Genomic DNA, 241,801 nt, shown 5'->3' with positions numbered 1-241,801 from the left:
TTATTCCTTTCCCCACCTCCCTCCCAGCTATTTTAAAAACTGGTGCAATACCCTTAATTCCAATATTATGTATTTATCCCATTTATACGTGTATCTCAGACTTTCAGCAAAGAAGCTAAAGGAGGCGTGCAAAGTTAACCTGTGCCACTGTCCTTTTCCCCTCACAACAACCCTGTGAGGTAGGCAAGGCTGAGAGGTTGTGAGGCCTATCGTTGCCCACTGAGCTTTGGGCCTAAGAAGGGAAATAGGAAGCTGTCTTATACCAAGTCAGACCAATGGTTTATTGTCCACGAATCCCCGTGGTGGGGTGCGCTCCCGCTGCTCGGTCCCAGCGCCTGCCAACCTAGCAGTTCAAAAGCACCCCCGGGTGCAAGTAGATAAATAGGGACCGCTTACTAGCGGGAAGGTAAACGGCGTTTCCGTGTGCTGCGCTGGCTTGCCAGATGCAGCTTTGTCACGCTGGCCACGTGACCCGGAAGTGTCTCCGGACAGCGCTGGCCCCCGGCCTCTTGAGTGAGATGGGCGCACAACCCCAGAGTCTGTCAAGACTGGCCCGTACGGGCAGGGGTACCTTTACCTTTACCTTTACCTGGGAGAGGCAAGATTTAAATTGGGGGCTTAGTCTCTTCACCCACATGCTACACCAATACTATTCAGTTGTGGCCCTTTATTGGAGAGTCTATTTAGCTGTCATAGCTCAACATTGTTATCTTCCATTAATATATACCGAATCATTTTAAAGCGCAACATCACCAGCATTCATCACCATGCATTTCATACTGCAACCTCCTGGGGCGGGGATTGCCTTTGTAAAGTGCTGTGTGTATTGGCAGGAGTGTGCAGACGTGCAACAATCATCACCACATCTTGTAGAAGTGAATCCCTTACGTTTCTTAGGTGATTCTCTATGAATCAATGTTTATTTCAGTTCCTGAACACTCTTCCAGTTTATTTCCTTACAATTTATACACCTACTGACAAAAACAAACTTCAAAGCAGTTTACAGATGTAGGGTGAGTCCTGATTATGGGAATATGGGGAAGAAAATCTCCTTTTTCCACACTTTATAATCCAAACATTTGCTCAGCAACAAACTCTAGGACAGAGGCTGGTAACCTGCAGCCCTTTAAATGTTGCTGGTCTACCGCTCCTTTCTTATCTGACTGTTGCCCATGCTGATGGAAATAGTCCAGCATTGTAGTGAAGCTTTTTTTAACTCATTGAAACTGAGAAAATAAGATAGAAAAGCTTCAGTTACTAATTTTCTGTGTGCTTGGCCGTCGTTAAAGATGCAGAGGTTAAGTGCAAATTAAATACAGTGACACCACTCTTCATGAGCTTCCCAGAGAACAGGATACCGGATGACTGGGCCTTCTGCACTGAAATACCTACCTTATGGTGAACTCAGGTTTCCATATCAGTTAAAGGAAGATATGTGAAAAAGACAATCCAGAAGGCCTGTAGGAGTGTATGCAGAAATAAGTCCCAATGTGCTCAATGGGGTTTGTTCTCAGAAAGCGGTCAATAAAGCTGCAGATGACCCTATGCATGTATAATTATTTATTATGTAGTGCTCAGTGAGTCTCATTTCCAGGAAAATGCATAGAATTGCAGCCCAGTCCTTCTGATAAGTGTAGATAGGAAGTCCCACTGTGTTCAGGGGAGCTTACTCCCAGGGAGAAATTACAGTTCATCAAGAAGCTTTAACTCTCTTCATTTGGCCTGAATAGAGACAATGGCTTCCTTTCACACTAGATATATTAATTAAAAGCACACACAAGTTAATTACTTTATCATTACCCATACACACATTTAGGTTGCTACATTTTAACTCTTACTGAATCTACCCTATCTGTTCACAAAAGCTTACGCAGCAATAAAATTTGTTAGCCTTTAAGGTTTCACTAAACTCTCTGCTAATTTCATTGCAATAGACTGATGTAACTACCCCTCTCTAGTCATTTTGCACAAGATTCCAAGCCAATCTTCTGCCTGTTTACACGTAAGGATGTGTTCCATTGTGCCATAGGTGCCAGTTCTCTGAGGCCCTGGGTGCCCAAGCATGCACAAAATTCTCCATGAAGAATTGTGGGCAACCACAAATTTTGGTGCCAGGGCTATGCACACTGCATGGCACCCTTGGCCCCAGGCACCCTCGGTCGCAGGGCCAAGTTGGCACTCCTGCACCGTGCTGCTCAGTTGCGCTTACTCCTAGGTAAGTGTGCACAGGATTGCAGAGGGAGAGATCTGCTGGATCAGACTTAATGCCTGTCTAGTCTTCCATCTGTTCCCCTTGCAGTGGCCAACCAGATGCCCCTGAGGTGTCTGTACACATGCCCATTTTCATGTCTCTAAGATTTGTTATTCAGTGGCATAGTGCCTCTGGACTTCAGGTTCCATAGACAGACCTCTGTCTATAACTTTGTGTAATGCAGGGACAGCATGGTGCTCCAGATGTTGTCCCATTAGCCTCAGCCAGCATGGTGAATAGTCAGTGATGATGAAAGGGTAAGGTATGGAGGTCCATCAGTCCCACACTAAAACTATAGAGTCAGTAGCCTTTGCCACATCTCATGGTGCTGAATACCACAGGTTAACCTGTGCAATGTGTTTGACCCACAGCATGTTTACTTGAAAGCCTTGCATTGAAATTCTTGCATTACAGGGGGTTGGACTAGATGGCCCTTGGGTCTCTTCCAACTCTGCTATTCTGATTCTACGATTCTGAAAGTCCCACTTAGAGAAGTGGGGGCTTACCCCCAGATAAACGTGCACAGGACCACAGCAGGGCATAAACGCAGCATCCCTGGGGAAAGATGCTCCAGGCAGAGGAGGGATGTTGCAAGCCAGGGCACCACCTGGGTACCAAATGGGTACCCAGCCTGGGGAAAGATGCTGATGCGGAGGGGATGCAGGCGAGGCGCCTGGCTTTGGTTGCGCAGCCTGCCGGTTACCAGGAGGCGCTTCACAGCCAGCCAATCGCCGCCGCGCGGGGCCCCGGTGATTTGCATGCGACCGATTGACGTCGCCCGGGGGCCAATGAGGAGCTCCGGGGGCGAGTTCCTCTTCCACGAGGACGAAGATGGTGTAAGCTGGCGGAGGTGCCTTTGCTGCTGCTGAGCTGCTGCTGCTGCTGTTGTTCTTGCAGGTGCGGGGGACTCAATGGGCGGGTGCACTGGGGGGGGTCTGTGCACGGTGAGGGGGGAGGCTGTTTGCAATTGTGGAGAGGAAGGGGGGCGGTCTTCATGCTTTGCAGTGGGGTCTGTCCGGGGACGATCATTTTGTGCTTCTGGTTTAGTGGAGGCACAGGCGCCCTTGACAGGAAGTTGAGGGTGCTTGGGATTTAGGGTGCCACACAAAGAAGCTATTTAGCTGCTGCTTCTTTTTCCTAGTGCGATCAGCGAGTTCTTCTGTGATCCCCTGCTTTGCTTTCTGGCTGTTAAGACTTCCAGATCTGTAAATGCTGCAGCTTGGCAGCACGGTCATTGTTTGCGCGTGTTGTGATCTGCCCCTGAGATCTGTCACCTTCTCCCAAACGCCAGCTGCAGTGCCTCAGCACAGAGTCAGCCAGAGGTAATAAAACAGAGAGGAGGGTGGGATCCAGAGCCTGGCTCCTCGGTTTTGCCTCTGGGTGCTAGGTTTTCGTAACTTGCATTTTCTTTTTCGAAAATGCCCGAAGAAGCTCAGCGATTGCTTTCCCCTTCCGATCGCCCAAAGGGAGTGCGATGGTGGGTGGGTGGGCGACCTGTTTGTCTCTTGTAGGAAGCCGAATGCAATTCTGCAATACCTTTGTAGGGGCGCGGCATCTCAGAGGCTTGTAAACTGACCTCTTTAGGATTCCTGGTGGCTAAATGGGGTGACGGCTGCCTGGTTGGGTTTTTTTGTTTCTTAGGGTTTTCTTTTTTTAAGGATTTTAAGGAAAGAGAGAGATTGCTACTGGGTGACTTGCTTGATCTCAGCCCAAATAACAGCAACCAGATTTGATTTACCTCTAGAGAGTAGAAATGTTGGAAGTGGCCACAACATTATTTCCTAAAACATGGTTTTGTGTATTGCCATCCAGCATTGCTCTCAAATGCCTTTGTTCCATCTGGTTGGCCTCCGAAGGAGTACAGCAGCTTTTGCCAAGCTGGTGCCCTCCTGATGCTTTGGACCACAGTGCCGATCAGCCCCCAGCCACCACAGCTGGTGTGTAGTCCAAAACTTCTGAGGGATTGCCAGGTATTGATTTACTTGTTTGTTTAACAGATTTATAAACAGCTTCCCAAAGAGGTGTGCAAAATAACAAAAAGGATAAAACGTAAGGCCAGGTTACTAAGAGCAGTAAGATAATTTCTACAAAAGTCTAGAAACAATAAAACTGTACCTTACAAATTCTAGGAAGCATAAAACCATATCTGCAAATATGCAATCAATAGGCCATAAGTGATTGGGTCACCCACCAGGGAAAGCTTTCCTGAATAAAAATGTCTTTAAGGTGCCGAGACATCATGCTGCTCAGCAATGTCCTTAATTTTATCTGGTTATTGATTCCAGAGAGCTAGGACTGCAACGCTAAAAACCCAGTTTCTAGTGCAAGCTAAGCACACCACCTCTGAAGCATGACCTACTCTCAGTAGTGCCCCATTGGAGGAGTGCAGATGCCAGGCATAGATATGTAGGGCGAGGTGCTCCCTTGGGTAACCTGGCCCCAAGCTGTTGTTTAGTGCTTTAAATGCTAAAAGCAGAACCTTTTAGCATTTAGTGCCCAGTGGCATATTGGCAGCTCCCTCAAAAGAGGTGCTATAGGGTGTCAGCAGGATAACCCAATCAACAACCTTGGTTGGTGAAAGCTGAGATACGGAATGGATCAGAGTGGATCAGACTTGGCAGGGAGGTATTAGTTCATAAAGAGAGTGTGTGGCGGTGTTTCATAACGCCTTTGGAAGGTAGTGTGTCTTAGATGCCAGGAGGGGAAATGCGATGTGTCCGCAGAGGGTCTTGGATATATTCGAAATTAAAACGCCAGACCTCTTAAAGATGGTATCCAGTATATGTTTAAGAACATGTATTGTGGTTACTTCTTTTAAATACAACATAATAGGGGGTTGTGCTATATGACCCTTTGGGTCCCTGCCAATTCTATAATAACTCGAGAGGTGCTCTCCAGGATATACCTCTGTGCGTGAATATAGAGTCTGGCATCTTTTCCTAGCTGGCGGAGGATTCGGAAATTTGAAGGTGGCTGAGCGAGAAGTCCAGTGGCCCTTCTGAGGCTTGCCCATTGCTTGTAGCTTCCATGAGCTCTCTCACAGAAGCTTCAGCCACGGTGAGCCTGTTCTTTTTGCTGCTTCAGCCATCTGCTATTGTGCACTGCCTTTCCCCAACCCATCTTGGTAACTCACATCATAGGAAGTTGCCTAATACTGAGTCAGACCACTATCTCCATCAGTATTGTCTACACTGACTGGCAGCAATGGCTGTCCAGGGTTTCAGGCAGGAAGTCTCTCCCAGCCCTACCTGCAGGTGCCATTGGGGATTGAACCTGGGACTTTTTGCATGCAAAGCAGAGTCTCTACTACGGAGCTACGGCCCTTTCCCAACATGGAGAAGATGTAAACAGAGGAGCATTTCTGGAGCAGTGCAAGAAGCAACCGAGGGGAATCTGGCTAGGCCTGCAACAACTGAGTTGTTTTTGTTTGTTTTTAAGGCATCATAATAGTTACCCTATTTCTTTATATTTATTTGCTTGTTTATATCCCACCCTTCCTTCCCAAGGACCCCAGGGCGACAAACAGATATACAATGTAAAAAGCAAAACGAAAGCTTTCTAAAACAGATCAAAAGATTCTAAAAACAATTAAAACTTTGAAACACCTGAAAGCAGTTACAGTTAAAAGCTTTCTAAGAGCAATTTCAATTAGAAGCATTGTTTCGCCCCATGATCACAGGGTTGCCTGGAACGATATATGATTCTATGGTATTTCTTCAGCCACCTAATGCCTGGCTAATAATGAAAAGATAGTACAGTAGTGATGGAGGCAGGTGCGCCTCACCAGGGAGGACATTCTACAGACGAGGAATCACCACTGAAAAGGCCCTGCCATGGGTCAGTGCCAACCAGGCAGGCCCTGGTGGCAGTACCACCAAGAAGACTTCACCTGCTAATTGTAGGGTCTGCCATCCCCTTGCCACACGAGCCTCCTTCAGTGTGTGTGACGCCTCTCAGCATGCCGTAAACAAGTCCCTGCCCCAAAGACCTTCCCATCAATATTTCAACAGCTGGATCAGACCATAGGCTCATCTAGCCCTTAATGTCCTGTTCTCACAGTGGTAAGCCAGATGCCTCAATGGGAAGCCCACAAGCTGGTTACAAGTTCAACAGCACTCCTCACCAACTGGTATTCAGAGGCCTGTACCTTCTCTGATACTGGAGGCTACATGCAGCCATTGTGACTGACAGCCTTATCCTCCTTGGTGTGTTCCTCTAATCCCCTTTTAAAGCTGTCTCAGTTGGCAGCCATCGTTACCACTTGTGCTAGGAAATTCCATAATTTAATTACATGCGACGTGAAGAAGACCTTCCTTTTTCCCATCCTGAATCTTCAGACATTCAGCTTCATTTGGATGCCCCCAGCACCTAGTACTGAGATAACGGGAGAAGTTTATCTCTATCTGCTTTCTCCTACAGATTATTTTGTACATGCCCCTCTACTTTTTCTGACCAGAGTGTTGTAATCTTTCCTCATAGAGGAATTGCTCTGTTACAGACAGGGGGGAAACGAGCGTTAGGCTGCAGGGCTGCTTGGGTACATATTCAACCTCATGTCTGAAGGCAAAATAACCCAATCTAGAGAGCAGCTCTAGGCAGGTTTGTAAACCATCACCTGCCTAATCGCCTATGGTGAGTTAACAAGTGCCCCCAGGCAACCATGTTTTTCTTTTTAAAAATGAAATCTTTAAAACCAGCCATTCATGCTAATAAAAATACGTGAGCAGGTGGGTGAGTCATCGTTTTACTTTGCATGTTCTGTGCCATGAAAACTGAATCACAAAGATGTTGCTGTGCATAGAAATATTTGCCAAGAGGCTCCTTCTCCTCCATCCCCATAATCTGTGCTTTCTGGCTTGCTTTGCCCATAACCCCTTCCTGAAAACTACAAGGCTGAGTTCCCCCACCCACCTCATTCTTACTCAACTTCCTGCCTAACATACCAAGCTTTTCACCTCCTCCCCGACTCTGACTTCAGCAACCTCCAACATTGCTAATGCATGGCAGGAAGCGGCTGGTTTTGCGTTTTCTGGTTGGCACCGCCTGTGTCAGTTGGATGCTGCTGCTGCTGCTGCCGCTGTCACATCAGGGTACGCTCTTGGGGGATCACTTGAATAATTTAGGAATGTGTGTCGTGCAAGAGGAGGTGGTAATGGTGGTGGAATTTACCGTGATCATAAAATGTAGAGTTGGAAGGGACCACAGGGGCCATTTGGCCCAACCCCCTGCAATGCAGGAATATTTTGCCCAGCATGGGGCTCAAACCCATGACTCTGAGATTAAGAGTCTCGTGCTCTACTGATTGAGCTATCCATGCATGCCCCAAAAGACGAAGAAGGCCAAGGGAGTGACAGGACAGGAGCTCCTGGAATGTTGAGGTGTTGCATTTACAGTCTTAAAAGATGCATTGGCTTGGCTAATTTCTATTAAGCAATGCAGTGTTGGCCAATCTTGATGCAACCGATGCCTGCCGTTTCCTGAATTAAAAGGGGAGGCACCCCTTCCTTCTGCACCCCTGAAGGTTTTGCTGAGAGAGAGAGAGAAATACCCAACCTCACATGAGCCTGCCTCCTGTTTTTCTGCACGAGTCACTGATCTGGAAATGCCTTTTGGCTAGAAGCAAGCAAGCCCAGAGCGGTGACTCGTGCAGAGAGGAAGCAGGCACACAGAGACACACACACCCGTGAGGGTGGATAATTCTGCTGCATCTCCGCATCAGGGGAATAGCTGGATCATTCAGTCACATGTCCTGCAGAAGAGAAGCAGATTCACCCTCACCCCCAGCATGGGGGCAAAGGAAGAGTTGCAGCCTGAGTAGTAAACCATGCAGAGATGTGGATGGAGCATATGACAGCTTTGGACTTATGTGAGCCTTTAATAATTTAATTTGTTTCTCTTAGCCTGCTATGTTCCAGCATGCAATTAATGAATGCATTTTTCTTTTTTTTTTAACGGAGTGTCAGAACTTGAGTGTTCTCCCATAACAATGAGCAGATAGCTGAAATACTGAGAATTGTATAGGACAGAGATGAGCAGATGGCCACTCACTTAGGTTCATTAATTTCCACGAGTCTTCTCTCAATAGGACTTAGCTGGATGCAAGCCTTATTTTGCTTAGATGGCACAAGACTGTTTGGGTTGTATCAACTAATCTTTATTCAGAGCGAATCTATAGAAATCAAGGGACCTGGGTTAATCATGTTCATTAATTTCAGTGGATCTACTCTGAGTAGGACAGTCCTTTGGATACAGTCCTTTGTGGGTTTTGCTGTAACAGGCTAACATGGGTAGCCTGTGACACCATCTTTTTTAAATTAAAATAAATAACTGCAAGAAGGTTGGACTGGATGGGGCTTTGGGTCCCTTCCATCTCTACAATTCTATGGTTCTATGAAATATTTTTTTAAAAAAATAGAAAAGAGACAGGATATTGCAGATAAATGAACAGGGAATACATAAGCATTCTCAGTTCATAGTCTGAAAGCTCCTTGCCTCAGATCTTGAAGAGTTAGGTGATGCATTTAAAGCACATTCGTACCACTTCAGCAGTCCAAAGAACTGTAACAGAATACAATCCCCAGCACCCTTAGCAAACTTCAGTTCCCAGGATTCTTTGAGGGGGAAGTCATGATTGTGTGCAAGAGTGTTGCAAGAGTGTTTGACATGTAGGGTGTAGGTGGTCCCCTACCTGCCAGTCAAAACAGACAGTACTGGGGAGGGTGGGCCAATGGTTTGACTTGATGCCAAGGAGTGTGTTTGTTTGTTTATTAGGATTTAACTCTGCTCACTCCTGTGCTGGGTTCTGTTTCTTAGTCATGCAATGATGTGATGTAACCTAAAGAACTGCTCTGCCCTTTGTGCTGCCGGTTGTGTTTTCCTGTCATTAATTTGCAAGTGGCTTTGACTTTGCTGCGGATTGAGAAAAGCTGAGTATCATCTACTAAAATAGCAAATACAGTGGTGCCTCGCAAGACGAAATTAATCCGTTTCGCGAGTCTCTTCGTCTTGTGAAGCACGGCTATTAGCGGCTTAGCGGCTATTAGCGGCTTTAAGAAAAAGGAAACAAACTCGCAAGAACTCGCAAGACGTTTCGTCTTGCGAAGCAAGCCCATAGGGAAATTCGTCTTGCGGAACGACTCAAAAAACGGAAAACCCTTTCGTCTAGTGAGTTTTTCGTCTTGCGAGGCATTCGTCTTGCGGGGCACCACTGTAAGGAAATCTAAAATACCAAATAAGTAAATAAATAAAACTGTTTTTCAGGGAAGGGGTGCTCTGGTGCAGAGTCCAGTGCAACATGGCCTAAATCAGCTCCTTGCAATATCTTTTCTTGCACGCATTTCAAAGGCGAGACATAGCAAGGAAGGTGATTTGAGGTCCTGCATGAGCTGAAACCCAGAACCAGATGCCGGACAGAAAGCCTTTGGCATGGCCAAGTTGGAAGGTTTGTCTCTGGCATCAGATGTTTAGTGTCTGTTTTGCTTGTGAATATGGAAATTACGCTTGATTATAATGTCTAATGGGTAAGGATACACCCATCCCCTGAGGTTTTTATTTTATCATAATCATTTATAGGCAACATATATACATAATTATGTTTTGAATGGGATTGCTGCCTTGGGCTCCATTGGAGGAAGGGTGGGATGTAAATAGACTAAATAAACAAGCAAATCTTTTAAAATATTTTTTATTAGTTTTTTAACATCTCATTTTCAACAATTATTAAACATACTTTTATATCTTATACAATTTTTTTGACTTCCATCAATCACATCTGAAAATTTTCTAATCTTTTCCATTTAATTTACATTTCTTACTTTCACTATTACATTTAAATATCATAACTAATATCTCTCTTTCTCTTCTTTGCAATATTTCATATATTCCTCCTTACAAAACTTCTTGTAATCCTACTAGCTTAATTTGTTGAAATAAACAAGCAAATCTAAGCTAGTAGCTATTATGTCATGTGGCAGTGAGTTGTTGTTGATATCTATCTGTCTCAAGAGACAATGGAGTGCTCTTCCAGCAGTCAGGTCAAACCACTGTCTTAGCAGCACCAAGGTGAAATCCCTTGGGCGCAAGTCTAGGCAATGTGTATGGAGGTCCTGGGCTGCCCAGATGACAACCCCCCCTCTTGGCCTCATTGATGTGGTCCAAAGGAGAGCCAAGCAATATATCTGGTTGCCAGCTTGGCTGCAGGAGTTGCCGGAAGGAGGCGTACAAGGCGCCATCCAACCCTCTTAGGGACTCCACTCTGGATTTGTGTAGGCTTCACCCCATAGCTTTTTCTTCTCCCAAAGATGTTCCACAAGGCAGCGGAGGTTTAGGATCAGAGTTTTCCTTCTCCTAGATGGGCTTACCTTCCCAGGTGAGTTCATAAGTTAGTTACACCTTGCAGGAAGAAGGTCTTACATTTATCCATCTTGGCTCTACTGCCATTCAGTTTCATTTGGCAACCATGGGTTTTACTCCCAAGTCAGCCTCACCACACCTTTTTTAAAAAAACAAAAACATTCTTTAACCCCTTCGAGTCCATTTGCATGGGTGCAGAATCTCTCCCATCTAATCCTGCCTAGTGTCTTAGCAAGCTATGTCTCTATAACTGCCACCACCAATGCCATCTTATTGCCTGTGTGCAGGGGGGGGGGGGGACCCTCCTTTCTCCCCCACCCCTTATCAGCTGGAGAAATGCAGAGTAGGCAAAGGGTTGTGGAAAGGAAGAGAGCTCTTTCACCCTCAGAACTGGCAAATTATCCGAGGTTCTGGTGTTTGGCAAAGACGTGAGCACTTTTGAAGGCTTTTGTCTCTGGGCGACAGCAGCCGGCCGGCTGCCTCCGTGAAGAAGTGCTTGAGTCACTGTGAACTCACTGAAAGATTTCCCCGCAGGCAAGGACACTCTCTCTCTCCCCGGCTGAGCAAATTAAAGGACCGTGGTGCCTCTGATTAAATATATATTTCAAGAAATGAATAGCTGAAAAGGCTGGCAGCTGGCTGTCAGGCAGCATAAGAACGAGAGGCTCCCGTAGCCTTTGAGCAGCGCAGAGGGCGTCCTCCGAGATCCTCTGCCAAGCCTGAGGAATGAGGTTTTCCAGCCTGGGACTCCTGGGGTGAAAGGGCTGGAGACCCTGAGCAGCAGGCGAAATGCAATTGCAAAGGCAGTTGGGGAAGGTCCAATGCTCAGTTGTGTTTTGCATGCACAACACCCTCAACCTCTCCAAATAAAGACCGCTGCCCAAGACCCTAGAGAGCTGCTACCAGTGTAGACAACAGGCCCGATTCAGCTGGTTGTTCTTAGGTTTTCTACTTAGGCATGGAGAACCTGGGGCCCTCCACATGCCATCGGACTGCCACTCCCATCATCTCCAACCACTGGGTATCCCCTGCCATCTTAATAAATCAGAAAGGGGGGGGGGGGAATGAGCTGGATTAGCTTTTCAGCTGGAGAGATCTTTGGCAATGCCAGGGATTGAATCTAGGCCTTCTTGAATGCGAAACAGGTGACATTGTGGGCCAATAAGGCTTTTCTCCAGGCTTTGGGTACCAGGTTTCATGAAACATGAAAAGAGCTCCCGCGGTTCAGTTGATTGCATTGATTCAGGAAACTCTGACTCGGCAGAGCTTGCAGCTGGGCAGCAGAGATATTTCTGAGGTGAAGAGCCCTGGGAATGCTGACTGCGATGGGTGTGTGCTTTCCAGGTACGTGGGTGGGCTGCTTGGCAGAGTGTTATTGGGATGCATCAGCATTGATGGATCGAGTACATCAATGTAGCTTTGGATATCTGCTAGGGAGGCAGGGAAAGAGAGGGAGCAAGGGCTTCTGCGTCTGGCAAAGAAGAGTCCTTAGAATCTTGGATAATTTATCTTCCACCACCATAGAGCAATAGCACAGCTTCTGCCTTGCAAGCAGAAGGTCCTTGGTTCAGTCCCCAATGACATATCCGGGTAGGGTTGGGAGAGACTCTTGCTTAAAATCCTGCCAGTCATTGCCGTCTATGATGAGCTCAATGGACCAGTGGTTTGACTCAGTATAAGGCAGCTTCCTATGTTCCACCCTTAGGGATATGGGAGAGACTTAAGTTTGGTTCGCATTTAAATGAAGACCTCCCTAAATCACAGCTGAGGAAACAATAGATGGATTGGAACGCAGCAGTTCTTCGAAATTTACACTTTGCATTACAGTTCTCCAACTTATGTGCATGCTAGGGGGAAGTGTGGCTAAAAATCCACACATTAGTAAGAAAATAATGTACAAAACTGTGCAGGGGAAGTTGATTGGGGGAAAATGTGATTATTTGCCAAAGAATGCTTACCATTTTACTAAAATCCTAATGAGTAAAGTATGTGGGTGCATAAATCTCTCTTTCCCTTTCCTTCCTCCCTGTGGAGTCTTCTGTCTCTGACATTTTGAAAGCTGTTGCTCATTTTCAGTCCAATGCCTAGATCTCCTCTATGCCAATTTTGCTGGCACCAGACCTCTCTTTCTGTTATGAGTGAATTTGTTTAATTAGGAATAACTTGGGCATGTTTGTAGACTGAGATAATGGCTTTAAAAAAAATCAGTCAACTGCTTGGGTTTTCAGGGACTTATTTGATTTGTCATTTTTATTCATTGCTGTTGCTATTATATTTAGCATTTATTGTACTGCAGGGACAGACAACCTGCTCTTCTCCAGATGTTGGATTCCAGTTCCAGTCAGCCCCAGCTGGTCAGGGTAATGGAACTACAGTCCATCAACATCTGGAGAGGACTAGGTTGGCTGCCCGTGATCCAGTGCTTTAGCATGCTCACATAAAATTATCAAAATAAAACTTAATAACAATCCTGTAAGGGAGAGTAATGCTGTTGTCCTGTTTTACATTGCAGTGAGGAGGCAGTTCACATAAGAGTGTCAAGATTCAAACCAGGGACTTGTGATTGCATTTAAATCAGTATTTCCCAAACTTAAAGGTAAAGGGACCCCTGACCATTAGGTCCAGTCATGGCCAACTCTGGGGTTGCAGCGCTCATCTCACTTTATTGGCTGAGGGAGCCGGCGTACAGCTTCCGAGTCATGTGGCCAGCATGACTAAGCCGCTTCTGGCGAACCAGAGCAGCACACGGAAACGCCGTTTACCTTCCCGCCGGAGCGGTACCTATTTATCTACTTGCACCTTGACGTGCTTTCGCAGTGCTAGGTTGACAGGAGCAGGGACCCAGCAACGGGAGCTCACGCTGTTGCGGGGATTCGAACCGCTGACCTTCTGATCGGCAAGTCCTAGGCTTTTGATCGGCAAGTCCTAGGCTCTGTGGTTTGGGTCTGAGGTGGGTTCAGCTCTAGAAAGGTTAAGGAATACTGGGGAATACAGCATAGACCTAAATGGACCACTGGTCTCAGAGGTGCCAACTTGAATAAAATATGGGAGGGCAGGTAAGCCCCACCCCGCATAATCAATCACATGACACAGTGCATGCACACCATTTGAATGGCAATGCCCATCAACTTTGAGGGGGCCCAGCCCCCCTCATATATTTTTATTGGGGAAACTGTTGAAGCACCTAAGAGTTGGCTCCTATGAATGGTCTTACTGGGCGTCATGGGCTTCCTATCTGATCTGTCCTGAGATGAAAGCCAGAAAATAAATATTGTAAATAAAATTAACAAACAATCTGATAAGTAAGATGAGATAGTGGGGATTTGGGGTGGAAATGACTCGGTTCATCTTGGGAATCGTGATACGGAGAAATGGGAAAGCTGAGTGTAGTCAGCTGTGTACCCAGGAAAGCTGATTTCAGCAAATTTAAAGAAATACTGGGTCAGATCCCATGGATGGAATTACTCAAAGGGAGGGAGTCAGAGATGGGTGTGAGTTTCTTTGAAGGCACAATTGCAAAGCAGAAAATAGGGAGGCAGCTAAATCGGGGGGGACGGGACATGTGCCCCTCCAGATAATGTTGGACTCTAGCTCCCATTGTCCCTGACCACTGACTATTTGTGTTGGGGGTTTGAGTCCAATAACATATGGAAATTAATTAGCATTTTCTTCACTGGGTGCCATTGCCATTCTAACAAAGCAGAAGTTTGTGGTGAGTTCTGGCACCTCTTGTAACTCCAGCGGGTGCAGAATGCCGCAGCGAGACTCCTTACGAGGTCTTCGCTTAGAGATCACATTCATCCGGTGCTATACCAGTTGCACTGGCTCCCGGTGGAGTACAGGATCAGGTTTAAGGTGCTGGTTTTAACCTTCAAAGCCCTATACGGCCTAGGGCCCTCGTACCTACGGGACCGCCTCTCCTGGTATGCCCCACAGAGGAACCTACGGTCTTCAAACAAAAACACCTTGAAGGTCCCAGGCCACAGAGAGGTTAGGCTGGCCTCAACTAGAGCCAGGGCCTTTTCGGCTGCGGCTCCAACCTGGTGGAATGCTCTGTCACAAGAGACAAGGGCCCTGCAGGACTTGACATCTTTCCGTAGGGCCTGCAAGACAGAGCTGTTCCGCCAGGCCTTTGGTTTGGGCGCAGCCTGACTCCCTCCTTTGGCAACCTTTACAAAACTTTATGGCTGCCATCAATCTTGATTTTAATTAATTTTTATAATGTTTTTAATGTCGCACTATTTTGGTGTTGTTAGCCGCCCTGAGCCCGGCTTCGGCTGGGGAGGGCGGGATATAAATAAAATTTATTATTATTATTTATTATTGTTCTAGAAAAAAATAGCACTGCAGGTAACTAACATAAGGAGAGCAAAGGAACCTGAATTACCGTATTTTTTGCTCTATAAGACTCACTTTTTCCCTCCTAAAAAGTAAGTGGAAATGTGTCTGCGTCTTATGGAGCGAATGCAGGCTGCGCAGCTATCCCAGAAGCCAGAACAGCAAGGGGGATTGCTGCTTTCACTGCACAGAGATCCCTCTTGCTGTTCTGGGTTCTGACATTCAGAATATTTTTTTTCTTGTTTTCCTTCTCCAAAAACTAGGTGCGTCTTGTGGTCTGGTGCGTCTTATAGAGCGAAAAATACGGTATACTAGGTCGGGACGTTGGTCCATCTTGCTCTTTATTGTCTACTCTGAGAACTATCACCTCTCCAGAGTCTCAAGCAGAGAAGCACCTTTCCCATCATGAGATGGCTTTTAATGGGAAGTGCCGGATATTGAACTTGGGACCTTCTGCATGCAAAGCTGATGCTCTCATTAGAATATAAGAAGACTCTGCTGGATCAGGCCAGTGGCACACCTTGCCCAGTGCCCTGTTCCCACAGTAGCCACCCTATGGGAAACTCAAGCAGGACCTGAGCAATAGAGCACTTCCCTGCCAGCAGTTGAGCTAGGACCCCCCTACACCCCTCACAAGCTCACCTGATCCTCCAAATAATTGCAGTGGCTGTGCCCCTTAAAAGGCAGCGGGTGACTGTGTCTGTGCGTGCGTGCGGCTGTGTGAGAACGCCAAATGTTCCCTGGCTCCAGAGTCGCCAGGGGCCTGTCCGCTGAGTCATCCAGGTGCCAAAGTCCCTGCTGAAGCATAATGGGAAATTCTTGCTGAGTTGCTGCGTTTGGTGCTGATTGGGAGCAGAGCAAAAAGCTCTGCTGGAGCAGCTCAGCTGGTGCAGTTTGCTAGTGCGGAACGGGAAGAATGGGCCTTGCAGCATTAATGCTCTGGTTATCAGCACGCTCAGGGGTGGGGGTGGGGAGCTTCTGCACTTTCCACTTCCCAAAGTAGTGTAAGTCTCTCCTCCCCCCCACCTACCAGGTAAAAAGTAGCACAGCCATGTTTGGCAGATGGACAGTAAGAACATAAGAAGAGCCTGCTGGGTCAGGCCAAAGGGGGCCTATCTAGTCCTGCTTCCTCTTCTCACAGTAGCTGACCAGATGCCCCAATAGGAGACCCACAAGCAGAACCTGAGAGCCAGAACACTCTCTCTGTGTCTTCCAGCAAATGTTATTCAGAAGCAGGTCTGGCCCACCCATGAGGCAAGATGAGGTGACTGCCTCAGGCAGCAGAATCCACAGAGGCTGCAGATCTGGCCTCCAAGGAACGCATCATCTGATGCTGATGCCACTGCTGTGGCATGCTCCTTAGAGACCAGATCTGCCATCTCCGCAGGCCCCACCCCAATGCCACATCTACAGCGGCCTCTTGGTGAATAGGAGGCACTGCTGGTCTCCTCCCGCCCTTGTTCCCAGTGTAGATCTTTATTCCCCACCTTGTTTCTGATGTAGATCTTCACACACCCCATCTTCCCTGAAATGGGAACACCATTTTGTGGTTCGCCTTAGGCACCAAAATGTCTTGGGCTGGCCCTCTTCAGAAGCATCACAGCCTCCAACTGTGGAGGCAGAGCATAGCCATCACAGCTAGTAGCCACCAACAGCTCTCCTGCATAGATTTGTCCAAAACTCTTTTAAAGCTATCCAAAGTTGGTGGCCGGCACAACCTCTTGCAGGGAGTGAGTTCCATACGTGAACATGAAGAAATGCTTTCTTTTACAGTGGTACCTCGGGTTACATAGACTTCAGGTTACATACGCTTCAGGTTACAGATGCTTCAGATTACAGACTCCGCTAACCCAGAAATAGTACCTTAGGTTAAGAACTTTGCTTCAGGATGAGAACAGAAATCGTGTTCCGGCGGCACGGTGGCAGCAGCAGGAGGCCCCATTAGCTAAAGTGGTGCTTCAGATTAAGAACAGTTTCAGGTTAAGAACGGACCTCCGGAACGAATTAAGTTCTTAACCCGAGGTACCACTGTATCTGTCCTGAATCTTCGGACATTCAGCTTCATTAGATGTCCACAAGTTCTAGTATGGAGAAAAGCCTCTCTGTAGTCACTTTCTCCATGCCATTCATAATTTTATAAACTTCTATCAGAAGAATGTAAGTCCACAAGAAGAGCATGCTGCATCAGACCAGTGGCCCACCTTGTCCATCATCGTATTCTCTCTATGACCACCCAGATGCCCCACAATGGGAGAACCAGAAGGCAGGACCAAAACTCAAGAGCAATCTCCCCTCTTGCGGTCATGTCACCTTACTTACCTTATCTCTAAATGAAGAAGTCACAAACATTTGTACAGTGCCATTCAGAAGCCTCCTAATTTTAGTACACGGACTGACCCACAAGATGAACTGTAGGATTATAACGCTTCAGACGCAGCAGCTTGTTTTGGAGCATACATTTCTCCTCTGTACAGTAATGGGAAGAAAGCCACACAACACTTTTCAGGTCAGCACCTGTCATTGCCCTACTTTGCATGCCATGTTACACCATAGCTAACATGTAACCATGGTTTAATGGGAACAAGTAGCATGTTTGTGCAGGCTGCTCAAAAAGGCCACCCCGCTTTGCTCATTCCCCACCCCTGGCCATGCCAGGAGCAACAAAACACAAACCTGGGCTTGTCATGTTCACCCCAAAGTGGGTCCCACGGGAATGATCCTTTTTCTCAGCTGGGACGGATGGTTGGGTGACAAAGGATATGTGTGTGTGTGTGTGTGTGTGTGTGTGTGTGTGTAGCTAGAGAGAGAAAGAGACAGAGATCTTGACTTTTGCGCGTCTAGACTATAAACCCTAGAGGTTTAATTATAACCAACAGTATATTAAGTTCTGTTAAAATAAATAAATAAAGGGTAAGAGCTGTATCCACTGCTTCACCTACTTTGGCCTCTGAGAGCCAGTGTGGTGTAGTGGTTAAGAGCAGTAGACTCGTAATCTGGTGAACCGGGTTCTCGTCTCCGCTCCTCCACATGCAGCTGCTGGGTGACCTTGGGCTAGTCACACTTCTTCGAAGTCTCTCAGCCCCACTCACTTCACAGAGTGTTTGTTGTGGGGGAGGAAGGGAAAGGAGAATGCTAGCCGCTTTGAGACTCCTTCGGGTAGTGATAAAGCGGGATATCAAATCCAAACTCTTCTTCTTCTTCTCTGGACTGCACCCACCACTGACATTCTCTGCCAGGAGGCAGTGATGGCCACCAACTTGGATGGTTTTAAAAGAGGACTGGGCAAATTCATGGAGGAGAGGGCTACCCATGGCTACTAGAGACAATGGCTATGCTCTACCTCCGCAGTTGGAGGCAGAAATGCCAGATGCTGGAAACCACAGGAGGGAGAGAGGGCTCTTGTGCTGGACTAGAGGAGCCATTGGCCTGATCCAGCAGGATCTTCTTAAGTACCACCCCCTCTCAAGATTGCCCACAACAGAATGTGGCTTTTGGTCTGAAAAAGGCTCCCCTCCGCTGGACATAGCCAGTGAGAGAGATGTGGCAACAGAACCTGGTTTTTCTTCTCTACCTCTCAGGATTTGGCAGAGAGGCTTGACAACCTTGTGAGCAGCCGACAGACTGCAGAGCGTTAAATGCACCCTCTTGCATCTTGGGAATTCCCCAAGGTGGCATGAGCTAAGGGTGTTGCTGAGTAACAGGTGCCCACAGGGACTTTCAAGACGGTCCAGTGTGTATCGTGCCGTCTGGCAGGGATCTCAGCTTCCCAAGAGGCGGGAAGCAGGTCATGGCTTAGGCATCCATTTGGGCAAACGGCAAAGCAATGGTAGCTATTTCCCTTATCCATCTTCTATGTTCTCCTTATCTTATGTCTTGGAGTTCTTTGCTTTGATCAAAAGATAAGCAGAGAGAGGAGGAGTTGGTGACTCTGGTGGTGGGGCAAATCTCCACTTGGTGTCTTCTAGGCCCTTGTCTAGTTATCTTCATCAACATCCCCTCTAGGCCACCAAAAAGGACTCCCACATTCTCTGAGCTTCTAACCTCTTTATGTAAACACTTGGCTTGTAAGGTTTCACCGTCCATCAATATAATTGCTCTCTGCTACCCCCAGCAGAGAGAGTTGGCCCACAGTGAAGCTGCTACACCTCTTGCCTTGAAGTCAAGAGCAATTTAATTACTTGGCCATTTTTTCTCCTCCAAACCACTTGGAGGAACCGCTGGGCAGTGGCGAAGGAAGTGGAAGGCAATTAGCAGGGAGCAGATGGGTCTCACGTGTCGAAAGGTCTCTTGAGGTAGAGAGCAGTGTTGGCTCCAGGCCATTTTGCCTCTTTGCTTGAAGGCTGGTGTAGTGTCAGAGCTGGCGAAAGGGGGTTGGAGCAGCAAGGTCACATGAGGTGAGGCAAGATGTCCCCAGAAAATAGGAGTGAGCCTGGTGGAGAACGCAGCGGAAAGGGCATCATTCTCCTCGGACGCTGGTTGCTGGTGGATCACAAGAAGAGTCTGCTGGATCAGGCCAATGGCCCATTGAGTCCAGCATCCTGTTCTCACAGTGGCTGACCAGATGCCCCAATGGGAATCCCGCAACAAGTATTCAGGCACAAGAGGACTGACTCTCCCCTCCTGCAGTTTGCATCAAATAGTACTCAGAAGCGTTGCTGCCTCCGGTCATGGAGACACGAGTACAGCCATCATGACTGGTAGCCACTGAAATGCTCCATGAATTTGTCCAGTCCTCCTTTAAAGCCATCCAAGTTGGTAACCATCACTTCCTCCTGTAGGAGGGAGTTCCACAGTTTAACAATGTGCTGCGTGAAGAAGTCCTTTCTTTTATCTGTCTTGAACCTTCTGACATTCAGCTTCATTGGATGTCCCCAAGTCCCAGTGCTATGAGAGAGGGAGAAAAATTTTTCTCTATCCACTTCTTCCATGCCACGTATAATTTTAGGAACTTCTGTCATGTCACCTTTTACCCTTTCTCTGAACTAAAAAGTCCTATATGCATGATGAGCAATGTTTTCCTCCAAACAGGATAGTCACCACATTGTGGAAAGGTCAGAAGAGGGTGGGCATTCCAGCTCCTTTGCTAAGCCCCTTAGGGACTTAGCTCTACAATCCCAGGTTCAAACACAGCTAGGGCTGGGGGAGAATCTCTGGAAAGCCTCTGCAAGTCAGTGTGAGCAATACTGAATTGGGGGCACCAGTTGTCTGGCTCTGTATAACACAGCCTCCTGTCTTCGCCTTAAAAGGTAAAGGTACCCCCTGATTGTTAGGTCCAGTTGCGGACGACTTTGGGGTTGCGGCACTCATCTCGCTTTATTGGCCGAGGGAGCCGGCGTCATGCGGCCAGCATGACTAAGCCGCTTCTGGCGAACCAGAGCAGCACACAGAAACGTTGTTTACCTTCCCGCCGGAGCGGTACCTATTTATCTACTTGCACTTTGACGTGCTTTTGAACTGCTAGGTTGGCAGGAGCAGGGACCGAGCAACGGGAGCTCACCCCATCGCAGGGATTCAAACCGTCGACTTTCTGATCAGCAAGCCCTAGGCTCTGTGGTTTAGACCACAGCACCACCCACACTTAGGGCCCAACAATACAAAAGTGGGATTGTTAAAGAGGATTCTGCTTGAAAAGCCAGTTGTCTGGAGGCAAGCAAGTACCACTGCAGCAGGTAGCACCATCATCATCATCATGATTGATGATGATGATGCAGTAGTATAGTCCAAACCAGGAATCAAGCATTCAGGTTTGTAAGGATGGAGAGTCCGCAAGTGGCTCAGTTTGTACCTGAACACTTAAGGGTTCCATTCAGTGCTAGTTCTACTCAGAGGCGAGTTGCTGGAATTAATGGACCTCGGTTAATTTTTGCGGGTCTGCCCTGAGTTAGTTGTCTACAACCCTAAGCAGCTTACATGCAAGACCTAGCCCAGAGTCAGGTGCTTTATACCACCAAGTGGATCTCCATTGGTCCCTGGAGTCACCTGACCTCTGCTAAGCTGCAGTGCACCCCACTGACCATCCACAATGGTGGTGCTAAAGAGCAATGGAGAGCAACCCAAAAGCTCTGCTACTACTGTGTCACTGAAAGTACCAGGAAAAGACCTGCTAGGCTGGGAGGGAATGTTAATTTGGCCTGCAATCTTTTGCCTACACGTGGCAGTAAATCTATTGGAGCATGGTGGGACTTACCTCTGAGCAAACAGGTATAAGGATTTTGCTGTATGGGTGACTTTTGCCCAATGAATTTTATCTTTGTGGATACAAACATCCTGATCTGCACCTCTTGGGCTAATGTGCAGACCAGAGTTGAGGCACCCAGCAGATTTCATGCTTCTGTTAATTGTCATCAGTAGCTTAAATCTAGCAAAATATGGATTTTGCATGTGTCTTTTGAAAGGGAAACAAACATCCTGATCTGCACCTCTTGGGCTAATGTGCAGACCAGAGTTGAGGCACCCAGCAGATTTCATGCTTCTGTTAATTGTCATCAGTAGCTTAAATCTAGCAAAATATGGATTTTGCATGTGTCTTTTGAAAGGGAAACATGTGTTTAAATGCTTTTTTAAATAAAAAAAAACCTAAACGTTTGCATACATATTTTGAGATTTCTGTTGTTTTTCACAGAAGGGAAATGTGTGAGTTGCTCACTTTGTTTTCAAGTATTTTTATTTAATTCAACCGTTTATATGCCACTTAATTGCAGTATGGGAGAAGTAAATAAAATGAAACTAAACAGGAGTTAAAACTGTAAAACCAGAATTCAGTTAAAATGCCTGCTGGGGTGTGTGTGTGTGTGTGTGTGTGTGTGTGTGTGTGTGTATTCCGTAAGGGCAAGGGTCTGTTTGGCCTCAGCTTGAAGGGGGTGCCATAAAACTGGACCCACAATACTGAACCCAGCACAGTTCCTGGTTGCTACGAACCATGCATCCAAGCCATGGGGGACCACTAATTGTGACTCCCCCGAAGACCTCACTGATCAAGCAGTGATATAAGGGATCAAGCAGTCTTTGAGGTATCCTGGACCCAAGTTGTTTGTATAAATAAATACTGTGCAAGCACCTTGAACCTGGTGTTCTTTCCATCCCCTGTAGGTTGACCCCACACCTTGCATGCAGGAGATTCCAGGTACAATCTCTGCCCAAGACCCTGGAGAAGCCCTTTGAGGCAGAGGAGACAGTTCTGGCAAGTTAGGCCAGTTGGACTGACTTGGACTTTGCCAAAACGTCAGTGGCTAGCCTGGAGATTTTTTTTGCCAGGAGTTTTACCTAAATCTGCCTCATTGGTAGGTTTAATCCCATTGTCCCTTGGCCTGTCTCCAGAGGATGGAGCCAACAGTGTCTTCTTTCGCCTCTGCTCCCACATCCTCCGGATCTTGACCCTGAGATAAATCTGAACTTTTGGGAGCAGCTAACTGCTGCCACCCCCCACCCCCCCGCCTGCCCACCCAACTCCCCATCACCTGACCATTGCGACACCTGTCTCGCAGCCGCACGGGGGTGGGGTGGGGGCTCTCCTCTTTGCCGTGTTCCGATGCCCACACAATTAATCAGCAGACGCCTCCGGAGCAAACCATCTCCACATTTAGCCGCAATCCGGGAGGAGTAGTGTGTCAGGAGTGGGGGGGGGGGGGAGGCAGAATTTACAAAAACAGCATCAGCTGCCAATGCGATGGCTGGCAGAGCAGATTCCTGCTGACTCAGGCTTTGAAGGTACAAACGAGGCTGTTGCGGCAGTGAGAGAGAGGGGAAGGGAGGGGGCTGCATCTCTCTTGCCCACGCACTGCCAAATGGATTTCGGCTCGTGTCTCTCTCTCTCTCTCTCTCTCTCTCTGCCCATACTAAATAAATAAATAAGTTGCCTGTCTAGAACCTGGAAAGGAATGGGGTAGAAAGAGAACACCTTTCTCTGTTCTTTTTTTGCCCTGCCCTCCCCCCTCCCCAATTGCTCTTCCATCCACCCGTCTGGCTTATTTCATTTTTTCCACCATGCCTGCTTGCTAGATCCATCGCCCGCGTCTCCTTTACTTTGCCGCTTGCTTTTTTTCTTGACTGCCGGTCTAGAAAAGAAGCGACAACATCTAAGGTAGGTGTGCGTTTTTTTCTCTCTCTCTCCCTCTTATTCCCTTTGACTTCTGGGGTGACCTCTCTCCCTCCCCTGTTTTGGAAGCTCTCTCCTCCGCCCGCCTCCCCAATTTCCTTTCTTTGCTGCAGGCGACGATTTCTCCTTGAGCTCACTTCTCTCTCCGGCAGATGCAGGGCGACAGGAAGCCGGTGTGTGCCCGGGTGCTTTTGCTGGGCTCTTGGGAAATCCTATGCATGTTTCATCAGAAAGAGCGTGTCCCGTTGGGTTCAAGGGAACTCGCTCCCCTGGAAGCATGTATAGAGGGCTGCAGCCTCTGTGGGGCTTCTAGGAAGCAACCAAAGAGGCAGAGGAGGCTGGCCTCTTTGAAAGACAAAAGGCAGAACCCAAATAGTGGACTTGGCTTATTTTAGAATCTGGGGCTTAATGGATTTGGGGAGGGGGAGGTAGTGGTTTTGCTCTTTAACGTGTTTTCTTTTGCTTTCTCCAAAACATGCACTTGTGGACACACATACACACATTCCCTGGAGTGCCCCCGTAAAGTCCTTCCCCCATGGTACCGCCAATAGCTGTTATTAACTCCTTCCCCCATTATTTTCTGCAGTCTATGTTCCTTGCAGCATCAAACCCCACATTCTTTTAGGACCATTGAAGAGGTGGAATGCGGGACCGATGTGCTGCCACAGGCAGAAGAAACCTCTCCTTCGTTGCAGCTCATAGTTTGCGGTTAATTCCCCGGCCCGTGTGTTTCCAGGTTGACCAGCTAATCGGCATAGCCGTTTCCATGGTATCTAGCTAGAAAAACTAGGCTGCCCCTTTTTCTGGTGCAAGGAAAACAAAGTGGATTCTGTTTTGTTTTGTTTTTTTTGTGGGGGTTTTTTAAAGGAAGGGGACATTTTAGCACACAGATTCTCCTCTGCCCTTTGTTCTCTCTACTCTCTTGTGGTTTTCCTCCGGTGCTGCCAAAAGCTGAGGGTGGAAGTGAAGAAAGGACTGGGTTGAAATCAATCGGTGGGGGGAGACGCAGCTGCCTGAACATCACCTGCAGTGCATCTGAGAGGAGGGTGATCTGTCAGGCACAAGTGTTTCGTCTCTGCCCTGAAATTAATTGCACTTTGAAAGGAAAAGGATAGGATGGGGAACAGCTAGGATTCTGTAACGCAAGGCAGCGGCGAAGGAAACTGCTGAGAAGGGTTGGTGGCCCTGATTGCGGAGGGGCAGCGGACGTCACAGTGCACCACTTTGAGAGAGGCTGCTGGCAGAGCGCTCAGTGGGACCAGTTTAGGGTGCAGGCAGGGCAGTGGGGAGCTGCGGGGGGTGACTGCGCCAACAAAAACAAGAAAAGAGCAATTTCCAGTTTTGGACTGTGGAATTCGCATGTTGCCATAGATCTGCTAAGGTTTGCCTGTTTCATTTCGGTACCCAATTTTTTAGTTTTGAGCGCAGTTCGCTGTTTTAATCACAGCACAATATGAAAGATAGGAAACTCCTTTCTACAGTGTAAAAGCAGTCCTCTGTCTATCTTAGTACTGGCTACACTGACAGGCAGTGGCCCTCCAGGTTTTCGGATGGGGCTTTCCCGGTCCTACCTAGAGCTGCCCGGAACTCAACCTGGGACTTTCTAAATTCTGCATTATGGGTGGTGTGTATCCCTCTGTTTGCTTTTTGCTAACTGGAGGGGTTCTGAAAAGGGGGATAGAGGAGGCTGCTACATAGACCAGTGCTCTGAGCTCCGTGTGAACTTCCTTCTGTAAGCTGCAGTTGTTGCCAACACTCTGGCCACAGTCAAGGAGCGATGACTTCCTGATGTGCCCATGGGGAGAAAGCAGCTTTTCTTCCCACTTATTAAAATTCATGCTTCTGTAATTCCCAGCTTCTGCTAGATATTTTTGGCTTGGCTTGACGTCCCGCCATTTCTCAGCTCAGAGAAAATGAGTTTGCGATGGAAGATCGGTGCATGCAAGAGAAATTTCTGCCTAGTGACATTTCAATTACACAGTTAGCCTCTTAGCCGGAAGGATGGGATAATTCTGTTGGGTACCAGTAGGAAGACAACAATTTCCCCACCAGCCCTCTAATATTCAAGAGCAAAAGCAACCGTGAGGATAAAATAAGGTGCTGTAGGGAGGAGAGAGTGTCCTAATTATTCAATGGCATTTTAGAGACATGAAGAAAGTGAACATAACATAAAAAGAGCTTACTGGATCAGGCCAATGGCCCATCTAGTCCAGCATCCTGTTCTCACACTGGCCAACCAGTTGCCCCCATTTGGAAACCCATAAGCAGGATTCAAGCACAAGAGCCCTCTCCCCTCCTGTGGTTTCCAGCAACTGGTATTCAGAAGCACTGCTGCCTCCAGCTGTGTAGGCAGAGCATAGCCATCATGGCTACTACTGTCCACCATCCAAGTGGATGACCATCACTCCTCCTGTGGCAGTGAGTTCCATAGATTAAACTGCATGGAGGTGCTGCATGGAGAAGGTCTTACTTTTGTCCGTCTTGAATCTTCCAACATTCAGGTCCACAAGTTCTAGTCTTATGAGAGAGGGAGGAAAACCTTTTGTCTGTCTGCTTTCTCCATGCCAGGCATAATTCTATAAACTTCCAACATGTGTCCTCTCTTCCTTATCTTTTCTATAAACTAATGGGAGTGTCTTCTAGCAACTCTAACCACCGTTAAGAAACTACACTTCCCATGATTCTTCAGTGGAAGCTGTAGCTTTTTCTAGTGGTGGGATATTGCTTTCAATATACAGTGGTATCTCGGGTTACAGATGCTTCAGGTTACAGACGCTTCAGGTTACAGACTCCACTAACCCAGAAATAGTACCTCGGGTTAAGAACTTTGCTTCAGGATGAGAATAGAAATCATGCAGCGGTGGCAGCAGGAGGCCCCATGAGCTAAAGTGGTGCTTCAGTTTAAGAACAGTTTCAGGTTAAGAACGGACCTCCAGAACAAATTAAGTTCTTAACCCGAGGTACCACTGTATAGGGCAAGTGGGGCCAAAGTTTATGCTACTGCTGAGCTGAAATCTTTACCCTGTCTTTTGTGGCATGACAGCACCCTAGAGATCTACCATGCCCCTCCTTCTCTTCTCCAGGAAAGAGTAACATGCCCAGCTCTTTCACAGGACTAATGAGCAGCAGTGGTGTAAAAAGGGATCTCCCCTGCTAGGGATCTTCAGGGAACGAATTGAAAAATAAAGCTGCCAATATATTAAAGCTGTTTTACAAATCTATAGTGCAACTGCGTTTGGACTACTGCACACAGCTCTGGTCAAGTCACCTCAAAAAGGGTATTGTAGATTTGGAAAAGGTTCAGAGAAAAGCAACCAAAATGATCTAGGGAGCAGGGAGAGAGCATAACCATAGAATTGTTGGAAGGGACTCCTTGGGGTCATTTTTTTCCAACTCCCTGTAACTGAGGAATCTCAACTAAAGTAGAGGTTTGTAGAGCTTTGCATGGCATGGATAAAATGGAAGATTCAGGGCACATAAAAAGAAAGGCCTTTATCGCACAGTGCAGAGTTCAGCTACGGAACTTACTTCCACAGGAGTCAATGGATGGCTTTTCTAAAAATTGATTTTTAAATTCAAGTAACGAAACATGCCCATACAAGGAAAACAGAGCTTCGTAGTTGTGCACAAAAGAAAGAAAACTCAGTTGGCTTTAAAAGAGGATTGGACAAATTCCTTGAGCAGAGGGCCATCAAAGGCTATTAGCCATGATGATTATGTTCTGCTTCCACTGTCAGAGGCAACAATGCTTCTGAATACCAGTTGCTGGAAACTGCAAGAGAGGAGAGGGCTCTTGGGCTCGGATCCTGCTTGCAGGTTTCCCACTGGGGCTTCCGGTTGGCCACTTTGAGAACGGGATGCTGGACAATTGACCTGATCCATCGGCTCCATTCTGATCCATTCTGATTTTCTTATTCCCCCCCCCCCCGTCCTGCTTGACCAACCCCCCCCCCAATCCCCACCGAAGAACGTGCAGTACAGTGGTACCTCGGATTAAGAACTTAATTCGTTCTGGAGGTCCGTTCTTAACTGAAACTGTTCTTAACACTTTAGCTAATGAGGCCTCCCGCTGCTACCATGCCGCTGCTGCACGATTTCTGTTCTCATCCTGAAGCAAAGTTCTTAATCCGAGGTACTATTTCTGGCGGAGTCTATAACCTGAAGCGTCTGTAACCCGAGGTACCACTGTATATTGTCAATATCTTTCTTAAAATACAGTGCCCAGAGCTGGGCACAGCCCTCCAGATTGCAGCTTGACTAGCACGGAACAGAGTGGAGTTATTACTCCTTGTGAGCTGGACAACTCTGCTTCTGTTAATGCAGCGAAGATTGCATTAGCTTGTTTAGCAGCAGCATCACACTGCTGGCTCCCATTCAGCTGGCAAAGAGAAGATTCTAATACCTTTGTTAAGTTTCCTCCTGTGAGCGAGGAATTGCATTAAGTATTCACATCCTGTGTAAGAGGTAAACCCCAAAAAAGTCCAGCTGGTGTTGAATTGGATGCTGACTTATCTCCATGCCAGCCTCCTCCCCGCTAGGGTCAGAATATAAAAATGGCTATCAGTGAGCATGCTTTTGTCTCCATATTTGTTGCCTTGGGAAGCTCTGCTGGGATAGGACCCTTGGCAGAAGGAATCAGGCTTCATTTATGTGCAGGCTGCTGAATCTTAGAGGCGGTTAAGGTTTGGGACAGGGGCAAGACCCATACAGAGGCAGGAGGGCAGCTGGGTACATTTACCTATGACCTCAGAGGGCTAAGCCAGCTGGGGGGAGGTGGGCACCACCAGGGGCCTGCCAGAATTACACTGCCATGCCAAGAATGCCCCGTGCCAGCTGATCCGGGACTCCTGCCCCAAGCCTCATACAAGCTCTGCATGGGCCTGGGCAGGGGTCTCCCCCAAAGTCCCTAACTCATCCCTTCCCACCACTCACTTCTCCCTTGGAAAGGAGATGGTTTGGGTGAGTACAGTGGTACCTCGGGTTAAGTACTTAATTTGTTCCAGAGGTCCGTTCTTAACCTGAAATTGTTCTTAACCTGAAGCACCACTTTAGCTAATGGGGCCTCCCCCTGCTGCTGCGCCACCGGAGCACAATTTCTGTTCTCATCCTGAAGCAAAGTTCTTAACCCGAGGTACTATTTCTGGGTTAGCGGAGTCTGTAACCTGAAGTGTATGTAGCCCGAGGTACCACTGTACCTGTTTCTCTCTTGAAAAATACCCCAAACAACATCCCAATCTCTGCCAAGCAGGGTCTGTGCTCCTTTGAAGAATTGAAGACACGGCCGAGGCTGTCGTAGCTTTAAGGAAATACGATTTAGTCACCTATTTACACCTGAATTTAGATGGAGTAAGTCCAGATCTTACAGCATGGTCATCTCAAGACGATCTCGTTCTCCACAGCAGGGCAGCACTGGAGTCCAAGGCATCTCCCCCAAGTTTCGGGCTGGGAAAGAACTTTTAGCAGTCAAGAGTAGATCAAATAGACTGATATTAGACAGCTTCATAGTGTTTTAAGTTTTGGAGGGTCAGTCTGGATGGTGCCCGTGGGTCCTTTCCAAACCTGTGACCCTGCGTAGGTGACAGTAGAATCTATAAGAGCAAACCAGCCAGACCCTGGCCAGATCAGTACTGCCATTTACGTTAGAAAGATGTTGATCTGTTGCCATGGAGATAATTGGGGGGGGTTAATTCTCCCCACCTAATGGGAAGTGACATCACCTCATAAGGTGAAGAACAATTGCCAGATGTTCCGTGTGTGATTTTTGGTTGATGTTGGAAGATGGAGGGCAGGCCTTGCTCTGTACTGGACCCAAAGAACTGTGACTTGGTGCTTCTCTGGAAACTGGATGAGAAAGCAAAGTCGGTTGGAGGTATTAAAGCTGTAAGCCCATCCCTCCAAGGCTCAGCTTCTATATAAGTGCTAATAAAACCATTCATACTAAAGACACCACAGTCTCCGCCAACCTTCATTCCAAAAAACACTCGCCACTTGGAGACTGCGGTTTGTGCAACAATATGTCCGTATCCTGGAGTGAACTCAGGGAGAACACTGTCTCTGTGAGCCTCTTTTTCCATGACGCCTTTCAACCCAGAGCGTCTTCGCCACTCCCTCTCCTTGGCCTAAAGACCCCTCTCTCTGAGGGAGCTGTAGCCGTGCTGGATTTCTTTGGCAGAAGCTTTTAACCTGATGAAACTGAAGCTGGCCGTAATGGCCTTAAAATCAGGATGCTGAGAAACTTGAAGCTCCCGGGTCAGCAGGGGCAAACTTTACCCACCATTCATACTTAATGTGCAGGGAACTAATGACTGGTTGTAAACTGCTTGGATTCCTTGCCCCCCCCCCCTTTTTTATGAACAGTGGTATCTAATTATTTTCATAAATAAATAATAAATACAGACCCTCCAAGTGCCCCTATTTTCCAGGGACAGTCCTGGATTTACAGAAGCTGTCCTGGTTTCTGATTTGATCCCGGAACGTCCTGCTTTTCCTTAGGACGTCCCTATTTTCATCAGAGAAAGCTTGGAGGGTATGGAGTTACGCGACCCCCGAGCCAAGGCGATAAGTAACTATCCAACCTTTAGAAGACACCTGAAAGCAGCCCTGTGTAGTTTTATTATGTTTTTATATATGTCGGATGGACAGGGTATAAATAAAAATGAGAAAATAAATGTGTTGGGGGGGGGGGTTATTGGCTTGTTCTTGTTTTTATTTCTATTATATATTTTGTGTTTTTATGTTGCGATTTTATGTTGTGAACCGCCCCGAGACCTGCGGAGATAGGGCAGTATACAAATATGAATTATAACAATAATACTAGTATAATGGTGTTCAGAAATGAGCAGGGGCCAGATAAAATTTGGGTGAAATTCTCATGGACAGAGTGTGTGTTTTTGTGTGTAGATACAGCATGGTTTACTTTCTAGGTGGCAAAGCAAGTGGTATTCAGAAGCATTGCGGCCTCCAACCATAGAGGCAGAACATAGCCATTGCAGAGACTGGTCATTGACTTTATCCAGTCCTCTTTTCAAGCCATCCACGTTGGCAGCCATCTCTGTGCCATAGTTTTAATATGCACTGCATGAAGAAGTTCTTTCTTTTATCTGTCCTGAAACGTCCAACAGGCTCTGCTCTGCCTCCACAACTGGAGGCAGCAATGCTCCTAAATACCAGCTGCTGGAAACCACAGGAGGAGAGAGGAGTCTTGTGTTCGAATCCTGCTTGTGGGCTTCCCACAGGCATCTGGTTAGCCACTGTGAGAACAGGAGGCTGGACTAGATAGGCCGTTGGCCTGATCCAGCAAGCTCTCCTTGCATTCTTAAAAGGTCCCCTGTGCGGTTTACCAATAAATTGATACAAACAAAACTTAACACTATGAAGTGTGGCCCCTTCAGATGTGTTTTTTTTTGGGGGGGGGGGGATATATTCTGCCACCAAGAGATGCGGGTGGCACTGTGGGTTAAACCACAGAGCCTAGGGCTTGCCGATCAGAAGGTCAGTGGTTGGAATCACCCCAACGGGGTGAGCTCCCATTGCTCGGTCCCTGCTCCTGCCAACCTAGCAGTTTGAAAGCACGTCAAAGTGCAAGTAGATAAATAGGTACCGCTCTGGCGGGAAGGTAAACGGCGTTTATGTGCACTGCTCTGGTTCGCCAGAAGCGGCTTAGTCATGCTGGCTACATGACCCGGAAGCTGTACGCCGGCTCCCTCAGCCAATAAAGCGAGATGAGCGCCGCAACCCCAGAGTCTGTCACGACTGGACCTAATGGTCAGGGGTCCCTTTACCTTTACTATATCCTGCCACCATTCATGAATGCAATACTAGCAGTACGTTTATACTGGACCAACCACACATCCTTCTTCTTCTTCTTCTTCTTTGCTTATTTTTATTGGTTTTCACATATTGCATTACAATACAGAAATGGTGTTGGCACAGGAAATGGTCTTGGCTTTGGTACGTCATCCTTCTTTAATAGTTGCTCTGTGATGCTTCCCCGGTGTAAGTGCATTATTGTGCCACCTCGAAGGGCACCTCTTGCCCTGCTCAACTAAATTCAGGGCAGTAAACAAACCAGAACATTCATGCTGTTAAAAAAAGAAGTTACAGGGTTTTGGCAGGGTGGTATATGGCGTGCAATGATTGCAAACCGAGCAGCGTTTTTGCCCTGGAACTTTTAACGGGTGCAAATGGTTTCGAAAGCAGGATACCATCATGAATGCGCAATAAAAAAGGAAGCCTGTAAAAGAAAAAGAAATCTTACAATGTTATAAAAGCAGTTGTTTAGAATGAAACCAGAATGACTCATCCTGTTGAGTTGGAGTTTCAATGTGTGAAGGAGCCTCTGAAAGTGCAGAATTTGGAAGCTGCTGCTCAGTCATCTATTGCATACTCATGTGCCTCCTATAAGCCACTAGCAGAGCCAGGCGGTTTTGCTGCCGGGGGCTGCACCCCAAGTATATGAAACCCAAGACCAGCCAAGTTATTTGGACTCCTGAGACAAAGTATAATCATAATCCTGCATTGTAGTCCACACTTACGCCCATATTACAGGTTCAAGGATTCTTCTGAGATAGAGTAGCATAATAGAACCATAGAATTGCAGTGTAGGCTGGAAACGCCAAGGTTCATCTAGTCCCACCCTCTGCAATGCAGGAATTACAGCTAAAGAATCCCGGACAGATGTCCATCCAACCTCTGTTTAACAGCCTCCAGTGAAGGAGGGTCCATCACCTTCCGAGGGAGTCAGTTCCCCTGTCAAACAACTCTTACCATCAGAAAGTGCCTCCTAATGTTTAGCCGTAATCTCCTTTTTTTGTAATTTGAATCCGCCAGTTCGGGACGTACCCTCCAGAGCAGTGAAAAGCAATCTTCCTTGTGACAGCCTTTCCGATATTTGAAGGTGGCCATCATATCACCTCTCTGTCTTCTCTTCTCTAGGCTGAACATTATCATCTCCCTCAACCATTCCTCACAGGCCTTAGCTTCCAGACCCTTGATCATTCTGGTCACCCTCCTCTGCACACCATCCAGTTTACAACAGAATCACTTACGATGGCCTTGCAATGTAGTCTGCTGTTCATATTGCAGCTCAAAAGTGGGGCCAAGGCTGCTTTAGATTCCCTCTCTCGGTTGCAGCATTAAATTGCCCAGCGCCCCTCAGGTGGGTCAAATCAAGCACTAGGTCACGATGCACAAGCCTCATGCTCTGTTGACTTGCGCGTAGACTGGTTACTCTTATATTCAAAATTTCTTTCTAAAAAAGGCACCCATGTAGTTATCCCCTAGTCAGTTCAGTTATACTACACTGAAGTGCTTGTTTTTTGTGTGTATGTTTGCTTATAATGTCCTAACATCCCAGTTATTTGCAATTCATTTGCATTTCAGAGTCCAGTTTCCAATAAGGCAGGCTCATCATCATTCCTTTCCTTTTCACCTGCTGCCTGGTTAATGATAATGTGTGTGTGTGTGTGTGTGTGTGTGTGTGTGTGTGTGTGTATATATATACACACACACATATATATATACACATCAACAGGATGAGTCATTCTGGTTTCATTCTAAATAACTGCTTTTATAACATTGTAAGATTTCTTTTTCTTTTACAGGCTTCCTTTTTTATTGTGCATTCATGATGGTATCCTGCTTTCGAAACCCTCCTTCACTGGAGGCTGTTAAACAGAGGTTGGATGGACATCTGTCCGGGATTCTTTAGCTGTAATTCCTGCATTGCAGAGGGTGGGACTATACACATTTGTTTACATATATATACACATATATATACACACACATATATATATATACACACACACATATATATATACACATACACACATATACACATATGTATATACATATACACACACACACATACACACACACACACACACACACACACACACATATACACATATATATATATATATATATATGCAGGTTTTGGTGTCCTCGGGTGTCTTCCCGTGTAAAAGTTGGGGTGTCTAGGCGACGTTTCGACGAGGTCTCACTCGTCATCTTCAGGCTGGTGCTTTCGGCTTCTTGTTACTGGAACAGAGCTCTGTTCCAGTAACAAGAAGCCGAAAGCACCAGCCTGAAGATGACGAGTGAGACCTCGTCGAAACGTCGCCTAGACACCCCAACTTTTACACGGGAAGACACCCGAGGACACCAAAACCTGCATTCCTGTACCCGTGAAAATCTACGAAAGCACATATATATATATATATACACACACACACACACACACACATATATATACATACACACATATAAATATATACATACACACATATACACATATGTATATACATATATATATACACACACACATACACATTTGTTTACATGTTGTTGATTGACAGTGGGTTATTCTTATACCCTGATCAATCTGCTGTCAGTTCAGTTCCTGCTTGGTGGTTGATTTTCGTAAACCGTGTGGCTTTAACCCATATCGTAACATGATACGTAGGTGCTGTTGGTCTGATACCATTTGTGTCTCCAGTTGATCTTAAAGGGGCATGTTAGTAGCTAGGGGCATGGGTAGTGGCCTCCTTGGGGGGACCATGCTTTCAGAAGATTTAGGAGCACGGTCACCCTCTTAAAGCTGGCAATGGCTCTCCAGGATTTCTGCCAGAGGGAAATCCCAACCCTTCCTGGAGATGCCAGGGATTGAGACCGGGGCCTTCTGCATGCAAAGCACCTGCTCTCCCACTAAGCTGTGGTCCTTCTTTTAAGTTCACCTAGGTTCTAAATCAGTACTGTATACACTAACGGGCAAGGTTTCAGAGAAGTGCCTTTGTCAGCCATACTTGGAGATGCAAAGGATTGAACCTGGGACCTTCTGCATGCAAAGCGTAAGACGAGCCTGCTGGATCAGGCCAAAGGGGGCCCATCTAGTCCATCATCGTCTTCTCACAGTGGCCAACCAGATGGCAAACGGGATTTGAGCTCAAGAGCACTCTCTCCTCCTGAGGTTTCTAGCAACTGGTATTTGTAAGCATCGCTGCCTCTGACCATGGAGGCAGAGCATAGCCATTGTGGTTAGCAGCCATGGATAATAGCCCTCTCCCCCATGAATATGTCTAGCCCTCTTTTACAGCTGTCTAAGTAGGTGGTTATCCCAGCCTCCTGTGGCAGTGAGTTCCACAGTTTAACTCTGTGCTATGTGATGAAGTCCTTTCTTTTATCTGTCCTGAACCTTCCAACACTCGGCTTCATTGTACGTCCACAAGTTTCAATGTTATGAGAGTGGGTGAAAAACTGCCCTTCCTCCAATTTCAACCAAGTGTGGCCACACCATAGATCTGCAAAACAGCATTATCTGCCACTGGGCTGCCACATCCTTTTCTCCTGCTTTGCTTTCTGGAACCTCTCATGTCTGTCTCAATCACAGAAGAAAGCACTTCCTTTTCACAACTGCAGAAAAATTGGGTGGTTAGCTAATTCTCCTGCCTTTGTATTATGGCAGCTGCAAGCTTAGCTGCACGATTTCTTCTTCCGTTTCAAAGACTCTGCTTATTCATGCTAAATATCGGGCTTTCCATTTCTGCCCCCATCCTCTTCTCTTAACAGTATGTTTGAAAAGTAAAATGTAATGCAATAAAACATCACGCCCGATCCAAATAAATAATCCTTCTGGTGTGAGCTAGGAACCTCATCTCTACCACCAACTCACTGGCTGGTTTTAGAGAAGCCACTATTCTCTTATCCGTTCAACTTCCATGCAAGAATTAATTCATGCTGGCCTACCTTTTGAGGCCGTTGTGAAGCTTGCAGAGATAATGTATGTTAAGTGTTTGGGAGTATTATTATTATTATATTAAAAAAACTACTTCTAGCGACCCATCATCTCCCCTGGGGACAAAACAGCAAAAGTGGCTTCTCAGGGGCAGGTAACCGAAAATCATCATCATTATGTATTTAAATAATATTGTATTTACCGTTTACCAGAAAGTCCCAAGGAGGTTGGAGAATATAAAAACAGAGTTGGAACAGCAGAAGGGATGATGTCCCTGGCAATACAAAAAAAGGCATTCAGTTGTATATACATTAAGTAATTCAAAATAATTGGAGAGGGTGTGTGTCGCCATAGATGCCGTGTATAAATTTGCTTGCAGAAATTCGAAGCTGTGCGTTGCTGCTGCTAAAGATTGGCTTGCAGACCCGTTTTCCGTTTTCTCTGAGCTACACGAGCCGGTGAAGAAGAAGCGAGGTTTTTTTGTTTTGTTTTGTTTTTGCTTTTGTCCTGTGATCTCACCTTGGCGCAACCCAGGATCCTTGAAGCAGGAGTCTCTCTCCGCCTGTCACCCAACCCCTTTGCTCAGGGTTCTGCTTTCTGTCCTCGTTTCAGCAGTGTCTTATTTTGGAGACACAGGCTCCTGGCTGTCTCGGGAGGAGAGAGCAGGGAGAATTCGTGATGAGTGGAGCCTTAGCGGAGAACACAATTCCAACAGGCCAGGAGGGGGGCCCAGTTTTGGAGGGTGGCAAGGTCCAGGGTATATTGGCACTCAACATCCAAATATTCCTGGTTGAAGCCAATGGCCCATCAAGTCCAGCAGCCAATGATAGCCCCATCCTCCTCCATAAATTTCCCCAATCCTTTTTTTAAACCATCTAAGTTGGTGCCAATCACTGCAGGAGGGAGTTCCATAGCTGAACTCTATGCCTTATGTTGCCTCTTACTCTTCTTTTCTCTAAGCCAGCCTTTCTCAACCTGTGGGTCCCCAGATGTTGTTGAACTACAACTCCCATCACCCTAGCTAGCAAGGACAGAGCTCAGGGATGATGGGAGTTATAGTCCAACAACATCTGGGAACCCAAACAAAAAAGCCCTATATCAGGCATAGGCAAACTCGGCCCTCCAGATGTTTTGGGACTACAACTCCCATCACCCCTAGCTAACAGGACCAGTGGTCAGGGATGATGGGAGTTGTAGTCCCAAAGCTGGAGGGCCGAGTTTGCCTATGCCCACCCTTAATGCTGTAACCTTTCCTTATAGGTGCCTCAATAAAACCCCTCCATCATTTTTGTTGCCCTTTACTGAACCTTTTTCCAACTCTACAATATCCATATTGGGCCTTTGTGTCAGCTAAAAAGAAAGCCCGCTTAAGTCAGACAAGGTGCAATACCTCCTTCAGCCAGCCACCTCGATGGCGCTCAAGAGCAGTTAAGGGACCAGCAGCTCCCTCTTGTGGCCATCTACGGTGGTGATATGGCAGGTGAAGCACTCGAGTCCCACCAGATTTCCTAATTTGATATTCCTGGCACCTTAAATCTGTTACAATCCTTAAATGGTTTTCTGCTTTAATTCTTTCCCCTGACATGCCTCCTCCCACCCACACAACCACCCACCTCTTTCATGCTTTTCATACTGCTGCTTGCCTGGTTAATTTATTCTCAATTGCTGCGCTGTTTTTAGCAATAACGGGGAACTGAGTTGCGTGGTGGGTTTTTGAAGGTTCTTTTTAAATGGAAACATTTGTACAGAATGAGGGCTTGCAAAATCTGAACGAAAAAGAGAACACAGAAAGAGATGCGTCAACCGCTGATTGCTAAATCAGCATTGGTGTATGCGCAACCAGGAATGAAAAACAAAAAACAAAAACAAGCAAGGTCTTCTTTTAAGTGAAGCTGAATCTTGTAGAATATCTGTTTCCTGAATTGAGAATTATTATTTTTTTAAGTGACAAACAGCCTTTCAATGTCGCTAGTCCTCCTCATGATCTACACAGATGGTTCTGGCACAACTTCCCCACTTCGTCCGCTGGGCTAAATTAACCATAAAGTTAAGTAATTAGCAGCCGAAATCTCCTGCTGAACGAACCTGCCTACCCCTTTGCACTTTTCTGCAAGTCAATCTGGCTGTTACGCAGATGGAGGCATTAGAATTATGAGAAAAATCTTGCTTCAGACTGCCAGAAGAGTGTATGCAAGCAATAGCTTTTGTGTCATTCTTCCATATAAACAACAACAACAACAACAAAATGCATGTAGAAACCTAGCACTTCTGGTAGAAAGCCGTAGTGTTACTCTTGCCTTGAGGCACTGGCTTTTGATATGCAGGGAGTTTATTTGTTTGTTTTTGTCCTGAATCACAGGATACCTGACGGCTGGTCTCGCTGGTGTGCATGGTTCCACAACAAATGCTAGCATGTAGTCTGGAAGGCTAACAGCTCTAAAGTCCAGTGAGACCAGGTTCCTACCCTTGCAGCTAATCCAAGGGCCAGGGCGCATGGAGATTAGTCCCACACAAGCACAGTCCTGAAGAGCTCCCTGGACCATCCAAACCATGGTCCAACCATCATGGGAAGCATCTGGGCATGACAGCATCTGGGCTTGACGAGGCAGGTGACCCTCACCTGTCCTGAGCCTACAGCAGCTGAGGAATCGCACCCTTCCTCCCAGAGCTAGCAAGCCCACCTGGCCAGCTAGGGAGCTGGGCTGGGTGCCCTTGCCTGCCTCAGCCTCCTGGAGCACCCCTCCTGCTGCTCCCTATGCCTCAGAGCCCGCCGTGTTTGGGGAGAAAGGAGCTCCTCTGGCTCAGGTGATGGGTCCTGATGCTCTGGTTCCTGTGCACTGACTCCCCTCTCCATCTTCCATCACCCCATGAGTACTTCCTACACCAACCTCTCCTTCATCCCCAGCTTGTCCCAGTCACTGCTACATTCCTCACTGGGATCCTCTTCCTCCTCCCCGCTTCCCTGCCTGTTCAATACAATTTTATGCAGTGGATCTTAGGGTGAAAGTGAGACCTGTTTTGTGTGTGGCACCCATCTTCATGAGGAGGACGACAGCCTGGAAGCAAGGGGAAGATAATGGCAATCCTTGGCCTCTGTTGTGTAAGCTGATGGGCTGGTATACGCATTGCCTAACTCTGTTCTTCCTCTCTCTTTCTCTTCCCTGCTTCCTTTAGTGGGTGTTGAAAAAACTTGAACTGGAACCGGGAGGCTGGGCTCCATGTATCCGGAATCCACCACGGACTCTCCGGCTAGATTCTCGAACAGGCAGACGGGCTCCCCAGGCATGATCTACAGGTGAGCTTCAGACACGTTTTCCTACTTTTCTGGGCTAGATAAAGGCAATGGGGAAGCCACAGTTTTGAAGGATAGGGCATGGTACTGAATGCAGATTCTGTCAGTTTTCTGATGGTTTCCACTTCAGGGTTTTTGTGGGGTGTGTGTGCCAAGTTTCTAGCCCATATGAAGAGTGTGTGGTTGCTGTTTTCTGAAATCTCAGAAGTCGCAGGGGAGGCTGAGTAAGGTCTTTGACGCTTTGGAAAAAAGGGCCCCTTTCCGCCTCTCCATGAGGAAAGTTTGAATTCCTCAGGTGCATCGTTTTATATTTTGTGGAATGAATGTGACCCTGCTGTAGATTGTAACCGCAGTGCTAAGTACTCCAATGCAAAAGTCAATACTAGCTTCTTCTTTTAACTCAGAAACTAGGCACATTATGAGTGTCAGTATATGCTTCCCCGCAAGTTCAGAAAGATGGTCAAAACTACCTCTGGGTCTAAAGATACAATACCTAGAGCTTTCTTCTTCTTCTTCTTTTAAATAACCTTAAGAACTTTAATCCAAAATGTTGTCTTCCCAGAACAAGGACACCATATATGTAGAAAAATCTCCCGTGGTTCTTAATGTTATTCCATTGATTTCTGATCTTCTCCCCATCAAAGTTAGCAACCCAGCTCTAATCCTGACAGTCATTTGCCCCTGGATGTGATTTAAGGGGCAGCCCACCAGCTTTCTCTTTCATCATAGCTGGATATTGGATAATGCCTCTGCCAAATGTTGACACGAATCACAGACTATTGTTCCATAAGACCCTTCATTTCGAACAAAATTGCTCCAGTAAATGTGCACGTTGAACCGAATCATCTTGGATGGCATGCAAACTTTTGAGTAACATAGGGCCGTAGGTCAGTGGGAATGTTGAGACCTTGCAAACCAAGATTTGCAAACTGGGAACCAGACTTGGAAATGTATTGTTAGAAGTTTGGAGGTGGGGGCAGTGTGGATGATACCTATGGATCCCTTCCAAAGCTGTGATCCTGTTACTGTGCCATTGGAATCTACAAGAGGAAGCTGGTGACCCAGTCAGATCGGTTCCTTTGTTAAGGTAATAGCCTTGGTTGGCCGGTTAAGTACTTCCATTTACATGTCCAAAGAGACAAACAGGTGGGCCTTTTTCCACATCACCTGGCTGGATGTCCCATCATCCTAGGATGGGGAACAAGAGACCAAGGTGGGAGGGAGGCGATTGGCTGATGCTGGACACAGAGGCATGTCTTCTTCTGTGGTGGCGCCAAAGCTGTGGCTTGGGGCTTCCCTGGAAACCGAACGGGGAAGAAGGGTTCCCCTGTGGAAGCTGTTGTTTCTCAGTTGCCCTGTTTTTGACTCCACTTCTTTCTGCACTCACCACCTGAGATTGCCGGTGGAGGGAGTGGTCATTATTGACAGAGCTTCTTCAGGAAGCTGGAAGTGCTGTTTAGTGCCTGAAATGTTGACAGGGTTTCTGAATACTTCTGGCAGAAGTGAAAGGTGGTGCTAAAGGGATCCCCCTGCATCGTGCAATCTTTTGTAGACTTTGGGATCTATTCCCCACCCCCACCCCTCCTTTGTTCAATTCCACTCCACATAAGAGGACCAAGTGTGTGTTGCGGGCAATGCACCACACCAGAATACTTAAAGGGTGGAGCACCCTTAAAGCTCCTTTGTGGGCATCCTCTCTGTGCTCCAAGGATCTTACCACCTGAAGTCTGATGGCAGAGAACAGAAGAGAGGGGAAGGATCGTAGAATTGTAGAGTTGGAAGGGACCCCCATCTAGTCAACCCACTCTGCCATGCAGCAAAGAATCCCTGACAGATGGCCATCCTACCTGTGCTTAAAAACCTCCAACAGAGGAGAGTCCCCGCCTTCTATGGTCATCTGTTCCACTGCAGAGCAGTTCTTGCCAGCAGAAACTTCTTCCTAAAGCAGTGATGGCTAAACTTGGCCCTCCAGCTGTTTTTGGACTACAACTCCCATCATCCCTAGCTAACAGGACCAGTGGTCAGGGATGATGGGAGTTGTAGTCCCAAAACAGCTGGAGGGCCAAGTTTGGCAATCACCGTCCTAAAGTGAGAAGCAAAGCCGACTAGGGGTGAATGCAAGCAGGTGTGCTGATAAGATTTACACCTGTGCTGAATATTTCTTGCACCGAAGTTTGCCCACTTCTCACTTTTTGCTGGCTGTTTGTTTGGACAAGAGTTCCTAGCACTGCTAAATCTAAAACCTGGGAGGTGGATGTGAAAACCCCTTTCTTTGGTTTGCTGTGCAACTTGTGCCAACTGCCCTTCCTACACAGGTCCCTCTTCCCTGTCCTTCGTGCGGTTAGGTCCAGGACCCTGTGCAGGTGAGCAGCAAACACGCGCTGGAATGACAGTCTCTGCAAACGTAAAGATTTGCAAAGTCAAATTTACAGGGAAGTGCAAACCTCTTCCACTTGGTGGCGCCGTTGTAACAAAGAAGTAGAACAACAGGACCCTAACAGAGAGGGGAAGTAAATAAGCAATGAATCTTTGACTGTGATCCCAGAGAGGTATACTTTGTGTTTGTGCGCACGCGCTGGTTTCTTTCTACTGTGACTTGTGGATCTTTTCTTCTTTCTCTCCCTTCTGCTTTCGGAAGTGCTCGCTACGGGAGTCCCAAAAGACAGCTCCAATTTTACAGGTAATGCCACCAGCGCTTCTTTCTCAATGCACCTGAGTCAAGGTGTCTGTGGACAGGTAGCTGTTGGTTCATTGTGGTTAACTTCACATCTCTCCCTCCACCGCCCATAGTCACTCTTCCACCTGCTGTGTCGGAGGCAGAAATGCAACAGGTGTATCTTTCATCACCACATCTCCATTTTCTTTTCGGAGGGGGAGGAAAATGATGGTCCTCTTTGAATGCCTGCTACCACCCAGTTGTGAAATGCACAGGGAAATGATGTTGCAAACTTATTTTTTTACAGTATTTTGAGGGGTGTACCAAAATATTCCCAAAATACCTGCTTGTATGGCTCCAAGGATGGCGTAATCATCTTGGAGGGCCTCTTTTGATGCTGTGTCTGCTCATCCTTCAGAGGCAAACTGGCTCCCTCTCTGATTTATATGCCTGATGGTCTCTTCACTTCAATGTGGATCTGATTATCGGGTTGTTCTTGTTCTTGTCTATATTTTTATTATGTATGTTATATTTTATCTTGTGAACTGCCCTGAGACCTGCGGGGTATAGGGCAGTATACAAATTCAATAAGTAAATAAAGTAATAAATAAATAAATAAATTTGTACCAGTGCCAAGGAGTGGTGGTGGTGGTGGTTGGGGTCTTAGTTTCCCCGAGAAAATGCTCGACCAATCAAGTTGGCAGCCATTCTTAAGGAAAACCTGCTTTCAAAGGTGGCAGCTATTTAGATATGTAAATAGTGTATTGTCTGCTTAGAATGTGCCCAGGTCCTTGAAGTAGGTGGCCAGCATCACCCTTTTCACCCAAATGAAGAAAAGGTGCCAGTTTACAAACAAATACCGGGCGACCACACAGCCCTCCTGAACCCTGGCTCATAGTTTTGCTTCCTCCAGACAAACCACAAACTAGTAAGCAAAGTTTGCCCTATGGTTTGCAGCTCAGGTCTGGCTGAGAGAGCTAAAACCACGAGCCCAGATTTGGACAATGTGCTAAGCCAAACCACAACTTAATTCAGTGTAACACAGGAGCAAAAACATTCTACGGAGAGAAAGGTGGCTGCAATCTCCTCTCTGGGAGCCTGACAGTTTGCTTGTCCACTGCAATTCCATGGTTTAGCTTATCTGAGTGAGGACAAAGTGTACTGCAAATTTGAAGGGGAAATTGAATCTGCATGTGTAAAGGACTTTGTCTGCTCTGCTGCTGTAGGATAGGGTGACTCCCGTCCAGTGTGTTTTAAACCCATAATGTATGCTTTAAACTGATTATTGATGGATTGATTTGTTTCAGTTGGCTCAAAGGCCATGTTGCATGTAGTGAAATGCGCTTTTACATTTATTGTCCATTTTAAAAATATTTTAAAAATGGAAATAGCTGCCACATGGGGCCTTTGGATAGGATCGGAACTGGTGGGCAGGGGAATCTAAGCCTGATAAACCCTCTCCTCTTGGAGCTGCTATTTGCATTGGGGGAAACTGAACATGTTGAATGCAACAAGATATTTAATGCAGACTCTACATTGACCCTTGAGTGTCTCCAACTTGGTGTTAATGCCAACTGATATTGCATGATGCTGAGTCAAATGGCCTGTCAAATGATCAGGTTTCTACTTGTCCGGTATCTTAGAAAAACTTTCTTTCCTGCTGTTTCCTGGCACTTACACTTTTCCTCCTTGTTTCGTATTTTAAAATAATCTTATTTAGTATAGAGTCCTTGTGCCTGAGACTTTTCGGAACAACCCCAAACAGGAGTGCAAAGGTCCCTGCATCAAGGATGCTACAGTTTAAATATCAGCAGCGACAGGAAGGAGATGGGGAGGCAGGGCTTCGCAGTTGACTGTGAGCAAATGCAACATGATTAGTTATTATATGCACCAATGGTTCCCAAAGTGGGCTGCAATGCCCCCCGGGGGGGTGGGATTACCTGGGGAGCACTAAGAGGGAAAGGGGCAGCCAAGGGGGTGCTGGGATGTAAATGTCTATCAGACTTTGAAAAGCTGGTATCGCTGGATCAAGTTCATCGGTTCTGGTTAATTAATTAAACTAAATAGTTTCTTTTTTAAAAAAAATAATTATTAACAATTTCAACATGCAAACTATCAAAACATATCATATTCATTATCCCCCCTCCTTTTTCCCATCCCCACTTCAAACCCTCGCTCCCCTCCCCAGAGACTTCCCTCAGCTCCTCTCTCTGATTTCTCAGCAACTGGATTTTGAAGAGATGTGCAATGAATTGTTACTGCTTTGAATTTTACTGTGGTGTTATCTTCCTTAGCGGGTTGCGCAAACCACTATTTTGAATAATGCTTTTTTATAGAATAGGGTAGAGGGAGCTGGGACACAGGTGGCACTGTGGTCTAAACCATTGAGCCTCTTGGGCTTGCCGATCAGAAGGTCGGTGGTTCAAATCCCCTCGATGGGGTGAGCTCCCGTTTCTCTGTCCCAGCTCCTGCCAACCTAGCAGTTCGAAAACATGCCAGTGCAAGTAGATAAATAGGTACTGCTGCAGCGGAAAAGTAATCGTGGTTGCACCAGAAGTTTTGGGCTTTGCTTCAGGTTGGGGGTGAACCCCTTGATCCTGTCAAGGATTATGGGCTTTACCCAGAGATGGGGACCCTGCCAGCACGGCCGAGGGTCAGGAGTGCTGGGAATTGTAGTGCAACAACCCGGTTCCCTGCTTCTGGGTTGGGTGGAAACCGTGGATGTTTGAAGGAAGAATTATGGTTGCCATGTTGGTGTTCTAGGAAGGTGCTGGAGGAACAAGGAGACTTGGGCTACTTTGGGGCTACATAGACATTAGAGCATCATCCTCCCCTTGCTGCATTTCAAGCTGCATCCTACATTGCTGTACAGACTATAGAGGGAGCAACCCAATGACCTTCACCTGCTTTGTTTCCCTGCACCAAATTTCTTAAGTCGCCAAAGCTATCGACTGAGCATGTGCAATGGCCTCCTGAAACCGTACACACCTCAGCATAAGTGCAGCTCCTGTTTTTGGATAGGGGAAAGCTGGCTTGTGGGATAGCACATCCAGCAGGAGCATTCATCCAGGAGCCACAGGATGCTTCTGGGTTGTAGCTGGAGTCATACATACTCAGCTTCAAATGCCAGCAGCAGAAGTGTGGCAGAGCAGGAGTAAGTGGTAATGTGTATACACAGCGTTAAGAGAGGAGGAGGCTTTGGGTAAGCTAAGAGTCATAGAGAGGGGTGGACATCGAAAGCGTCCTGCATCAGGCTGCCCAGTATTGTTGCCTGCCCGCTGACCCTTTCCAGGATTCGAACTCGGTTCCTTCTGCATAAGAGCATCTAAAGAGCCTGGTGTACCAAGGCAATTGAATAGCCCATCTGGTCCAGCATCCTGTTCTCACAGTGGCCAACCAGATGCCCCAATCAGGAAGCCCACAAGCAGGACCTGAGCAACTCTTCCATCTTGTGCTCTGCCAGTAACTGGTATTCAGAAGCATTGCTATCTCTGACAGTGGAGACAGGGCAGAGCCATCATGTCTAGTAGCCATCAATGGCCCTCTCCTCCATGAATTTGTCGAATCCTCATTTAAAGTCATCCAAGTGGGTGGACGTCATGGCCTCTTGTGGGAGGGAGTTCCACAGTTTAGTTCTGCTCTCTGCAAAGAAGGGATTTCTTTGATCTGTCTTCTAACATCCAGTGTCATTGGATGTCCAGAAGTTCTGGTCCGATGAGAGAGAGAGAAAAACTCCCCCCTACCCACTTCCTCCATGTCGTGCATCATTTTATAAACTTAAGAACTGCACGCAGGAAACGTGTCGTTGCTGGCTGTGTCCTTCTGGAACCTAGAAACAGGTGAGATCCTTTGTGCATCCCGCCCAGGGCCGGCAGACAGCGCTCCAAGCTCTCAGGCAGAGCAAGGGTCTGTTTGCATCATCTCCCACCTTTCAAGAGAGTTGCCCATGGTTGTTGCTTTAAGTGAGGCAGCAGCATTTGGGGGGCCTTGAGATAATTGGATATCCGGAGTCCTCGCCGCCAGCAACCACCCGACGCAACAGCCCGCGCGGCTCCTCTGGCAAGGGGGGCGCAATGTGCGTCGGTGCTGATGTGTTGGCAAAATCCAGACCAATTAGCTTTTCCCCAGAGCGAGTCTGGGAGGCCGTCCAGTCCCTGTTAATCGGGGAAAATGCATTAAGAGAGGGATAAAAGGCGAAACAGCCTCGTTCTGAGCTTCGAGAGCAGAGGAGCCACTTAGCCTCGGAAATCTCTGCATTAACGGGATCGCTGCTCGGGAATGTGCCACTGGCTGACCTAATGGAGTCTGGCTACCAGGGGTCTCTGCACATGAAGCCCCCCCCCCCCCCGCCCCGCTCCTCTCCCCGGTGCTGAAAACCCTCCCACTCACAGGAATACCACTTAGTGTTTTGTTTGGGGAGGGGGAATCGTGAACTGCTCAACTGGAAAAGTATCTTAAGAGGTGGACACCAAACAGAATAAAACAATGATCACTAATGCACAGCTAAGATCAGCAAATATTTAAAAAGCAAATATGCATGTTATTTGCCTAGCAGAAAAATTTCTCTCTCTCTCTCTCTCTCTCTCTCTCTCTCTCTCTCTCTCTCTCCTTCTTAAAACAATTGTCTTAATTGCATTCAATATCGTTCCTTTCCTTCCTGATTTCTCTGCTGACCTTCGAGCTGTCTGTGGTGCTAGTTCTGCCCAGGCTCTCAAGTAGAATCCAGGGTGCCCTCTGTACATGGCCTGGCACCTTTTGCAACCAGCAGATTTATTTATTTATTGGTGCACTTTTAGTGGGGATGGCAGGCACTTCATCTCAGGGCCATGGACTCGAGCCCCACATGGTGTGAAAGATTCCTGCATTGCAGGGGGTTGAGCTAGATGACCATTGTGGTCCCCTCTATGATTGAACCAGCGACATTCTGCATGCAAAGCAAGGGCTCTACCGTCTGAGCTATGGCGCTCCCCTTAAGAACACAGAGTGTTGCTTTATAATGAGAAATACAACAAGGAAGGACATTGCTCTTTTTAAAAAAAGGGGGGGGGGACAAAAATGGGCGATGCTCTCATTCCTGCAGAACCCACCACCTTTGCCATTCCCATGCCAGAGCTCATTAAAGCCAGAGAAATGGAAGCCTCTGGGGTTTTCTGTTTGAGGGAGGGGGCATTTTTGATGAATTGGAGGCTGGGTTTCAGCAGAATGCTGGTCTACCACCCCAGAGAGCCTCTGCCAGTCGGTGTAGATGGACCAATAGCCTGGCTTCACGTGAGACATCTTCCTGCTTCACTTAAATCAGTGACCTTGTACTTGCATTGTGTGCAGAAGGTTCAATCCTGGCATCTCCAGGTAGTGCCTCTCACCCTATAAATGAGTTAATGCAATGAATATATGGCTGCAGTTTTTGTAGGGGGTGTATGTTACAGGGCTAGGATTGTTTTAGTGGGGGGTGGAAAATCTCATGGGAGAGCTTGTCCATTGCTCCTCCAAAATAGCTCCTTACCTCTTCCCAGGAGAACATACCAAGCTTTTATATGATAAAGGAACAGGCTTGCCATTGGGTTTATAAACCATCTTCTTGACCCCTGGTAACGCCCCTATCTTCTATGACCCCTTGGTCACACCTCAGTGTAACATTAAAAATCGGTTTCTAAGATAGGAGGTAAATACCGCCCATCGTTATCAACGGTCACTTGATGACACATAGCTGAATACAGGGGTCAGCAACCTTTTTCAGCTGGGGGCCGGTTCACCGTCCTTCAGACCATGTGGTGGGCCAGACTATATTTTGAAAAAAAATGAACGGATTCCTATGCCCCACAAATAACCCAGAGATGCATTTTAAATAAAAGCACACATTCTACTCATGTAAAAACACCAGGCAGGCCCCACAAATAACCCAGAGATGCATTTTAAATAAAAGGACACATTCTACTCATGGAAAAATACGCTGATTCCCAGACTGTCCGTGGGCCTGATTGAGAAGGTGATTGGGCCTTAGGTTGCCTACACCTGGCTTAACATTTCAACCTAGGCCATAAATTTGGGTGTGTGGGGGATGAGCCAGGGTGTGACTTAAGCCCAAGATCTGTACCCAAGGGACCATCTCTCTCTGCCAAAAAGGAAAGATTTGCGGTGCATTTTCGGGGCAATCGGAATACTTTCCAGAAGTCCTGGTTGCCAGCAGGCTTCCGCAGTGACTCCAGGTGGGGTCTGGCCAAGGCGGAAGAGAGAGGATCCCATTCCTTTAATCTGGACAGTATGCTTCCATTGATGCAGCCTAGAATTGCATACGCTTTACCACACTGTTGACCCATGTTAGCCTTGTGGTCTACCAAGACCCCTGAATCCTTTTCACGTGTCAAGCCAGGTATCCCCCATCCTATATTTGTGCATTATCCCTGTCTCAAGTGGAAAACCTTGCATTTGTCCCTGCTGAAATCCATTTTGTGCATTTTCTGCTTAGGGAATTTGCCGCTCCCCTGCAACAAGAAGGTTGAGTTTGACTAGGGCCAAAGTTTGCTGCTGCTTCTTTTAGCCAAGGTGACTTTCGCTCCATACTGTGGTTTGCCAAGGAAAAGGGATCCATCCCATCCTTGGCAAAGCTGCTCCTGACTTCTGGCTCTACCAGGAGCAGGGAGAGAGACTTCTGGCCCATCCCAAGCCATCCATCAACCCGTCTCTCTGCCTCCATCGCCGCCGTGACAGCATCCGAGGCCTGGAAGGCACCTTCTCTCTGCACCTGACAGGTTTGCACCGAGAAGAAGTGAGTGATGGACGCCAGTCCTCATCAATCGGCTGCTTTCCCCAAATGCTTTTAGAACGAGAGGATCCTGAATAATTTAACTCCCGTTTGGTAAAGGGGAGGTGGGGCGGGGTGGGAGAGAGATCCTTAATAGGCCTTAATGGATCTGCTGCTAAACATCTTTGACTCTGGAGGGACTTGCCTCAGTCCAGGATTGCTGTTGACGGCTGGCGTCGACACTCCCCTAATGAAAGCCACGCCTGTGTGCTCGTTAAGAGCCCTCCGTGCAAAACCTAACGAGCTAGAACTTTTATTTAATGAGCAGGATTCCGAGAAACCGGGTGAGTTTGGGCGGACACCGGAGCGATCGGGACCAGAGCGAGGGCAAGGCTTGTTGGAGATTTCGCTGTTTCGCAGGAGAGAGGCTAGGAATCCTGGGGTCTTGATGGCAAGGAAGCCTTTGTTGGTGGGGGAAAGGGTGGCTGCTTCTTCCTTTAGGGCTTTGACCACCCAGCATCCATCCAGAGAGAGACGGTTCCCCCAGGCGATTCTCCATCTTTCTCCGCTTGACATCAGGGCATCTTCTCCAGGAAGTTTTGCGGTTATTTAAATTTCGGGGATAGGGATGCAAAACTTGGATGTTGGGTTTGTTTTTGTTTTTTGATAAGGATGAGATGCTTGGAAGTTGAGGGCAGATGAGAGATTTCAGCGATGGTTGGATTTTCATTTTATTTTATTTTTTGCATTTTATTGTGAGACAGGTTCTAGCAACGGCAGAGAGCCGTGGTGAACTCCAACTGACCTCCATTGTAGATGGGATGGTTCCGTTCGCTTTTCCCAGCCTGAAGGTTAAAACACGGAAATAAAGTCCTGAGTTCAATGGGATTTGCTTGTTAGCAAGCGTGCACAGGATTGAACCCTTACAGAATCAGGCGACTCTTGTTGTTTCAGGGCAGCGGTGAGTTTTGATTTTAGAAAAGGAAGAAAGCAACCACCAGATACTGGTTTCAAATCATCCCTGAAATGGCTGAGGCTATAGGAATTCACTCCTAATTCCTTCCTGTATTCTATTTTTTTTAAAGTATTCTATGTGGTCCATGGATGTCTCTGTGTGAAAATGGTATGTTATTTTCAGATCTGAAGTTGATTTCCCTTGAATTTTCTGTTTGTGCATTTATGTGGCTGTGCGTCATTTTCCTTCCCTTTCTGCATATTATTTTAATTTAATTAATAAACCCTGCTATGCCGCACACTTACCATTCCTGAAGGATTGCCCAGAAACCTTTGACCGCATATGCAAGATTGGTTGCATACCTAGGAGTTGATGTGCTTGAGAGTTTAAAGAAGAATGTGCATAAGGGAATGGCCAGAGTATTAGGAGAAAGCAGGGTCCTTGAACCCTGCCTGGAGTTGAATCTTATTGGGTGGCCCCTGGAAGCTTAGGGTCTCAACTTAATTTAGCTTTGAAGGTTGCTATGAGGATAATTTTACCACTTTGAGCTTCTTGAAGGAAGGGCTTCCATTGCACTCCCAAATCTCCCTTACAGACTCTTAGAATTGTAGAGTTGAAAGTGACCTCAGATGTCATCTATTCCAATCCCCCCTGCAATGCAAGAGTCACAGCTAAAGATTCATCCAGCTTCTGTTTAAAAACGTCCAAGGAAGGAGAATCCACCACTTTCTGCGGAAGTCCATTCCACTGCCAAATGGCTCTTTCCATCACTGAATTCTTCCCAAAGATTAGTCGGAATCTCCTTTCTTGTAATTTGAATCCATTGGTTCGGGTCCTAAGAAATAGGATTTTCCCATCTTTATAACAGCCCTTTAGATATTTGACGATGGCTGTTGTATCACCCCCCAGTCTTCTCCAGGCTAAACATACCCAACTCCATCAGTGTGGTGTAGTGGTTAAGAGCGGTAGTCTGCTAATCTGGGGAACCGGGTTCGCGTCTCCACTCCTCCACATGCAGCTGCTGGGTGACCTTGGGCCAGTCATACTTCCTTGAAGTCTCTCAGCCTCACTCACCTCACAGAGTGTTTGTTGTGGGGGAGGAAGGGAAAGGAGAATGTTAGCCGCTTTGAGACTCCTTAAAGGGAGTGAAAGGCGGGATATCAAATCCAAACTCTTCTTCTCTTCTTCCATCAACCGTTCCTCAGAAGGCTTGGTTTCCAGAACATGGTCGCCCTTCTCAGCACACCTTCCGCATCTGTGATGCCCAAAACAGATAGTCTAGATTAGTCAGTCTAAACATGCACCAACTAGCACATCTTGCTGCTTGCCCACTACACAGGCTCTATACCAGGGGTGGGTAACATTTTTCCTGCTAATGACCACATTCTCTTGGGAATATTCTATAGCAGGCCATATATAAGCAGTGGGTGGGGCCAGCTTTCCTCTCATTCTTCCGTTCCCTTTTCTTTCTCTTTCTGATACTCACTCCCCCCTCCGTCCAGAAGTCTAGAGCTGATTGCTTGCAAAGCGCTTTTGAAATTAGGGTAAGGGCTGCATGCAACTCTAAGGCTGCAGAATACCAACCCTTGTCCGATATGCACTCTGATCCTCTCAGACTCTCGTGTGTAAATGACCAAGGGGGCAGGCAGAGACCCCACTTGAAATACTGTGTCCAGTTCTGGGCACCACGTCTAAGGAGGATATTGGCAGGCTGGAATGTTTTGCCTTGAGGAGAGGAAACTGGGGGGAGGGATGTTGATAGGAGAGCCACCTTAAAATATCTAAAGAGCTGTCACATAGAAGATGGAGCAAGCTTGTTTCCTTGTGGGTAGAACCCAAAGCAATGGATTCAAATGACAAGAAAGGAGATTCCAGCTTAGGAAGAATTTTCTGCACGGAAAAGTCCTTTCTTTTATCTGTCTGGAATCCTCCCACATTAAGCTTCAATGATCAAGAGGATTTTAGCTAATCAATTTATCAGCTAATTGTTGCAGTCCAGAGCTGCTTTCCCAGCTGGGGGCTGATTTATTTATTCCATTTATATTTCCACCTTTTTCCCTCCAAGGAGCTCAAGGTGGCACACACAGTTCTCCCCCTGCTTACAACAACCCTGTGAGGTAGGTTAGACTGAGGGGCAGTGATTGGCCCAAGGTCTCCCAGTGAGATTCATGTCCAAGCAAGTCCTGGTCTGTAACTCTTACGTGCTATAACACATTGACGCTCTGATTTGCCCTGATGGAGCCACTGCCACTACCCGCTGCGCTTATCAAGGAGCAAGCCCCTTTGCACATAGTGAGATTTACTTCACTGTAAACATGCCCCCGGGAGGCGGGTGGCTCTGTGGGTTAAACCAGAGCCTAGGACTTGCCGATCAGAAGGTCGGCGGTTCGAATCCCCACAACGGGGTGAGCTCCCATTGCTTGGTCCCTGCTCCTGCCAACCTAGCAGTTCGAAAGCACGTCAAAGTTCAAGTAGATAAATAGGTACTGCTCTGGCGGGAAGGTAAATGGCGTTTCCATGCGCTGCTCTGGTTCGCCAGAAGCGGCATAGTCATGCTGGCCACATGACCCGGAAGCTGTACGCCAGCTCCCTCGGCCAATAAAGTGAGATGAGCGCCGCAACCCCAGAGTCGGTCACGACTGGACCTAATGGTCAGGGGTCCCTTTACCTTTATCTTTTTAAACATGCCCCCAGCTTTCATTTCAGTGCCTCAGCTACCATAGCTTTGAGGGATGCTGGCTTAGAGCATCGGTGAAGAACACCTGTGGTTGATAGACACCAACTCCTTCATCCCTGACAATTGGCCATCATGCTGGCCGACGGGAGCTGGAGCCCAACAACCGCTGGAGGGCCACAGATAGAAGAAAAGAATTGTAGAGTTGGAACGTCCCCCAAAGGTCATCCAATCCAACCCCCTGAATTGCAGGAACATGACCCCCATCCCACCCCTGTCTTGGAGGCTGTTTTGATCAGCAAGCCAGACTGTGAGCCAAAAACAGGTCCAACATTTCTATGTCCTGAGCCGCTGAGGTGGGGGCACGCCACTTGCAATATCTCCAGCCCTCCCCAGATTGCATTACAGAGGAACTGTGGATTGAGCAACCTCTCGCTATGCACTCCCCTTGGGACCAAAGAATCAGACTATAGAAAGAAAGTGGGTTCCCTTGCTGATATCAACGATCCCTTTAAAAGCTGCAGTCTCAGCTACTCTAACAGCCTCGAGTGCTGCCTTTATCGTCCTAAACTCGAGGATTTCAGTGCAATTGATTGGAAACGAAATTTCGCAGGGATCCTTCATTGCTCTTGAAGCCTAATGGGTATTGATCAAGCCCAGATGGGGGCCAGGGATGCCCATTGGCGGGTCTTTCCAAGGTTCAGTGTGACAAAATTTGCACAGCGGCCTCTGGTGCAGCGAAGGGGCTTTGTTATCCCTGAACAAAGGAATGGGGAAGGAAATGGACAGAAAGGGACATTTCCTTCCAGTCATTCGTCCCTTCTCTCTCCCTCTCTCTCTCTCTCTCACACACACAGTGTCCACATGCAATGGACTTAACCTCCTCCTACAGTTAAAAATCACCTTAATAATCAAAATATTATTCAAACTTATCAAACTTATCAAAATATTATTCAAACTTATAATAATGTGAATGACCGTGGATCTAAGATGATGATTAAATGAATTTCAGTAACAGAAAATAAAGAGCTGAAAGAACAAAGAAAATGAGGAGGAAAAAAGTGCAGAATATAAAATAAGAAAAAATGGTATGGTATAGTATAATACGACAAATATAATCAGTTACATTTCCATACATTAATATATAGATATATAACTAATTGTTGTTGTTGTTTAGTCGTGTCCAACTCTTTGTGACCCCATGGACCAGAGCACACCAGGCACTCCTGTCTTCCACTAATATTATAATATAATATTTTATATAATAATAATTAATATTATTGTCCAGATGCACTGTCTAACTGACAGTGGATCTAAGTTGCAGGAACCAAGGATGTTGTCTTACACCGAGTCAGATCATTTGGTCCATTTAGTTCAGTACAGTGATCAGCCCCAACTCTCTCTTTTTTTGCCCAGTTCTCTTTTAAAGCCATCCAAGTCAATGGCCACCCCTGCCTCCTTTGGGAACAAGTTCTGTAGTTTGTGCTTCATGAAGAAGGATTTCTTTTATCTGTCCTGAATCTCCTGACCTTCAGCTACATTGGCTGTCCACAGATTCCTGTGTTATGAGAGAGGAAGAAAATCTTTCCTCTGTCCACTTTCTCCATGCCATGCATTATTTCATAAACTCCTACCATGCTGTCTCTTATTCATGTTTTCTCCAGAGTTCAGAACGCTGCATCCTTTCATCACAGGGGAGTCATTCCATCCCCTCCTTAATCATTTTGGCTGGCCTTTTCTGAACAGAGCCCCCTCCTCTGTCTCATCTCTCCTCCCTCCATCCGTAAAAAGCTGCCTAATGCTGAGCCAGACCAATACTCCACCTCACTCGTTATTGGCTACACCAGTGTTTCCCAAACTCGGGTCTCCATCTGTTTTTGAACTACAATTCCCATCATCCCTGACTACCCGTCCTGCTAGCTAGGGATGATGGGAGTTGTAGTCCAAAAACAGCTGGAGACCCAAATTTGGGAAACACTGGACACGTGACTGGCTGCAAAGGCTCTTCAGAGTTTTAGGCAGGCTAATCTTTTCCTACCTGGAGATGCCATTGGTGATTGAACCTAGAACCTTGTGCGTGCAAAGCAGTTGCTCTACCAGGGAACAATTTAGTTGAACCATGGTCCTATCGGCTTCTAAAAGCAGTAGCTGTGGTGGTAAAGAGCTCAAGTCCACTATAATCTGAGCACCACAAGTTCACGACAGAGGTTACCGCACAAACCACCACATGTGTGGTCACGCTCTTTCCCCATCTCCTTGCTTGGAGAAATGCCAAATTTCTGGTGTTTCTGGTGCCCTCTCCCACCATTGGTGGTCTGGGGCAGCCAGCAAGACATCTTAGGCAGATGCAGACAGTGAAGAGAAAAACCCTATGCACTGATGTCTGTTGAGGGCAGATGTTTCCTGGATCAGCACCAGCTGAAGGTCTGAGCCGCCTGGCAGGATCCGCTGCAGCTGAAAAGCTTGGCTTGGGAGGAGGAATGCAGCACCAAAGTTGGTGCAGAGAGATTATGAGAGCTTCTTTCTTGAAAATGTAGCCTGCTCAGTTGAGCGAGAGAACATTCATTTACAGCAGGGTTGAGGAACCAGTAGCCCTCCAGGTGTTGCTGGGGCTGGGAAGTGGAGCCCATTAACAACTGGAAGACCACAGGATCCCTATCCCTGACCTTTGAAACCTGCAGGACAGGCAGGATGAAGCAGCTGAGATCCCATGCATGCATCTTCTAAGAAGCAAAGAAGGTCCCCTCTGTTTCATCTCAAGCACCTGGTGCTTGGAAGTAGGCTGTCTCTGGCTGTGAAGGTTGACCATGGTCCCTCAAGCACTGGGTGAAGCTTGGCTATTTAAGATGCTCCGATAAGTTTTAAGCTGGAGTCTGGACTCAGGTTCTGTCATGAAGATAAGAAGAGTCATGCAGAGTCAAGCAAGTGGCCCATCTAACAGTATTCGGAATGCCGTCGCACCATAGATTTCTTTAACGGCATTATGATAGTGGTGCTTTTATTTTCAGTTCCTCTCCTAAGAAATTTATCTAGCATGGGATTTGCCCTTTTCCTACTGGGTCAACATCTTCATTGAGCTATCTGCTATGACCCCAAGGTCTCATTCCTGATCCATCACTGCCCTTTCAGCCCCCTGAGCATGTTTGTGAAATCAAGACCTTTTTTTTTGCCCTAACATGCCCTCCCTGGTTGGATGGAGATCTGTTGTATATTAATAAGGTCTGGAGGTTTTCAGGTCTGCGTTTTAATCATTCATACACAGTAACTGTCTAAATCATTCATATTTTGTGTTGATGCCATCTACCCATTTCACCCTGAGATCTGTTCTTCTTTTTTCCATTCCGTAGTAGATAGTGCCAAGCTATTTAGAATCCTTTTGAGGCTCTTTGTGTTTTGTTTTTCCTGTGCTTCCTTCTCCCTTCTTCCCCTTTTTATTTTTTATCTCCTGCTCTGTCTCCTTGACTTTTGGCTACAACCCTTTCTCATCCATCCCCCAAAATGGGTCTGTGCTTGCTAAGAACACAGTGGCGGTTCCTGTGCAACTCTGATGTGATGCTGGATGAAGGCAGCAGGCTCAGTGTGACCTTTACAAACCCTCTTGTGGTTTCATGGAAGGGTGCATTGTCGGTGTGTTGAACCTGTTGATGATAGAGCTGGAAATCTTTGGGTCTGAACAACTTCTGTTGGTCAAAGAGTATGCAAGCTTTCCTTGATTTCCCAGTGTATCTCCAGCAAGCATGGTTGGTGGTCAGAAATGATGGGTGTTGCAGTTCAGCAACTTTTCAGCCATGGGAAATGCATTGGCTTGTACACATTACCCTGGAGAGTAGGGGCTGGCATGGGAGCAGTGCCGGATTTATGTATAAGCTATAGCTTAGGGCCCCACTCTCTTGGGGGCCCCAAAAAAAATTAAAGGGAAAAAACTGGTTGTACATTTCCAAAATATAAGATAAAAAACAAATAAAATAAAACCTACATATAGCAACAGTGTTTTGTGTTGTGTAGGCTCCTATGATGTAAGTAATGGGCCCCGCCTGCTTGCCTGCTCCCTAAAATATCACTGGTTTGCTCATTTCTATATATAGGGTGCCTACATTCTGCATGTGCAAATGGCTTTAGATACCTATTAGCTCCATCAATTGGCATATATTCAACACAAAAAACAGTGACAATTTGTTGTTGACAAAGGACAGCTGGACATATAAAGAGCCCCATTACCTTCAGTAGCTTAGGGCCTTATCAAACCTAAATCCGGCCCTGCATGGGAGACAGGTCCAAATTTTGAAAATCAAGGCCCGGCAATCGTAGTTGCCAACTCTTCAACCTCCCCTGGCTCTTCTGCCTTTAACAGCTGCTGTTTCTGCAGGCAGTAGCAGGTGACCATATTTGACCTCCCTGTAATTCTTAAAGTGAAAAGCAGGCCAGTGTTTCGTGATAGTTTTTCTGGTCAGGCTGGCAATGCTGATGACTATTCCTCCATTGCCAATGAGGAGTCAGAACCCTTTGGCTAAGATGTGCAGAAAAGGCAGTTCCCGACATTCTTTGTCACGCTTCAGAGTGACCAACGGACAGATCTTGGGGACAATGTCCTGTGTAGGAAGCTGCCTTAAACAGAGTGAGGCCAATTGGTCCATCTAGCTCAGTGTTGTCTACACTGACTCTCAGCTGCTCTCCAGGATTTAAGTCAGGAGTCTCTCCTAGATTTAGATGGAGATGCCAGGGACTGAACTGCAATCTACAAGGGGCACCAGTTTGTGTAGAGAGCATCACTTCGCACAGAAGAAAATGCAGGAGTAGGGGAGACAGAAATCACCCTTTGTTCTGCCTTTGCACCCAGCATCTGAGTCTTTGGGTTGTCCATTGCTGGAGATGTACTGTCAAATGATAGCTTAGGGCAGCCTTCCCCAACCTCCAGATGTTGGACTCCAACTCCCATCATTCCTTGCGGCGAGCATCACCAGGGATAACAGGAGCTGTTCTCCTACAACATCTGGAGTGCCACAGATGTTCCCTACCATATCTGCAGCAAACCTCCAGCAGCCCTGCTGCATTTAACTCCATTCCTATTTGTTCAGGGCCCGGAGTTGATTCCTATTCCTTCCCACCTGGTAATGAACCCAGTTTGGTTCTGAAGCATGCATACCCTGTGGCCAACAGAGCAGGCTGGCTTAGTCGAAGCAATGTGAATTGGAGGCCAGCTAGGGGAGACTATTGCAGTGTCGGTGGCAGGTTGATTTGGCCCCTTTGGCTAGGAAGCGAGTTTGGTTCACCTGAGCACGATTCCCTTTAACGCCTGGGAAATTCACAGATCCCCCCGTCAGGCAGCATCATGCTGTCCATGACGTACAGCGGGAGCCTCCGGAGCGTGGCCAGTAGGTGCCATTCGGAGTGGGGGCTGCACCAGATCCAGCAGACGGACACGGTGGAACTGCAGAGGCTCAGGGATGTCCGGGTGGCAGCCCAGGCCAGGATCAGGGAGGAGTTCCTGCGGATGCACGGGCTGTCCCTGGACGAGTGCACAGCGCAAACGACCGGCATGAAGTATAGGTAAGCAAAAGCAACTTTCTCGAGGGAGCCAGCATGCCAAGGGTGGGGAACTTTTTCTTGCAGGCCTAGAGCCTCACTCACAACTTCACAAGCTTCTAGGGGCCACGTGCAATGAAACAGTAGTACAGGATCTGTTCCGGAGCCCTGTTCGTATCCTGAAGCGAACGCAACCTGCGTCTGCACATGCATGGGTCGCAATTCGCCGCTTCCGTGCATGCGGAGTGCAACCCAAAAAGGCTTAACCTGAAGCGACTTCAACCCGAGGTATGACTGTAATAATAATAATTCTATCCATCCTTTCTCCCAAGCTGTGAATCAAGGCAGTTTCCGACATTTAAAAGCAAAGAAGTTAAAAACAACAATTAAAATACATAATTTAGAGCCAGCAATCAAAGTACAGTGATACCTTGGTACTCGAACAGCTTGGCTTCCGAACAAATCGACTCCCAAACGCAGCAAATCCGGAAGTAAGTGTTCCAGCTTGCGAACGTTTTTCGGAAGCCGAACGTCCGACGTGGCTTCTGCATGAGTCCAGGAAGCTCCTGCAGCCAATCGGAAGCCGTGCCTTGGTTTTTGAATGGTTTCAGGAGTCAAACAGACTCCTGGAACAGATTAAGTTTGAGAACCAAGGTTCCCTGACAGCAGCCTAGTGATCAGCCATGCCTGCTCCTAAGTTTCCAAAAGCCTCTCTGAACAGGAAGGTCTTAGCCGACCAGTGGAAGGATAATGGAGAGGGAGCCAGTCGCACCTCTCTTGGGAGGGAGTTCCACAAACTGTGTGTTCAGCCACAGAAAAGGCACTTTCCCTCTCTTCTGTCAATACCAGCCATGTCTCTGATGTCGATGAGACCGAGAGAAGGTGCACCCCATAGGCTCTCGGCACCCAAGGAGGCTTGTGTAGGGAGCTATAATCTTCCAGGTAGCCCTGGTAGCCTGGTCCCAAGCCATATATGTAACCATAAGTGAGTGGGAAAGGGCAGGAAAAGAGAACACTGGAGGGCTGGGCATGAAGGAGAGAACACCAGTTAGTGCAAAGGAAGAGTGCAGGGGAGGAGCTAAGGGATTATTTGACCTGGGCTGGAGCAGAGCACTGGTGGAGGGAGAGGGCGAGGGGAGTGCCCCCTCCAGGTGCCATGCCAGATAGGGTATCATCGCAGCCCCCCCCCCGATGCACACCATGCACTACCTGGATGCACATTGCGCACCCCCCTGTGCCATGCGCCATTCACCACGCCCCTGCAGGCAGCACGTCACGCCCCTGGGACACACGCCATGCCCCCAGGATGCGCGCCAGCCACATTCCCTCCTGTTCTCTGCCCCTGGTGCCGGAGCATGCAGCTCCACCGCTGGAGGAGAGCAAAAACCTCCTGAAGTGTCAGAAGTAGCTACTATTCCACCTTTTTCTCCCTTCTATCAGGCCACTTTTTTCGGGGGGGGGGGTGAGGCTCTTCCAGCACCCCATGTTTTATAAACCTTCTGCATAGAATTTTATGGAATAAAGAATAAATGGAATGGAACGCCTCTTTACACCACAGGGCCCTAACCTTGGTCTTAAGGTATGCTTCTGATCTCTTGTGTTCTCCTTTTTTAATACCTGTTTAAAGACGTTAGGGTGATCCCAAAGGAATCTGGAGGTGGCATTTAGTCCAGACACTGATCCACCGAGCTGATAGGCTAAGTGACTGAAACAGAACACTAACAGTGTCTTGGTCAAGGGCAGGAAATCTCCGCCTGCCTTTTCTGGGTTCCCGGTAGTCAAAAGGGCCTGCCATCAAAATGCCGCTAGATGGCGCTCTCCTCCTTACACATCAGTGTGTCTGTGTATTTGCGTGTGGTGGGATTGACATTTCTAGCAGCCAAGGCTCCTTTTAGATCGCTGCTTCCCTGGCTGTGGAGTCCACCCTGCAAGTGAGGCATGCAGCCTGTGCAAGAGGTTCAGGGGCTTTATAAGTAAACCCCAAATGCCCTGCAGTCTGATGGTTGGTGTGCTTGCATTCCCACAAAACTAAAAAAACGGTGAATAACTTCATCAGTACTATAAATATTTCAACAAATTCCACATGAATAGGGGCATTTTTTGCTGGCAGCAGTTACGAAATTAATAATAATAATAATAATAATAATAATAATAATAATAATAATAATAGTTTTATTGTTTATATCCCGCCCATCTGGCTGGGTTTCCCCAGCCACTCTGGGTGGCTTCCAGCAAAATAAATAGTTAAACCTACAGCTGAAATGCACAAAACCAGCATCTGCCAAAAACCTTAAGCTCCGGAATTCACGTGACAATAATTTGGTAGGTCACCAAGAAAATCTGGACTTGTCGTACTCAAAAAGCTTGGGGACCACTGCTTTTGGTGGTGTCTTATGCACATGGGAGATGGTTATGCTTCAGGGCTTTAAGAACAACTCGGTGACTACGTGGGCAAGGCCCAATCCTGCGGCTGTACAGTGGTACCTCGGGTTAAGTACTTAATTCGTTCCGGAGGTCCGTACTTAACCTGAAACTGTTCTTAACCTGAAGCACCACTTTAGCTAATGGGGCCTCCTGCTGCCGCCGCACCACCAGAGCACGATTTCTGTTCTCATCCTGAAGCAAAGTTCTTAACCCGAGGTACTATTTCTGGGTTAGTGGAGTCTGTAACCTGAAGCATATGTAACCCGACGTACCACTGTATATATACATGTATTCACACACACATGCTTAAGAACATGGGAAGATCTTTGCAGCTTGATCAGAGTAAAGGCTCATTTCCTCCAGCACCCTGTTCCCATAGTGGTGAACTAGATGCCCCAGGTTGCATTCATATTGTAAATTTCCACATTGCATTTAATCTGTCAAACAACATAAAAGCCGTTTCTGAAAATGGAATATAGTGCATAATCAGCACTCATTTCAGGGAGCCCAGAAGAAAAAAAGAACCCATTTTTCTTAACCCAGAAAATCATGGCAATAAAGTGATGAAATCTGGGTTGCTATACTGGCATACAGTTCTTTCCTGCCGTTTCCGTGGGGGAATCATGGAGGGAACACAGGCATGCATGTAAGGAAAGGGGAGCCAATAGCAACATTGTCCAAAGATGTTTGTTGTCATACCACAGACTTTGGTGTGAATGAAATTTAGCAAGACTTCTCGGTATATCGGTCAGAAAGCCAGAATTCCATAGCAGGCACTGCGGAGTGAAAGGAATGTTAGAAAATGAGACGGAAGTGCTAGCATTATAATGAGGAAAGCTAATGCAATAATCCCCACATCTGAAAGCACCCCCCAAAGGAAAACACACAAGCAGGAATACAAGTCCCCACTTGTGTTTCCCAGGAACTAGTAATGCAGAGGCATCCTTCCTCTGATCCTCCAGGCAATACTCATCCATAGTGCCAAGTAGCCATTGGTAGCCTTGTCCTCCAGGAGTCTGCCTAATCTCCTTTCAGAGCCATCAAATTGGGCAAACATTGCCACTACCACACCTTATGGTAAGGTAAAGGGACCCCCGACCATTAGGTCCAGTCATGACCAACTCTGGGGTTGCGGCGCTCATCTCGCTTTATTGGCCAAGGGAGCCAGCATACAGCTTACGGGTCATGTGGCCAGCATGACTAAGCCGCTTCTGGCGAACCAGAGCAGCGCACGGAAATGCCGTTTACCTTCCCGCTGAAGTGGTACCTATTTATCTACTTGCACTTTGGCGTGCTTTCGAACTACTAGGTTTGCAGGAGCAGGGACCGAGCAACGGAAGCTCACCCTGTCACGGGGATTCGAACCACCGACCTTCTGATCGGCAAGCCTTAGGCTCTGTGGTTAGGCTCCTAGGAGATGCTCCCAAAGACAGCAAGCTATCTTCCACTGTGTCAGGGCACTGGTCCATCTAGCCCAGTGTTGTCGACATTGGAAGTGGCTTTCCTGGGTTCCAAGCAGGGAACGTTCCCACTGAGCCATGGCACTTCCTGAAGCAAGGGCACACCTCAACCCCCAAAGAAAGCTGGACTTAATTTGTGCAGAGCCTTCGAAGTGCATGCTGGGTTTTGGAAAACGGTAAAGCAAGAGATGCGATTCTGATCAAAGATTAGAAATCCTTGCCGGAGAGCTTAAGCCGCTTCTGGTGAACCAGAGCAGCACACGGAAACACTGTTTACCTTCCCGCCGGAGTGGTACCTATTTATCTACTTGCACTCTGACGTGCTTTCGAACTGCTAGGTTGGCAGGAGCAGGGACCAAGCAACGGGAGCTCACCCCGTCACGGGGATTCGAACCGCCGACCTTCTGATTGGCAAGTCCTAGGCTCTGTGGTTTAACCCACAGTGCCACCCGCGTCCCAGAGACAGGAAAAAACATCTCACCCACTGTGGAAACCTTTTAGGAAACCAAAGTGTCCATAAACATCAAAAGATTTTTGTGAAAATAGTTTGCTGGGTCTCTTCTCCTGAACAGAAACAGAGACACTCCTACTTGTGGCTTAGTGATTGGGGCAGGGAGGCTAGAAAAGCAAATCCCCGCTCTGAGGCTGCCAACCTGTGTGCGCTGACCCAGTGCAGCTTGCATGTGGATTGGGTTGCACTGCGCATGGAGTGTTTTCACAGCTTTTGATCAGTGATTATTTGCACCTGGCAAAGCTGAATCCAAATCTCTTTACACCTGCAGCTTCTGTTTCCTAGCTGCAGCCCAGTCTTTCAAATTCCTTCCTTCACAGAGCATTGTCTTTATTTTCCGCTTTCATTTTCTGCTGTCCCTACAAAACATCACACAAAAATGCAACTGCGTGTGGAGGCTTCGGAGCATTTTCCCTGTTCTCAGCAAACTCTGTATTATCCTGCATCGGTGCAGTACTGTTGCACAGATGCAAGTAAATCTGAAAGTGTGCCCTATTTCACAATTGCCTTGTGTACCCACACTGGCACTTTCAGAAAGTTATGGAATAATTGATAATAAAGTTAATTCTAGTCTGGCTTTTCCTTGAGCCAGAGATAGAGCTAGGAGCTGAGTCTCAAGAGCAGGTACTGCAGTTGCCTCCAAAGTCTTGTGCCTGGGCCAAATGTCTCCCATTGAGCTTATTGTAGGCATTACAATACCATCCTTAAATAGAAGGGTCCACATGCCTGCCGGCTTGGTTATTAAAGATCCAAGATAAAGGAGGGCTGCTACTTGGTAACAAAGCATTTCCCCTTTTGCTCATCTAGATTAGAGATCTTGTTAAGCAAGGCCCTTTGTTACTGTATTACTGGCATGGCAGGTAAAAGGAATCAGCCAGGACCTGAGTAGAGTCAGAATTTTTGGTTCTCCCTCTCCGAAGGCTCACCTGCCATGGTTGGACACTGCAAGAATAGGATGCCAGACTAGATGGGTCTTTGGCCTGATCCAGCAAGCTCTTCTGATTTTTTAAGGACAGTAATGCTTCTGAATACCAGTTGCTGGAAGCCACAGGAAAGCAGAGTGCTTGTGGACTTCCCCATTGGGACATCTGGTTGGTCACTGTGACAACAGGATGCTGGACTAGATGTATCCTTGGCCTGATCCAGCCTCTTCTGTCCTGTCGTTTTCATTCTTCCTAGTTGGACGGTGCAATAATGATTCATGAAGATTTGCAAGTGCACTGTTGAACTCTGGCTCCTGTAGCTCATCCTGGTTCTGATCCCACCTCCGAAATGGCAGTCCTTGTTTTCGAAAGGGCATTGCTTTCCTCCTCTGCCCACCCCTCCAGCCACACACTTCCTGAGAGCAGGATCTTTAATGAAGGCAGGGGCCCCAAATGCCAAGAGCTTGCTGTGATGCTAAGTTATTCAAAGCCCTGCTGCCTTTTCCACCCTTGGGTGCCTGCGTCCAGGAAGGATTGTTCAGCAAGCCGCCATCCTGCAGGCAAGGGCTGGCAATTTTCCCCCACCCCAGGCCTTGTATGAGAGAAACCTGAGAGCCAAGATGCCCCGTCGAGCTGGCAGATCGACTCGGAGGGCGGGAGCAGCTGGCATCCCATGAATATTGCATGCTCTTCCCTGCCCTGGCGCAGAGGGACCATGAATATTTCAAGTGGCTCTGTTTATTAGTTTTGACGGATCGAAGGATGTTTGGGAGAGTGTCTGGTTACACTCGCCTAATAAGGGTTGATATATTATTAATCTCTCCTGGGGCCTGCGAAGTCAGGCAGGGAGCTGGAAGTTCGTCAGGACCACCGAAACCTTTTTTTAAAAAAAGTTGATAAACTAAAAACCAGATAAAAACACATATCAACAGCCTACTTGTCTGGTGAGATGCTGAATTCTACAGGCAACACTATGCAATTGTAGGCTCCTAGGTAAAAGGTAAAGGGACCCCTGACCACTAGGTCCAGTCGTGGCCGACTCTGGGCTTGCGGTGCTCATCTCGCTTTACTGGCCGAGGGAGCCGGCGTACAGCTTCCGGGTCATGTGGCCAGCAGGACTAAGCCACTTCTGGCGAACCAGAGCAGCGCACGGAAATGCCGTTTACCTTCCCGCTGGAGTGGTACCTGTTTATCTACTTGCACTTTGACGTGCTTTCGAACTACTAGGTTTGCAGGAGCAGGGACCGAGCAACGGAAGCTCACCCTGTCACGGGGATTCGAACCACCGACCTTCTGATCGGCAAGCCTTAGGCTCTGTGGTTAGGCTCCTAGGAGATGCTCCCAAAGACAGCAAGCTATCTTCCACTTTGTCAGGGCACTGGTCCATCTAGCCCAGTGTTGTCGACATTGGCAGTGGCTTTCCTGGGTTCCAGGCAGGGAACGTTCCCACTGAGCCATGGCACTTCCTGAAGCAAGGGCACACCTCAACCCCAAAAGAAAGCTGGACTTAATTTGTGCAGAGCCTTCGAAGTGCATGCTGGGTTTTGGAAAACGGTAAAGCAAGAGATGCGATTCTGATCAAAGATTAGAAATCCTTGCCGGAGAGCTTAATTTAAACCCCACAAATGAAAACAAAATCCAAATGAGGGAAATGGATGGGGTTAAGGGAAGCAATTTCCCACTGATGAATTTCAATGGCTGAATCCGTCGTTGTCAACCCTGGGTGTGTTTCAGGCATGGTGTCGGAAGAGCTCAAATGTTTGCATTTCTGCTCCCACGGAAAAGAACCAGTTGCATAAAAGAGTTATGTTTCTTCCTGAGACTATAGAAAGGAATGAGGTACCGTATTTTCCGTGCATAAGCCGACCCCTATTTTTTTAACCCAAAATTAAGAAATTAAGTTATTTAGCTTTGGGGGGGTGGGAAAGGTCACTTCCACCAATCGCTTGCCCGCCACTCCCCATCGCTTGCCACAGCCACTGCTGATCACACACCTCGCCACAGCCACCAGTTGTCTGCCCGCTCACCGCCATCCACCCGCCCACTTGCCACAGCTGCCAATCACCTGCCCACCTCACCACAGCCACCAATCGCCTGCCCAATTGCCGCAGCCACAGCCAATTGCCAGCAGGCCTTGCCGCAGCTGCCAATCGCCTGCCCAATCGCTGCTGCTAGTCTTCTGCTTGCTGCTGCCATTAATCACACGTCCCTCCTCTGCATTCACTATCCGTGTATAAGACGACACCCAATTTTTCCCTAATATTTTTTTTAGCAAAAACATTGTCTTATACATGGAAAAATATGGTAATCTGTGTGAAAGAGGGGTGGATATGGGTGTTTTAACTTGATTTGTAGTAAAAGGTAAAGGACCCCTGGACAGTTAAGACAGTCAAAGGCGACTATGGGGTGCTGCACTCATCTTGCTTCTGGCCAAGGGAGCCAGCGTTTGTCCGCAGACAGTTTTCTGGGTCAGGTGGCCCACATGACTAAGCCGCTTCTGGCACAGCGGGACACCGTGACAAGTGCCAGAGCACACGGAAACACTGTTTACCTTCCTGCCCCAGCAGTACCTATTTATCTACTTGCACTAGCGTGCTTTCGAACTGCTAGGTTGTCAGAAACTGGGACAGAGCAATGGGAGCTCGCCCCATTGCGCAGATTTTAACCACCATCATTCTGATCAGCAAGCCCTCAAGAGGCTTGTTTAACATGGAGAAGGTCTGAATCCAGCAAATCACTATTGGGAGAGGAATCAGATAAGAGCTCCCTTTTCTCCTGTCTCCCTATTCCCCCAATCTGCAACACCTCACCTGCCATCCAGGAAAATTATGCTGCATCTGATTTTAAAGGTCCACAGATAGCTCACCTTATTTCACTGCCTTGGATTGGGTAATATGTTAACCACAAAGCTTCCAGCTACATGAATTACCGGTAACTGCCTGTTGCACTCTTACTGGCTATCTAAAGGAAGACAAATGGGGTTCCGGAAGTTGCGCAGGATCAGGCCTTGAAGGTTCGCCAAGGGAAAGGAGTTCCAGAGTTGAGAGGCAGCCACTCAGAACACCTCTTTGCTGTCCTACCTCAGCCCTTAGATGGGAAGAGGCCTGTTCTAGTCCACATAGTGATTGCAACCAGGTGGGGAATTCAGCACCACGAACAGCTCCACATGGCACTACAGCTAGAGAGACCTTTGAATGTTGATACACCACCAGACAAACTTTTTGTTTAGGACATTTTAACAGGGCCACAGCTTAGTCTGGTTGGCCATCTTCATCTCTGCTGCAAGAAACCCAGTTGTTAAAAGTTTTGCCAACTATTGGCTCCCAACAGAATTGGGGAGACCATGGTTCTGATGTGATGTCCAGGCTAGAGCCTTCAAACTCTTAAGGATGGCAACACGATTCCCCCAGGGTGGAAAGGTGGTGGCAAGGTGAGCTCCCCGTGCACTGCATATTCTGGGGAAATGAAGTCATCCAGGGTTGGAAATGGCTCCGTCATCTCAGTGTCAGAGGTAGGAAGGTGTGGTTGGCAGAGAGTGGACTGAAGTTAGTGGGGCAGTGCTCAGTTCACCCTAATGGTGCCAGTCTCTACTGTGCTCAAGTATGACTTTGTCTAGACCAGCGTTTTACAATGTCGGGGCCCCTCGGCCACCTTAGCCAATGGTCAGGAATGAGGCACACTAGTTCAGCAGCCTCTAGAGCAACCTTTCTCAACCTGTGGGTCCCCATATGTTGTTGAACTACAACTCCCATCACCCCTAACTAGCAAGGCCAGAGCTCAGGGATGCTGGGAGTTGTAATCCAACAACATCTGGGGACCCACATGTTGAGAACTGCTGCTCTAGAGGGAGCTAGATTGGTCACCTCTGCTCTAGATGCTACATTTGCCAGGGAGATCCCCATGGCAAATATTAAAGGTAAAGTAAAGTTAGGTCCAGTCGTGTCCGACTCTGGGGTTGCGCGCTCATCTCGCTCTATAGGCCAAGGGAGCCGGCGTTTGTCCGCAAACAGCTTCCGGGTCATGTGGCCAGCATGACTAAGCCACTTCTGGTGAACCAGAGCAGCACACGGAAACGCCGTTTACCTTCCCGCCGGAGCGGTACCTATTTATCTATTTGCACTTTGATGTGCTTTCGAACTGCTAGGTGGGCAGGAGCTGGGACCGAGCAATGGGAGCTCACCTCGTCGCGGGGATTCAAACCGCCGACCTTCTGATCAGCAAGTCCTAGGCTCTGTGGTTTAACCCACAGCACCACCCGCGTCCCAAATATTACACAGAAACAAATTCATTGGTTGGACTACTTGAAGTAAGGTGCTGGGCAAATCCTGCCTTCTTGCTTCTCTCTGTATCTCCATATAATCAAAAGCTAAAGGTTTTGCTTTCTTGTTTTCTTCTTCCTCAACTTCTCCTTGGAAACAAGGAGCATCTGGAACAGAGTTGATCAACCTAGGGCCTTCCAGAGATTGTTGGACTACAGCGTCCATTGGTCCCCAGCCAGGGCTCCTCCCTCCTCCTTTTGAGCAACCCCCACTTCCACACAAACCACCAGTTTGAAGCCACAACCCACTCCTCTTATTCACACCCTTTCATGCCCCTGCCTTCATCTTCAACTCTTTGCTGATGTCATGCAAATCCAGGATTGTTAATGAGGCTCTACAGTTCCTCCAATGGGGGTTGTGTGATGGCAGACTGACACACACATATGGGGAGATAGATAGATATATCTGGTTCCTGTCTTTCCTTTGCTCCAGACCATCTAGTCTTTGAATCCATGGGATATTTTCCCCTGCCACTGCTTGCCCTAGAGATCCAAAGATCTCTGTTCCTTTTCACAACTGCCTCACCTATGAGCCTGCAGGATCACCATCCCTTCTTCTTTCAGGAGCATGGAGGTTTTTGTGGATTTGGGTTTTTTGTGTGTGTTTTTAAGAGTTTCCCCAAATTGAATTGAGTGCTGCAATCAGGAGCTGAAGTAAATCTGGATTACGTTGGCTGTATGGATTAAGGAGCTTGCAAGCAGAAGGGAGGGAACGCCAGGCATTCGGTGATCACTGAATCTTATAAAAAATGGTTAATGAATCTGTGCTGGAAGAAGGTGGTGTGGGCTTAGGAGAGATCAGAGACGTGGAGATGGCCTCTCTGACCCTAGAATCACCTGGCTAGTTTGGCGTGTCAGACTAGGACTTGGGAAACCAGGGTTCAAATCCCCACTCAGCCATGGATGTCTCACTGGATGACTTTGGGCCAATCACAGCCTCTCAACTTAACCTACCTCACAGGGTCATTGTGATGATTAAATGGCAATGGGGAGAACCACACACCGTATTTTTCGCTCCATAAGACACACTTTTTTCTTCCTAAAAAGTAAGGGGAAATGTCTGTTCGTCTTATGAAGTGAATGCTGCACGGAGGAGGGATATGTAAGCGGCTCCTGTCCGCTTTGCTGCTTTAAAGCAAGCCACAGAGGGGGGACAGACGGGAACCATGGCTCCCCTTCCTTCCCTCCTCCGTGGCTCGCTTTAAAGCAGCAAAGTGGACAGGAACCACCCACTTTGCCGTTTTAAATAGTTTAGTACAACATTTGATTCAGAATATTTTTTGTGTGTGTTTTCCTCCTCTAAAAACTAGGTGCGTCTTATGGAGCGAAAAATACGGTATATGCCACCTTGAGCTCCTTCGAGGGAAAGGTGGGGTGTGAATGCAATAAATGAAATGAAAAACAAGCAGCATTGACTAACTTTTTCAGGACCGAAAAGCCTGGGTGAAACCTTGGGGGGGGGGGGGTGTTGGGGAGAATTCAATAAAGACAAGGAGAAAAACAGAAGGGGCAGGTTCTTCAAATGCCTCCTTCCCTCTCCCCCTCTCCTGCCCCGTCATTCCTTCTCAGAGAAGAGCCAAGGCACCAGAATAAACTCTCTGTGTCAGCTCATGCCCCGGAGGCAGAGCGGGGCAGGAGCAACTTGCCATGTGCTAATTCATCCTTGTGTGGGCGTTGCGCGTAGCAGAGCGCTGCTTAACAGCGCAGAGAAATGTCCCTCTGCAGCAGAGATCCCAATGCACAGAGGCTCATTTTGCTAAGCAAGGCGATCTTCCCCGCTTGCTTCTCCCTTGATGCCTTTGCCTTCGACAATGCCCCCCCCCCCGCTGCTCTTTGCCTTCTCTGGAATGCTAGATGGGTTCCTCATGCTGAGCCCAGCAGCAACAAAGCACGTCCACGTTCGGGCATCCCATAATAATAATGGGCTCCCTCTCAAAGAGGAGCCAAAGGTCCCTGCTGCAGAGTGCAAACTTTTTCAGCAGGGGGCCGGTCCACTGTCCCTCAGACCTTGTGGGGGGCCGGATTATATTGGGGGGGGGATGAACAAATTCCTATGCCCCACAAATAACCTAGAGATGCATTTTAAATAAAAGCACACATTCTACTCATGTAAAAAACACCAGGCAGGCCCCACAAATAACCCAGAGGTGCATTTTAAATAAAAGCACACATTCTACTCATGTAAAAAACACCAGGCAGGCCCCACGAATAACCCAGAGGTGCATTTTAAATAAAAGGACACATTCTACTCATGTAAAAACACGCGAATTCCCGTACTGTCCGCGGGCCAGATTGAGAAGGTGATTGGGCCGGATCCAGCCCCCGGGCCTTAGTTTGCCTACCCATGGTGTAGACCTTTCTGTGATGAAAAGAGGGGGGAGGCAGTGTCTTGTTTTTTTTGGGGGGGTGGCATTAGGGCAGAGGCGTAGTTTCAGCGCCATGTTGGCAACCCCCTGGTCCAGCACAAGCCTTGCATGGGAGAGGTACCAGGATTTGTCTCTTGCTAGTCAAGCTGGTGGCTCACTGGAGACTAAGGAAGGCTGTTTCCAGAGTAGACAGTCCTTTGTAGGTGGAACATTCCCCTTGAGTTGACACCAAACAGATTTCATTCATTGATGCCATGGGACTCCAGGTTATGCAAGAGGCATAAGAACATTGGAAGGATTAGGCCAATGGCTCATCTAGTCTAGCATCCTGCTTTCACAGTGGCCAACCAGATGCCCCAATGGGAAACCTGCAAGCAGGACCCAAGCACAGAAGCACTCCCTCCGCTCATGGCTTCCAGCAGCTGGCATCCAGAAACATTACTGCCTGCAGCCGTGGAGGCAGAGCACAGCCATCATAGCTAGTAGCCATTGATATCATTATCGTCCTCTATGAATTTGTCCAATCCCCTTTATAGGCATCTAAACCAGTGGCCACATTGCCTCCTGCAGGAGCGAGTTCCGTAGTCTAACTGTGGAACGGATTGTGTCCAGTGTTACTCCTACGTAGAGCAGAACCATTGAGATTAAAGGTTGTGATGCACTTTGGCCCATTAATTTCACTGGGTCTACTCTGAGTAACGCGTCGTTGAATACAAATCCACGAGCTGTATTCAACTAACCTGTGCTCAGAGTAGACCCATTGAAATGAATGGACCCGAGCTAATCATGCCCATTAATTTTAATGCGTCTACACTGAGTGAAAGTTAGTGGACCTCAACCCAACATCACCACTTTGGATATTTCTTGTGAGAGATTTCCCTACGTGCAGAATGCCCCAGATTCAACTCCCAGGATCTTCAGGAAGGGCCAGGGGAAATGGGTTTGAAAACCTGGAGGAGGTCTGTCAGTGCAGACCAGGGACAAGAAACATGCGGCCTTCCAGGTGTTGCTGGACCACAGCCCACCATCACCCCTTGCCATTGGCTAGGGCTGATGGGAAATGGAGTCCCAGCTGCATCTGAAGGTCTGCAGGTTCCCTTGACCTGGTAAAGACCACCCTCTGCTAGGTGGGTCAATGGAACCTTTCCCACTCACACGTGACCTCCAGCTTTAAGATTAGTTGTGCCTGAGTTTTGTGTCCTTTTCCTCCTTCCGAATCCTTTTTTCTTTTTGTGCTGCATCTTTTAAATTATAAGCCTTAGGGCACAGGCTGCCTTCCTCTTCAGAGCCATTTGAGTGCCTTTTTCTTACTGAACCGTGGGATTAAAAAAAATGTGCTTTAAATAAATGTGTAGAAGCCAGCAGACTGCTGCCGAGCAGGGCAGAGTCAGCAAATAAAAGCCCCCCACCCCACCGTCCTTCACCAAATCCAAAAGGAACGTGCCTAAGAGGCAACCAGATCACCCTGCCCTGTTGTAGCTGGGGGAACAGGGCAAGGGTGAGAGCAAGCAGGCCATTTTTCATGAAACAAATACCGTATTTTTCACTCTATAAGATGCACCAGACCACAAGACGCACCTAGTTTTTGGAGGAGGAAAACAAGGGGGGGGGGGGAATCTGAATCTCAGAAGCCAGAACAGCAAGAGGGATCGCTGCGCAGTGAAAGCAGCAATCCCTCTTGCTGTTCTGGCTTCTGGGATAGCTGCGCAGCCTGCATTCGCTTCATAAGACGCACACACATTTTCCTTACTTTTTAGGAGGGAAAAAGTGAGTCTTATAGAGCAAAAAATACGGTACTTTCAGGTGTGGGCAGAAAGCAGCCTGTGATAGGGGAAGGGATGCAGCACCTGAAAGCACCTGCTTTGCATGCAGAAGGTTCAGACCCTGGCACCTCCAGCCTGAGCTGGGTCTGTCCTTTTGCTTGAAACCCTGGAGAGCTGCTGCCAGCCCGTGCAGACACAGCTGAGCTGGGTGCACCAGTTGGTTTGACTCAGAACAAGGCAGCTCCCCAGCGTTCCTCTGCCCTGCTTCAAAGCCTTAACAGATGGTTCGCACTGGATTCTTCCCTGGGGCTGGTGAAATATTCGAACTCACTTCCTTTCCCCTTTCTTGCGATCCTGCGGGAAGGAGGCTGCTAGGGAAAGGATGGGATCTCCCTTGGCTTTGTGGCTAAATTTAGTTTCCCGTCATCATCCCTCCGCAAGCCTCGGGGGAGAGCCAGGGTGGGGGAGGCAAGGGAGCAGATGGGAGGGTTGGCTGTGGGGCTGGGGTGTCTGGGGGGGTGGGGGGAGGCTTTCACCATCAGACGGCAGCAGCCGGAGCTGTGAGGAAGCCGTAGCAGCAGCAGCAGCACTCGCGCCTGGGCAAGACACTGGAGCACTGACTCCAGATTAAAAGTCGTCTTTGTCCCTTTGTTGTCCACCAACTGCCAAGCTCGGCTCTCTTGATGCGCTTCGCTGGCTGCTCAGCAGACTCCAGAGTCTCAGCCGGAGCGGAGGAACCATAGCGGGCTTTGGGGCTCCCAAAATCGAGCACCGTGGCTGGTGAGTGAATGAACTGGCTCAGGGAACTGAGCGAAGGCAAGCAAGACTCCTCCCTATCATCCTCATCATCGTCAGTGTCCTTCCCCCTGCTACCTCCCTCCCTTCTGAATCAGGATGATTCTCATGAGAGATTTGCTCCTCCTGGATCCATCTGAGTCTCAGTGACGCAGCTCCTTAGTCCCCCCTGAGAGTCACTGTGGGGGAATCACCCTCCAAGGAGATGATGGCTGCGGCTCCCAAACTAAACTGAAATCCAGCGCCGGGGATCCCTCGCCCACGGAAGCACCCTAGGGAGATGTCCAAAGTTGCCACACTGCCAGGCTGAGGAACTGGGTCAGAAGGAGAAGGGAGATGGCTGCTATTTGGAAGGGCGGTCAGCCTGGACCCCTTGTTTTTTGCCACTCGTGGATGGGGTAACGGGCCCATTGGGGTTATTTTTCTGGGTTTTTTGTTCCGGGAGAGCATCCTTGCAGCTGCATCAGGAGAATCCAGGTCCTGGGGAGAAGGTTTCTGTGGAAGACTTTCCTCCTCCTTTGACATATCCCGGAGAACAGGTGACACAGCATCAGGGGAGACCAGGGCAACCTCTAGGTCGGGGCGGCTCACCAGAAGAAGGCAGGATGCAAGTGTCTTTCGTCTGCTCGGACCACAACATCAAGAACCGGAGCGCGGAGGACCGGCTCAACCGGCAGAATGCCAACAGCCCCAGCATGCGGGGTCGGTTCCGGGCAGTGGCGATGGTGGCCCGGAGCTTGGGGCACCTCTCCGCGCAGAACACCCCGTCCTCCAGCGACTCCAGTGTGAAACAGACTGGCATGAAATACAGGTATGGGGAGGGTGGGCGTCCGGGAAGAGTTTGGGGACCGGTCGCTGTGCAGGGAGCAGAACCCAAATTCTGAAGTCTCCCAGAGCCAAACTCTTGGGTCATTGCTCCATCCAACTCTGAATTGCTTGTACTGACCAGCAGTGGCTCGCCAAGGGTTTTTCCAGCAAGGAATCTTTTCCAGCCTTACCTGGAGAGGCTATTGGGTATTGAAGCTGGGACCTTGTGCCTGCACAACAAATTCTCTGCCTCTGAGCTACAGCCACTTCCCCACAAATAGTAGGGTCCAACCCTCATGGTTCTGAACTAAGTGCTGAATTTAATATCCAGCACAATATTGCCTGCACTGACTCGCAGCAGCTCTCTGGGGTTTCAAGCAGGGAGTCTCTCCCAGCCTTACCTGGATATGTCATTGGGGATTGAACCTGAGACCTTTGGTCTGCAAGACAGATGCTGTACCACTGAGCTACAATAGCAGTTCCCCAAAGCGCACACTTTGAAAGCAAGCTTACAACTGGCCGGCCATTGTCTGGATTTGACAAAAGAAGCAGGTTGGAGGGAGTCTAATCCTTTCTTCCCTATACATGTGCTGGTTCCCCCCTGAAAATTGCATATATTTTTATAGGTACCAGCTTCAGAGGCAAAGAGCAGCTTTTGGTGGGGATGTTCCGGGGGGAAAGGGTTAAAACCAATGCCCACCACATCACTGTTCCAGGTTGGCAGCCCCAGGGCTGCTTTGGCTATTAGAAAGTGTGGGTGGGAGGGTGGGAGACAGTGGCCAGTTGTAATTATTATTGTTTGTAAAGGCAAAAATATAATGGCACCTGTAGATTGTTTTTTGGCTGTTGCCAAAAGGCTGCGAAGGTAGGCTGAGGAAATGCCAGAAACTGTATTTTGGTACGAAGCCTATTAGTCATTGGAACATTGGAAGCTGCCTTCTGCCGAGTGAGACCATGGGTCCATCTAGCTCAGTACTGTCTGCACGGGCTAGCAGCACCTTCCCAGGATTTCAGGATCTCAGTCCTAACTGGAGATGCCAGGGATTGAATCTGCATGCAAACCGGGTGGTCTGCCACTGAGCTTACCCGCCTTCTGCAAATCTACCGAGGTCAGTGGTGTCCGCATTGACTAGCAGGGTTTCAGAGAAGTGCCTTACCCAGCCCTGCTTGGAGACGCCATTGGGGATTTAACCTGGGGCCTTCTGCATGCAGAGCAGGTACTCTACTACTAAGATACAGCTCAGCATGTTGGTAATGACTGGTGAAAACTCAAGCCTGAGCAGGGTCCAGCTCTTATGAGTTTCCAGTGGTGGGGGTTGTAGGAGAGACCTACAAATCTCCTTGTCCCACCTCAAGAAAGGAGAAGCTGGGGAGAAGCACAAAGCAGGATGGATGGATGGATGGATGGATGGATGGATGGATAAATGGATAAATGGATTGGATAGATCCATTCTGCAGAATTTAACTTTGGTTGCAGAATTTAATTTTGGTTGCAGAATTTAACTTTAATTTATTTGTGGGCTCCTTCCCCACCCATCCCTCTCCTTGCCTTCTGTTGCCTCTGGATAGGCAGTGATCTGGACAGAAGTATAGTTGAAGCAGCCTGGAACTGCATTAGGGTTTTTGTTTGTTTGTTTTTGCTGCTGCTGAATCACATTTAATGAGTAGAGAGCAGGTGATAGGCTGCCCACTCTGCTCCTTACCCCATCTGCTCCAATCAGCTGAGAGTGGAGATGTTCTTGCATCTTTCTCTTTGAGTTCACGCAGAAGTCAGGGAGAGAGCGTGAGGCGGGCAAGGATTTCTACAACAGCAAAAGAGAACGTTGAAGAAATACTATGGGTACCAAAAAAATGTCACAGGCAAAAACTTCACTTGAAAGGGAAATATTTAAACTGCTGAACCTCAGCCAATTCCCATCTCCTTGTTTTGAAATTCGGCCTCCTTATAATGCTTGTCTGCCATTACAGCTCAGGTGCAAAGTGACATAATATGGTGACAAACCTTCATCCTATTGCGATGGACTGGTTCAGGCTTTTGAATCTAAGAACTGTAGAGTTGGGAGGGATCCTAAGGGTCATCTAGCCCCACCCCCTGCAATGCAGGAATCGCAGCGGAATAATCCCCGGCAGATGGCCACCCAACCTCTGCTCAAAAACCTCCATTGAAAAGATTCCGTCCCCTTCCAAGGGAGTCTGTTCCACTGTCAAACGGCTTCTACTGTCAGAAGGTTCTTCCTAACATTTAGTCGGGGTTCACCCAGACTTCCTATTCAACCTTGCTTTCCAGGGTTTAAAGCTCCATATCCAAGCGTTGTGTTTGGTTTCTCTTGTTCTGGGTGTTTTCCCCAGGAAAACCCATGTTTTGCAGCTGAATCAGAGCAAAGAGCAGTCCGTGGAAAACCCAGTTGCTGTTTGCTCTGATTCAACTGTAAAATGCAGGTTTTCCCAGGGAAAGCACTGGGTCAAACAAACAAACAGACGCTGCTCAGACATGGAGCTTTAAAGTGCCTACAAATGCAGCTCAGAAGGCAGTGTGGATGATCTCACAATCTCCTTCCTTTTCATTTGAATTCATTTGTTCGGGTCCTCCCCTCTGCAGCAGCAGAAAACATGCTTGCGATTGTGTTAGGACCAAACCAGTTCTGTGCATTAAACACACATTTGTTGTTTTAGTTGTAAAGATCGTTTGGGTAATGGGGTGTGTGTGTTCATTTGTGTGTCCCTAAACACAGGACACGTGAATGAAATCTGCTGCCCTCCTTTGCTTTACCTCTGTTGCTTTCATTTTCACTACCTTCACTACCCTGGCTCTGATACCCAAACTACCGTATTTTTCGCTCTATAAGACGCACCAGACCACAAGACGCACCTAGTTTATGGAGGAGGAAAACAAGGGGGAAAAACCTCTGAATCCCGGAAGCCAGAACAGCAAGAGGGATCGCTGTGCAGCTGTTCTGGCTTCTGGGATAGCTGCACAGCCTGCATTCACTCCATAAGACACACACATTTCCCCTTACTTTTTAGGAGGGAAAAAGTGAGTCTTATAGAGCAAAAAATACAGTAAGCAGGTTTGGAGGGGGCAGGGGAAATTTCAGGCAGTGGGGAGGTAAGGTTTTGCTCCAGCTACCCCCTGCCCCCCACCCCAGCAACATGCGCCATTTAGCGATCCGTGTAAAAACCCACAAAGCCACCGGCTCTTTGCAAGCAAACCAGCAAGTTTGTGTTTAACATTTGGTCCTTTGCAAACACAGAATTCCGTAGCAGCAGCCGGAATGGTTTTTACATAGTTCTGTAAGAAAAGGGATCCTCCTTCATGAATTGGGGTAGCCAGTGCAACTTCAGGAAACAGTTTTTGCATTTGCCTTATAAGGGCAGGTCCACACCATGCATTTCAAACACACTCAACACACAGTGAAAGCACATAACTTCCCTCAAGGAGCTATAGTTTATTAAGGGTGCTGGGAACTGTAGCTCTGCGAAGGGGCGACTACAGTTCCCAGGATTCCTTGGGGGAAGCTATGCATTTTAAATGTGCATTGGGTGTCCTCTAAATGTATGCTGCGGAGCTGTCATTACAAGCCAGAAATCCTTCTCTCTAAGTTTCAGCTGTTCAGCCTGTCTGATAAGAGTAAAAGAGGCTCCATTGCACTATTTGCCATTGTTTTAGATGTGTCACAGCCTTGACCAAGGAGTCTTTTTCATAGCCAAGGACCCTGACATTACCTCTTACGGACTTCCCATTCCCAGCATGTTTTCCCATGCCAATATTAACTGCCATCACACTATGGGTGGCTAATGGCACTCTTGAAATCAGTAACTGTGAGGGTGGGGTGCATGATTGTTTTGAAATGCTTTTTGGTGCTTTAAATAGTTTCAGGTGCTCTAAATGGCTTCAGAATATTTTAAAATGTTTTAAATGCAGCACACGTCTGTTTTAAATTGTACCGTTCCAACGCCGGCCGCGTTAATAAAATAAAATGGCCTTCGTAAGGAGATAGTTCTGTGGTCCATTTTGCAAAGTCGCAGTGGGCTTCAAGGCGCTCTTTCTCCTTGAATCAGCCCTTTCCTAGCTCGGTTCACTGGCTGTTGTTAATCCGCCTGTTAATTGATAGATATCTTTTGAAGGGGCGGGAGCTCTGGAAGGGAGGGCCATAGCTCAGTGCTAGAGAGCCTGCCTTGCATGCAGAAGGTCCCAGGTACAATCCCCATTATCTCCAAGTTGGGCTGGGTGATAATCCCAGTCTGAGCCCCTGGAGAGCTGCTGCCAGCCAGTGTAAACAATATGCTGAGTTAGAATGACCAAGGCTCTGACTCAGTATATAAAGCAACTTACTAGGTTCCTAAAGGCAGGCAACAAGGAAGGAAGGAAGGGTGGAGAGTCTTTGCAGGCCTTCAAAATACAGTCTTCAGCCTCAAGACCCTTCGCTCAAGTCTTCAGCCACTGATCTCGGGGAACCCCACCTAGATATAACTTTCAGGGTGTTTGTTGTTGTTGTTTTTGGACCCATGGGCACCTGCTCCTAGTGACTTGCCCTCTGTAATTGACGCCACGAGGACTTTCTCATAGGACATATTTGCACCCTGCATTTAATAGTACCTTTTTATTTTATTTTTACAAGGCTTATGCACAAAGCTTGATTGCAAAACAACCCCGAAAGCGGCTTTACGAAGAGAACAATGCAATGAAATTATCAGTAGAAACAACTCTTTACAACATTCAAAAATTTAAATCGGCAATATACTAAAATCGGATTGAAACATACATCAAGGTTCCACATGTTTGTCTAAAGAAAAATGCTCATGGCATGCGCCCAAAAGAGTTCAGGGAAGGCGCTTGCCTGGTGTCAATAGGCAGGGAGTTCCAAGATATGCGTGCTGCCACAGTAAAAGGTTGATTCCTTACAAATGCGGAAAGGATATCAGGTGGCACCTGTGGCGTTGCCAATTCTGCATGCATGGGGCAAGGCGATTTCATAGATAAACTTGATGCGCTTCAGCCTGTTTCCTTCTTGGAGCACGGATTGGGGACATTAAAAGCCTGTGTGTTTCTTTTTCCCAAGGGGGAGGGAAAGAGGGGGGAACCTTTGTGAGGGGCAGAGGGTCTGCTTGGGGTCACTACAGCTTGTGGGGAGGTGGTTGAGGAATGGGGTGAAGTGTCTGGTGGTGGTGTGTGGTCATCCTCGCTTGTTTATTTGCAGTAAACTGAACATTTTAACCAATAGACACATAGGCCTTTGAGAACACATGGCGATTTGTAGAATGGGACTTTTGTTTAAAAAGGTGAAATGACTTCAAAGTTAAATGTAACAAAATAGACGTTCGGTGCCTCTGTGGGTGGGGAGACAAGTTGCAAAAACAAATGCAAAATTCAGCTGCGTATGAATCACTGTTTATAAGTGATATATGCTGCAAATTTTTTAAAAAGCACAATTTAGAAAAATTGGCAATCAATAAAAAATTTTAAAATGCACATTAATGCAAATGAAAAACACAGTATGAAAATGCGTCACGGTATATGTATATGCTGTATAAGATGGAGCTTGTTTCTTGCTGCTCCAGAGGGCAGGACCCGAAGAATTGGATTCAAATGACAGGAAAGGAGATTCCGACTAAACATTAGGAAGAACTTTCAGGTGGTAAGAAAGGTTTGGCAGCGGAACAGAAGAAGGCGGCAGATTCTACTTCACTAGAAGTTTCAAACAGAGGTTGGAAGGCCATCTGTCAGGGATTCTTTCACTGTGATTCCTGCATTGCAGGGGGTTAGACTAGATGACACTTGGGTGCCCATTCCAACTCTGCAATTCCATTCTGCGATTCTATAACAGGCGATATACTGCTTAGCATCGTTATTCTGTGTTTTTCGGTTGCATTAATGTGTGTTTCTACTAATTGTTTCAATCTGTTGATCTGCAAATAAGATGGTGATGATGATGGAGATGAGGTCATAAGGTGGGAACACCCTGTGTGCACAGGGGAAGGGGAATAGAGCCCTGAGCAAAATTTTGAGGGTGTGGGAAATGGCCTGGCCATGTCGCCTTACGAATAAGAAATTTCTGGACCATCCAGGAACCAAACTTCCTCTTCCTCGCCCCCCCCCACACACCCTGCCCCAGGCTGATGGCTGGCCTTTTCATGTGGAAGGTCAGAAAATGCTGAGAGGCATTGGAGCCGCCACAAAATATTTAGTCTGCGGCTTGCAAAAAGTGACAGACAGCTCAAAGCAAGGCATCACACGCAAACACGCACAGAGTCCCCCAAGGGCCTGTCCGGGGTGTTCCTCTGCCAATCAAGCTCTGATGGCAGCATTTGAACCTGAGAGAACCCCCTGAAAACCGTTTGTGTAGGATTATTCATATACGTATCCTTGTAGGATTTATTATTATGCATATTACCTCGGCAATCTTTACAGCAACCCTGTATGCTGTGTTGGAGTTACCATCACCGTATTGCCTTGCTGAGTGTGTGTGGAATGCACTGAATGTTATTACAGTATTATCAATTACTGCATTTATATCCCACCATTTTCTCCAAGGAGCTCGAGGTGGCATGTATGGCTCTCCCACTCCCCGTTTAATCCCCATAACAACCCTGTGAGGTAGGACAAGTCCAGGGAGCTTCATGGCCAAGTGTGGATTTGAACCCTGGTCTCCCAGGTCCCAGGTTGACCATCTAACCGATGGGTAGGCAAACTAAGGCCCAGGGGCCGAATCTGGCCCAATCACCTTCTAAATCCGGCCCACAGATGGTCCGGGCATCAGCGTGTTTTTACATGAGTAGAATGTGTCCTTTTATTTAAAATGCATCTCTGGGTTATTTGTGGGGCATAGGAATTCATTCATCCCCCCCCCCCCAAATAAATATATGGTCCGGTCCCCCGGAAGGTCTGAGGGAATGTGGACCGGCCCCCTGCTGAAAAAGTTTGCTGACCCCTCCTCTAACTTCTACACCACACTGGCTTCCACAGTTGATGCCTCAAGGTGAACTTGTTGTGATGTCAGGAGATCTCTGATTCCCCTGGGAAAGAGTCCAGTTTGGCAAATCCTCCCGTTGCCTTTTCTTAATAATTATTTTGCAAACTAAGAACAGACTTGGGGAGATCCAAGCCCAGGACTCCTGATGTCAGTTGTCTAGTTCCACCAGGGATAGGGTCTAACCCAGCTGGAGATGGAGGTTTCCTTGTGTCTGATTCTGCATGATTATGAAAGCACCAAATGGTATATTCCCCCCCTCCTCTCTCCTTCCCTTGTGTATCTTTGAGGGAAACACAAAATGCTGATCGGAACTGAAACGACATCTGCTCTCTGTAAGCATCGGTGCGAAGATGCCAATGGCCAGCGTCTATTTCCGACATTTCCATCTGCCTATTAAAAGGTGGTGTGTTGTTTTTTCTCCAGAAACCTTGGGAAGTCAGGACTCCGAGTTTCCTGCCTCGGGTTAGGTAAGTGGAATTCTTGGGGTTTTCCTTTTAATTCAGCTTGCGGAGCGGGGGGGGGGGGAGAGATAGATTCAGTTTGGTGCATACGCTACAAATGCGCTCTGTGGAAGATGCCGTGCAATGCAGCTGTCCAGAGAGGAATTGATTGGCAGAAGGCATCCACATCTCTCTGCATTGCTTTCCTACTTTCAACAGCCATGGCTTCCCCCACAAGAATCCAGGAGCTGCAGTTTGCTTGGGGTGCTGAGAGAGTTGTTTGCAGGCCCCTGTCTCCCCCACCCCAGCTGAATCATGCTTTCCTGATGGATTTCATTCCTGGCTTGGGATCCTGAGGGCCTCCATAGCTGCTCTTGCATTGTCTGTTGTGTTAAGCTGGCCCTGCTCCTGGGAACCAGTTGCTAAGGTTAAGGGCTCAAGCTTGTTCCAGCGTGACAATTGTTCTGAGCTCCCATTGGAGGTGCCATTCCTGCAGGAAGTGGAATTAAAACTGTCCCAGAGTTTTAACTCCACGAAGGGTATGCTTGCAACTCCTCCATACCTATTCCCTGTCCTGGGTGCAGCTCAGCAATTCCTTTCCTATTTCATGCAAGCTCATTCTGCAGTGATCCTCTTGGTATAAAACAGGTTGGAAATCAGACCAGCCAATCGAGGCAGCCGGACAGTCAGGGAGCACCTAGACAAGGATGTTGCGATTACTAAGATCCAGCATGGGTTTCTCAAAAATAAGTCTCATTTCTTCTTTTGGTGGAGTTACAAGCTTGGTGGATCTTTGAAAAGTAATTGTGAAGAACAGACGACGTTTGTAGGGTTGCAAGAAGTTTTGTGAGGAGTGTTATTAGAAGTATTGTAAAAATGGACAAGGGGGAGGATGATTTGTTAAGAGATGTAAAGGCAATATAAAGTCAAGAAATGCATAAGAAGTGGTTAAAACGGTGGATCATCAGAGGTGCTGATGGAAGTCTAAAAAGATTGTATAAGTGATAAGTTTTGTGGTACATTTTATAATTTATATGTTAAAATTAATAAAAATTATTTTTTTAAAAAAAAGCTTGGTGGATCAGGGGAATGCTATGGATGTAGCGTATCTTGGTTTCAGTAAGGCTTTTGACAAAGTCCCCCATGATATTCTTGCGGGGAAGCTGGTAAAATGTGGGCTGGATGAGGTCATTGTTTGGTGGATTTGTAGGTAGTTGACAGACCAAATCCAGAGTGCTCAGTGATGATTCCTCATCATCCTGGGGGGGAAGTGACAAGTGGGGTGCTGCAGTGTTCTGGCCTGGGCTTGGATAAAGGAATTGAGGGGATGTTCTTTAAATTTGCAGGTGATATCAAGCTGGGAGGGGCAGTTAATGTTGCAGAACAAAACTGGCATTCTGGACATTTAACAGCATGGAGAACCAAATCTGGGAGCCCCTTTTGCTTTCCCTGTTTGCCAGGAACAGTAAATCTGCACCTTGTACACATGGCAAACTTTTGCCCCACATAGAGGCAAATCAGTCATTTCCCAAGTGGTGTGCTTGGTGCATACAAATAAACTTTTTAAATCCCCAAATCCAAAGGCTTCTGTGAGCCCAGAGCATTCCTCCTTCAAGTGACCCCAGTCTGGTTGGTGGCACAGTTGCTTCAGGGTTCCATAGTACCCAGTATGCCAATGGATGGCCAGTTTCTGGAAAGCTGCAAACAACAGAAATAAGTTCTTGCCTTCTTTCTCGGCTTGCGAACTTCCCAGAGGTATCTGCTTGCCACTAGGGAAGACAGAACAGTGGAAGAGATGCACATATCTTGAAACACATCCAGTACAGACAGCTGCCTTATACTGAGTCAAGCAACTGCATGCACTGACTGGCAGCAACTCTCCAGGGTTTCAGACAGAGATCATTCCCAGTCCTACATGGAAATGGCATAGTAGGATTGAACCCAGAGCCTTCTGCATGCCAAGCAGGTGCCCTGCCACTGAGCTGTGACTCAATGAACAGACTTTTTCCCCAGGAGTTCAGTTCCATCCTGCCTTAGTCCTTCCTTCATTCAGGGAGTTGGACTAGATGACCCTCGGGGATCCCTCCCAACTCTGCAATTCTGTGATTCTCCCCAAATCCTTCTTTTCGTTTTTGAAAATCCATTTGTCTGCCTCTCTCTCTTGCTCTCACTCTCTTTTGTAGGAACATGGGTGACATTTGGAGGACAGATTACGGATGAGGTAAGAATATGTCCCCTCCCTCATGTTTATTTAGTTTATTTATTTGATGATCTGTTCCTGGGAGGTACTGGTACCTCCTCCCCCCCGCCCCAGATTTATTCTCCTGAAGTGAAGATGTGAACTGGGGTGGGAGGATCCCCTAAATTGGGGGAGGGAACTGGTGCCCCCCTCCAGAAGTGGTTGGACTCCAGCTCTCATTAACCCCAGGCATCAAGGATGATGGGACCTGGAGTCTAGCAACATCTGGAGGGTCTCAACTGAAGCCTTGACAGCAACTTTGTTGTTTTTCCCCCCTCTTAGAGCCAACCTAAATTTGCATCTATATGCATAAATTAGCATATCTGAATTGTATGCAAAGATGTGTCATTGGCCTGGGCCTTGAGTCCATTAAGGGCCTGCCGACATCCCTCTAAGTTAGCCTTTCTCAACCTGTGACCCACAGGTTGAGAACCGCTGCTACTGCAACTCCCATCACCCCTAGCTAGCAAGGCCAGAGCTCAGGGATGATGGGAGTTGTAGTCCAACAACATCTGGGGACCCACAGGTTGAGAACCGCTGCTCTAAGTGAAAACCTGGCTGTTCAGCAAAACTAGCATTACTTTTAGTTGTACTCTGAATTTCACACCTCCCCAATGTCCCAGTGCAGTCTGCAGCTCAAAAACAATACATCAGAACAGCGAGGCAGTGCTGGGTAGCGGTTAGAGTGCTGGACTAGGATCTGGGAAACTGGGACTCAAATCCATACTCAGCTGTGAAGTCCACCGGGGAACTTGGGGCCAGTCCCCATCTCTCAGCCCACCTTACCTCACAGGGTTGTTGTGAGGCTATAAGGTGGCAACGTATGCCACCTTGAGGGTGGAAGATAAGTGTAGCAATAAATATGTACGCTTTGAGAGAAGGAATGCATTTCAAACTCTGCCTGCTGTAAGGAAACGCATTTAAAAATAGCCATATAAATGCAAGCTTTGATGTGGATTTAAAAATCAGAATTGCAGATGGAGGCAGAAAGCGGATGGAATAGATTCACTGGTGAGAATGCACAGAAGTGGCCGTGTTCTAGAAATGAACGGATGAGTGGTTGGGTGTGGGTGGGTGGACGGGGGCAGGAAAATCCCACCAGTCCTTCACACACACACACACACACACACACACGACCTCACCTCTGCCTCTCTTTCAGATGGCGGAGCAGTTGATGACCTTGGCCTACGACAACGGCATCAATCTCTTCGACACGGCGGAAGTCTATGCTGCAGGGAAGTAGGTGCACCCACCCATTTCTAACACACCCGTCGTGCTTTTCTGAGCACTTTCCCATACATTCTCTCTGTCATCCAACCCACGGCCCTGCTAGGTAGGCTAGACATCCACAACAGGTGGGAAGGGGACTGAGAATAAGAGAGAGCAGCCTGTCTGAGGACACCTGGCGAGTCCACAGCCATGCCATCTTCAACCCCCAACCCCACCCCAGAGAGCCATTGCAAGCATCCCCACCCCCACCTGCGACTCCTCAAAAACAAACAGTCCTTGCTGCTACTGTTTCTCAGCTTCTCGGGTGGTTGGATCAGTCAGTTTTGCAGAACACCAAGGAAGGCTGCCTGTTTTTTCCCCGCCCATGAGTCCGTTTTACAGAGCTTCCTCCTTCTAATCACATGGCCAACTTAGAGCCGGGATTCATGCAGAGACATTGTGGGGGAGCTCCTCTGAAAGCAGGTAACTTTATATGTTGACACTCCAAAAATAAAAATTTTGGGGGTCTAAGAAAATCTCCAATTTCAGTTCAGCAAGTCCAATAACTGAGGGAATACTAGCTTAAGCCCTGATTATTATTTTCTCCCCCTATGTGGGGTTGTATCCTGGTCACCAGAATTCATTTTGGCTACACTCACTGTAGCAAGCTTGACTTCATTTCTGCATGAGTCTAACGGCCACATTTTCTTTCTCTTTCTGTGTCTTGTAGGGCTGAAGTCGTGTTAGGGAATATCATTAAGAAAAAAGGATGGAGGTAACTGTTCTGCTTTGGACCACATCCCAATCCCGTTCCATCTTGTGGTTAGACCCGTTGTCTCTGTATGCTTTAACATGTTTTAACCCGCCACCGTGTTCAAGAACCCATGTGGACTAGAAACTTTAAACAAAAATCTTGTCATAATCAAAATGAGACATGTTTACTTCATGAAAGCTATTTGCTGCTTGACAGTAAAATGAAACCTCAGAGCAGTATGTCACCACACAGTATTTCACAGTGCCACCTATCAACAGCCCCATGAACTGCAGAACGTGACGACAGCCTTAGGTTTTTATGTATATAGCAAGATACATAGTCCAAATCCCAGATCCTTACATTTTTGACCACTGAAACAATCACAGCTGATATGTTTATACATTGTCTGCAGGATAGTGTGTGTGTGTGTGTGTGTGTGTGTGTGTGTGTGTGTTTTATTTATTTATTACATTTCTAACCCACCCTTCCTCCCAAAGGAGTCCAGGGTGGTGCTACTACACCTTTTCTCATCACAGTCTTGCTCGGGATACTTGACAGATAATTTGTCAAATGCGTCAGAAGAATGTCTAATCCTTCTCAGATTTTACATTGGGTGGAGGGGGACTTCAGGATGGTGGTGAATGCATTTAGGAGACCTACCTTTATCCATCACACATCCATTCTCTCCCCCCTTCCCCCACTCTCCTTGCAGACGTTCCAGCCTGGTGATAACAACCAAAATCTTCTGGGGAGGAAAGTACGTAAGCATTTCAACCACCCTGCTTGTGTGTCATTTGAGGGAGGAAATTCAAGAATATCTGGCAGGCGGTGGAGGGCCAGGGGACTTTGACTGGTTTCAGAAAGGGGGACTGATCCTTAGAATTAGGGATTCACTTTTCAAGCATCATCCACCCACAGTTTCCTTTTGAGGAAAGGGAGTGTGCCTCTGAGCATGGAGAGAGTGCCATTCCCCCTTCCATCCTCCCTAACCAGTATACGATTTTTTGGGATGAAAGATCAGCATTTCTGGATAGCCTCAGAGGGCAGTTAGTTTCAGCTCCTCTCTTTCTAAATAGTCATCTTTGCATAGCACAAGTTAACGATTTTGGCTACATCAGTCTTCTAACTTCAGTCTTTCCTCCTTCTCCTCCCACCCCAGAGCTGAGACGGAGAGAGGACTCTCAAGAAAGCACATTATAGAAGGTAAGCTGAAGCCAGACTGCTGAGCACTTAACAATTAACCCAGTGGGTGTTCCCTGGAAGAGGCCTCTTCCCCAAACCTAGCGCTCTCCAGTTATTTGATTAATTTATTTATAAACATATTTATATACTGATGTCCATAAAATAAAATAAAAAGCGTATCAGAGGAATTTACAGCACTTATATTTAAAACCATATAATAGGAAACATCTAAAAAGCTAAAATCAGCTGTTACAGAACAGAAAGATGTACCCTATATACTTGAGTATAAGCCGATTTTTTCAGCACATTTTTTTATGCTGAAAAAGCCCCCCTTGGCTTATACTCGAGTGAGGGTCCTTTCGGGCTGCTCCTTCCTCCTCTGCTGCTGCTGCTGCCACCACCACCAGGTTTGTGGTGTAGTGAACCGGCTTATACTCAAGTCAATAAGTTTTCCCAGTTTTGGGGGGTAAAATTAGGTGCCTCGGCTTATATTCGGGTCGGCTTATACTCGAGTATATATGGTATTCTTAATTGCCTGCATATTTGCCTGATGCAATAGAAAAGTTTTCAGCAGGCATTTCAAAGGTTAAAACAGAAGGTGCTTGCTGAATCTCCAGTGGCAGGGAGTTCCACAGGACCGATGACACTGAAGGATGTGTTTCTTGTTGTTGTCGAGTAAGCCCTGCCAACCTGGTGACCAACAAAGCTCCTGCAGATGATCTCACTGATGGAGCTGGGATATAAAGTTTCAGGCAGTCTTTGAGGTCCCCTGGGTGGAAGTTCTTCAGGGCTTTGTAGATTAATACAAGGACCTTGAATCTGGCACTGTAGGAGATGGGCAGCCTTGCAAGCAACCCAGGGGACACCACTGCCTGTCATCTTCCCAACAGAATTGTAGAGTTGGAAGTGAACTAGTCCATCCTCCTGTATTGCAGGGATCACCTTTTAGTGATCAGCCTCCTTATCAGTCTCCGTATTGCTCTTGTAGAACTTAGCAAGCAGGGAGAAGGATGGGTCAACAAATAGGATTAGTTGGCTCTGCCTCTCCTTGGCTCTGGCGCCACCTGCTGTTGGGCTCCCTTGACTTCCACCCTACCAGTCCCAACGGGTGACGGCTACCACTATGAAAATGTTAGTTTTTAGGGCAAGATGCCCTTCTGGTGCTGGGACACTGCAGCTTCCATCAGCCCCAGCCAGCATGACCGTGTGACATGGGGGCTGATGGGAGTTGTAGTCCAAAACACCTGGAGGGCCCCAGACTGGGAAAGACTCCCCTGCGGTGTGTTTTGGTATTTCCACTTGGTGTTTGAGTTGCCCTTGTAGAGGTCAGCTAAGGATAGCGGAGAATTTCAATTCAGTTCTATTCCTGCTCTCCGAAACAATGCAAAAACTGAAACACACCTGACCTTTGGAAATGGTACTGCTCCAAATGTCGTTCCTCTAGCCGAGTCATATGAACAGAAATGTATATCCCGGGTAAATGCATATCTTGGAGAAAATGCAAAAATTCACCCTACTAGGGAAAATCGCTTTGTAAAATGTGCCAGTGCGGTGTAACGGTTAGCATTTCGGACTAGGACCTGGGAGAGACCAGGGTTCAAATCCCCACTCAGCCATGAAGTTCACTCAGCCTGACCTACCTCACAGGGTTGTTGTGGGGGCTGAATGAGGAGGGGAAGAACCATGTAGGCCACCTTGAGCTCCTTGGAGACATATAAATGCATTAAATAAATAAATGTGCAAAATCACATATAAAAACGTGGGGCTAGGGCTGCAGCTCAATAGTAGAGCAGACTCTTTGCATGCAGAAGGTCCGGGCTAAGACTTCCTGCCTGAAACCCTGGAGAGCTGCTGCCAGCCAGTGCAGACAATACTGGGCTAGGCTCAGCATACTGGCAGCATAAGGCAGCTTCTTGTGTTCCTAGCTGCTATAAAGCAAGGGTTCATTTATACACCCCACCTGCCCAATTGCATATGCCATATTTCCGCCCCCCCCCTTGTTATTTTTAAGTAGAGACTGGCTGACCCCAGTGCCTTTTTTTTTTAATTGATACCCTCAATTACAAAACAAAGCACGCAGAGGCACCAGCAGGAGATAGTTTGCCCTGGAAGGCTTAAGCTTTGTGGAATCCAGATGCTATTAAAAACATTAAAATATTGTATAATGGGTGACGTTAATTCTTGCCCTAATTCTTTAATGAACGTTGGCCATTTGAAACAGGGTTGCTGTCATTGATTGCTGGCTACAAATAGAGTTAACAGGGAAACATATGAGGGGCCAGAAAGCTGGGGTTGTATCCCCCAGTTTGTATGGGGTGGCGGCGACCACCCTTGTTCTGCAAATGTGTGGGGACTGTGGTGCTTTCAATGGGGCCAACTCCAGAGGGTGGTGCATTCACCAAATTGCTGTCAATTTCTCTCTTTGTACGTATGCCCCACGTCTCCAGGGTGAGATATGGGGCATCGAGGTGCCCGCAAGCGAACCCTTGAAGGCAGAGAGAAAGAGGAAAGAGGTGGCAGAGACTTGAGGGACATTCGCATCATACATTTAAAGCATTGCAATATCACATGGCTTCCCTCAAAGAATTCTGGGAGCTGCAGTTTGTGAACGGTGCTGCTGAGAGTTGTTAGGAGACCACCCCATAATTCCCTTCCCTGAGTTCCCAGAGTTCCCTGGGAAAGAGGGATTGATTGTGAAACCACTCTGGGAATCATATCTCTGTGAGGGGAATAGGGGCCTCCTCACAACTCTGAGCATCCCTAACAAACTACAGCTCCCATAATTCTTTAGGGGGAGCCATGGCTGTTGAAAGTGGTATCATAGTGCTTTAAATGCTTGGTTCAAAAGTGTTGCCTTGCACAGCTCCAAGAACCCTTACAAAGGCACCTACCAGAGAGGTTGTAGAACGGGGTGATTTCAGGGCCACCTTCCATATAAAGTGCTATGATACCACTTTTAATCCCTTTTCAGAAGGAACTGCAGTTCTGTGAGGAGAATGGGGGTGGGGGTGGGGTCTCCCTTAACAAACTACAGCCCCCAGAATCCTTTGGGGGACGCTGTGGCTGTTTAAAGCAGTACCGTAATGTGTTAAATGTATCTGCAAATGCAGCCTTGGTGGTCTGCTGGCTGGCTCCAGAGGCCACCTAATGTAGAAGACGATCTTGCAGTGCTCAGTTTGGGCCTTTCTCTCTGACACGTTTGTTTTCTGCCTCCCCCTGCAGGCCTGAAGGCTTCACTAGAACGGCTGCAGCTGGAATACGTGGATGTGGTGTTTGCCAATCGGCCAGACCCCAACACGCCCATGGAAGGTAGGTGTGGCTGCCGCATTTTGCTTTCTCTCTCAGAGCACCTGTCTCTTCAAGGTGGAACCCTGCAGTCCTTGACCACGGCAGGGGAAGAGATCCATGTTTGCCAAACGTCAGCTAGAAGAGGCGCTCTCCTCCCTCTTTCCCCTTCCACACATTGATTTCTCGTGCCTGAAAGGATCTACAGGCCCATCCCCATGTGTCTACAGGAGTCCCTCTTCCCTCAGATTGAAAGGGGGCATGGCCAGAGCATTGACTGATGCAGAGATGCAACAGGCAGCTTCCTCTGAGGAGGAAGTCCTGCTGCATCTCTGGCTTGAGAGTGATTGGATGATCCAGTTGCAGCTGATGGAGAGAGGAGGCTGCCCCAAGCAGAGAATAGTTGAAACAGTACAAAGCCAGAGCAATGAATCCTACAGGGGCACACCGGGCAGCCTCCCCTGAGGGCAGGTAAATCAGCTGCTTCTTACCTAAGGAGAAATTGATGCAGTCACACCCGATTCAAGGATGAGGGGCGATTACCTGCCTCCAGAAGAGACTGAAAGGCAGCAAGGCCAGAACCGAAAATCATGCAGAGATGCAGCAGGCTGCCTCCTCTGTCAGCGGGCGAGGACACTAGGCTCACAGAAACTTCAGTTAATTTATTCCTGGCAGGATAAAATCACTGAAGATTTTTTAAATGAGCTGTAACACCTCTGCAGATTTGGAAGGATTCCCACCCACCCCAAAGAACCACAGATTTCACCCATTCGGGAGACCTTGAAAAAATACCACATTATCTTGGTTTCTGCTTAGTTATCTGTGACAAGGGCTCCTGTGCATTTACACACCGTCATGGAATTGTAGAGTTTAAAGAAACCCCAGGGGTCATCTAGGTCCACCCTTTCCAATGCAGGAAGCACAGCGAATGAATCCCTGACAGGTGGCCACCCAACCTCTGTTGAAAAACCTCCAACGAAGGGGAGCCCAACACTTCCCAAGGTAGCACCTTCCACTGCTGAACAGCTCTTAACCATCAGAAATTGCTTCCTAATGTTTTGCTGTAATGTTGATATTTGAATGAATTGGCTTAGGTCCCACCCTCTGGCGTAGCAGGCAACAAGATTTCTCAATCTTCCATGTGACAACCCTTCAGATACTTGAAGGTGGATATCACATCACCTCTCAGTCTCCCCTTCTCCAGGCGAAACATACCCAACTTGTAAATGCACTCGTAAACCCCAGCGAATTTCCCACTCTGCCATGGAAAGCCTCAATTCCTTGCCAACCTGGTGGCCTTGTTAAGGATCTCAACTCTGAATGTTACCCGTTTTCTGCCTTCTGTGTGTGTGTATATGTGTTTGTGTGTGCGCGCGCTCATGCACGAGCTCACGTATTTGATTTTGAACTCGTGCACTTCCATGTTTTCGTGTGAGATACTGTCTTCTATTTCCATAACAATACAGTTCATCGTAGAGAAGAGGGGAAACCTTTCTTGAGCCAAGCGCCACATTCCAATAGTATGTGGTTCTGGCCCTGCATAAAATTACCTGCTTCACACACACACACACACAGAGAGAGAGAGAGAGAGAATTCCACATACACAAAGCTGTTTCTTGTTGAATCAGCGGCAAGTAAATCGCACACCACTGAACAGCAAGCCATGCCTTATGGCTGCTTAAAGCCTCAAAATGCCATTGCGTCCCCCCCAAAATGCATGCAGTTGCAAATTGCATGGACTATGCATTTGCAAGGAACACAAGTCCCCTAAGGGATTTCCCCTGCTTCTTTGATCTTCTCGTAGCACCAGCTGCAGTTGCACATTTGACACAGTCCTTTTCACATTGGGGAGCACCCCAACAAACAGCTGGTGGATTAAATTTGTCTCTGGAGCATATCTAGTCAGCAGGCCAGGGGGACCGGGGACTGTTCCCTTTAAAAAGAAACATTTATCCATGATATGATACTTATTCAACAGAGCCATACAACAACCCCGGCAGGGAGACCAACCTCAGAGGTATTGATTGGTCCCAGGCTATCCCAGGAAGCTTCCTGTGTGAGCCAAAATTCAGGCTTCAGGTTTTAAGAGTTGTGGGTTTCAAGAGGGGTGGAATAAAAACAAGGTCTTGGGGGGTAGAGATTGACAGTGAGGAAAACTGAAACAGCTCTTGAGTGGCATTTTCTGTGCTGTTCAATCCAGAGTGATACTCAGTGCTTTTTGCTTTGCTTTGCTTTTTTTGGTAGTACGGGCCAGTACACAGTATGGCCCAGCTTTGGGAAGGAGGTGGGAGGGTTGCAGGAGTCTGTCAGATGCCTCACACCTCCTTCCCAAAGCCTGGGGAGCTTCTGCCTGGCTTAGGGAGAGAGGTACAATGCTCTGGAAGGGTCCAAGAGCCCTCCCTTGTGTGATGACTGCCGACTGTCTAGAAAAAAACCACTGCCTAATACTTAATATCACAATTTGCTCTCCCTCAAGGCTTCTAATTTTTTGTGGAAGTGTTGGTTCCAGGGATGGGTGGTTTCACCTAGAAAATGAATTGACCCCCTTTAGAAACAAATGGAAATATTTGGAGTAGAGTTCAGAGAATTGCTTTCCTGTTTTCAAGAGGAAGGGACTGTTAATCTTAATTTATTGCACACAGTGGCCCAAGGATGCTCTCCGTTGTACCTTTAAACCCTGTGTGTGATTAGCTGTGTCTAAACCACAGAGCCTAGGGCTTGCTGATCAAAAGGTTGGCGGTTCAAATCCCCACGACGGGGTGAGCTCCCGTTGCTCGGTTCCTGCTCCTGCCCACCTAGCAGTTTGAAAGCACATCAAAGTGCAAGTAGATAAATAGGTACCGCTCCGGCGGGAAGGTAAATGGCGTTTCCATGCACTGCTCTGGTTCGCTAGAAGCGGCTTAGTCATGCTGGCCACATGATCCGGAAGCTGTACGCCGGCTCCCTTGGCCAATAAAGCAAGATGAGTCCCGCAACCCCAGAGTCGTCCGCGACTGGACCTAATGGTCAGGGGTCCCTTTACCCTTTACCCCCAAAAGGCTGCAGAAAATAGCAACCCTATTCCCACAGAATATGAACACCCCTGTAAAATTGGGGTGATTATTTCATACCGGCACTAATCCAGACACCTGCATGTCTCCATCTGCCTTTCAGATCTGACTGATTTGTAAGTGATGACCATATTGACCACACAGTTAAGGTTAAAGAGGATTAGACAAGTTCATGGAGGAGAGGCTATCAGTGGCTATTAGCCACAATGGCTATGTTCTGCCTTCAGAGTTGGAGGCAGCAATGCTTCTGAGTACCAATTGCTGGAAACGGCAGGAGGGGAGAGGGCTCTTGTGCTTGGATCCTGCTTGGGACATCTGATTGGCCACTGTGAGAGCAGGATGCTAGACTGGATGGGCCATTGGCCTGATCTAGGAAGCTCTTCTTACTTACTTCGGATGATGACCCCCATACCTCTGACACATCCGATAGACTTATTTTCCGAGCTTAAAAAGGAGGTGCGGGTTTATCAGTCTTGCACTCAGCCTAAAAAGGGTTTGCTCCACCAAGAGTGGGGAAGAGTAAGTGGAGGCTGCCCTCTGTGCTTCTGCATGAGTCACTGTCCTCATTCCCCCTTTCCCCACATTATGGCATGAAAACTCAGCCCATATGCTCCATCAGTTGTTTATTGCAGCAGTGAGACTAAGCTGTGGCCATCAAGGGCATGTTGGACTCCAACTTCCATCATGCCTGACCATTAAGCATGCTGGCTTCAGAGGCCAATAGGAATTCAACAATGCCTGGAGGGAGGGGAGCCCAGGTTCCCTGCCCCTGGTTTCCAACAAGACCCACACAGTATGGAGTGAATTGGATGACAAAATACATTTGATTGGTGCTTTCACTGTCACGCTTAATGCTTACAACAACCCGCAAGGTAAGTCGGTGTAATGGTTTCCCATTTTGCAGATGTGGGGACTGAGGCCGCAAGAAAGTGTGTGTGTGTTGTTTTGTGTGTGTGCGAGCGTGCCGAATGCCCCTGAGTGACTGTGGCAAAGGGGCTTTCCTGACTCCTGGCTGCACAAACCACCACACCAGCTCCCTTTGGTGGGAATTAACCACATATCTCTGTTCTTGGGTGCAAAAGACAGGGATGGTTGTCACCCCAAGTCCTTCCTGACCATGACAATGCGATCCAAAGCAGTTGCTGAATCTCCTGAGTCAGGTTCACCCTGTGCATTTTAAAGCATTGTGATGCTGCTTTAAAGGAGTCTCTTCCCCCAAAGAATCCTGGGAGCTGTAGTTTGTTAAGGGTGCTGAGAGTCATTAGGAGACCTCTGTTCCCCTCCCAGAGCTATGATTCCCAGAGTGGTTCCACATCAATCCCTCTTTACAGGGAACCGTGCGGATTGTAGTTCTGGGAGGAGGACTAGGGGTCTCCTAACAGCTCCCAGCACCCTTAACAAGCTACAGTTCCCTGGATTCTTTGGGGAAAACCATGGCTGTTTGAAGCGGTACCGCAGTGCTTTACATGTGTGATGTGAATGTGACCCTGGTGCCTGGTTAGAGAATTTAAAACAGGGGTAGCTAACCCTTTGCTGACCCAATGGTCATGTTCACCTCCCATGGAGGTGGGGGGGACATTGTCTACATACTAGCAGTGGGTTGCATAGGACTGGGTGTCACTAACCTACCCACCGCAGGCACACAAACGGGGGTGCACAGCTGCCACCACCCTCAGCTGATCCATGCAGATGAGCTGAAGAGGAGACTGTGTCATCCCTATCTCCGTTCATGAAACGATTGATCCAATTACCGGGCGTGGTCTCATCAGGCTCCTGGGCTCTGGATCTGCCTTTGTTTTTCTTCATTTCGTAGAATCAGAGAATTGTAGAGTTCGAAGGGGTTTTTTGGACTACAATCCCCATCATCCCTGCTTGCTGCTAGCTAAGCATGATGGGAATTGTAGTCCAAAAAAATTGATGGAGACGCAAGATGAACCCAACCTCTTGTGATGCAGGAATCACAGCTATTGATGCAATCGCTGCCAAAATCAGTGGGGTGGCAGGGGATGGGGGTGAGGGGATGCCCCCAAACTGGAGGTTAACCACTCCTGGTTTAAAGTTCCCTTTGGGTGAGGATTTGAGACTGGGAAGGGCAGTCTTGACTTTTGCAAAGGAAAAGGGGAGCTTGGAGGGTGGTGGTGGAAGGGGCAACGAGTCTCGTCCTTTGCCCAGATTCCCCTTATGTTGTACACCATGCCTTGCGATACGCCAGCGGCAGCTGTAAACTCTGGTCTCTCTTAAATCTTTCTTTTATCACCAGGGAACCCATTTAGCTCTTCCAAGTCGCGAACATTCATCATAGAAGGTACATGGTACCCCCCCACCTCATCTTGATTATCTGCATCCAAGTGGCATTTTATGGGATGGAATAATCCATGCAGTTTTGCTTTTTTCTCCCCATTTTTTTCTATTTTATTCTCATTGGCAAAATTTCTCCCATTACTCGGATGGCAAAATTCTCCATAAAATGCCCAACGGAAGCAAAGAAAGAAAGAGGGGGGAAAATACCACCCAAAAACAAAAAACAAAACAACCCTTTGTCCCTTTAGTAACATCTTGCAAGTAAAATTTAAAATCCAAAATCTCTTCCGCCACCCCACCACCCCACCATCCTCCCTGGTTCATTCCATTCCACGTTTTCCTCTGCTGTCTCTGAAATGCATGCCTTGTGTCTGTGATGCTCTGTCCTGCACCCCTTCGAAATTTGACAACTCTTCTCAGTGGGGTGGGCCTTTCACCCTGCCGCACCCCCTTTCGTGAGATGCTCGTCATTTTCAAAAAGAAACCTACGAGATGCAGCCGTGTATCCCAAGACCCCGGTAAATGTGCCTGCTGTTTTGCCGCAATAATCTCCCACCCTGAGTTCATTGACTCTGAGAATGCATGAGGCAAAGGAACAGATTGGCAGAAATCGGACCCCTTTGCAAAAACTGCAAAAGGACGTCAACTGACACCAAGCAGCGAATGTGCACTCCTTTAGTGTCACCCCATTGGCTGTGAAGCAGTTTGTAGCTAAGAAACAGATAAACTTGAAGCTATTAAAATAAGAAGCGTACCCTGAGTTGGCGAGACTCATTTGATGACTGTAAGAAACCAAATCTTTAGGGTCTTTCACCCAGTCTGGTGGAATGCTTTGTGCCAATAGAAATTTAGCAGGCACTTTCCCTTTCAACCTACGGGAAGAGAAGTGCCTACAGGAAAACTTTTCTATTCCATCAGGCCTATGCAGGCAATTAAGAATATAGGTTTCAGTAACATATTTTAACCTTTATATAATGGTTTTTGTATGATTTTAAGTATAATTGTTGTAAACCACTCCAATGTGACTAGTGGCCTATGAATATTTTGATTAAATCAATGAAGGGTGGTGGTGGTGGTGGTGATAAAAGTAACATGTGCCCTTTGTAAAACAAATTTTGTGGCCGCAAGTATTGAAAACAAAAAGCTCGATGCGTCCTTAAGCATGAACAGGCATGCACTCTTTTGTACGTAATGTACACGAAAAGCATCTTGACCACCAACTGGTCTTCTTCGGTGGTCTAGTATCTCAATAACTAAATAGCCAGCAGAGTAGCTTGGGAGACCAGAGGAATTATTTTGAACATCTGTGTGTAAAATAGTGGTTGTGATACCAGATCACTGCAGAAAAATAAGGATTGTATCCAACTCAGTTACACTCAGAGTAGACCCATTGAAACTGACAGACTGAAGTTAGTTCTACCCCGTAATCTGAGTAGGGCTGACCTTGGAGGAGAAGGCTATGTCAATAACTATTAGCCGCAATAGCTGCCTTCATGATCGGAGGCAGCGATGCTTCTGAATACCAGTTGCTGGAAACTGCAGGAGGGGAGAGAGCTCTTGTACTAAGGTCCTACTAGCGTGCATCCCATAGACATCTCCTTGGCCACTGTGAGAGCAGGTTGCTGCACTAGATAAAACCTTGATTTTCTTCCAACCCTGAGAACTGGGAGCAGCTTTAGAGACATCTCAAAAGGGGCCTCCTTTTAGTTTGGTGCATGGGATGTGATTGGTTCGTTTTTGCTCTCAAATTCCTATTCTGCTTTTTGGCATGCAACTGTTTTGCGGTTGTTGGTTGCTGTTGGTTTATTATTATTATTCTTATTATTATTTTGCTTTGGCTGGAAGGATTTTTGAGGACTCTTGCCATGCATGCTTCAGAACCCCTGTGGCAGCGGGACAGCTGAAAGAATGTCCAAACCCCAAAAGTCCCAGGGTCCCTGAAACACCCAGTGGCTCTGCAAAGGCAAATTGATTTCAGCATGAAGTTTCACAGCTACTTGCTCAGACGCTTTCAAGCATATCTTTCTGACCTGAAGGGCTGGAAACTTGACCTGTTGGTGTTGTTGTTTAATTAAGGATGCTAAATTCTATGTCCAGTCCCAGCTTCTGTATTTGAGGAGGGCAACCCTTCCTTCAGCCTAGCTTTTAAATAGAAATGCCCTTGTCCTAAGCCACCTTCTCCTCTGCCCCACAATAGCTCCTAGTTCTATGAATGAACCAGCTCCTAGTTTTATGAATGACCTCTTCGGTACCTAGGAATCCAGAAGAAACAATGCTTTCCTGCCAGATGAGTGGACAGGCCTTGTGGAAATATTCAAAGGAAGAGAGAAGATCTAAGGGAATGGATTTTTCTTTGTTGTGAAGGGAGAGGGGTGGGGCAGTTAGCTTGGGGGCACAGAGAGAAGTGTGGATGCTCCCCATTGGCTTATAAAATCCTGATCACATAAAATAATAATCTTAGAGGCCACCTTGATGCACAGCCTGGGAAGTTCCTATTCAAGTAAGCAGAAGGCAAACCTCCAATGGTGCTTCAGGAAACTTGTCTGACTTTTGGTTCACATATTGTTCCAGAAAGTGTGAACTGGATTGAACTTCTCCCCGCGTCCTTAACCAGAGCCCTGCTGGATGAAATCGTTGTCCCCATCTAATGCACACGCCAGCCAGAAGCCTCCAAAAGGTGTCACCTTCCTTGTTCCTGGCTGTTCTTAGCAACCCAGTGCTGGGCTACATGGACCTTGGCAAATCTAATGACACAAGAGCTCAAAGGCAGGAGCCTCCCTGTTCAGAGTCAGCAGTCCCAGCCCTTTCACAAGGCAGAATGAGGCAGCTGCCTCAGGCGGCAAATTCTGAGAGACAGAAAGTGACTAGGGCACTGCAGCTCCTAAGCTAGCCTGCTGCCCTAGGCTGTGGAGGAACACTCTGTCCCGCCACCTGTTCTGAAATAAAATCCAGCTACCAGTCTAGTGCGGCTTTGTGCGTAAAATGGGGAACGCACCATCTTTGCCTCAGGCAGCAAAATGGCTTGGGTGGCTCCTGAGAGTCAGGAGGACCTCTTTGAGTTCCTGGTCCTGGTTGGGGAGGATGGTCAGAAATGTCCCTGCTGATCACCCTGTGCTTAGCGACTTCTCTAGGCCACAGTGGGTCCTTTGGAACAGCCCTTTGGGTTGACCCTTCGATGCCCGCTCTGGAAGGCTCTTTTCCATAAGCTGCCCTTCTGTGCTGTCCCTTCATACCCCACCCCACCCCACCCATCTGGTCACCGACGGCTTCATCCTCCCACCTTTTGTCTGTTTCCATTTCATTTCGCGAATTCGTTGCCTTTCCGCCGGTTTTTGGATGGGATCTCCCGGCGCACCATCAGTGTGAGGCATTTCCCTGGAGATAACGGTCTGGTTTTCCATAGGGAGTTGCTGTTCTCAGCTCCTCCCTCCCTCTCCCCATCCTCCCATCCTCCCCATTTTTGAGGCCAATAATTTACACTGCTTGCAAGATGTCTGAGTAGTCAAAGCCTCCCCACCCTGGTCCCTCCTTTTCTTTTCTCCTTTTTTTTTGGTGTCGTGGCCTTAATTCGACAGGGCAGGCTGGCTCATCGCCTTGGGTTTAACGCCTCTCTCGTTCCTTCTCTCTTTCTTCCTTTCTCGTTTTTCCAGAGACGGTGCGAGCCATGACCCACGTCATCAACCAAGGGATGGCCATGTACTGGGGGACGTCGCGGTGGAGCTCCATGGAGATTATGGTATTGTGGATGAAGAAAGGGGGGGGGGTAAAAAGGGTGGAAGAAAGAGAGAGAGAGAAGGGGAAGCAGAGAGGAAGAGTGGGCGGCTGATAGAAAAGATGCCAGGCAGATGTGTAAAACTGGGACCCACCCGCTTCCAACCTTCGCCTCAAAAGTAAAATGAATCTAGGAGGATAGATGGATGAATTGCCAGGAATGGAGATAAAAGCCACAGGCTCAACTCTGGGGAAACAAGGCGGAAGGGAAATTTCTTGAACCAGAGACGCAGTCTGAGAAGCAGAATGGAATGGCTGAGTTGCCCAATGGGTGTGCAAAGGCTGGAAGGAACAGAGCTGCCAAATACTGGAGATTTGATGGGGGGGGGGGAACAGGAATGGAGGTGCAGCTAAGACCTTCACCTCAAAAGTATGTAGGGTGGCATAACTGGGCAATGGGATTGCAACAGGGGAGAGGCCCTATTCTGATGGGGGGGGAGGGGGTCAAACACCCAAACAGGGCTAGGAGCCAAGATGGGTAGGAGCTCTCTGTACTTACTCAGTGGTGAGGGGGAAAGCGCTCTGTGCATCCTCAGGGGTCCCCTGGCCTTTTTCTTTTGCATGAGCTGGGACCTGAACCCTAACTTTCCTCAATCCCTGGAGTGGCTTTCTTTGATTTCCCTGCCAAGCCGTGGACCTGGGGAGGAGGTCCAGGTGTCCGGTATGCTACACACCATGGCGCAAAGGAGCAGGCAGAGCCAGTGTGGTGTAGTGGTTAAGAGTGGTAGTCTCGTAATCTGGGGAACCGGGTTCGCGTCTCCGCTCCTCCACATGCAGCTGCTGGGTGACCTTGGGCTAGTCACACTTCTCTGAAGTCTCTCAGCCCCACTCACCTCACAGAGTGTTTGTTGTGGGGGAGGAAGGGAAAGGAGAATGTTAGCCGCTTTGAGACTCCTTCGGGTAGTGATAAAGCAGGATATCAAATCCAAACTCTTCTTCTTCTCTTCTTCTGCCTCACCCACTTCCTGACTGCTTTGGGGTGTTGTTGCTTCCCCCCCTCATAGGAAGCGTATTCAGTGGCTCGCCAGTTCAACCTCATCCCGCCCATCTGTGAGCAAGCAGAGTACCACATGTTCCAGAGAGAGAAAGTGGAAGTGCAGCTTCCAGAGCTATTCCACAAGATCGGTAAGCGTGTGCGGAAGCCGCCTCTGGAATGCCAGCAAGGCTGAATAAAGGCGGCAGAGGTGATGCTGCCCTGCTGAGAGAAAGGGGTGCCATGCTCTTAGCTTGGGTGAGGCTGCTTGCTTTAGCACAGCTGACAAGAGGCAGAAGGGGCCAGCAAGTACAGACTCCCAGGGCCCAGTGGTCCAGAATGGGGGCTCAGGGTGACTCTCTCTCAGCCTAACCTACCTCGCAGGGTTGTTGTTGTGGGATTAATTAAGGAGAAGGGAGAAAACCACATAAGCCACCTTCAGCTCCATGGAGGATAAAGGTGGGACGCAATTAATAAATAACAGATCTTGAGCAAGGGGTGAGGGTGGAACAGTTTAGCATCCTTCCCCGCCCCAGTACCTGTAGCCCAGGGCCTGATTCAGCACACACTCCCTGGGGCCTTTAAAGTTTATCCAAAACATCCAGGCCGTTTGACTGGAGATCTCCTGCACATCTCCCATCTGGTTTGGTCCTTAAATCCCACCCTGCCCAAGGCTCAGGGAAGCAACAGAACGGAAATCCCAGCATCCTGGTGCCTCCCCCATGATCTGCTTCCCAAAGGGCCCCAAAAAGCAGTTATTTGGGGAAACTGCTTTGCTTAACCTTTTTTGGCCTGCTGGCTCAAAACTGCAGCTTGGGATTAAGAGGCTTTCAGCATATTAATTATCATTAATAGAAATGTCAGAGAGGGGTCAGGAGCAGCAGCCTTTCCTCTGAATGTTTAATCCTGTCCCAACAAGCCAGCTTTGACCTCGCCATCCTAGCCTCTCTGAACTGGCTCTGCAGGGGCTGGAGGTCCCTGGGCTGCCCTTTTACTGATGGTAGAAAAGGGCTGATCAGTGCCTGGCTGTACAGACCCCCTTGTATTCCCATCAATTGGAGAAAGGCGAGATAGGAATGTAATAAAATAAAATGTGTTTTAAAGAAACACACAAAGGGGGGAAAGATGGAATTACGTAAGTCACACACACACACACACACACACACACACACACACACACACACCACTGGTCCTAGGGGATTAGTAGATGATGATTATGCCACCCATCTGACTGGGTTGTCCTGGCTATTAAAGGGAGTTTACCTTGTACCTCCTTAAACGGTTCAGGACTGCAATACTTCAAGGGCTGACTCTCTCCATATGAACCGACCCAGACCCTGAGATCATCCTCTGAGGCCCCTGTTTGTGTGCTGCCTCTGCATAATGTCCAAAGGGTGGCAACACAATAACAGGCCTTTTCTGCAGTGGCTCCCCATTTGTGGATGGCTCTTCCCAGGGAGGTTTGTCTGGCACCTTCATTATACATCTTTAGGCACCAGGCAAAATCTTTCCTCTATAGCCAGACCTTTGGCGTTTAATTATCTGTGGCCTTTCAGAAGCAAATGGGATGTTTTTAATAGATTTCTTTTTTTCATTTTATTTCACTTTTAATTTTTATAATGCCTTTCTATATTACTATACTCAAGGTGGTTTACAAGCTGAAGAAACAAAATAGACAGCAAAGGTCACACACATACCGTATTTTTCGCCCCATAGGGCGCACTGGCCCATAGGGCGCACCTAGTTTTTTTTTGGGGGGGGGAATAAAGCTAGAGCTTCCCCCGACCCCACCTCTCAGAACAGGCTGCTATCCGCAAGCCTAGGGAGCCGTGCGGACTAAGCTCCTGTGGACTAAGCTCCTGGGCTTGGTGGAGGGTGGGGTGGGGAGACTGCAGAAGCAGCCGCAGGCCTGTGGGACACAAAGGTTTTTCTTCCTGTGGGGCTGGTGGGTGGCTCCCACAGGCTCCCCAGGCTTGCGGATATCTGCCCGAAGCCCGGGGTGCGCTGCTTCAGCACGCCCCGGGCTTCGGGCAGCAGGCTGCTATCTGCAAGCCTAGGGAGCCGTGCGGGAACTCCCGCGGGCTCCCCAGGCTTCAGCGAAAGCCTGCATTCGCCCCATAGGACGCACACACATTTCCCCATCATTTTTGGAGGGGGAAAAGTTCGTCCTATGCGGCGAAAAATACAGTAATAACCATCTCATCCAATACAAAGCAACCACGTTAATGTTAAAATAAACAACTGATATCAAATAAAGCAATATTCAACAATCCATTAGACTATAATAGTAAACAGTAAAGCTAAATATCAGCAAATAATAATTACCAATCACAATTACTAATAATAATTACCAATTACAATAATTGCTAAAAACTATAATCAATAAAGGTTTACGGCAAGTCACAATGCATAAAATACCACCAAACAAAACAAGTAAAAGGAGAAGCAAGGACACAAAACTCATAATTTATAAATAAATAAAAACCTTCTTTTACCTCTTGGTTTCAGTGTAACTGGGGAGGGGGGTTGTCTGTCTGGTTGGTTGTAAGTCACTTTGGGTTGCCCTGGGACTAATGAATTCCATGAATAACAATAACATCACCTCTCCGTCTTCTCCAGGCTAAACATTGCTGTTAAGCATTTGCTCTCCACCCTCCAACTGGCCTTTTCCTCTTTCTCCCCTTAGGTGTGGGCGCCATGACGTGGTCCCCTTTAGCATGTGGAATCGTTTCGGGGAAATACGACGCGGGGATCCCTCCCTACTCACGAGCATCGCTAAAAGTGAGCGGTGGCAATTGATCGCTGGGACCGGCAGAAGGGAAATACTGTCGCACGTGCCCCTGTCTCTGAGTGACAGGAGACTCAGGGGAGGCCCAGGACTTACCAGGGGTTCCATTCCCTTGGAATGAAGGTCATTGGGGCCTGGGGTGTCTCTAGGATATATGGTTTTATCGGCACATATAATAAATACGTTGAAATGTCCTGAGCAGAGGATGGAGGGGCTTGGAGCATCAATATCCCAACAGATCCGGCTTCACTGAACCACAGCTCTTGAGCCCAGCCCAGAGCAAGGCATGCCTCTGTGTCTCCAGCTTCCAGCATCAGCTAAAACTCACAAGCAGAACCTTGGCCATTGTTCTTCCGCTTTGCAAGGTGGTGTCTTTTCCAGTTAGGTGAGGGAGGTTACCCCGATTTGCCTCAGTGGCAACAGGGCAACCTCCTTCTAATGTAAATGGCTACTAGCCACGATGGCTATGCTCTGCCTCCACAACTTCTGAACCCCAGTTGCTGGAAGCCACAGGAGGGAGGAGGGCAGTTGTGCTTGAATCCTGCTTACGGGCTTCCCACAGGCATCTGGTTGGCCACTGTGGGAACAGGATAGTGGACTAGATGGGCCATTGGCCTGATCCAGCAGGCTCTACTTGTGCTCTTAAATGGCAGTTCATAACTGGCTGGCCGAAGCTATTGCCTTAACCAATGAACTGATCTGGCTGGTTTGGCAGCTTAGTCCCACTAGATTCTATACCTCACATACCTTGGTTTCTCTTTGCTTCCGCCTGCCACTGGTCTCTTTCCTCTCCCCAACCGCAGGGCTACCAGTGGCTGAAAGACAAGATCTTGAGTGAGGAAGGGAGGCGGCAGCAAGCCAAGCTGAAGGAACTGCAGGCCATCGCTGAGCGGCTGGGCTGCACTCTGCCCCAACTTGCCATTGGTAAGTGGGAAACGCTTGCCTCCATCCTGACCCTTTCCTGGAGGCAGTGGCTGTCTCTGCAGAACGGGAGAGCAGCTTGGCTGGGTAGCGGATCCATCTAGACCAGGGGTCGGAAAGGCTTACCGGGCATGGACTGGATCACTCCCACAGAGATCCTCCAGAAATCGCATCTGCACATGTCCGTGGCTCCGGAAATTGCTTCTCCGCATGCCCAGACACCAAAAACCACGCCTGCGCAGAAGCAATTTTTGGCGTCTGGGCATGCACAGAAGCAATTTCTGGAGCCACAGAAAAGAGTCCCTGTGCCATGCTGCACTGGTTTAGCGCAACATGTGGGGACTCGCCCAGTGGGCGGCTTGGTTTGGGCGCGGCTCGTGGGCCAGTTAAATGGCCTCTGTGGGCCACTTCCGGCCCATGGGCTGCAGGTTGGGGACCCCTGATCTAGACCCAGCCTTCTGTTTCCAACAGGGGACAGACAGAAACTCACATGCAGGGCATGAGGGCAATGAGTCCCCTCCACTGTTTTCTCTACACAGAGAGAGACAGAGACAGAGAGAAACTGGTACTCAGAAGCTCCATTTAGTTTTCACAGCTTCTCCAGATTTATATAATTCTTCTTTCCAAAGATTTCTTAAGCTAGTAGCCTTTGCCTTAACTGCAGGCAGCAAATTTCACATGGTAGATGCATCTTGTGAAGAAATAAATGTGCCCTTATCTGTCCAGAGCTTGAGAGCAAAAGTGACTTTTTGACACTGCTCAGAGTTTCTTGAACTAATCACTTGACTCTCCCCCAAAAAGACTCTGGCCCCAAACAATCCCCCAGGTGGCCTTGGCAGTGTCTCCATTACATTCCCCTAATGCTCTTCTTCTCCCCCACCTCCAGCATGGTGTTTGCGGAACGAAGGGGTCAGCTCTGTCTTGCTGGGGGCTTCCAATGCAGACCAGTTAATGGAGAATATTGGAGCAATACAGGTGAGCACCCATCACCCACCTTCAGGCCCTGGCAAACTGATCTTTGGGGTTTTTTTCTTGCATGGAATGCTCTGGACATAGAACCATAGAACTGCAGGGCTGGAAGGGGCCTCAAGTCTCAGCCACTGCAATACTGGAATTGCAGCTGAAGGATCCCTGGCAGATGACCATCCAGCCTTAGGCAAGAGCCTTCAGACTATTGAAAACTATTTGATTACTGATTGTTGGCATGGGAGAGAAGGGATTGAGGAGGAAGGGACGATATTTGGGGGTTCATATCTTGGCTTCACACTCTCTGCTTTTAGTTTTGCAAACAATGATATTTACATTGAAAGGAGACAGTGAATTGAGCAGATGCTTCTGCAACTCAGCTTTCGTAGAACATGCCAGACTGGCTGCCTTGAATGGGGTCTCTCTTGAGACCCCTCCAGGTCAGAATAGCTCTATCACCCTCAGGGGGAGGCTACTGTAGCAAAAGATTGATTTTTTTTAGGGGTGCTTCTTACATGCAAACACTTAGAAGTTCACCCACCAAAGGGACCGCAACCCTTGCTTTGCAGTGGTTCTCAACCTGTGGGTCCCCAGATGTTGTTGAACTACAACTCCCATCACCCCTAGCTAGCAAGGCCAGAGCTCAGGGATGATGGGAGTTGTAGTCCAACAACATCTGGGGACCCACAGGTTGAGAACCACTACTTTAGGGTTTTACGCCATTCAGTATGTCAGAACATGCATTTGTCTTCTTAGCCAAACCTACTTCTCAGTGTTGTTGTGATGATGCAATATGGGTGCAGGAGGATCAGCACGTAGCACTACGAGTTCTCTGGAGGCAACACAAATCACTCCATCGACTCTGGTGTGAGGTATGCCACCTCCATCAGGCAGCTCCTGCTCCTTAACTGTGCCAGCTGGTCATTTTAGGAACTGTTAAGAAATTGATTCCTGAGTTTTGCTTTTTCCTCTTCCCTCCCAGTCCCATTTCCCTTGTGTGTCGTCTATTGTTATTGTTGGTATTTATTATAAGCCTGCAGGTAAGGACTGCCTCATTTCCATTGTACGTAAGCGGCTGAAGAGCTGGGTACAAATGCTCCAAAGAAAGAAAGAAAATAAGCACAGGCTTGATAGCGTCGTAATCAAAATCTAACTTATGACCTCTCCCTCTTACTTGTCGTTTCCACCCGGCAGGTTCTTCCAAAACTCTCCTCTTCTCTTATCCATGAGATCGACAGCATCTTGGGCAATAAACCCTACAGCAAAAAGGACTACCGGTCCTAATCGGGAATCCTGTTCCCGCCTGGGACTTTCTACTCCTTGAATTCCTCTGCCTCTCCCGTTCGCTTGCTTAAAGCTATATCGAAGCCAAGTCAAGAAATAACGGTTCGCAACCCAAGACAACAGCGCAGCGTCTGAACCGAAGGCGTCCTAGAGAAAACCGTATTCAAACGTCGCCAGACTGCATAGGCTTCTTAAACTTTAATTTTCATTTTGAATGCAAGAAAACGCTGCAGGTTTGGGAAAGGGGCGAGTGAGGTTGGTTTCACGTCCATGCTTCCTTTTTCGAAGGAGAAAACAACTTTTGAGTTTTCTTCTCTCCCTCCTCCTCTCTCTCTTCCTTGCAGTCGTTTTTTCTCTCTCTCTTTCTCCCAACCACCGTATCTACGCACAGAGAGAATATCACAGCGCTCAGCTCATCTCGGTTTGAGCTGGGACCTTCTTCTTCTTCTTTTAAATGGGCAGAGTTAAGGTTATGCTTCGATCCACCATCCCAACTCTCTGTAAGCCCAACTAGAGGAGCTTTGAGGAATGTGCCTTGGCCAGCCTCCTGGAAGTGTCAGAAGCTGCTTTTGGGGAGCCACTACAGGCACCCTCCCTGCTGCCAACCATTCCCTCTTTCCCTGTTTTGACTTTTGGGGGAATAAGACGGATTCAGAGTGAATTGGCTGAGCAGAAAGTGCCCAGTTCTGCAAGGTCCCACAGGCCACGTTTTGCAAAAAGTGGTTCATTCTTTCTATCACTTAGCTTCAGAGCTGGGGGGGGGGGGAGGCAGGGGGGCAGAGAGGAGAGATCAGGGGGATGAGACATTCACAGGCTGAAACTGACCCATCTCTTCCCCAGGTGGGCTCAAGAAGAAAGGCTTGGCCATGGAGAAACAGAAGGCCTAGACTAGAAACCCAGAACCTCCTGGTTGGAAAGATGTGAGAGCCAGTGTGGTGTAGTGGTTAAGAGTGGTGGACTCATAATCTGGGGAACCGGGTTCGCGTCTCCGCTCCTCCACATGCAGCTGCTGGGTGACCTTGGGCCAGTCACACTTCTTTGAAGTCTCTCAGCCCCACTCACCTCACAGAGTGTTTGTTGTGGGGGAGGAAGGGAAAGGAGAATGTTAGCCGCTTTGAGACTCCTTCGGGTAGTGATAAAGCGGGATATCAAATCCAAACTCTTCTTCTTCTTCTTCTTTGTCCTATATCTCACTCAGGCCCTCTTCTGACCCCAGTAGGTCCGCTTAGTACCTGCTCATCCTCCCATGTCCTCCCTCAGATACTCCCCACCCTCACAGAAAAATGTCCCTCACTTTCTACAGCTTGAGGTGCTGCCTTGATGTCCTTCACAGCCTTGTTGCTCTGAGCAGGCAGAGAGAGGTTCCCAGAGGAATCGAGAGCATGTACTTCCACCCCCCTCCAGGTTGATATGCACTTGTGTCCCCCCCCCACACACTTTGTAGGATAAGCTTAGGGTCCCATCCATCGGTTCCCACAGCAGAATAGTCCCTTCCAAGTGGGGAGCCAGAAGGGGCGATGTGACAGCATGAGGGTCCCCCCCACGGAAGGGGCCACCACGCCCCTGACCCCGCCATCTCTGTGGCCACGCCGTCCAAAAGGCCCAGAGCCCCTCTCAGAGGAGAGTTTTCCCTGTCCCGTTGCGGCCAATGCAAAGATTGTGCCTTAGTTGGCTATGAGATGAGCTTGCCTTCTGGGATGGCCGCACACAAAATCAGCTCCTGAATTCCAAAGTGTTGCATCTGATGCTGTATGTTCGTTTTCTCTATCTCCCATCCCCCCTTTTTTGTGGATTTGTACCAACCCCAAATGTAATAAGTTGAAGGCTACAGGGGTACCTTTACCTTTACTTGTTTATCAGTTGATACTGCAGCCCTACAGCAGGTGTAACAGGGAGCAGAGCCAATGCCTTCCAGGTCTTTTTGGACTCCGATTCTCATCAGCCCCTGCCCAGGCAGAAGTTGTGAAATATTTGGCAAGCCCAGTGACTTGAGGAAGGATGCAGTTGGGCATCCTTTATCTAATTCCCGCCCCCCAAAGCGTATGTACTTGATTGTAAAAAAAGAAGAAGAGACCTCTAAGTGGTTTGCAAAAAAAGAATAAAACCATAATATTATCAGCAAGCACAATTACAGTCAGCTATTTAAAACATTCAAAAAATAATACCGTATTTTTTGCTCTATAAGACTCACTTTTTCCCTCCTAAAATGTAAGGGGAAATGTGTGTGCGTCTTATGGAGTGAATGCAGGCTGTGCAGCTATCCCAGAAGCCAGAACAGCAAGAGGGATCGCTGCTTTCAGTGCGCAGCGATCCCTCTTGTTGTTCTGGCTTCTGAGATTCAGAATATTTTTTTTCTTGTTTTCCTCCTCCAAAAACTAGGTGCGTCTTATGGTCTGGTGCGTCTTATGGAGTGCAAAATACAGTAATTAAAATCAATGATAAGCTGAGAACCAGATTATAAACAAACATCAGTAAATCTGGGCAGGCTTGTCTAAAACAACAGTGTTTTTAGCAGGATCTGAAAAAGAGTTCAGTGAAGGTGCCTGACAGGTGTCAATAGGCAGGGAGTTCCACAGTGTAGGTGCTGCCACACTAAAATATACCAATTTCTTACCATTGTGGAACAGGCATTATGTGGTGCTCCTGACTGTTCCAAAGATCAAAGCAGTCAAATGGGCATATATGGCATCAGGCAATTTTGCAGAAAAACTGGTTTGGCATCCTGAACATTTCCAGCATTTTAGTGGGTTTCTTTTATGGCCTATGACTTCGAAGCAAAGATTTGTTTATTTTTAAAATAATGCCTAAAAATTAATGTGAGGTGGCTAGAGAATTCCTAGAGCCTTCCTTTACAAAACTGCAGCCAAGGGTTTCTTCCGCCCCGCCCCACCCCCAAGAAATGAAGGCACCATTGTCCCTCCAGTTTTGCCTGTGGTCAAACAGGTTTGGTAGGCTTTTGCCGTGTTAGCAACCTGCCAGACCTCTTTGGCCAGAGGTAACAGTGGGACAAAAGAAGTGCATGTGTGTTGAAAAGTGGGTGGTCTGTGCACCTGAGAGTACACAGAGGCACCATAGGAAATGGTACATCTCTCCAACTGCTTTTAGCTTTTTTAAAACTATTGCCTGCATCCAGACTCTTCCTGTTTTGGGGGGAGGGAGCAATGAAACTTATTCTCAGCTGGGAATGTAGCAAACAGCAGAGGGGAAATAAAACCGGAAACCCAAATAACAGAATCATAGAACTGTAGAGTTGGGAGGGACCTAAAGGGCCATTTAGCCCAACGCCCTGAAAAGGAGCAAAAATGGATGGATGCCCAGAGTTTTGCCGGGAAAGCAGCCAGTTCATTGAACAACAGCTTTGCAATAAGGCTTTTCAACAATATGCATGCCAGACTGTCCTGGTGACAAAAGCAGCTATGCATTTATGACTCTCTTCCTGGCAAAAAGAATGAAATTGCATTCATGCCCTGATTTGCTTTGTTGTTGTTTTTGTTTGCTTTTATGTGGACACACGACTTCACGATTCGGTTTCCTCTGGCCGTCGGGCAGCAGCCACAAATGCAACTGCATCCACCTCGCTATTGCTGCATTTGCAATCAACTTCAGAAGCACAATGAATTTGGGTTCCCACAGTTTGGGGCCTCTTCCCCACCCCCAATGGAGAAACTTCCTGGATTGTTCCCAGTGCTAGCCCGACACAGAGCAGATCCATTGGGATTAATGGCGATGACCAACTCAGGTCCATTAATTTCAATGGGCCGGCTCTGAATGAGGCTTAGGCTGCTTTCCCGACATCTCCCTAACTGCGAATCTCCTTAGGATATTCAGGGAGCTCACTTTGGTGCGGCTAATGCAGCAGTTTGACTTTGCTTCATCCCCGGAGGTGCACACCATTGGCTCTCGAGACAGACAAACACCAACAATTAGAGCTTGCCACACAACATACGAGCCACTTCCAGATACGGAGCAGGATATAGCGCAAGTTTAATTTCTGCGTTGCTGTATTTGCTCCCGGGAAAGAAAGAAAAAATCTGTTTGCACATAACATGAAAACGAGCGCTAACACTTGCACCATTCCTCACTAGGTATTTCCGGAAGTGGTTTTTGTAAACCACTCAAGGTAATTCACAGTTCGGGAAAGGTCAGCGAAACAGAATAAAGTTGCTGTGTACAAATGCAGCTTTAGTTGGATACAACCCCCTGAGCTAGATGGGAATGTCTTCAAGCAGTTTCAGAGATTAATGCAAAAAGGCAGGCAGCCTGCTCCTGGAGTCCCAGGGTCATAGAATTGGAAAGGGACCCCCAAAGTTCATCTAGCTCAACTTCCTGCAATGCAGGAATCACAGCTGAAACCTCCATCAAAGGAGAGTCCACCACCTTCCGAGGGAGTCCCTTCCACAGTTGAATGGCCCTCACTGTCAGAAAGTTCTTACTAATGTTGTAACTACCCTCTTTTCTGTCCTTTCCCCTGATTTATCAAGCCCTCCCCTGCTGCCTCCTATATCGTGCAGGGACCTGCTCATGGCTGCTTTTTGCAATGGCACACCAGGGGCCCATACGCCAGGGGTGAGCTTGCAAAAGGGTTCTTATCACACACACACACCCCTCCTTGTATTTTTTTTTAACTCATGGAGGACAACCATTCAGCTGCCTGCACAAGAGGGATCCTGAACTGAGCAGCCTGACTCAGGAACTGGGGGCTCCTGATTCAGAAGTGCTGCGACGTTCCAGACCAGTTCTAAGTACGAAAGCGGGTTCCTTTTTTTCTTTCCTTTTTTTCGGCTAGTCGGTGGGTAGTGTAAATATGATGCGTTTTGAGACTGAGCCGCGAAAGGCTTGTGTTATTTTTTTACTAACGTCTGTCCCCGTGGATGAGAAGTATTTTTGTATGTCTGTCCGCCCCCGCACCCCTCGCTTACCAAATCGTTTCCAGTGGGAAGCCTTCGTCAAACGCATTTCCTATCCTCTCTTGTTATAAACTTTTGCTTTCCCCTACTCCCGCAAAGCAACATTTGGTTCTTTCTCTGGACTTGATGTCGTCTGTACGGATGGAGAGGAAGTCGAGTCCAGTTTACATTATAATCCAGAATTACACAATCTGCATTGAAATGCAACAATCGGGCCCTCTGCTGCAAACGTAACAGAAGGATGTGGTCGAACCTGGAGCCAGGAAGAAAGAACGGGACTGCCAGTGGGAGAATCACATTTTTAAATGAAGTCCCTGCAATGAGAAAAGTAGCTCATGTGACAAGTTTTCTACATGCAGGGAGGATTCAGAATTATGATTTCTGCCCTCTCCAGTCTGAGGGAGCACTTTCCATCCTGCAGCCTTGCATGGACAGGATGGGCTTCATCCAAATTAGTTGGGCTAGTTGCAAAATCCTTTTCAGCACCGGTCGCATCAGAGGCTGAATTGCTGTTTCAGAAGGCAGCAAGCTGCAAAGTCAAGGAGCTGCCGAAACACAGCTGTGGCCTCCATCACTGGATCACCAACTTTTATCATTGATTTTTTTCTTTATATTTGCTTTATTTTATTTTTCTTGATGGGTCCCCTGTCCAGGAAGCTTGCCCCCTCCAAGCAAAGTTGAGCCACTTAGAGCTTTGTGGCCTCCAGCAGATTTAAGCACAGAACTAACTCCCCCAGTGGGGCTTAAATGTGCTGCCCTTTTGTGGGAGGAATGTAAAAACCTATTTGAGCAAGGGCAGAAGGCAGAGAAACATGTCCAGAAGGAGAGGAACCTCGGGCCCCCTTTCAAATGGCCTCAACTCTTATGGTGGGGGTGTTGATGGGGGAGAACACTACCATTTGACTTCAGCCTCAAGAGGCTCCCCCAACCCCCTACATTTAAAGCCATCAGCAGCTGTTCTGCCAATACATAGACAAACAATGGGGGGTGGATTCCAGCATCTTAGAAGTTTCCCACTTGCAATCAACAGGACAAGTTAAGGCATGACTTAGCTTCCATTGATTTCAGTGAGAACCAAGCTCAGTTAATTCTGGGTCCAACCGTAGGATCACGCACACCCCACCAAATGAAATAGGAATTCAGAACCATTCTGACCTCTTTGCACCCTCTGGGATTGGGCCCTTTCCCCTCTGCATGCCAGAGGACTGTGCATTTTCTCCTCCGTGTCTGCCCCACTTTGAGACGTTTCACAGTGTCTAAGCCCCTCACCGAAGGCTTCCACCTTCCCCCCAAAACCTTCCCTATCAGCCGTGTTTGCCGTGCTAATCAACTTCTTTCAGGGAGCCATAGAAATGCCACTGTAGCCAGGGGTGAGCAGGGGATCTGTAAATGTCCACTGCCTCCCGTTAACCTTCCAGTGTCTTTTTTTTTTTTTAATTCCATGTATGTAAATAAAATTAAAAATACTCTCTCTTTTTTCTTTTTTTGCCTTTTTATATATGTCAAAACAAAAGTGATCGTTCTCTAGAAATGACATATATGACGACTGTGAGTCCTGAGCTAACCGCGTCTAGGCAAAAGGCTGCTAGCCCCCATCAATCATGCTTCCTGACAAAGATTTGGACTGATTAAAGAAAAAGCTTCTGTATTTATGGAATGAATAAATGAATAAATAAAAAACAAGCCTTATTTTATCTGTTGTCGCCAGAGCTCTCTCTTTAACTCTTCTTCCTCTGCGCCTTTGGTAGATGATTATTTATGTACTATTCATTTTATTGTCTGCATCTCTAACCTACCGTTTTTCTACGAGTTGCTCAAGGTGAGGTATGCGGTTCTGCGCATTTAATCCTCACAACAACCCTGTGAGATAGGTCAGGGTGCGAGGCAAGGTCACCCCAGTGAGCTTCATGGCTTAATGGGGATTTGAACCCTCATCTCTCCCAGGTCCCCGTCTGATGCTGTAACCATTACCCCACCACAAGCGCTCAGTCCCGGCTCACAGCTGAAGGACAGCTGAGAGCCAGCAGAGAAAGCCTGGCCCAGAAGCCAGGTGTCAGGGGCTCAGGAGCAGAGGCGCAGGGGAGAGAGGAAATGGAGAGCGAAGGGGAAGAATCTGAAGGCAGCGGAGGGCAGAATGACAGTGACCCGAGAGATTCCATGAGCCTCTCCAGTGAATCAGAAGATTCCCAGAAGGGGGCGCCGATGGCCAGGGCAAGGGGGGTCCCAGGGGGGACACACCAGAAGCAGGGGGCCAGCGGAGACTCCCAAAGCAGTAGCTGGAAATCAGGGCCAGCTTCCCCACCAGAGCGTAGTGAGAGGGAAGAGCCCCATAGGTCAGAGTCAGCGTCTCCTCCGGCAAGCAGGGAGACGGAGTCAAGCCCAGCTGGCATCCCCGAAGAGGGAAGCAGCGACAGGAGCAGTATAACGGTCAGAAGGAAGGTGGCAGGCTGGGCGCGCGCGCCAAGTTCAAATGTACAGGCGCGCGGGACAGCAGAAAGCACGGATTGGGAACCAGGTCCTAAAGCTCACCGGAGGGAGGGGGAAGACTCAGGGGATTCAGCCTCAGAAGAGTCTAGGAAGGGCAAGACCTCGGCGGACAAGCGGACCCAGAAGAAAAGGGAGCAGAGGAAGAGGTGGAGCAAAGCCAGGGTCTTAAACTGGTGTCTGGGGGAGGAGACTCAGACGGAGGACGACGGTCTAGGGTTTCAGACGTAGGGCTGCGCGCCACGGCTGTCAAACCAATAATGAACTCCAATAAAGTATATAAAGCTGAACTGGCATTGGTCCTTTGTGAGCTGGGACCAGGGGCAGCTCTGACACCAGGCTTATAAGGGCTAAGCACCCATCGTTCAGCCCGGACACTGAGATCCAGCACCGAGGGCCTTCTGGCGGTTCCCTCATTGCGAGAAGTGAGGTTACAGGGAACCAGACAGAGGGCCTTCTCGGTAGTGGCGCCCGCCCTGTGGAACGTCCTCCCTTCAGATGTGAAGGAAATAAGCAGCTATCCTCTCTTTAAAAGACATCCGAAGGCAGCCCTGTTTAGGGAAGTTTTTAATATTTAATGCTGTATTGTTTTTAACACTTGATTGGAAGCCGCCCAGAATGGCTGGGAAAACTCAGCCAGATGGGCGGGGTATAAATAATAAATTATTATTATTATTATTATTATTATTATTATTATTATTATTATTATTATTATTATTAGCAGCGGCACTTTCAGGCTTCCTGAACTCACTCTTACAGGACTGAATCCTAACACCAAAGGAGCTCACATCCCTGCTTCTGAATTTCCATTTCTGGAAACTGCAGGGGCGGAGAGTGCTCTTGTGCTCTTGTGCTCGGATCCTGCTTAAGGGTTCCCCAATAGAGGAATCTGGTTGTCCACAGTGAGAACTTCATGCTGGACTAGCTAGGCCATTGGCCTGATTCACTAGGGCTCTTCTTATGCTCTTAAGATTCTAGGGCAGCTTGCAAACTCACTTTCAGCCGTATTTATCAGAGCAACATCAACAAATAAGGGCACTAATTAGAAGACTTCCTTGGGGGTACACCCATTAATTTATTTAAATGTACAAAAACAACAACCACCAGCAACCCTAAGGATCGACTTGCTCATCATGATACCTGCCCCAGATAACCCTTCCGACCGTGTTATTTTGATGGGTGAAACATGAAAACATGACTCATATTCAAGGCTTTAATATTTGCATGCCCTTGCCTGTCTCAAAATGCCAGTCGAATGAGGGTGCTGCAAACTGCCCCTTAAAAGCCCGCGAGCCAACGCCAAAGCAAAGGACAGGCCAGAGAGAAAAGGCCTAATCCTGCCCCTGAGCTTTGGCACCATCCCTCTTGGATGGGCAGTTTCTCTCCAGCCTTCTGTGTTTTGCCCAGCAAAGGGCATGGTGTCCTTTGCCCATTCGCAATGTTGTGTGATGTGGATCTGCGACTTCACTCTCAACCGCCCTGCCTAAGGTCAGCCTATCGGGTTGTTGGGTCAACAGACTCCCAAGTATCCATTTTTAACCAGCTCACTAAACATTGCAGAGTGCTGACTCAAATGCAAAGGAAAGGATGTCAACTTGAATGGGTCGTGTCAGAGCAAGTCAGTGAAAATCCTGAAGCAGGGGGTCAGAATGGATCGACACAGTGGGAGCCAAAAACAGGGCATGCAGGAGAATTCAGGTGATGGGCAAGAGGATGGAGATCATGGAATCATAGGATTGTAGAGTTGGATAGGACTCCCCAAAGGTCATCTAGTCCAACCCCACTGCAATGAAGGAATCACAGCTCAAAAATCCCTGGCAGATGGCCACCCAACCTCTGTTGAAAATCCTTGAGTCTATCACCTTCTGGGGAAGTCCATTCCACTGTCCAGCTGCTCCTACTGTCGGAATGTTCTTCCTAATAGTTAGAATCTCCTTTCTTGCCATTTGAATCCATTGGTTTGGGTCCTACCCTCTGGAGCAGCAAATAGGCAGATCAAGGTTGGCCAGTGCCAAGCCACATATCAACCTGCTCTCACCAGATCCTATTTGCTTGCTTTGCACTGATTGCTTTGGCCTCTAAAAGTCTCTGCCTTTGGTCCTTCTATGCCCGGTACATCAGAATAATCTTTGCAACTGCAAATTTTATTGCATCTTCAGAATAATGCTTTGATGTAGAAGGCTGGTGGAGGGTGGGGAGGTGAAGAGTGAAGTGTTGAACTAGAAATTTGGAGCAGAGGGCTCTTGGTGGCTATACTCTGCTTTCACAGATGGAGGCAATAATACGTCTGAATGTCAGTTTCTGAGAGAAAGGAGGAGGAGGAGGAAGAGGAGGAGGAGGAGGAGAAGAAGAAGAAGAAGAAGAATTAATTTATTATTTGTAACCAGCCCATCTGGCTGGGTTTCCCCAGCCACTCTGGGCGGCTTCCAACAATGATTAAAAATACATCAAAATGTCACACATTAAAAACTTCCCTGAACAGGGCTGCCTTCAAATGTTTTCTAAATGTCAGGTAGTTGTTTATGTCTTTGACATCTGATGGGAGGGCGTTCCACAGGGCGGGTGCCACTACCAAGAAGGCCCTCTGCCAGGTTCCCTGTAACTTGGCTTCTCACAGTGAGGGAACCGCCAGAAGGCCTTCAGCATTGAACCTCAGCATCCGGGCAGAATGATTGGGGGTGAAGACGCTCCTTCAGGTATACTGGTATACTGGGCTGAGAACTGCAAGAGGAGAGAGGGCTCTTCAGCTTAGGTCCTGCTTGCGGATTTCTCATAAGAGGCATCTGGTCAGCCACTGTAAGAACAGGAAGAAGGGCCACCAGCCAGATCCAGCAGGCTCTTCTTATGCTCTTAATTGTGGGAGACTTGGGTTCAAATTCCTGCTCATCTCTGAGTCTTATGGAGCCAGTCGCTGCCTCTCAGCCTACCTACCTCACAGGGTTGCTTTGCGAGGATTAAAAAATGGCGGGAGAGAACCATGTACGCCACCTTGAGCTTCTTGGAGGAAAAGTGTGATATAAACCATAATGCTAAATAAAAATACTAAGGAAGAAGCAAAATTGAAGCATAACAGGGACTCATGCAGTGAGGCCATGGGCAGCCTCGTCGCTGCTTCTCTGTGCTGAGAGCGATTCATCTGGTCAGACTAGATGTGGTTGCACAACAAAAACAACTTATTCCAAGAGGATTCGGAGGAGGCAGGCCGGGAAGAATGAGTGTGTTGCACTCTGGGCTCATCATTCAATTGATTCAAGTTTTGTTCTGGGACTAAAAGGGCACCTTTGAGAAAGAGATAGCTCAGTCGATAAGAGCTTGAGACTCTTAATTTCAGGGTCGCGGGTGTGAGCCCCATGTTGGGCAAAAGATTCCTGCATTAGGAGAGAGGGTCGGACTAGGTGACCCTCGTGGTCCTTTCCAACTCTATGATTCTACAAATACCTGTTGTTCACTTGTGGCACCCCTGACAGGCCTATTCCAAGGGAAATTCTTGGTGCAACCAACACAGGGTGACTTGAAGCCAATTGTGGTTTCCCATTTCTGCTTTTATGGTGGCCAGCAGAACCCCAGGGAGGAAACAACCTTTTCTAGTCCACGCCCCCCCCCCAAAAAAAAATCAGCTGCATGGGGGGGGCAGGGAAGTCAAGAGGAGCCTCTTTTGTGATTCCCACAGACCCTTCTAGAGCCAGCTGAGATCCAGATCTCCAGCGTTATGGGGAAATGTCCAGCTCCTGACCTTTTGCTTCCTTTAAGGCCTTCAGACATGATTTTGTCTCTTCCAATCAGACATTTCCTTCCAAGCTCACTGGGAAACCGGCTGCTTGCTGTCACTTAAGATTCCCAGGCAGATGAGGACTCCCTGCCTCTCCCTATAGCTAGAGGACAACATTTGAAAAAGACAAATTTGGCAATGCAGAAACCAAGACCAGAAGGGTGCAATTTGACTGACGGTCCTCCCACAACAAGCACTGCCAGGGCTAGGAAGCAGCCCTGCCACAAAACCCATAAGGGGACCATGAGGGAGAGTTTCACATCAATTTTCCTTACTTAATTCTTAGCTATGACACTGTTTGATTGTTACTCTCTCATTTCTGCTCTGGACCACATGGCAGGAGTAGAAGGAAGGGAAGACACATTGATATTTTTCCTGGCTGAACCTCTAGCTCCCAAAATTGATTGATTGATTGTATTTTCCTCCAAGTTGCTCAAGGTGACATACATGGTCCTCCCCCTCATTGAACCCCCACAACAACCCTGTGAGGTAGGCAAGCTTGATAAGGCTGTGACTGGTCCCAGGGTCACACAGCATGCTTCCTGGATGTGTGGGGATTTTAACGCTCGTCTCCTGGGTCCCAGTCCAACACTCAAACCACAACACCACCTCTGGTTCCCTATGAGGAAAGAATGGCAAGTGAGACTAGGTCATATGAACAGTGTGTGTGTGTGTGTGTGTGTGTGTGTGTGTGTGTGTGTGTTGGTTGGATTCTTCCTTGCAATGCTCACTGATTTTATACTGGCATCGTTTATGAATGAGAATATTGTTTAGGCTGGGGAGCCACCTGGGAGCAGGCTCGAATGCTCCTTCAACAACAGAAAACTCTGGACTGCCAGGTCCTAGTCCAATACCCTAACACAAGGTAGGGTGCATACTTCGAGACAGGTGGCACAATCTTTTCCACATGACCCTCTGCTGGCATCTCAGCCCAAATAGCTCCTGTACTTTCTGCATTGCCAGCATGGCATAGTCTGCCACGGGGCTTCAGGAAGCAGAGGGCACAACTGTTTCCATACAGACCAGGTGTCAGGTCCATATGAATAAACAGAGTTGCAGCCACAACTCCATGTTCCAAAGCTTGGAAATAAGGGTGCATCTTCTAGCTTAGGCTAAGAAGCTTTGCAGTTTTTGGTGTCTGCATTTTGTCCCAAATATTCCCCAAATCCCCAAGTGACCTATAAATAAATAAATAAATAAATAAATAAATAAATAAATAAATAAATCATTTCCCCCCCTTATTGAGTAACAGAGTTCTTATATTGCTATTTTATTAATCTGGAATAAATCTATATGCTGTACTTTTGTGTGGATTGTTTAGAATCCTGTCCTGAGCCAAACACAACCCCTCAGGTCACTTGAATCACAATTAACCTCTTTTGTTTTACTGGCAGCTTCACGAGGCAGATTGATAAATTGGCACTTGTTTCCTGTGGTGACCTAAGGTTCTGATGAACCCACAGGTTTTCTCCTTGGGCCTTAAATCATGGGGTAGTAGCAGGCGATGGTTAGGGCGGGTTCGGATTGACTCTAGATTCCTCATTCCTTACAATGACAAACGTCATGTCAAAAGTGTTTCTGTAAACGTGCCTCTTCCCATCTTCCAAACAGCAGGAGGTTGGTGGGACCCAGGAGAAGAACCAGCCAGCCATTCCCTCAGGTTTCCTTTTTTAAATGATTTATTAAAACACAAAAAATAATAAAAAAACAAAAAGCAGGGGGGAAAACCCTTTGAGACACTCACAGAATTCAAAGGGGTGGGGAGACACAGTTTGTGGCATTATAAACTTGCCAGAAAGGCCACCCAAGGGTGGGGAGAGCACTGCTTTGATGTCCCACTTGCTGGTATCACAGAAATAAAAACACAGGAGCAATATGACAAAGTAGCTTGGAACACTTTTCTCATTACCCCACAACCCGTGTTAGGAAATCTAACTGGTCTCACCTGCATTTATGCTCCCAGCTTAAGAGCCAGACTTTCTACTCAGATAGGGGAGGAGGGGGAAAGAGGGGTCCTTAAAGAAGAGTTGAAACACCCTTGGCAAAGCCAGGGGGAAATGGTCATGGCAGGCAGGTGGTGGTGACTTGGGTTGGGTGGAGCCAGCGAAAGAAACTCAGGGGAAGATCCCAGCAGACTCTAAAGCTCACTGGTTTTTGGACTGCAAAACCGATCAGTTTACTATATGGATATCCTGCTCAGAGCAATGAAATGCAGGCTTGTTGTCAATCCTACACATGAGCAACCTAGATGCAGGCCTCTCTTTATCCATTTGCCTGTATTCCTAAGACCCAAGTTCATTAATGGTACAGAGCAAAAACCACACTTCTAGCCACTGTTTGGCAAGCAGGCAGAGTCAATGCTAAAACTAGTAAATCCGATGACCAGGAAGAGGGAAAATGGGGTGCTTTCCATTCTGGCCAACCCCAACAACAAGGGCTGTCCAGATCTTGTAGGACTCCCAACTTCCAGCAGCCAGCAAGCGCTGGTCAGTGGTGTGGCATATCAGAAGTCCAGCAACGGCCAACCCTCACCTGGGCATGGTTTGCTAAGGCTGACATGGGGCTTCCAGATGTTAGAGTTCAGAAAGATCTAGGAGTCTAATAAGGCATCCTGAGCTGCTCACAGGAAACCATTCTGGGCTTCTCCACATTCTGCCTTTCTCTCCTGGCATTGCACTTGTGTGTACCATGAGGAAGTAAACTCCCACCCTCACTTAATCGAATGGAGCTGGAGAAGCTTTGTTGTCAGGGAATAGCTTCGGTTCATCTGTTAAAACAATTGCCCAGTAACTAAGTGTTGTGCTCATGCGCTGAAAAGGATGAGCGTGCAACCTTCTCTGAACAGCACAGTGGGGAAATAAATAGCAGGAAAGCATCCGAAAATGGGGGTGGGGGGGACATTCAAAATAGCAGGGACTTGAGGCACACATCCCAGGATCATCCACTGGGTGCCTGCAATACTCACGTAACCCATCAAAAATGCATACGAAGGTGCTAGTTGTTGGGGAAATACTGGTTTTTGTCATGGGCACAGATCAGGACTCCTCAAAGGCAGAGTCCTCCTTCAGTGGCAGACCCAAGAAGGAGATGGAACCATTCCCTGGTCCTCGCCATATGGAGCCACAGGCACAAAACCCCTAACACCTTGGTCCGCAGACTCCTCAAAGGGTCAGGATTGCCCTGAGGAGGTATCTCCACTGCTTGAAACCCTGGGGCCTTAGAAGAAGTCAGCAGATGCAAAGAAAGGCACTGCCCCTTTAAATGGCCAGATGCAGCTTTCAAGGGTCATGGGGGGGGCTTTACTTAAAGGAATACTAAGCCCTGGTTATAAAGGTTGCTCCAAGACATTGCTAAGATCTATGGCCTAAGTCAGCTGCAGGATTGCTGACCATGGTCTTCAAACGCACAGGTTGACCGCTCTCCGTGGTGCTGAACTTGCCTTGCCTTCCTGTTTGCCTGGAACCCTGGGGCAACTGATCTCTTCTTCACTTCGGCCATCACCTATCCAGGGCAGAGGGCATTCTCCGTACATCAGGGCACATTTTGGGGATTTAGACAATGGGCATGGGGGCACTGACACATTCTGTATGAGCTAGTGAAGGCTTGGTAAAAAGGAAGGCATCCAGGCCCTTTGAACAGATTGCTCAAGCATATACAGGTGGAAAGGGACCAAGCTCAGATTACACTCTGGAAGAGCTATATACAGCTGTCTTCATTTTATGGGAAAGACCAGAGTGGTCATGGCAACAGGTGGACAGACAAAATCAAATCAACAATTCTGGATTGATGTTTTCATATCTGGGCACTTGTAGATTCACTTTGGGATGCGTCCCCCTTGTCTCCTCGCCCCGGTTTTTGCTCAGGGGCAATGAGGACTTTCTACTGTGTGGTGGTTCACATCCCAATGCACATGAATGCATCTCCTTTTAAGTTTGATCAAGGTACACCCAGGCCTGGTTCACACATGCACATTCATCACTGGATAGCAGAACAGCTCATGATGCCTTCGTTGCATTGTTTGGGAATGAGCATTCACAAGCCCCAAAGACGGAACTTTTGTACCACCACAACTCTTTTTGGTGCAGTCAAATTTACCTGCCGGTTACTGAGCAGAGGGAAATCAAGCAACAGATGCACACATGTGAGATGGGCCTTGAAGAGAACATGCTTGGTGCTTTCATATCCCTCATTACTGGGGCCAATTAAAAACCACATTGCTTGACCCTTGCAAAGCCTTAAATCCTTTACACCGTGACCATTAGCCAAACAACATTAAACACTTTGAAGTCCCACTGATTTCAATGGGGCAGAGAGTTAACTGAACGATTAACTCCTGCAGAAAGCGACGGGAGTCTTTGGCTGGACAGAGACCTTGGTGTCCATATTTTCTTTTTGAACCTCAGTTGGCTTTTTCGTTCAAATGCGGGTTGCATCCTCAGTCTTGAACACATATCTGGATTGAGCACAACCACAGTTCAGACCCTCCTCGACACACACAGCAGCAGCAGAATTCAGTCTACCCAACCTAGCCTGCTCAACGTCTGAGCTCAGAGAGTGAGCTTGTACCTTTTCCAAGCACAGGCCAAACAGGCATTAGCAAGGTTCTCCACTTGAGTCATGACTGCCACACATCTCTGGGTGGGGGCAGAGAGGAATAGCACATTGGCACCTGCTCCCTGTCTCTCAATCAGCTGCGTATGAAAGGGGGACAGCATCCAGGCGAAAAACCGAAGAATCCATTTGTAATCCAGCCAACAAACCTTTCAAGTCCTCGATAAGAAAGTGCGAAAGAAAAACCCAAGATACAAGGAAGTGAAAATCTTGCTGTCTCAAGGAAGTTTGTGAAATGGCCCAAGGGATGCGGGGGGTTGTCCTTGTTTTGAAGAACACTTTGAGATGTGAACACAGCAAGCCCAGAGCCACCAAGACTGGCCTTCAATCTTCAATGCAGATGACATCGCAATGCTGTCCCTTGCAGTCTAAGGTTGCACCATCTTTCAGGGGCTCAGGGACCTTTATATCCAGGTGGCTCAAGGGCGGTCCATTGGGTGTTGCTGAAAGGACAAAAATGGAGGGATTATGTTCCTTGGACTGAGTTCAGCCTGGATGGCTCAGTTGGTTCGAGTGTGGTCCTCATAACAGGTTTGATCCCTGTATGGGACAGATGTACTGCAAGGGGTTGGGCTGAGACGATCCTCAGGGTCCCTTCCAACTCTATGATTCTATGAGGTACTTCCATCATGAGCCAGGGCCAATTTATGTATTAAACATGTGGCCTGACCAATGCCATTTTTAAAAGCTGGGAAGCCATTATGGACCACAAGATTTCAAACTCTGTTAAGGAGATGCCTGGTCTAGGAGCATCTGAAGTGAAGGAGATGAGCTGAGGACAGGGCTACTGATGGCTATGTTCTGGCTCCATAGTTGTGAGGCAACAATGCTTCTGAATGCTAGTTACTGGAAACCACATGAGGGGAGAGGGCTTTTGTGATCAGATCCTGCTTGCTGGTTTCCTTTTGGGGCATCTGCTTGGTCACTATGAGAACAGGATGCTAGACTAGATGGACCTGATCCAGCGGGATCTTCTTACATTCTTGTGAAACAAGTGAGGACCCGGAAGGTTGCTTCCCCAAACTCTTCACTGGAAGTCTGGACCTAAAGATAGAAGCAACACCTGTGCTGTCATCAATGAGAGTCCACTTAAGAGGCAGGCAGTAGCTGCCATGTGGAGGCCATTGGAAGCCGTGTGGGGAAACTGGGTTTCTGCCCAATCCTGAAGACTCTCAGCAGCAGCAAACTGGGCTGAGGGTGACATTCCTCTTATATTCCAGGCAGCACCTTAGGAAGAACCTCTTTCTGGCCAGTTTCCTGGTGTCACAGAGTGGTTCTTGTGATAAACAACAGAACTGGGCCCAATGGTGGATGGACCATCTGCCAGTTCCTTTCCTTAAAATTTGAAAAAGGGTAATTATTCATAGAGTTTTAGGACTGAAGAGTTGGAAGGTACCCCAAGGGTCATCTAGTCCAACCCCCTGCCATGCACCCAGGGCCAACAACATCTGTTGAGTTCTTAAAAAGCATTGGGGGGGGGGGACACCTACAGAATGCATCACAATTTAAGGTTGAATTATAGCACCAAAGACTTCTGAGTGCTAGTCATGGAATAAGAGAAAAGGTCCTCTTGTGGATCAGGAATTGAGCAGGGAGTAAGAATAAATGGACAGTGAAAATATTGAATGAAAATGGATTGCATTAGGTTAAATGGCTTGCCAAAAATGTGTATATTAAGAAATACTGCAGAAAATGTGTATATTAGGTAAAATGCATGAGGACTTTTTAAGACTGGAAAAATTTAGAAACTGAAATAATCTGAAATCGACAGATTCATTGGTCCTTGCTCTTGAGTATTTTCACAACAAATATACACCAGCAACACAGCATACTTGAATGTCACAGCTCCCCAAATAAATAAACTCAGGAATTGTGGTTTGCTAAGGATGCTGACAATTCCCCATTTGAGATCCACTGTTTGTTAAATAACTTCATCTTCCTGAGGAGAAGCAAAAGCTCTTTGATTAGTCTGATGTGCAGATTCTCTTTCTTGGCCAAAGCTACCTTACCAGGTTGTCATGAGGATTAAGATGAATAGCCCCAAGTAAACCACCATTTTGAGTCCCGGGATTCAAATCTAATCCATTTAATTTTTTCACCCCCAAAATTTCTCTATGAAGATTCTCAGAAGAAAGCCAGCTCCTCTAGTGATCTATTCATTTTAGAGAGAGCAGAATGTAGTGTTGTTAAAGTGTCAGAATAGCACTTGGGATGCCCTGGATTCAAATCATCACTCAGCCACCTGAGCTTAACCTACCTGCGGGGCTGTTTGTGAGGACAAGTGCGGGGGGGGGGAATAAATAGTTAAGCCCCCTTCTCAGGTTCATTGCAAGAGGTGAAGTTTAACAGAGAAATAAAGAAGGGATATGAACTTAATAGAAAGAAATAAGACTAGAGAAAGAAAACATTTTAAAAGCTACTGAGGCTTTAAAAGGCAAGGCTGTTAAAATAGGGTGATGATTAAAAGGTGGGGGCAACTCTCAGTAAAGGCCATTTTGCAGTGCAGGTGTCAGGATCCAGAGAGCTCTTAGGAGAGACAGGTCCAGTGGGCTGGAAGAGGTGAGGTCTGAGACTCAGGATATCTGGGCAAGTGACCTCAGAGTTTCAATCCATGCAAATAATGGAAGGGAGCAAGATTGGGAGACGGGCAGTTCCGCAAGAGGGAAAAGAGGGGGGTGCTTAAGAGTTCCGAAGAAGAGAGACTTTCAGCAGGTGCATCCCCTAGTCAGCTATTCCTGCATGCTCTCCCTGCTGAAATCTCTCCCCACCCCAACTCTTAAAGGAGAAGCACTGACCTATTTTGCATCTGCCCACCCAGGTACTGTTGCTGATCAAGGTCCCTAAGGTTGGCTCTCCCACCCCACCTCATTTTAACATAATTTTAATTAATACCAAGAAAGAGTGCTGCACTGATTAATCAGGTAGAGGGGGAGTTAGAATGTATTGGCTGGTGGAAGATGGCTATAGTTGATTGGTCAAAATGTTTTTAAAATTATTATTTTTATTGAATTGTGATTTTATTTTTGTACTTACCAGGAAAAGTACATGTTGAGCACATGCTTTTTTTAAAAAAAAAAAAATCCTTTTAACAGAGGAATGCCTTTTGTTTCAGGTGCCTTTTGACTCCCTACAAATTCAACTGGCTAAGCAAAATTAATGGATTGTTGTGCTGTAGAACCTTTTGCATGTTTACTCCGAAGACTTGCTGTGTGAACCGGGGATTGCGCCATAGAAAGCACCCTTAGAATTACGGCGTAAAGCTCAGGGGATCAAATCAACGAAGGTTTTGTCCGTCAGGTGACAACGCAAACCCCAAAGGTTGCAAGTTGGCCACCTGCAGGAAGACTAAGCTGGTCACAGCAGTGCCGGCCACCCCCACCCTGCCCAAAGACAGAATGACAGAACACGGTTTATGGGAGAGTAATAAGCGTGGCCTTACCTCTCGTAGCAATGAGAACTGCAGAGGAAACTCTCGCAAACGGCTAAATATCTATTGATAAGAGAGAAAACAGCTGGCTTGCCCAATGCCCTTTTGTTTTTTGACTCATGGCCCCCACTTTAAAATTTGTACTCTTAAGAGAAGAAAGAGAGAGAAAAGAGAGGGGGCAGCTGCAAGGAACCTCAACTCACCCGTCACGTAAGGTCCCAGGGGCATCTGACTGTAGTTGACAATCCCACCTGGTCCTGGACCACGGAAGTTTGGGCCAAAGTTGTTGCTGTAGATCTGGGAGGAGCCAAAAGAGGCCTGGAGAGGGAGGAGATGGGGAAGAGCATTTATTTGAAAACACAAACCAACCCCATCCCCAAAGGCTCTGGGTGGATAACATTTAGAAACAAAGAAACCATCAATATTACAATGATTTTTTTAAAAAAAATGCTGGCGATTGATGCTGTGTACAAAATAACTTTAGCAAAAGAACAAGCCTCTGCCCCACGGAATTTATAATCTCAATTTCAAATGGGGTGGAGTTGCAAGTAAGGGAAGATGAGAAATAGGCTTGAATTTGAACTGCTACAGGGTCAGCTGAATTGCAATTGCATCCCCAACAGATATATGGTTTGGAATAATAATAATATAATAATAATAATTTATTATTTATACCCCGCCCATCTGGCTGGGCTTCCCCAGCCACTCAAAATATTCCAAATATTCCCCAGCCACTCAAAATATTCCAAAATTCCAACAAAATATTAAAATACAATAATGCATCAAACATTAAAAGCTTCCCTAAACAGGGTTGCCTTCAGATGCCTTCCAAAAGTCTGGTAGTTGTTGTTCTCTTTGACATCTGGAATGCAATTGTATCCCAAATGGATAAATGGTTTGTCTCATTTCTTTACCACTGCACACAGAACATCTGGCCACACAAAAAACCAAAGCCCTGCCCACCCCCCATTAGTGGGGAAAGGCTTTCCAGAGAAAACAGGAGCTCATTCTGGATATGCTGATGCACCAATGCCTTTTAACGCTGCCTCTAACCTGCTGGATGCTGGGGTCGCTCCCCCGGTTTGTCAGCCGGCTCAGGATGCTTCTCTCGGACATCTGGAGGCGAGCGGCCACAGGTGGGATGCGGGAAAGCATGGAGGGCAACCGAGTCACATCGGCTTTCATATCGCTCAGCAGCTCTTCCAGCTGGTTTAGGACTGCAAGACAGTTGGGCACCTGTGAGCCCCAGAAACCTGTACCCAACCCATCTGGCAACACCGCAGATTTTTCCTTCTGTGTAACTTAGGCTGCCATTTCTTACATTTTATTTTAGTATGTGCCATCATAGGAAACCTATTAGGTGTGGGTGCATCTGACAGAGCACAGTGCAGCCCATGAAAACCTATCCCATGATAAAATTGTTAGTGTTTTTTAATGCAACAGCATTTATAAAAAATTAAAATAAAATAAATCATTTATTGTTTTCCTGATCTAGACAGAAAAGTGAGCCTGGTGGGCTGATTATGGGATCAGATTCTGAGAGAGAATTGTAACCAATGGGATGCCCAAAAAGCTATGAAATGCAAGTCGATGGCACAGAATTGTAAAGTTGGAAGGTACCCCCCAATCTAGTCCAAACCCCTGCAATGCAGGAATCATAGCTCAAGAATCCCTGAAAAACGGCCATCCAACCTCTGTTGAAAAATCTCCAATGAAGGGGAGTCCACCACCTTCTGAGGAGCTGCATTCCACCGTCGAGCAGCTTTTGCCGTCAGAAAGTTCTTCCTAATGTCTAATCGGAATCTCCTTTCTTGCAATTTGAGTCCATTGGTTCAGGTCCTGCACTCTGGGGCAGGAGGAAGCAAGCTTGCTCCATCTTCCGTGGGACAGCCCTTCTGATATTTGAAGATGGATTCATATCCCCTTTTCTGGGCTAAACATCTCCAACTCCCAATCCCCGTGAGGCCTGGTTTCCATCTTGGCTGCCCTCTCTGCAGAGAGAGATGAGTCATATACCCTTTGGGGGTGTTCTTACTGTGCAAACTCTCCCCTCCTTCCCACACCCACAACACGCACAGAGTTATATTTACTGATTGCAGACATTTAAATTCCAGTTGTTGTTGCTGCTGCTGCTGCTGTTGTTGATCCGAGTAGTTCATTTTGCCAGTGCTCCCCCAGCACAGCTGATAGTGTGAGTTCAGGTTCCCTTAGAACCTGAAAAAGCTCTTTCCTCTCTTAGCCACTGTGGAGGTGACACTCCGCCTGTGCTGAGGCAAACCTCGCACCATGCATGCAACAGTGTGCCAAGGAGCATTGTGCCCACGCTCCCTGACCTTTTGCCTTCTTGGCTAGCAAACAGGGTTTTCCCCTGATCATTTGTCCTCTCACAGATTTGGTTACTAGACATAACGCTTGGCTGCAGCATGACTGGGGATGCAGACGTAATCAAGGATCAGGGAAAACATTTTAGGGAAACACCTGCTAACACGTGTATGTGCTTAGATGGAACTACGTCATGTTCAGAGTGGTTTCACTACTGTTTCCAATTGTTGACTTCTGCTAATAAAAGGAGCCTCTACAGAACTACGGGACTACAGAACTCTACGGGACGCGGGTGGCGCTGTGGGTTAAACCACAGAGCCTAGGGCTTGCCGATCAGAAGGTCGGCGGTTTGAATCCCCGCGACAGGGTGAGCTCCCGTTGCTCGGTCCCAGCTCCTGCCAACCTAGCAGTTTGAAAGCACATCAAGTGCAAGTAGATAAATAGGTACCGCTCCAGCAGGAAGGTAAATGGCATTTCCGTGCACTGCTCTGGTTTGCCAAAAGCGGCTTAGTTATGCTGGCCACATGACCCGGAAGCTGTATGCCAGCTCCCTCGGCCAATAAAGCGAGATGAGAGCTGCATCCCCAGAGTCAGCCACGACTGGACCTAATGGTCAGGGGTCCCTTTACCTTTTTACTACAGAACTAGCCGGCAGCCTGCTTGGAGCATGCTTGCCAGCATGCTTCTGCATAGCTCACCTGCCTTCAACCTCCTGTCGTCCTCGTTATTCCTACAGCCAGTGGCGTAGCGTGGGTTGTCAGCACCCGGGGCAAGGCAAGTAATTTGTGCCCCCTAACCCATGGATTTTAGTAGGGGCAGAGAGCTGTGAGTGCGAGCACGCCCCCCCCCAGATGTTGTGCCCAGTGCGGCCAGCCCCCCTGCACCCCCACGCTACGCCACTGCCTACAGCCACCACTCTCCCAACTGGCATGGGAGAAGCAGACGAGGTGGAGGGAGATAAGGGAGCAGGGAAAGTGGTCCCTTTTCGGGAAAGACCCACCTTTATGAAGGACGGCGTTGGCGGGCTTGTTCCCCGCAAGGGACTCTTTGGAGAGGTGCTGGTGGCTCTCAGCAAGGCACTCCACTTCAGCCAAGCGGGCGTTCAAGGCCATGGCTGGGTGATTGGGGTCCTGGGTCATGTTGAGGTACGCTGCCCGGCGGAGCTGCTCCTCAATCACCAGCGCCTGCTCCAGCAACTGCAAAGAGGATACGGGGAGCACGTTCCATCAACCTTGCAGAATCCTCCAAGATGCAGAGGTGGCCTCATATACAGATAGCAGCAGAATGGGCGAAACATGGACCAGGAGAACATAAGCAGAGCCCGCTGGATCAGGCCAGTGGCCCATCTAGTCCAGCATCCTGTTCTCACAGTGACCAAGCAGGTTCCCTAATGGAAAACCCACAAGCAGGAGCCCAAAGAGTACTCTTGTTTCCTGCAACTGCCATTGAGAAGCATTGCTGCTACTGTGGAGGCAGAGAATAGACATCATGCCTAGTCGCCATTGATAGCCTTATCCTTTCAATATCCCATTACACAGGGGGATGCACATCAAGACAGCCTGCAGAGATTTAAAACACCCATTTAAATTGTCTCTGTTTGCATCAGGAGCGATGACATCTGGGGACCCTTCAGGCTATGTTACATCCTCAATTGAATCATTCTGGCCAGGGCTGATGGGAATTGGGAGTCCAGTAACATTTGCGGGGCTGCAAATGCTCCCCACTCCTGATTTACATCAGTCCACCCCAGGCCCACTTGGCCCAAGCCTCCTATTCCAAAGGGGGCCTCGGTCAGCATATTCACAATTGCCAGGGAAGCATTTTTAAATGTAAATACTTAAAATAATCCTTTTCCCTATGTATTTTTTAAAAGTACTATTGTATATCTATATTTTCCATTTTGTCTTTATATGTAGATACGGTTCAAGCCTTGAAATAAAATTATTTGTCAGCATAACTTTTGTGAAAATTATTTATATACTTACTTAATTATAAGACTTCAGTTATCCCCAGGGTAAAAAAAGTGGGGGCACATTATCTACCTGGCCTGGGCCTCTGCCTGGCTCTGCAAGGCCCTGGTCCACCCTGAAAGGTACATTGCCTCTGTCCATGGAAGCTCGTCTTTGCTACTGCTGCTGAGACCTGGTGATAGGTTTTATCCTCTGCAAATGTGGTCGCTCTCAAACGGGTATTTCTGGAAACCCACCTTGAACCGCCGTGCCAGGAACTTGTTCTTCATCTCCAAGTAGTTACCCTTGTGGATCTCCGACTTGAAGGGCTCGTTCAGGATGACATAATGCGGGTCGTTCTGGATGTCTTGCCAGCGGGCGTAGCCGTGACTTAGGCAGCAGAGAGGAGAGGCGTTAAGGGAACAACAGAACCATCTGGCATCTGAAAAATCTCCTTTCATTCATTCATTCCTACCTTTTCCCCTGACAGAGACTCAAGGTGGCTTACAGATAAAATAGAAACGGGGGGTGGGGGGGTGGGTTAATTTAAAAAACAATCAAACATTAATAGAATATACAACTATAGATAATAACAATAAAAACATCACAGTACCATCCCTTTCCTTAAAAGTAGTCAGTTCCCAAAAGCCTATTGGAAAAAGAAAGTCTTCACCTGTTAACAGAAGGACAGCACGGTGGGAGCCAGGCTTTTTAGGAAGAGAGCCTGGGAACAGCCAACGAAAAGAAAGATGTAGAAGGGAGCTCTCAGTTTCTACTTTTCCCAGTCTTAAATTTGGTTTGCCCTATTTCCACTTCAGCTTGGGCAATTTTCATAGAAGATTATCCCAGAGAATCTTCATGCACATTCCTCCTAACGGAGTGCGTTTTTGCATGTTCACTGATATTTCATTTATTTCAAATAAATTGATTGTAAAAAAACCCAAAAAAACCCCACGTTAGGGCAGTTTACCAAAAAGATAAAGCAATAAAATGACCACTAAAAAAATTTAACAACAATAATTTCATTTTTTTAAAAAAGTTACAATAACAATAGACTAATGAAAACAGATTAAAACTTGCATCACCTTTCTAAATTTCAAGGCAGACTTGCCTAAAACAAAAATGATTTTAGCAGTCACTGAGAAGAATAGAGTGAAGGTGTCTGCCTGATCTCAATAGGCAGGGGGTTCCAAAGTGTAGGTGCCACCACACTAAACAATCGATTTCTTACAAATATGGAATGGGTATTATGAGGGCCAGATCTGCTGAGAAAAAACTGTGGTTCTGCATGAACTTGCCCCTGTGATGTGCCTTTTTTGTATGCATTTGTTTTCATCACAAAATCCAGTAATAATAAGGATTTGTATGCTGCCCATCTGGCTCAGTCCCCAGTGCCATCTCCTGGTAGGGCTGCGTAGGACCCTTCCCATCAGAGTAGACAACATTGAGCTAGATGGACCAATGGTCTGACTCAGATTGGGCAGCTGCCTAGGTTATTATATCTCTGTGTATGCAGCTTGGCCGAATAAGCATGTGAACTGCCCTTTGGATTTCACACTTCTCCCTGTTTTGAGTCCTCAGCTCAAGAAACATACCAAAATGCACATTTCAGGATTAAGTACCTTTGGAAATGCGCACACAAGATAAAATAGGGAGCTGAATACGAATCTGCGGGCATTTTTAAAACAAAACATAATAATAAGCCCACATTAATGCAGAAACATGGTGGCACCAACTTATATGTGCAAAATGAACATGGGCCAGGAACAGGGAAGGGCCATAGCTCAGTGGGGTAGAGCATCTGCCTCGCATGCAGAAGGTTCCAGGTTTGATTCCCGACAGCGCCTCCAGGTTGCGCTAGGAGCGACCTCTGCCTAAAACCCTGCTACCAGTCAGTTTAGGCAATACTGAGCAATATGGAGCAATGGTCTAACTCAGCAGGAGGCAGCTGAAGGAAACCACTGCCGCATCCAGCCCTGACTTCCCATAACCACGCCAAGGATACGTGACGATTCCTGCCAGGAGCCAGTAATCGTGCCTCCGGTGCCAGATGTCGTAAATCTTCCCCGAGGAGACAGCCGCCCTCTCCTCGTTCTGCCACAGCGTGTGCAGTTCTGTAAAGCGAGAGCGGAGAGATGCTGCGTTTCAGGCGCCACACCAGCTGCGGACTGGAATGTCAAGAGGAGGTTTAATAATGCTTGGCATTTCCACAGCCCTTGTGGGTAGGAAGCCTTGCACAAACTCTCGAAGGGAGGCCGCTGTTATTAGCTCCACAGGGAGCCCAGTGACAGCAGGCTGCCCAGGAGTCCAGGAAACCAAGCCAAGAAATTCTTGCGGTTCCTGCATTGCATGGGGGTTGGGCTAGATGGGCCTTAAGGGTCCCTTCCCTACATTTCTATGTGGGTTGCCAGGGCTCTGCCTTACCTCTGATCCTGTGTTATGGCTCTGTGTGAATTCATCATTACTATTATTATTACCAATATTATTGATATTAATATTGAACAGTTATTTATATAGCGCCATCAATGTACACGGCTCTGTACGTAATTGAAGTAAGAAATTCTACCCCACAGGGCATGCAATCTAAGAGAACAAACCACAAACAGTAAAAATCTGTAGTTTGAAATGCACAATTCCCAATGCATAGCAGAATTAGGTACACTTAGAGGAGGTTGCCTGTCGCATCTCTGCATAACTTACTGCTCTGTCCTTCCCTCCTCCTCCCAGTTAGAGGGTAATTCTGCCATTTCTCTGCATCATGTGCAGAATTATCTGCCCTCAGAGGAAGCTACCTGCTGTGTGTCTGCCCAGCTTGCTGCCCTAGCTTTGCATCCTTCCTCTCAGCCTCTGCTTGGGGCAGGTAATGCATCATATGCAACTGGATCAGAATTGTCCCTCCTTCTGAGGAGACTGCTGCTCGCCGTGTCTCTGTATAAGTCACTGCTCTGAGCTTCCCAACTTCCAACCAAAAATATGGAGCTGAGATGGAAACAATGAAGCATGCCTCCAATCTTAACCAATAAAGGAACAGAGCTTGAGCCACCAGGGTCTCACAGGGGGAGGCTGGCTTTCCAGGAGGTTGGGGCCTGCTCGCGTGTACCTGTGAAGCCCCCGTCAGCGATGTTGAACATGAATCGGATCCCACTCTTGTCGTCCTTCTTCCCATCCTCCTCCTCCTCCTTTTCTCCATTCTGCTGAGCCTCTGACAGCTCCTTTTCTTCTGCCTTGGCATCATCTGCTTAGCAAAACACAGGGGCACCCCATCACAAGAACACAAACATAAGAACATACTAAGGGCCTGATGGGTCATGCCAATGGCCCATCCTGTCCAGCATTCCCTTCTCACAGTGGACAACCAGGGGCGGATTCATTTTTATAAATGCCGAATTAGGTTAAGGTGGGGTTAATTACGGTAACTTTTTTTTTGTTCTGTTTTGTTTTCTGCGTGGGTACTCCTCCTCTTCTTCTTCTTCTTCTTCTTTGTGTCTTACTCTGCACACTTGTCATTATGTATGTTTTATTTTTTAATAAAGAAAAGCATTAAAAGAGGGTGAATTGGAGGGGGGTGGCTTAACAATGCAGACCAAATGAAATCCTTAGGGAAACCAGAGTCTTGCAGGGGTTCAATATAATGATGGCTAGTTGCTGCTAAATTAATAATATCCCGAGTAAAGTGGATGGAATCCATCAAGTCTGCCTGTCCTAACACTGGCTCTATGCAGGGTAATCGCTCATTGCTAATCAAAAGTGACTCATTAATTGCTGGGGCCCAAGAACAGTAGCCAACCAGATGCCCATGAATGGAAACCGCAAGCAGCAGCTGAGCACAAGAGCCCCCACCCACACACTGGTTTCCAGCAACTGGGATTCAGAAACAGACAGTGGAGGCAGAGCATAGCCATGATGGCTGGTTCCCATTGATTGCCTTATTCTCCCCAATGAATTTGACCAGCCCTCTTCAAAAGCCATCCAAGCTGGCAGCCTTCAAGTGTGTGATGGAGCAGGTTTTCCAGAGCAGGGGTGCCAAGTTGAATAAAACATTGTGAGTCCTGCATTGCATAATCGATCACATGACGCAGTGCACACACAACATTTGAATGGGTAGGCCCAACAACTTTGTGGGAACCCGTCTCCCTAAAATATTTTATAGTGGGGACTGAAGCCCCCACGGCCCCTAGAAGTTGGCTCCTATGCTCCAGAGTGAGCTTGGCATTCAAGCCATGCCCAGCTGGAAGAAGATGCCCTGACTTTTATCCTGGCAAACCTCATCTAGGGGCCCCAAGTGCCACTGAGACCTCTGCCTGCCCACGTTGCAGTTGTAATGGTGGGATATTTAAGAAACCCTTCAGAACACTTGCGCAGGACAGAAAGCAAATCAATCCTGAGAAATCAAGGATTTCTCAGTCCAGTATATCTGAAGGAGCGTCTCCACCCCCATCGTTCTACCCGGACACTGAGGTCCAGCGCCGAGAGCCTTCTGGCGCTTCCCTCACCTGTGAGAAGCCAAGTTACAGGGAACCAGGCTTCTCGGTAGTGGCGCCCGCCCTGTGGAACGCCCTCCCACCAGATGTCAAAGAGAACAACTACCAGACTTTTAGAAGACATCTGAAGGCAGCCCTGCTTAGGGAAGCTTTTAATGTTTGATGCATTACTGTATTTTAATATTTTGTTGGAAGCCACCCAGAGTGGCTGGGGAAGCCCAGCCAGATGGGCGGGGTATAAATATATTATTATTATTATTATTATTATTATTATTATTATTATTATTATTGATTTTGGAGGAACTTGAGCAAGTTGTTGGCCCTAAAGAAGCGGGTGGGGAGAAGCCCGAGCAGGATCTGCAGTAGCAGCCAAAGGGACAGCCCTTTTGACGCTTGATATGAGAAACAAAAGAAAAGTTATATTTGCTTATGACTATGTATGCTGAGCTGGGTAAAAGAGGGGGCTTCTTACCTGACTTGGATTCTTTACTGCTTCCTTTACAGGGGCTGGCATTTGATTCTGACTTTGCGGCTGGCTTTTCATTCTCCTGGGAGGCCTCATCTGCAGGAGCTGGGCAGGGTGGGGGGGTAGGCAGGGAGGAAGGGAAGGAAGCAAAGCCTCGCATCAGCCAACAAGGAGATGAACACAGCTTTCCATCAGGCAGCTTTGCATAAGAAATTGGCACCTGGGGCAGTGGGGATAATATGGCCCTCTTTGGGGCCTCGTTCCAAATATAATAATAGCCTCATCTTCTGCTTTTAAAACCATGCAAGTTGTTGGCCATCACTGCCTCCAGTGGAAGTGAGTTCCATAGGTTAGCTATGTGCTGTGTGGTCATATAATATAGCCCCTCATCCTATGCATGTGCACACTATGGTGCGAGGCAGCTTTATTTACACTACTTTTTATTGCACCCTATTATGCACACTTATATAATTCTACGTGCTTTCTTTCTTAGTGCTGGTCATTGACAATAAAGATTTGCTTTGAACCCACGTTCCTCACACTGGCTCACTACTCCAGGTGCAAAATGACATCAAGCGAACTAGAGCAGGGTCCGGTTTGATGGGTCGTTCTGAGGTACCGGTCAACCCCCAAAAGCCATTGCTCTTGCACTGTCACCTCCCCACGGCATCTCATCAGCCCCACACCTTTTGCTGGCTGCTCGGGGACAGGCTCCGCCCTCTCTCCCTCTTCGATGCTCTCTTCGACTGGTTTTGCTTGTCCCACCACAACTTCCTCCTTCTCGTCCTTCTCCGTTTTCTCTCTGTTCACCGGCACCTGAACATAAAGCAGAGTTTCCATCACCCCAGGCTCTTTCCATTATGAATTTGTCTGATCCTGATGGGGGCTGTTGGAAGGTAGACTGGGGTCTGTGGGTCAGTGCCCTATTCACCCTAGTGGATCAGCCCCACTGCTCTTTCTACCCTTCTTTTTTCTTCTTTGTTATTATTAGTAGTATTTTCTTGATGCCAACCCATATATTTTCCCAGTTTATTCTGGGTTATCCCTTTCTGGGTGAAATTCAATATTATTATTATTTTAACTAACCTGCTGCCAACAACCCATCTGCAACATCTCAATGTCCCACTTGCAACACTTAAGTCCCTATCTGTGCCCCAAGGATGCCCCTCCTAACTCAAGGGATGTCCTCTTACCTGGCTCTCCCGTGGCTTTTTTGCCCTCTGCTCCGGTGGATCTTTTTCCTGGGGGATCCCTGGCTGTGGGTCCGCTTTGTCTGAAACAAGAGACGAAGCCCGCAAATGAAATGCCAGCAGCTTGGCAAAATCCTGCACACAAATCCGCTTTCTGGGCTTTTGCATGGAAATTATTAAGGCTGGCGGTTCTGTTTCTACAGCTATTAGCCATCATTGTATCAGGAGTGGCCCTCCAGGTTGTGCTGGACTTCATCTCCCATCAGCCCCTGCAAGCACAGCCAATGGCCAAGGGTGATAGGCATTGTAGCAGGGCTGCCATATGCCTGGATTTTCCCGGACATTACCAGGATTCTAAAGGTGAAATTGACATCCTGGATCTTAGGCAAGTCAATTGAAAAATCACTCAACAACTTTGAGGTTTGTCTAAAAAAAAAAAACCTGAAAGAAAAGTTCAACAACATTCGGGTTGTACTGGTTTTTACAACCCTAATTGTAGTCCCGTAGCATCTGGAGGATCAAAGTTTCCCCACCCCCCAATTTGCATTACAGTGGTACCTCGGGTTAAGTACTTAATTCGTTCCGGAGGTCCATTCTTAACCTGAAACTGTTCTTAACCAGAAGCACCACTTTAGCTAATGGGGCCTCCTGCTGCTGCCGCACCGCCGGAGCACGATTTCTGTTCTCATCCTGCAGCAAAGTTCTTAACCCAAGGTACTATTTCTGGGTTAGCGGAGTCTGTAACCTGAAGCGTATGTAACCCAAGGTACCACTGTATATCAATCCAGCAGCTGCCTGATGTTGAGTCTAGCCCAGCCTTTTCTACACATGGGTTGGCAGTGGCTTTCCAGGGTTCCAGGTGGGGATGTTTCAGCCATACCTGGTTGCAACGTGGGCCCCACCTGCCCATGAGCTGGGCTGGCTGGGACAGGCGTGTTTGGGTCCGAAGAGAGAACCTCCCCTCCCTTTTTGCTCTCCAGGCCTTCCGGGATGAGGTCAGGAGTGCTGTATTTCCCGTTGACAGGTTCGAACTCTTGAACCTGGATCAAGGAATGGGCAGGGTGGGGGGAGGGAAGGTGCAAGGAACATGGGATTAGACCCACACACACAATCCATTTATTTCTTAAAGTTTAAAGAACACCGTTTCTTACAGAGTACAAGAAGCAGATTCAGAAACGAAAGGTTATGAATAAAATGAAATTATATTCAGGTTAATGACGTCATCACCCAGACAATGATATTATGTTAGGGTTGCCATATTTCAAAACGTGAAAATCTGCACATAGAAGTTGTTGAACTTTTTTTTTTTTTTTGCAAAGTTGTTGACATATCCCAGACATATGGCAGCCCTAATTTAGGTTGATGATGTCATCATACAGGCAATGATATTCAGGTTAATGATGTCATCATACAGGCAATGATATTCAGGTTAATGATGTCATCATCAGAGCAATGATGACTCAGAACTCAAACACAAAAATGAAGGTCATTTCACACTAACTCCCCCCCCCCAAAAAAACCCTAAAACAGGAAAGAGCAAAACACCTTGCTGATTAAACAGAGGGTAAAAACCATTCCTGCAGTGCTATATCAGTTAAATTAATCTCACTTTCTGCAACCTAATGCCCTCCTGACATTTGGGGCCACAGTTCCCATCAGCTATGAAAGCAACATTGGGTAACATGTAGAAGTCAACTCGGAAGAAGAAGAAGGAGTTTGGATTTGATATCCCGCTTTATCACTACCCGAAGGAGTCTCAAAGCGGCTAACATTCTCCTTTCCCTTCCTCCCCCACAACAAACACTCTGTGAGGTGAGTGGGGCTGAGAGACTTCAAAGAAGTGTGACTGGCCCAAGGTCACCCAGCAGCTGCACGTGGAGGAGCGGAGACGCGAACCCGGTTCACCAGATTACGAGTCTACCGCTCTTAACCACAACACCACACTGGCTCTCGGACCCAACTAAAGCCATATATACAGTCTTACAATGACTTTTCCATCAACTCACTGAGCTCTCAGGAGCAAGCCTAGCAGGAAATAATTCAAGGGAAGAGTTGACCTACCTTCTTCCTTACTAGCGACATCACGCCAATTCGAGTCAGCACATGCTGCCGGGACAATCCCTCGCGGGGGACTCCATCAGCGAAGGTCTCTGCCCCGTCTGCTCCAGGTTCGCACAAGTGCCTCATGAACAGGGAGACATAGGCCCTGAGGAGGAAACAAACAGGAGGGAGGGAGACGCCAGGGCAAATGGCTTCCATTGTCTTAAGTCAAAATAGATGCAAATGTCCCAACCCTTAAATTAGACAGCTTGAGCTAAGCAGGGATAGATCTCTGTGTGGAAAGACTCAGCTTAGATCCAGTAATTAAACCAACACCCCGTGTCTTCTACCCAGAGTTCCAGGTGGTGGATCCTAGAATCCTAGCAAAAGCACAAAGCAGATCCCGCAAGTCTGCTTTGGTCTAGAAAAGGCTGAAATCAAGCAAAGCACTTGGGAAATCCACTCCATGGAAGTCCATCCATTCTCTGCCACAGTGACTCTCCCGGTGACGACTCCAAAACAGGTCCCGAGGGCAGGAAGAGAGAAGGGTCGCGGGGCACCCCCAGTGCCAGCCGTGGAGAATCCTCCCCTCCCTTTGGCAACTTCACAGATAAGAATTAACAAGCAGTTGACAGATTGATAGTCCTTTTATTACAGCGTTGTGTTGCAAGCACAAATACAGCCCTCTGCAAGGAGGGCAGTTGCCTAGTCTAATCATCCTTCCGGCTTCTGCAGCATTTTGGGAGCCAATGGGAAGTTCCTCCCTCCCTCTGGCTCCTTTGCTCTCTGATACATTCAGACCTCTGAGTCCGAGGGGAGGGGGATCCTCCATGCTCTCAAGTGACAACTAGCTGCCCCCTCCCTTCTGGTTCTGTCGTCATTATCTCATAACTGGGTAACTCCCCACTAAGCTGTTCAGCTTCTGCCTCTCTCTGTGTGTGATTCTTCCCCCTCCAGCTCTCCATCAGAGAGAGGCTGGTCTGCCATAGAATGCACTCCCTTGTCCTTGTCTTCAGGCCATTCCCTGACACCCAGTACCTGAACTCCTTCTCGCTTTTCCCCCGGAGGTCCCGCACCAGCCAGTGGGAGTTGAAGGCGTCCTGAGGGGGCATCCCCCAGCGCATGATGGCGTTCAAGAATGCTTTCCGCTGGCGGGCGTTGAAGCCCAAAACCTGCAAAGAGAGGCAGGGGAGGGTGGAGAAGAAGGAGGATATGGGGAAAGATGGCATTCTCAGATGCCTAGGACAAAGAGGCAAAGCAGCATGGGATTGTAGGACCGGAAAAGGAACCCCAGGGGTCATCTAGCACCCCCCCCCCCGAAATGCAGAAATCACAGCCACAGAATCCCTGGCAGATGGACATCTAAAGTCTGGAAATCTCCAATGAAGGAGGGTCCATCACCTCTCTAGAGAGTCCAATCCACTAGCCAACAGCTCTGTCCACCGGGCCATCACCATGAACAGCGTTGTCCAAGACGTACCTCAATGTTCCCACCGACTCTCGCCAATAACGGTGGGAGGGGCTTGTCCCTGTCACTCTTCAGCTGCCTTCGGGACTGCCGCCGGCCACCTAGAGAGCGTCAGAGAGATCCTGTGTCAATAAGCTGAGATCCTAGGAGGAAGCTGCAGCCTCAAAAATGCCCTGTGGAGGGAGGCGGTGCTCTCCTAGAGTGCTTAAAAATATAATAATGCATGGTTCTACGCTAAGCTAAGTGACGTGGACTTGGATCCACCGAGGACCAAAAATGAAGACTTGAATGCTGCACACACCACACTAGAGCATCCCTGCATTCTGAAAGCATCGCTGCAAGGGCAGGGCTTCCGGGTTAGGCTTATTTTCGCTGACTCTCAGAGCGTCTTCAGCTGTGAGCCGGGAGGGCTGAGAGGCTACGGTGATGTTTTATTGGGTAGGGTGTTGGATTGGACCTGGGAGAGCCACAATGAAGCTCGTCGGGTGATCTTGGGTTGAACTACCTCACAGGGTTGTTGTGGGGGTTAAATGAGGACTAAAATCTGGGAGAGGCCAGGGTTGAAATTCCCACTCAGCCAAGAATGAAGCTCACTTTCTTTGTTTTTTAGGATGGTGTTTTCTTTATGAAGATGGGAGAGAAAGGGACTTTAAACAGAGAAAGTGTGTGCAAGATAGGCAGAGATCCTTCAATAATGATCTAGGAGAGACAACGTCAGCAAAGCCTTTCTTGTACAGAACTGCCAAAATGGAAGGACCTTTCTCCTCCTTTCCACGGGGTCGGACCAGATCAGCCTTTCCCCAATGCTGGTGCCTCCAGATCTTTTGGACCACAAATCCCATCAGCCCCAGGCAGAACAGCTGCTCCTTCTGGGACTGATGGGAGTTGTAATCTGAAATGACCTTGCTGGCTGAGGCTGATGGGAGCTGTAGTCCAAAAAGGCTGTGATGGCTGGGGATGATGAAAGTTGTAGTCCAAAACATCTGGAGGCCATCAGCTTAGGGAGGGGTGGTCTAAACCAGTGGTTCCCAAAGTGGGTGGTACCTCCTGCAGGTGGGGGGATTCCCTGGGGGGGACACTAAGAGGCAAGGGGGTGACAGGGAGGTGCTGGAGGTGCAAGTGACTATCAGAATGGTGTCGCTAGATCATGTTCAGCAATTTTGTAGCAATAGCATTAATGAAATAATACAGAACATCCACCCAGCATCCATGCTGTAAGTGAGAGAAATTACCAGAGACAACAGCAAGCATAAATCTGGTCCAATGAATTCAACTGAATACTTTTAATTGGATTTTGAATAGATGTGCAATGAATTGTGATTGTTTTGAATTTTACCATGTTCTTCTCTTCCATGCTGGGTCGTGCAAACTGCTGTTCAGAATCATGCTTTTTATAGGGGGCAATGGGAATGGGTTTATGCAACAAAGGGGGTGGAGGACAAGTTTGGGAGCCACTGGTCTGAACAAAGATTTGGGGGGCAGGGGGAGAGACATGACAAGGAAGATTGCAGGCTGGACTTTAAAGATGAGTTCCAGGTCTACAGGATCAACCAGGGGTAACTGAGCAAAGGAATTAGGACCCCCCTTTTCCTTTGCACCCCATTCTGCCTTGCTCCAACACCCACAGCGGACTCTGAGGATGCCTGAGCAAACGCCTGCTGTCCATCCACTTTGCTCCCACTTCTGCCAGGATCAGCCTCTAAGGGCCCAAGAGCAGTTGCTGGAACATGCTTGGCTGATGTCAGCACAGACGAGGAAAGGGACGGGGTGCCGTCGAAGTAACAAAGGTCTGACTCACTCTGACCTTCGGGCCGCTCCTCAAAGTCTTCGTCCTCATCTTCAGAGCCGATGGAGTACTCAGACTGATTGTCGGATAGCTCGTCCTGCCACTCTGCCGGCAGAGGAGAGGGAGGGGTCTCAAGAGGGAGAAGCAAGGGGTCCGATGCTAGGAGGCTCGAGGCTGGGCGCAGCAGCAGGCTAAAGTGGCAGAGTCCTCAAGGGGCTGCGAGGACTCTGCCACTTTGGGCCGCAAGTGCGAACTCACATTCGTGAACGTTTGAAGCATCATAATAATCATCTCCTCGCAACGGATATTTAAACAACAACAACACAAGAGGCAAAGGTTAAGCCCGCCAAGGTCAAGATTCGGTTGTTGACATTTAAAAGGTACCTAAACAATTTTTTGCGGGGGGGGGATACCTAGCAGGTCACCTCCCCAAACACAGTCCAAGCTGAACTTCCAAGAAGACCCTGCTGCTCACTGCAATGATCAGCAGATTGTCACTTGGTGGTAATGTGGCAGTGGGCCATTCTAGGGGGCAGCAAACACCCTCAGGAATGCCCACCCCTCTCAAGTAATTTGTTAGGCAGACGAAAGACATACATGTTTACCCATGGATTTCTACTTTCCTGGACTTTTTGTTCTTGATTTGATTTGTTCTCTGCACACACCAGCTTTATTTGTGGCTTGCAGCTGCATTTTCTTCTTTGATTTTTACACTTGCTTTTAGGAAGAGTTGTTGAATACTGTTCTGTGTTTTATTGTTTTCACGGAAATATCTTTAAAGATTTTCATTACATGAAAGCATTTTTTGCAAATAAATAAATGCACCCATAAATAGGGGTCAGCTAATTCTCTTGACTGATGGTTGCAAACGTTCCATATGTACGTTTAACATTTAATATGTGTTTTTGGTGCACCTGGGAAGTCGATGGTTACTCAGGGGCTTTTCCAAGGATCCAGTTTGGGTATACATGACATCCCAGAATGTAAGCCTTGTGCAAGATGCAATTGTACTGTGTTAGGATTCGCCATTGGGCTTCAGCTAGAGGGATCTCACAGGTTAGGCACCCCTCCTTGTAGATCAAAAGCATCATTGTCTGCTGATTTCAACTTTGCTTTTATTCTGATTCTCTTTTAAATTTAGTTCTGATTTTACATCTAAGTTGTACCCTATGCAGTCCCCCCCCCCCTTTTCAAAATGTACCCAGCACAGAGAACATTGGGGTTGATTGGCAGCATTAAAAAATATCTGGCACTTATTAAATTGGGGTAGTCAACACGGTGACCTCCAAATGCTTTGGACTTCAAAACTTGCATCCTCCCTGGATACTGGCCATGCCAACTGCGGCTGAGGGGAGTTGTTGTAGTCAGAATATCTGGAGGGCACCAGGTTGGTCACCCTTACATTAAAAATGTGAGCAGCAAGGAAACTCTCAAAAGGACAGGTGAAAGCTTCTCCCATCCTTTCCCCTGAATGCTCACTTAGAATCAGAGAATCGTAGAGTTGGAAGGGAACCAAAGAGATATCTAGTCCAATCCTTGCCATGAAGGAATCACAGCTAAACCACACAGAAGAAAACCGGTCAGGATCACAGCCCCGTGGAGAGAATGCACAGAGAGTCACTGTGTGAGCAAAATACATCTTCCTTCAGGGGGCAGCTGCACATGTCGAGTTTAAACATGTGTAGGCTCTTTCTCACGAGTAGCTGAACCCATTTACAGGTATCTTGCACCCACGTACAGTGTAACGTGGGGACACCCCGGGAAAGATTGTCCGGGAATAACTAGTTTTCAAGTTACTGGATAGGATGGGTGCATATGTTTGAGAGAAGTTCCTGGACTACAATTGCCATCATCCATTTCTAGCCACTGGCCATGGGCTGATGGGAGATGGAGTCCAACAGCAGCCAGAGGTCTGCAGATTTGCCACCCCTGGACCACAACAACCTCACCTTGGTCCTCCTGTGAGGCGTCGTTGTAGTTGACCTGCTTCCGGACTCTCTTCCCTTTCCCAAGGTTACGGGCCAGATCCTCCTGCTGCTGTTCGTAGTGGTGCCTCAGGAGCTTCTCCCAGTAGTCGGGGTCCACGTTCTCCTCCTGCTTGATGATCTCACGCTCAACCTCCTCCTGCAAGTGGAAGAGGGGAAAAGGGGACAACTCTCAAACCACAGCTTTGAGGGATGGCGGTAACCATTCCCGAAAGGAGACACTCGCATGGGGCATGTTGGCAGGGCTGCAGTCAAAGAAAGAAAGAAAGAAGCTTCCAAACTGGATTACTGCAATGCACTCTATGTGGGGCTGCCCTTGAAGACTACTTGGGAACTTCAGGTGCTCCAGAATGCAGCAGCCAGATTACTACTGGCCAGGGTTCCATTTAGATCACATATAACCTGCTTTAAAACAGCCAAACTGGTTGCCGGTTCATTTCCCAGACCAATTCAAGGTGCTCACATTGATGTTTAAAGCCCTAAATAACTCAAGACCCAAATACCTGAAAGACCATCTCCTTCCCTACACACCCTCACTGGTGCTGTGATTGGCAGAGGGGGCCTCTTGTTAGCTCCTCTTCAGGAGGGGGTGGACCACAAGAGGGACTCCTCCATGGTGGCCCCTGAGCTGTGGAAATGCCTCCCCACAGAGGTGTGTCTGGCACCTTCATTGCACAGCTTCCAGCCAATGCTGAAGTTGCACCTCTTTACCCTGGCTTTTGACACTTGAGGCATTTGTTTTTAGGACCCACCTTCTTTTCATGGCTGCAAGTTGTTCTTAATTGTTTTTCACATTGTGTTTTCATGCTGTAAGTAGGACCTGATGGCGAAGGGTGGACAATAAATGAACTAGCTGCTCCAACACTTAAGTTATGAGGCAACCTTTGCTGTCCGGATGTGACTTTACTGCTAAATCGCTCAGAGGTATTTCACAGGAAGCGATTCATGAACACAGTGAAATAAACAAATGAGTAAATACTTAAGGGCTGGAAACATGGGTTTGGCTTGGGCTTTGAAGATTTTCAAGATGGCGGAATCACAAACCACCAATCTCTGCCCAATGGAGTGTTCTTCGGTGCCCTGATGAACAGATTCCAATGGCAGATGGGTATTACTGTCCTTAGGTTTTCAGTAAGATTTGTTTATATGTTTTATTTGTACCATTTTAGAAAGGTGTGTGTGTGTATCTGCATGTAGATTTTAGTGTGCCATGCACAACTTTGCTTTGTGTGTGTGTTTTTTTAAAAGCAACATCCTGAAATAAGCAAACTTATTGAAAAGGAAGGTAAACCATGACTCTGAACGCATTACCACACCATCCTCTTCTCTCACAACATACTGGGCCACTTTAAAAGAGCTGAGATACTCGTTCATGTTCTGCAGCTCCGTGTCGTCAGTGGCATCTTGGTTGCGGTCCAGGAGCTTTGAGATGGCCGCGTCGTCGTAATGGATCACGCTGCTGTCCTCGACGTCTTTATTGTCACCTGGGACGGAGAACATATGCATGTGAGGAGAGCCTACTGGATCAGGCCCATGACCCATCTGGTCCAGCATCCTGTCCTCACAGTGGCCAAACAGGTGCCCCAGAAGGAAGTCCACAAGCAACAGTGCTCTCCCCTCCTGTGGCTTCCAGAGACTGGCAAACAGAAGCATTACTGCTTCTGACCATGGAGAAAGAGCTTAGCCATTGAAGCTGGTAGCCATTAACAACCTTCCTGTTGTCCAATGAATTTGTCCAAGCCTCTTTTAAAGCCATCTAGGTTGGTGGCCATTAGTGCCTCCTGCAGGAAGGGGTTCCCATGACCAGAGGACTGTGGCAAACTCTATTGTGCAAACTCTATTGTGTGAAAAAGGTTACCATGCCTGGGGCTTTTTAGATCATGTGCAGGAGAAAGTGGGTGGGGGAAACTTCTTCTATCCCTCACTTGACATCAGAACTTAATGGGGCCATCCTGAACTTTGAGAAGTTCAGGACAGGCCAAAGAAACTGCTTCTTCCCACAGCACATAATTCAAACTGCGGAACTCACTCCCACAAGAAAAAGTGGTGGCCCCCAACTTGGGAGGCTTCAAAAGAATGTTAGATAAATTCAAGTTGGATAAGGCGATCCACAGCTACTAGTCTCAAGGGCTGTGCTCTGCCCCCCCCCCCCACTTTCAGAGGCTGTAGGCACTCAAGTTCTGCTGGTTGGCTTCCCTTTGGGGTGTCTGGTTGGCCACGGTGAGAAGAGGAGGCTGGACAAGAAGGACCCCCTTTGAAACCTCGTCTTAGCTTCTCACGTACAAACTCCAGAGCAAAAAAGGAATGTCAGCATTGGTGGCTTTTGTGCCTTCTGTCCTTCACGTACCTGGAGGAGCAGGGCCATGTTTTTTCTTCATGCCAGGAGTCACTGTCCCACCTTTGGAGGTTGGTGCCTCCATGAAAGGTGTCATGGCCTCAGGTATGCCAATTTTCTGGGCCTGAGATATCATCCCTGGGAGCAAGGAAAAAATGTGAGTGTTACAGGTTTGTGCCAAGCAAACAAACACTCCACTTATTCTCACAGCAACTTGGGCCCACTAAGTCCAAGTAAAGCTCAACTGGCTGAGGTGTCTAGAACCTTGGTTCTTCAACTGTTTGAGGTGTCTAGAACAAGAGCCCTTTGACTGGTCGAGCTATCTAAAACCTTCATTCAACTGACCATGGTGTCTAGAACCATTTTCCATCAACTGGTTGAGGTGTTTAGAACCTGAGCCCATTGACTGTTGAGGTATCTAGAACCTGGAACTTCAACTGCATAATGTGTCTAGAAACTTGATCCTTCAAGTAAGTGAGGTGTCTAGAACCTTGGCCCTTCAAATACAGAGATAGAGTAATTCACAGATGGCCCCAGGCTCAATCCTGGACATCACGTAGGGTTGCAAAAGACCCCCATCTGCAACACTAGGCAGCTGCTGTAAGTCAGTGCAGACAATACTAAGCAAGCTGGACCAATGGTCTGGTTAGGCATAAGGCAGCTTCTTATGTTGTAATGGGACTGTGACTCAGTTGCAGAGCACCTACTTGGCATGCAGAAGGTTCCAGATTCCATCCATGGTTCCCCCATCGCTGCCACCCTTCCCTACTCATGCATGCATCACCAAGCACAGCCATGCCATCTCACCCTCAACGTCGTCCTTGAACAGTTCCTCTGTGCCAAACTTCAGGATGTCATCCAGCTCTTGTTTCGTCATGGAGCCAGACTTGGAGCCAAGGCCCGGGCGCACCACCAAATGAGTCAGCATCATCTTCCTCTTGGCCACTTGGGTGATGCGCTCCTCGACAGACGCCCTCGTCACAAAGCGGTAGATCATCACCTTCTTATTCTGCCCAATCCGGTGGGCTCTGCTGAAGGCCTGGATGGATGAGCAATGAGATGTTTCAGAATAACATGGAGGACCCTTCACGGAGGAGAAGACTATTAATGACTCCTAGCCACAATAGCAATGTTCCACCTCCATGGTTGGAGGCAGAAATCCTTCTGAACACCGGTTTCTGGGAGCCAAAGGAGGGGAGAGGGCCTTTGTGCTTGAAAGCTCAAATATAACGTGAAAATTAACAGTTAGGGAAACATAGGGGAAATGGAGTAGACCGCTGTGTGAATGCAGCCTTAGTCATGCGAACACCCCAAATGAATAAATTATTTCAGCAACTTCATTTTTCAGCCATCAATACAATGAGGAACATCTGGAGCAAATGCTGAAGCAAAGGAAAAATAGCAAAACAAAACAAAACCAGCCAGGAGAACATATCCTTGTGAAAATGGCAGTGGGCAGAGAGGGGGAGAAGGAAAGATTTATACAAGAGGAGAAGGAGGAGTGAAGTCAGAAAAACAGGCATGCATTTCTGGGAAACACCAGCAACTTGCTTTGGAGCCAGGGATGGGGGGAGCTTTTGAGGGACCCCAGCAAGATTGGTAGGGGGTGGGGAATGAGGCGAGGGATGCTAAGAGGAGGGTGGGAGGTTGGGAGATGGCAGGTGTGAGCCTTTTACTCCGGGGGTTACAAAGGCAGCAAGGGAGAACCGACGGAATTAACCTGAATGTCATTGTGGGGGTTCCAATCAGAATCGTAAATTATGACTGTGTCGGCTGTTGCAAGGTTAATGCCCAAACCTCCGGCTCTGGTGGAGAGCAGGAAACAGAATTGCTGAGCTCCGGGTGCTGAGGATGACAAAATCGACAAGGTTGTGGGGTGTGGGTGGGGAGAGACGAGAGGGGTGGGGAGACAGAGAAGTGTCAGGGTTAGTAACGACAGCAGGTGCCCCTGACTGCAAGGGGGGCAGGGAGAAGACAAGATCAGTTAGTGGCAAACAAAGAGGGGTGATCCAGAAGCAGGCAGGAGAGAAACAGACAACCTGAGCACCCTTTTCTGGGGCGTTTATAGAGCCCTACCAGAGCTGGCTAAACTGCTCCACCAGTAGTAGAAGCAAATTCATTTTGTGTTGGCTTAAGTCCACCGTTTTCAAGCTGTGGGCCACAAAGGAAGGGCTAGCATGTGGTGAGAAGCAGATAAACAGAGCGAGGAAAAGCTCTAGTGGTCCAGAAGCCTGCAGACAAGACCCTGCTCTGAGCTCGCCTCCTTCTGATCTGGAAATCTAGCCTGTTCAGCCCCCAACCGGCTGCAGCTAAAGGAAGGATTTGCAGTGGGACCAGGGGCATATAAGTAAATGAAACTGTGCCAGCCAGGGGGAGCCCCCAGGGAACCAACGCAGCAGGAGAGGTAGCTCTTTAACCAATGGAAAGCTGGAATGAAAACTGTGCTAGTCCATGAGAATTAAGCTAAATAACATGACACCCCAACCCTTTTTGGCCATTTGGATAACAAAGAAACCACTTCATCCTACGTATCTTGCAATGGAAAGACATCAAATCCTGCAAACTTTCAGTGGCTTTGAGCTCCAGCTGGTTCCCCAGTATTCATTCATTCATTCATTCATTTCATTTCATTTATATCCCCCCTCTTTTCCTCCATGGAGCTTAAAGCAGCTTACATGGTTCTCCCCCTCCACATTTAATCCCCACAACAACCCTGTGAGGTAGGTTCAAGGCCAAGTGGGGATTTGAACCCTGGTCTCCCAGGTCCTCGTCCAACACTCTAACCACTACACCAACACTGCCTCTCCACCAGCCACCTGCGGGCCGGAGCAAGGCCTGCATCTTGAACATGGAAAAGCTGAAACTGAAGTACCGTTAAACCTGTCGATGGCTTCCTGCCTCAATCCTCCAGTGATGCCGCCATCAATCCTCTCATACTTATAACCCTCGTATTCCAAGAAATCTTCCAACAAGTCAAGCATCTTCGTCATCTATTTAAAAATTAAAATAAAAGAATCAGACCATGAGCGAGTGCACCGCCTGAAATAAAAATAAACAGTTAAAGGTCCCTTTAAGCCCAAAGTACTCAGAAACAAAAGACACTCTACGGCAGCCCCAGGATTCCCTAGGAAGGTAACTGCACGCTGGTATACCACTCCCAAACTTTTATCACTTTACTCCCACAATTTTTCCTGGTCAAACAAGTTGTTTTTTCATTTTCTTTCTAGAGTCAAATAACACTAAAATGAGTGCTAAACAAGCCCCACGTTCCCAAAGTTTTCCTGAAGTGCTTTCACATCATTTGGAAGAACAAATATGACACGGAAATTAACAGTCTCTTTGGGGAAATGGAATAAATGCTTGTGTGGATGCACCCTTTGCCGCTCGACCTGTTCACACCTGGGAGAAGATGAGCACCCGGTGGCCACCATCCCTCAGCTTCTTGAGCATCTTCTGCAGCAGCATCAACTTCCCAGACGACTTGACCAGCGAGCTGCCGTCGTAGGATCCGTTTGGCAATACCGGGGCTTCCTAAGAGCAAAGGGAAGTGAGTGGGGTGTGGCTAAGTCCAGCCTGCAAGGGAACAGCTCCTGCACAGCACATGACCTCTGCTAGGAGGCCACTGGGTGAGCAAGAAGTGTCTCTAGAGAGATGAAGCCACACCCGGTCTTGGGTGGACCAGTGGTCTTGCTCAGTCTAAGCCAACTCTCTGTGCTTGAGTCAGTCATGCTTCTGAACACCAATTGCTAGGAGCCACAAAAGGGGAGAGGGTTCTTATGCTTGGGTTCTGCTTGCGGGCTTCTCTTTGGCGTAACTGCTTGTCCCCTGTGAGAACAGGATGGTGGACTAAGTGGGACGCTCGCCTGACCCAGCAGTTTCTCCTTATGTCCTTATGTTCTGAATAACTTAAGAGGTCCACAAGAAAAGATCCAAAATCCACAGTAGTTAGGACCAATCAAAATGTCCCAGGAACGACTTTGCAAATGACAATATTTTATAATGCTGACTAAACAGATAAACACACCGTTTGCATCCAACAGCAGTCCTACTCGGAGTAGACTCATGCAATTTAATGGGCATGGTTAACCATGGCCAGTGGGTCTGCTCTGAGTAGGATTTAGCAGGAGACAACCCATTTTGTTGGTTGCTGGCTTAAGATACTGTGAGCGACGGACGCATAGAGTTCTTAAGCAAATGGAATAAAGAAAATAAAAGGTTTATGGGATATATCCTGCTTCTGCAGTTGGAGGCAGTAATGAATACCAGTTGCTGGAAGTCACAGGAGGAGAGAGGGCTCTTGTGCTCGGATCCTGCTTGCTGAGTGCCATCTGGGTGGCCACTGTGAGGACAGGATGCTGGACTAGATGGGCCATTGGCCTGATCCAGCAGGCTCTTCTTATGCTCTTACGAAAGAGCAAAGTTGGGTCAAGGAGTTCCCCCACCTCCAATGGTGAACCTGATGAGATTGACCTCATCCAGAGCAAGCAGACCCCTTAACACTGGGTTGTTGGGCCTCTTGGCCAAAAGCAACTCTGCCTTGGCTGGAGTAAGCTTCAGACCTTTCGTCCATGTCCAAACCACCCTTGACTTCACCCAGAGATTCAGAACCTCCCCAGACTGAGATGGTGAAGAGAGACAGAGGTGCACATTGGTGACCACCAACTCTGATTCATACAGAGGAGCTCCACTGCTGCACTTTTATTAAGTCCATCTGGACTCCCTCGGGAGTGACTCTCCTTCCTTGGAGGTTTTTCAGCAAAGGTTGGATGTCCATCTGTCGTGGATACTTTAGCTGAGGTTCCTGCATTGCAGGGGGTTGGACTTGATGACTCTCAAGGTCCCTTCCAACTCTATGATGGGCAACTGCCTAGGAAGCCCACCCACCCAGCACACTGATCTGAGCTCCGGTTTGGAGCAAAGGTGGGGAGGGGGAAGGCATGAAATAGAAACAGACCTACCACAGCCGCCACGGGGAAAAGATATGGATGGTTACAACACTTCTTGAGATCCATCATGATATTGAGCAGGGACACCTGGTTGCCTCCACCTTTCGAATTCAGAGCCTCAAAGTTCCTTGTCAGGATTAACTTGTAGTATTTCCTGTGTGAACACAAGCGGGGAAAGGGCATCTTAGTTAAGGGGATTCTGGGCTTCCCCTGGAAGCTGTAAGATATCCGTGACTCACAAGGGTGCTGAATGGGGATGCTAGATCCCCACCCAGCCACAAGCAAAATAGAGACCTGGGTGCCTTCCAAGTCTACAATTCTATTATTCTGTCTGAGATCCTAGATACACTATCCTGCAGTGAACAGGATATGAGCATTTCCCTAGGCAATTGTATACCTCTGCAAAGTTACCAGGACTTCCTCAACGGGTTGTGATGGTTTGCTTAGGTTTCTGGAGCTTGGATAAGATAAGATAATCTTTATTCGCATTAGCCAATGGCCATAGCAACATAAAACAAGCAATATATACAAATAAAATATATACAAATAAAAAAGACAGCAATGAGTAAAAAGGGCAATCAAATGGCCAAGATTATCATTCAGATAATCTCTACTAAAGATTTCTGGAGCTTGGAACGAAAGCCACACTCTCCTGCCAGGAAGAGTGAAAGGGAGGGGGGCTAAAACACAAAAGAGAACAAGAGTTTTGGGGGGTAGCAGCTGTTAAGAAGCAGCCCCACAGAGCAGGAGGGCAGTGGCCTTTGAGGGAGCACATGGGCCTCCCTGCTTCCCATCGGCTCAACCTGTAAGTAAACAAGGACACAACAAGTCCCTAGCACTCTCTCTTCCTGGAAGAAAAATGGTGGCAAACAGGCTGTCTCTGGAATGGCCTTCCAGTGGGGGAAGAGGGAAGTGCAGGCCCCATGTGTAAAAGGCTGGCACTCGTGAAAAACTAGTGAATGTAGCTCGTGGGATCACCACCACCACCACCACATTTCTGAAAGTTTTTTGGGACTTTTTTTGGGGGGGGGGGTCCAGCTGAGAACACTGCCTCCTTTTTGAGGGGGTGTTGCTTGCTTTTCCAAACTTCTTCTCTGCTCAGAGTTCTCACAAGATGACACTATTATTCTAATTGCAGGTCGTGCACCATGCTTGATGCTTGTGTCATGCTGTCTCTTAAAGACATGTGTGTTTCATGTTTTGTATCACATTGTATTTGCCATAAGTGAATGCTTTGATGATTGATTGATTGATTGATTGATTGATTTTTTACAAACAGTCTACTCTGTTTTGACAGGCCTGGGACTGTATAATAAATGATGGATGATGGATGAGTGGAATGAGTTTTCTGTCTGTGTTTCACGTGTGTGTTTTTTTGTGGAGGGTAGGGAGTTGTGGGTGTTCTCACATTCCCTTTTCCACTACAAGTCTGAGGACAAGGACTGTTGTGGAAGTCACTATGGACTTATATGGGAGCTTTTTCCTGCTAAAGAGCATGATAAAATTGCCAATAATAATAATAATAGACACACCCACCATTTCTCTACTATGGTAATGGATCAGTAAAGGTGGGGGTCCACATGCAAGTGAAACAACTTCTGGGTCACCGGGACCACTGCAAATGAAAGCACCCAACCTGCCCCACGGTTTCCAAGCTGAGGGCCATAGGGCTCAGTCACTGTGCTATGGCCTGGCCCAGCACGTCTTGCAAGGGGAGAACTCACTTCTGCATCTGGCTCAGCTCCACCCTGACAATCAGCTCCGTCTTGGCAGGCATGTTCTTAAACACATCGGCCTTCAGCCTCCGGAGCATGTGAGGTCCCAAAAGGTCATGAAGTTTCTTGATCTGGTCCTCCTTGGAGATGTCTGCAAACTCTTCCAGGAAGCCCTCCAGGTTGCTGTGGATGCAGAGGATGGATTATGGAGCAGCCAGGGCTTGGCGAAGGCAGCCAGGGCGCTCCAGCACAGCAAATGCCACCCACTCTGCCTGCAGGATGCATCTTGCACAGCGTCATTGGGTGGCTTCAAGGCAACGTCTGGAAAAGGTCCTGTTGCCAGCTGGCCAGGCTGGAGCTCTGGGCAGCCATACCTGAGCACAGGTTGGGAAGGGCTGCTTTCTGGCACATGGGCGAGCCACCAAAATGAGAGCTGCAGGCGGCATCTGGTAAACAGAGCCTTAAATACAGCAGGAAGGCAGCCCTGCGAGCCTGGCCAGGCAAAGGGGAAAGACGAGGATTTACACCAAGCCCAGTCACTCCAAAGTCTTCCTGCAGACCACCAACCAACCACAGGCACATCCACAGTCCCAAACAAAGCATAAGGTGTGGCTTCAGCCTCAAGCTACGGTTTGTTCAATGATCTGCCACAGAACAGCTTTCCCCAATATGGTGCCCTTCAGCTGTTTTGGAACACATTTTCCATCAACTCTAGCTTAGGGATGATGGGAGTTGCAGTGCAAAACAGCTGGAGGGCACACATTTGAGGAAATCTGTTTTGGAAAGTACGTGAGGAAGGGCATAACTTGCAGCATTTGGGATTTTTTTTTAGTTTAGAGAAAAAGCGAGGAAGAGGCAACATGATGGAAGTTCATAAAATTATGCATGGCATCAAGAAAGTGGACAGAGAAAAGTCTTTCTCCTCTCATAACACAGCGACTCATAGACATCCAGCAAAGCTGAATGTTGGAAGATTCTGGACATTTTCTATAAAGTGACTATGGAACTCACTCCCACATGAGGCAATGCAGGCCACCATATTGGGTGGAATTAAAAGAGGATTAGACAAATTTGTGAAGGAAAAGGCTATTGATGGCTACTAGCCACAACGGCTATGCTCTGCTGTCACAGCTGGAGGTAGCAATGCATCTGAATACCAGTTGCTGGAAACCACAGGAGGGGAGAGTTGCTCTTGTGCTTGAGTCCTGCTTGCTGGTTTCCCATGGGGGCATCTGGTTGGCAACAGTGAGAACAGGATGCTGGACTAGATAGGCCATTGGCCTGATCCAGCAGGGGTCTTCTGACGTCCTTAAATACTCACTTGAATCTCTCTGGCGTGAGGAAGTTGAGCAAGTGGAAGAGCTCCTCAAGGTTGTTCTGCAGAGGCGTCCCAGTCAGAAGCAGCTTATAGTCGATTTTGTAGCTGTTGAGCACCCTAAAGAACTTTGGAGAAAAGGGGAGGGGTTGACAGAGAGCTTATGGCAAAGGATCTGGGCAGTCGAACCATCACATAATCTTCCATTCAAAGAGAAGCCACTGACTACTGACCCATGTGATGTGATGCAGGATTAATAGGCTGCTATGGAAACTGGTGCCCCACCATCAAGTTCACCCTCCTTTCCCCCTTGGAAGGTGGTGGACTTTCCTTCCTTGGAGACTTTAAAGCAGAGGTTGGATCACCATCCTTCAAAGATTATTTAGCTGTACCTCTTGAATTGCAGATGATCCTTGGGATCCCTTCCAACTCTACATTTCTATGATTCTAGGAGGCACCCCCAGAGCAATTATCTACCTCATTTGGAGAGTGATGTTCTTGTTGGCTCCTCTTGGGACAGGTAACCTTGTGTCTTTTTACACATTCCCAAAACCAGCTTGCTCTCGCCGAAAGTCAACATGGTGCCTCCAATTATGAGTCCAGAAAGGAGCATGCCTTGGCTATCAGCAGTTTGGGAAACACATCTGTCATTCAACCCCTGCACCAAACTCTGCCAACCTGCCCTGAAAAGGTGCACCTACCTTGGACTGGTTGTTCTTCAGTCTGTGGGCTTCATCCACCACCAAGCATGCCCACTCAATGGATCCCAGAATGGCCTGGTCAATAGTGATGAGCTCATAGGATGTGAGCAGGACATGGAACTTGATCTGAGCTTCTTTCTAGAGGAAACAAGGAGACAATGTCGCCAGCAAGAGAGGCGTGATCTGGGGAGAGGCCCAGAGCTCAGAGCACACTGGCTTTTCATGCAGAATGTCCCAGGTTTACTCCCTGGAATCTCTCATTACAAGCAGCAAATAGAAGACCTCTTCCTTCCGCTGAGTCTGGAGTGCCACTACCAAGCAGAATAGGCAAGATGGAGCTATGTGGGCAAGCATTCTGCCTTGGTGCGAGGCAGCTTCCAAAGTTCCATGATGGCCCTGGTTCACACACAAAGCTAAGTCAGCTTTGGTTCAAGCCGAACTATGGTGTGCTTCAACATATAGACCCAGCCCAGCAAACTACCCATGTTTAGTTTTCTACCCAACAAACCATGATGTGATGCTATCGGCTTATGAACCAGCAGCTTGTTTTAACTATGGTTTGGCATAACAGAGGTTGGATGGTCATCTGTCAAAGATTATTTAGCTGTGAGTCTTGCTTTGCAGGGGGTTGGACTAGATGGCCTTTGGGATCCCTTCAAACTCTAAAAAAAAATTCCCAAACTGTAGCTTGTTGAGGATGATGAGAGTTGTTAGGAGATCTCCTATTCCCTGCACAGAGCTACAATTCTCAAAAGTTCCCCGTGAAGTATTATTAAACCACTCTTGAGATAATTATTTTTTTTAAAAAAAAGAGTTGAAAAAGATACTCAAAATCACCATAGAAAAGAAAGCAGAGGTGTATTTACTAGGTTTATTAGGGAAGGATATCCCACAGGAAAAGAAAACAATCTTTCTATACGCCACGGCAGCCGCCAGAATAGCTCTTGCCAGTAAATGGAAAGGTGAGACAATGCCCACAAAAGAAGATTGGATATGTAAATTAAGTGAATTTATAGGAACGGCAAAGTTAACAGCAGTCATAAGGCTCCAGACAAATCAAAAATTAAGATTAGAATGGCAATGTTTTGAGGAGTATATGGAAAAACACTGCTCTAAAAAGAGTATGTTGATATGCATGGATTAAGTATGTAAAGTATAAGCGAGAACAATAATTGGAAATGGCTATAAAAGATGTATTATCCAAAGAATGCACTGATAGTATTTAAATTTGAGCTAAAGGAAGTCGAGTTGTGGTGGAGGGAAGTCACGGGGCTACGTAGGGTTTCTGTTTGTAGGGTAGGGGGTACATGTATTTTCTTTAGTTTGATTTTGCATTAGTATTTGCTTGCTTACTTTATTTTAATTTTCTGTATCATTTATTAAGAAAGAAATAAAAATTAAAATATAAGCCACTCTGAGAGTTTGTGCCTCTGTTAAACTCCAGCTCTCTGAGGGGAACTGGGGTCTCCTAAAATTTCACAACAGCTCTAACAAAATATAGTTCCCAGGATTCAGTGTGGAGTACGTCATTACTGTTCAAAGTGGTATGATACTGCTTTCTGGTGCAAATGGGGCCTAAGTTGGCTATGCCTAGTCGTTTTTATGGGTCTCCTCTGTGTAGAACTACTTTGGATACAACCCACTATGTCTGGCATCTCCAGGGAGGGCTAGGAAGAACGATCCACACCTGAAACCCTGGCTGCCGGCCAGTGTCAGGAATACTGAGCTAGATGGAGCAGTGGTCCATTGTGACATAAGGTAGCTTTCTATGTTCATAAGCAAACGATGCTTGCTCACTCCCCGCCAACCAGTGCTCACCTTCATCCGAAAAACCTTCTTCCCGCTCCGGATGGCGTTGTCCTCAAAGGAGAACTCGTTCTCGCGAATCACAGACCGGCTCTCCTTGTCGCCGGTGTACGTGACCACGTAGAATTCGGGTGCCCACATCTCAAACTCCCGCTCCCAGTTGATGATGGTGGAAAGGGGGGCGCTGACCAGGTACGGACCCTTGGAGTGGCCCTGTTCAGGGAAAGAGGGGTGTTTCTGTGCAAAGGGGAGGGATTTCCCCATAAACAACCTCCTTGCAAAGGAGGCCAGGTAAGGAAGAATGGTTGTGGGTCTGTTTAGCTTGGAGGAGAGATGACCAAGAGGGGCTATGATGGCCATCTTTAAATATCTGAAGGGTTGCCCCATGGAAGATGGAGCGAGCTGATTTTCTGCTGCTCCAATGGGGAGAACCTGAAGCAATGGATTCAAATTGCAAAAAAGGAAAGTCCGACTAAACATCAGGAAGGACTTTCTGACAGTAAAAGCTGTTTGACAGTGGAATGGACTCCCTCGGAAGGCGATGGACTCTCCTTCGTTGGAGGTCTCTAAGCAGAGGTTCGGTGGCCATCTGCTGGAGATTCTTGAGCTGTGATTCCTGCATTACGCGGGGGGTTGGACTAGATGACCCTTGGCAATCCCTTTCAACACTACAATTCTATGATTCTGTGTTTCTAAGTCAGGGATAGCACAGGAGAGGCCTCTACCTCTTTGTAAAGGGAGTAAAGGTACACAATGGTCTGGACGGTCTTCCCGAGGCCCATCTCATCAGCGAGGATGGTGTCCGTTCCCTGCGCCCAGGAGAACCGCAGCCAGTTGAGACCCTCCAGCTGATAAGGGTGCAGCGTCCCACCAGTTGTATCAATATACCACGGCTGCTTGTCGAATTTTACAGTGGGCTGCAGGGGAAGTAAGAAAACAAGGCATGCCATTAAAGCCGTCAAGTATGGAAGACATTTCCAGTTGACTCATCGCTTTTTTAATAATAAAAAAGACGGGTATGCAATTGAATCTTCCATTGCTTCAAAACGCAATTGCTAAGGGCTGATCTTTCCTTTTGCTTAAAACCAAGCAGCTAGCCCTTATGACTGCAGCGGCATTCTTGATGTTGCGCAGCCAATGCCTACTGAACTCTGGGAAGCAGACCAAAAGGTGAGAAAGAAACTGTAAGAAGCTTTCAATAACCATTTTTAAGGGGGACAAAATGCCATCTAGGAAACAGAAACGTGTACAAGGAGGGGGTGGGGAAACAAGCTCTCCCCCCCCTCCCTCCATATCCCGAACGTACATCCACAAGAGGTGATTCTGGAGGCCTTTCTAGTTTCTCATCATTGAACTTCTTCCCTTTCTTGCTCAGCCTCTTGGCAGTCTGGCTGCTCTCCTCTCCCAACATCATCTCCCTGCAAGGGAATCAAACACAAAAGTCAGTGTGGTGCAGGATGCCACCTTAGACCAAGTGCTTCCAGCACTGCAGGGGGGTGGACCAGATGACTCTTGGGGCCACTCCCAATACTACAATTCTATGATCATCATTTTTGTCAAACCATCGATCTGTCCAGGCTCTCCACAGTTCAGGCAGGGGTCTTTTCTCAACCCTACCTGGAGATGATAGGAATGGAACCTGGGATCTTCTGCATTACAAGCACTGAGCTATGAAAACTGACACACACCAGCCAGAGACATGACATCTCTGTTTGCAAAGCCAACTTGGGCTGATCTCTTCAGCCACTTGCAACAACCACAGAAACAACGACGGCATCTCAGATTAAAACTCAAGGACGTTTGCAAGGGATCTTTGTCAATTTGAACCCAATGACAAAATGGACGTAAACACAGACTGCGGGATTGGGCACCTCTCTAGCCCCTAGCTGTAAGAGCCCTGGCTTCAATATACTGTAATAAGACAGGGCTGGCTAAGCTGCTGGGGTGGCATGGAACATCCATAAACACTCCAACTTCTCCTGGTGAAAGGTGGAAGGGCAAAAGGGCTGATTTAGGGAAGGAGGACGGAGGAGGGAGAGCTAGTGCAAGGATAGGTGTGTAGTATGGGAATGGAAGAGGGAGAGCAAAGCTAGAACTGACACAGAAACAGAATCTATACATCCTCCATTCTCTGCTCTTGTTTTTATTATGTTTTTAACTTGTATTTTTGTGTTGTGAATCGCCCTGAGATCTCCCGATGAAGGGCAGTATACAAATTTAATAAATAATAATAATAACAACTGAGAAGTGTTTGAGCTTGCTTTTCCCTCCTCCTTCCCATTCTTTTTTCCTCTTGCGTCATGTCTCTTTAAACTGTGTGTCTGGGACCATCTTAGCACTGATTGTTCTAAGCCACTCTTAAGGTAGGGTTGCCATATTTCAAACTGTGAAAATTGGGATGGAAACGTTGGGGATGGAATTGGGATGGAAACTGTGAAAATTGGGATGGAAACGTTGTTCACAAATAAAGAATAACTGCCATTTCTGAGCTATTTTAAGGGGAAATTGGCCAAATCGGCACCTTTTCTGAGATATTTTAAGGGGAAATTGGCAACCCTACTTAAGGCCTTTTTTGGCTAAAGGGCAGGCTATAAATGCCTTAAGCACATGAAGAAGAATTTTCTGGTGGTAAGAGCTTTTGGGCAGTGGAACAGCCTCCCTTGGAAGGTGGCGGCCTCTCCTTCACTTAAGTTTTTTAAACAGAGGTTTTGTGGCCAGCTCTCGGGGATTCTTTGGCTGTGATTCCTGCATTGCAGTGGGTTCGACTAGATGGCCCTTGGGGACCCCATCCAACTCTACAATTCTGTGATTTTATTCTCTGATTATCTGAATGCAATAGGCCCCTGGCTGCCCTCCCCGCATCGACGTGTGCTGCACAATGCCGCACCCCCTGACCTGTGATTCCAGTATTGCTGCTTGAAGTTCTCGTAGTACGGAATGTCGATTTCATCCACCTCCCAGGTGCACTGATCATACGGCAGGTCCTTCCACTTAATCAGATAGTGGACATCTCCTTTCTTGTCAAAGCTGGGAAGCAGAAGACACAGCTGGTTTTTCAAAGCAGAGCCACAAACCTGCCCCAGTCCACCAATGAACAGTTTTTCAGGATTCAGATTACACATTCTAGAAGTAGGATTAAGAATCTTCTGTTTAGTATATTTCATGTTGTGCAGGTATTATTTTATGACATTTGTGTTGTATGTTGCAAACCTTCCTGTGGTCTTCTGACAAAAATTGGTATAATAATAATAATAATAATAATAAATCTACTATAATATAGAAGAAACTTTGTTAATTAGATCCACATCTTCTTCATCTGACCCTGTTTTCCCTTTAAAAAAGACCAAACCATCTTATATGCAGTTGCAGCTAATCCACCAGATCCCCAGATATAAGACTGATAAACAAAGGCCAGTTTGCCAAAAACTTGTCCTTTGACCTTTAATCATTTGACATTTGCGAAACCATCTTCCCGAGCCAACAAATCTGATTTACACAGGTGAGACATGGGCCTCCTCACCTGTGGTTGAGGATACGGTGAATCATCATCCATTCGGGCTTGATGCCGTAACGATAGTACTTCTCCTCCATCTTGGCATACTCAGGGTCTTTGCTCTTCCTCTTCTCAATCTTGGTGTCCTCGTCGCCCGAGCCGTAGTCAAAAGCTGGAGGGTCATCCATATCATTCTTCCTTTGGTAGTTGCGGAACATCACCGTGTGGTAGAGCTCCAGCTGTAAAGGGAGAGCGCTGAGAAAGGGCCGTAGCTCAGTTGGTAGACTGTATGCCTTGCATGCAGAACTCCCCTGCCCCAGCATCTGCTGTGACTGCTTACTTACCTGCAACTCTTTGACCCAGGAGCAGTGCCAGTAGGACAGTCCTGCCCACTTCACAAAGAACTCTCTCTCGGGGATCCCCTCCAGAGGCTTCGGTGGCAGGGCAGCCATCTCCAGATCTGCCGAGGGCAAGGCTGGCACGAGTGGGGCTGGGGGCTCCTGCCAGATCCAGTGGAGGATCCTCTGCACTTTCCCTTTCAACGGCGGGCACTGAGGACGAAAGATGGCGAGACGCACACACTCTACAATTGGCTTCGCCCGCAAGATCCACACCAAGATCTGAGCGCAGCACGTCTCACTTGCCTGTGTTGCGGAGTACACAACCAGCCTGGGGGTGCAGTTGGAGGGAGAAGGGTCTCTGCCCCGAGGAGCTTACAATTTAAAGGAAGGGAGAGGGGAAACCAGGGCAACCAGCTGGCAAAGAGAGTGGAGTCGCCCAAGAAGCAAAGCAGGGGGAAGAGAGAGGACAATTTCTAGCCCCCCAGACAGAAAGGCAGAAACTGTGCAACTGAATTATAAAGTCGGAAGATCCCTTAAAGATGGGTTGTTTTGACCCATCTTCTTGATGCAGGACCTGCAAAGATGAAACTATACCTTTCTTATATATATTTTTAGAAAACTGAACAAAAATAATGGGGGCGGGGGTGCCTTTTCCATTCTGAAACTTTACAGTGGAACCTTGGTTCCCGATCTTAATCCGTTCCAGGAGCCTGTTCGACTCCCCAAACAGTTTGAGAATCAAGGCGCGGCATCCGATTGGAGCTTCCTGCAGCCAATCAGAAGCAGTGGAAGCCGCACCGGATGTTCGGCTTCCAAAGAACGTTCAAAAACTGGAACAATCACTTCTGGTTTCGATTGTTCGGGAGCCAGAACGTTCAGGTCCCAAGGCATTCGGGAGCCGAGGTTCCACTGTACTTGGTGTGGATTTGACTTTTTAAAAAAGAAGACAGGAAAGAGAGGGTGGAACCCCTGCTCCTTGCCAGACAAAATTCCCCAAATGCACCTCTAGGGGGATTGACTGGTGGCAGGGCTTTTGCGTTCTTCTCCAGTGAATGCATATGAGCAAAAGAGAACCTCAGGATCCAGGCTAGGACCTGGCAGAGGAGAGCCGGCCGCTGGCTGTCCCACCTTGGAGGTCCCGAGCCGTTGGCATCAAGCCCGGCCCCACTGCCAGGGGGTGCAAGGGAGCAGATGGCACGAGGAAGGCTGGTAAAACACTCACTGTACAACGGGGGCAGAGCCATTCACCATTTGGTATCTCCGGCAAAGGTGGGTTGAGGCAGTGCAGGTGGTAGGAGGACGGGCAGGTGTCGCAGCAAAGGAGCTCCCCTCCGTCCTTGCAGATGCGGCAGAACTCCATGTGGTCATCCTCTTCCTCGCCAACCTCCTCTTCCTCCTCGTCCTCTTCCTTCGGCTCCCATTGGATGCCTTCTTTTTCCTGGTGTAAAGGGGAAGGCAGAGCTGAAATGTTTCACATCCCAACTCTGGGCCCGCCATGTTTATCTCCTCTGCAATGGCCTCCAGTAAAATTTATTTGCGAGATTTATCAGGCAGTTTAAAAACAGCTGTGCATAAGAGACTGGGGCAAATTTATTGGCTTGCTTAAGATGGTGAAATGGCACGAGTCAGGCAAAACAGATTTGTGCAAGTTGACAGAAATTACAAAGTATGCTTCTAGGAAGTGAAGTCTCTTCTCCCCCTGAGGATGAAATAAAACACTGCTTCTATGGAATGTGTGTTTAAGGCAAACAAAGGAATCATTATGTTCTGATCATTAGAATCAGTCCTTATTAAGGGGATATGTTTGAATCCAGTGTGATGTCACGTCCCTACGGAACACAAGAAATCATGCAACGCTTGCTTCAAGCAACAGTACTCCATATACCAGAGTAAATACAGGCCTAATTTTAAATAACGTTTAATTCTTATAAAATATTGTGAGGTAGGGGTGGGTGGGTGTGTAAAATTACTTTAGTAAGTAAACCACTTGGGGGTGGCCTTGGAATGTTCATTGGTATATACCAGTTTTATAATAAAAACCCAAAGCTAGCCAGATATTGTCTGCAGAGACATTTGCCTAATATTTGACACCTGCATTTGATATCCAGAGCTGCTTGATTATCATATGGCATCCTCGGAGCTAGATACTTTCCCCTCACCATAGCAATGTTCACACCATATATTTACAGCACTATGATACCACTTAAATAGTCCCCCAAAGAATTATGGGCGTTGTAAGTTGTTAAGGGTTCTCAGAGGTACTAGGAGAGTCCCTGATTCTGCCCCCAGAGCTACAATTCCCTGAATTCCCTGGGGTTGACTGTTTAAGCACTCTGGGGATTATAGTGCTGCAGTTTCCTCAACTCAGCAATTAGCCCCAGAACTACTGTATTTTTCACTCTATAACATGCATCATTTCCCTCCTAAAAAGTAAGGGGAAATGTGTGTGCGTCTTATGGAGCGAATGCAGGCTGCGCAGCTATCCCAGAAGCCAGAACAGCGAGAGGGATCACTGCGTAGTGCTGCCTCTCACTGTTATAGCTTCTGGTTTAGCCGCGCGCAGCCTCTTCAGGGCAGGGGGAGCCCGCTGCCCTGAAGAGGCTGCGCAGCTATCCCAGAAGCCAGAACAGCAAGAGGGGTCGCTGCTTTCACTGTGCAGTGATCCCTCTTGCTGTTCTGGCTTCTGGGATTCAAAATATTTCTTTACTTGTTTTCCTCCTCCAAAAACTAGGTGCGTCTTATGGTCTTGTGTGTCTTATAGAGTGAAAAATACGTTAATAGTCTGCCATACAGGTTAGAAATCTCCCTCAAAGCACATCCTGTACCCTTTTCTTGCCAACGGCTGACTCTCAAGAGCCAAACCTCCTTACACAATGCGGGCAGCTCCATTTCCCTTCCGGCGCCTTCTCCAGCTCTGGGTCCAAACAGACGAGGTGGTAGGCCCGGGGGCAGGTGTCACAGAGAATGATCTCCCCTCCTTGCTGGCACACCTCGCAGTAATCCTGGTGGTCTGTCTCGTAGCCGTCTCCTTCTTCAACTGGAAGGCAAAAGCCAGGTGGAGGAAACAACATTCTGGACTGTTTATCAGGGTTTCCTCAATTAGTTGAGGTGAGTCGATTTAATATTTGCATCCCGCTTTTCCAACAACAAATGTTGAGCTCAAAGTGGCTCACAATAATCACAACAGCATTAAGAAACAACAAACGTTGCAACCACTATGCTATTAAACACAATAGCATATAAAGCAAGCAACAACAAATCTGCCAGAACAATAAATATAATTCAAGATAGTCATCGTAGTTTATGGTATTGCCAGGATACTTCCTTTTCTTTTTAATTTATTTATTTGGTTTTTCAAATTAAAATTTTACAGAGATATATGAAACATAAATCATAAAAACAAGATTCCAAGGAATCTCCTGGACTTCCATCCTCTCTTTTGTGGGTCCTATTATTAATCATTTCCTCCTGCATCTTTTTGCCAGGATACTTCCTAATCCCATGGATGTTTACTCCAGAGCAACAAAAAATGAATTTGCTGTTGGCTATCAAATGCATTGCTTTTCAACACGGCAATAGAGGGAAGCCTCATTCCCTGTACATGAATTATAGACACTGACACAGAACTATACATTTAAAAGACATTTGGAATGGGTGGGCAAGGTCACTGAGTCCGTGGTGGCTGGTCAGCTGCAGACATTGTTGTGGGAAAAGGATTATCAGTCTGGCTTCAGGACTGGTTTCAGAACTGAAAGAGCCTTGATGCCAAAGGCTTATGTCAGGAATGGAGAGCTGGTGGTCATCCTTGATGTTGTTAGACCACAACATGGCCAAGGATCTGGGATGGGGGGGGCACAGATTCCCAAAATGGTCAGGCTGCTATCTCTGTGAAGCTCACAAGGAGGACATGAAGCAATAGCCATCTCCCACCATTGTTCCACAATGAATGGCATTCATCGCCACTCAGTTTACCAGTTACATGAAGCCATCATGGCAAATAGTCATTGATGGAGATACCCTCCAGCCCAGGGATCACCAACCTTTTTAGGCCCATGGGCTCATTTGGATTTTTGAGCAAGTGTCATAGGCACCACCTCCTCTGGTCATTTCTCTCTCTCCACCTGCCACCTAAGTAAATACCTGATCCAGTAGAATGAATCTGAGTTTTGGAAAGCACATAGAGCGGAAGGGTGAAGTGAGAAAGGGTCACTCTGCCAACTTCCTTCTTCAGCTCTATGTAAACTCCCATGACCAAGATGCGGGGAGCTCAATGGCTTTGGAGGTGCCCAGAAATGTTTGTGCCCACAGGCACCATTGCCCCAGCCACTACCCACCGCTTCTGGTCTTCCCAGACACATCAAAACATAAGAACAGGCATAGGCAAACTCAGCCCTCCAGATGTTTTGGGACTACAATTCCCATCATCCCTGACCACTGTTAGCTAGGGATCATGGGAGTTGTAGTCTCAAAACATCTGGAGGGCCGAGTTTGCCTATGCCTGCATAAGAATATCAGAAGATCCTGCTGGATCAGGCCAGTCCAGCATCCTCACAGGAGCCACCCAGACGCCCTTTAGGAATCCTGCAAACAGGACCTGAGCACAAGAGCTCTCTCTCCAGCACTAAAGTGTGTGTGCATAGCTCTTGGTGTGCTGCCCTGTCAGGATGAAGCCCTGCACCAGCCAATGTTGTGCCCCTCCCCATGGGCAGCCCTGGGGAGCCCTGAGAGTAGCACCTGGTGATGCCCTACTTTTCTTCTTCTTCTTCCGCCTCTTTCCCCTCTTGCCCAGAACAGCAGAGGACTCGGAGCGCACTGAGGAGCTGTTGATGCTGGCGCTGTCGGATTCCTCCCGTTCCTCCTCCTCGCTCTGGAAGGGAAGCCACATGGTTAGCACTGCTCACACTGGGGACCCTCCTGGCCACCAGCCCATGCCACCCGCCTCTAGCCATAACCACTCCCTTCGAGATGACACAACCTTCTAGCATTAGACAATGTAATTAGGGATGCATTACAGCAATCAATGCAGATCTCCTTGTGCTGCCTTTCAGCTCAATCTACTATTTTCTGTGAACCTACACAGGGAAAAGATTTGGAGTGCTTCAATACGAACTTGTAGAGCAACTTCTTTTCCATGCTGTTCATAGCAGAATTTGGGTTCCCTTGAAACTGAAGCACCTAAATGCTTAGCCCTGGAGCACACAAAACAATTCCTCTTAGGTCTTCTTCCTGTGTGTCTTCTCCAGAAGAACCCAAGGAACCCATCCTCAGAGGCCGACTTGCCTCCTTCCACTCTGATTGGCTCCAATCAGCTCTTCTCATTGGCTAAAAAGCCCCCCCTTCGTGCTGATTGGGCAGCCCCAGGACCCTGGAGACCATGACCCAGCTTCAGAAAGAGTAACAGGACTTCAACCCTTCACACCCCTAGACCACTACACCACTGCCCACCTCTCTTCGAACAAGAGCTATCCAGTCGCAGAAGTAGTGACTTAGTGCAGTCGTGGGGCAGGCATGAAGATGCAAGGAAGCTGGGGAGGTCAGGGGACTGCCACTGTTATTGCAAAGGTTGCAGGCATGTGAGCAGTGATTCTGCACGTGCCCAGGAACACTGGGCTTTAGTACAGACAGGAGCTTACTTACCGAGGAGCCCTTTTTCCTCTTGTTGGCGATTCCCCCAAAGCGGAATTTCAGAGCCCCCACTTTCTTCCCTTTCCCCTTCTTCTTGATCTCTTTGGTGTTCTTAATTTTTTTCCGCACGCCGGGACCTGCAGGAACATAGAGGCATTTGCGATGGAGATCTCCTGAATTTCATTACTTCTCCTGAGCCCTAAAATCCCAAGTACTTCCCTCGTTTGAGCATTCAGCAGATATCAAGGGCTCAAGACTTTCCTGGGCTTCCCTCCCTCCCTCTCCCTCCCTCTCCCTCTCCCTCTCCCTCTCCCTCTCCTCTCCCTCTTTTCTTCAACTTTTTATCAACCTTTTTTTGGCCGTAACACTTCCCCAGCCCTCATTGTTCTATTAATCACAGCTAGCACATCCATTCACATTCTTCCACTCCATTTTACCCTTTCCCTCCTTGGTTTTGGCTTTCCTGATGGCGGGTGGTGGTGGCAGCAGTTGCTGGGGGCTGAGGGTCAGTGGCGCCGAAGCTATGGCAACGGTTTCGACGGCCGCTGCTATGGCGGCTGCAGCAGCAGCAGCTGAGCTGCCTTTGAAGGGGTTGTTGGCGCTGAACTCCCTCCACTTGGCACCCAGAACAGTCATCATCTTGGACATGGGGATTTTGGGGTTCCTTTTGGCAACCAAAGGTCTGGAGAAGAAGCAGAGAGGACCATTAACAGAAATCCAGGACACCAGTTCAAGTCCACAGACACACAAACACAGGACCAGATCAAGCCAGGCAGGGAACGGCATGACCTACCTGAGAAACTGGCTGAAGGCCTTGTAGTTTGTCAGCATGTGATAGTCTTCTTCGGAAAAGGCATAGTCCACATCATCCAGACCCCACTCCTCCATGAGCTGAGCTGAGGTCTTGGGCTCCTACAGGAGAGCCAAGAGCTACAGTGAAGCTTCCCCACTAACTTCTGCAACTTCCAAGGCAGAGCTGGGTGAAATGCTTAGCAAACAGCATCACAGAGGAGTCATAGAATTATAGAGTTGGAAGGGACCATGCAGGAATCCTGCCCACAGCCATCTCTGGGTGGGCTTGCACCACCAACCTTCTGGTTAACAGCCAGACACACTAAGCCATTCACAGACATTTCCCCACCACCTTCCCACAGAGTTGCAGCAGGCACACTCACCTGGCTGTAGTCATCCTTGTACCCATGGCGTTCTGGTGGCTGCTGATTTTGAAGGGAGGGAGACATGGTTAGTGCCTCTTGAAAGGGAAGAAAAACACCTTACAAGCCTACTGTGCTCCATGAAGAAGCTCCGTTTGACTTTCTTGGAGCTTGGTGTCTCATGAGGCCTGATCCTGATTAGCTTCAACAATGCTGGGGCATCACAGACCCTTCCCTGGACCCCAAAGAAACACACTTCCCAAGGGTCCTTGGTGGAAATCAAGCAGTTCAAAAGCCCACCTATAGGGCCATTTGCAAGCCACAGGGGCACAGGGAGCCAGCGTAGTGTAGTGGTTTGAATGGCAGACTAGGAGCTGGGAGACCAGAGTTCAATTCCCCCACTCGGCCATGAAGCTCACTGGGTGACCTTGGGGGCCCATCACTGCTTCTCAGTCTAACCCACCTCACAGGGTTGTTGTGGGGATTAAAGGAGGAGTGGGAAGACCATGGTCACCACTTTGACCTCCTTGGAGGAAAAGGTAAATGCAATCAAAATAATGATAACAATTGTTGCCCGTGGTTCTTTCTGGTCACCCTAAGAGATGGCAAGCCTAAGACATAAGCTGCCAGGGATCAGCTCTTGTCACGCCAAGACACTTGAGAAGAAAGCCATCGCATAGGCGGTCCTAAGATAGGATTGGGTGCCCATGGCTAACTCAACTTCAAATACGCTGAGTCAAGGATGTTCCCATATGGGTACCAGGCACACACAAATGCATGTGTACACAGAGCCTTAGTCTGTAGTACTAATGTGATGCCCTCTCCTTACCCAGCCCCATCACAGCACCAAGCTGCTGGTTGCCACATCCCAAGATATCTAGAGTTGAGGGTTACTTTTAAGCCTCCTTCTTCGTTCTCCTCCTCGTTCTCCTCCTTCTTTTTCCTCTTGGCCTTCTTCTCCTTCTTCTCTTTCAGCTTCTTCTTCTTCTTCTTGTTGGGGGAATAGTCGCTGCCTTCGCTCTCTGATTTCTCTCCTGCTTCCTCTTCGTTTTCGGAGATTTCGTCGTCTTGGTTCCCCTAGATTTCAACAAAAACAAACACACATTCATGAGTTGAAGGAAGACGGGTCATAAAATTGGATGAGGCAAATTCATGGAGCAGAAGGCTATCCATGGCTACTCTGCCTCCACTATTGGAAGTGGTAATGCTAATGGTTTCTGGTTCCTTGGAGAGTGCTGTTGCACTCAGGTCCTGCTTGCAGGTTTCCCACTGGGGCATCTGGGTGGCCATTCTGAGAACGGGCTGCTAGACTAGATGGGCTTCTGGCCTCATCCAGCAGGCTGTTCTTACATTCTTATGTTCTTAAGAAAAGAGGCAGAAGGCAGAAGCAATGAGACTGCTTAACACACACACACAACCCCCTCCTGGGCAGCTTCAAAGGCACAGCTCTGATCTTTAAGACCGGAAGGCAACTTTCTCTTGTCGTCATTATTGTCATTAGCTGCCCTTCAACAGCAGATCCATGGGCAGGTGACAGCCATTTTAAAATTCAGAATGAAGAACAGTTAAAACATATTCTATTCACAATAATAATCTGTCAAATGTGTGCAGTTAAAGTTTGCTTGTCTGTGTAAAAAGAACAGAACCACTTGATTACAAAAGAAAAACCTGACCAAGCTGCGGTCAGTGGGTCAAGCATTATAAATATGATCCAAAAAACCAGAGATGGGGAATCCTGGGGGCTCTGGGCATTGTTAGACTTCCAAATCCCATCACCTCCAGCCAGTATGATCAATGGTCAGGGATACATTTGTGTCATGCAAGCGCTTGAAATTGTCTTGAGCGTATACCTTAAATGTAATGTGAAAAGAGTCTTATCCGGATGCACAGAGTTATGCCATGGATCCAAAAGAGAGCAGGACTGCTTTAGAGCAACATTTTTGCAGCCTCCCTTTCTATCTGGCAAAGGCCGCAAGTACATGCTGCACCAAGAGCTGGCAGTGATAAAGCCAGGAAGATTTCAGCACCCTGGACAGGGACAGAAGCCCAGAATAGGGCAGACCCAACTGCATCCCCGGCACAACTGGAATGCTCTGCATAGGAAGTAACTGCCGCTGCCCCCCTGAAGCTTTTGGTGCTGCTTGTATTTACAGCTGCTGCACAAGCACCAAAACTGATGTGCAAACATCTGGCCGATGATAAAGGGTCTGGAAGCCTATGTGAGACAGTCGAGGGAGTTGGATATGTTTAGCCTGGAGAAGAGAAGACTGAGAGGTGCCATCATAGCCATCTTCAAATATCTTAAGGGCTGCCAAGGGGAAGATGGAGCAAGCTTGTTTTCTCCCGCTCTGGAGAGCAGGACCTGAACCAATGGAATCAAATGACAAGAAATGATATTTTGACCAAACATTAGGAGGAAGTTTCTGATGATAAGAACTGTTCTACAGTGGAACCAACTCCCTCAGAAGGTGGTGGACTCTCTTTCATGGGAGGTTTTTGAACAGGGGTTGGATGGCCACCTGTCAGGGATGCTTTAGCTGTGATTTGTGCGTTGAAAGGCCTTGGATTAGATGACCCTTAGGGTCCCTTGCAACTCAACAGTTCTATGGTTCTATAGTCATGATTTCACTCTATCCAGTGTTCCATGCATGTCTTGGTTGAAACAACAAATGATGGATTTCCCCCCAGAATGCCACCTTTCCGTCACAGCTTAGCATAGGGGGCGGCAACCTAAGGCCCATGGGCCATAAGCAGCCCATGGGGGTTGTTTAACCGGCCCACGAGCCACCCCTGAACCGAGCCACCTGCTTGGTGAGTCCCCACGCGCTGCGCTAAACCGGAAATCGCATCTACACAGATGCAGATGCCAAAAATTGCGTCTGCACAGACGCAGACGCTGGAAATCGTGGGGGGGGGGGCGTTCACGCATGCACATGATCCGGCCCATGGAAGGATCTCCTCTGGAGTGAACCAGCCCAGGCGAGGTAAAGTTTGCCAACCCCTGGCTTAACATGAATGAGAGAACCTGGAGCGGGGCTATGCAGATGAAAGGGGTGGGGATATGCAGATCAGAAGGACTGGATTCTCAATGGCCTGTACGGGGGTGGGGGGTGGGGGCTGCCACCAGATTCACAGAGCAAACTCACCAATGACCTGAGAACATACCTTTACTTTCTCTCAGATTGTGAATGGCACCACCTCCAGTCTGCAAATATTTGAGCATCCCTGGACCAGCTCGCATCATAACCGGATGAATGTTCACACTTGATATAAGCCCCCAAATCTCAATCTAGGCCCCTCCTGATGTTTTAGACTAGCCTGGGCCCATGGGAGTTATAGTCCAAAGTATCAAGAGGGCACCAGGTTGGGAAAGCTGGATCTAAATCGTGGGTATCGAAACACACAAAGACACCACTGGCTAGTAATTCTGTGTCCTTCAAGTTTTCCATTTAATAATGGGGAGAAAGGGGAGGGGGGAGAGAGAGAGAAATCTACTGTTGCTTTTTGCTGGCGATATGAACAGTTATAATTTAGGCCTGAATAATTGGTTGCCATGGTAATTTCTGCAGAACTGACTGAAATCCCATCTCTCTCTCTCCCTCCCTCCCTCCCTCCCTGACAAGGACTTCCATCTAAATATGTTCAGACTCAAACAGCAGCCTGCTTGTTTTATGTCAATACATCTCCCTCCTGTTCAGGTTATGCTGTTGAGAGCCCCGATGGAGAACAATCAGCAAATGCATTTGGCTGCCAAAATGGCAGGCATTGAGACAAATTAACTCTTGCAATCTAGATCTAGAATGAGGATTGGGGGGGGGGCTTCCACAGATACAGATATGCAGATACAGGGGGGGCAGAGGAGAAATGAGCTCTTCTCTCTCTCTCTCTCTCTCTCTCTCTCTCTCACACACACACACACACACACACACCACAGGTCACATCTGCAGTCATACATGTATCAAGAAGGGTTTGCGGCTGCAGGGTACATACCATAATCTACACTATACATTTTTTATTTTTTATTTTATTTAAATATTTATGAGCCACCTTGTTGAAGAAAATATCGCAAGGCGGTATACAGATGAAAAGCACAATACAAACATCACAAACACATCAGTAAGAGCTTGTTGGCAAAAAAAAAAGAAAAATCAGGTACGAAAGGTCTGTCATCTAAAACATCATCTAATATTGAGCATGAACAGCTCCCACCAAAACTCAACTGTAATGAGTTCCACAGGGCACAGCCCATCACACTAAAAGATTGGAAACCCAAAATCTCCCCATCAGAAGTCAGAAGACCCCATATGCAGGAGTTTCTAAGGGCTACTTGCCAGCACCCCCGCTTCAAAGGATCTCAGAGCTCTTGCCCAAGACCTACTGCCAACCGTAATTATTATTTTTAATTAACTGTTAATTCATATACTGCTTAAAGTGGCAAGCTAGGCTTCAGAATGGACAGTTCAGAGCCTGACAGATCAGTATAAAGCAGCTGTTATCTGTATGCACAAGTCCTGGGTAAGATCAGCTCCTGCTAAAAATGGGCGAAGCCACTTGCATGAAGAAGCATTGCAGGGGGTTGGACTAGATGATCCCTGGGATCCCTTCCAACTCTGCAATTCTATGATTTGCTGAACCAGCTTTATACAAAATCAAGCCATTGGTCTGTCTGGCTCAGGATTCTGTCCCCCAGCCTGAGGACCTCAAGATGTTCTTGGACCAAAATCCACATAATCTCTGACCCCTAGTCATGCTGCCCACCCCATTCTTAGTGAAGAATTGGATAGATGACTGCATGCACCTTCTCCATTCTCCTCCACAAACAGAGGAGCTAAATTCAAAGAAAGAGAAATGGATACTTGGATCCGGCCTGAAGTACCGTTGAGAGGACCAACATCCCTTCCCCCTTGCAACTTGTTGGATCAAAATAAGGATCCCCCCAGCCTAGTGTCCTGTTCTCCGACAGTGTTCAGCCTCTGGGAAGATCACATGTCAAGATTAGTCACTGGATTGTGCCATGGCAATAGCCCAAAGGAGGACCAGATAAACTAGCAAGGTGTTCTGTGTGCTGGTCAGTTTTGCCCATTTCTTTCAACTAGGAAAGGGACACGGGTGGCGCTGTGGGTAAAAGCCTCAGCGCCTAGGGCTTGCCGATCGAAAGGTCGGCAGTTCGAATCCCCGCGGCGGGGTGCGCTCCCGCTGCTCGGTCCCAGCGCCTGCGAACCTAGCAGTTCGAAAGCACCCCCGGGTGCAAGTAGATAAATAGGGACCGCTTACTGGCGGGAAGGTAAACGCCGTTTCCGTATGCTGCGCTGGCTCGCCAGATGCAGCTTTGTCACGCTGGCCACGTGACCCGGAAGTGTCTCCAGACAGCGCTGGCCCCCGGCCTCTTGAGTGAGATGGGCACACAACCCCAGAGTCTGTCAAGACTGGCCCGTACGGGCAGGGGTACCTTTACCTTTACCTTTACCTTCAACTAGGAAACATTCCACTCAGTGGCTCATGGAAGGAGCACCCACCTTGCATGCAGAAAATCCCCCTGGGAGAGTTGAGAAAGACCCCCATCTGAAGCCCAGGAGAGCCAGTATAAGGTCAGTGTTAGCCCACCTCCCTGAACCTCTTGCCCAGCAGATGTTGCTGGACTCCTGACTCCGATCAGCCCCAGCCAACATGACCAATGATCAGGGGTGTTAGGAACTGCAGTCCAGAAACACCTCTAGGGCACCAAGTCCAGGAGGGGTGCCCTAAACTCAGAGCTGCTGCTGAGAATCAGTATCAACAAAGGTTGATGTGTGAACCTCCCTCCCCCCCCCCCCGCCAAACACACATCGGCTTTGAGAACTGTGTTCTGCGTCACCACCAGGAAGACGACCACTGTTTCCCCACCCATCTCTTCTTCGTAACAGGTGGGCGAGCCGCTCCCACGCACGTCTGTGCCGTCAACCGATGCAAATTGCTACCAGAATCCAGAGAGGAGAGACAGGCAGACGCAGAAGCCAACACTTCTGCTAATTAGAGCAACACCGCAAATGCTCACCCAAACAAAGGAGGCGTTGCCCGCATGCCCAAGCAGCTTCAGAATCATGAGCAGGAAATCTATACATTCATTTCTGTCGTGGGAGGGTGTATCCTTTTAATTTCGTCCATGTGTCTTGCAAGAGCATAAAACTCCCAGGGTGAATGTGGGCTTCTCTCTATGTGCATCAGGAGCAGAAACCTCTGGCCTTGCTTAGCCTTTCCTGAGCTGTATAATGACATTCTGCAGCCAGGACTCTGTACACTCGGTACATTTAAAATAATAACACTATTATCATTATTATCATTATCCTGCACAAATTCCAAACATAATTATGTGTCCTTGATGCAAATTAAGGACATTTGCATTGCTGGGCATAATTTTCATTTCCCTGTAAAGAATGTATGTAGAGAAACATAGGAAGCTGCCTTATATGGAATCAGGCCATTGGGCCATCCAGTTCAGTACTGCCTACACTGACCGGCAGCACCTCTCCAGGGTTTCATGTTTTATTATGTTTTTGCATATGCTGTAAGCTGCCTGGAGTGGCTGAGGAAACCCAGACAGATGGGCGGGGCACAAATAATAAAATTAAAATTTTCAGGCAAGCGTCTTTTCTCATTGCTAACTGGAGAAGCCAAGGATTGAACTTGTAACCTTCTGCATGCAAGGCAGTTGCTCTACTGCTGAGCTACGGCCTTTCCCCTGTTTCAACGTAAGGAGGCATCAAAGGCCCTCTGACTCTTGAGAGCCTTGTCCACATGCTTCCGAGCACTTCTTCGCAAGGCTAGAAACTTGCTCTGTTGGAAAACAGAGATGGCCAGGAAACTGGGACCTGCCTGTGGAACCGCGGAGCGCGGGCAGCCCTCTGTCCTGTCATCCCGCTCTCTCCAAAAAGCGTCCCCCAAGGTCCTCTCCCCTCCCTCAGATGCACCATCCACAGACAGAGCACGGTTGGTACAGCAGCGAGCTGCCAAGATTTACAGCCAGCCACCAGGGACAAACTGTAAATGAGGTGCTGCAATGCAGCTGGAGTATCATATGGAGGAGAAGGCCCAAGATGCTGGAGAAAACACTTCCGGTAAGGTGGAGAGGATGGGGCAGAAACAGCCATATCGGGATCCTGCCTTCACGGAGATCTGAATTAGTGCACGCATATTGTGTGAACACCTTGGCCCTTTCCTCAAACTTCCCTTTTGAAAGCTAGTTCTCATGCCAAGAGGTCCAGGACATACAAACATCAGCAGCATCTGCTAATACAGTGGTACCTCGGGTTACATATGCTTCAGGTTACATACGCTTCAGGTTACAGACTCCACTAACCCAGAAATAGTACCTCGGGTTAAGAACTTTGCTTCAGGATGAGAACAGAAATAGTGCTCTGGCGGCATGGCAGCAGTGGGAGGCCCCATTAGCTAAAGTGGTGCTTCAGGTTAAGAACAGTTTCAGGTTAAGAACTGACCTCCGGAATGAATTAAGTACTTAACCCGAGGTACCACTGTACTTTGCAAATTCAGACTGTCACCAGAGGGAGGATATTCTGTCCAGTGGGGCCAGGAAAGGGCAACCAAAATGATCCAGGGGATAGGGATTAACCGCCCCCCGCCCCCAGGAAAGGTTGCAGTGTTTGGGACTTTATAGTTCAGAGACAAGGTGAGTAAGGGGCAACATCACAGAAGCTTAAAAAAACGATGCGTGGCATGGAGAAAATGGACAAAGTTTATCTCCCTCTCACATAACTCCAGAGTTCGTGGACATACAAGGAAGCTGGATGTTGGAAGAATCAGGAGAAGTAAAATAAAGTTCTTCTTCATGCAACACCAAATTAAACTATGGAACTCACTCTCACAGGAAGAAGTGATGGCTGCCAACTTGGATGGCTTCAGAAGAGGATGAGACAAAATCATGGCAGAGAAAGTTATCAATGGCTACCAGTCATGATGGCTATGCCCTGCAGAAAGGCTTCTGAATATCAGTTGCTATAATTCACAGGATTTATCAAACCATAGAATCGTAGAGATGGAAGGGACCCCAAGGGTCACCACCCAGCCCTCTGCGATGCAGTAATCCTTGACAGATGGTGTCCAGCCTCTGCTTATAAACCTCCAATAAAGGAGAGCCCAATGAGCTAAATTTGCCATGTGCATGCATTTCAGTGGGTCTACTCTGATTAGGTCTAACGTTGACTACAACCCATTATGGTGCTGAGGCGCCTGCCACGCAATCTTGAGATTGGGGGCCCAACCATGCCTCAGCTTACTGTGAACTGTGAATCCCTCGTGACTCCTTTCATTCCCTCTTGCTCTCTACAAATAATGTTCTCCTCCCTAAATTGTAATGTCCACAAGCAGCTGAACTACAAGCACTGCTTTACAGTGATCCAAAGCCTCACATTTCAAAATGCGATTGCATCCTTAAAACTGCATGTGTGCAATTGCAAAATGCATGGATTCTTTTGGGGGGTGCATATTTGCAAAGAGCACAAGTCTACCTCTCTGCTGAGACCCCTTTCCCATTGCTTTGATCTTCTTGTAGCAGATCTCCTTGCAAGGGAAAGGAGCTGTTATTGTACATTTTGCGTAACATCAGGCCCTTTCCTTCTCTCAGCTAAACAGCCGATACACAGGAGGAGACCCAGAGGGCTGGAGTTATGTATCGCTTTTGGGCCTGAAGGGTCCTCATCGCTGACACAAGCCAATTCAGCATTTCTGAAGGTACATACAATATCTCAAGATAAACTGAACAATCACACAATTGTGGACCTCTTACTCCTGCTTTCCCCATCCCAGAAACCCCAAGAAAACCTACCTCCTTCTTCTTCCTCTTGGCTTTAGATGCCTTGTTCTCCTTCAGCTTCTTGGCCTTCTTCTTCTTCTTCTGTGTGTTCACCTGCTCCTCAGGATAAAACTCCTCCAGATCTTCCAGGACTCCATCTTCTTCTTCTAGACCAGGAAGGAAAGGGATCAGTCAAGAAACTGGGATCCAGGAAACAGCTGGTTTAGCCGTACACTTAATCAGGCCATTAGAACCTCAATGGCTACGTGCTATTCCACCCAGCCTTCAATTTGAATTAGCCTGATCCTCTATTTCCTTTTCCCTTTCCTCTTCTATGAAGAAAACCTTCCTGGGACCCCACATTTAAATTTTTCTCTGGTCTCCTTGCTGGCCCTAGTAGGACCAACTTGGCCAGTTAGCCCTGGTGATCATTTGATGTCTACTGACTGGTTCGTTTCCCCCCACAAAAATGACCCTGATTTTTTAAATTTTATGATATTGATGCTGCATTTTATGTTGTGTTTTATGCTGTTTTAAAGTCACATTTTAATCAATGTTTTATATTTGCTGTTAGCCACCCTGAGCCCGGTTTTTAAACTGGGAAGGGCGGGGTATAAATAAAAATTTATTTCTATTAATTATTTATAACGGCTGCCTCTCCCCATACAAACCGACCCGGACCCTGCAATCATCACCTGAGGCCCTTCTCCATGTGCCTCCTCCGTGAGAGGTCCTGAGGGTGACAACAGGAGAACAGGCCTTTTCAGTGGTGGCTCCCTGCTTGCGGAATGCTCTTCCTATGGAGGCTCGCGGGACGTCATTATAACATACTTTGAGGTGCTAGGCAAAACCATTTCTTTTTCTCCAGGCCTTTGGCTGTGCTGGCCTCCAGCACAATATTGATTCTGCCCGTTGTGTCTCTGCATGATTCATGACTAGAGACTTGACTTCTTAGCATCAGCCTTCAGTGTGAGGGGGTCATTCTGCTGCTTGTCTGCATCAGGAATGATTGGCCCACCCACTCATTTGCCAGTGCAAATGCAGCAGAGGATGCTAGGTCTATAAAGGGGACTCATTCAGAGATGTGGTAGGTGTGCTCATCTGAGGCTGCATCATTCTGACTCACTGTAGTTGGAGTGTTTGGCTCCAACACTCACACACACACAGCCAGCAAGTATGGGGGGGGTGTTCAAAACCTGCAAATACATTGCCAAACTCACAGGGCTGTTGCAGGAATCATGTGGCCAATGCTAAGACATGCCTTGAACAAGGTCCAAAATGTGCCTAGTGCAGCCCTTGCTGAAGTTAAGGTGATCTGAGTTTTGTCAGCGCCTGCATAGGAGACCACCTCATGTATGCAGACTTTGATTGGCAGGTTATAAATAGGTGCAAAGTGCTGTTACAGTTCTGGTGCAGCAAGTCACCTTCAGTCACAGGTTAAGGTGAGCTTGTGATAAAGTATTCCAGCATCCTTTTCTCACAGTGACCAGTCAAATGACCCAATGGGCAAGCCACAGGCAGGATCTGAGCACAATATCACTCTCCGCTCCTGCGGTTTCCAGCAACTGTCAAGAAGTTCTTCCTCATGTTTAATTGGAATCTCCTTGTTTGTCCATTGGTTCAAGGTGTACCCTCTGGAACAGCAGAAAACAAGTTTGCTCCATCTTCCAAGTGGCAGATATTTGAAATGGCTATTATATTTGAAGGTGGCCATTTGTCCCTTCCCAAAACATTCTTCAAGGGCAGCCCTATGAAGAGTGCCTTACAGTAATCTAAGCTGGATCTTGCCAAGGTAATAGTCACAGTGGCTATTATTGGATATCCAGGATCAGCATTTAGATCCAGCAATTATAACCCATATTCTTAAGAGGGAGTGCAAATCCCTCCCAAACATATTGCATGACTAACCCTGCCTCTGCCCTTAAGGATACTATCTCTCAGCCTCAGAGCCACCATCTGCATTATGGGGACAACAACACGGACCTACTTTACAGGGTTGTTGTCAAGATTACTGGCAGAAGCACTTGAAAATGAGAGGCTTGAAAGTATGTGTGTTCCTGCAGCAACGTTGCAGAAGTACAGTGGTACCTCGGGTTACATACGCTTCAGGTTACAGACTCTGTTAACCCAGAAATATTGCTTCAGGTTAAGAACTTTGCTTCAGGATGAGAACAGAAATTGTGCTCCGGCGGTGCAGCAGCAGCAAGAGGCCCCATTAGCTAAAGTGGTGCTTCAGGTTAAGAACAGTTTCAGGTTAAGAACGGACCTCTGGAACGAATTAAGTACTTAACCCAAGGTACCACTGTATTTCTAGTGCAGGGGGTGCAGGACTTCAGAGGTTCCCCCATAACTCAAAACCCCTCCCCATAAAACAGGACAAATTTTGCCAACTGTTGAAGTGTTAGTTCATTAAGGAACTTTTTTCTTCAAGCAGCTTGAAGCAGAAAAGGAAACATTATTAGGCAAAGCACCCAAAGACCAAGCAAATGGATAACCATGTTATTAATTAGCATCCTTTGGAGACCAATATGGTAACCTCTTAAAACTAGCAAGGCAGGCTTCCAGGTCACTAAGACAGGAGTGAACAGCTGAGAACCCACCTAGTGGACTTTGCTAATTAAGTTTCAGAGTTCACTATAATGTCAGTTAATAGCAACAGCAGTGAGCATCTTTGGCAGTTTCCGAAGAGGCCTAGAGACAAATGGACTGAGGATATATCCAGCATCAGCTTAGAGCCAAGTAAGGCCCTCCCCATTCCTCAGAAGGAAACCCCAGGACACGAGAAATTTATAAAAGTTTATAAAATTTATAGAAGTTTATAAAACTATGCATGTCATAGAGAAAGTGGCCAGAGAGAAGTTTTCCTCCCTATCTCAAAACACAAGAAGTCATCCAATAAAGCTGAATGTTGGAAGGTTCAGGACCGATAAAATAAAGTCCTTCTTCATTCAGTGCATTGTTGAACTGTGGAACTCACTCCCACATGAGGCAGGGATGGCCACCAACTTGAATGGTCTTAAAAGAGGATTAGGGAAAAAAATATTTGGAAGAGAAGCCTATTGACTGCTACTAGCCACAATGGCTAAGCTGTGCCTTCGTGGCAGGAGGAAGGTGCTTCTGAATGCTACAGATGGGGAGAGACTGATCATGTGCTTGCTGGCTTCTCACAGGCATCTGGTTGGCCACTGTAAGAACAGGATGCTGGACTCGATGGGCCATTGGGTTGATCCAGCAGGGTTCTCCTTATGTTCTTAAATGAAAAGGAATGGAGGATGAGTGCCCCTCTTGTGTGTCCCTTTTTAGGAATTCCATGAGGTCTCTCTGGAGACAGATTACTGGAATCAGAAGGACCACTGGTCACCTGGCCCAGAGGGGCACACTTTCCCAGGATGTCCCATCAGGCTTGCAAAGGCCTCCAAAGAACATCTGCTACTTGTCAAACGTTATTTACAACCTGTGCTCAGGCTTGGCAGGAAGCCCCATTGATTTCAGTAGGGTGTGTGCAAATCACCGCCCTCCCTCTCAATAGGCTTACTAGGGACAGCTATTAGCTAGAGAGAGGGGGGGATGAGGTAGCACACTTCTAAACTCCAGAGGCTCAAAGAGATGTGAAGAAGACAGAGAGCTAATATGATAGTCATCTTTCTGCTGCTCCAGAGGGTGGCTCCCAAACCGACTACTAAACCTTAGGAACAACTTTCTGAGCTGTGGAAGGGCCTCCCTCAGAAGGACTCTCCTTCATTGCAGGTTTTGGAAACAGAGCTTGGATTCAGAGTCAGGGATTCTCCAGCTGTGATTTCTGCATTTTAAGGGGTTGGACTAGATGACCCTGGGGGTCCCCTCCAAATCTACAATTTTATTATTGTAGTGGCTTTGCCCTGCTGCATCCAGACTCCAGGATTGGATGGAGAGAGGCGCCCAACAAGCCTTTGGATAAGCTAAAGGGAGCCTCCATGGGCAGGGGCAGTCTACCTCAAGTAGATGATCAGAGAGGGAAAGGGGCCACCACCTCAGGGCCCTGTTTGGGAGAGCCCATCCCCCTCCCAGCGTGGGGGCAGTCTTGCAGGCCACCTTGGAGAAAGGTACCTGACCCAGCAGGACTCCTCTTTGGGCTGTTTTGGGGGAAAGAGGTGCACCCTCCCATCTGAGCCTCCACTCGGGTCAGGTTTTGTTCCCCCCCCCTTATTCCTCCCCACGCTTTCTCCACCTACCTGACATGTCCTCCGCGATCTGCGGCTCCTCCGCGCCGCGCATCGCTCCGCGAGCCGAGCGGCGGCTGCCTCCGCCCGGTGCGCACGTTGCGCTGCGGAGGGCGAGGCAGCGAAGATGGCCGCTGCAGCGACTGGGGAAGGATGGAGAGGGGGTGCTCGAGAGCCCGGCGCGCGGGAGGGGGGCAGAGATCGGCCCCTCTTCTTCTTCCTCCTCCTCCTCTTTCTCGCCGCTGCCTGCCCCGCCGCGATCCGCAGCCGCGCAGGAGGAGGAGGAGCGCGCTGGACCCACCTTGCACAAGCCTGCCCGGAGCGGCGGCCGCGCACACATGCCCAGGCGCGCGCGCTGACGTCCAGTCTGGTTACCTTGGCAACCGCATCCCATCATTTTGGGCACACCACCGGCGGCGGCGGCGGCGGCGGCGGCGGCAGCATCTCTCTCGGTAGACAGGCAAAGCAAGCCCTCTTCCCACCTTCCCAAACACGCACAAACGCCCCTCCAAGAATCCTCCCCGCGGAGATTTTTACGCACCAGGAAAGTGAGAGGCGCAGGGGGGGAAAGATGGGTTGGGGTTGGGAGGGTTGATCCTGCAGGGACAATGCGATATTAGAAAAGGACCACAATATTTCTGAGGGGAGATACTTTGATTTGGCATTTGTTTTTCTTTTTAAAGGACCATTTATTTAAGCTTTTCTCCAAAAAGCCGTGCCAAAGGCCCACCAAGGCTAGAGAATCAGTGGTGGTGTCATGGTTAGAGTCCAGGCTTCAAATCTCCACTTGGCCACTAAGCTCAAAGGGTGACCTTGGGCCAGCCACTCACTCCCTGCCTAATCTACCTCACGGGGTTGTTGTAAGGACAAAGTGGGGAGGAGGCCACCTTGAGGAAAGGTGGGATATCGATGCAACAAATAAATAACAGTCCAACCTCCTGTTCCTGCAGTGGGAGATGCCTATGGGGAACCTGCAAGTGGGACCCGAGAACAGGAGCACCTTTTGCCCAACTGCGATTCCCAGCAACTGTTATTCAGGGGGTCTGCTGCCTGCAGCAGTGAAGGCAGAACATAGCCATCAGGGTTAGTAGCCATTGGCAGCCATAAATTTGCCCAGTCCTCTGGGTTGATAGCCATCACTGTCTCCTGTGGGAGGGAGTTCCATAGTTTATGCACTGCCAGAGGGAAGACTTCCTCTTATCTGTCCTGCGTCTTCCAGCATTCTTGGACATCCCTGAGTATTATGAGAGTGAACTTTCTACAGTTCCATCACATCCCCTCTTATTCATTGTTTCTCTGAAAAGTCCCAAACTCTGAAGCTGTTCCTTGATCATTTTGCTTGCCCTTTCCTGAACCTTCACCAACTCTTTTTGAGGTGAGGTGACCAAAACCGCACACAGTACTGCAAATGCGCCATAGATTTCTATAACGGCATTATGATGTCAAAAGTTTCATTTCCTTTCCTGATGATCCCTAGCATGGAACTTGCCTTTTTCACAGCCACTACACACTGGGCAGGCACACTCTCTTCCTATTTGTATTCCCCAGCAGATGGTATTCAGAGATGATGCTAGTTAATCTGAAGGAGGACAGGGAGGAGACTGGTGTAACCCGTGCCCAAGTGAGGATTCGAACTCAGGGCTTCCTCACTTCGGATATTCTGAAGGCGAAGAAGCTGGCAGCCCACAAGGGGAGCAGCAAATTGGGTCCCTGGGAAAGCCCCACAGCCACCCTGGGGAGGTTTGTGGCAGAACAGAGAGTCAAATGGAGGCTTCCACAGCCAATCTAACAGCCCCAAGGACCCAAACTTGGACCGGATCCCAAATGATCCCTCACCTTTAGGATGTACCTCTCCAAAACTAAGGCAACCAGAAGCCAGTAGGCTTTGCTTATTATGCTGCTCTCTTTCAGATGACCGGTTAATTGAGCATTCAGTCCGGTTTTGTTTGCAGGTAGATTACACCATACATTGAAAGCAAATTATACCTACGCTTCAAGCTCATGATTTCTCCCCAAAGAATCCTGGGAATCGTAGTTTTCCCCCTTCATAGACCTGCAATTCCCAGCACCTTAACAAACTACAGTTCCTATTATTCTTTTGAGGAAGTCACTCTGGGATAGTTCAGTCTCTTGATCTTAATCTTAAACTTGAGTCTCTTAATCTCAGGGTTGTGGATTCGAGCTCCACATTGTGCAAAAGCTTCTTGCACGGCAGGGGGTTGGAATAATGACACTCGCGGCACCTTCAAACCTTTGCCATCGCGGCACCTCCAACCAACTTCCGAAATACTGTTAAGCATCCTTAATATTATTTCGTGTGAAATGCCAGCTTTGCAGTATTTAATAAATTAAAAAGATCTCTCGTTGCTTTCCTTAACCACTGGCTGACACAATAGCCATAGTACTTGGATGTTCACCCTGCACAGCTTGGCAAACTTAATATTGTGGGTTTTTTATTTAAAAAAAAATATGGGGGAAAAAGCTTTCCTCAACCTCTTCTGTTCCTCAGAAGCAAGAAGACTAGTTTGCCTGGCAAAAGAAACCCCTCTTCCACAAGTTGCTGCAACAGTCAACGTGGGAATTTCCTTCACAGCCAGCAAACTGCATTTGCTCTCCCAACTCATCTTATTCCACCCAGCTGCAAGAAGATCTAAGCAAAACTTGAAATAAGGACAGAGGTGGGAAGGAGTAGCCAGGGAGCTAGAAGCATGGCCTTGGGGTAGCAGAGGTTCCGTGATGTCAGCATGGTCCACAAAGCAGGGCGTATAGTTCGAAGGGATCCCCAAGGGTCATCCAAACCAACCCCCTGCAATTCAGAAATCGCAGCTAAAGAACCCGACAGATGGCCATCCAATCTTTGCTTAAAAGTCCAAGGGACTCTGACCCACTGTCAAACCCCTCTTTACTGTCAGAAAGTTATTCCTAAAGTTTAGTCAGAATCTCATTTCTTGCCATTTGAATCCATCTGTTTGGGTTCTTCCCCTCTGGAGCAGCCGAAAACAAGCTCGCTCAGATTTTCCATGTGACAGCCCTTTAGCTATTTGAAGGGGGCAGTCATATCACCTCCAAAGTCTTCTCTCCTCCAGGCTGAACGTCCTCCTAAGGCTTGGTTTCCAGACCCTCTGGCAGGCCACTAGTGCATCTGTCAAAACCCCAACCAACTTCAATACTCTACATACTGCTTCATACATCCCCCCTCCCTCTGAAACCAGCTTCCTCTTCCCTATTATACAAACACAAGCTCTGCACCCCTCTCCAATTATGAAGCCTTTTCCATCACAGCAAGTGTGGGGAGCCTTTAGCAATCTAGACATTGATGAACTACACCTCCCAACATCAACTTTGACCATGCTTCCTGGGGCAGACGGGACTTGGTAGTTACAGGTGAAACCTGAAAAATTAAAATATCGTGGAAAAGTTAACATTGATTTCAGTAATTCAACTTGAATGGTGAAACTAATATATGAGACCAACTCATGACATGCAAAGCGAGATGTGCTTCCACTTCTCAGAGGTCCAATCTTGCTTGATTTGCAATCCTTGTTTTGCTGATTTCCTTGAATATTCTAATTTTCCGAGATTGTTAATTTGGCGTTTTCATCAGCTGTACGCCATGATCATCACAATGATAACAAATCAAGGCTTGACATATCTCGATTTGCAGGTGACCAGTCTATCTCATATATTAGTTTCACCTTTCAAGTTGAATTACTGAAATCAAGGAACTTTTCCACGATATTCTAATTTTTCGAGTTTCACCTGTAGGTTCCCCGCACCTGAATTGCAGGAGCTCTTTCATCCCACCCCAATACAAGGGGATGAACCTTCCCCTCAGCCCAGTCTCCTAGGTTGGCAATCGCAGGCACAATGACCCTCTCAAACACCAGCACCCAACACCTTCCCAATTTCAACTTGAGGTACTTTAGCTTGTGGAGAAGATAGTTTGGTTGGGGGAGTGAAGAGCTTGCCCAACCTTTGGGGGTGGTCTCCCCCCCCCCCATATTTTATGTGTTTTCCCCTACGGGGACGGGTGGTGTTTCCAAGCATCGCCGGTTTTTTCTTCTACAAAATGTGCCCTTTGCAGCAATCCTGAGTTTGAGATTTCTAAGTGGGTTCTTGGGCACATCAGAAATGGGAACACGTGACTGTGGCGCCACTACCCTGGAGAGATTTTGTGAGGTTTTGGCTGCCAGTGCTGCCTTTCTGGCAGTGGCAGAGGTGCCCACAGGGGCCACTTTGCCCCACGCCACAGGTGGGCTGGCCCTGCTTGGGCAAAAGAAAAAGTTGGGGATTCCTACCCCAAAGCTCATACCACAATCTCTCTGTAGAGAGCAGCAAAGGACAGGGGAAGCTTTTGGTGCGGACATCTTTTCTGGCTGTGTTTACAAGGCAGATTGCAATCCAGACAGAACCACACAAGGAGAAATGTTATAACAACTTTCACCGTATTTTATTGAAGGAAAAGCGAATGTACAAAATATTGCCAGATTCCTTTGCATTTAATCTTCTTCCTCCTCCTCCTCTTCATCCTGGTTGATCTGGAAATATCGCAACTCATAGCTCTCCTTGCTGTTGGCGACCACGCGGAGCCAGTCGCGCAAGTTGTTCTTCTTCAGGTATTTCTTGGTGAGGTACTTCAGGTATCTGCGGGAGGAACAAAGAAGCAGGGAAACAAACTGACTGCGGCCCCCCAATGACGCCACTGGAGTCCGCTGGGTCAGTCACATGCCCGGTTCTCGAGCTGCTTAAATAATTCAAGCTGAGTCAACGGCAACAGGATCTCAGTCGACCAAGATCCCCAAAAGGCATGATGATATTTGCAAATGTGGGTAAAATCTGGGCAACCAAAAAAACCCTTAGCTTTCTTGTCATTTTATTTTTTATGAAATCACATTTCCAACTCCCTGTTTCTGGGTGTGAAGGTGAGTTGACGACACCGACTGAAATCTCCAAGGCTTAGAGGAAGGACTCAGTAGGACACCCAGAGGGTAAGGAACTGGTTTCATGGGCTTGCATTCTTCAATACCCCAAGCCAAGGGAAAAAAATTATTCAAGTCTGTTAAATGAGCAGTTTGGCTTCATTTATACATGGAATGGGAGGGCCTGCATCGCCCTAAAAATATTTTTGGACTTTCAACTCCTGTCAGTCCCTACACAAACCAGCACAACAGAGCCTTTCCAACCCTCCTTCTCACTGTACTCAAATCTTGTTTTAAACTGTCTCTATCCCGCCCTCCATGACACCACCTGCTCACTTTACTCAAACTTCCATGTTTCCCTCTCAGTGTTCAGGTTGCAAGGTTTTTAGCTGGGGCAATTAGAATAAGATCCATTATTTGACTATTGATCCAAACCCTCAAAAGGTATTTTATATAAGTGAATTTTTACCTTTATTCTTTGTATACCACATTTTGTTTGTTTTATTGCTATGGCTGGTGGCTGATGCAAATAAATATTCATTCATTCATTCATTCCTCCCTCTCAGTGTTATTCCATCCCTGCTCTACTTAAACCTCCACCATTATTTAAAACCACTTTTGTTCTTCTATCCCACCTGGACTTCACACAAATCCAGGATTGTGTTGCGACACTACAAATCCTCAAACGGGAGCTGCATGATAACATTTTTATTGGAAATGTTTTATATATAGAACTGTTTTATATTGTTTTCACACTTTTTTGATTCAAGGCTTTTTAAACATACAGTAGAACCTCGGGTTACGTTACCCTCAGTTAACGTAAACTTCAGGTTGCGAAAGCGGCAAACCCGGAAGTGTTTCGCTGCACGCGCATGCCCAGAAGCAGTCTCTCTGGTTGCGAAAACCTCAGGATCTGGCCTGACCTCCAGAACGGATCCCATTTGCAACCAGAGATATCACTGTAACTGTGTATTTTAATGTTGCGTCTCGCCCAAAGACCTTCCTTATGGTAAATTGGGGAAGTAATTAAATAAACAAAGAAATAAATAGCCGTCTTCCACTATTGCACACCACGGACTGGTAATTCAGAGGAAAGATTTTTCTGAAGATGGACGTTCTAAATAGTCCTTATGAATAGCAGCCATGAATAGATTTCTCCCCTCCTCCTCCAAAAATCGCCTTTTAAAGGCACGAAAGCTAGTGGTCAACAACAGTCCCTGTGGCAATGAGTAAAATGTATTGTATGAAGCAGCACATAAGCTTAATTGGGTGATCCTCTTTTCTCAGCCTGCACCTGCAGCCAATTGTACAACACCAGAGGGCCAGAGGCCTCTTTAAGTCAAAGCCACCCCAGTCTTTTAACCCCGCCTGGCTCCTTACCTCTTGGAAAAAGGGACCTCTGAGGTGACTGTGATTTTGCTTTTGCTTCTCTCGATGGTCACCACACCGCCACCAAGGTTCCCAGCTTTCCCATTCACTTTGATCCGCTCCTGCAGGAACTGCTCCTGCAAAAAAAAAAATAGTAATGCCTGTTTAGGAACTGGCACCCCCGTTTAATTTGTTTTTTCCTCTACCCTCCCCGTCCCTTTTCCCTTGCATGCTGCGTTTTTTAAGGTTGTAAACCTGCAGGAAGGGACTGTCTCGTTTTAAATGACTGTATGCTGGCCACTCTGGGAGCCTTTCTGCCTGAAAAGTGGATAACAAATGCTCTAAATAAACAACAAGCGCTTGAAGGGTGACTGTTACGAGGCAATGCCTAACCTTTTATTTATTTTCAAGAACATGTTCGTGTTGCCACTGCTCCCTCTAGGAAGATAAAGGCGGTGAAACTGGACCCCCAATCCATTTCATCCGTACAACAACCCTGCAAGACAGGCTGAGAGACAGTAACTGATCAAAGATCAGTCTGCGAGCATCATGGCTGCCTAGGCAGGACTCTTAGTCCAAAATCCTGACCACTACACTAGGTAAAGGTAAAGGTACCCTGACAGTTAAGTCCAGTCGCAGACAACTCTGGGGTTGCAGAGCTCATCTCGCTTTACAGGTTGAGGGAGCTGGTGTTTGTCCACAGACAGTTTTTCCGGGTCATGTGGCCAGCAGGACTAAGCCGCTTCTGGTGCATCGGAACACCGAAACCAGAGCAGCGCACAGAAACGCTGTTTACCTTCCCGCCGGAGCAGGACCTATTTATCTACTTGCGCTTATTTTTTTGGTGTGCTTTTAAACTGCTAGGTTGGTAGGACCTGGGACCGAACAACGGGAGCTCACCCCATCACGGGGATTCAAACCGCCAACCTTCTGATCGGCAAGCCCAAGAGGCTCAGTGGTTTAGACCACAGCGCCACCCGCGTCCCTTGCGACCACTAAACTAGCCTTCCCCAAAGCTGGTGTCCTCCAGAGGCTTTGAACTATGGATCCCATCAGCCAGCTGCAGTCCCAAAACATCTGGGGGGCACAGGCTTGGGGAAGGCTGTTCTGCAACAAAACTGGACAGGCAAATGTCCTGAAACAGGAGGCACCACTGCCAATTTCTAAAGGTCTAAAACCCAACAAAGGTTAATGAGAGACTTCAACGTAATTCTCAGAAATGTTGAGAAGAACCATGACCCATAATATTCACCTGTGAACAATGTGAGGTCACCAGCTAATTAAAGGATGCCTAGATCAAGGATGGGGAACCTATGGTCCTCGCATCTCTCATCTTTTCTAGCCAGCAGTCAGGGATGGTGGGCCAACAACACCTGGGGATAGGACACAGGTTCCACATCCTTGTTGTTCTGGAGGGTCGTAGTTTAGCGCCAGAGCACAAAAGGTCCCAAGTTCAATCCTGGGTGCCTCTCATGGAAATCTCTCAGGCAGCAGGCTTGGCAAACTTTTCTCTCTACCCCAGACTGTGGAGAGTTGCTGCCAGTCAGTGCAGACCAGAGAAACGGAGCCTGCATCTCTCTGGCTGCCACGTGGCTTCAGTGTCCATCAGGCCCAGCCAGAATGGTCAGGGATGATGGGAGTCATTGTTCAGCAACAATTGGAGCAGAGGTCCCCAAACTAAGGCCTGCGGGCTGGATATGGCCCGAGGGACTCATTTATCCGGCCCGCGGCAACCCCTGCCACCCGCTGCCGCTCTTTCCGCCGCTGCACTGCACGGCTGCCCACTTCCAGGTCAGAGGAGCACCAGAAATAGCTTGTGCACATGCGTAAGCGTTATTTGTGCATGCACAAACGTTATTTCCGGTACACATCCGGGTCGGAGGAAGCCCGCGCACATGCGCACAAGCTATTTCCGGTGCTCCTCCAACCCGGAAATAGCGTATGGGCACACGCTCCCCTGCCCACCGCGCGATCAGTGCTGGAGTCACCTGCCCAAGGCACGGTAAGTTTGCTGACCCCTGAACTGGAGGGTCACAGGCTCCTCACCTCTGCCTAAGGTGATTCCTTGTCCCCCACGAGTGATTAATAAATTTACATTTGAATAAATCTGCATGTATAATACAGACAATGGCAGAAGCAAGAAAGGATTTACGATACATGGAAGCCTTTGAAAGAATGCACAACCAACAAGGAAAAGGGACAGCCCGCTGGGGTATCCAAACTACTGTACTGGTGATACTCTGAGAAGAGTTCTCATCAGAAGCCCTGGAGTGCTGCTGTCAGTCAGGATGGAAAGCACTGAGGTGGATGGCCCAGCAGTCTGACTGAGACAAAGCGTTAGTGCAAGCACATACCTAATCGCTTTGTTCAGAGCTGAATGTATGCCCTGCAGCTTAACGGCAGTGCCACAAGCAAACAGGCATCAGGCTTTGCCACACAAACTTCAGATACACACACATACACAGAGCTCCAAGATCTGCCCACTCCAAACCAGGCTGTTCCAAAACAGGACACAAAGCAAAAATAAGGAACTGGTGGCCCTGCTGAGGCCATTGGACTACAAGTCCCATCATCCCTGACCAATCTGGCCACACTGGCTATGGGTGATGGGAGCTGGAATCCAACATTCTCTGGAGGGTACCAGGTTCCCCACCCCGAACCAACAATAACCTCCTGCAGGATCCAAAACCAGTTTCAATCAAATGTATGCAGCACAGACATGAAAAGAGCTTGCTGGATCAGGCCAGTGGCCCATTTGGTCCAACGTCCTGTTCTCACCACGGCCAATCCCCAGTGGTAAAACAGTTAGCAAGAGCAGAGCAGAAAAGCACTATCCCCTCCTTCGGTTTCCAGCCACAAGAGCACTTCACAAGCATTACTGCCTCCGACTCTGGAGGCAGAGCGCAGCCATCACAGACAGCAGCCATCGATAGCCTTGTCCTCCATGCTAGCTGGAGAGATCAGAGAGAACAGCAGATGCTCCAGTTAGCAGTGTATTTGCAAGCAATTTGCAAGCAGCCTTTTGACAGCCTGCCTGTCAAAAACACACTCCGAAACAGAAGCCCTGAACAAGATAGAAGTGTCTCCCATTTCCAAAGATGGCAGCAAAGCAACCAGATCTTCTATTTGCAATCTGTGTGGGAGATGTGTTCAGTTACCCGCCTGGCTTCTCAGGGTAGCAAGTGCAGGCAGTTAATGGTATTCCAGAGGTGGTCAATGCCTCCAAGGGCCGGGAACTTACAAAGTTGGCAGCATCCATGATGCCATCTTCTACTGGATGGGTACAGTCTAGAGTGAACTTCAGAACCTGCTTCTTTTTTTTGCCACCCTTCGTCACAAGCTTCTTCTGCAGGAGAGAGAGAAAGAGAGGTTACTATTGTTCAAGAAATCCTGGCACATGCACCAGAGAGGAAATTTTAAGGGCTCTTGTATTATTTTAATATGCTGAAAACCGCTTTAGCTATTTTCCTTTACTTGAAATGCAGTATATAACTTTCTATAACAAATAAATAAAACTAATGTCTCACAGCCTGCCAAATGTAGGAGGGGAGGGGTGAAACAGGCAGCTGTCCCTTCCCAAACCCAGATTTTTTCATCTTGGCTGGAGTCTAAACTTAACCAAAAGATTCAGGGTAGATGACACTGACTATACGCTGGTCCCTGCCACCCAAAAGGTGAAATTAAAGTACTGAGGAATGCAGTAAAGAGGTAAGAAATTGTTTTTCAGCAGATTCTAGTCCACAAAAGTTTGTCCCATAATAAATTTATTAAGACTCTTTTGTTGTTTTTGCAGCTACAGACTAACACGGTTACCCCTTTAGTTAACAGCTTTAGATGCCTTACAGGAGGTGACAATAACCATAAACATTTTTTCTTTCCCTATTGGGGCCTGACGCTCACTGCAAAAGCAGACATCCTCTTCGCAACATCAGATGAGCCCCACATGGAGAAGAAATTGCACAACATCACGTTTTCCCAAACCCTTTTCCCCCCCACCCAACACCCTGATTTTGTCTCACACCTGTTGAATCTTTGTGCTGGCTCCTTGCCACTTCTCTCAGCCAATCTAGAAGTTCCTCATCCTTAAAACGCAGGGCTCTACAACCAGCTGCACCTCCTCTCATATTTTCCCCCAATCTTTCCTGCTCTCCCCAACCCAAATCTTCTGCCCCTACAATGCCTTTTGTGGTGATGATTCTGCTTCTGAAGCCGAAAACCATGTTTTTAGAAGTCCTTCCTAAAATCCCTTTTTTTTCTCCAAGATTGTCAAGCTGCCCCAGAGCCAACATTTATTTACTCCTAGTAGGTTTCTTCTTATTGATCCCATGCTTTAATTCTTCCTAACTCTGGCTGACTGGAAGCCTCCTGAGGAGAGTCCAGAAGGGGAGTGATGTTGCTCACGGGGCTTAGGGGAGCTCAGGCTAATCCACCTCACAGAATTCTGGAGAAGAAGTTTGTCATTCGCCCTCAGCCATGACAGCAAAGAACGGAAGTGAGAGGCGGCATGTTGACTATCAAGCACTGGGGACAAACACCAGTGGGTGGCTATTTCCCCTTAATCCATGCTGGCCTAGCTATCTGCTGCAAGTTAGCAGGACCACAAGCAGATGATGCTAACTGCCCCCTTATCTGGTTGTCTACAGAGAGCCAGAAGCGATTCCAGGCAATCAAGCTTTGTAGAAAGCTGGCACCCTTTTTCAGATTTTGCGGGGATTCAAACCTCCGACCTTCTGATCGGTAAGTCCTAGGCTCTGTGGTTTAACCCACATACACAGTCATCGCTTCCCCCAAAGAATCCTGGGAACTTAAGGCTGCTGAGAGCTATTAGGAGACACCCCTATTCTCCTTACGGAGCTACAATTCAGTTACCTGGGAAGAGGGACTGACTGTTAAACCACTCTGGAAATTATAGCTCCGTGACAGGCCTTGGGAGGAGGGCCACCTAACAATTCTTCGCACCCTTAACAAACTACAGTTCCCAAGGTTCTTTGAGGGAAGCCAGGGCTGCATAAAGTGGTATGAGACAGCTTTAAATGTATAGTACAGACGGAGCCTAGGACTTAATTGGATGCAACCACTAATACTGTTTGTGTGTGAACAAACCTAACCATTTTGGTGGACTATAAGCAACTAAGCAGTGATCTAGCCCTAGATAGCTGGACAGTCAGGTCTTCCCTAGTGCTCCAGCAACCTAGCTCAGTAACCTAAAGGCCAAAAAAGACACTTTAGTATGTGCACATACTAATCTTGTATACTATAGATCACATCTGGCACAAACTCTGCCATGGTTTGGGGCAGGGGTCTGCAACCTTTAAGACAAAAAGAGCCACTTGGACCCGTTTCCGAAGGAAAAAAACCTGGGAGCCGCAAAACCATTGCGACATTTAAAACAAATATATCTCCGGAGCCGCGATCTGACAGCAGGTGGGAAGGTGACATCGGAACGGTGCGTGACTAACGCACGCACCGCCCCCATGCGACAACACAGCCAGTACAGCACCCGCCACAGTGGGGAGTGTCGGGGCGCACAATGCGCCTCCTCCCCTCGCTAGTATCCGCCCCGGAGCCGCGGCAAAGGTGTAAAAGAGCCACATGCGGCTCTGGAGCTGCGGGTTGCAGACCCCTGGTTTGGGGCTTCCCTTGGGCTTGATCCAGAAGCTGCAGTTAGTGCAGAATGCTGCAGCACAATTGCTGAGAGGTGTGACTTTGTCCACATAGAACAGTTGTGCTCTAAGATTTGCAAGTTCAAGGTGTTACTGTACGACCATATAGTGGTACCTTGCAAGTCAAACGGAATCCGTTCCAGAAGTTCATTTGACTTCCAAAACGTTCAAAGACCGAATCGCGGCTTCTGATTGGCTGCAGGAAGCTCCTGCAGCCAATCAGAAGATGTGGAAGCCCCATCGGACGTTCAGCTTCCAAAAATAGGTCGCAAACCAGAACAGTCATTTCTGGGTTTGCGGTGTTTGGGAACTAAGCTGTTTGAAAACCAAAGTACAACTGTAAAGCCCTTGACAACTTCGGAACCAGTTTACCTGCAAGAACTCCTTACCCCATATGTGCCTGCTGGACCACTTCAATCTGCAGAACTGGCACTGTTACAGCTACCCCATTACCTGTTCTGCATTTGTAAAAAATCAATTTTGTTATGTGGCAGCACCTGCACTTTGGAACTCCCTGCCTACTGACATCGGGCAGGCACCTTCACTGCATACTTTTCAGTGTCTGCTAAAAATATTTTTGTTTAGCCAAGCTTACCCTGATATCTGGAATGTTGATGTGTGTTTTAATTTGTTTTTAGTTTATTGCTGATTTGAATGTTTCAAATTATTGTTTTTATTTTATTTTTTACCAATAATGTTATTGTTTTATTCTTCTTATAAACAACTTTGAGGTTTTCTACAATGAAAAGTGTCTAAATCTTAGGAAATAAATAAATAACTTGTGGCCGAAAATATAGTGTGCCTTTAGTCTGACCCCCCGTCAGTCAATTTCCTGAGGAGTTGATGTGAAAATATGAAGGTATGCCATCTTTTCATATTGTTTCATATGATTTACTGTTTCAGCTTTAAATTTTGATATGGTGTGGGTTGGTTTTTTTTTTTTTTTGTTTTCTTACTGACTGCTTTGACTGTTCCGATAGAAAAGTAGTACAGAAGAAATAATAATAATATTTAATAATAATAATAATAATAATCACAGCAACCTGAGAGACAGTGTTTAAAATAGCTCTTATTGCAACCAAGAATTGGAACAAAAGACAAAGCTATAGCTTAAATATTGTGGCTAGGATTATACAGCAGGTTCAGCATTCTGCCCACTCTGCACATTTTTTCTTATACAGTCATACCTCGGGTTACAGACGCTTCAGGTTGCGTTTTTTCGGATTACGGATCGCCAAAACCCGGAAATACCGGAACGGGTTACTTCTGGGTTTTGGCAGTCGCACATGCACAGAAGCGCTAAATTGCACTTTGCACATGAGTGCCGAATCGCAACCTGCGCAGACGCACTGCTAAGGGTTGCGAACGTGCATCCCGCAAGGATCGCGTTCGCAACACGAGCGTCCACTGTATGAGTGAATGTGTCACCTGTTCATATGAGGTGTGTGTGTGTGGGGGGGGGAATTAATGGTCTAAATCCAACACAGGCAAGCTTAAGCCCACTGAATTCTGTGACTTTACAGAGTGTTGGATATAGGCCAATGTTACTGGGGACACTGCAAGTTGGTGTTAGTCCCCATCTCACAGGCAGATTTTTCACTTTCATACCCAACACAGCCACAAAGTGGTGGCCCATACAAGTTGGAAAACGGACACTGGTGAATCATGGACAGCCAACAATCAGAGCTGCACAACATGTGTGTCTGAACACATGTTCTATATATAATGTGACCTGGCTTCATAAACAATCACACTGGGTGAGGTGTGGACTGTACATAAAGTAGCAGGCCACAACCCTTTAGAGAGACTTTTCTCTCCCCCAAATGCTTATGTGTAATGCAAATCAATGGCAAGAAGGCCACCCCCACTCCCACCCCACGGACACTGTTGAGACTCTTAACTCCCATCAGCTCCACTTAGCATGCTCAATGGTCAGGGATGATGAAAGCCATAGTTGTTCAGCAGCCTCTGCACTGTGTATTTTGGGTCTATGAACTGCAATAAATTTGTTTGTGTGCTATAGTCCAGCAACATCTGAAGGCCTCATGTTGGCTACACCTGCAGTAAACTATTGATGGTCCTTCAGGTAATGTTCAGCGTCCAGCTCCCATCAACCACAGCCTGCATGGGCAATGGGAGTCCAAAAGGCAACCCTTGAGACACCCCAGTTGAAGCCTCTGAGATAAACGGAGAGATAATAATAATAAACAAACTCCAGCTCTCCAGATGTTTGGGACTACAATTCCCACCATCCCTAGCTAACAGGACCAGCGGACAGGGAAGATGGGAATTGTAGTCCCAAACATCTGGAGGGCCGGAGTTTGAATTATGCCTGATGTGCACTGTGAGAACGGGGCTGGACTAGGTGGGTCCCTTTTGGCCCTTTCCCGGGGCTGCAGGGCTCTTCTCAGTTTTGTAAGATTTGTCAATGGAGCCTCCACAGACAGTGCATTCTACCTTAGAATGCTGGAGAGTAGGAGTGGGAGAATGCTGTTGCTCTCACGTGCTGCTTGGGGGGGTCCCTTTGGGGCACCTAGTTGGCCACTGTGAGAACAGGAGGCTGGGCTGGATGGGGCCCTCTTTGGCCTGATCCAGCAGCTCTTAAGGGTAGGCCTCGCTTCCTGCGCTGTCCTTCTGGAGCCAGATCCAAGAGATCAGTTGCTCTCTGCACATGATCAGGGGAGACATGGGGAGCCTACCCCGGAAAGTAAAACGCGTGAGGGTCCAGGGAAGTCAGAAATGCGCTTCATGGGCTGGGAGGAGACGTTGAGGCCTACCTTGCAGGGAGGAAGGGGCAGGGGAACCCCCCCCCCGGCCAGGTAGACTGCCTCCCCTCCCTGCTCCTTATGACGTCACCGCCAACAACCCCCCCTCCGCTTCCTTAATACGTCACGGGGGTCACCCCGCCACCCTGGACCTCCCTTTCTAGGCCCGACTCGGCCGGAGACTCACCGCAGGCGCCATGGCGGCAGCAACGAGGGGGAAAGAGAGAAAAAGAAGGCGGCCGCGCGCATGCGCCTACTTCGGCTCCGCCCTCCCGCCCACTTCCGCCCTTGCGTCAGGCGGCGTGCGCTTGCGCACTCGCCGCATAGGAGAGGCGGGGGAAGGAGAGAAAGGAGGATATAACCATAGAGACGAGCGGGTAGGGTGGGGATCGCCTTCGGCGTCCCGTCCTCTTAAGGCCGCTGCTCGCGGAGCATGCTGGGAGGTGTGCCGTAAAGAGAAGCATGGCGGGAAGGGACTGAGCAATACCTTTGGCCCGCTTCCCATCCCGCTCCTCCTCCTCCTCCTCCTCCTCTCTTCCCGGGGGTTGATGGGAGTTGTGGTTCCAGGCGCTGCTCGGAGCTGCCTAAGGGGATTGAGACCAGGTTGAGGGGGAAATGTCATAAATAAATACCGTATGAAATGCATAAAGAGACTAACGAAGTTTTCCACTAATTCAAAGAAAGAAGGAAAGGAAAGAAACTTTATTAGTCTCGTTATTCATTAAATTAAATAAATAAATAAAGTTTTCAAATAAATAAAAAACAATGTTCTGAATGTTAATGTAATGAAAAAATAAAAAATTGCTCCAAATAACATAAATAGAGCTGCCTCTCTGTTTCTTTATGAGAGCCGGTCACGCATATGCACTGATGTTCTCTGTATGTTAACAGATATATATCCTTCCCAAGGTATTCCTCCCACATTCAAAACCATAGGTAGGCAAACTAAGTCCTGGGGGCCGGATCCGGCCCAATTGCCTTCTAAATCCGGCCCGTATACGGTCCGGCAATCAGCATGTTTTTACATGAGTAGAATATGTCCTTTTATTTAAAATGCACCTCTGGGTTATTTGCGGGGCCTGCCTGGTGTTTTTACATGAGCAGAATGTGTGCTTTTATCTAAAATGCATCTCTGGGTTATTTGTGGGCAGTGGCGGAGCTTCATGCTCCGGCACGGGGGGGGGGCAGGGCAGAGAGCAGGCGGAGGCTTGCAGGGTCGTGGTGCGTGTCCTGGGGGCGTGGCGCGCTACCTGTGGGGGCGTGGCGCCTAGCGCAGGTGGGGGGGCAGCCGTGATGGCACCCCACCGGGATTGCGCTGCCGGGGGCGGTACGCTCCCCCCGCACTCCTCTTCCTCCGCCAGTGTATGTGGGGCATAGGAATTCCTTCCTTCCCCCCCCAAAAAAAAAATTAGTCCGGCCCCCCACAAGGTCTGAGGGACAGTGGACCAGCCCCCTGTTGAAAAGGTTTGCTGACCCCTGTTCAAAACTGTTTACTGTAAATAAATAAATGGTTGTCTAGGCAGAACTCGCTAGGAGAAATTAAGATCCGGTGACTTGAAATGGGGGAGAGATTTGCTTCTTGGAATTTACCTAACTTCCTGAAACAATCCACGAACTGAAACACAGTTCTCCTTGGAATTTAACACTTTTCCAAATTTTGCAATATGCTTCTCCAACTCTCAAATGTGTGTACAAAGATGCTTATATTAGGGGGTCGTGGTAAGCATGCCTTTAAAATTGCAAATATTGGTAAAATTGTTTGCAAGAAAAGTGTGCGTATTCAGCAGAAATCGATACAAAAATTGTGTATATCAGGAGAAACCAATGCTGACAGGTTTCCCCAAGGACTTGTGGGGCTGGGTGGGTTGGAAATTGATGTGGAAATATTGCCAATGGATATGTGTAGATGTCATGGACTGAAGACTGGAATAAAGAAACATCTATTGTAAGCCTTTGCCAACCTGGTGCCTTCCAGATGTTGAACTACAACTCCCAACAGCACCAGTGGCACTGATGGGAGTTGTAGTTCAGCATCTGGAGGCATAGCTGTCAACCTTCCCTTTTATTGCGGGAAATTCCCTTATTCCAGTGCCGTTTCCCGCTGCTTCCCGCTGTTGTCCTGGATTGTTAGATATCCTGTAGTCTGTCCCCAGGACAGGTGAGGCTGCTGATCCCTTATTTTCAAATCTGAAAGTTGACAGCTATGTCTGGAGGGCACCTGCTTGGAGAAGGCTGATCTACCCATAACCAGTGACTGTGCATAGTGTCTACCTGTCTTACTCCTTTGAAATGGCCATTCAACTTGCTAATCCTCGTGGCCTCTGAAACACGGAGGGAGTTTGCTTTGTTTCCATCACATGGGCACTTGATCTGACCTTGAATGAACCTTGACAGCGGCGGCGAATGAGAGAGAAAAGATTTTGACGTGCTGGAGAAGGGAAGCAGACCGTCAGTCGATAGACATTTGTGCTTGCCTCTTAGTTAACCTGCCTTTCCAGAGAAACAATCCCAAGGGAGCTGGGGGAGCAGACAGTTTTCTAGCACTTCCCAGGAAATGGGATACAAGAGCCGATGAACTTTTTGCCTCTTTAAATTTGACACGCCGTCTTCTCCAAAGTACCCATACTTACTGAGTTTCTGCAGAAGAATTTATGAAGTCCGTATTTGTTCTGACGCCATGGGTGCACACCTGAAATTTGCCTGCTGTCTTTCAGAAGGAGAACTATTTTGCCATTATCTCAGCAGAAATTCTTCTCCAGGAGGGCATGTTTTCCCTCAAGTTACTACAATTCTAAACAGGTGGTAATTTGTCTTATACAGTGGTCGGCTGAAAGCTACAGCAATTTTGAACTGAAACAAGTGGGGAGGTGGAGGCAGCAAATCGATCACTGCAGAAGTGGGCAAAGTGGAGAAGACCGAAGGAAATCCGGAAAAGGTAAGATGTTTCTGTCCTCTACCCAAAAGAACAGCATGGCAGAGGTGAGATCATTTATATTTGTAATTATGACACCCACTCAACTGATGCAGGCCTGAATTCATAGGGCTGTTGCCAATGTCCTCAGACTAATTTGTGTCCATTAATTTTGGTGCATGGCTAAATTCCTGGGTGGAATTCTCCAAACTTACAAAAATTCTAGGTAGGAAGGACTCATACAGGCTCTATGGCTGATAGAGTTTCCCTTAGATCTATTTATTTCTCAGTGTGAAGTTGCCATTCTGCCACGTGGTTGGGGAACAATTGACCTAGTAGGAAAGGAAGAGCTCTGGTATTTTCAATTTGCTTAATAGCATGCATCCAGAACAAGATGAATCACTATCCACAAAGCCCTCAAGACTTTCCCCCAAAACAGCTGTTTCAGAATGAAATGAAGGGATTAGCATCCACTCTTGAAATATTACCCTTTCGCTGTCCGTTCGTCCTTCACTGGTCTTCGCAGCCCATTAATCCATATTAATTGTAAAGCTTAAGACAAAGCAGATCATGGTTGTGTTTTCCTTACATGGGTGGTGGCGGAGAGGGGGATGAACATGTATGTACAGTAATGTGTGAAAACTGCACACAAGTGTCAATATTGCCTCTATTTATACATGGAAGCCACAGTACAGTACATCCTGGCTCCCCAAATGTGTACTTGCAACTGGACAGAAGCAAAATTTTCACACATTGTTTGCACACTTTTGTTCTCTGTCTCTGTGGAGGAGAAAATCTTGAGGTGTGTGAATATGACATCTTCAACCAGGCATGCTGGTATCAATTCCACTGTATTTCTGGGTTCTGCCAGCAGAGGTCACTGTAGAGCCAATGAAACCGTTGCAACCTAAAGATGAACATTCCAAAGGTATCTGAAGAAGTGTGCATGCACACGAAAGCTCATACCAAGAACTAACTTAGTTGGTCTTTAAGGTGCTACTGGAAGGATTTTTTCTGTTCTGACTATGGCAGACCAACACGGCTACCTATCTGTAACTATTCCAAAGTACTGTATACCAAAACCACAAACACCTTTCAGTATATTTTCTTCAGAAATTAAAATATGATTTCTGGTTCCCCAACCTTTTAAAGTTTTCGGAGATAAAAAATGGGATAGCTGGAAGGTCTTTGGATTCTGTTTTGTGCAATGTGCTTAAATAGATAGCAATGTGCTTAAATAGTTTTTTCTTTTAAATCACTCTTTGAGTACTAGAGTGGAAATATGTCTCAGTTGCTACCTCATTTCCTCTAGCCAGAAGCAAGCAATAGAAAGCCTTTACACACACTTGTGATCCTTATAAATGTGTACGTAACTTGCTATAAATACACACAGTCTCTACTGGTCTTAGAGAATACAATATTTTAATAGTGCAGTGTCGATAGACAGTGGTGTGCTGCAAGAAAACACATAATGTGCTGTGAGAAAAAATGAAATTGTTAAAAGCACCTCTGAGCCCAAAGCACCCTAGCAGCACAGGATGCTGCCTGCTGTATCTCTGCGTGAGCCACTGCTCTGGGATTGCTTCTTTTGAACCTGGGTGGATACCCAAATCAATGACTCCAGCACAAACACTAAGGATGGGCTCCTCTGAGGGCATGCAAGTGTTAAAATCACACACCCTAAAAGCAGAGAGGTTTATGAGTGGGCCTCCCATTCAGAAATAAAACTCACCTTGACTATCAATTGCTCCTGGGGGCAGGACCCAGACCAATGGATTCAACTTACAAGAAAGGAGATCCGAAGTAAACATTAGGAAGGATTTTCTGGTGGTAATAGCTGTTCAGCAGTGGAACAGAACAGACTACTTCAGAAGGCAGTGGACTCCCCTCCACTGGAAATTTTTAAGCAGAGGTGTGTGGCCATCTGTCAGGGTTTCTTTAAGCTGTGATTCCTGCATTGCAGGGGGTTAGACTAAATTCATTCAGATGTTTGGGAGATTCTGTAATAACCTTGACACGCCAATGTTTAATTCGCAAAAGGGATGTGTTGGCTTTGAGCTCACACAGAGCTCTTCGCCTTTCTGCTTCCACAGGACTCTTTGCCTGTGCAATTCAAAAGGGCTGCTTCTTGTTTTGCAGCCTGTCACCCTTCTAGCCTCTCCAGTAACCTTCTCCTCTCTCGCCGCTACCCTTCCAGATGTCTGGTGGGATTTTCTCCCCCTTGGAGAACCTCTGTGACCTGGACAATGCCAACTGCCACCCGCTGGTGTGCTTCCTCTGCCACGAGCAGTACGAACACCCCTGCCTCCTCGACTGCTACCACAACTTCTGTGCCAGCTGCCTACGGGGCCGTGCCATCGAGAGCCGCCTGACGTGTCCACTTTGTGGGTAAGGAAGGACCATCTTACTCCCCTACAGTCCAGAGATATTTGAGCGATGGTATAAGCAGCCCTTTTTACTGATGAGTTATTGTACTTCTGCACTAGCCTGGTGCCAGTTTGGAGCCCTTTGCGTGCTGCAAGAAATGCTTGTACAGTAATTTGAGAAATGCATTAAATAAGTAAAGGTTGGTGTGCTGTGAGCCCAAAGGTCCTATCCACAGAGGAGGCTGCCCACTGCATCTCTGCATGAGTCATTGCTCTGACCTTGCGTCCTTCCAACCAGTTTCCATCCGGATACTACAGATTTCCATCCAATCAGCAGGATATGGGCATCTTTGGGAGAAACATGCAAGATGGGCACAGCCTGCAGGTTTTGTAGGGCCCATGGGAAGACCCTTCTAGAGCACCCCCTCCATTTGTGTGTCTGCCTCCTCCTCACCCCTATCATCACCAGCTGCTCTCCTCCTCCTTGCTTGCTTGCCAAGGAGGGACCCAGTGAGCAAGCCGGCCGTTGCATCTACTGCTCTGCGTTGTCTGCATTTTATAAACCTGCTGCTAATTCTCTTGTTTTATGCTGCTGTGAAAGTCTGTTTTATTACACATTTCTTATTATTGCAATTGCATTTATACAATTGCCTTGATGTTTATGTTGCATAGTACAGTATTATGTTATGTAGTGACATTGGTACATGCTGAATGCTCACTGGGGCTGGTAGGGCAGAAAGCAAGGAGTCCAACAGTAGGTGGTGCAATAGCCAAAGACAGGAAGAAGTTGAGCCCAGTGACAGGTAGAGCTAGCTCATTCTATGTACCGGAGTAGGCAACCTAAGGGCCCAATCACCTTCTCAATCTGGTCCGCGGACGGTCCGGGAATCAGCGTGTTTTTACATGAGTAGAATGTGCCCTTTTATTTAAAATGCATCTCTGGGTTATTTGTGGGGCATAGGAATTCATTCATTCCCCCCCCAAAAAAAATATAGTCCAGCCCCCCACATGGTCTGAGGGACAGTGGACTGGCCCATGGCTGAAAAAGGATCTGACCCCTGGTATCTACCTTTTGTCCTTATCCTCCTCTCTGTTGAGTTCTACAAGGGCAGAACTGTGACATGTACAAATTTGCAGTACTGTGCTAGAACTTTAGGGTTTTGTAACCCTGGGGCAACAAATCACCCTTTAAAAAAGCATCAAACTTCCTTGTGGTTTGGAAAGCAGCAGGAGATGCACTGAAAAGTGTGGGATGAACAAATGATCAACGGGGGGGGGGGGGAATGTATGAATACGCCACAAGCAAATGCACACCGGACAAATGTTCCCTGTGTCATCTCCCGGCAAATAAATCAGAACGGGTGTTCCATAAACATCATCCAACCTCCGTGCCAACTTTGCACAAGCAAACCAGAACATTGGCTGAATAAACATATCTTGTGGAGGGGCCCTAGTAAATCTCTCACTAGTGTGAGCCAGGAATAGAGTTTGGGAATTAGCGGAAGAGGAATGAGGCATTGACTTCCTAAAAAGGGAAGCCGTGACCAGGCTAATGCCTGGCCTTTGTCTTCAGTTGTAAGACACCCATATCAGGTTTATCCGTAGCTGCCAAAGGAATCCGAGGCTTTGTGATTAACCGCCAGGGACAGAAACTGGGAAATAGGAGGGGGTTATTAGGGTCCTCTTCAACATTAAGAAGAGCCTCATTTCCCCACTTTCGGGGTGAGCAGTGTCTGTTTGTCTGTTTCCCCCCTGCCTCCCCCCCCCCACTGGAAACCAGGGTGCAAATCCGCACTTCTCTCTCCTCTGCGCCTCTGAAACATGAAGCCTCCCATCACACAGCTTCAGGTGTGAACAGCTGCTGAGCTGAATGTCTCCCCTTTTAGCTCCAGCGGAATGCAGTTCGGCAGCAGGAAGGGGGGAAAGAGAGAAAGAGAAAGAGCGAGCGCCTTGGCCAAATCAGGCAAAGGCTTGCAACAGGTGGGGGAGACAAATGCAACCCACCCATTATCTTTTTGTAAAACACTCCAAGGGGTTTTTAAACAATCAAGCCATGTCTGCATGTTATGAAATAAATAAAAATAAAATAAAAATAGTTAAAGCTTGTTCATTTACACACCTGGTTTTCCTGTCCATAAGGAAATCGATCTTATTATACCTGTTTGGTGAGAAGCAAGTTTCATTGTGTTCCATGGGGATTATTTCCACCCACTTAGCTCTGAGGGCTCATCCAAAGGTCCCTTCTTCTTGTGCATTCGTGACGAGTTACTCTCAGTCCTATGTGATCAACACCTGCGTATATTTTTGGGACAGTCACACTGCTTCATTTCCAATCAGTGCATAACCCATAACTTCCTGCTAAAGACCTATAATGTTAAATACAACAAATATTCTGGGGGGTTTTCTTTTTTGCCTCCCTCTGGGTGGCAGTAATGCGGTAGCACTGGGAAGCACCGCAGAGCAGAATAAATCCACCACGAATGCAGCATTATTCTGTCATTAACTTTTTAGCTGTGATTCCTGCATTGCGGTGGGTTGGAATAGATGACCCTTGGAATCCCTTCCAACTTTACAGTTCTGTGATTCTGTGTTGCAGAAAGTGCCCAGGACAATAAAGCACCATATCTCAACATCCTTGCATGAGTCTTCCTATATTATTTTGACATCATCCTTCCCAGGGCTTCCTCTTTCTCCCTGTGTCTTCCTTCTGCAGCCACCAGTCCATTGTCAGGGGGAATGGCCTCCCTCCAGAAGACCGGCTCCTGAAGTTCCTGGTGGACAGCTCTGGCGATTGTGAGGAGGAAGTTCAGTGTGCAAATTGTGACCTGCAGAGTACAAAGCAGGTAAGGAGAGAGGGCGGCAAAGAAGGCCTTTGAAGGTCAAGACCAGTGTGTGGGATTCAGCCAGAACTAGGAATGGGCAAATCTGCCCGTTTCATTTTCTTTCCATTTCTAGTTTTGTCCAGTCTTTGTTTAGTCCTCCACATTTCCACACCAGTGTGCCATTTTTTTTTTAAAAAAAAATTATCTTGAAAATTCATCAGCTTTTTAGTGTGCATTTCTTCTAATGCTACACCTGCCTGTAAGCAATTCTGCATACTATTGTTGAATGGTTTCTTTAAATGTAAAGGTTCATCATTGTTCCACCCGATGTGTATGTCTTTAAGGGGCCAGAGCAAGCATGACTAAGCCGCTTCTGGCGAACCAGAGCAGTGCACGGAAACACCCTTTACCTTCCCGCTGGAGTGGTACCTATTTATCTACTTGTACTTTGATGTGCTTTTGAACTGCTAGGTTGGCAGGAGCAGGGACCAAGCAACGGAGCTCACCCCATCACGGGGATTCGAACCACCGACCTTCTGATCGACAAGTCCTAGGCTCAGTGGTTTAACCCACAGCGCCACCCGTGCAAGTTAGTTAGGCTCAAATGGAATTTCTCCAGCCTTTTCACGAGAAGCAGTCAAAAACTGTCAAACTGCTGTTTTAAAAATTGCCTGTGTTGCAATCTATGCTGCGGTGCACATCCTGGGGCACCCACTGTTGCCACTGAATGAAATGTTCTGCCAGTGTGTGGTGGTGGCCCAGGCATGCCAACCAGAGCTTTGCCCTCTAACCCCACACCTCCCCTAGGACTTGGACGCCATGTATTTTTGCAATACCTGCCACCAGCCTCTCTGCTCCAAGTGCCGCGAGGAGACCCACAAAGCCAGAATGTTCTCCCGCCACGAGATCGTCTCCCTGACCAAGCGTATCAAAGACATCCACAAGAAATGTTGTAAGTGTCTTTCCCATAGCCTTCCTTAACTCACTGGAAACCAAATTTTAGGAGAAACGAGGGAGTTGGGTTTGCTTAGCCAAGAGAAGACTGAGAGGGGATAGGGTAGTTTTTTCTTCAAATATCTAAGGTCCATTAGATGGAAGATGGAGCAAGCTTGTTTTCTGCTGCTTCTTCAAAATCAATTTGTTGAATCAACAAATTGATTCAAATTACAGGGAAGGATATTCTGAATAAACATTAAGAACTTTTCGATAGAGCTGTTTCTATTTACAGGGCATGTCATAGAATTAAAGAATTGTCCAGCTGGAAGGGACCCTGAGAGTTATTTATTAGCTCAACTTCCATTAATTGTAACTGGTGGTCTCCCATCCAATTTGAAACCACACCAGATCCTGCTTAGCTTCACAAGCATGCCAGCAGTTTTATTGCTACACCACTAGGAGGTGGTTCAATAGGGTTGTTTGACAGTAGAATGTACTCCCTCAGAAGATGGTGGAGGTTTTTTTCTTTTTTGTCTATTTCTTTTTTATTATTTCAAGCTTAAAAGTGACACCTGTGTCTCTTTCAGCACTTCATGAGGAACTCTACATCATGTTCTCAACAGAGAAAAAGTCCATGCTCTGCATCAACTGCTTTCGGGACATGCCCGTGTGAGTTGCTGTTATTTCATATCTACATCACGAGCTATCGATGGGGCATGGCTTTTTTCAGGAAACAGGAAGAGAGGTCCCTGCTCCGAGGTGGAGCTTAGCATGTAGAGGGGTTCTCCAGATATTTTGTACTGCAATTCCCATCCGCCTAAGCCAGGCTGCCAAAGTTTGGTCTAAAGACTGATAGCAGGGAGAGAACAGAGAAAGGACAAAGCAGTAAATGACAAAATATGCTCTTATGAACATTTAAATTTCAGTGCATCTGGGGAGAAGTTGAAGACTTCATGGACCAGGGTGGGGGAAGCTTCCTTAAATAGCTGAAGCTTCCTTAAATAGCAAGTTTTGGTCCATTCAGCTCAGTGTTGTCGACACTGACTGGTAGCAGCTGTCCAAGAATACAGCCTGGGGACATATCCAGACCTTCCTGGAGCTGGGGATTGAACCCAGGGCCTTCTGCATGCAAAACAAGATACTCCACTGCTGACCCACAACGCTTTCCCTCTGATACCTCCTTCTCTGGTCTTTCCTCCTCCAGGGAGAGTCGAGCGCATTGCATCGATATTGAGACTGCGTATATGCAGGGCTGTGAGAAGCTAGACCAGGCCGTGATGGTGGGTATAAAAACTGAAGAGGTTTCACTGAGGGGGTGGGGGTGGGCTGTGGCTGGGAGACACTTTATCTTAATGCAACCCCAGCAGAATCATCTGGTCACGGTTATTCCCAGATCATCTTGGAGCAGGCCCAACCTCCCTGTTTTTTGAGCCAATTGGCACTGGCAACCTTCACCTGATGGTTTAGATTACAACTCCCATCAACCCCACTGTGTTTGCTGGGACTGATGGGAATCGTGGCCCATCGTTTCTGGAAGGCTGTGGATTTTGGAACTGATACAGTTGTGTGAATGGTTTTCCTGGCTAGGACACTTAAGGCATCTGTTTTGTGAACGGGCTCTGGGTTGAGATTTGGGTGAAGGAGCTCTGAATAACAGAATGTACATCTAGGAACCTTTGATGTAAGTTGTTTTTAAATTGGGAAGGGGGGTAGAATCAGCCTTTGCCAACCTGGTGCCCCCAGATGCTTTGGACTACAACTCCCACCCTCTGTGCTAGCTGGGCCGACGGGGGCTGGTAGGACCCAAACCAATGGATTCAAATGACAGGACATTCAGACAGGAAGAGCCATCTGACCGTCAGAAGGCGGCGGACTCTCCTTCATTGGAGATATTTAAGCAGAGGTTGAGCAGCTATTGTTAGGGATTCTTGAGCTGTGATTCCTGCATTGCAGGGAGTTGGACTGGATAATCCTTGAAATCTTTTCTGATGCTGTAATTCTATGATTCTTAATCTTACCCAGGGGTCAGCAAACTTTTTCAGCAGGGGGCCGGTCCACTGTCCTTCAGACCTTGTGGGGGGCCGGACAATATTGGGGGGGATGAATGAATTCCTATGCCCCACAAATAACCCAGAAATGTATTTTAAATAAAAGGATACATTCTACTCGTGTAAGAACACGCTGATTCCCGTACCGTTCGTGGGCCGGATTTAGAAGGTGATTGGGCTGGATCCGGCCCCCGCGCCTTAGTTTGCCTACCCATGATCTTACCCTTTCCATCGGGTCTGCTCTGCTCCCCTATTGATAATGCCTGCGGTTTTCAACACTCGCCTTTTCTGCCCTGTGAGTCAGGCTGTGAAAGAGCTCCAGACATCCACCAGGGAGGCGATAGTGCTCCTCAAAGCCATGATTGAGGAGGTCCGCAACAGCGCGGATGAAGAGGAGACATCTATAAACTCGCTCTTCAGCAGCATGCAGGTGAATTGCGGCCGGGAAGGGTCACTTGCAGCCTTGGTGCTTGATTCTGCCTGCAGGGGGCGCTCTCTGAGGCAGCAACCTACCCCCTAGAAGCCCAGTTGTGGTGGAAGGAGGGAGGCTGCCTAGCGCTTGAGGTGAGGAACAGTCCATCTCTCTCTCTCTCTCTCTCTCTCTCTCTCTCTCTCTCTCTCTCTCTCTTTTCTGCAGGAGAAATTGGCAGAGCGGAAGAAGATGCTTTTGAAAGTCGTTCAGAGGTAAAAGTGGTCCCATGCTCAAACTCCTTGCTACATGTCTTGTCTGGCTTTTTCCCCGTTGGCAGAAAAGATCCAGGAGTGTCTCGGGGCTTATCCAAACAAAACTTTAGTATAGCGACAACAACCCACACAGACCTTGCTCATGTGTTGTGAAGGATTTATTCAGGACAGATAAAAAGAAAGGAATTCTTCATGCAGCACGTAGTTAAACTTTGGAACTCCCTCCCACAGGAGGTTGACCTCTGTGAGAACAGGATACTAGACTTGACAGGCCTTTGGCTTGATCCAGCAGGGCTCTTTTTATGGAGGTCTATTGTCACAGTGGGATGCGGGTGGCGCTGTGGTCTAAACCACTGAGCCTAGGACTTGCCAATCAGAGGGTCGGCGGTTCGAATCCCCGCGATGGGGTGAGCTCCCGTTGCTGGGTCCCAGCTCCTGCCAACCTAGCAGTTCCAAAGCATGAAGTGCAAGTAGATAAATAGGTACCACTCCGGCAGGAAGGTAAATGGAGTTTCCTCGCCAGAAAGTGGCTTAGTCATGCTGACCACATGACCCGGAAGCTGTACACTGGCTCCCTCGGCCAGTAAAGCGAGATGAGTGCCGCAACCTCAGAGTTGGCCACGACTGGACCTAATGGTCAGGGGTCCCTTTACCTTTTATTAAAACGTATGTAAGTTTCTCTGGCTGCCTCAGATGCATTTTAAATATCATCGGCTAGCACATTTCAGGTTCGTTCCCACCTCTCTAACTGTGGAGCTCTCTCATTTTGTGCATAAGCAGCCTTATAATAGGACCAATATTTCATTTTATTGTCATTTCCAGCCAGTATGAAGAAAAGGAAAAAGCCTTCAAGGAACAGCTGGCACACCTGGCATCTTTGCTGCCCACCCTACAGGTAAAGCACCTGAGTCGGGAGGGTGGCCATTTCTCCTCCCCCCCCCCCCCCAGGAAGGTTCTCTGCACCTTAACAGTAATGTGGCAGGCAAGAATTCAACAGGCACAGTCACCATATCTCAGCCCTGCTTACCTCACAGGGTGCTTGTGAGGACAAAACGATGGGTGCTTCCTTGAGCGTGAGGTGGGGTGCAAATTTGAGTAAACAAACAAAAATACACCCAATCTGAACGGCAGAGGTGAAGACGAGAATCCCACTTTCTATATTTGCATTGCATTATTTTTATTTACAGTGCACCCAAACCTCCAAGGTCAGGTAAGGTACCATCACCCTCGTTTCCTAAAATTATATGTCAAGTTTTGCCAGAGGTTGGAGGCACTTGGAAGTCTCAAGAGATAAAACGTAGAATGGCAGGTTGTGGTTGGACTGACACCGAAATTGAGTGAGGTTTAGGTCTTCATGGAAGCCAAGCAGTCTAAGGTGAGGGAGCCCTGTCTCCCCACCCCCCAGAGGGAAGGAGGCATATAATAGCCTACTCAGTGGTGAGAGAAACGCCCTTTGCACATGCTCAGAGGCCCTTTCGGTTCCTCTGCTCCAAGTACTCATAGTTTTGGTATTTGCACAGGTGTCATGTTTCCTTTCCTCTCCTCTTCAGGTCCACCTGGTGACGTGCTCTGCTTTCCTCAGCTCTGCAAACAAGGCTGAATTCCTTGATTTAGGCTATGTAAGTCATCACCCCAAATTCAAATACCACCCCCCTTATCACAGCTGCCTCTGTGGGTACTCAGGTGAGGCGCAAAGCCCTTCTTGTGAGTTTCCAGGGCAAGAAAAGTACTTTGGAGATGCTCAGAAGCACCTGATGGTTATGAATCTTTGTACTTCCATCAAGAAAAAGAGGATAGAGCCCTGCCCCAAGGAGTTTACAAACCAAACTTTGACACAGGGAAGACAAGGGAGGAAATGGTAGCTTGGGGATCAGGGGAGAAGAAGGTACATTTAATTCAGCTGTGTAGACACAGCAGCAGCAGAGTTTGGGGGCTCAGGGGTTATGTCAAGGACTCTGGTGTTAGAAGCAGTTAGAAAGAAAGAAGTAGCTAAGGAGATCATAGAACTGTAGAGTTGGAAGGGGCCGCATCCAGCCTCCTACAATGCAAAAATCACAGCTAAAGAATCCCTGACAGATGGCCAGGTGGTTCTTGTTCTGGACCAGAAACAGTCACGGGGCAGGGACTGCTTTCACAACGGAGGGCGGCATTTCATAGAACTGACCCAATCATCCACATTTCTGTTTTCAGCAACTGATGGAGAGGCTGCAAAAAATCGTCAAGCTGCCCCATCGACTGAGGCCCTCCCAGACGAGCAAGGTACAAGTTTCTGCTCTTCCCTGCTGAGCCAACCTAGCCAGGCACCCAGAGAGCATTTGAACAAATGTTCACCCCCCCCTTTCCCTCTGGGGTCATGCCTGTTTCATCTATCAGTTCTTCATGGGAAGGTCACCTGGCAAACCAGACATAGTCTGCGCCATGAGGTCTAACAGCACACCTGTAAAGCCACATTTGGGCGTTTGCTTTAACTCCAGGTTCTGTACCTGAGGCTTTCCAGAGTTTTGCGGGAGACAAAGATGAGGCTGCCTACACACCATAGGTGTGTCTTCACAGACAAGACCCTCTCCTGGATTGCACCCTCTTTCTACAAGCCTCTGAGGGCAAAAGAACTATCAAAAGGGCCCCTCTGCCAAACACAGACTATAGAAGGATTGCAAGGAAGGAGGCACGTCTTTGAGATATTTCTGAGTCATGTAGATTTAAATACCAATGTGAGCACCTTGAATTGGGCCTGGCAACCAACTGGCAAGCAGTGCATTTGTTTTTAAACAGGGGTTATATTGAGATCCAAACAGAACCTCAGCCAGTAATCTGACCACTGCATTTTGGACCACTTGAAGTTTCCGTGTCGCCTTCAAGGGCAGCCCCAAGTAGAGTGCATTGCAGTAATCCAATCTGGAAGTTGCCAGAGCATGGACTACGGTGGCCTCGTGTTTACCTTGACACGTAGTCCTGTCCAGACAGTCCTCTTATATCCATGTGCAGGAGAAGGCTTGCAACTCCGGGTGCTCTCAGAATGACGGCCCGTCTTAATTGGTTTCCCTTCCAGATCAACACGGAATACAGAGCTGAGTTTGCCCATTGCCTGGAGCCCTTGCTGCTTCTAGCACCCCGTCGCTCCGTGGTGGTGAATGGAGCGGGCATCGGACCTGGGATGAGCAACAGTAACATGTAAGCTGCTCCCGAGCCCTGCTTCATCTGTGGCAACCTTCCCCAGATGTTTCGGACTACGAGTCCCATCATCCACTGCCAGCAAACACAGGCAATGGCTGATGGGAGTTGTAGTCCAAAACTCCTGGAGGACACAACGTTGGGGAAGGGGGATCTGTGAGGAGGGAAATGCAGGTGAAGTATTTTTAAACAAAGGGGGATTGTGCAAAGCTGAATACGGGTTGGAGAGATTTTGAAGCCCAAACCTCTCTTGCCTGCCTTTGAGCACCAGGCACCCTTGGAGACAAAAAGAGCTGTCCTGATTAGCAAGCAGATCAGATGGGCTGGCAGTGCCAGTTCCAGGAAGCCAAGCTGGCTGGTTGGGAGGCTGTTGCGTCAGAGAGTCCCAGTGCAGCTGGCACCCAATTGAACATAGGAAAATGAAGAACACTGTTTCTGTTTCTTTGGGATGTGGAGCAAGGAAACTAGCTCCAGCAATTGTAGCAAAGAGGCTCCAGGGATGGGGCAGAAAATTGATTGTCTGCATTTAGATGCAAATTTACCTACTGACTTCTCACTTTGTGAAACAATAGTACCTTCAAAATTTGCCCTCCTTTGAATTTTGCCGTTCTCCAGCAGGCATTAAAAGTATGCATTAAAATGCACATATTTGTAAAAATAACATGCAGAAATGCATTATATTAGGGGAAACTGCTTTGCAAACATTGCAGAGAAGCATGCGCATATAAGGAGAAATTTGCACCAAAGTGCTGATGAATTTTTTTGAGGACTTTTTTTTTTTTTTAGTAAACTGATTTGGAAATGTAGAAAACCAAAAAATTAGAAAGATGAGAAACTAAGAGAAACTGAAACGGATGTATTTGCCCATCTAGTGCAGACTTGCTTGAAAATAATCCTTTCTGTTCTGGCAAACGATTTCATTTGCTTGCCTTACACACACACTGCATCTCCAAACGTTGCTGAATGCATTTGGAGTTGGTGTAGCTCTTCTGCAACCAGCTGCACTGCAAAATCAAACTTTTTAGTAAGAATATTCTTAGGCGGGGTGGGTGGGGATAAGCTAATACATTTATTGTGGCTTTCATCGAAGGGATTCCATAAGCATGTTCGCTTCACTGCAGCCTTGTTTCTGCTGCAAGACACTAAACTGTTACACCTCTGTCAGCTTAAAAAAAGAAGAAAAGAAAGGAAATGTTTTGGTCAGTTAACTGAAGGCAAATAAGTGACCTCCATCTTTGCATGTTCGTGCATTAGGAGTCCTGGTCCTTGCTGTGCAAACAAGCATTTGAGGGCTGCTAGTTTGGGGGGGGGGGAATGGGAGACTGGTGTGACAGCCACAGCCAACAGTCTGTTTGCACCATACAGCAGCCTCCAGGCAGGAACAGTCTACCTGAGTGATAAAATTTTTGGAATTCCAGCAGTTAAACTACGGAACTCTCTCCCACTGGAGGCAGTGATGGCCACCAACTTGGGTACCATTACAAGAGGATTTGGCAAACAAATTCATGGAGGAGATGGGCTAGTGATGGCTACTGGCCAGGTGGGCTCTGCCCTGAACAAAAGTTGCTGGAAGCCCCAGGAGGGGAGAGTGCTGCTCTTGTGTTCGGATCCTGCTTGCTGGTTTCCTACAGGTATCTGATTGGCCACTGTGAGAACAGGATGCAGGACTAGATGGGCCATGGTCCTCATCCAGCAGGGCTCTTCCTTAAGTTCTTATCTGCAACATAGTAAAGGTAAAGGGACCCCTGACCATTAGGTCCAGTCGTGGCCGACTCTGGGGTTGCGGCGCTCATCTCCCTTTATTGGCCGAGGGAGCCGGCGTACAGCTTCCGGTTCATGTGGCCAGCATGACTAAGCCGCTTCTGGCGAACCAGAGCATCGCACGGAAACGATGTTTACCTTGCACTTTGACATGCTTTCGAACTGCTAGGTTGGCAGGAGCAGGGACCGAGCAACGGGAGCTCACCCCATTGCGGGGTTCTGAACCGCCGACCTTCTGATCGGCAAGTCCTAGGCTCTGTGGTTTAACCCACAGCACCACCCACCACTGATTCCTGGAATGGGGCAAGTGGTGTCAGCTGAGGAGCCTCCCCCAGGTATCAAAACATCCTATTACAACTACAGTACTTGGGTCTGGAATGGTTGAGAGCCCTAGAAAACAGCAACACCCCAATGCGCCTTGCTTTTGGCGCTCAGCTAGCGTGCCTGTTGCCTTTGTCTGCCTGACCACCTTCATGCCCCGACCTACTTGAGAAGCAGATGGCAAACCCAGTGGATCCTTGCACACATCCCAGCCTGCCTGGCTAGCAGTTTGCCCGTCCCTATTTTTATCAGAATTTCAGAGAACTCTGCAAAGCACATTTCCCTGGCACTGGATATATTTAGGACCATTGACATCACAGGCCCCTCTGCTCTGGTGCAGCTGATTGCTGTGCAGGCAGGGACGGCCTTCTCCCAAAGCACTGGGGGCAAAGTGATGGGTTGGGCCGGGGGTCTTCAGGATCCCCTTTCCCTCCAAAGGGAAACTGAGGCTGAGAGCATTGGACGGGGAGTGCCAAGTGCCTGGCTGAGGGGAAAGGCCAAGCGGAATCTGCAGGGAGTCCCCATCTGCCGGTCTGGATGAACCTTCTGATCCGTAAGTGGCGATCTGAGCATCTGTCTTGGCTGTGGGATGAGTCAGTGGGAAGGACTGTCAGGCTGCAGCCGGGCTCTTTTTAATTTGGTTGTGGGTGGAGGGTTTGTTACATCACAATTAATTGGCAGATAGTCCTTTACTGGTGTATGACGTTTCCAGGTAGGTGTGTGTGTTGAGTATGTGTGTGATAATGATTAATTTCATTTATAGATTGCTCTCTGTGCAGCCTATCAAAGCCATTTTGCAATCCATTAAAAACATACACGAAATACATTGCATATTTAAAAACAGCTTTAAAATCACTGCATGTCTTTCTTTCTTTCTTTCTTTCTTTCTTTCTTTTTTTTAAAAGTAAACACAGTAACATATATGAAAAACAATTTCAAATCCAATACTACGATATTGCAAAGGGGCTGCTGAGATACCGCAAAGGGTGTTGCTTCACAGTTTTGTTTATTATGGGATGCATGCACATTTCCCCAAGTGTCAAAACACCGTTGGCATCAAAAAGCCAGTTTTTATTGCTCACTGACTCGACCCATTTAACCCAGATTTACATTTTCTTGGAAAAATTACTGTTTGCCAGTGACCCGCTTGTGATATCTGCAGGCTTGTTTGCTATATGAAACCCCTGTCTGGAACCAGCCTTGGTCATCGGCAATAGCTTCCTTTTGTTTTTAACTCCCATCAGATTTTCCTTGGAAAAAATAACTCTGGATTAACTGGTGGTGGTGGTGGGATTTGGGCTGGGATTTTGACGATGACGTCGTGTGGCTACAGCCCAACACTGACATGTGTGCAGACCATCCATCCCACAACAGGCGACATAATCAAAGCTTATAAAATAACGCGTGGCCTGGAGGAAGTGAATGGAGGAAAGTTTTCCTCTCTCTCTTATAACCCTAGGAATTTGTGGACACCCCAATGAAGCTGAATGTTAGAAGATGCAGGACAGATAAAAGGAAGTCCTAATTCACAGCACAGAGCTAAACTGTGGAACTCCCTCCCACAGGAGGCTGTGATGGCCACCAGCTTGGATGGCTGTAAAAGAGGATTAGACAAATTCATGGAGGAGAGGGCTATCGATAGCTACTAGCCATGATGGCTATGCTCTGACTTCATGGTCAGAGGCAGTGATGCTTCTGAATACCAGTTGCTAGAAGCCACAAGATGGGAAAGTGCTCTTGTGCTTGGGTCCTGCTTGCTGGTTTCTTACAAGCAACTGGTTGGCTGCTATGAGAACAGGATGCTGGACCAGATGGGCCATCGGTCTGAAACAAAAGGGCTCTTCTTACAGCCTTACGATACGATACGATAATCTTTATTGTCATTGTCCCATACAGAACAACGAAATTGAAAAAATCTACATCAGACATTCAAAAACCAACAAGCCTGCTATCCCAGCCTGGTCCTAAAAACTCTGATACCCCATAATTAAATACAACATACTCCCATAAAGACTCCCTACACTGCGTTTAAAACCCAAATCGCATTTGGATAGAAACTGTTTCTCAGGCGGCTAGTCCTAGTGTTTATAACCCTGTACCTTCTTCCAGAAGGCAGAAGCTGAAAGAGATCATTTCCAGGGTGTGAACTATCCTGCGCTATCTCTGCAGCTTTCTGATGGCTCCTGGAAGCATAGATTTGATCCAAGGTGGGAAGAGTGCACCCAATTATTCTCTCCGCAGTCTTTACAACCCTGGACAGGGCTGTTTTTTCCCTTACAACACACACCTGCTGCAGAAGCAGCCTTGCCACATCTTCCAACGCACTTTGTTCCCCCTTAAGCAACACACCTGATGATGAGTGCTGAGATCCAAAGCCATTCCCTTCTGGAGCCTCTCGCTTAGGGACTCCTCCTCTCTTCAGCTGGCTCCCTCTTCTTCCTCCAGGATGTCCGGAGGTCCCTGCTCCAAGACCCTTCTTGTGTCCGGCTGCCCCTCTACCTGCGAAAAGATGTCCCTGGCAGGCTCCCTGGTCCGGAAGCCCACCATGCACCGGTACATAAGCACCAAGGTGCTCCTGGCTGAAGGTGGAGAGACACCCTTCACCGAGCATTGCCGCAACTATGAGAACATGTATCGGGTAAGGATGGCGGGGCAAGGGAGAGGATGGTGATAGTGGGCACCTTGCCCTGGGCACCTGCGGGAGCAAGCCAGCACCGCTGCTGGAGATGCTGCTCAGCCTTGCAACAGAGCAGGTCAAGATGAATCAGCAGGCCCAGCCAATGAATGCATTTGTGCATGCACACACACACACAGACACACACACACATGGGAATGCAAAATAAGAAGTCAGGAGCATTATAGCCTGACCATTATAGCCCATGTTTTGGTGACCTCGAGGCTGGATTACTGCAATGTGCTCTATATGAGGCTGCCTTTGGGGCTGCTTTAGAAGCTCCAGCTGCTGCAGAATGCAGTGGTCAGATGGCTGATGGGAGCTTCTGGCTGAGAACATGGGGCACCAGCTGTGCCTGCCCATCTACTACTGGGCCAGGTTCAAGGTCCTTGTGTTAATTAACAAAGCCCTGAACAACTTAGGTCCAGGGTGCTTCAGGGAATGCCTGAACCCTTATATCCCCAGCTTGATCACTGAGATCATCTGCAAGAGTATTGTTGGTTGTTCCTCGAGTTGGCGAGACTCCTTTGACCATAACAAGGAACCGAGCCTTTAGAGCCATCAACCCTGACCTGTGGAACATTCTGCCACTAGATTCAGAAGCCAACCTTCTGTGCCAACTTTTAAATGCCTGTTGAAAACTTTTCTGTTCCGCCAAGCCTATGCAGGCACTTACAAATGCATTCTTCCACAATTATTATTAATTAAATTTGCATACGGCTCTTCACTAGTATTAATGAAAGCGAACATTAAAAGCATAAAAAGCAAAAAACAAACATCAGTTGCTGATGTTTGTTTTTAGCTTTTAATGTTTGCTTTCAGGTTTAGTATTGTTGGGGCTATGTTTTCTGATATGTTTTCTGATAAGAGTGGTATAGAAATATTTTTTACAAATAAAAACATAGTAAGTCATAAATCCCCGCCCCTTCCCCCGGTTTGGCAAAAAGGAAGTTTTCAGCATTCTATTGCTGATCCTTCCGCCTCGCCAACTGGAGCCTTTCAAACTTCCTTCCCCTTCCCCCGTGTTGCTGCAGACCCTTCAAATAGAGATTCAGAACTTGAAGGATCAGGTGCAGGAGCTGCACCGCGACCTCACCAAGCACCATTCCCTCATCAAGACGGAGATCATGAGTGAGATCCTGCAGAAGTCGCTGCAGATGGACGTGCAGATTGCTTCAGAGTATTCCTCTGTGGAGATGATGCGGAGCGTGTTTGAAGAGGTACGCTGACTTTCTCAGGCTGCAGAGTCCTGCAGCAACTATGCAATCACAGTACACACACATGCACAAAATCCCCCCCACTTGAGGAGCATGTGCTGATAACTCCGACTTTGTCTTTTGCAGACCTGGGAAGAAACCTATCAGCGAGTGGCAAATGAGCAAGAGATTTATGAAGGTGAGCACAATATGAACTTCTCTGAAGCCATGCAACTCCACCGATCAGTGGTAGCTGGTAACCTTTTTGACTTGGTAGGGCTGCAGTATTATACCTTGCTGTAGGTATAATAAGGACATGTATAGCCCTTATGTAGGAAGGTGTAGCATTGCACATGTGCAGAGTGCCATTGTTTCCTCCTCTCTGAAATACAAACCCTTGATTATTACTCTGTACATCTATGGATGGGGAAAGAACTTCCATGTAAGAAGGCCAAGTACACTTTTCAGAAAAGAATGACTCCATGCCTCTTATTTAGAAACGTAGCCATGTTGCATAAGGTTTTGAATTCGTGTATGGAGAACCACAAGCTTAACTTGAGTCAACAGTGTGATGGAGCTGCAGAAAAGAAAAAGCTAATGCAATTCTAGGCTGCATTGACAGAAGTATAGCGTCTAGATAAAGGGAAGTAATAGTAGTGCTCTATTCTGCCTTGGTCAGACCACACCAGGAGTACTGCATCCAGTTCTGGGCCTCACAGTTTAAGAAACATATTTACAAACTGCAAGGTGGGCAAAGGAGGGCAACCAAGATGATCAAGGGCCTGGAAACCAAATCTTGTGAAGAACAGCTGACAAAGTTGGGTATGTTTAGCCGGGAGAGTGAGAGGAGATATGATAGCTATCTTCAAATAGCTGAAGGGTTGTCACATGGAAGATGGAGCCAGCTTGTTTTCTGCTGCCCCAGAGGACAGGACCCAAACCAATGGATTCTAGTGACAACAAAGGAGATGCCAAATAAACATCAGGAAGGACTTTCTGACAGTAAGAGCCATTTGACAGTGGAACGGACTCCCCCAGGTGGTGCTGGACTCTAGGCTTTTAAGCAGAGGTTGGATGGCCACTTGCCAGGGATTCTTTAGCTGTGATTCCTGCACTGCAAGGGGTTGGTCTACATGAGCCTTTGGGAGTCCCTTCCAACTCTACAGTTCTATGATTCTGTGTACCTATGCTTATTGTGTGAAAGGGCCAATCCTTTGGGCTTGACTGACTTAACGCCAGACTTCCTTCTCATGCAGCACAGCTCCATGATCTGTTGCAGCTCAAGCAGGAGAACAGCTACCTGACAACCATCACCAAGCAGATCGCCCCTTATGTCCACTCCATCGCCAAAGTAAAGGAGCGGCTGGAGCCCAGGTGAGGAAGCCGAGAGCCCGGTCCACTGCTGCTTTCCTGCTCCGCTCCCAGATCCTGCACAAGTTTGTCTTCAAAAACCTCCACTGCCTTATCTCCAGAGGGGAGGATCGGAACCGATAGATTCAAGTGACAAGGAATTAAACATTAATTTGATTAAACATTAGGAAGCCATTCAGCAGTGACAGGGACAACCTTGGAAGGTGGTGGAATCTCCTTCATTGGAAGTTTGAAAAGCAGAGGTTGGATGGCCATCTGCCAGGGGTGCTTCAGCTGCGATACCTGCATTGCGGCTGGTTAGCATAGATGACTTGGCCCCTGAATTGTAAATCCCCATTGTGCTTCATAAAACACCCATAGCTAAAGGAATATGTAGTCTGGCAGAGGGATGATCAAGCCTTGTGACTCTGTGAGGGAGGAGGGACCCTCTGTCCTCCAGAAATCTCTTTTGCTCCAACCCTGTCAAGGTGTATGGCTTTAATCAGCAGGTATTTGTGGTACATCTCTTGAGTCAGCTTCCCCCATGCCAAAGCCCCCAACTCAGCCCAAATATCCCTTCAGGTTACAGGACACAAAGGAGGAGAGGAATGGCCAGCCAGAGAGCTTGCTGAAAATATACGATGAGAGCCCAGAGGCTGCTGACGTCCAGCACAGGTATCTGATCCATTTCAGGTAGCAAAGAAGTTTGGTTCTATGTTGATGCCACAATACTATAGGAGCAAAAAGGTGAAGATTCAATCTATTGTTTTCCAAGTGGCCACTCCTCAGGGGATGCAGGTTAACTCAGTGACCTGGTCAGTCAGCCATCAGTGTTCGTTTGGGAGGGAAAATACTTGACCTAAGAGACTGGTTTCAAAAGGAAGCACTAGCAGTTTCATGCTTCAGGGTAAAGAGACAAATTCATGGAGGAGAGGGCTATCAAGGGCTACTAGTCATGATGGTCATGCTCTGCCTCCACAGCTGGAGGCAGCAATGCTTCTGAATACATTGCTAGAAGCCACAGGAGGGGAGAGGGCTCTTAGACTCGGATCCCGCTTGCAGAATTCCCACTGGGGCACCTGGTTGGCGACTGTGAGAACAGGATGCTGGACTAGATGGGTCATTGGTCTAGACCAGGCTTCCTCAAACTCGACCCTCCATATGTTTTTGGCCTACAACTCCCATGATCCCTAGCTAGCAGGACCAGTGGTCAGGGATGATGGGAATTGTACTTTCAAAACATCTGGAGGGCCAAATTTGAGGAAGCCTGGTCTAGACTCTAGCAAACTCTTCCAAAGTTCTTATGAGCCTTGCTGGGCAGGCTAAAGGCTGCCTTGTCCAGAATCCTATGCCCAGTAACATCCATCCAGATGCTTCTGCAAATTCTACAAGCTGGTTCCCCAGAAACTGGTAGACTGCGCAAGAACAGAGAGGTTCCATTAAGCTGTCAGAGCTACTAGCCTAAGAAAGGGCTGCCCTCCAGCAGTTTACTTAGTTAAAAAAAGCTTGGCACTTATTTAGTGATAGAAAACCTAGGGCTTGTTATGATTTCCTAGACCATTCCTTCCACCCACTGTTATTTTTCTCTTCTATCTGAGGCCTGATTTGTGCAGCGGCCTTGAGGAACGAGAAGGAGCCTCGGAGCCCAAAGCAGAAAGCCAGATTCTCAGCCCAGCCGCAGAGGACCCCCTGCTGAAATCGAAAGAATATTACAGGAGCAAGCAGAAAGGCCGACCTGAGAGTCCCCCGCAGCCGTCGGGACCTCGCAAGTCAGCCAAGGAGGCAGATCAGGAAACAGAGCTTCTCCTGTGCTGAACCTGCACTCGCAGTCTTTCTGAACAAAAATGTTCATGTATGGCATAGCAGACTCTTTTCAGTGTGGTGTGTGCTCAGAAAACCATATATATTCTGCACTAAGATAATCCTGGTTCTGCAATCCCTAAACCATGCAAAACAGAAGGATTTATTTTGCGTTATTCTGCAGGGCTTCTTTGTTGTTGGCACTTCTGGAGCCCAGCAAGGTGCGGGCTTGTTAAGAAACAATGGAGGGTGCAGCAGTGGAAATCTTAATTCCTCCAGCTTCTGCCAAGTATTGCCTGTGTTCTTTCAGCTGTACCTCCCACATCAACGTCTAGACAGGCACTGGCTTCTCAAACAGCTCCAAACCGAGAGAGTGAGTCTGGGCTTCTCTGAGAAAAGCAAAATCCTCCGATGACTACCAAGTGTCTGGATTTTCTGCACCTGCCTGGAACTGCAGGTTTTTCTTATTTTACCATGCATCTGAGAGGCATAAAATGTTGTTATGCAAAACCAGCATCTCCTATTATTCAGCTACACCCTTAAAAGCCAGTTCTCTAGATACAGCCATATCCACTAGCACACTAGAGGTTGGGGCATCCTCGGATCCTGAGAAAAATTCAGCAGTTCTTCTGTATGGCTTAAAGGACCTGTGTGCAGAAGAGGCCTGCCCACTGTGTGTCTCTGCATGATCCCCCATTTTGGCCTTGCTTATTTCCTGTGAGCCTCTCCTGGGGCCCAGCAATCTTGCCATGTCTCCTGAGCAGATGTGGGAACCCCCCTGCTGTTGCTGAACTACAGATCCCATCAGCCCAAGGAAACACAGCCGTTGGCCAGGGTGCATGGGGTTGTAGTTCAGAAACCTCTAGAGAGCCCCCAGCTGTTCTGGGACAATGTGGTTAAATGATCCAAACCCTCCAGACAGAGCAGAATTACCTTCAGAGGAGCTCACCTGTTGCACCTCTGCAGCAGTCACTGATGTGGGCTGGCCTCCTTCCAAGAAGGTAACTCGCTCTCTGAAACAGGGACCTCCAAATGCTGCTGGACTCCCCACTCACATAGTCATCCCTGAAGTTTAATTCGGGGGTGGAGGACATTCCTCTTATATTGCAAGGCCAGGAAACACTCACTTACATGCAAACGTTTTCCTTGCCTTTAACGCTTATGGATTTCATTAAGCAACCTTCACAAAATGCATCCTATATGCTCGGTATGATAATTAAGGATGTGTATTTGTGCTATTAGAATTGGGGTGTGTGTGGGAAAAAACATACCTGTTTTCTGTTTGAAGACAGATGGCCCTGATGCAGTGCCTACTGGCATGATGGCTAGGGCTGATGGGAATTGGGAGTCCAACATCTGGAGGGCTGCAGGTTCCCAACACCTGCCGAAATGGTTTTAAAATAAGAGGAGCCCCTTCCTTGCCCACCAATAATTATGGGGTTATTCCCAGTCATGCATTATGAGGGGGAGACTAGAGTGCAAATCCCTGCTTGGTGACTTTGGGCCAGTCATCAGGTCTCAACTACCCTACCACACAGGGTTGTTGTAAGGCTCATATTATGGGCTACATACACCACCTTGAGCTTATTGGAGGAAAGGTGGGGTTGTCAATACAATAAATAAATAAATAAATATGATCTAAGAAAGGGGTGCTGTCAACATCTGCCAAAGAATAGAGACTTAAAAATATTTTATTATTATTCTTTTAAAAATACAAGAGAACAGAACTGATCCTCTGTTTGGCTGGTTGCCAGCCGACTGCTCCAAAGGGACTGGAAAGTAAACAACTGCCTCTCAGCTTCCGAGGTAACAAAGCAAAAAACAGCATGATTAATTTTCAGAGGGAATCTCAGGATATTCTCCTGGCAACACAAACTGGCTAGTTACCAGGGCAGCCGGGGGGAGGGGGAGGGAGGAGAAGGGGAGGCAGACCTGTGTGTATACCATGATTTCTATAATAATGATGCTAGGATTATACATCCAAAATTCGTTCTAATAAAAGCTGTATTCCACAATCCATACAAATTACACTGATTTGATTAAATGTGCATACTTTTTTTAAAAAACAAATTTGCTTCTGCATATTACAGATATTGCCTGCATATTACAGATATGGACATGTATTTTGACCGAGGAGAGCCTACAGGTCCGAAGTGGGAACACAGGGTGCGACCTGATACTGCTTCAGATCTTTGGATCCATCTACCTCAGTACCGTCTACACTGACTGGCAGCGGCAATCCAAGGTTTCAGGCAGGGGACAGTCCCCAACTGGGGACTGAATATGGGGCCTCCTGAATGCAAAGCACAGAGCTACCCCTCAGCTGCAGCCCCTTCCGTACAAAGCAGGGTTTGCAAACTACACACGTGCTATGCAGGGAATTCAAATCTCATCCAACTAAGTGCAGAACCATTGAAATGAACGGACCTTAGACATGCCCATTCATCTCAGTGGATCCACCCTCTGTAAGACAGATCAGAATCTGACCCTTGAAAACCTTAGCAACTTACTAGATTTTGAAATTCAACCATACCCTTCCTCCACCATGCAAGCTCATTTTGCAGCCACAAGGACTAGAAACTTTTATTTATTAAAACTGATTTTCTTGGGGAAACTGATTTCTGCAACCAATACCCCATCTCATGGCGTATATGAACCGTATATGAATCTTCTTCCCCATCAGAGCAAGCAAATATTAGGCAACATGGGTCAATGGACTTACTCAACATAAGGAAGAAGCTTCAGTTTTCTGTTGCAGTAGGTCAACTGTGCAACAGGTTCCCCCACCAAGCTATACTATGACATCTGCACAAAGCCAATCAAGGGGCTCTCAATCGCTACCGGATAGTTCACAAGCAACAGAACAGAATTTTTCAGATTCTGCTTGATTCTTAACGAGCCACCGAGGAAACAAATCGCCCTGAAGCTCCAAGTCATGAGTTGTGTCTCTCCATCACACACCTAAAATTAACTCAGCCATGCTCCCAGATTAAAGAATTAAGGTCAACAGAAGCTCTTGGGCAATGCAGGGCAAGGTCTGAGCTCCTACCTAACTCTGGACAGCAGGGGAATTATTGAACAGAAATTTCCAATGCTAAAAGCAGACTCTACAGGTACAATCGGAAATGGGGGACACTATGTAGACTGTCTTAATTTATACAGAGGTGTAGAATCCAGCTTTTCCTAAGCATAGAATTGTTTTGGACATATTTTTGCAGTATGTTTCTCTCTTAAGTGCACCTGCCTCCTTTTCTCCCCCCCCCCCCCCAAAAAAAAAATGTGCCCCAAGTAAAGAAGCACAAAAGCCTGCTCACCCCTCTGTAAAACAAGAATGTCACAGAGTGAAAGAGAAATTAAAGCTGCTTGCTTGAGATTTTGGCCGTTTTGCATTTACAAATCAAAGAAAGTGGAGACAAATGACAGCTTAAGGAATCATCCTTGCTGGGTACAGACAGAATGATAGCTGGATGGCAACTGGCCCCCCAAAACGACAGAAATGCCATTTCTGCCAGTCTTGGCCGCAGTTTGCAAGCGTCTTATTTCCCATCTTCATTATAAATAGATCAGTAGAAACACATTAAACTTCTCTTTGGTATATTAAAATGGAAAAGTGTGCAGCGAGAAACTTTTTTAAAAGGCAGCCAAGGGAGAGGGGGAGGGCGCGAGGGAAGTCTCTCCCAGTCAGTCATGTGCATCCTGCTTAATATATATTGCCAAAGTAATACTTGTTCAGTATGCAAAGTCAAAAGCAACTATCCCCTTGCACTTTGTAGAAACAGAATTTGAACTTTTGCTACACAAGCAGGATTCTGGTGGGAGGAGAGGTGGTCATTATCAAAAATGTGGAATGAAGACAAAGGTTGTGAGGCTGAGCAGTAGGAGTGAGACAGGACCGCTCAACCAGGAGGGACGTCAAAATGGCCGTGAAAGAAACAGGAGACCATAACATTTAGGTGCAAAGAATTCTCTTTTTTTCATTCGTTTGTGAGGTGTATTGCAAGCCTGGTTTGGAAAAAGGGCAAAGGGAAGGGAGATCTCTTTGCCTGTGTTGTTAATCTTGACAGTTGTCATACATTTTAAGATAGAACCAGAGGGCCTGGATGCTGCAAACAGGCCCTACCTCCTGCCAGCCCACTCTTGGGAGTGCTTAGGAGATCAGGCCCAGAGGTTAAAGCTGTGCTGTGCTTGCCCTTTGGTGGGACAGGGTATGTGGGGAGGGAGAAGAACTGGAAGGGCTGGGCCCCTTTGCTTTAAAAAAGAAAAAAAAAACTTTTGACTAGAGAGGTGAGTTTCTATCCAAATCCCTTCCAGGGAGCAATATTGGTTACTCAAAGGGCGAGCTTGCCATTGAAATCTGCTTTGGTGCACTTTGGTCCATCAAAGCTGCAAGAGGCAGAGCAACGAAAATTGTTTTGCTTTCAAAGTCAGCCTTGAGGATTCAGGGCAGCTCTGATCATCCAGGCAGTTCCTTCTCCCGCTTACGTCAAGGGAGGGCATCTATTTTTGCCTATGGTATGGAGCTTCTGCCCAGCCCTTCACAAACCTCCAGGAAACTCACTAGGTATTAAAACTGACCGCTACTGTACCGGCACGGCACGAATGTCACCGTTGTTCTTCTGCACAGACCAGGCCAAGCGGCCCCTGGAGCCAGGAGCTCCCACGTCCTGCTCAATGCAGGCCCTGGAGTCTTCATAGCTCCGCTTTCACGCCTCTGATGAATGGCAAGCCTGTAGGGACCCTCCTCTTGTAGGCCAGGTACTCTTCCCCAAAGAAATGGATCAGTGTCATCTCCTCCTCTTCTATCCGCTCCCGGAAGAAGCGCCAGGATGCCAGCGTGTAGCCCACCATGCAAATTGGATTGCACAGCAATACCTGAAACAAGGAATGCAGGAGAATGGCTGCCAGGAGCATGAAAACTGGAAAGCTCAAGAGACTCTAAGGTTACATTCACACTCTATGTTTAAAGCGTTCTGATACCACTTTAAATGACCCTGGCTTCTTTCCCCAAAGGGTTTTGAGAGCTGAAGTTTGTTAAAGGTGCCAAGAGTGGTTAGGAGACCCCTATTCCCCTCCCAGAACTACAACTCCCAGAGTTTCCTGCGACAAGGGATTGACTGTTAAACCACTCTGAAAACTGGAAGGTTGGATGAATGAATTATACGCTATCACACATTCCTCTTAATATCTCATGGAGCCTAGGGTACCTCCTCCACCCCCCAAAAGAGCCAAAATATTACAAGAGGCACTAAGCTGTGCAACAGTACCTGGGTCCCAATACTCCAGTAAAACCATCCGACGTACGATGGGTGACGAAACCAGCCATAAACACCTCTGGTCACAAGAGTGTGAGTCTCCGATTTTTCATTCTGAACAATGTGGTTGAAGTTGGAGCCAGCTGTGAGCATGGCAGCCTTCCTCAGACAGTCCCCAAAAACCACCATGAGCAGCCCTGCCGAACTCAGCCAAGTGATCTGCTTCATCTCTGCAAATGAGCAAGCGCAGGTTGCAAAATGGTGCCACTCTGGTAGAGTTGCAGCTGCACCGGTCAGAAGGGGAAAGAAGGCACTCGGCGCTTTTAACAAATGGATTAACATTCTTCACAAGGGACCAGGGCAGACAGCTGCACTGGAGTTGGGTTTTGGTTTTCTTTTGGACCAAAAATGACTGATAGAAGTCTGTGCCAGCAGGTGGGCTACAACAAAGGTTTTTGGGCTAGTTAGCTTCTGTGGAGACCCATCTGTAAATTTCACAATTCGATGTACACAAGAAGCAGAATGCAGAGATCAAAGCCAAACTTCCATAAACACTAGTTAGTTGATAACAGTGATCTCCTCCCCTTCACAGTGTCATTTAAAACAAAAAAGGACCTTAATGTCAGAGCATGAAGTCAAAACAGTCAGTGTTTTAGAAGGGTCAGAAAATGGTCCAACTAATGACAGAGAGCTAAAGCCACACACAAGTGGTGTGCGGCCATCTTTCAATGCAGCCTCTGAATAAGCTTGAGGGGCAACAAGTCCACCCTGTTATCAGCATTTTCAGGCGTGTATTAGTAACTGAGGGCCGGCAGGGTGCAATGAATAGAGCACTCTCAGCCACCACTGAAGGGCTGTTGTTACAGCTAATAATGCAAGTTGTGAAGTCTCTGGTTCAAGATGGTAATAAGCTGAGTAGGTGGCCTTCACAAAAGGAGCACTGCTTACTCAGCCTCTGTACCTGCAATAGTAGGACAGCAACCCTGGCCTAACTCAAAAGCTTTCTGAGATGATGCATGCAAAGGCCCTTGACACTCAAAGGCCAAGTCCTACACCTTGTTTCAGCATACCAAGTTCTTATATATTTAAAGTATTTATGACCCACCTTTCTACCCAGAGGTCCCAGAGAATGAATATATGGCCTAAGCACCAACAGTTTAAAAAAGAAGATAAAAACAGCATGTAGCAAAATACAGACTTCAGTTACAAACCACCAGCAGCAATGGAGATTCAAGCACCCAATACATACTTCATCCTTCGCCAAAAGCCTGGGCAAAGAGGTGTGTCTTCACCTGTTGCTAAAACAGTATCAGTGTTGTGGTGAAACACACCTTCAAAGGGGAGATCATTTTAAAGGTGAGGGGTCAATATTACCCCAATTAGTTCAGGTTGGGGAGAGAAACAGCTTCGTTTTCAGACCTGCCTCCAGGTCCATATTCCTGGGTCTCCCATTAGAATGATTGAGTTTTTCTGTTTCACTTGCATAAGAACTCAATAGTTACTGACCTGGGCAAATGAATTTTTCCACGGTGAACTCAACCCAGGATGAGACTGCAGCTAGGTTGTATTCAAAGCTGTGGTTGATCAAGAAGGAATCCAAGGAGAGACTTCTGGGGTTGTTAACGGCTGTCACCAAGTATTCAGAGTAATGGAAGAAGGAAAGCGAACACATATACCTGGAAGAGCAACCAGGGACTTAGCAAAACCCTCATGTTTCAGCTTCCTGGGTTTTAACTCTAGGTTTGCTCTTCTGAAGAGCTGTAAACTGGGCTGCTCAACACACCAGCTGCTTAATCTCCAATGATGTTTTAAAAACAATATCACAAGGGTGGGCTCATTCTCTGGATGGTTCCTTTTCCAGGAAGCATGCAGACTCAAATATAGCATCATTCCTGTCACTCAATGCAGGTGTCCTAAAACACTAAGAAGAACTTGCACACATCTATATATATATATTTTACAAAGCAGATGCCTAGGTCTCACATCCAAAATTAGGAGTGGGTAATCAGTTATTCAGACATTCCCCTCCAGGTGTCTGCTTTTGTCCCCTGGCAAGCAGCTAGGATTTCCTGAGTACAGAAGGCAGGGGAGAAAAGGGGCTCCAAAAATGGATTCAGAAACAATGCATTAAGTTGTATTTGTCTCCTATGGCAGGCTCTCCTAGTGCCCCTAAGAGGATGAAGGCCAGCCAAACAGAGGTGAGTGCAGGTCCCAGGAGTCTCCAGGAACAAGAGAGCTGTCCCCCAGAGCCCACAGTTTTCTTTTCAGAAACCTAAAGTGCTGCCCTCTTACCATCCAAAATGCTTCCACGTAGATTGTCCGAAGCTGAGCAATAAACCACACCCGAATGCAAAGCCCAAGAAGCAGGCACGGATGGCAATCTACAAGGCAAGAAAAGGAACGGTCAGAAACTCACCTGCCCATCAGTCAGAGGGGGGGAGGGAAGCAACCCCACATACTCCTACCCCACAAGCCACCAGTTCTGAAGCCAAATCCTAAGGCAGTCCTATCTCTCCAGCACACCATGGGAGGGATTGACAACAGGAAACCCCTAGGTGGAAATATGCCTATCCTGACCACTCTCCAAACTCCCATCATCCTCCCCAACCACTGGTGATACTGGAAGTTCGAGTCAAAAAACATATCAAAGGCTGCAGGTTCCCCTTCTTATTTGTCTACAATATCATATGCATCCTAATCATCTAGCGCAATCTTATTTCAAATAGGGGTAAGGGCTTGAGGTTTCCTCTTCAAATTTTTCCTACTTATCCTACAGCAAGACATTAAGATCTAACACAACGCTGAAGACTTTTAAGAGACCAGCCGCAACAAAAATGACTGTGGGCTTGACCAAACAGGTGCCAGGCTAAAACAAGTCACGCCACAACAGGTAAGTAAGAGCCTGGCAGGATGAGGCCAATGGCCCATCTAGTCCAGCATCCTGTTCTCATAGTGGCCATCCAGAGGCCTGTGGGGAAACCACAAGCAGAAGATGAGTGAAACAGCCCAGTGCGCAGCAACTGAGGAATAATGGAGGCTGATTCTGGCTAGCAGCCAGTGACAGCCTTGTCTTGCATTATTTTGCCCAATCCTCTTTTAAAGCCATCCACGTTCGTGGCCATCACTGCCTTCCACCATGGGAGGGAGTTTCATAGTTTACCTATGCACTGTGTGAAGAAGCTCTCTCTTTCACCTGTCCTGAATACTCCAACATTCAGCTTCATGGATGTCCACAAGTTATTGTGAGAGAGTAAGAAAAGCTTTTCTCTATCCACTTTTTCCATTCCGTGCATAATTCTATCAGCTTTTATAATTTTATGTCTTACAGTGGTACCTTGGGTTACATAAGCTTCAGGTTACAGACTCCGCTAACCCAGAAATAATGCTTCAGGTTAAGAACTTTGCTTCAGGATGAGAACAGAAATTGTGCTCTGGCGGCGCTGCGGCAGCAGGAGGCCCCATTAGCTAAAGTGGTGCTTCAGGTTAAGAACAGTTTCAGGTTAAGTACAGACCTCTGGAACGAATTAAGTACTTCACCCGAGGTACCACTGTACTTGCCTTTTTGCTAAATGTAAAGGTCCTAAGTTCCGAATGCTGCAACTTTTTCTGATAGGCAAGTCGCTTCTCCCCTTTGATCCTCTGGTTGCCCTTCTCTAAACCTTTTCCAGAAATTTTCTTTCTGAGGTGGGGCAACCAGAACTGTGCACAGTATTGCACATGGAACCACGCCATAGATTTGCATAACGACATTATGATTTCAGCAGCTTTGGCTTTATGTACTTGATGAAGCAAGTGCCAGCCTAGGACAAGTAAACAAGCCCAGTTGTCAGAGTGCTGCAAGACGCCTCACAGGCACGGACTGCTTCAGTGGTTAAAGCACTCTGCGCTTGCGCAGGGAAATACTTGCCCCATGGTTCAGCCCTAAGCACTGGTATAAGAAGATAGAAAGCCATTCAGCAGAGCTGACATATCTGGGTCAGGAGCAGAAAAGCAAACTCATTAAGGAGATAGCCACACCTCTCCTTAAGCAGAGAAGGGAGTGGCCTTTGATGTAAAAATTGGGGTTTGCCTTTTGCTGTCCAACTCCCCATGGGACTCTGAGTCCCCTAAGTCCATGATCAGTCAGAGAAGAATGGATGGAGGCAGGATCCAGTGGAAAGCAAGGCAGATATATATATATTTTTCTGTTGCAACAGAGTTCCCTCCCCTCCTTCCACAATGAGAGAGACCCTGAACAAAAGAGTGCAGGAGCCTTTAAAGACGTTTGACGCTGCCCAACCGCCTTAGCCAAAGACCACCCCCAAATCATCATACATGCATCATAGGAGGCAGACGACAGCAGAAATCCTGTTTTCCAGGATACCTGATAATGGTCGCTAGTTGCATTACCTGGGAAGCCTGGCCATTTTTGTGATGGTTAATACTTTAGTTCCTGAATCCAGGTCACAGGCTCACCCTATTCATACGCAAATATGCCCCCTTTAAGACAAGAAGGGCTTTAGCCATTTGCTTTCCTTACTGCAGAGGAATATTTGAAGTTCACATGGCTTCAGGATTGCTCTCCTGAACTATTTCGGACACATGGATTATTTATACAGTGGTACCTCAGGTTAAGTACTTAATTTGTTCCAGAGGTCTGTTCTTAACCTGAAACTGTTCTTAACCTGAAGCACCACTTTAGCTAATGGGGCATCCTGTTGCCGCCGCACCGCCAGAGCACGATTTCTGTTCTTATCCTGAAGCAAAGTTCTTAACCCGAAGTACTATTTCTGGGTTAGCGGAGTCTGTAACCTGAAGCGCATGTAACCCGAGGTACCACTGTATTTAGATATACATGCATCTATGAATATTTATTCTATTTTTGAGACCTTAGAATTCTTTTACCACCCTTGGTTAGACACACCCAGGGGAAACAGCCACACCCCTGGGCGTGTCTAACCAAGTTATAGCAAAGAAGTGTATGGCCACGCCCTTCCCAGGCAGAAGTGGGCGGACTCTGCACTAACCACGCCCACGAACTCGGCGAGTCCCTCCGCCGAGGGGCGGGGCCTCGCGTGGACACGCCCTCCTCCCAGCCGTTACCTGGTACATGCCCCCCGGGGCGCGACCCCAGGCCAGCAGGAGGGCGGCGTTGACTCCGGCCACATGAAGGGCCAGTGCGGCGCGGCCTTGGAAGCCCAGCCCGGAGAGCAGCGCCGGCGGAGGCGCCGACAGCAGCAGCGGCACGGCCGCCACGGAGCTTCCCAGCACGAAGGCCGTCAGGCTGGTCCGTGCCTCGCGTCCCCTTCGCCCGCCGATGCCCGCCTTCCCCTCAGCGCCGGCCATGATGGACCGGCGGCCGGAGCCAAGCCCCGCTCTCGCGAGGCCTCTCCACCCCAATTCTCGCGAGACAACTCCGCGGAGGCGGAGCGTAGACTCCGGTATCTTGGCATGGGACGGGGGCGAGACCTCGCGAGATTTATTGAAACCGGCCAAGGGGGGCGTGTCCGCTTCAGTAGGGCGGGTGACCATAGAGATAAGAAAGGTGAAGAGAAACGCACGCAGCGCGAGTTTCTGGTTTCGATAAAGCTTTGATGATGATGATGATTTTTTATTTATACCCCGCCCTCCCCAGGGCGGCTAACAAGCAATAATAAAAACAAGTTGAATGAATAAAACTTAAAAACAAGATTAAAATACAACATTAAAACATTGAAACAATAAAATATTAAAATGCAGCCTCATCACAGGAGGAGAAAGGAAAAAGAAAGAAAGAGGGGGAGGGAATCAAATTTGATGATGATGATGTACTTCCCGACCCCCTTTTTCTATTTAACGGGCTATTCCAGCCGAAAGGATTCCAAGAGCAGCTCAGATAGCAGCCGATTTTGACTGCTGGGCCGGTGGGTGAACAACCTACCTATCTTGACTTTAATCAGTTCTTAACATGTTTTAAATAACTGCTTTTAATTCTTTTTATTTATAATTGCTATTGTTTTTCTCCTTGTAAACTTTGCGGTGCTTTCTTACAGTTGAAGAGTATGCTTATGAAATGATTAATTCATAAATAAGAGGTGGCACGAAAGGAAAGAGGTTCAGGGAGGGAGGAGGAAGGAAGGAAAAAAGAACTCTGGCACCAGTGGTAAATGCAGAAATAGCCGTGCTCACAGTCAGCAGTGAAGTTAGGCTGTTTTAGACTTGGGACTTTATGGCCTTACAGTGTGGGCTCTTGATGTGGGATCACTTCAAAATGCCATCTGCTGCCTTTTGAGGTGGGTGGATATATATATATATACACACACACACACACACACACACAAATAGAGTGGGGGGGGGGAGAGGGAGACCAGTCTAGAATGCAAGCAGTTCAAGGAACAGAAGCAGCCCAATGGAGCTGGCTCTTCAGCCATGCATGGGGGTATGGGCCCCGATTCCCATCTCACCCACTGAAGCAGCCCATAGAAACCAAGGCAGACATCCAAGAGTTCTCTAAAGCCCTGACTAATGACTTCCAGCCTGCTGCATTATTAAGAGTGGTCTACATGGCAGAACATGGCGGGAGGAGGGGGGTGTTACAATCTTATCAAATTGTAGAGTTGGAAGGGATTCATTTAGTCCAACGCCCTGCAATGCAAGAATCTCAACTAGATAATACCTGACAGATGACCATCTGCAACCTCTGCTTAAAATCCTCCAAGGAAGGGGAGTCCACCTCCCAAGGGAGACCATTCTACTCTTCAGAGCAGGAGAAAACAATCTTGCTCCATCTTCCGTTATCCACTTGCATCGGGGATAAAACCAAAGAATATTTCCTTTTAGGGTCATTGTTGCAATTTTTAATTTTTAACAAATTTCTATACTGCCCTGTGTCCAAGGGTCACATGGCAGTTTACAATACAATATAAAACCACAAAAATACATGACATAGTAACAAACAAGGACAAAAAACTATTCCACCAGCCTGGCCCTCAACCTACAACATAGGACAAGGGGGGGGGGGGGGGTCGGCAGACCTGGCCAGCACTGCTGGGGGTGGGGCTGTATGCTGCCTTCCTATCCTCAGCCCGGTCCATTCTCTTCCTGGTGCTGTGGTTTAGTGTGCCAGACAAGGACCTGGGAGAGACCAGGATTCAAATCCCCAGTTGGCCATGAAGCTCACTGGGTGTGGCCCTGGGCCAGGCACTGTCCCTCAACCTAACCTGCCTCACAGGGCTGTTGCTGGATTAAATGAGGAGGGGGAAGAACCATGTGCACCACCTTGAGCTCCTTTGAATAAAAGTGGGGTATAAAAATTTTAATAAATAATATAGAAACCACTTGTTCTTTGGGGTTGAGGCATTCTAAAGCTTATGTGTAGGCCGTGCATTAAAACCGAACGTCGTTCGAAAAATATATTTGAAACTGTATTTGTAAAAGGATATTTTGTATTCTCTGGATATATTACGTTTCCTTTGCTAATTGTTTGTCGGCTGCTCTAAACAAATAAAAAATATATGGTTCAGACTGCAGTTACTTAAGTGGCTGCGTATATTTTAGAAGATCTGAAAAGCTAGTGGCAGAAAGATACCATTGGATCACCTTCGATTTCAACTTTTAAACACTTGCGGAAAACTTCTATCAGGCTTAAGCAGGCAATTAAGAAGACATTATTCCATCATAGTTGGTTGATTTCTGATTTTGATATTTTTATATGGTTTTTATCATACGGTGTTGCATACAATTGTTGTAAACCGCTCTGATTTGTTTTTAAATGAATAATATGTATTTTTTTAATGACTGAAAACAAAATACCAACCAAAGGTGGGTTCTTTAAGGTCTACCTTTTGCAAGCTGCCCCTGCAAAAAGAGAGCCACCACCTCTGGAAATGGATACACATTCCCCTGTCCCCCCCCCCCCCCCCGCTGTTGCGTGTGCAAATGAGTTATGAACAATAGAGCAGGGTAAATATTGAAAGATTACCTCCAGCTGGCTCAGGCCACAAAAGACACAGACAATTGGGCCTTTCTCTGAATTCACTCCTAACTCTCACTTTGCACACTCTGGTTGAGTGTTGATTCACTCCTCTGAGTCTATTGTGTCCAGGCATAGTGGGCCCCTCTCTCCCCCCCCCCCCCCCCCCTTGGCAATTCAGATTGCTAAAAGCCAACTTTTATTAAGGACACTTTGAAAACCTCCAGCCCCTCCAGGATGCATCTCTAGAGAAAGTGTGGTCATTGTCTGCCAAGAGACAACAGAGGCTGAAATTCACTCAGCTTTCATGGGGGGAAAGAATGCACAGCCTTTTCTTTCTTTTTTTCCTCCAAGCTCTCTATCACCCTCAAAGCTTTTCCCAAGAAATTGGAAAGCGTGACTCCTTTTCACAGGCTGACTGCCCTGAAGAGCTGTTCGCCTTTTCCTCCGAGCTACCTCCCCACTCCTTGTGCAATGATTAACTTCATTTTGCAAATGTTACATTCTGTTTGATCCTAAAATACAGTCTCTAGTTGGGTATGGAAGAATTGGGTTTTGTTTTTTCACATCTAACATGGCATTTGCAGCTTAGATGGGGTTCCAAATCTAAACTAAGATTGGTGCCTCGTTTTTGAAATGCGTTTGGAATTGCAGGAATACTTACCTAGGGATAAGTTCCATCACACACACAGTTGGACTTATTTATGGATAACTATTAATAGGCTTGCACCTATGAGGTTGTAAATCACCCACTTGGGAGAACTCTCCAAGGGTTTCAGTGGGACGTACTCCTGAACAAACACACATTGGGCTGGACTGAATGGCTTTAGTTTACAAATTAAGAAGTGTAGGATCATTTGGGTACATTTTAAAATGACGGTCCTGCAAATCCAAAACACATGATTATTCCTTGGAAGTTTCTTTTGGTTCTGGCGTGACTGTAACAAGGAACAAAGAGGAATCAGATGAGATGGCTTTTCAGTCTGACAGTGAATGGTCATGCATTGCAGAGGGTTGGACAAAATGTAGTCTCTTCCAACTCTACAATTCTGTGACTCTATATCACACATCCTTCAGCATCTCAATAAAGGCATTTCCCTTTGGGCTTTGGCATCAAGGTGCAAATGTATTTAGATTAAACCAATTAAACACTTGATGTTTTGGGTTCAAAAGCCCATGATGATTCATCAACTCACTTTTGTACCGACTGGCTCACCCGGGGCCTCGCCATCATGACTACTAGCCATCAGTAGCCCAAATCTTTCTGTCTCTTATATCAGCAGCTTTAGCAGTAGCAAAAGCAGGCAAAGAAGTCTTTTCAGTACTCTTGGGTTTACAGATGCTTCTGGTTACAAGTGCTTCAGGTTACAGACTCCGCTAACCCAGAAATAGTACCTCGGGTTAAAAACTTTGCTTCAGGATGAGAACAGAAATCGTGTGGCGGTGGCGCGAGGCCCCATTAGCTAAAGTGGTGCTTCAGGTTAAGAACAGTTTCAGGTTAAGAACGGACCTCTGGAACGAATTAAGTTCTTAACCAGAGGTACTACGGTACAGATATTTGGGGGACACCTCTGCCTGCTTACTTCCATGGTGAGAACTGTCCATTTATTCCTACTTGGTCCCCACCCAGTTCCTTAACCAGTTAAAGGTAAAGGTACCCCTGCCCGTACGGGCCAGTCTTGACAGACTCTAGGGTTGTGCGCCCATCTCACTCAAGAGGCCAGGGGCCAGCGCTGTCCGGAGACACTTCCAGGTCACATGGCCTGCGTGACGAAGCTACTCTGGCGAGCCAGAGCCGCACACGGAAACGCCGTTTACCTTCCCGCTAGTAAGCGGTCCCTATTTATCTACTTGCACCCGGGGGTGCTTTCGAACTGCTAGGTTGGCAGGCGCTGGGACTGAGCAACGGGAGCGCACCCCGCCGCGGGGATTCGAACCGCCGACCTTTCGATCAGCAAGCCCTAGGCGCTGAGGCTTTTACCCACAGCACCACCCACATCCCTAACCAGTTACCAGTCCCTAAAAGGACCTGTCTTCTTGCCCCATGACTGCTAATTTTACTTAGACCATTGATGAAGGACTGTTAAAAAGTCCTTAGGGCAAACCTAGGACACTAATTGGCAGGTGCTAATTGATATGCATAGGTGCCATAACGATGCATTGTGTTTTAAAAGCGTTGCCCAGTAGCTGATGTGGGGTCCTTGAAAAGAAAGGTGGAATATGAACACAATAGATAAATAATAAAATAGTAATAATATTTTTTCCTCTAAGTTTATTTGTAAATCCAGGTTAAATGGGCAGGAGATAAGAGGGTACGAAAGACACAGGGCTGTACCTTCTGGGCTCCTACATCAATGCCCAGGGTTTGGTGTTGTCAACGTTGAGTTAGTTTGTTGCACAGCTGCTGCTTCTGAGCAGTCACAGTCTGTCTACCTTGCACAGAGCTTGCACTAGATGAGATTTGGGGTTACCTCCCAAGCCTACAATTCTAACATAAGCAAAGAGAAGCCTGCATTTCAGCAGTTCAGGAGATCATAGCAAACGCTTCTGTAACACTCGGTAAAGATGATCTCGTCTTTCCAGGAGCTCCGTAAGAACTTAGCAGGGAGCTCATTTATAACCATTAGGACAAGGCATGGCAATTTCTGGACAAAAACTGAACTGGGAGCAATCTCTGTGTGAGGTTGCCTTTGGAGGGGGGGGCACCAGCAGCGGCACAGGGCCCATTTAGTACGGTGCAGCCTCACACCACCGAGCGTGACCGTGCGTGAATGGCAACGGCGGGCTTAAAGCAGGGGATCACTCCAAAAGCAGAACATTGCAAATTAGCACCATTTTTCGGTCAATTTTCCACCGCTGAGAGAGCCCTCGCCACCACACAAGGCGTTCAAAACCAGCTAGGCTGGCCTGCTGACTGGTTTGGGATCCCTTTGAGCAAGGCACTCATTAAACACAGCCTGCTGTGTGGGAAACATCCATGTAATTAAAATAATGGTGGAGCAAATTGGGGGACTGTTGGGGATTGACCGGCATCAGGAAGGAGGTGGGAGGCAAGCAAGGAGGTTCTCAGAAAGGCAGGCATAGTCCTTCCTGAGCTCATAAGCCCTTTCCCCCCTTTTAAAAAAAACTTTGGCTATCTGAAGACTTTCCAAGGGGGGGGGGGAGATGGACCCCCAACTCATCACGCTTCAAAAGCAAGAATTTGAGAGTTGCTTACAATTTTCACAGTGGTTCGAAATGTGGGTTTAAAACGGCAGCGTTCAGACCCTGCCCCAGCCACAGGTCAGCCCTGCGCATGTTTACTCAGGTGTAAGTTGCATTGGGCTTGAGGGAGCAGCACACAGCAGCCTTTCAGCCTGATGTGATGCATACTTACTCAGGAACAAGCCCCTTTCATTTCAATGGGCTTAATACTCCCAAGTACAATTTAGTTGGCCTCAACCCACTCTACTCCATGAGACACAAATAGCCAAACAATTGTGTCCCTTCCTGGCTTTACACATGCCTCTCCGCCTGACCATTGGCTTTTCCTGACTCCTTAAGGACTGCTCCTGCATCTCTGCATTCATTACTTTATTTGCACTTCCGTCTGGATTTTACTGTGTACAGTTTTTACGGGGGGTGAGAGCACACAATTTTGTGCCTAATTCTGTTCTGTTTTTATCTAAAATGGTATGCAAGCTTGAGACTTCTCTAATTTTGTGCTTAATTATGTTATGTTTTCATCTAATATCGTACGCAAGCTTATGTCTTCTCTAATGTTAATTGGTTTAGAGATTATTATTTTTTTACAAATGAATGGATAAATCAAAGGATGCACACGATACATTGTGAACTTTAAATGTGCTGTAGAAATGCTTGGTGTTGTTATATATTTCAAAGTGCTGGCTTGCTTTTTTGTTTTTAATTAAAATTAAATACTGTCCAAGGTGCTGGACTATAACACAAAACTATTTATGCTGTCTAACTTGGAGGGAGTTTTGGGGCCGAGGGAGGGGAATAGAGAGATTATTATTCCTCTGTAACAGAAATGTACTCCCTATGACCTCAGAAGCACTCTCTCCACTATTACTGTTATGCTTATGCATGTTATAAAATTGTTCTTTGGTGGGTGGGGTTGGAGGGGTTCAGTGTTCTGGAATTAGACATGCTTTGTTTGTTTGTTTGTTTGTTTGTTTGTTATTTAATGTGTTTATACCCTGCCTTTCTCCCAGGCTGGGATTTGAGGTGGCTTCCGACATCTAAAAACGTAATTATAAAACAAAAAAGTAATAAAAGCAAACTGGTTAAGAGCAATAGTTGAAACATGTTTAGAACCAGCAATTAAAATACAGTTCCCCCTGAAGGCAGCCCAGTTGTCAGCATTAACTGCACCTTAGTTTTCAAAGGTTCCAGGTGCCATACTAACCACACACACACACACATCCCCGCGACTGGTTAACTGGGACTAAGCTTGCAATTGACAATAGGTTGTGTGCTGGATTCAGAGGACCAGTTTTTGTGCAAGGAACACTAACCATCTGAAGGCTTCTGGTTAGGACAAAGCCCCCCTCTCTCCCCACCTGTCTGCAGGACAGACATTCAACAGGTGCAGATTGCCTCTCATCTCATGTAGAGATGCAGGGATTGGGAGGACAGTTTCACCGGTCGGATTTCTGCCTGAGAATCAGAGAGAAGAGGAACGCAGCTAGAAGTGGTGGATGTAAAAGCCACCTGGGCATCAACATCACACCAACATCTGGTTTGATGAACACATGCCTTCAGAGCTAGGAATTAGATAGATACAACTGCAGCCACCTGTCGCCCTTCTTCCATGTCCTCTGGGAAAGGATGTCACCTTAAGCTTGCCAACTTATTTACAGCCTCCTGTTTCTCTGTGCACCCGTGAAGATAATTAGCAACAGATTGTACAGCAGGCCAGGTCAAGATATCTATCTATCTATATCTATCTCCAACCTTGCTTAACATGCCCAGCTCTCTTCCATCATCTGGCCCACCTTGCTGAATTTTAAGGGCATTCAAAGTTGCATAAAGCAGGTTTAGTTATACCAGTGAATTCAAATTGTAAGGGAAGAGATTCCAACTAAATATTAGGAAGAACTATCTGAGCCGTTCCACAGCCTTACTAGAAAAGCTAACCAATAAACTGAGACTGACACGAGGGATAAATAGAAGACGGCGCCTTCACCCCAATACGGCTCCCCTTTGTCACATACACAGCCCAACAAGACAACAACAAGAACCCACCAACAGCATACGAATCAATCTGGCTTACTTGACTCAACAAGACTCCCCCCACCCTACTCACAAATGCAAACAAATCCCATTGCAGCCAAACACAGACAACCAACCATACCCTTGGCCCCCAACCAAGGAAATGTAACAAGCGAATAGAAAGAGAACCTATCTAGTGGACGCTGACACGAAACCCCCACAAGTACACAGCAAAAAAATCTAAATTTTGCCACCGCCACCCCTCTTTTTCCCGACCTTATACTGTACTCAGCACTAAAGTCTCATAGCAAATGTAACAGATCTGTAGAAAAGACTATAAAACTTGAAAAAAGAGACAAGGCATGTACTTTTGTAAATCAATAAAATCTTTAATAATTTTTTTTTAAAAAAATAATAATCAAAGGTTGGGTGGCCATCTGTCAGGGATGCTTTAGCTGTGATTCCTGCATTATAAGGGATTGGGTGAGATGACTCTTGAGATTCTACAATCCTAGGAGAGTTCTGCCTGATGTTGCCTTTGGAACCACCCCTCCTCCTGTGGTCCTGGTTAGACCCCATTCCGTTTAGAAAAAGGGAGCGCACGACTCTCTTCTTTTCACCCCACCGAATGCCAAAAGTGAGGCAGAAGAGCCTGGGGCTGGTTAATAGAAGACCAGCTTTGCAGCCTCCTGTTTAATTACCCTCCACGGCTCCACCAAGTGGGCTTTGAGTCCTTTGGCTGGGCATCAACATAACAAGGCTTATTGGGTTGCTAATAGAAGATCCCTTTTGAGAAAGCTTTTTTTCTTGGGGGGGGGGAGGGAAAACCATGGGGGCTTTATGGCAAGGAAACAGATCATTAGCTAACAAATTGCTCCCGGAGAGGCAGGAGGTGTCCCTGACAAAGGCAGGCGCTGGCTAAGCCTCACCCTGCTGTCCTTTTCAGCCGGGCACCTCCGCCCACCAACCCAGCACATGCAGTCTCATAGAATCGTAGAGTCGGGAGGCACCCCCAGAGCTCATCTAGGCCAACCCCTTGCAATGCAAAGGTTCCTTTGCCATGTTCACACATGCGTATCTACAGGAACACAGGGTGGAGAAAACCAGTACAAAATCCCTGGGGCCCCGTCTATTTGACATCCGTTTTATGCCATTCTTAACAATATTTCAAGCTCAACGCACGCACAATTATGAAGGACGGCTTGTAAACTTGTGCCACAAAGTGAGTACAGTGGTACCTCGGGTTACAGACGCTTCAGGTTACAGACTCCGCTAACCCAGAAATAGTACCTCGGGTTAAGAACTTTGCTTCAGGATGAGAACATAAATTGTGTTCCGGCGGCGCGGCGGCAGCAGGAGGCCCCATTAGCTAAAGTGGTGCTTCAGGTTAAGAACAGTTTCAGGTTAAGAACGGACCTCCGGAACGAATTAAGTTCTTAACCTGAGGTACCATTGTATTTCCAACTGCCTACGGACATCCGCACCTGCCCTTTGCTTGTACTGTATGTGCCAACACAGCCTCGTCTGCGTTTGTACGTTTTCGGAAGCAAACGCCGCATGCATAACGACAAAGCCGTCGCGTGACCCACATTGCGTCGTGTTGCATGTACGAGTTTAACGTTCAAAGTGTATGTTGCGTTCAGCAGCAGTCGTGTGGGTGGTTCTATTATTGCTGTTCGTCATTAGGATGGTAAGATTCTGCACAGGTGTAAATATTACAAGCAAGGCAGGAGTAGGAAGGGCCTCGGCTCAGCAGCAGAGCACCTGCTTGGAATGCAGAAGGTCCCAGGTTTCATCCCCAACAGCACCTCCCTGTAAGCCTTGGAGAGACCCTTGCCTGAAAGCCTGAAGAGCCCTTGCTGCCAGTCAGTGTGGGCAACATTGAGCTATATCAGCCAAGAATCTGGCTCAGTGTAAGGCAGTTTACTCTGCTTCCAGCAAAAAGAGCTGAAACGATTTCTCATTTTACTCTGTACCTAGACCATCCTGGGGTTTTCCGCTAAATGTTAACCCTTCTCCCCCTTTTTATTTTGTGTCTCCCTTCTTATTTTAAGCAAACCCATCTCGGATCAAAGAAATCAGACTTAACAGATTTGATAACAAGGCAGTTTGGGGGCACCCACCAGGGTACGCCTCAGATTTGGGGAGGGGGTGCTGCAAGGGGTATTCTATGGGATCCTACCCTACGCTGCTTCAGCCTGCCCCCCTCCCCAGCCTTCAGTCTTTGCAGCAATTGAGCAGCGGGGGGGGGGGGGCTGAATAACCATCCTCTCCACCCCACTTCACCCCACATTTGCTTTCTAGTTCACAGGCCCTTTATACAATACACCAACTGCCTCCCTCCTACTCTTTAGCCAAGACCCTCCAAGAGGACGTCTGTGCAAGGAGGGTTGAAACCAAGTCCCCCCCCCCAGCAGAGTGCCTGGCTATTTGGAGGGGGGGTATCAACTCACAACACTGAAAGACTGTGGGGCGGGCCACGATTTTCCACGGTGTAAGATGCTGTCCTTCCTGAGAACACATCAATATTCCCCCATGAAAGGGGCAGACAGGCTACCAGGGCGGGTGGGAGAGAACCCCCCCCCCCATCTGTTTGGAGGAACACAGACAAGCCTCATCTAACTCCCCCCCCCCCCAAATCTCCCCAGGCACAGGCTGACTGGACTACACAGAGCAAGCAGGGAGACTCTGGATGGAGATTTGGGGGGGGGGGGCTTGCCTTCTTCCTGATCCTCATCCTGCTCCAGGACAGAGAAAAACAGGGTTCCTCCTAAAACTTCAAGGCCCATCTGGACAAGTAGGATGAAGAGTTTGCTGCCTACTCACCCCCCCCAAAATAAAACCCCAAAAGAGGGTATGAGGCAGAGTGGTCTTGGAGAAACAGCCCTAGCCTGGGAGGGGAGCTTATAAATTGGAGAAAGCTTCTGAATGCCAGTTTTGGAAGCCACAGGAAGGGATGGTGCTCTTGTACTCAGATCCTGCTTCCAAGTTTTCCCTCAAAAGTCAGGTTGGCCACTGTGAGACAAGGATGCCGAGCAAGATCCTTGTGGGGGCTGTGGCCTGACACTGGACCAAGGCCGTTTAGGGTTTTAAAGGTCAGCACCAACACTTTGAATTGTGCTCGGAAACGTACTGGGAGCCAATGTAGGTATTTCAAGACTGGTGTTATGTGGTCTTGGCAGCCACTCCCAGTAACCAGTCTAGCTGCCGCATTCTGGATTAGTTGCAGTTTCCGGGTCACCTTCAAAGGTAGCCTCACATAGAATCATAGAGTTGGAAAGGACCCTGAGGATCATCTACGTAATGAGGTTTCTAGCTAGCTACTTGTCTGTCCTCATCCCCCACCCTCTATGTGCCTTGATCTGAGATGGATTCACTGTGTCACTTTGTGTTTTAACTGCATTGTGCCAGTTTCTGTTGATGGAGGAATCTGCAAGCTTCTGAGTAACACAGAACACCTTGGCAGGCAGAGGTGTCAACACCTTACAGGGCTGTTCTGAGGATTATGGAGGCAGATATATTTGCATGTGTGTATTCTTTCTCTGTTGCCGATGGAAGCTGAGAGTGGTGCGCTTAAGGCTGCCAGTCGAACAATCTTCTGTTCTGCCTGTCTACTCAGAATTAACTTTGAGATGTTTTCAGGAAAGTGAATACAGCAGGGGTTGGGAACCTCTTCCCACACCCCCATGTGTCGCTGGACTCCAACTCCCATAAGCCCCAGCAAGCATGGTCAATAGCCAGGGATGATGGGAGTTGGAGTTGAGCAACATCTAGAGCAGTGTTTCTCAAACTTGGGTCTCCAGCTGTTTTTGGATTACAGTTCACATCATCCCTGACCACTGGTCCTGCTAGCTAGGGATGATGGGAGTTGTAGTCCAAAAATAACAGGAGATCCAAGTTTGGGAAATGTTGATAGAGAGGGCCTCAGGTTCCCCATCCTTTGAGTATAAAAAGGCAACCCTAGCAAGTTTGTGGCCGAGATCATATTTGAATCCAGGACTGCCCAGATTCTAGATCCACCTTTCAGCTGCTGTGCTACTCTCACTGTCAAATGTAAATACTTTTGGAGCAGAAAGAATTAGCCAAATCTCTCCAAAGACTCCTTTGGGCTTTCCCAAAAGTCTGCACACTAAGGCATGTTCTTTCTCTGTTTCAGAACATCTGGAGAGGGCCATATTGGTCACTTCTGTCATAGAACAGATGTCAGCTTTGAGACTGAGGTTGGGTTATTTTTTGAGACGAAAGGGGGAATCAGCTTTGGGATGGAGAGGATGCCAGGACTTCCTCACAGGGACAACCTCCTCGTCATAGGAGTGTGTGGTTTGGATTGACACCATAATTATTTTGGGGTGCAAAACATCCAGATCTCTGTTTGGAAGCTTTCGACCAAGTGCATCAGAAGAAGGAACAACCTCCTGGTCAGGCAGACCTATGATTTGGGGGCATCTCTCAATGTTGGGGGGTCCAGAGTTGTGCCCCCTCCAGTTCAGGCTATCATATACTTTGAGTGTTCATTGTGGAACTGGGAGCCAGGAAGAAGGAACTGGGACACCAGCAGACCTCAGCTCACGCCATAATAAAACGAGTTAAGTCTTTCTAAAGACCACCAGACTTTTGTTTGTTTCAACACATCTCGGGGGCAGAATAAGGAACTGGGAGGCCCTTTAGCCTGGCTTGGAGGGTCCCACTTGCTGACATTGTTCAGCCAGATTGCAGGCAATGCAATAAAAGCTCTCTTATTCCTTGTGACCCCCCCCCCCCACTTCCAACTGTAGTGTGTGTGGTTAGCAGACAGTATCCTTAAGAAACTGGAAGGGAGGGAGGACAAATTGCAGGCAGGGGGGAGACTTCCTTTGGCCACCTCTGGGCCATCCAATGGCCAGGAGGCCCCCACCTCCAGCCAAGCTGGCTTCCATTTACAATTTCAGAGCAGGCGTGCCTGCCTTAGCTGGGGTGGGGGGCAAGCATGCGCGGGTTGGATAGTCATTGGCATTCTCCTCATCTGTTTTCCCCACCAAACCACCAGCAGCAGCAGCCCGGCTCCCACCGCCAGGCCGCGCCTGGCAACATCTGGGGTTTTTGTCTGAGGCACCAAAGCGAATCGCCTATTATGGAGGCGGTGGCAGTGAATGGGTTCCTCAACAGGAGACTCAGGCTTCATGGGGCAGGCCTGGGGCGAGGAGAATTAGGGCCACGCCTCCCCCCTCCCCAGCCAAGCTCATTTCCCATGTGCACTTTGGAGGCAGGGAAACAACCCAGCCTCCCCCCCCCAAAAAAAATGCAGTCACAAGGTCCAGGGGCAAGGAACCCCGAGATCATCAAAGCCTGCCTAGGAAAGTGTATCTTCTTTCGATCTTCTTTCTTATTCTTCTTGGGATTAAGAACCTAGTGATTATACAGATAAGAGAAAACATCAAGCAATGTCCAAAATATAGCAGTACTGTAAAAAGGGGAGGGGGGTTATTCCAAACGTACACAGCTTCCCAACTCTGCAGGAAATTGATTTCGTGAATTGCATCGCTAGAAGAATGAGGGGTGCTCTGCAATTTTGTCCTCCTTCCCTGGCTGTTAGTCACCCATTCTAAACCTCTTGGCTCAGTTATGCTCTCTTGCAAAAGCAAAGAATCAAAATCCTCCCACTATTTAATGTACAGAAAACTTCAGTACAACTATTAATGCCGAAATAAACAAATGACATGCAAGGAAAGTGCTGCTGGATCAGACCCAAAAGTCACACTTCCTCACCGTGTAAGACAAGGTGTCTCTGGAAAAACCCACAAGCAGGACATTAAGAGATCCGCCTTCCCCTCTAGTTCATCCCACACCCAAGTATTTGTTGCTTCGAAGTTAGACTGCCAGTCAACATGGAAAATCTATCTTTAGTTAGCATCCTCTCTACTAAGGCCTGAGTGAAAGCACTCTGCACATGCTCAGAGGCACATGTCATGTCTCCAGTGGCTCAGCCCTGGCACAAAGAAGCAACTCTGATGCCAATCCCCGACCCCAGGGAAGAAAGTGTGGGGTGTGATGGGAAGAAAGAGGGCTGTGCTGTGAGTCTGGAAGCCCTCTGTTTCGTCTTGCTTCTGCCACAAAGCCCTGAGGTGGTCTTTGGCAAATGTGGTGACTTGCGACATGGGGTGCTGTCACCCTTACTGGCCTACCTTGCAGGGGTGTCTTAAGCACCAGCAAAAGCAAGGAAGTGTAGAAAACGCTGCAGGAACATAGGAAGCTGCCATATATGGAGTCGGACTGCTGTGTTCCATCTGGCTCAGTAGCGTCTACACGGACTTGGAAGCAGCTCTCCAATATTTCAAACAGGGAGTCTTTCCCCAGCTCCACCTGTAGACCCCGTGGGGATTCGAACCTGCGGCCTTCTGCATGCAAGACAAGTGCCCTGCCACTGAGCTACGTCTTCCTTGCAGCTATAGAGGGAGTTGAGCAGAGTCCTATCCCCTGGGGGTTCCCTGGGATGAGAAAGGAGGACAGGGGAAAGTGGAGCATTCCCGACCACTTAACAGCAAGCGGTGTGCCTGCCCCCCCCCCCCCTTGCATCCTCGCTGCCATGCTTTAATGGGACACATGTCCAGGCGGAGCTCAGCGAGAGCGGCTACGCTCTTTTACAGTCACAAAAAGGCAGAAAATTGCTACATTGTCCAGCTCTCCTCCTTCGTCCCCAGCATGAAATGTGCGGATGGATGGCCACTCAGGGAGACCCCCCTGAGAGGAAGGGCTTTGGATCCTGGCTCTTCAACTGCAAGGGAGCCTAAACATTTCTTTTATCGAGGCACTGCGCGTGGCTCTCCATTTCAACCTTACAACAACCCTGTAAGGTAGGTTAGAGACCCAGAGGCTGTGGCCGAGCCAAGGTCACCCAGTGAGCTTCGGGGCCGAGAGAGGATTCGAACACTGGTCTCTCCCACGTCCTTGTCTGAGACTCCTCGAATCACAGCACCAGGAGGAGGAAGGGCTGGGATGAGAATGGGAAGGGAGCATACAACCCTCAAGCCAACATTTGGCGACTTACAACGCAATCCTATATTTCAGGTCATGAGTTAAACGGGCTGCGCTTAGGGCTGAAGTCGGATTCAGCTGTTGATTGGCTGCTTTGCCTAGGATTTGTCCCCCAACCTCCAGTGTACAGTGGTACCTCATGTTACATACGCTTCAGGTTACAGACTCCGCTAACCCAGAAATAATGCTTCAGGTTAAGAACTTTGCTTCAGGATGAGAACAGAAA

The 241,801-nt window shown here is 47.7% G+C and overlaps 5 protein-coding genes across 22 annotated transcripts; 2 read left to right on the top strand and 3 right to left on the bottom strand.

Annotated features, from left to right (window-relative positions):
- The first annotated feature begins 3,037 nt into the window (after nucleotides 1-3,037).
- Nucleotides 3,038-110,711, top strand: KCNAB2 (potassium voltage-gated channel subfamily A regulatory beta subunit 2). 12 transcript variants are annotated; one of them, XM_028740460.2, is made up of 17 exons: nucleotides 3,038-3,148; nucleotides 37,942-38,062; nucleotides 40,698-40,739; nucleotides 79,371-79,414; nucleotides 81,571-81,608; nucleotides 82,786-82,865; nucleotides 83,566-83,610; nucleotides 84,302-84,346; nucleotides 84,749-84,792; nucleotides 87,994-88,080; nucleotides 93,367-93,411; nucleotides 97,058-97,143; nucleotides 98,183-98,303; nucleotides 100,838-100,932; nucleotides 101,743-101,863; nucleotides 102,747-102,835; nucleotides 104,021-110,711. In XM_028740460.2, exons 2-17 carry the CDS (start codon nucleotides 37,986-37,988, stop codon nucleotides 104,108-104,110), a joined length of 1,149 nt encoding a protein of 382 aa, XP_028596293.1. In that variant the 5' UTR covers nucleotides 3,038-3,148; nucleotides 37,942-37,985; the 3' UTR covers nucleotides 104,111-110,711. The 12 variants fall into 12 exon arrangements, with proteins under 12 accessions (XP_028596293.1, XP_028596296.1, XP_028596297.1 ...); XM_028740462.2 differs by lacking the exon at nucleotides 3,038-3,148 and adding an exon at nucleotides 22,569-22,648; XM_028740461.2 differs by lacking the exon at nucleotides 3,038-3,148 and adding an exon at nucleotides 22,683-23,021.
- Nucleotides 110,712-116,505: 5,794 nt separating this feature from the next.
- On the bottom strand, nucleotides 116,506-177,768 carry CHD5 (chromodomain helicase DNA binding protein 5). 7 transcript variants are annotated; one of them, XM_077931456.1, is made up of 43 exons: nucleotides 177,426-177,768; nucleotides 173,248-173,381; nucleotides 165,321-165,503; nucleotides 164,448-164,489; nucleotides 164,066-164,184; nucleotides 163,710-163,954; nucleotides 163,285-163,409; nucleotides 162,382-162,514; nucleotides 160,518-160,684; nucleotides 158,870-159,085; nucleotides 157,651-157,857; nucleotides 157,334-157,545; nucleotides 156,709-156,840; nucleotides 155,120-155,231; nucleotides 154,539-154,730; nucleotides 153,826-154,026; nucleotides 152,008-152,145; nucleotides 151,313-151,434; nucleotides 150,001-150,174; nucleotides 148,289-148,430; nucleotides 146,730-146,861; nucleotides 146,203-146,320; nucleotides 145,051-145,175; nucleotides 144,138-144,369; nucleotides 143,343-143,468; nucleotides 142,307-142,479; nucleotides 140,960-141,134; nucleotides 139,023-139,115; nucleotides 137,237-137,325; nucleotides 136,795-136,928; nucleotides 135,778-135,922; nucleotides 134,597-134,756; nucleotides 133,720-133,799; nucleotides 133,213-133,342; nucleotides 132,533-132,631; nucleotides 130,680-130,814; nucleotides 129,585-129,693; nucleotides 127,837-127,969; nucleotides 126,631-126,826; nucleotides 124,362-124,525; nucleotides 123,512-123,626; nucleotides 123,321-123,371; nucleotides 116,506-120,324 (listed from the first exon to the last, which is right to left on the bottom strand). In XM_077931456.1, exons 1-42 carry the CDS (start codon nucleotides 177,751-177,753, stop codon nucleotides 123,364-123,366), a joined length of 6,195 nt encoding a protein of 2,064 aa, XP_077787582.1. In that variant the 5' UTR covers nucleotides 177,754-177,768; the 3' UTR covers nucleotides 116,506-120,324; nucleotides 123,321-123,363. The 7 variants fall into 7 exon arrangements, with proteins under 7 accessions (XP_077787582.1, XP_077787578.1, XP_077787580.1 ...); XM_077931457.1 differs by lacking the exon at nucleotides 116,506-120,324 and adding an exon at nucleotides 120,666-120,925; XM_077931452.1 differs by lacking the exon at nucleotides 123,321-123,371.
- A 4,073-nt stretch (nucleotides 177,769-181,841) lies between these two features.
- RPL22 (ribosomal protein L22) lies at nucleotides 181,842-192,471 on the bottom strand. The gene is made up of 4 exons (XM_028740468.2): nucleotides 192,316-192,471; nucleotides 186,942-187,046; nucleotides 183,713-183,837; nucleotides 181,842-182,057 (listed from the first exon to the last, which is right to left on the bottom strand). The coding sequence occupies exons 1-4, from the start codon at nucleotides 192,325-192,327 to the stop codon at nucleotides 181,913-181,915; spliced, it is 387 nt and encodes a 128-aa protein (XP_028596301.1). The 5' UTR covers nucleotides 192,328-192,471; the 3' UTR covers nucleotides 181,842-181,912.
- Nucleotides 192,472-194,538: 2,067 nt separating this feature from the next.
- Nucleotides 194,539-219,432, top strand: RNF207 (ring finger protein 207). The gene is made up of 18 exons (XM_028740470.2): nucleotides 194,539-195,063; nucleotides 197,237-197,427; nucleotides 200,119-200,248; nucleotides 201,035-201,179; nucleotides 201,751-201,832; nucleotides 202,368-202,443; nucleotides 203,516-203,641; nucleotides 203,849-203,895; nucleotides 204,718-204,790; nucleotides 205,446-205,514; nucleotides 206,086-206,154; nucleotides 206,945-207,066; nucleotides 211,594-211,786; nucleotides 212,857-213,042; nucleotides 213,166-213,217; nucleotides 214,275-214,392; nucleotides 214,951-215,043; nucleotides 215,967-219,432. Exons 2-18 carry the CDS (start codon nucleotides 197,237-197,239, stop codon nucleotides 216,181-216,183), a joined length of 1,989 nt encoding a protein of 662 aa, XP_028596303.2. The 5' UTR covers nucleotides 194,539-195,063; the 3' UTR covers nucleotides 216,184-219,432.
- On the bottom strand, nucleotides 217,844-226,790 carry ICMT (isoprenylcysteine carboxyl methyltransferase). The gene is made up of 5 exons (XM_028740472.2): nucleotides 226,503-226,790; nucleotides 223,713-223,801; nucleotides 222,927-223,096; nucleotides 221,433-221,650; nucleotides 217,844-221,040 (listed from the first exon to the last, which is right to left on the bottom strand). The coding sequence occupies exons 1-5, from the start codon at nucleotides 226,743-226,745 to the stop codon at nucleotides 220,858-220,860; spliced, it is 903 nt and encodes a 300-aa protein (XP_028596305.2). The 5' UTR covers nucleotides 226,746-226,790; the 3' UTR covers nucleotides 217,844-220,857.
- Nucleotides 226,791-241,801: the final 15,011 nt, after the last annotated feature.

This window comes from Podarcis muralis, chromosome 7 (genome assembly GCF_964188315.1).
Source record: "Podarcis muralis chromosome 7, rPodMur119.hap1.1, whole genome shotgun sequence".
NCBI lineage: Eukaryota > Metazoa > Chordata > Lepidosauria > Squamata > Lacertidae > Podarcis > Podarcis muralis.
The sequence above is the reverse complement of the archived record's forward strand: the minus strand, read 5'-3'. Positions and strand labels throughout refer to the sequence as shown.

Bases quoted from the DNA above. Each gene is read 5' to 3' on its own strand.
- KCNAB2 (XM_028740455.2), top strand. From the start codon at position 47,778: ATGAGCAGGATTCCGAGAAACCGG. The intron at 82,866-83,565 runs GTAGGTGCACCC...TGTGTCTTGTAG, and splicing joins GAAGTCTATGCTGCAGGGAA to GGCTGAAGTCGTGTTAGGGA. The intron at 83,611-84,301 runs GTAACTGTTCTG...CTCTCCTTGCAG, and splicing joins ATTAAGAAAAAAGGATGGAG to ACGTTCCAGCCTGGTGATAA.
- CHD5 (XM_077931452.1), bottom strand. From the start codon at position 177,753: ATGTGTGCGCGGCCGCCGCTCCGGGCAGGCTTGTGCAAGGTGGGTCCA. The intron at 136,929-137,236 runs GTACGTCTTGGA...CTCTCTTTGCAG, and splicing joins GAGTCGGTGGGAACATTGAG to GTTTTGGGCTTCAACGCCCG. The intron at 123,627-124,361 runs GTTAGAGGCAGC...CTCCCTCTCCAG, and splicing joins GCGACCCCAGCATCCAGCAG to GCCTCTTTTGGCTCCTCCCA.
- RPL22 (XM_028740468.2), bottom strand. The intron at 183,838-186,941 runs GTAAGTTCCCGG...TTTTTTTTGCAG, and splicing joins TCATGGATGCTGCCAACTTT to GAGCAGTTCCTGCAGGAGCG. The intron at 182,058-183,712 runs GTAAGGAGCCAG...TTCCTCCCGCAG, and splicing joins GAGGTCCCTTTTTCCAAGAG to ATACCTGAAGTACCTCACCA.
- RNF207 (XM_028740470.2), top strand. From the start codon at position 197,237: ATGTCTGGTGGGATTTTCTCCCCCTTGGAGAACCTCTGTGACCTGGAC. The intron at 203,896-204,717 runs GTAAAAGTGGTC...TGTCATTTCCAG, and splicing joins CTTTTGAAAGTCGTTCAGAG to CCAGTATGAAGAAAAGGAAA. The intron at 204,791-205,445 runs GTAAAGCACCTG...TCTCCTCTTCAG, and splicing joins CTTTGCTGCCCACCCTACAG to GTCCACCTGGTGACGTGCTC.
- ICMT (XM_028740472.2), bottom strand. From the start codon at position 226,745: ATGGCCGGCGCTGAGGGGAAGGCGGGCATCGGCGGGCGAAGGGGACGC. The intron at 223,802-226,502 runs GTAACGGCTGGG...CTTGCCTTGTAG, and splicing joins CCCCGGGGGGCATGTACCAG to ATTGCCATCCGTGCCTGCTT. The intron at 221,651-222,926 runs GTCAGTAACTAT...GCTCATTTGCAG, and splicing joins GGAAAAATTCATTTGCCCAG to AGATGAAGCAGATCACTTGG.